Source organism: Phodopus roborovskii, unplaced genomic scaffold, assembly GCF_943737965.1.
Source record: "Phodopus roborovskii unplaced genomic scaffold, PHOROB, whole genome shotgun sequence".
NCBI classification, from domain to species: Eukaryota; Metazoa; Chordata; class Mammalia; order Rodentia; family Cricetidae; genus Phodopus; species Phodopus roborovskii.
The window spans coordinates 364,792-630,749 of NW_026126627.1; the positions used below are offsets into that span (position 1 = coordinate 364,792).

The window sequence follows — 265,958 nt, forward strand, 5'->3', positions numbered from 1 at the left end:
TGTCAGGGTAAGGTGAAGGCTTTACCAGCTTCACCAAACCCCACTGAATATATCATACAGAGGCTCAGTACCACCACATTCTCTCTCTATATATCATCAGGGGACTTTAAGCCTCTTATCTCTGGCCTCTTAAGAAGGTGGTTCTTTGACCTTTCCTTGCCCCCTTTCCCTCTCTCTCCCAGTACCCTCCTAGACTTATGTTTCAATTTTCCTTGCCTCCCAAAAGGAGCTTACTGCTAAATTTCACAGCTTCCTTAAATCCTATGCTGGAAGTCTTACAGCTTCTCTCTGCACTCCTGGGCTTCTCTTGTGCCGAAAACTCCTAGTTAAAGCTTACAGGAACTCCCTCCGGTGGAGTTTGTTTTCAGTGGACTTCATTTTGCCACTGACTCAGATTAAAACCTCACTCTGTTACTACAAGCAGAAAAGAGGTGGCCTTTGTCTCTTCCTCAGGGAGGAATGTTGCTTTTATGTCAACCAGTCAGGTATAGTAAAAGACAAGCTCTGACAACTCTAGATGGATCTCCAAAAATGTACGAAACATCTTGAGGCCAGTGGCTCACTGACAGTGCAGTATGGAATTGGATACTACCCTTCTTAACCCCCCATCTCCTTTTCTTAATCCTACAAGTCGAACCCTGCTTTATAAATTTCTTGTCTAGATTCCTTCAACAACAGATTTTAAAGATTTCTAACCAGATTTTTAATCAGTTGCTATTACAGGATTAGCAGCCCCTAGCTACAGAGCCAAAGGATTTTGATGCCCCTACTCAACAGGAAGTAGTATAATGTAAAATCACCCCTCTTTCCCATGACCTGGTTCTTTATCATAATACACAAGAAATGGGGGAATGTAAGACCCTCAAGCCACACAAGAGTGACTAGGCCCTTCCCCTGAGGACCTCCATCTGCCAGGTTCTACCCACAGGACACTCTTAACTGCTGGACCAGTAAAAAGCCCAATCTTTGGACATAAAATTCCACCAAGCCCCACCCCAGAAAGCTCTACCCCCTCCCCAAGAAACTCTATATAAGCCCTGTATCCTGTTCAGTTTACTGCTGTTTCTCACCTGAACAGAGGCAGCACCCTCCTGGTTTTCTCCCTCCCAATAAATCTCTTTTGTGAGATTTGTTGTGTGATGTGACTTTGTGGTATTCCTTGATGCCAGGATGCCTTTCCATCTGAGCTGTAATGCTTACAACTAGACGGTTTTTATCTGGTCCCACAAACAAAAGCACTCATTACAGATGCTTGCTCATAAAGTTTATTGACAACTGTTTGGTCCCAACACACAAACAGCACTTGAACCACAAGGGGGAGCGGGCATTCAAACAAAGTAGACAGTTAAGAAAAACATCTTGTCCCCCAAGCCTGATCAAAAGCAAAAAGTGCAAGGATGGGAAAGGGGTTTTGGTGATAACTTCTTTCTTTTTAACAGACAAATCGAATCTGGTTCATCTTTCCACCCACCCAGAAAGAGTGTCTCATCATCTCCATGTGCATACATCATAGTATCATCACCTAAACCTCTGGATAAAGAAATAGTGACTAGACTGGCCACTGTGGGCACATCACAGACTCAATGTGTTTCCATTGAGTTTTTGCATTTTTAAACAGCAATGGTTAGTTACACTCATCCCAGACACATGGGCAACTCCAGCAAATGGCAAAGATATATCCATTCACTGTACACAACTATTCTTTGTTGCCCACAGAACAAACTGACCTTTGAGATGGTTCCAGTGACTTTAGTGACACACAGTGTTTTCAAACTTCATAATCCCTTCTACCTTTGCAAACCTGAAGTCTGAGCAGACAAGCTTATCCTTAGGATGTCTGTGAATAAAGGCAACTCACATTCTCAACACTAATTTTATTATGTTGCTTAAAAGTCTGAAAGAAATTGCACATGGGCCATTTCACTTCCTATGTACTAAATCTGCAGAGGAAGTGCCATGAGGTCTTGAGGAAGTGCTGCCAGGCCTACACAGGAAGTACCTTCAAGCTTTGCAGTGTGGTAAGCCTGCAGAGCATTTCCAGTGCAATTCCTTCTCGGGCATGTCATGTGCTGAGAACTAGGAATCACTGGCTTCATTTTGACAATAAAAACCCAATTGGTAAGAAAAATCTCTCTAGAGCCTTTAATTTTGTGACATTTTATCAAAATGCTGGCTATGAAATCAGAATCCATTTTCTGGCTTTCTAGAAAAAAAACAAAATATAAACATTTCCCATCAAAGAAACCATCTAACTAGTGGAAGACAGTGTGCCCATAGGTTCTTTCTGCTCTATGAATGGATCTGCCTTTTTTGCCCAACAAATACAATCCATTGTAAATGTCAGGTCTCTCTAGCAGGGGTGAGAGGCCACTCATAAGCAGACACCTCAGGCACCCAGAGAGAAGGTCATTCCACAGGGCGGTGTCCACAAAGGCTGGCTTTTCCCAAATGCCAACAGCCAACATCAGACACCACAAAAAACAAAACAAAATGACCAAAAAAACAAAACAAAACAAAACAAAACAACAACAACAACAAAACACAAACACAAAAACCCAAATGTGCTTCCAATAGCGAGAAGTAACAGTAAAACCAGACGCTATTAAAAGACGACAAGAACTAACATGGACACCTATCTTCACATGGAGAGCTTCCCAGCTTTACAGGCAACTTTAAAATCACAACAACAAGGTTAAGCTGATCAACCTTGGCCTTCACATTATAGATAGAACTCCAGTCTCTTCCTAGTGGAGATAGTATCAAACCCACTCCTTTTGAAGCACCTCGACACTCAGCTGATTTACAATTTATGCATTTGATGCATAGTTTAAAAAAATCAGACTCTTTCCAACACCACCTCTCAACACATAGCAATGTGTGCCGTCATTCAAATGCTGACTTAAAATGCATGACACTGAGACCATCTCCTTTCCTTAACCTGATCCTTAGCAAACTTGGATGGATGGAGAAGGGAAGCATGAAACAACTTTCTAGAAAGCTTCTAAATGGAATCTCCAAATGGACACATTTAAAAAATTGGGATGAAGCCACATTGGTCAACCACAGACACAGTTAAATAAAAAAACAAGGCACACCAATAAGTCACCTGGAAACCAGGAACCATCCTGTATCAGCCTGAAAATGGCTCTCCTGCTGCTAACTCGTCCCCCAGTGTGTGACCCATAGGCTCATGGACATGCTTGGCTTCTCCAACAACCACAACACTATTTGCTTAAAGACAGAGGTTGCTCAATGGGAGGTAAGCCACTTCCTGCCGAGTGATAATCACTGCTTACTCCCTCCCACCAACCGCATTTCATAATAATTTAGAAACATTTGGTAAATATATTATGGATTCCTTAACAAAGGCCTTTCAATAACAGGGGTGGGGGGAGAATAAAGGAAGAAAAATTTCATCTGAAAGTTCAAAAGGAACACTGCCCAGTGGACCATCTATAAAAGTGGCTTCTGGGGTCAAGACAGAAAATGAGGCTTTTAAGCCCAGTTGTGTGTGTAGAATCAGACAGTTTTCCCCCCCTTGATCCTAACTTAATTCTGTGTTCAAATGGGAGTTAAAGCTTGGTTATAGGTGCGAAAGAAAAGTTGGCTGCCAATTTGACTCTATTTTTGGGCTGCTTTTTGGCTGGGCTTTCCACTGTGTCCTTGCTGAACAGTGGCTCGGGGGCTTCCAAGGAGGGGCTGGGAAGAGCAGGGGCAGATGCTAGGCTGCAAGGTGAGCAGGAGTTACAGGGCATTATCTCTCCCTTCTTCACTGGTACTGGAACTTCAGTTTTTTCTTCTTGGTTTAAAAACACATTTCCTAGAAAGACAGAAAAGTAAATAGATTTAGTTTTAGGGTTCATAAGTAGTGGTTTTCAGTTCATCTGTATTTAAAAACAAAAACAAGCTTATAAAACCCTGCCGGAGCCAGGTGTGGTAGGTGGCTTGTTATTCCAGCCCTCAGGAAGCTGAGACAGGATTACCACAGTGCTAGTCCAGCCTTGGCTACATGCCATGACACTGTCTCAAAAAACAAACAAACAAACAAAAAAAAAAACAACAAAACAAGCTAACAGTAGAGATGCATGCCTTTTATCTCAGCACTAAGGAGGCAGAGGCAGGCAGATCTGAGTTTGAGACCACCTGGTCTACAAAGCAATTTCCAGGACAGCTAAGGCTACACAGAGAAGCCCTGTCTCAAAAAAACCAAAACAAACCAACCAACCACCAAAATGTCACACATATGTCACATTTTAGATAGTAGCTAGTGGTCAATAATATGTCACAAAAGTCAAATATTTATAAATGGCAGATCACTTCTCTTTGGATTGCGAATTTTAGACAGGCCATGTTTGGCTACTTATCAGAGGCTGGTTTTTATTCCTTAGACTCTTTGCTCCTTCATTCCTCTGTTTGAAGACCAAAGACTCATAGGCCTTATGTGTACTTTTGGAGCAGCAGGGACCTTAGTGAGTGAGCACCTACCCATTCTTATGGTGAGATCTTGCTTGTACAAATAAAGCCTGTCTGGGGAGTCAGAGAATGGAGTTTGCCACTAGCTAACCATAGAGGCCTGGAGGTCTGTACAGACAGGAAGTGAGTTAGCTGGGCAGAAACAGGACACAAACAGGAAGAAACAGGAAATCAATCTCTTGTCAGCTGAAATGCGAAGGAGGTAAGGTGTGCTGTGGCTTGCTCCTTCTCTCTGATCTCTCAGCATTTCCCAGTATATCTGACTCTGGCTTTTTATTATCTAGACCAATTAAAAACTCCATTTACGAATACTACTCATCGGTAAGAAACAATGGCATCCTAAAATTCCCGGGCAAACAGAACCAGAAAAAAAACATCCTAAATGAGGTAAGAAAACTGAATGGACCTCACATCAGGCTGGCACAAAGTTAGGATGGTAAGAGGTCAGCTTTCAGCCAGGCATGGTAGCTTCATGCCTTTAGGCCAGTCCCAGTAGTCAGGAAGCAGAGAAAGGCAGATCTCTATGAGTTCAAAGCTAGCCTGATCTACAAAACAAGTTCCAGTGAGACCCTGGTTTGAGAAAACAAAACAAAACAAAACAACTACAACCTCAGTCAGCTTTCTTGTCTTTCAGGACACAGGGCCTCAAATCATAGGTGCCTTTCTCAGACCAACTTTCTAAAGCCCTGGGTTGTGTAGCAGGTGACAGGGGTTGCCTATGGAGCAGCTGAACCTCAGACATGATGGAAAGCCAGAAGTACCAGAGGACATGAGCCAGGACTCGTTATTCTAAGGCTCTTCCACAGCCCAGTGACATTGGCCCTCACTTTAGACTATTTATATATACATCCTGATTTACTCACCCTATTAGTCAAAACCCAACGAGGAAAGGAAGGGCCTGAATAATCAGCACAAGTACTTGTACACCTGACACAGTGTCGTTTCCCCTTTGTCCATCAGACACCTTCTACACTGGCATCATGGGTCATTTACTAAACTCACAGACAGGTGCCCAGCATACACAGGGTTACTTACCCAGAGGCTCTTGAGGGCGTTCCTCAAACTGAATGAGATCAGTGGGCTGCAGGATGACAGGATCTGGTCTTAGCTGAGGGGATGGCAGGCATGAAGGGACAGGAGCACAGAGGAGGTCCACAGGGGAGCTGTTGGCCAAGTGCAGGAGCTCCTGCTCCATTTGGCTGGGCTCTGCAGAGAAGGCAGGCATCTGCAGTCAGCATAGGCACACAAGTCTGCTCCTGAGGCTTTCCTCAGCCCCACAAGTCAGCATGGAGGACTCTGGCACTCATTATGTGTGTGTACATATAGTGTATATATTTTATATATGTGTCTATTTAAGTCAGCACGAAGGACTCAAGCACTGGTTAGGTAGGTAGGTAGGTGTGTGTGTGTGTGTGTGTGTGTGTGTGTGTGTGTGTGTGTGTGTGTGTACATATGAAATAAACAACAACAAAGCCATTATCAGAAGACCACTGAAAAAAATATACCAAAGACAACAGTTTGCTGAAGACTTGTGTTCTTAAGAACACTGGTCTCGGGGCGGGGGGTGGGGGGGGGTGGCACGATCCCTTAATCCCAGCACTCAGGAGGCAGAAGCAGGTGGATCTCTGAGTTCAAGGCCAGCCTGGTCTACAAAGCTACACAAAGAATCCCTGTCTCGAAAAAACAAAACAAAAAAAACCACTGGTCTCAGGGAAGTAGGAGGACTCAAGGGGAACGAAACTGGGATTGGTACATAAGTTTAAAAAAAAAAAAAAAAAAAAAAAAAAAAAAAAAACACAATAAAAACCATTGATCTCTGAAGAGGCCCAAAAAGAGAAGTGCCTTTGGAGGAGAAACAAAACTGCTGAGGGCTGGGGCAGTGGGAGGAGCCAGGGCAAGAAGCTTCGGCAATGTCAGATGCTGGAAATAGCTTTTCTCTAAGCATAAGGCACAGTTATCCTCCCATCTACTCATGATGTTGTGTGAGGATCCCTCTTACATTCTACACTGGAATTCAAGTCTACAGGGTTCTGGAGTGGCTTCTGCCAATACAGAGCTGGCTCTACATAAAGCCTGTCCTTCAGTTACCTAGAGAGCACTTTTGTACCACCATATGTCACACTCATGCTCAGGTCTCTGAGCCCTTTTCCTCATGAGGCATGTGTGCTGTGTCCTTTCCAAATCTAGTCCAGCAAGAACCCTGATGACCCAGCTCAGCATAGCCCACCAACCTTGGCACCTACTCATCCTGACCAGACTTTAGCAGAATTCTATTAGAGTATCAGCACAGATTCACCTACCCTTCCATCCACCTCTGTTTATACTTCCTGGCACTCTGTCCTAGGTCTTTTTTTGGAACTGGGCTTTCTTTCCTTCTAGCACCACAGTTTTAAACAGTCATTTTAGTATGCTTCACACACATGAACCTATTCTGTAAGAATCTTATTTAGCCAATCATTCAATATTACCACATGTACATCTGTTGTTAACTACATACCAAACTGCACCGGGGGATAAAAAAAAAAAAAAAAAAAAAAAAAAAAAAATGAATGTTTAGGTCTGGAGAGATGGCTCATCAGTTAAGAGCACTTGTTGCTCTTGCTAAGAATCTGGATTTGGTTCTCAGTAGGTACACAGTGGCTCACAACCATCCATAATTCCTGTTCTAGAACATCCAATGCCCTCTTCTGACCTCCTCAGCCACCAAGCAGGCACATACACAGTGCACAAATACATGAAGGCAAAATACTCATACACATAAAAATGAAATACACCTAATTATTTAATGACTATTTAACTTTAATGACACTGCCCTCTGTCCTCTTCCTTCCAAGTGCCTCACCCCAAGCCTCCTTCTGCAACTTTAAAGCTCTGCATACTTTGTTGCTTTTCCTCTAGTACCAAGTACCTGTTCTGAGCTGGAGTTCTGATGCTATAGGGGATTCCGGCACCTCCAGGATCTGTCTGCTGACTGCAGGTTGCTCTTCATGATTGACAGGGAAAATATCAAGGGAGCTTAGCCGGTCTAGAAGAAAAGAGCATCCATCAGAGAGAGAGAGAGAGAGAGGTTAGTGAGACAATCACAATGGAGTTGGGGGACTAGAATGAATGGAGGGTTACTTACTTTTCATGTCATTTTTTAACACTACAATTCTCTTATGACCATGTCCTTTTATCCAGACCACCTGTGCAAAGACATACACCTGGTTAAGCAATGGAAAAGGAAGGGAAAATACCTAACATTCAGGAGAGTGGGGCTTCTGTGTCTGCTTCTCACATACCAGAATCAGAACTCAGTAAATGCCAACAGCTCTTCTACATGCTTTCTTTAGCTTCACAGATAGCAAAGGATAGAAACACACCTCCATCCCAGAAAAAGAAAGTCCTTATGATTCTTCTGTAATGTCCACCATGACTTTGGGACTTAAATCCAGAAACTTCCTACATTGGAGTACTCACCATTTCTAATAGAAACTGAACTCAATCTCAAAGGACAGCATCTCCCAGACTTCAACTAACTGTTGATGCTGATGGTAAAGCAGCTGCCCTGACCTGGTGGTACTGCTCTCCACATTCAGTCAGGTCAGAGTGGAATGGAAGTAGGCTTTGGTTCTCAGGCGTCTCCAACTGAGAGTTCTGCAAATCCCTGCCCTCAGCTTGCAGGCATTCTTCTACAATTTTTCATCAGAGGCTGAGCATCCTCTGTGTCAACTGCTTGGAATCACAAGGGTTTTGGATTTGGGAGTGTTTGTATATACCTAATGAGGTAATGTGGGGTCTGGGTGATTTACACTAGAAATTCACCTGTATCTCATAATCATTGCATACACACAGCCTGAAGGGACTTGAGGTGTGTTTTCCCTTGTTTTATAGTAAAAAGTGTTTTTGACTGCAATTTGTCACAGGTGGTCAGGGTGTACTGTCCACTGTGGTGTCATGTTGCTTCCAGAAGTTTTGGAATATTCCGGGCTTTAGAATTTGACTACAAGTGCTCACCTGTGTTTTAACCCTGCTCAAGTCTTTCACTGACACCTTCTGTGGCCGGGGCAGCAGTCAGTTTCACTTCCTCTCACAGCTGCTGGCTATTCTTCATCTGTGCATGCCACCTTACCTACCAGGACAGCCCATGCCTCCTTGCCACATGGTAACTCACAGACATGCTCAAAAGTGGGCCCTGCCTGTGCCATTGTTCATACTCACCAAGCAGAGAGAGGGCATAGCATGCTGCTCTAGCCATACTCTACTTAGGATATCTGCTTAAATATCCTATCTGGTTAGGTGACCACTGAGTACATTTCTAGAGGGAAGACATGCACAGGAATAAAGGTTTAGAAAATCACCGAGAAACACTAAAATCATTCATCTTATCTGGCAGTATTCTGGTGGCACCTTACGTCTCTGATCAGGTGTCAGGGATGGCTCTTTAGGAAGACACTTTCCCAGAAGCTGAGGAAAACCCCTACCTGTGGGATGGCTCCCAATAGCTCCTCCACACTACTGTAGCCATATGTTTTGGGCTGCAGTGTTTCTCCAACATATTTGGTATAGGCCATGGAAAATTCATGAAGGAAAATCTGCTGGTAGTGATAGGTGTGAAGCAAAGACCGCACATTCTTTGCAAACAAGTATAGGCTTGTGAGCTTCACACAGTCTTCTGCCTTATCGTTTGTAAATATCTGGGCCAGAAGAAAGAGAAGGGTTAGAAACTTCCTGAGTGACAGACCCCGTCCCCTCTGGCTGAAGTCGTCCTGCCACAACACTCTGAAGGCCCCAAATCAACTTCTAGGAGGGATTCACAGAAGGGTCTCCCAGAGCCCTAGGAGGGGTTCATGGCAAGGACTTCCAGAAAGGCTAAAACAACCCAGGGAAACTTTGATTTCTCTGCAGTATAATCCTGTCAAGTTTGGAGAGACTGTGGTCTCAAAGCAAGCAGACAGGAAAGGCAAGGCAAACCCAATACACACACACACACACACACACACAATAATGTGAGGCGGAACAGTGGCTATCCTTGCAAACACACACAAACTGCCAGATTTGGGATTGAGGTGTAGCTCAGCAGAACACCTACTTAGTACAAGTGAGGTCCTGGGTTCAGTTCCTAGCACTACAGAACCAAGAACTTTTCATTATTGATCCAGCACATGGTCACAGGGAAATCGTTTATCCTTCATTCCCTACATGGCTGCATTTTATTATGCATTGACATCTCCTATAGTATGATTTTCTTTTAAGAGACTATATTAAGACAGGTATGTTTGCACACACTTTTAACCCCAGCACTCAGGAGGCAGAGGCAGGCAGATCTCTGTGAGTTTGAGGCCAGTCTGATCTACACAGTGAGTTCCAAGACGGCCAGAGCTACAACATAAAGAAACCCAGCCCCTTGAAGACAGGGTTTCCCTGTATAGCCTATCTATACAGGCTGACCTAAAATGTATAGAGAGCTACCTGCCTCTGCCTCCTGAGTGCTAGGATTAAAGGTGTGCACCACCATTGGCCCATCCTTTTCTTTTCTGTTTTCTTGGTTTTTCAAGACAGGGTTTCTCTGTGTGGCTTTGGAGCCTGTCCTGGAACTAGCTCTGTAGACCAGGCTGGCTTTGAACTCACACACAGAGATCCTCCTGCCTCTGCCTCCCAAGTGCTGGGATTAAATGCATGTGCTGACCCCGCACCACCTGGCTTTTTTGTTGTTTTGTTTTTGTTTTTAGAGAGAGAATCTTTCTACACGGTCTTGGCTGCAGATATTGCCTGTGATTCCCAGTCCTGGAACTAAAGACATGACCTCCATGCACAGTTCCTTTAACTGACTTTTTCTAGGAGCTCCATCCACCAGCCCTGGGATGGTCTACGTGCTGCCAAGTGACAGAGTCTTCTCTTTTGCTCTTTTCCAGCAACAAGAGCAATTCCTGGAAGTGAGTCTAGAGCTAACCTTCCTTTTTAACTTCCACTGCTAAGTTACCCGAAACTGCCACATAGGCCAGTGGAAGGAGGCATCAGCATTAGTCTCTCTTCCTGACTTTCCTAGGCAACTAAGAAAGAGTGGGAGATATAGGCTTTCCCAGGAAAAAGCCCCCTAATGATTATCTAATTCCAAGTGGTTAACACATGTAACACAGACTGAGTAGGCTGTATTTATAGTTTTAAGTACACACACACACACACACACACACACACACACACACACACAAAGAAAAAAGTGTCATGGAGACAGATAGCTCAGCTCTAGCAGAAGACCTGGGTTCAATTCCTAGCACCCAAATGTTGGTTCGCTACCATCTGTAACTTCAGTTCCATGAGCTCCAAAGCCTTTTCTGACTTCTGTGGGTACCAGGCATGCATTTGATGTAATACATAAACACAAGCAAAACATTCATACGCATGAAATAAAATAAATAAATCTACCAGTAAATAAATACAAATGTTTTTAAAGAGAAAAGAGGTCATGAGTTTCACAGAGAGCAAGAAGGGGTAGATGAGAGAAGGCAGAGGAAATGGAAAGGGAAAATAATGGGATTGTATTTTAATTTCAAAAGATAAAAAAATTACTAAAAGAAAGAAAAATGGCTAGCCAATTTCAGGACCTCCAGTGCTCCTCCAGGTCTACACACACTAATGCAGACCTAACAGGACTCCAGAAGTGCTGTGTGGAGAAGCTTCTGATATAATGGGTCTGAAGACCTGCCCAACATGTACCTCCACTAAGTAAGGCAGACTCTTCAGTAGCTCAGTCAAGGTCATGAACCCATATTCACAGGGGTTGAGAGGAGTACTGTGGGTGGTTTCGTAATGTCTCCTGAGCTCATCAACAGAAAGATAGGCATCTCCTTCCCAAGACATCAATAACACCAGCAACTGGGCAGTGAGAGACCGCAGAGACTTCCTGTTGATCAGCTGGATCTGTTTGCCAGACTCCAGGTCAGCAACCTAGGAAAAGGAGAAGGCAAACCCACTTCAGATCATCTTTTTCTGGTTAACAAGACCAACAGAGGCACGTACTCACAGACAGAGTGTGTTTCTCTGTGACAGCACACCAACCCTTGGAGTGAGACTGGAACAGAAACTGTTTTCACCTACAGGCTCCACCCACTCATTTTTCATGTTGTGATTTGGAAGACACTGTTGTGGTTCTCTCTACTTATGTGTCCTTTCATACTTGTTTTCCCCAAAGACAGACAGACAGCAGGTGAACTGACATGCCTCAGCCAAGCCACTGACTAGGTTGCTGACCAACGGAAGGCCCTACAACTAATTTTAAAGCTGGCATTTTCATCTGTTATGCATTTAATTGATCATTGCAGATTCTCAAGGAGACAAGGACTTAAGGCACCAAATACCAAGGCAGAGACAAATACTTGGGTGACTGAGATCATTCGCCTTCTTCGGGTACAAGGACCTGCCATAACCTTAACTGCAGGTGACAGAGCTCTGTGCACTCACACCATTGGCCAGTGGACCCAGGCTTCTCTCTTAGACTTCTCCGAAGACTTTACTTTCTCTGCAAGGACCAGAGGGCTCATTGCCTATAGTTGGACCTGAGGGATCACATACTTGTCCTCTTTAGGACCCTGGACTCAGCCTAGCATTAGCACATCTATTTTCCCAGTGCACTCTGGACTGAGATAGGAACATGGTGGCAGACTCCCACTTTCATTGTGGTTGCAGAGCTGTACACATTTCGTGCTTAGAAAGCAGGGTCTCAGGGGGGGCTGGAGAGCAGGCTCAGCAGTTAAGAGCACTTGGTCCTCTTGCAGAGGCCCAGGGTTCAGTTCCCAGAACCCATATAGGGAGGTACAATCATCTTTAATTCCAGTTCCAGGTGATCCAATTCCCTCTTTTGGCCTCTACAGGTACTGCTCTGACATTAATGTTATGTACACACAAGACAAGCAGGCAAGCACACATACACATAAACATAAATCTTTAAAACAGAAATAAAAGCAATCACTCAATTAGTCAGCAGACACAAGTCTAGAGGGTTTGAGTCACTGTCTTAGAATCCCAGACCATTACTAATACCGCTGTTTAAGAGAACTAAACAAAACTGTTTCTTTGCTGCCCCTGAAACCCATGTCTTGCTCTCAGTCATCTAGGACATGGTTCAGGATCTTGCAGACAGCTTGGGAAACCATGCCCAGTATCTCCTTCAAGCTTCCCATGAGGCTCCAGGAGGCAGCCAGGAGTCTCACCTTTCCCTGCCTTTGCTACTTGAACCAAACCTCCCACTGATTAATCTTTGGCTCTGGCTCAGAGTCTTCGCTAGGTATTAGGTGTTTTGAGACAGGGTCTAATGTAACCCAGACTGGCCTCTGCAGGTAGTCAAGAACAACCGTGAACTCAGGTTCCTCCTTCCTTCTATATGGAATGGAAGACAGAAGCAATTCCACTGCTCAACCCTTCTCACTTTGTTAAGGAATGGAATTTACCTCTAGGTGGAGACATGCTCTTAAAACTCCTTATGAGTTAAGAAAAGGGCGGGAAGAAGACTCATTGGTTAAGAGCACTGGCTACTTTTCCAGACAACCAGGAATCAATTCCCAACATGAGAAGATCACAATTGTTTGTAACTCCAGACCCAGAGGATCCAATCCCTCTTCTGGCCTCCATGGGCACTGCATATACAATGCGCCTCCTCACCCTTGATGCCACGTATCAGACCTTCTCTGAGCTCTTCTACCTTAAGCCTCGTCCCCTCTTCTCTTTAAACAGCTTCTAGATAACCTTCCATTTAATGATAACACACCATTCTTTTACTGGTGACAAAAATGCCAGAATGAGTTTTACTAGGGTCAACCCAATAGCCCCCTGTCTTGTAAAAGATTAAGACAGTCCTTTCTTCTGGTCCACATCCCACATCACACTGCCCCAGAGGCCCTTCTGGTCTCAGTCTGCTCATTTCTAAGTCATCCACCCTTTTTTGGCACTCCCAAACACACTCGCATCACCTATACATCATGCCAGGAGCTCATGAGTTTCACTCAGCCCATGTCTAGCTGTGGGCCTTACATTTTTCCTCTCACAAGCAAGCTAGTCAAAAGCTGTGGCAAATCCTGTTCTCCACTTTCCTTTGGCATCTCATTGCTGAGCCTACTCTAAGTGCTATTCTTAGCAATAAGTCAGTTACCTCCACCCACCTAAGTCTTATAGAATGAAACTGGCCACTCTCTTCCTGTTTCCTCTAACCTATCAGTAATCAGAACATACCCAGATTCTCTCTGTGGCACTGATTGATGGTGCCACCAACTCCCTTGCTTCCCTTTCCATTTCTTCCTCCTGGCAATCGTTCCCTGTCCTGTGCTATAGATGTTCTGGAAACTGTCCAGCTGCGCTACCTATAAGTGGGAGGGTCAGCTCAGCATAGGATGCAGGGAAGAGGAGAAAGGTGCCCTCTAAAAGGGTTTTGCAGGCTCAAGGGCAATTTTAAGCTTGTGTTTATTCTTAAGATGACTCCTAAATGAGTCAGGATCCTTGGAAGATACCTGATATAGTCTCCCAGAAACCCTGGAAACAAAGAACTCTCTGTAAGGATTCAACTTTATCTGAGCACACACACCCTAGGGTAAAAAGTGATTAGTCCAGAAAGGTCATAAATAAAGATATAAAAGGAAGACCATCAGCCTAAAATATCAAATCAAGCCACTTCCTATCACCTAGTAAGGTTTCAACGACACACAGCTGTGAAGCAACAGCAAGACACACACAGGGTACAGAAATGCTTCAGTACACAACACCCTACATGAATCATGCCACAGCCTACTCAGTAGAAGGACACTGGCTTACCTTTACAACATGACAGAGCTTTTGTGTCAAAGCAGAGACTGAGGTGACATCGTAGTCTTGGAGGCGAAATGTATAACCAAAAGTTTTAGCATATTCTGTGAGCAAATCTGTCATCATAAGACAGTTATCTTTTTGGGACCGCAGAAGCTTAACAAACTGGGCAGCTAGAGCTTTGAATCGCTCCACTTCGGTCAAAGTCAGGATTTTCTCTTCTCCACATTCCAACACCTTAAAATACACACAGGAAGGAAGAAGGAGTTTGAACACATGATTGTATGTAGAGTTAAATGGCATGGAAACCTACACGATGGTCATTTAAGATGAGAGTGTGGTTATGGAGATGCAGTTCTGCAAGATCAAAGTGCTCTTCCCTAGGCAATCAAACACACATATAAGATGTTCCTTCTCCTGGCAGTACATTCTGTTATGTATATTTTATAACAATAAAAGTTTTAACAACACTTTTAGATTCAAAGATTATATTAATAAAAATCAGTAACAGAAATCCATCCCCATTTGAAAGAGCCTGGCACAAATATTTTCACCCCACCTCCAACCAAGGAGATTTGGGAAGCATGGTGCTGCTGATAAAATACCCAGTTTAACATTTAAACCATCTCATCCTATTTTCAGTGACCACTCTAAGATGAGTTGAGGATTATTTTCAAGTTGGAGTCTTACTGTTTAACTGGCTTCAATGACAGAGTTCCCCAGCCTCCACTTCATAAATTCTGGGATTAAGAACAAATCACCCATTTACATAAAATTACTAACAAAAATACAGTTTTGCTGATGAGAATATTTTAGACTCATAACTAAAAACCATAATGCCTCCCTACACATTGCTCAGAAAAACACTTAATAAAACTCTCTTCACTTACTTGTAAAATCTCAGGTATGGCTTCCAAAAGTTCAAGCAACTTGGTAAATCCATAGTATGCAAGTTTGCACTGCCGGCCAAAGTGGTGATGGTAAGAGGGAATGAACTTGTTAAATGGCATCCGGAAGTGCGGCTGGTGGCGCAGCAAGTCCACAACATCCTTGGAGAACTGCTTTGTCCTTTCTATCTCATCCTGAGTTCGTTCTTTAAAAAAACAAAGCTCCTTATACATCAGGCTTCTAGCCACTGTGTTTAGTACTGACCTGCAGGGCACTCTGGAGTCACAGAAGTTAGCTTTGCCTTCCCCAGCCACACAGCCCACAATAAATACAGGCCCTTGGTAGTAGGTTCTTTGCCAATGGTTCTCACACAGGCGCAAGGCACAATCCTGGGAAATGAGGCTGCTACTGTGGGAGGTGAGACACACATGTGTCATCACCTAAAGACAGGGACAGTTTCTACAAATCCTGTCCATTACACCTATGTGAACAAGACAGACGACAGAGGTCTGGATGTTTCAAGCACTTCTGAACATTCACACATTTTTTTTTAATTTATTCATTTGATCTTCAGTTCAAAGATGCCAGCAGAAGAGATTGTCAGCCATCAAAATTTTAACAACATTAAAGAGAAAAAGTACTTAAACACTGATCTTCATTTCTACTAATTTTAAATTGATGGAAGAGAATTGGGAAAGGACAGACACTACAAATGCAAAATCTGGAAGCCTGTGACCTCAGGAACACAGACACTTTCATGGGTAAGCGGGTGGAATACAATAATTCACATGTGTCTCCCAGACTTGCCTGTACTGAACTACTTACTACACATGGAAAGACAAATGCCACATTTCTATGAGTTTGTTTTCTTCCCAAGTATGTATGATGAAACAGTTCTCTGAGCTAAGACAGAGTCTGCACCAGGTAACATGGGTATTAGAAACTGCTGCACTCTGCTGGGAAGCATTCAACAGAGTGGTGGTTACAGCCTCTTCTCCCCTGTGAGTAGATTCTTAAAAACCAGTGTGCTTTCTTACAGGGCAAATGGCTTCCATTCCTTCAAGGAACACAGGCAGGTTTACAAACAGCACTTCCCAGAGAACCATCAAGAACCATGGACAAGGAGAGAAAAGGGCATCCCTCCTCCACCCCACCCCACCCCACCCCACCCCAAAAATCAACTAAACGAAAACAACCTATTTCACTTAAAAGTAATTGATGACTGGGATCACGCCTACAATCCCAACCCCTGGGGTGGCTGAGGTCAGAGTAGTAATCTTAAGTACAAACCAGCCTGAGCTGCACAGTGAAGTTGGGTCTCAAAGTACAATAAAAACACAGGCACTACTGACATAGACAAGATCCCTCCACATACCTCTTTTGCGGATACAAACGACCATGTCGTCATCTTGTTGGGACAAGCAGATGGTTGTATCTGGGATCTCTGATATGATATCAGTCAACTCACAAACACCATATTCTGTGACATCCCAGTCCTTTGAGAAACACCTATGTTTTAACATGGGAAATGTATAAAGAATGAGTAAAAATGCTTAATGGAAATGTGGAAGGACAGTTTGAAGCTTGTGGGAAGAAAGGGCATTTAAAATGTCTTGTTTTCTTAAGCTTCCCATCAACTCACCAATGATATGCCTGTGAGAACTCTCTCACAATGACCTGCTTGCTGGCCTGGGACTTGAGAAGTTTTAGTAAATCCTGAGTAAAGCGCTTCACCTGCGCCCTATGAGTAAGGGTCAGCAAACGCTTGGAGCCCATTCCAAGAATCTGAAAATGAAATGTTCTGATTACTCATATTATGACGAACTCAAAAGATAGGTTGTGTCAACCTTGTCTGTCTTTCTTGTTTGTTACTCTCAGACTATTTCCCTCTACTGCATAATGTCTGTATTTTGAAATGGACACAATTCAACATGTACAGCTAAAAAGAACAATGCTCCAACTATCCAGGCCAGGTCCATTAGTTTTCAAAGTGCTACTGTCTCAAATGATCGTGAGCATAAAGAGGAAGAGCACATGCTCTGTCTGGATGACTAATTTCAACTCTAAAAGATAGCTAGATTTTCAGGCCTTTTTCAACAAGTGGGAAATTATGAAAACACTGTCTTCAGGGGAAATTATTGGCAGTCTAGATAGAATCTAATGCTGAATCCTGCAGCGACTAAGTCCAACTTATGAAGGGTAGAGCTAGCCCCTTGACGACTTGTAGGTACCAACATGTAATCAAATGATGCTCACAGCAGCCCCTTGTAACAATGAGCATCCTAGAAATCCTACCAACCCACAGACATTAGAAGGAAAATACCACACGCCTCTAGGGAATTCTTTCAGGTTGGAAATGTGTAGTTTCCACAAAACTTGAGAGGGCAGTATATACTGAAGCAAGCTCTTATATGATGCTCATCTCAGAATAGCTGTGGCTGTGGCAGCTGAAGTCATGCAAGAACACTCCTTTCTTTGAATAATAATCCCTCATACCCTTTACCTGTAACACATGAGGCACTGCTTCTAGTAGCTCAATCAGCTTGGAATATCCATAATCTGAAACCCGGCACTGCTTTGCAAAATGGTGATGGTATGAAGGGATGAAATTGCTAATTGGTAGTATACAAGACGGCTGATTCTTCAGTAAATCAATGACTTCTCTGCTGAACTGGATCAGCTGGGGATTACCCACAGGACTTTTAGAACGTAGAAGCCAAGGGTCTAAAGAAGAAAAAAAAAAAAAAAAAAAAACACGGAAGGCCCCAGGCATTATTTCACTGACACAGTGAACATAGTGTGTTCACTGTGCAGCAAGCTGCAGTTTCAAGTTTCAACTTATACACAGGTGCCACAGAACCAAACAACCAGGCCATCTTACTATAGACAGGCAAACCATTCCCCACAATCTTCAAAAGGTGTCAAAGGAAAGCAAGGAGCATGCTAGGGTTATAGCAGAAATGAAGATGAACAAGGATTTCCCAGACTACACTGACTATTATTTCAAAGATCCATTTGTAACTTGACCGTGTAGGTAGTATTTTTCCCCACAGACACATTATAGATGGGCCCCAGGTAGGTGACCCATGAGAATGGAATTAACCAATAAATGGAGCTGAACTATTACCCAGAAAGCTATGGGAGGCAATAATTGGAGCAGGATGGAAAACAGACTCAGAACCATATCTATCTACCTACTTCCTTCCTGAGAGAGTCTCACTATGGAGCCCTAGCAGGACTGGACCACCTAATGAAGAACAAACTCAAAGCAAGCCTCCCATCTCCTAAATGCAATAATAAACAGGTCTGCACTATTAGAGTTTTGCACTCTCAAGTGCTCACACCTCATAAAAGCTTTAAACAAAAAACATGCATCCCCACAACCCCCCCCCAAAAAAAAAAATCAACCGAAGTTGAGCAGAATAATGGCAAATGGTCTCAGTCTCAGCATTGGGGCAAGGGAGGTTAAAGCAAGAGGATCAATGAGTTCAAGACAAGACACTATCTCCAATAATAATACAATAATATAAAAACTAAAAATAAAAAATACTATAATAATAAAACAATAATACAAAAACTAAAATTCAAAAACAAACAAACAAAAAAAATCAGACAAAAATCTTTACAGAAGTAAAACAGATTTGTGAGCTCATGGCCCAAATGGGTCCTATGCAGCTCAAGACTGAGGAGAGAAAACGGGTTCAGGAAGGAGCTTCTACAGAGCAGCTGACTCAGGCTCCCAGTTACCCTCTCACTTTTCCTGCACAGGAAACACAGGTACAAGCCTAAGAAGGAAGACACATCAGGGCCAAAGAGAAGGAAGAGTGTGTGTGCACGCACTCGTGGCATGGCATAGCTTCTGGAAGCTGGTTCTCTCCTTTCACATGTGGTCCTGATGCTCAAACTCAGGCTGACAGGCTTCATGGCAGGTGCCTTACTCTCTGAGCCATCTTTCTAGCCCAATGCTGGTATCTTCAAAAGTCAGATTCTACCAATCCCTTAGCATTTGGGGAATTTTAATATCAGAGGAAACACTTTGGAGAAAATGGTGCTCCTGTGTGAAATCAAAGCCACAACTTCCTCCTGGCCTCCCTGGAGATAGGCAGGAGCTTAAGCTTTAATTCCTAATATCTGCCAACCTACCAGTGTTGGGAGGTGGGGGCTTGTTATGAATCCACTTCACTACTTTGACACCATTCTGAGCAGTAGCGATGTTCACTCCTGGAATGCAGGTGATGAAATGCTCTAAAGGGACACCCCTGGGGCTTCCTTGCATGATTTCTAGATCACCAAACTCTGCAGCATAGCAATCTGGAAAGCTGAAGAGGGGAAAGGTTAAATAAAAATAATGGAAAAGGGAATGCAGGCTAACAGCAGGATTTATTCTGTATTTGTTGAGAAATAATGGCTGTAGTACTGGCCTCTGTGACACATTCTAACAGCTCTAGAAATCTCTGGGCAGTGTTCAGTAATAAGTTAGATAAAGCACTATAGGTTGGTTGCCCAGGCCACAAAGACTGGAATTGGCCTTTGTCTATGGCCCAGTGTACTCTGATGAATGATCCCCTCTAAAGCCTTGGAACCTGAACACAGATGAAATGATGTACTCTACTGGAACTTGTCCGAGTTTTCAATTTGGATGCACCTCTGCCCTGCAGAGAAGAAACTGTCCTCATGTTTGTTTGTGAAATTAAATATAAAGGCAGTTTCTTGTTGAAATACTGAGTGCATGAATCCATTTCTCAAAGCTTGAATCCCAGGACAGAGCCCTATTTTTTCTTTTTCTTCTTTTGTTTGTTTTTTTTTTTTTAAATCTATCCAATTCTTTTATTGTTGGTCTGCATTTTATTTATTTATTTATTTATTTTTTACACAGAGCCCTATTTCTAATCCTTCACTCAGTAATTAGGCAGACTGTGGGAATGACCTTACAACACTCTACTCCCAATGGCTATCATGGCTCACCTTAACAAAGGCACGGTGCCCTCATGGGTCTGGAGAAGACTATGAACTTGAGGTGCAAACACTTTCAAAGAGAGGACCACAAAAGGGATCTTGTAGGAGTCTGGATCAAATTCGTGTTCACTGCAGGAAAGACAGCAAGCAGTGAGCTGACACTTCTCAGGAGTGCAAAGCACCCCTGCTCACACTCTCTGGAGGATGCTGATGTACCTGAAGTCCTTGTTAGAGCAGTGCTGCCTGCAGACAGGTTCATGATACTCCAACTCTTCAAACAGAACTGGGCTGCAGTTAGTGGAGGAGCCATCATGTGACTGGGAAGAGCCCAGGGGGCTCTGGCGGGCCTGGCTGCTGGGTAAAAGGCACACCAGCCGCCCGTTTCCCTGTTCACGGATTGCAATCGTGTCTGTTAATTTATATAAATCAGACACATTTAACTTGTGTCCATACCTAAGAACAGGAAAGAGAGGTTGTCTTAGAATTGGAACTCAGAACCTCTGGAAGAACCAGTAAGTGCTCTTAGCCTCCATCTCTCCAGTCCTAGATTTTTTTTTTTTTTTTTTTTAATGTAGAAACACCTGACCGGTTTAAATAAAGCAGCATAGGATGGCTTCCCCATCTGCCTAAGAGTGCCATGAAACTACTGGGCTCATTTGCAGCCATGTGGCTCCCTGCCAGCTATAACAGCACTCTCATTGGATAGCCCCTTCCCATGTCAATGCTCTTAAGTGTCTAAGATGTAAGTTCTCTCAACACGTGTCACCCATACACAATGCCCTTTAGAGTACACTCCTTTCAAGAGATGTTCTCACCCACGCTGTCCTCCACTGTGGACCACTGTCCTCTACACCTCTACTCCTCGTGCTGTCTTTAAAACGCTGTGATAACTTGTACCTCATGGTGCTGAATGAGGACAGAGTGTGATTAGGCATGGGTGGGGCTTGGCCTGAGTACTAGCAATTCCTTCCTACCTCTCCAGGTTCCAATGCTAGTTCCCTACATCCATCAGGCTTCTTCCCTACCAACACCAATCCCTGGGGTCTCCCCACATGGGGAGATACCCATTATCTCTGTGCTCTCATTCTTTGGAGTTACTTTGGAGTGAAAATAACTGATCTCTCAGGAATAACATTTGCTCAGACTCCAAACCCCTTCCCTCCTGATGCTATGTCACCAGTTGCCTCCAAACCTTACCCTGCTTCCTCAGGCCCCTGAGATGCCCTGTGTCTGGCATTTTGTCTTTCCACATACGTTCCTTACCCCACCATCCTCATCCTTGGGACCTCGCTTGTTTCCCTGGCCTTCCATCCTCTCTCCTACCTCTTCTGGCCCTATCTGCTTCCCTGCCCATCACAATGCCTCTTCAGCAAATAGCAGCCAACATCTCTCACAGAGCCTCCAAAACAGCACTCCAATTCTCTGTATCAGGCTCCAATGTGCCCAAAACTTTTATGTCCCAGACCTAGCACTTACTGTGCCCCCACTCAAGCTTCATGACTCTGCTTCCTGTTTAACTGTCCCATCATGTTCCCAGATCAAATGTTTTTCACCTTTTATCTTACCATCTTGCTTCCTACCCAATACTAATCATCTGCTCCTGATCCAAAGGCACTTAAATTTCCTTCATCTTTTAAAAAAGATATCATTTGATGTGTACACATGTTTTGCTTACATATATGCCTATTCCCCACATGTGTGCAATACCCTTAGCGACCAGAAAAGGGCTTCAGATCCACTGGAGATAGTTATAGGTGGATGTGAGCCGTCAAGTGGGTGCTAGGAATTAGATCTGGGTCCACTGCAAGAGCAGCCAGTGCTCCTCCTACCTGCTGAGCTCTATCTCTAGCCCAGTGCTTCTCACCCTTCCTAACTCTGTGATACTTTAATACAGTTCCTCATGTGGTGACCCCAGCCCAGCATAAGTTATTTTTGTTGCTACTTCATAACTTAACTTTGCTACTGTTATGAATAATATGAATATCTAATATGCAGGATATCTAATATTTACCCTGTGAAAGGACTGCCCTTCAAAGAGATTGCTAACCACAAGTTGACAACCTCAACTCTGCACCCATCCCTCCGTCCATTTATTTAGTTTTTGGGAGAATATCTCATGTCTGGCCTTTGCATAGCTGAGTATGTCTTAAGAGACTTAAAATATCCGTGGCACACAGATTCTCAAAGCCCAATTGCATCAACACAGAATTGGGCCCAGTGCAGAACTTTCCCTCGTTTCTTCTCCTTGAAGATGGCTCTGACCACCATACATCTGTTCCCCTATTCCTCCATGCATGCAATAGCTCATTACTCGTGGAGTAACTGCCACAACCCCTGTGCTGCCTTCCTTTGGATCTCTGAAGCATTCTCTCTCCCTGAACCTCCTTTTCACTGACATTCCCTTTGATACACAGAAGAATTTGTGAGATTTTTTTCCTTCCTTCTAACAAACTCTTTGGGTACAGAACCACACCCTTTGCAAATCTGTATTTCTCCAATGCCTCAGCTTTTCATAATGCTTGCTGTGCACTGGACAATGAAGACTCTAGTAGTCCCTGTCTAAAGTACAGAGCAAGCTCACAAATACCATTCGAAGAGTAATAAAACTAGTTAGTAAAACAAAAAAGCTTAGCTTTGAAAACTGTGGTGGTTTAAATGAAAATGGCCCCGACAGGCTCATAGGGAATGGCACTATTAGGAGAGGTGGCCTTGTTGAAGGAAGTCTATCAATTGGGGGTAAGGCTTTGAGGTTTCAGAAGTTCGAGCCAGGCCCAGTCTGTCTGTCTCTGTCTCTCTCCCTCCCGCCTCCTCCCTCCCCCATCTCTTCCTCTCTCTCTGTCTCTGTCTCCCTCCCCCTTTCTCCCTCCATCCCTCTCCCCTCTGCCTGTGGATCTAGATGTAGAACTCTCAGCTCCTTCTCCAGCATCATGCCTGCATATGTGTCACCATGCTTCCTACCATGAAAATAATGGACTACATCTCTAGAACTTCTAGAACTGTAAGCCAGCCTGTAATTGAATGCTTTTTTTCCCCCTAAGAATTGCTTTGGCCATAGTGTCTCTTCACAGCAATAAACAGAAATTTGACTCTAAATTTGCTTAAAAAATTAAATAAAAAAAAAGCATTTGATTCAAATTGACAATCAGATTAGCACTATATCTGTGAGAAGTCCCTTCAGGATGAGCATAATAGTTTTTTCCATGAAGTCACCAATCACTGCTGACTATATCAATAGAATAATAAGCAGAACTTACTTCTTTTCATAGATGTCTATAAATTTAAAGAGAGGCAAACAACAGGCAGGTGCATCCTGAAGAACAGACATTGTTTCTGCACTGTAGGATAAAAGTCATGAGTTAGAAAAGGAACTACTCCTGTATATTACAAAGTGTGTGTGTGTGTGTGTGTGTGTGTATTTTTTTTTTTTTTTATTCCAGTTTCTCAAGAGACAGTGTTTCTGTGTGTAGCCCTGGAACTCCTTCTGTAGATCAGGTTGACCTCAAACTCAAAGAGATCCTCATGCCTTTATCCCAATTGCTAAGATTAAAGGTGAGGCCGCGCAGCCAAAGTATGTTTTTTAAAGGTTCATAAAATTAACACAATGCACATGCAGAGTAAACTTTCTAGTTTCTGATATGTCAGAGTTTGCTTTTCAGAGAAGTTAAAAAGAAAATAAAAAGGATTTTAGAGACAAGCCAATAAAAGATTATCAAGTCAGTCCCTGGGATTCCCTAGTACTTAGTAACATGACGTCCCACATCAGTGCAGGAGAAAGACATGTGGTCTCCTGAGGACAGGGCAGGGGCACACACTAGGTTTTCACTCAAATTGAAGGCAGAACAGCTTGAATTATCTCTTGCCATGTGTGGGTTATATATTAGATGTATGGGACTGGAATTCCTGCAAGTGATTGGACATGTATCTGCACACAATATCATCTTCATCATTCTTTACCAAAAACATACCAAAAATACTCATGATTAGCATGTAGCCACAGGATTAGAGGACTTTCCTCCATTTCTCTTATTTCCCAAAACACTGCAAAACCTGAGTATTATTTTATTATAAAGAAAACAAAACAAAACAAACAAACATCAAAAAAAAATCTTCACAACTTCAAATACTGTCCAAGTACAAATCAGAGAGAAGGCCCTTGATATCCAGCACTCAGAGTGAATTCTATTTCACTAGCTCCTCATAGTGGGAGAGCCAAAGCAGCACGAAGACTTGCTACAAACAGTCCCAAGAGCTCACACTGACCAGTCATCATTGAGACTGCACTAGGATCCCAGCCAGGATTTACCCTTTTCTGGCTTCTGAGCGTTACTGTAGGGGTCTATTAGTCCTAGAACCTGTTCTGGGCATGCAGTGTGCTACTTCACTCCCAAGGGCCTGCCAAGTTCAAGCTGTGTTTGGCTTTTAGATAACAACTTGAACAAGAGCCAGAGGGCAGATTTCAAGCCCTATCAATTCACAATAACCTTTATTGTATACAGGAGGGCTAAAAATGTGATAAACCTATTTATTATTTTCCAAACTATTTGTGGGTCAGTTGTTATGTCCTGAAGGGAACGGCTTAAATGCTGTTTTTTACCTTAGTAAAGAGAGTGACTTGTTGGCAGCTCCTGTGGACAGTGAGACCAGAATCTTCTTGCTGCCAATTTTATGCCTATGGAGGCTGTTCACTGCACAGATTGCTTCTTGCAGGTTTCCCATCTGCACAATGGCCTTGAGCTGGTAATCGGTATGGGGACTGAGCTCAACACTCTTGACCTACAACAGGACAAAATAAAACAGCTCTACCAGGATCTACCCAGAAACCTGTCATCTTCAAAAATGAGAATGAACTGTTAGGGAATATGTTAATAGATGTCAGGGCCTGCAAGAGGTAACTTGTCTGAATGAGGTACTGCAGGTGATCTGAGTGTAGGTGCTCTTAGCCTGGCCAGTCTGCCTGTATGCTCTGGCACATATAACTCAGACGCAGACTCAGAGACCAGGGTTTCTCTGACTCTCCAAAATACCAGGTCTATAAAAGGTACATTTTTTAGCAAACTGCACCGAAACACTGGGCTGGATATATTAAAATATAATAAGTAATAGCCAACAATTCCTTAAACCAGTGGTTCTCCAAATCCCTTTGGAGGACAAACTACCCTTTCACAGGGGTTGCATGTCAGATTATTTACATTACAATTCATAGCAGTAGCAAATTTACAGTTATGAAGTAGCAATAAGTAATTTTATGGTTGGGGTCACCACAACATGAGGAACTGTTTTAAAGGGTTACAGCATTAGGAAAGTTGAGAACTACTGCTTTAGATTTTTTTTTTTTTTTTTTTTTTTTTTTGTATTTCTGGATGTAGTTCTTAGTAAGTCCCTCTATCTATGACAGGCACTTCTCATGACTAGCTTCATTTTCTCTGGGGTGATGTCCTAAAAACTGTGCGTTCTATACTTCTTACAATACACAGAAGGGAAAAGGAGTTCAAACCTGCCCAACCATTCCTATGTCCTAGCTGAGGTTGTGTGACCCATTTGGCCCCCTGGTACCACCAGGGGTAAGCCCAGCAAGAACAGGAGTGAAAGGGGGGTTGGGGAGGAACAGCTCAGCAGTTAAGAGCCTACATCTATTACTCTTCCAGAAGACCAGAGTTCAGGCAAAGCATTCACACTGGGCAACTTAAAACCTCCAGAAACATTAGCTCCAAAAGACCTGACACCTCTGGCACCCACACGTATGTGCACAATACCCACACACAGATACACACACATCCACATAATTAATTTAAAAATACATCTTTAAAAAAATTAAAGAATGAAGCTGGGTATTGTGGCTTATGCCTTTAATCACATCAACTGGGAGACTGAAACAGAAGGATCTGGTCTTAAAAATGTGACCCACTCCCAAAAAATCCAAACCAATAACCCTAATAACAAGAGTGAATGTACCTGGCCATGCCTGGAAAAGGCCTCCTGGAGGAGCTGCTGCAGCTCCTTCCGGGACAGCCTGTAATCCACATTGCTGACCTGGATGTCAACACCATTTGCAAATGGGTCTGGGCAGTCAGCACCGATGCTGGGATTGGCAACACTGAAAGCAAGTGGCGAGGCTCTGTTTAAAAGATTTGGAGACATACTCCTGCAGAAAACACAGATGTGAACAGTTCAATGCACCAGGTTTAGCCAGTTCAGCTCTGTCTGAAACTACAGATAAAAGATTTTCCTATTTGATTTTGCAATGGATTTTATCTTAAACCTATGCTAATTTAGGTTTCCTGTTCTAAAGTACTATGAGCTGACTTCAATAAAAATTATTTAATCTCAAATCTTATTTCACAGAAACAGTTAAAGAAAAGGAGGAAATTTTGGAAGCCTTGCTCAACTAAAATTTCACTCCGGGCATTTTAGTCTTACAAACTTAGCCTCTAATGCTTATGTTAAGGTTTAACCTCCCCTGACTTACAGGGCCTACTATCAAGCGTAAGGCAGGCTCTGGTGTCAATTGTTACATGAAAGTATACATTACTTTCTGCAGTGATTTTTTTTTTATTATTTTTATTTTTTCTGAGATAAAGTCTAGTTATAAGGCTCTTGCTGTACTAAAATTCACTATGTAGAACAGTTGAACTCAATCTCATAGACATCTAAGATCACTGCTGGGATAAAGGTGGATGCCACTGTGCTCGGCTTTTCCAGTGATTCTTCACCAGCCATGCACAACAAATGCAATGTAAAAACAGGCCTTTATGGCAGACAGCAGCCTCCTACAAGCACCATATTAAGAGCAGCCAAAGCACATCTCAATTTGGCTTCCCTTAACACAAAGAGTGTAAGATACTGTGTATCTACTTGGTTATTTGTATTCAACATCTTGCCAAGTTAACACAGGCTGGCCTTGAACTCACTATGCAACCCAAGCTCATGATTCTCTTGCCTCGGCTTCCCAAATGCGGGGAACATGGACATGTGACACTATACCTAACCATAAGGACATCTTAACATCCTTCCCTGTTGACATGGAGTTACCCAGATTTCCAAATGGAGGAGGAAAGCTTTGCATCTGAATGTCAACTATGGTAACCTGCAGGGAGGCTCTGGCAGGGAGATGGCAGACCTGTCTCAACAACTAAGACAGTGACCTGTAACCCTCCAGCTGCATATCCACCCCATAGGCACAAAGGCTGGACTCACCTCGGAGACCAAGACTGAGAGGTGAGCAGAGGGCTGACTTGCCTTGAGGCAATCAGTTTGCTGAATGCAGATGGATAGCTCACTTGGAAGACAGTCTCCTCTCTCTCCTTCTCTACAGGAGAGCTGGAAACACTCCGGGAACTGAGGTTCTCTTTTCTAACAGGAGGGAGAATTTGAGAATAAACGTCACAGGTCTCCCATAATTTCACAGAAACAGCTACCGAGAAAGAAAAACTGGACATACTTCTGACTGTTTCTGTAAAGTGGCTCTGTCACGCCTGTGTTCTTCAGCGTGGGCACTGAAGTGCTTAGGCCACCATTAGGTAATGCTGCCAACCTCCCATGGCCTTGCTGCTGCTCACTGTTTCTGCTGCCAGTCTTTGACTCCATCCGGCACAGCTCCTTTAAAGACACAAGTGCAGTGGCCTTAGATCCTAAGTACCTCAGATGGGTTACATCCTATACCAAGAGTAAAATGCCCAAGTCCCAGCAAAAACTAAAATCAGAGGACACACAGAAACCAAATCTACCATACACTTCAAAAAGCAAGTGAGATCAAAATTACCTGTAAACTTTTAATGTTTGTGGTTTTTGTAGCAGATACAGAATGTGCCTGTAACCCTTTTCCAGGCATGGCTTTGGCACTGGGTGACTGTTCACTTGTGTCTTTGATGAGGCATAATTTTGTGTTCTTAACTTTTTTTGGAGACTTTGCTTTATCAGCAATTGCATTTGAACTCTTGGTTTCAAGGAATTCTCTATGTTTTGGAGTAAATGACACAATGATCCTGTTACCAAAGACATCTTCATTTTCCATTCGCTTCTGGGCGCGCTCTGCACTGTCTTGGTTTATGAAGCGGAGAATTGCACTGCAGCCTGTGATACTCAGCACTTTGCCACCACAGTTATCAGACAGGCGCCTAAGCCTGTTGCTGATGCTCTTGCCGTCTTTATTTGCTGGTAGGTTATAAACATAGAGCAGAGTGTGGCACTGTAAGCACAGGGGGAAAATGTTACTTTAGGTTTAGCCAAAAGGATATATTCAATTCAAGACAAGAACAAGTACTGTCTCCACTTCAGCTAATTCACAGAAGAGGTAGGGACAGCAACTTTGACTGGAAAGGGTAAATCTATTCAGTATAGCTGAATGTTGTTTCCAATAATCAGCTGGGCACAGATATACTAAGTGATTCTGTTTCTATACAATGTTCAGAAAAGACCAACCTAGAGACCAGTGATCAGCTGCCTGGGGTGAAAAGGGAACCACCACCAAGTGGCAGATATCACATGGAAACCATTTTAAACTGCAAGTACAGCTAAGTAAAATTAAAAACTAATGAGATGTATGTACATGTCGGACAACATCCTGTTATTCTGTGGTCAGAAACTTTCCAGATATCCTGGAATGTATGTATCAAGAAACAGGGCCAAGGGCCAAGATCCAGATGTTGGTGGCTCACACCTTTAAGCCCAGCACTTGGGAGGCAGAGGCAGACGGATCTCTCAGTGAGTCTGAGGCCAGCCTGGTCTACAAAGAAGAGTTCCAGGACTGCCAGGAGTGTTCCACAGAGAAACCCTGTCCTAAAAGAAAGAGAGAGAGAGAGAGAGAGAGAGAGAGAGAGAGAGAGAGAGAGAGAGAGAGAGAGAGAGAGAAAGGAACAGAGACACACAGAGAGAGAGAGAGATAGGGCTAGGTGGGGGTTGTGCGAGCCAGGCAGATCTCTGAGTTTGAGACCAGCCTCATCTACAGGGCAAGTTCCACAAGACAGCTAGAGCTACAGAGAAATCCTGTCCTGAAAAAACTGGAAATATATAAACAAAGACAGAACTGCAGGTTGGGAATTTAGCACAGTGGTAGAGTACTTGCCTAGAAAGCATAAGGCCCTGGGTTTGGTCCTCAGTTCCAAAAAAAAGTGAAACAGAACTGTGAAAATGCTAGGAGAATAAAGATAATTATGGAGAGGGCTAAATCTGGGAGCCACAGAAAAAAATCTTCAAGGGCAACAGCAAAATAAAGAGATTTGCTAAAAAGGGGTCTGTAAGAAGTCCAACCACAAGCAGATAGCATGTATTACCTGTCACACTGGCAAACCTTTTAAAAAGCATTCTCACTAATAAGAGTAGGAAGAGACACTGCTCAATGACAATAATAATCAATGTCACCTTCTTGGAAGACAAGTAAGACCTTGCCAGTGACAACGTACCCTGCGTGAGCTGCTGGAGATGGTAAAAACTGAGAAAGATGATGTCTAATAATAGGCAGACTGCTTAAACAAATCAAAGGCCAGCCATAGACATGCTGTCAGTTAGCATTCTTCTTGGTTTGTTTATTCATTCTGTTTTGAGATGGGGTTTCTCTGCGTAGCCCTAGCAGTCTTGGAACTCATTCTGTAGACCAAGCTGGCCTCAAACTCAGAGATCTGCCTGTTTTTGCTTCCTGGGATTAAAGGGGTGCACCACCAGTGACTTATTTTATCAGTCAGCATTCCAATGGCTAAAATTACCAGCAATTTGTCCACATGGAACTATACCCAAGTTATGATACTAAGTTAAAAAAAGACATGTAACTTTACAATTTTTATATAGTTTTAACATGTGGAGAACAATGCTGAACTATAAACAGTGGTCCCCTTCAGGGTAGGACTGAGATTTTGTACTCATGAATTCATTTCTGTATGCTGTTTTGGTTTTATGATGACATTACTTTTGTAATTGGGAACTTCCTCTTTACATGAGTTATGTTAATTAATCATGAATAAAATCTCTTCTTCCTATGACACCTAAAAATCAAATCCAGGCAAACACAACTTACTAAAGGGCTGGGATAAAGAACGGGGGGGGGGGGGGGGGGGGGAGAAACTGTCATTACCATTTTAGTAAATGAGAAAGCATCCCACACAACCACACAACTCCATGTTCAGAATAATTGATCTTTTTTTTTTTTTAACCATAACACCTCTTATATGGGCAAGCTCTCTGCCAAAATATCCCAACTAATTTAATGACATTTCCAGTTAGAAAGCACAAGACAGATAAAGAAGGAAGGTAATGCAGCTCCAGCCACAGGTCCCCAAAACAAGTACGGTGAGAGAAGTCTCAAAGGGCTGTGGTAGGCTGTGATGCTAATCCTTGAACCAGAGTCTGCAACCCCCAACTGTGAATCATCCCTCACATGATTTTAACTAGGGCAGACCCTGAGCCTACAGGCAACTGGGACTAGGGGCTGGGCTGGAAGACCGGAGCCCAGCCTCTGCTTTGCTGTGGTTACCAAGCTGCCTCTTTCCTAAGCACTAATTTCTACCTCCTTCTGTGGGAACTAGATGCTATCTTTTCTCCTTGTTTTTGATAGGGTCTCACTAATGCACCCCTGGCTGGCCAGGAGTTATACAGCCCAGATTGACCTGGAACTTTTGACATCCCTACTGCTAACTTCTAAATGCTAAGGTTACAGACATATATCACAAGTACTGGGTTGGACTGGGTCATTTATAAAATACACTTGCAACTGTAAAGTTATTAAATAATATGATAAAATACATTTAATGTATGGGGATGTCATCCACCTGGAACACCCACACTGGAGGTCCTTTCCACCGTTCAAATTTCCTTCAGAGTTACATATGCATTCCCCAAACAGTGTACACTTAGCTCATCACTGTGGCAATCACCATTATCCCAAATCAAGTCTAACAGAAATGCTGCTCCTGTATGTATGGTCTGCAACATCCAATGCAGGCATGCATGACAAGAAACACACTGAAGTTCTCAACCTGTGGATCAGGACATATCTAATGGACTAATGCTCTGAAACTGTAAGCAACCCCTCAATAAAATCTTTTATAAGAGTTGGCTGGGTGACCCTTGGTCCTGCTGGGCCCACTGCTTGGGATGAACACTGGGCCATAGTGTGGGTCCAACACCCCCTCCACCTCCATGGAACTTCCAGAGTCTGCTCTGAGCATGCTGGACCTGCCTATCCATGAGGGACAACCTTGAGGCCTCATTCACCTGATCTTTGGGGCCCATTGCCTGCCCTCTGTTGGAGAGCCCTCTGCAAGAGAGCTCGGATCATCCAGAGTTACAGACATCAAACTCCTGACCCACCTACACCCACCGGGAGAGCAGGGTAGAGAGAGAGAGACTCCACCTGCACCCACTGGAAGAAGCAATGGGAAGACAGCAATACACAAAAATACCTAATAATAGAAAGACCAGTATGACATCAGCAGAATCTAGGGACTCTACATCAACTAGACCTGAACATACCAAAGCAGATGAAGCAGAAGAGAACCACTTAAAAAATAACTTCATAAAAATGATAGAGGCCCTCAGAGATGATATGAGAAAATCCCTTAAAGAAACAGAAGAAAAAACAAACAAAAAATTGGAAGAGAGGAAAAGACCAAACAAAAAATACAAGAGATGAATAAATTTCTTAAAGAAAGTAAGGAAAGCCAAGAAAAAACAAATAGATGAAGGAAACAATTCAAATAGTTCAAGACCTGAAAACTGAAATAGAGACAATAAAGAAAACACAAACTGAGGGAATGCTGGAAATAGAAAAACTGGGTAAACGATCAGGAACTACAGAAGCAAGCATAACCAGTAGATACAAGAGAATCTCAGGCGCAAAGATAAACTAGAAGAAATAGATTCATTGACCAAAGAAAATCTTAAATCCAACAAATCCTTAACACAAAACATCCAGGAAATGTGGGACAACGTGAAAAGACCAAACCTAAGAATAAAAGGCATAGAAGAAGGTGAAGAAGCCCAGCTCAAAGGTGCAGAAAACATATTTAACAAAATCATTGAAGAAAACTTTCCCAATCTGAAGAAGGACATGCCCATGAAAATACAAGAAGCATACTGAACAACACCAAATAGACTGAACTAAAAAAAAAGTTCCCTCGCCACATAATAATCAAAACACCTAACATGCAGAATAAAGAAAGAATATAAGAGCAGCGAAGGAAAAATGCCAGGTAACATATAAAGGCAGACCTATCAAAATTACACCTGACTTCTTCATGGAAACTCTCAAGGTCAGAAGGTCCTGGATAGATGTTCAACAAATACTAAGAATCCACAAATGCCAGTCCAGGCTGCTATACCCAGAAAAACTCCCCATCACTATAGATGGAGAAAAGAAGATATTCAATGACAAAGCCAGATTTTCACAATACTTATCCACAAATCCAGCCCTACAGAAAGTTCTGAAAGGAAAACTCCAACTCAAGGAAATTAACTACACTCACAAAGACATAGGCAATAGATATTCCCAATTTACCAGAACCCAAAAGAAAAAGCAGGGCAAATATACTCACAATACCATTGCCAACAACAAATCTAAAACAAGAATTAACAATCAATGATCCTTACTTTCCCTCAATAATAATGGTCTTAACTCACCTATAAAAAGACACAGGCTAACAGAATGGATACGAAACCAGAATCCATCCTTTTGCTGCATACAAGAAACACATCTAAGCTTCAAAGATAAACATTACCTCAGGTTAAGGGATTGGGAAAAGATCTTCTATTCAAATGGACCCAAGAAGCAAGCAGGTGTGGCTATCCTAATATCTAACAAGTTGGACTTCAAACCAAAATCAATCAAAAGACACGAAGAGGGTCATTTCATATTCATCACAGGAGAAATCCATCAGTACAAAGTCTCAATTCTGAACATCTATACAAAGGCACCTACATTTGTAAAAGAAATGTTACTAAAACTCAAACCTCACATAAAACCTCACACACTCATAGTGGGAGACCTCAACACCCCACCCTCACCACTAGACAGGACCATCAGGCAGAAACTTAACAAAGAACAAAAGAACTAACAGAAGTTATGTCCCAGTTGGGTTTAACAGACATCTATAGAAGATTCCATCCAAACACAGAAGAATATGTTCTTCTCAGCTCCACATGGAACCTTCTCTAAAATCGACCACATACCAGGAAACATAACAACAGATACAAAAAAATTGGTATAGCCCCCTGTATCCTATCAGACCAGCATGCTTTAAAGTTGGAATTCAACAACACAAATTGCAGAAACCCTACAAACTCATGGAAACTGAACAATTCCTGTGTCAAGGAAGAAATAAAGAAATTAAAGATTTCCGAGAAAGCAATGAGAATGAAGACACAACATACCTGAACTTATGGGACACTTTGAAAGCAGTGCTATGAGGAGAGTTCATTGCACTAAGTGCCCATATGAAGAAAACTGAGGATAGTCACATTAACAGCACAACTGAAAGCCCTAGAACAAAAAGAAGCAAACTCACCCCGGAGAAGTGGAAGCCAGGAAATAATCAATTTGAGGGCTGAAATCAATAAAGTAGAAACTAAGAAAACAATACAAAGAATCAATGTAACAAAGAGTTCCTTCTTCGAGAAAATGAACAAGATAGACAAACTTTTATCCAAACTAACCAAAAACCTGAGAATTTTGAGGTCATACTCTGAAAACCTGTACGCCACAAAATTTGAAAATTCAAAGGAAATGGACAAATTTCTGGATAGCTATCACTTACCAAAATTAAATCAAGAACAGATAAGCAATTTAAATAGACCAATAACCTGTAATGAAATAGAAGCAGTCATCAAAAGCCTCCCAACCAAAAAAGCCCAGGGCCAGATGGCTTCAGTGCAGAAATCTACCAGAAATTTAAACAAGAGCTAATACCAATACTCCTCAAATTGTTCCACACAATAGAAGCAGAAGGTTCATTACCAAACTCTTTTTGCGAGGCTACAATTACCTTGGTACCCAAGCCACACAAAGACACAACTAACAAAGAGAACTATAGACCAATATCCCTCATGAATATTGATGCAAAAATACTCAGTAAAATACTAGCAAATCAAATCCAAGAACACATCAGAGAAATCATCCACCATGACCAAGTAGGCTTCATCCCAGGGATGCAGGGATGGTTCAACATATGAAAATCTATCAATGTGATCCACCATATAAACAAACTGAAAAAGAAAAATCATGATCATCTCACTAGATGCTGAAAAAGCCTTTGACAAAATACAACACCCTTTCATGAAAAAGGTCTTGGAGAGATCAGGGAGAACAGGAACATACCTAAACATAATAAAAGCAATATACAGTAAACCAACAGACAACATCAAACTGAATGGAGAGAAGCTTTAAGGCAATTCACTAAAATCAGGAACAAGACAAGGCTGCCCATTCTCTCCATATCTCTTCAATATTGTACTTGAAGTTCTAGCTAAAGCAGTAAGACAACAAAAGGAGATCCAGGGATACAAATTGGAAAGGAAGAAGTCAAACTGTCACTATTTGCAGATGATATGATAGTTTACATAAGTGACCCGAAAAACTCTACCAGGGAACTCCTACAGCTGATAAACACCTTCAGCAAATTAGCAGGATACAAGATTAACTCAAAAAAATCAGTAGTCCTACTATATGCAGATTATAAAGGGGATGAGAAAGAAATCAGAGAAACATCACCCTTTTCAATAGCCACAAACAACATAAAGTAACTTGGGGTAACGTTAACCAAACAAGTGAAAGATCTACATAACAAGAACTTTGTGTCTTTAAAGAAAGAAATTAAAGAAGATATCAGAAAATGGAAAGATCTCCCATACTCTAGGATATGTAGGATAAGCATAGTAAAAATGGTAATCTTGCCAAAAGCAATCTACAGATTCAATGCAATCCCCAGCAAAATCCCAGCACAATTCTTCACTGACCTTGAAAGGATAATACTCAAGTTTACATGAAAAAAACAAAAGACCCAGGATAGCTAAAACAACCCTGTACAATAAAGGAACTTCAGGAGACTTCACCATTCCTGACTTCAAGCTCAACTATAGAGCTATAGTCCTGAAAACAGCTTGGTACTGGCACAAAAATAGATAGGTAGACCAATGGAATCGAATGGAAAATCCTGATATTAACCCAAACACCTACGAACACCTGATTTTTGACCAAACAGCTAAAATTATACAATGGAAGGAGGAAAGCATATTCAACAAATGATTCTGGCACAATTGGATAATGGTGTGTAGAAGACTGCAGATAGACCCATGTCTATTGTCATGCACAAAACTCAAGTCCAAATGGATCAGAGGCCTCAACATAAATCCAGCCACACTGAACCTCTTAGAAGAGAAGAGTGTGAGGTACTCTTGAACAATTGGTACAGGAGACCTCTTCTTGAACATAACACCAGAGTAGCACAGACACTGAGATCAACCAATTAATAAATGGGACCTCCTCAAACTGAGAAGCTTCTGTAAGGCAAAGGACACAGTTGACAAGACCAAACGGCAGCCCACAGACTGGGAAAAGATCTTTACCAACCCCACATCTGACAGAAGGCTGATCTCCAAAATATACAAAGGACTCAAGAAGCTAGTCACCAAAACACCAAATAACCTTATTAAAAAGTGGGGTACAGAATTGAATAGAGGATTCTCAACAGAGGAATTTAAAATGGCTGAAAGACACTTAAGAAAGTGCTCAACATTCTTAGCCACCAGGGAAATGCAAATCAAAACAACTCTGAGATACCATCTTACTCCTGTCAGAATGGCTAAAATTAGAAATACCAATGACAGCTTATGCTGGAAAGGATGTGGAGAAAAGGAAACACTCTTCTACTGCTGGTGGGAGTTCAAACTTGTACAGCCATTTTGGAAATCAGTGTGGCAGTTCCTCAAGAAAATGGCAATCAGTCTACCACAGAACATGGCAATTCTACTCTTAGGCATATACCCAAATGATCCACATCCTTGTAACAAAGATACCTGTTCAACTATGTTCATAGCAGCATTATTTGTAATAGCAAGAATCTGGAAGCAATCTAGATGCCCCTCAACTGAAGATTAAATAAAGAAGATGTGGTACATTTACACAATGGAATACTACTCAGCGAAATAAAATAATAGAATCTTGAAATTCGCAGGCAAATGGATGGAACTTGGAAGAAACCATCCTGAGTGAGGTAACCCAGTCACATAAAGAGGAAGATGGTATGTACTCACTTATATATGGATTTTAGACAGAGCAAAAGATCATAGCCTACAATTCACACCACCAGAGAAACTAGGATACAAGGAGGAATCTAAGAGATTCATACAAGGTCCCTTGCAGAAGGGGAAAGGAACAAGATCTACTGAGCATACTGGGAGTGGGGGGTGGGGCAGTGAGTGGAGAGGGAGTTAGGAGAAAGAAAAGGGGAGGAGAGGAGAACATGTGGGATCAGGAAGATTGAGTCAAGGCATAAATAGATAAGAGCTAAAAGAGATACCATAATAGAGGGAGCCATTATAGGTTTGAAGAGAAAACTGACTCTAGTGAAATGTCCAGAGACCTACAAGAATGACCCCCAACTAACAATCTGAGCAACAGTGGAAAGGCTACTTTAAATGCCCTTTCCTGATAATGAGATTGATAGCTAACTTATATGCCATCATAGACCTCTCATCTAGTAGCTGATGGAAACAGAAGCAGACACCCACAGCTAAACACTGAGCCAAACTCCTGGAATCCAACTGTAGGAGGAAGGAGTGATAAGAAAAGGGGTCAAGGCCAGGCTACAGAAACCCAGAGACTGCTGACCTGAACAAGGGGGAGCTCATGGACCCCCAAACTGACAGCTGGGAAACCAGCATTGGACTGACTCAGATCTCCTGAACATGGGTTTCAGTTAGAAGGCCTGGGCAGTCTAAGGGACCTCTGACAGTGGAACCAGGATGTATCCCTGGTGCACAAAAGGACTTTGGGAGCACATTCCCCATAGAGGGATATTCCCTTAGCCTAGAGGCAGGAGGGAGAACCTAGACCCTACTCCAAATGATTTGACAGATTTTGATGAGCCATCCAGGAAGGCATCACCCTCCCTGTGGAGTTGGGGGGAGGAAGGGGATGGGAGGCAGAGGGAACATGGATTGATATGTAAAATAAGGAAAAAAAGTATATGAAATATATGTATGAAAGAAACACACTGAAAAGCAAAGCCTCTGCAGCCTGCTACAGTTTGGGAAGAAATCACCTGAAAGATGCACAATTGCTCTGATTATCTGTAGCCAGACACACAACAAGTGCATGTGAGTTTTTACCATGTCTCTACTCATAACACCTGAGAGCAAAACAACTCTTCTTCCCCTGTGTTATCCATTTGATATACGTAGCTTTAACCTTCAGGACAATAGCACAAGTGCCTATCTCTGAGACAAAGCCACAAGTTTGTTCTCTAGGCAAATGAGAAAAGCATTAAAAGAAAACTCACCCATTGTCTATTCAAGACAAGAATCTGAGGTTTCCAAGCTTACTTAAAACTCTGACCAATCTCTTACAAAGGATAGTACCCCAGACCTAGTGACCCTTGCTGAGGGCTGTCTCTCAGCCTCTAAAATCTACCACTAGAAACCAGCAAAGGCAGCAGGAACCCACTCACAGGGATCTTCGGTGGTAACCTGGGAGGTAAATCGGAAATGAACTCTTCAAATCTGATCAGCTCATTAGCATGATGCAGCAAGGCTTCAGAGGCTTGGTTTTTATGCACCAAAATGATGTGGAAACCATGCCTATGCCTCAGGTCACTGAGTTCCAATGCAAAATTGACATCAGCTGAAAGAAAAGACAAGTTATTAGAAACACTCCAGAGAAAGCCCCAGACAGCTAGTGACACACCAAGGAGACAGGCAGGCCTGGCTCAGGCTCAGTCACTCTCCTCTTTTTGAACAGGACCACATTTTCTTGTGAAGAATTAATATGGCAGAGTAATCATATCACACACCCAAGCCGTAGCTTCATTTTAATATTAACAAGGATCAGCTCTCAACACATTGGGGAGATGCAAATCTGAAAATAATTCATCTTGATTTTTTTTAAGTTATAATACTGAGGGAGGGGGACCCCTCCCCCCCAAAAAAGACATTTTATTGAATAAACTGGCCCTGCAATATCTCAGAGAACATAAGAGTCAGACTCTTTTTTTTTTTTTTTTTCTTTCTTTCTTTCTTTCTTTCTTTCTTAAATTTCTCAGACAAGTGCTCACTAGGCTGGCCCTGCACTCCTTCTACATACTGAAGGCTACAGGCTGCAGACTTCGCTATTTTCCTAAACAGTTGTCAACAATCATTACTGTATACCCTGTATTCACCTCTCTGTGGTTCTCTGGTTTGTACCTTTCTGGCAGTTCCCATGCAGTGATTGTGGCTGAAACTAGCAGGTGTTTTGACACTTACTTGACACAAGAACCACGGTAGCTGGAGCAGTGTGCGTATTTGCAAACCTTCGAAGGCTCTGACGGAGTTTATCATCAGCAGCATTCTTTGCAGTAGCATTTATGTGAGCAACGGTTACCTGTGATCATTCATCAAAATGGTCATTGAGTAAGACCCGGGGTTAGAAAACTGCCACACACTTGGTCCACATTTTGTTTTGTTTTGTTTTGGTTGGTTGGTTGGTTGGTTTTTGCTTTTTTGAGACAGGGTTTCTCTGTGGCTTTGGAGGCTGTCCTTGAACTAGCTCGTGTAGACTAGACTGGTCTTGAACTCAAAGAGGTCCACCTGCCTCTGCCTCCCAAGTGCTAGGCTTAAAGACGTGCACCACCACCGCTTGGGTCCACATTTTTTTTAAAACAAGGTGTAAGTGTTTAGCCCAGGCTAGCCTTAAACTCTTGATCCTCCTGCCTCAGCCTCCAGAGTTCTGAGATTATAGAAACGCACCACAACACCTGGCCCCTAGTGAATAACACACAAGTAAAAAAGCTCTTCAATTATTGCTGGGAATGGGGAGGTTCCAACTGGCACTCAATAATTTCAGAACTGGTTTTCCATGTAAAAAGTAGAGAAATTATTATCCCATCTCATTTCTAATTGCTTTTGAACTTCTTTTATCCCCCTTTTAAAAAAGAAGAGGGTAAAGAAAATCAAATTCCAAGTCATCAAGCTTTCCATGACACATTCTGTCCACAACCTGCAATGTGGGGTTCATTTTATCACCCACCTAAGTCATCTACTGTCTTCACAAAGCTGTCTCCAAGTCAAAGTGCCTCAACCACATGTAATTTTCATTTGGATTTGATTGTGTGTGTGTATTAGAATATATAATATGTATTTGTATGTTAATATACACATATAATTCTAAGCAGAAATATGGAACAACAATGGCATTATTTTTCTAAGAGCCAAACATTTGGATTCTATCTTTGGCTTTACAGCAGACTTTGAGGTCAGACAGTCTTGACGTAAATTTTGATTCGGAACACTGTGAATGGTGCATGCCTTTAATCTCAGCCCTCAGAAGACAGAGATAGGTAGATCTCTGTGAAGATTAGCCTCATATAAATACCAAGTTCTAGGCCAGCCAGGGCTATCTGGTGGGACTCTGCCTCTAAATAAATAAATAGTTAATTATTCCAGGCCTGTCACTTATTGGTATAAGAAAGTGGTATCCCTTCTTAGAGCCTCAATTTCATCTGTAGACTGCAAATACTACATCCATTCTATATGCCTGGCTCAGAAAGCAGAGATGAAGCTGAAGCAGACAGCACACACAACCACTACAGTGCACAGCACCAAGGTTACAAGAAACATATTGAAAGATCAAATGTGTACATTTAAACAGTCTAGGAAAAACTGTGTGACTTTCATTTGAAAAGCAGCATAAAAACAATGACATCACTAATTCAATCTATAATTGGAATTTTAAACAAAACACCCCAAGTAATCAGGCTGGCTGTGGTGGCACATGCCTTTAAACCCAGCACTCGGGAGGCAGTGGCAGGTAGATCTCTGTGAGTTCAAGGCCAGCCTGTCTACAAAGAAAGTTTCAGGCCAGCCAGGGCTACACAGAGAAACCCTGTCTTAAGGAATGAAAACTTTTTTTTTAAAATATGTATGAGTGCATTGCCTGCATGTGTGTTTGTATACCACATATGTGCCTGGTACATGCAAATACCTGAAGAGGCTGTCAGATGCCTGGAACTGGAGTTACAGATGGTTGTAAGCTACCATGTGGGTTCTGAGAACTGAGCTCCAGTCCTCTGAAAGAGCAGCCAGTGCTCTTAACTGCTGAGCCACTGTACTGCTCCAGCCCTCAGCAGATTACAGCTTTTTTCTTTTTTAAAGATTTGTTTATATATATGGCATGTACACCTGCATGCCAGAAAGGGCATCAGATCTCATTATAGATGGTTGTGAGCTGCCATGTGGTTGCTGAAAATTGAACTCAGGACCTCTAGAAGAGCAGTCAGTGCTCTTAACCTGTGAGCCATCACTCCAAAGAGTACAATACTTAACAAAAATAAATAAATAAAATTGTTTTACCTGGCAATTATTTAGCTCTTGAATAACTTCCTTGTTTTCTTTACTGATGTCGCACACACAGATAAACTCTGCTTCTCTGTGTCCTCTAAAAAACTTCTCACGGATTCTCTGTACAACAGTTGTTGCTGACCGGCCAGAGGGGACTGAGCAATTTTCAATATCCCAGAAAACACCAATAGGGGGGAGGGTCTCCAGCACTTGTCCAGTGACTGCAACTTCTGGTGACCCTTAAGAAATATTAATAGTTCCAGTTACACATAGTGAAAAAGAAAACAGTGAGCTAAAATACAACAGCTAACTATCCACCACTCTAAATAGCAGAAACATTAAATCATTGCTTGCCATTAAGTTTAAGGATAACAACTTTACTGGCCAGCCCGAGAAGCAGCCACAATACCCAAGTGACATACTGAGATCGCTCCTACTTTTTCCCCCCAAGACAGGGTTTCTTTGTGTAGCCCTGGCTGTCCTGGAACTTGCTTGGTAGATCAAGCTGGCCTCAAACTCAAGATCAGCCTTTGCCTCCCAAGTGCTGGAATTTAAAGCTACTCCTACTTTCAATAACAACAAACCTACAAATCAGTAGTGCCAAAACAACTCTATGTTAGCAGTGTGACTTCACCCCCCCCCCCCCCATTGATCCACGATGGTTGTGCAATCGCAACCAGAAAACTAAATGGATAGTGAGGCTCCTAAACCTGCCTCCACTTCAGTGCAGGTCTGGCTGCCTGCTGGGTAAGGAAGAAAGCATTGATGATGCCACCAAAGTGAAACTGGCACTGATTCTCACTGTAAACTACTCTAATACATTATTAACATCTGTTTTAACCTTTCAGAGATGTTTTTAGATGATAAAATATCACAGTAACTATTTTTTAGGAAAATAATTTTGACTTCAAACTCTAAGGTTTCAAGTATTTTTAACAGTCAGCCATTACTAAATTTTTCTAAATACTAAGTATGTCTAGGGAATATTAAGAACCTAAGCTGAGTTCAAGCATGGTGGCACACGCCTTTAATCCCAACACTCAGTAGACAGAGGCAGGTGAATCTCTGTGAGTTCCAGGCATGGATGATCTGTCTATATGAGGGTTCCAGGACAGCCAAGGCTACATAGAAAGACTGTCTCAAAAACATTATAAACTAAACATACAATCTAAGTAGTCCAAGTTTCCTATATCACTTAACTCTCTTTAATACACTCCTCATCTTCCTATATAGATTCTGGCCTCAAACAGTCTCAGCTCAACATAAAAGTCTATAGTCAAAGATCTTTTTTGCCAAATGAGGGAAGACTCACATATACTTCAAAATGCAAATGCACCCTAAGAATCACAAGGAATTTTTTATAGGCAATTAAATACAACATTTATGTCAGATATTGAAAACAACTAAAATGGAGGCTGTACAGAATGGCTCAGTGCTGAGTCAAAAACACTGGCTGCTCTTGCAAAGGATAAGGGTTCAGTTCCCAGCATCCACATGGTGGCTGACAACCTTTAGTATAACTCCAGTTCCAGGAGATCCAGTGCCCTCTTCTAGCCTCCAAAAGCACCAGGCACACATAAGTACACTTACATATATGCATACAAAACATTCAAACACATAAAGTAAAAATAAATAAACCTTTAAAAAAAGACAACTTCAATGCACTTTTTTATGCTACACCATTATTTACCAAAATTTGAAGCAGCTTTGCCTAGACTGGTTGCCAACAACGAGGTCTCCTTCTCCATCCCTTTTGTTCCACAGCCATTACACAGAGGGATAGCTCGAGGTACAGGCTGAGTACTTGGAGGTGGTATATTTGGCCATATTTTAGCAGCATCAATTATACTATTTCTTGCTGGCTGTTTTAACATTTTTTTAAAGGAAGAAGTTTTAGACATATCAATAAAGAACTTAGATTCATATTCAACCAAAAACATCATTCTAAGCTTTTCACCTTCCTACTTGATGACCTCTGATAAATTGTATTTCCAAATAATCTTTATCAGAACTACTAGCTACCAATCCACATTGTCATCTCAAGAAGCAACTTGAAATGATCAGAGACCTGTTCAATTACTCACTCCTTTCCAACCTGGGACATGTATCTGCTATGAAAGAAATCTTACATGTACCTCCCAAAAATGGCAGAAAAACCTTCCTTTGAATACTAGTGTGAACGGGGCCAAGTTTCACAATCCTTATTTTACAGTAAGACAATGTATAGTTACCTTTCTGCCATGAAAGGGCCAATGTATAAGCCAAGTTTAAGTTATAAGAACTCAACCAACCCTGTTCTAGAGAAGGAAGAATCAAATCATGGATTCTGCAAACATGGCTTTCTTGTGACCAGAGGCCCTAAAGCACAAGCTACACATCTAACTATACTGTACTTTTCTGGATGGTCTCCCATTTTACACTTTGCATCTTTCAGTATCAGACAAAGCTATGCTAATAGAGCGTAAGCTACACCATGAAGAATCTTCAACCCCATGCACAGTAAAGGCATGGCAAGGTAAAGCTGTATCTAAATAGAACCTCAAACCTCATTATCTGCCCCCAAGATAAAGAATAAAAGACACATACCTTGTTTAGACAGTCTTCACAGTAAAGTGAGCCCTTTAAACAAACCGAAGGTGCCACATTTAGGTGAAGAGAGTTGGTGCACAAGTGAGGTGTAAGCTCTGACTGGGAAAGGCGATCTTCCAAACGCCCTCGAGCCCCACTTGGGAAATCAGAACAGGGGAAAAGGCCAGCAGAGGAGCAGCCCTGGAGAGTCGGGAACTGATGCAGCTTGTGCATGTTACTGTGACATGACTGGAAATGGAGCTTCCCACAACATGGTAGGTGCTTGCAGGAAGGTAGGTTACTCTCTACAGACATGCTGGGAAAGCCACTCGCAAGGCCCACCAAGTTGTTTCTAGCAGAAGCATTCTGCAGTGAAGACACAGACTGGAAAGCAAACCCTGACCCTACTTGACATGTGACAGTCCTGGTGCTTGGTGAGTCTAAGAGTGAGCCCGCGTGAATCAAGTTTCCAGAACCTCCACTACTGCCACCACCACCATCAAAACGCATGGGCGAAGTGGAGGGTTCATTAGGGCAATGAACACAGCAGCTTACTTTGGGAACAGCTGACAGCTGTACTTTTGGTTGCTGAAGAGAATGAATATCAGGAAGTGGGACTGCTGGGAAAAGTTTAGAGCCAACATGAAGAGGAGATGGTATATCCTTTAACTCCACAGCAGCTTTCTTGTTCTCCATGTACTCTTTCTGAGGAGAGATCAGAACACTTCAGTCAACTTCTGAAGATTACTGTATTTTGTTCTCTCATACAGTACTGCATTAAAAAATGGAAATCAACGTTCAACTCTCTTTACATCACTCAATCATAACTGAACAAATATAACAGCATCCAGCTAAGACCAGGGATGATCTTCAGAGAGGTCTGCAGGAAGGCAACACAGAAACATGCAACTAAAATTAATGCTGTTTGTAAGAATCTAAAGAAAGTTAGGAGGGGGCTCTGTTTACAATTTCAGCAAGCCAGGTTAACCAACCACACCACAGGGATTATAGATAACTTCTTGCTTCAAAGAAAACTGGGGGTAAGCAAACAATGATTTCACAGCATTTCAAGGAAGGTGGTTTATAAGCAGGTAGCTTCCTTTTTTTCAATCGTGTAGGTGTGGAATAAAGAGTTTTAGTGGGGTTCTCTTTAAAGGGGGAGAGTGATATTCTAAACACTATGAATGAGACCAGCCATCTGCTCAAAGTGGCCCAGCTGTGCTGGTGATAGCACTGAGGAAACACCAAAAACTTAATGCAGTTTTTATACTGTGGCCAGTGCAAAGACACAGTGATGAGAAGTATCTATTCTGAGTTCAAAACCCAGCACCACCAAAAAAGGAAAAGAAAGAATATATTTAATATTCACAAAAAATCCTGAACAAAAAGATACTGTCAATCTTTTCTAATTTACAAAAATTAAAACTAAGAGGGTGAGTCAGTGACAGTGGTCACACTAGTCTGTAACCCTGCACTTGGGGGGCCAAGGCAAAAGGATCATAAATTCAAAGCCAGCCTGGACTATATATGAAAAACTTATCTCCAAAGCCACAGTCCAAATCATGTTAAGAAAGCTATAGTTAAATATAATTTATTTTATACTTTTCACTGATTTTCTTATGCAAGCTTTGAAATTTGAGGCTTTAGTAAGAAACCAAATCCCCCCCCCCCATTTTAAATGCTTAAAATCTATTACTCAGAGTGGAATACAGATTTGGGCAAATGTGTTTCTCGTTGAGTGAGACATCATAACAACGTGCAGGGGGTGTTATGGGCAGGAGAGAGACTGTCTGAGACCACGTGTACCCATCATCTATTCACAGCATCCTATGTCTTGCACATAGTTACCGTTTGGGGACTAAGAGGCAATGTCTGTTCAGGACGAGAAAAGCAACCAGAGAATTTCCAAAGCCATGGCTTAGCATCATTATCTTGGTGAAGCCATCTAAGTGTTCTGTTGCAAGAGTTCTCAGTCCCGTTCCCTTCCATCACATCGCCAGACAACGTGGTTCAACATTCTTTCATCTTTCTTTTCTCTCATTCTTCCACCCTGTTAAAAATGAGTTGTCTTAGTTATGGTTTCTACTTCTGCAACAAAACACCATAACAAAAAAGCAAGTTGGGGAGGAAGGGATTTATTTAGCTTACACTTCAACATTGCTGTTCATCACTGAAGGAAGTCAGGACACGAACTTAAACAGGGCAGGATCCTGAAGGCAGGAGCTGATGCAAAGGCCATGGAGGAGAGCCGCTTACTTACTAGCTTGCTTCCCATGGCTTGCTCAGCTCACTGTCTTATAGAATCCAGCACCAGCAGTCCGGGGTGGTACTACCCACCATGGGTTGGGCCCTTCCCCACTGATCATTAATGACTCCCATAGAGTCACTTCCTCAGCTGAGGCCCCTTCCTCTGATACTTTGGCTAGTGTCAAGTTGACACAAAACCAGGCAGTACACAAGTCTTTATACAAGTACCCATTTTATAATATTAAAGTGAGACCACAGCTGTATTCATGGTGCAATGGCTCTCCCATACAGACCTTAATGATCAAAGGCAGTATGGATATATCACAGCTCACTACAGCCTACTAAAATTTGGTAAACTTTGTTGGTTCTAACTATTTATATTTGATGTAGAAAAAAAATATGATCTGAGGCTGGGAGATGGCTGAGAAAAGTATTTGCTACATAAAGATGAGGATCTGAATTCAAATCCCAATCCCACTTTTATAAAAGAAAGGCATGCAACTCTAACCCCAGCACTGAAGAAGCAGAAACAGGCAGATCCCTAGAGTTCAATGGCTACCCTGCCCAGTAAAAGTCAGTCAACTCTAGATTCAATGAGAATACCTCAAACAAGAAGATAGAGAGACCAGTGACAGGGCTAAGAAAAGGTGATTGCCTCTAAGCCTGACAGCCTTAGTTCCACTCCCACATATTAGAAAGAGAACTGGGGGCTGGAGAGACCATTCAGAGGTTATGAGCACCAGCTGCTCTTCCAGAGGATGCAGGTTCAATTCCCCAGCACCCACATGGCAGCTCACAACTGTCTGTAACTTACACAGACATATATGCAGGCAAGACACCAATGCACACAAAATAAAAATAAATACATATTTTTAAAAGGAGAAAGAACCGACACTCACAAGTTATCCTCAGACCTCCACATTTATGCCATGGTACACACACACACACACACACACAAATGTAATTTTTAAAAACCTAAAGAAAGGGGGGCTAGAGAGAAAGCTCAACAGTTAAGAACATTGGCTGTTCTTCTAGAGGTCCTGAGTTCAATTCCCAGCAACCACATGGTGGCTCACAACCATCTATAATGGATTTGATGCCCTGTTCTGGCATGCAGGTGTATCTGAAAATAGGGCACTCATATATGTAAAGTACATAAACAAATCTTTTTAAAAATTAAATAGAAAATGCCGGGCATTGGTGGTGCATGCCTTTAGTCCCAGCACTCCAGAGGCAGAGGCAGGTGGATTTCTGTGAGTTCAAGGCCAGAGCTAGTTCCAGGACAGCCTCCAAAGCCACAGAGAAACCTTGTCTTGAAAAACAAAAACAAACAAAAACAAAAACAAAACAAAACAAAAAATTAAAGAATGATGAGGAAGATGCCCAACACCAACCTGTACACATATGTACATATGTGAACCTGCAAACACACCCACATGAACATGTACATATACCACACAAGCCATTTTTGATCTTCCATTCCTCATATCCCAGTTTTTTTTCTATGTGTGCAAATAAAGGGGCAAGGTGATCCTCATCCTCTTACATGAGTGTATCAGCCAGAGGTCAGCCTTGGGTGTTTCTTCCCATGCTTGAAGGATAGAGCCACATCATGGACTCTGCACATTTCTAGGCCCCTCTTCACCTGGCTGACACCAGGCTCTAAGCAGACATTTCCTGTAGTTTTTCTTTATGACAGTGTTTCTCTGTGTAGTACTGACTGTCCTGAAATTGAGGCTGGCCTCAAACTCAAGAGATTCGCCTGCCTCTGCCTCCCTAGTACTGGGATTAAAGGTGTGAGCCATCACACCTGACCTATAGTTTTTCTTAATTTTCAGATATCTCATCCTAGAAACTCTGCTTAGGAGAACAGAGGAGTTAACAGTAGGGAACAACTTTTCTATGCACCTGATGTGAGCAAAAATAAAAGGGACAAGTTAAATGACCTCTGAGGAAGTTGAATTCTATTCTACCAGAGAAACCATCCAATTGGTTTGTTTATAATGAAAGTGCAGTGTAACAGACTAGATCACCAAACATCCAGCAATTACGAAAGTCACAACTCACAGATGTACTTTACCCCAGCATGACTACACTCTTAGAGTCTTAGTACACAAAAGGCAAAGCCAATGTACACTCACGGGGCAGGGAGGGAGCCAGTAATAGGGAGAATAACAAAACCTTACTTGTAAATCCTCACCACAACAGCCCAACAGTGACCATTTTCAGTGATTACTTTATCAGAGATTTCATCTGTGCATGTAGAAAATAATTTCTTTCAGCTGTATCTCTGATAAGACACTTCTAACAGATTTTACGTCTCCATGACAGAGGGGGAAATGGTTCAAAATGTATGTCAAGTATGGGGAAACTGATCACATAAAGAAGTTAACTATGGTCTGCCAGCCTGCTGCCAGCCTGCTGCCTGTATGCATATGTATGTTTGGTTTTGTCTACCTAGTGTTTCTTGAACAGGATCTGATTCTGTAACCCTGAATACTGGCCTCAAACTTTTAACAATCTTCCTACCTCACCCTCCCAAATGCCAAAACAGGTATAAGCTATGACAACTATACTTAAATGGACTGTGAACTAAGAATATATTTTGCATACTTTTAAATTCCTAAGATAGTGTTCTCTCTCTCTCTCTCTCTCTCTCTCTCTCTCTGTGTGTGTGTGTGTGTGTGTGTGTGTGTGTGTGTGTGTGTGTGTTTGTTTTTCGAGACAGGGGTTCTCTGTGGATTTAGAGGCCGTCCTGGAACTAGCCTGTTGTAGACCAGGCTGTGTCTGCCTCCCAGGTGCTGGGACTAAAGGCATGCACCACCAACGCCTGGCTGAGAAAGTGTTCTTAAACATGAAATTCAAACTTTAGTATCCATAAAGTTTCACTAGGACACTGCTATACTCCTTTATTTAAATATTATCTATGGCTGAGTTGAAGTGTAATTGAGACTCATGTCTTTGCCACATATTTAGCCAGTGTGCTGAAACTATAAAACTTACATTTCTGTTTGTAGGCTGGGGTTTGTATGGAGCTTAATGGTATTTGGAAGGTTCTAGGTTCAATCACAGACAGAAAGAGGGGGAGTGGAAGAGGAAGGGAAACTAGGAAGGAAAAAACATGATCCCTTATCTGTACACTACCTCTATCTGCCATAGCATTATAGCAACCAATTAAAAAATGCATGCACTATCCATTTCCACCACTGTATCTAGTACTCAGCCCAAGGCCTATCCCATGGCAATCACAAAGTAGTTATTGAAGGAATTAACAGAATTAACCTAGTAAACAATTGATAATAATTTGGAGATAAAGTTAATTGCTATCATTGTTTGAATTACATGTTTTTCAGCTGACCCAGTTGTAAAGCTGGGGAACGAGTATTGGACCGAACCCAGTCTTCTGAATGTGGGTGCCAGTTAGGAGGCCTGGGCAGTCTATGAAACCTGACAGTGGAACCAGTATTTATCTCTAGTGCACATATGGATCTTGGGAGCCCATTCCCTATGGAGGGATACTCTCTCAGCCTAGATGCGCTTTAATGCATGATGTGACTTTAACGATGCCCCATGGAAGGCCTCACCCTCCCTGGGGAGTGAATGGGGGGGGTGGGATGGGTGGTCGGTGGGGGGCATGGGAGGATGGGAGGGAGAGGGAACGGGGATTGATATGTAAAATAAGATTATTTCTAAATTAAATAAATAATGTTTACAATGAAAAAAAAAAAGCACGTTTTTACTATTAAATCCAGGTTATGCCAGGTGCTGACGGAAGCGCACTTCTTTAATCCCAGCACTCAGGAGGCAGAGGCAGGCAGATCTCTCTGAGTCCGAGGCCAGCCTAATCTACAGAGTGAGTTCCAGGACAGCCAAGGCTCCACAGAGAAGACCTGTCTGAAAAAACCAAAACCAAACAAACAAACAAAAATCCCAAGTTGTGTATCACCCAACAAACACAAATTCATAAGAACTTGTGATGTTCACAATGTTCATAATTTCAGCATGCTGAGACCAAATCAAAGTCAAACCCTAAAAGTGAATTACCATTTCTAACACTTCACTGAGAAACAATAAACTTAATAAAGTTTCATAACTAGCCTGAGGCCAAAAAGCTTACCAACCTCTTTCTACTACACCAAGATACCATCAAGATTGCTCTAAGAACCAGGAGTAGTGGCACATGCCTGCAATTCCAACACTTGGGAGTCAGACAGGAAGATATCTGCAAGTTGAAGAGAAACCTGGGCTACATAGCAAATTCTAGGCAGCCATACTTACATAATGAGACTTTGTTTAAAAAAAAAAAAAAAAATTCAATATGCATGAGTTGTTGGTATTTTTTTTAACTCTTAATTCTTTGCTCTTTGGGTGTCCACCACCCAACTCCAAAATAAACACATAAAATCTTATTCTTTGTTATGAATGTCTGGCCTTAGCTTGGCTTATTTCTAGCCAGCTTTACTTTGAAATTTTCAGGCTACCTTTTGCCTCTGGGCTTTTACTTTCCCTTATTTCTGAATACTCCTCGAGCCTCTTCCCAGATTTCTTTTTCTATTTATTTTATCTGCCTACCAGCCCCACCTAACCTTTCTTCTGCCTAGCTATTGACCATTCTTCTCTTTATTAGACTAGTCAGGTGTTTTAGACAGGCAAAGTAACACAGCTTCACAGAGTTAAACAAATGCAACATAAAGAATGCAACATATCTTTGCATCATTAAACAAACGTTCCACACCATAAACAAATGTAACCATCTTCAACTAATATTCCACAACATATAAGGACATATAAATATAGGGAAAAACATTAGTGACCTGAATACTAAAATCTTCCATTAGGCATCTGAGCTAGCCAGAGGAAGTTCTGGTGTGAGAGTCTTCCCTTCTACCACTATCTTTGTCTTTGAGCAAATTAGACAATGGCCAAGAATGCAGCCTGTGACATCGCATGCATGCATGTTGGTCGCCAAGGCCACCTTCCTATCTGTGTAGCCGTGGGCACTCATTTTTTTGAACCTAAGGCCCATCTCCTGTGAGTCTGACAATCGTCGCAACCCCCTTTCTTAGAGTTATTTGTGATTTGGTGACAAGAGATACTGAGGATGAATTACTTCTCAAATGGCCTCCCTTGCCACAAAGTCCCATTCCATTTTACAGGGTCTGTATATTTACTTGTTTTCTACCTTTTACTTAAATGGCCTATTTACTTGATGTTATTTTTCTCCCCAATTAGAGTATAATTCCCACGACCGTATTGACTGTACCCCTGAACCTAGGACTCCATTGCGCCTTGCAAATGTCAGTAAATGTGAAGAAAGATCATTTAGCTAAACGTTTCCTTGTATGCAAAACAGGAAGATCCCGGAAAGTCCAAAAGATACTAGTACAACTAAAAAGCTCTTAGTTACACCTAAAAGGTGCTTGGCAAACCCTAAAGGCCAACACGTTTGTGCTAGAATTAATGGGGGGAGTGGCTGAAACTGAAGCTGCATCCAAAGAGACTGCTGAGACAGCTCCGGAGGGCTGCAAAAACAAAACAAAACAAAACAAGCTAAGGGACGCAACTCGACCACTGTCCTTTTTAACTCATCTTCCTAACTTTGCACACCCTGCGAAGGTTGCTGCTGACACCTAAAGGGCCCGGAACGAGCAGGGAGGCAGGCGCCCCAGAAGACACTGGGCTGACAAGTGAGACTGATTTTTTTCGCGCGGTCCCTTTGGCGGGTTCCAGACCCCAGCAGCATCAGTCTGGGGAAAAGGGCGCTGTTCCTGGGCCAGCTGCGCTGCTGGGCAAACAACCCGAGCGCCCAAGTGGAGTCCCGGCACTGACAGATGACTCACCTCAGCTGCCAGCTCCTTCTCGGCTCACATTCCGACCCCGCCGCCTTCCCCCCCACCCCCCAGGCCCTTTGTTTTGATTCCCGACTCCGCAGCTCCCGCCGCCGCCGCCAAGCGCACCCTCCACTTCCGCTTCCGTGCTGCCCCTGTCGCAAAACCCACACGCTTCTCTACTACTAGCCCCGCCCCTTTCTCCGTTCCTCCCCGACTCACCTTTTCCTCCATTTTAGCACACCCTTCCTCTGCACCGCCCCTGTAGCCACGCCCTCTCCCCCGCCCGACCCCTCCCCGGCTCCGCCTAGCCTTGTTCCTTCCTCCTCTAGCCTCGCCCATCACCCCCTCCCGCTCTTCCCATCCTCCGTCTAGCTCCACCCCTTCCCTCGTCTGGCCCAGTCTTTTCTTCCGCCCCGCCCTCGCCTTCACGGCTTCTCCGCGCGGAGCACGATGGGAACTGGGGGGGGCGGGGCCTCGCGGCCCTGCAGCCTCGTCAGGCTCAGTCCCCTCCCGATAAATCTCTAAATAGGGCCTTTCCCCAGGGGTGGCCTCTGGTTTTTTAGCACCAACACCCAGTTTAGGAGTCCTCCACACTGGCTTGATGATGCCAGGTCGAACGGAGCTTCCAGGCGGAGAACTGGGGGACTTGTATGATGGAGGCGAGGAAAAGCCTACCAAATGGGATTTGCTAGGGTCCAGCTCTTAAATTCTTGACGGAGACAAGGATTCTGTGAAATAAAGCGTCGGGGTGGCCTTTTAGCTTTCTTACTCGTGACGTGATAGTCCTATTTTATTTTTACAAATTGTGTATGTTGCCCAGCATTTGTTTTACTGCACCCTAGTGGCGAATGGAGAAAGAACATAACCTGCCTAATGAGCTCCCGCAAGGTCCCTCCTGCCGAGTTTCAGCCCAGCTGGCGCTGGTAAAGTACAAGCAAAGACTGCTGAATATTGTCACCAACAATAAAGAGTACGTGATGACCTGCCCGTTTTTCTTTTCTTTTTGGAGTTAGCATCTCACTTGCGTAGCCCTAGTTGGCCTGAAACTCACCTTTTCGATCTCGGATTCCCTTGCCTTCTCTGCTAGGATTCAAGGCATTTGTCTCATCTGGCAAATTTTTCATTTGAATAAACTCTGTGCTTTGTTTCAAATGAGAACTTTCAGGTGACAGGTTAAGAAGGAAAAAGATGTCAAAGTTATAAAAACTTACCGAAACCAAATTGTGACCTGCCATGTGGATGCTAGAAATTGAATTAGGGTCAAGCTGGAAGAGAACTCAGTGAACTTAACCGCCTAGCCATCTCTCCAGGCCCAATACTTTGTGTTTTAAGTGAATAAACATGTATTTTGCCCCCCCTCCCTCCCTGAGTCTTGAAGTCTTCACTTTTACTTGACCTAAATAAAAGTTGGGGTTTTTGTTATTGTTTGTTATTCGAGACAGGGTTTCTCCATGTAGGACTGACTGTCCTGGAACTCAGTCTGTAGAACAGGGTGGCCTCAAACTCAGAGATCTGCCACCACATGTCACCATGCGTGGTTTAACTACGAGTTTTCAGGACTCAGGGGAAATTTTCTGAAAACACCAGCTGTTTACAATTTCCTGTTGCAAAAATTAAGTTTAAAAACATCTAAATGTAGGGACAGTTTAGAATGTTCTAGCCAAGTAGTTATTTACTTAAGTGTGCTAGGAAGCCAGGTGTGGTGCCACGTGTTTTTAATCCAACACTCTGGAGGCAGAGGCAGGCAGATCTCTATGAGTTCAAAGCCAGGCTCGTCTAAAGAGCAAGTTCCAGGACAGTCAGGGCTGTCACACAGAGAAACCTGCCTTGAAAAACCACTTGCATGTGTGTACAAACGCAACACACACACACAAGTGTGTCAGGAAACAAATGAACTTTGCTAACTATTTAGGAAGCGGAATGGCCAATTATGTGGTGTTTTCACTGCTCTAATTGCATCAAGTGGATGAAGATACATATGTAGCTATCCCTGTAAACCTGGATCGGGAGGACCAGTTCAAAACATGGTTGAAGAATCCTTTGTGTTCCTATTGAATGCTACAGAAGGCACACACAAGGTGTTTGTTATTGCTAAGAACACCACAGTATCGGTGTGTAGGTAGAATTTTCCTTTTCAAAGTCTCAAGTACAGTACTCTTGGTACTCTTTGTAGGTGTTTCTTTTACCTCCATTTTATTCTAGCTGTTTCTGAATACTGACAATATTAACTAAAAATATGAAAAATGGGGGAAGTATTTGTGATGTTTAATTTCTATTTGAACAAGTTTTAGCCACAAAACATAAAAGAGGGAAGACATTTTCCTTTGACTTTGCTTGGCATTTTTTTTTTTTTCTAGTCAATAGGTAGGCTAGGGTCAGCAAGTATTATAATAAATGAACAAAAGCTTAAGAAAATGAGAACCACGAATACTTTTAAAAACAATCAATTTCCTGAGGGGGGGCTCATTCCATTCTGAGTGTCCAAATGGCTTAGAGTCGAGTCCTGAGGGATCTGACACCTTTTCTAGCCTCCCAGGGCACTGTACTCACATACTACATGAGGGAGACCACTACCCACCCCCCAAACTCCACACACAACTTAGGTTCTCTCCAGGACTGGGGATTGGGCACAAACCACACCACACCTGTTTTCACTAATCGATAAGAAAAGTTAAAATGGCTGCTTTCTGACTCAGTCAGAAAAACAGCAGCAAATGACCCTGCAGTTTGGGGAGAATGGCAAGGCCTGCCAGAGTCACATGCTCCAGTGGGCTAGAGTCCCTTCAGTACACACACACACATGCAGGCAAAACACCCATACATCATACATAAATACATTTTTGAAAACCAAACAAAATGTAGGCCAAGGAGAGGGTAGATGGATGAGTGGAAGCACAATTTAACCTTTCTAAAAGAATGTTTCCAGGGCTGGGGCCATGGCTCAGTGCTTAAACTAGTGAATGTGCAAGCCTGACAACCCCAGTTCAGATCTTGAAAACCCATGTGAAACCCCAGAAACAACACGATTGTCTAATCTTAGCTCTCCTACCAGGTGATGGGAGGCGGAAGACAGGGGAAGCCCTTGAAGGCCTAGACTGGCTAACCTGTTGTATCAGAAATGTTGAGACCTTGTTGCAAACAAAATGAAAGTCAAGGACTAACATCTGAGATTGTCTTCCGAACTCCCAGCACCCCCCCCCCCCAGCTTTCAAATTTCTCTTAAGCATTTAGGAGGGCCAGGAAGATCATGTGTTTGAGAGAAGCCTAAGCTACATAGTAAGAGCCTATCTACAACAATAAAGCCAGAAAGAGAGGGGGAAGGAGGAAGGGAAAGAGGGAGAGAGGGAGACAGGAAGAGAGGGAGGGAGAGAGGGAAGGAAGAGAAATTTATTAAGAAAAGATATAATTTCCTAAATACCTTGTTAATTTTATTCTCCCCCCCCACCCCTTACTTATTTTTTGTAAGACAGGGTTTCTCTGTGTAATTCTGGCTGTCCTGGAGCTCACTAATGTAGACCAGTCTGACCTTGAACTCACAGAAATCTGCCTGCTTCTGCCTCCTAAGTACTAGGATAAAGACATGCTCCACCGCTCCTGAATAAAAATAAATAAATAAGAAACTTGCTTTTATGAACTAGTAATAAAATTGAGCCTGGCATGCCTTTAAGGCCAGAACTCAGGAGGTAGAGGCAGACACATCTCTGTCTACAAATCAAGTTCCAAGACAACACAGAGAGATCCTGTCTCAAATTTTTAAAAAGCTTCATTTTTTTTTTCTTTTCTCAATGATAATCTTCATGTTTATGAAACAGAGATAACAGATTTGTTTTTTGTGTTTTAGTAGATACTTTGTGTTTGATTCAGCTCCTCAAAGATCTAAGCTAACCATGAGGATAGGGTCCAAGAAAGATAAGCTGAACATTCTGATTACTCAAGCTGAAAAGCTACAGGAAATTGTATTGAATCCAAAATGTGAGAATAAGACCAGGTACAGTGGCCCGGGCTTTTGATTCCAGCTACTTGAGAGGTAGAGACAAAAAGATTGTAAATTCAAGGTTTGCCTAGGCTACAGGGTGAGTTCAGGTCTAGCCTGGCAACTTAGAAGGACTTTGACTCAATAGAAAAATAAAAATATAGTTGAGTGATAGAGCACTCCCCTAGAGTGGGTAAGAGCTTGATTGGTTTCTTCTTTTTCTTCAAAATATTTTTTATTAATTTATTTTTTTTACATTCCAATCCCAGTTCCCCCTCCCTCCTCTCCTCTCCTCTCCTCTGCTCCCCAGAGAGGGTAAGGCCTCCCCTAGGAAGTCTACTAAGTCTGTCCCATCATCTAGTTGAGGCAGGACCACCCCTGTGAAGGGCTAGATTTCAATTAATGCTATGGGATGGGGAGGAATGGAGTGGGGTGAGGGGTGAGTTGTTTAAAGTTTTAAAGTTTTACCCAATAAACAAACTGTTTCCCAAACCTCTGTTGTTTTTTTTTTTGTTTGTTTGTTTGTTTGTTTTTGTTTTTTTGTTTTTTTGAGACAGGATTTCTCTATGTAGCCTTGACTGTTCTGGAACTCAATCTGTAGACGACCAGGCTGGCCTCAAATGCCTGCTTCTGCCTCCCAAGTGCTGAGATTAAAGGCATGTATCACTACCTCCTGACCCAAATTTCTGGTGTTTGTTTTTTAAGGTTTATTTCTTTATTATGTATACGTTGTTCTGTCTGTATGTGTCCTTGCAGGCCAGAAGAGGGCACCAGATCTCATTACAGGTGGTTGAGAACCACCATGTGGTTGCTGGGAATTGATCTCAGGACCTCTGTAAGAGCAGTTAATGCTCTTAACCCCTGAGCCATCTCTCCAGCCCCAAAGTTATGTTATTAATAAGATATTATTATTTCAGTGCCTTATGTAGAAATTTGAAAATTATCAATCAAGTAGTTAAAATGGGTTTATTGATATCATTTGGGTGGGATCCCTACAGATACATTTCTACTTTACACTTTAGCTTATAAACTGGGTGTTGCTGATTCCCAACCACAATCCTCAGAGTGGTATAAATCATATAAAATTCTGAAGGTAGCAGGAAAAGTCTTTATTTAATGTATTAAAGATGATGGGGGGGGGTCACTGGAGAGATGGCTTAGTGGTTAAGAGCACTGTCTATTCTTCCAGAAGAGCCACCCAGCATCTAGAGGCTCACAACCACCTATAACTCCAGTTTCTGCAGAATATAATGTCCTCCTCTGGCTTCTGCAATCATCAGGCATGCATGTGATATATGTACACACAGACAGCACATCCATATACATAAAGTAAAAATAAATAAACCTGAACACACTTGGGTACTTTCCTCCGTTTGTTTGATATAGGCAGTGGGGTTTTTGTATATGCCTTGATTTCTTTTAAGGAACCTTGGAGGAGTCACAGAAGAAATAGAGCTAGACCACCCTAACAGGAGGCAGGAGGCATTACTTGAGTAGCCCAAGGGCATAACATTTTAAGGGGAAAAAAAAAAAAAAAGTGGATCTGAAGCTCCTTTTGTTATCAAAATACCTTGGGCAACTTGCTAGGTTTCCTGTAGCTTTATTTTCACACCTTTTAAACAACTACAGGAACCTGGGGATATAGCTCAATGGTACAGTGCTTGCCTAACATGGCCAAGGCCCTAGGTTCAAGGCCAGATTAAGATAATTATGCCTTTCTGTTGCTCACCAGTCTCTCAAACAGTAAAATTTGGCATCTGAAATTGTGTATCTCTTTCCTGTGTTAGGCCTTTGAGGTCAGATGTTTTGGTTTATTCACCAGGTTATAAGATTACCTTGTGCCTAATGGTACTCAGTAAATACAATAATAAACAATTAGAGTTGTTTAATGTCAAGAATTAACAGGGCTTAAGATCCCAGAAAAAAAAAAAAAAATAGGGCTGAGGCAAAAAGCTCAGGAATTCGAGGCCAGCCTAGGCTGTATAGAAAAAACAAAAATACAGGGCTGAGATGCGATTCAGTTGGAGGAGCGTTTGTCTAACACGCCTGGAACCTTGCTACCATCCCCACCACCTCATACAATCCTCTGGGTAGCACACATCCATATCCATAATTCGGACTCAGGAAGTGGGACAAGACTACCGAAACTTCAAGATTAGCCATGCAACAAGTTAGAGGCCAGTCTGAACAATATGGGACTGGCTCGAAGAAAACCAGCACCACGATCCACAAAAGAACTTAGTATTGTGCCTGAGTGCATGTCGTTTAACTAATTCATATATTGTAGTTACTATTTACAAAGCACTGCAGAAGCGTTTTACAACGTATTTATTAGTCATAAGCAAAACCCCATTTTATCAACGAGTTATTAAACGACTGTCCCAATATCACACAGCTAACAAGGGGAAAGGGATAGAATTCAAAGACAAGTTCTTCCACACAAAATTATGCTGTTTCAGAAGAAGCTATTGTTAAAGATTCTATTTGGGAATTCTGGGAACAAGGGCCCTGTGCTCTGGACAAAGTTTGTTGTTTCCGATGCCAGTTTTGTCTTAGTGCACAGCATTTCTGGATTTGGGAAGGGAGCTTTCAAGTGTAACCCGATACCAATTAATCTTAAACCTTGGGGTTCTCCGACCAACGGCACCTTTGTCTCTTCTTGGGCAAGAACAAGAACGGATAAATGTGAAGGAGAGGAGTGCGGGTGTTCCTGGGTGCGTGGCATCGCCTGCATGGAGCCTCCTGCAGGCCCTCTACACACCCGCCTTCCGGGCCGCCGGCCCGCGCCTCCCGAGCCCCCTCCCGTCCGGCACCACAGTAGCTTGGCTGCGACGCGCCCGGGCCTGGGGGGGGGAAAAGTTTCCAAACCTCGCTTCTTGGCGCTGATTGGCTGAGACAGATGCGTCCCGAGCGCGGCAGCCAATGGGAGGCTCCGGCTGCAAGGGGTGGACGGAGCTGGGACCCCGGTCAGGCCCTGTTGGCCCGCGCCTTACCGGGATCGTCGCCGCCCGGGCGGGGTAAGTGAAGCCAGATTGCGGGCCGGGGGTCCCCACGCCCACAACACCCAGCGGATGCGTCCCCCAGGCCTACCCCCAGCTTTCCGCCTTCCATCGTGAGTTCCGCCGCTCGCCGTGGCCGACTCTGTTCCTCTTCTGCTGGCCCCTTCTCTTCCTCCAGCCCGGCTCTTAAGCCTGCTCCTTCATCTCACAGTCGCGGTGTCCCCAACTGCTGCCGCACCGGTACCGGCCTGTGTTCCACCTCCCCCACAGTGCCTCTTGGGTCTCGGCCGCCGAACGTTTCAAATTTCCCCAACATCACTTTGGATCAGATAAACTTTATCCGATAAAGGATGAGAGTGCTTACCCCACACTTTGGATGTTGGCCCCGTACATCCTATCTCTGTGAGTTCGAGGGCATCTCGACTCATCTTGGCTCCGGAGCGAATTTATCTTTCCCTAGTCACCTCTGTTTTGTGCCAGGCTGTGCATCCTCCTGCTTTTTAGCTAGAATCTTCCCCAACTTCCCTGATAAAGAAGAAGCCTTTTGCGGCTGGGTGGAGGTTTGTAATTTTCTCTCCCAGCTAGCTGTTTCAGTGTATAGTGTGCTGGGATAACTTCATCGGACTGGAGTGGGTGCTTTTAGAGTACAACCTGACACAAACTACTCCCCAAACCTGAGGTTATCTGACCATGCACCTCTCCCCAACACACTGGTATTCAACTCGTTTTGAGATTTTTTAGTAATTCCTTTTACAGCGTTCCATATGAAGTTAAATACCTGTGGCCAACCAATCCCCTTGAAGTAGCAGGGGCCTCCGGTTTTTATATTTTACCTGGACTTGGATAATAGTTTGCTAACTTGGTTTATTCTGTGAGGATGTTATTTTTGCTTCCAAAGTTTGTTCTACTTTAGACTTTGTAAGCCTGGTGAGATTAAACCCCCATTTCCTTCAGAGTGAATTATCTAGTGTGAGCCACTACAGCCTGCACTGGGGTGCTTGGTATATAGCCCAACTCTTCTTAGTGGGTATTAAATGATTGAAAAGACTTGGAGGGGGCCTAGACCACAATAGGAAGATTCCCTGGCATCTTGATCAGTAGAATAAAATGAACTTTGAACAACAATAGTTACTCTGTTTTGATTCTTACTCAAATATACCACCCCCTTCCCCAATAATGTAAAGTGAACTCAAGGCCTTATGCTACATCCTTAGTCTGCCAAGTGTAACCCTTGAAAATTTCAGATGCAACCATATTTTCTTTCTTTTTTTTTTTCCCCAAAGATTTATTTATTTATTTATTTATTTATTATGTATACAATGTCTGCCTCCATGTGTGCCAGAAGAGGGCACCGGGTCTCATTATAGATGTTTGTGAGCCACCGTGTGGTTGCTGGGAATTGAACTCAGGACCTCTGGAAGAGCAGCCAGTGCTCTTAACCTTTGAGCCATCTCTCCAGCCCGCAACCATATTTTCAATTCAAACAGAATAATAGTTCATTCTAGAACCCAATATGAATGACAGTGGCCCAAGAGAACAGATTCCGGTTTCCTCATACACCCGGCTTCACTGTTGGTTACATGAGTGATGTCTTACTGGTTACAGAATAAAGAAAGTAATAAATTAAGCTGTCTAACCAAATACAGTACTAGGGGCTACAGACAGGTCACAACAGGGAAAACCCTAGTAGAGTTTGGATTAGTGGAAGCTAGAAGTCTTCTCAGAACACATTTTAGGTTTGATTTTACAAGGACCTTAGAGCTGATACTGGGATGGGCAATGAATAGCTCTCAAAGATGCTAGAAATAGCACAAGATGATTTGACTCTGATCTGCAACATAGACTCATTAACATAGATGCAGCCAGCCTGTCTTTTTTCCCTTCCTTTCCTTCCTTCTTCTCTTCCTTTCCTTCCTTCTTCCTTTCCTTCCTTCCTGAAGTTTCAGTTACCAATATATTTATTGTAAATTGTATTTTATTTATTTCTGATTTTTTAGTTTCTTTTACCAAGAAGTCTGTTGTAAAGAAGTGTGTCAGGAACAAGTACTTAGACTCAGTGTCTATTCTACCCCACTTTGGCACTTTCCTCCAGTCCCTTTCTATTCCTGTTGCAGAGAAGGGAACAACAGTTACTGTGACTGCTCTTCTACTGTAGTGCGTTCAGTTCTTATTTACCATCATCATAGTACTCCAATTGTCCTCTGCTGGTAGTTCTTCATGTTAGAGAATGGTAAGGACATGTCCTTGCATGTCTCAGTACTTAAGGAGCCTGCAGACAGAAGCTAGGCTTACTGACTCTTGATGTGTTTCACAACAGTGAGGTCACGTCTGTAAATGCACACCATTTTCCCATCATCATATTGGTTAGGTGTGAATATTTGTTTCTTTCTCTTCCCTCCCTCCCTTTCAGCTTTTTTGTTTGTTTGTTTTGAGACAGGTTTCTCTGTATAGCCTTGACTGTTCTGGAACTTGCAATGTAGACAAGGCTGGCCTCTAACTCAGAGATCTGCCGCCTCTGCCTGCATCCCGAGTGCTGGGATTAAAGTCATGATCACTATCCACTTGCATTTTTGGCCATTTTATACAAGTGCATAATACATTGTGGTCATACTCAGCCCTACACTCTTTTAGATCCCCACCCCTCAAATTCCCAATCCACCTTCACATCTTGTTTTGCATTTGCTTTGTGATATGTGGGTTTAACTAGGGCCAGTGGAGTCTCCCTCCACCTTCTGTTTTGGGGCATGGTCTCTCAGTGAATCTGGAGCTCACTAGTTTGGCTAGACTGACTGACCAGCATGCTCTAAGGATCCTCCTGTTTCTATCACATAACCCTCCATCACTGAGGGTATAACCTAGCTTTTTACATGAGTGTGGCAGGCACTGTGCCCACTGAGCCATCTCAACCAGTCCGTCAGTCCTTGTCTTCTCCCCCACCCCCATCTCACTGTGTTGCCCAGGTTGGTTTCAGATCCCTGACTTGGGCTGCAGCCCTCCTCCTCCTTTCTTGGTCCCCCAAGTGGCACCACTGCACCAGACCCCTGTTGGTTTCTAAGGGTCCCTGGTCTCTGACTTCTTTTTCTGGATCGATGCAGACCCTCGGCCCTCCTCAGCCAGCCACACTTCTGAGTTGAAGAGTCCACCTGTCACTCTTCTCACTGTGGCAGCCAAGCAGCCCTCCCTATCTCCCTGTCTCTTCTTTTTCTCCTGTTTTCCTTCCCTCTTTCCAGCGTCTTTCTCTGTGGCTTAGGTTAGCTTAGGATCTCTATTCCCTGCCTCCACATCCCGAGTGGTGGGGTTTACAGGTCTCTACATACAGTAAATTTGTTTTGTTAATGTATTGAAAAAGTTGCCTGTGACTTAGCCCCTGGCTTTTAGTCTGTGCTGCTCTTTGCCTCCTCTATTGTCAGCCTTCCTGGACTTCCTCAGCTCCCCCACAAGCCTCGCTACTTCTCTCCTGTCCTCTTTTTCCTCCTCCATCTGCTTTTCTATACTGGTTTTCTTTGAGACTGGTCTTGAACTTGCCATCTTCTTGCCTTGGCTTCCTGAGTGTTGGGATGCCAGGAGTACAATGCCAAACACTTTTCCATTTCACATGCTACTCATGGGTCACCTTCCAGGTTGAATTTTGGACTTCCTGAGTTCTTAGATACTGGAGGAATGCATATCACAGTGCAGTTAGTGGCTTCTAAGGGACACGTCCATGTCTATACTCACCAAAGTATGTACTCCACACCTAGGCCTGTGCAGAGTTTATCCTTGTGCTCACCTAGGCCTTTGTAGTAATTTACATCTAATTTCATCTCCTTCTCCCACAAGTCCCCTTGAGAGGAGCAGGAATCTAGAAGATACCTTATTTGGATCTGAGGGTCCTATGCTAAGTACTAAATTCAGGTATAGATGTGTGTGTGTGTGTGTGTGTGTCTGTCTGTCTGTCTGTCTGTGTCTGTGTGTATATGTTGCTAATTAGTTTTAAACTTTTCTCCTAGACACCATGTCACAGGAAGAGTGAGCTCTGGCCCATTTTACCATGGAGGACTTGGGGAAGACTTTTGGATCAGAGGAGGAAGAAGCCAACTATTGGAGAGACCTGGCCATGACCTACAAGCAGAGGTCAGTCCTGCAGTGTCCCTCACTGTTAGCCCCTGGGAGGATGGTGGCTGCCCTGTAGGCAGGCCTATCATGTGATTCCCTGAAGCCAACACTGCTGACCCAGGAAGAAGCTAGAATCACCTGCTCTATAGAGGCTCCTGAGCCTTAGGGAAGGCCTACAGTCTGCCTGAGGCCATACCTGGGAGTGGCCAAGTAGGGATTTGAACTACAAATACCTGAGGCACCTAACCATCCTGCTATCTGATATATTCTGGATTGGTCTTTATCTGTCTCTAGATGTAGGTCTTCTAATGGGGAGAAGATTTACCTGTGCCTATCACAATAGGTTGTTGCTGGAGAGATAATTCAAGGTTAAGAGCACTTGTTGCTCTTGAAGAGGATCCAGGGTTAGTTTCCAGCACCCATGTGGTGCCTCACAACCATCCTTAACTCCAGTTCCAGGGAATCTGATACCTTCTCTGATCTCTTGGGGCACCAGGCATGCAGGCAAAACACTCATACACATGAAATAAAAATGAAAAAAGATAGGTTTATTTTAAAATTTGAAACTGGTATTCCAGGACACATATTTAAGAGGTGTGTGTGTGTGTGTGTGTGTGTGTGTGTGTGTTTTGGGTTCAGCACTATGTACTTCTCAAGCTTCTTGCCTCAGCCTCCTGAATGCTAAGATTACAGTTGTGTGCTTCAGTGCCAGCCCTAACAAACTGTCTTCTTGTCCATAAAATGGGAACAATGGTGGCTAAATAGAGTCATTGTCCACACAGCCCACTGCAGCACAAATACCCACCATCATTAATTCTGTGATAGATTTATTTGCAATCTTGCTACAGGGCAGAGAATACACAGGAAGAACTCCGAGAATTCCAGGAAGGAAGTCGGGAATATGAAGCTGAATTGGAGACTCAGCTGCAGCAAATTGAAACCAGGAACCGGGACCTCCTGTCAGAGAATAACCGCCTTCGAATGGAGTTGGAGACTGTGAAGGTGAGGGGCCAAGGGGACAGGTCTACAGGTAGGGATGGCTCTGTGGCAAGCTGGAGCTGCACAACTGAAGAAGCAGTCTTACAGTGTGTAGTGACTGCACCTAGGACCACTCCCTCTGGCAATCCTGTCAGGTGTTTTTTGCTCCAGTGGGTGGAAATCTATGCAAAGCAATTCACACACTTGGCAACAGCCCTTCTTGGTAGTGGTCTGTACTGGTTTCACAAAGGACATGGTAAAGAGACTACAGTGTCATTGGAATTGCAGATTCTTGAGACTGAGTAGGTAGCCCAGGCTCACTATGACCATATCTGAACTTACTATGTAGCTGAGGATGGACTTGAACTCCTGATCCCCTTGCATTAACCTCCTAAGTGCTAGGATTAAAGGTGAATACCATCACGCCTGGCTTTAGAATGACTGCTTATTATATATTATAAGGTGTAACATGGTATCTCTTAGTGACATGTGGCTACTGAAATGAAAACTAATGAGGGAAAAATTAATTTTACTAACGCTAGCCACAGTTCAGGTGCTTTGTAGCTACATGTGACTCATGGGTTTTACTTCTGGACACAGGGATCACAGAATATCATCTTCTAGAACATTCTATTGGACTATGCTAGTCATAAGCAGGCTTATTAAATAACTTAATATGGTGTAATGTTAAAATCATTGTAATGTTATAATCATTCTATTTTGTGATTATTGTTAACTTTTTTTTTTTTTGAAATAGGGTTTCTCTGTATAGCCCTGGCTGTCCTGGAACTTGCTCTGTAGACCAGGCTGGCCTTGAACTCATAGATCTGCCTGTCTCTGCCTCCCAAGTGCTGGGATTAAAGGGGTGCACCACCACCACCTGGCTATTGATAATTTCTTAGTTTGTAAGCTCAGCTATATCATAGGCTATATCATGAGAATAACAAAGCATGTATAGGGTTTGGTAGTGTCTGAAGTCTTGGAGAATGTAGCAGCATGTCTTGGAATGTGTCCTCTCAGACAAAGAGGAGGCACTCTTTTGCATGAGATTGGACACAGTTGTGAGGGGCCAAGCTTTGCACTGTAAGACAATGAATAGTACTTCTGGCATCCATCTGCCAGAAACAAATAGCACTCTCAACTCCTGATGTTGGGACAGCCAGTCTCTTCTGGGCTGTCGAGATGGCGCAACTGGTAAAGGTGTCTGCCACCAAGCCTGATGCCCTGAGTTTGATTCCTGAGATCCACATAGTGGAGGGAGAAAACTGATGTCTGCAAGTTGCTCTCCAGCCTCTGTATCCACGGGAGTGGGTTTTCTCCTTCTATCTATCATGTGGGTGCCCGGGATTTAGCTCAGGTCATGAAGCTTAGCAGCAGTTGCTATCTTAGCAGCTCGGTTTCAAGGTTTAAAAATAGGCATTTATCCTCTTTGCTCTTTGCTCTTCTCTCTCTCTGCTCTCTTTCTCTCGTCTCTTCTGTTCCTGGTGTCTCTATGTCTCTTTACCTTCCCACTTACTCCCCTTCCTAAATAAACTACTCAAAAACAAACAAACAAACATGTATTTAAGAGGGCTGGAGAGATGGCTCAGAGGTTAAGAGCACTTGTTGCTCTTCCAGAGGTCCAGAGTTCAAATCCCAGCAACCATATGATACTCACAATCATCTGTAATGAGATCTGGTGCCCTCTTTTGTTATGCTGACAGAACACTGTATAGCTTAAAATAAGTAAAAATATATATGTACACATATTTAATATCAAAGACTAATGAAGCTTCTCAGAAATATCAGGATTTCTAACTTTCTCTGAGAGACCTGCATTGTCTATACCAAAGAATAGCGGAATCCATCCTGTCCTGGTCACTGTATCCTGACCAAAGACTATCTTTGTCCTGTGTAGGGTCCAAATTTCTTGTTGACCCTGGAAGTATTTTCATTTGACCCTTGAACAAGGTGATGAGTCTTTTCAATCCTCACATTAAAAAGGCCTCAGGGCTGGAAGATGTGAGAAGGTTTGTGGCATGAGCAATGGCTGTAGGAGCCATAAAAGGCCTTTCATAGGGTACATACATACCTTTAGTGACTGAGTAATTATATGCTTCAAGACTTGTCCTTGAGTTTACAGAAAACCTCTTCATTACAACCTCTGGCCAGAGGCATGAGGCTCAGCAGAGAGACTGAGGGAAAAAATAGCTGTGGAGACAGCCTGCCATTGTAATTGCCGATCAATATCAATCACCTGTGGCAGGTGTGTTCAGTCCCAGATGAAAGCTCATTAAGACAGCAGTTTTCTTGTCCCAAATTCAAACTATCTGAATCTATGCAGGCAGAGGATCTGGGTCTCCACACCTTCCTGGGATCAAGGTTAATGATCTCGTATCCAGTTTCTTTTTGCTTAAGTGCTGTCTGACCCTTGCCAGGAAACCCCAGAAGCCTTAGGATGTTGAAGGCTCCTCTGTGTTGTCATCCTGCAAATCATTTAACAGCCACTTTGGTCATTCCTTTTGGGGGCCCTCATCCCACCTCCCAGGCATGGGCACCATGGCATCATCTCCCAGCACATCTGGCTGTCATAACAGCTTTGTTTCTTGAATCTAGTTAGGAAGAGGAGCTAGCTGTTATTTATTTATTTATTTATTTATTTATTTATTTATTTATTTATTTATTTGAACTTTCATGGAAATTACTTAGTATCCTTGCTTTAATAATACATGCTCTGGCAGCCCTGATGTTGCCTTAGTTGTTTGTTGCAACTCAACCTTGGGCCAGGCAAGTAACTAAATCTTGATTTCCTTATCTCTCAAATGGAATCAGATGAATTAACACATACCAGCCCAAAAGCTGACTTACAATAGGTAGGTACATAAGTTACCTGTTCCAGATGGGCAGCAGCTAACCAATGTGATATCATCTGGACTGTTCCTTGCTCTTGGAAAGCACTGGCCAGTCAAACTGAGCTTCTTTTCCCTTACACTGCTGGGGAATGTCTTGGATCAAAAAGTTAGGATGGCTGTTATACTAAGTATCTGATGTTTCCTTTTTATGGGGTATAGGCAACTAATACCATTCCTGCTCAAGTACAGCGCTCGTGTATGAAGCAGGGCCGTATTGAGTTGTAGCTGAGACCTGGGTGAGTGCATGTGGCTTCCTTTGGCTATGGACACCTTGAATGAAGGTTGTTGGGCAGTGAAGGGACCAGGTGAGAGAGGATAGGATGGTAGGTGCTGAGAGGATTAGCAGACACGTGATTGAGAAAGTCATGCATACTTTGAACAACTGTCACTTACCCCCAGCATCTTCTGTCGTCCTACCCAGTTTTGTGTCAACTTTATACAAGTTGGAATCATCTGAAAGGAGGGAACCTCAATTGAGAAAATGTCACCATAAGATCTGACTGTAAGGCATTTTTTAAATTAGTGATTGATGGAGGAAGGCCCAGCCCATTGTGGGTGGTGCCATCCCTGGGCTGGATCTAGGTGCTAGAAAAACATAGACTGAGCAAGCCAGTAAGCAGCAGTCCTCTGTGGCATCTGATCAGCTTCTGCCTCCAGGTTCCTACCCTGCTTGAGTTCCTGTCCTGACTTCTTTTGATGAACAATGATATGGAGGTGTAGGCCAAATAAACCCTTTTCTCTCCAAGTTGCTTTGGCCATGGTGTTTCATCACAGCAGTAGTAACTCTAACCAGTACAACTGCTTCTCACCTGAATTGTCATGTCTGGAGAGAAGATTCTGTTTACTGAGCCTAGGAGAGGCTGGGAGAGGAGGCCTGGAGCTGCCTCACAGGAAAAGTTAGAAGGGATAACTCAGGAACCTAAAAATGAAGGGAGAGACATTCCTTAGGATATTGGGGTCATGTTGAGACTGTGACTCAGTTGGAGACTGAGAATGCTCACCTAGCACGCATGATACTCTGGGTAATTAGAAGCTCATGCCTGTAGTCCTAGCACTTTGGAGGAGGAGGCAGGATGATCAGTTCAAGATCATCCTTTGCTTCTTTCGTATACAGCTAGTATGAGGCCAGTCTGGGATACAGGAGATACTCTCAAGAAAAGAAGATGGGATACTGTGGCTGGGGTGGAAGGGGGAAGAATTTACATTCAGTGCCTAAAGCCATCATATGTCTTCTACAGGTAGATGGCACCATCCATGAGTGACGTCTCATATTTCATGTAGTGGTAATGGGGTGTAAGGAGTACGGTTTTTCCGCCCGCCGCCTGGTTTTGTCCCGCCGCCACGCTGCCAGCCCCAAATAATGTACAGAGACTCTGTATTTGATACAATGCTATTGGCCAGGTGCTAGTTTCTAATCGGCTAGCTCTGTCTTAATTATTAACCCATTTCTATGTATTTCCACCTGGTCTTACCAGGGAGAGGCGGCTGGCAGCTATTCCTTCTCCAGACTCTCCATCTTGGCTCCTCCTTCCTCCTATCTTCCTTTCCTATTGGCCAACAGTGCTTTATTCATTAACCAGTATGAGAAACATATATACATAATGACATCTCCCATCAATGGGGTGTGAACTTGGATTGTCAAAGTCTTCAGTTGCTGACCTGGCCTCTGTTCTGTCCTCCAGGAGAAGTTTGAAATGCAGCATTCAGAAGGCTACCGGCAGATCTCAGCCTTGGAAGATGATCTGGCTCAGACAAAAGCCATTAAAGATCAACTGCAGAAATACATCCGTGAATTGGAACAAGCCAATGATGACCTGGAGAGAGCCAAACGGTAGGTGGGGCAAGGAAAGGTTTGTGAGGCAACAAATACGGAATTGAGTGCGAAGAACTTGGTGCTAAGCAAAACAAAGCCCTGTTGGCTCGTGGGCAAGATGGAACATGATTGGTGTTCTTCCTGTCTTTCTGAGGATGTGAGTTTCTGTCTGGTCTCCTCTTCCTCCAGTTTGAAAGATTACCCTCAGGATTTATTATAGGGTAGGGCTGCTTACGACAGACTTGTATTTCTCTGAAAACGTCTTTACTTTGTCTCCATTTGTGTGTGTGTGTGTGTGTGTGTGTGTGTGTGTAGTGTAGTGTAGTGTAGTGTAAATACCCATAAGCATTCATGTCAGAGGACAACCTGGATGGAATATTCCAGGCACTAACCTTCCATCTTAGACTCAGGGTCTCTCTTTTTGTTTTAGCCTGTGTATGTCAGCCTAGCTAATGTGAGCTTTCAGAGATGTTCCTGCCTTCTGTCATCATCCACCATCTTGATGTAGGCGAGTTGAGATTGCAGACACTCCCACTGACAGATCTGGAGATTAGAACTGCTGTCTTCACACTTGTGAGGCACTCTCATCCAAGTGTTGACAAGTTTCCACTATGCCTACAGATAACTGTTTCTCACACTTATTTATGTTTATCTATTTATGTATCTACCTGTAGCCCTGGCTGTCCAGGAACTCATTCTGTAGACCAGGCTGTCCTGGAACACACAGAGATCCTCCTGCTTCTGCCTCCCAAGTGCTCAGATTAAAGGTGTGCACCACCTTACTGCTTTTCACTTTTATTATGTTTACTTATCCTTATCATTAGAATATGAAGCCAGTCCAGTTTTATTTTCTTCAGGTGGATACACACTGTTTATTTGACCTTTCTTCATTTCCCCTAGGGTATTGAACTCAGTTCCATTGCATGTTAATTTTTCATTTATCCTGGCATCTATGTTTTGATGTATATTTGACCCAGTCTCTGGTTTGTGGTATGTGACCTGTACAGTTTTATGTCAACTTGACATAAGCCAGAGTTATTTGAGAAGAGGGAACCTCAGTTAAGAAAATGTCACCACAAGGGCTATAGGCAGGCAAGTCAGCAGGGCATTTTCTTAATTAGTGATTAATGGGGGAGGGCCCAGCCCACTGTGGGTGGTTCCTTCCATCCCTCACCTGTTGGGCCTAGGTCCTAGAAGAAAGCAGGTTGAGCAAGCAGTGGGGGAGCCAGTAAGTAGCACTCCTCCATGGCTCTGCATCAGCTCCTGCCTACAGGATCCTGCCCTGCCTGAGTTCCTGCCCCAGTTTTCTTCAGGGATCAACAGTGAGTGATGTGGAAATGTAAGCCAAATAAACCCTTCCTCCCCAAGTTGTTTTTTTTTTTATCATGGTGCTAATTAATAATAGTAACTTTAATTTAGACAGTATGTGAAGCCAGCCACTGTCATTTCCACACATGTATCTTTGATCAAAAGCAAATCACATGATCACGCTGAGTCAGGATGAGAGAGTGTATTCCACCCACAGTGAGGCTCCAGCAAGGCTGTGGGTGCCCGGACAGATGAAGAATTGGGACCAGTAATGCAGTTTTGATGCTGGGAAGTGGTAGCACACACCTTTGATCCCAGCGCTCTGGAGGCAGAGGCAGGTGGCTCTCTGAGTTTGAGACCAGCCTGACTTACACTAGTTGCAGGACAGCCAGGGTTACACAGTGTAGGCGGAGTTTTCCTCTGCCCACAGCCACTCCCAAATAATCACTCAGAAACTTAATATTGATTGTAAATGCTCAGTTGGTAGCTCAGGCTTGTTATGCTCTTAAATTTTATGAGCTAACTCTTAAATTTTAAATTAACCCATATTTCTTTTCTACCCTCTGCCACTTGGTGGTACCTTTATTAGCATCCTGCTCCCTCTGTGTTTGGCTGGAGATCCCTCTGACTCTGCTCTTTTTCTTCCCAGCATTCTCTCTGTGTCAGGCTATCTCACCCAATTTCTTCCTGCCCAACTTCCTTTACACTGTTTGAATAGATGTTGCTATGATTAACTTCATAAACAAGCTGACTGGTCAATAGCTGAACAGGTTAGGCAGAAGAGCCAAATTAAGAATGCTGGGAAGGGTGGAGTCTGGAGTCAGCAGAAGAGAGAAGCAGGATGAGCTTGCTGTACTGAGAAAAGGTACCAAGCCACATGGCAAAGCATAGAAAAGAAATACAGGTTAATTTAAAATGTAAGTGTCAGCTAGTAACATGCCTGAGCTATTAGCTGAGTATTTATAATTAATATTAAGACTTCATGTCAGTTACTTGGGAACTGGTAGGTGGGAAAGAAACACCCACCTACAACACAAAGAAGCCCTATCTTGAATAATCAACCAACCAATCAATAAATAATACAGTTTCCCACAAGAAGTTAGTACACTCACACATTTCAAAACTAATATAGAAGGGTGTAGAGGATCTCCCCAAGATTTATTCTTACTATTTTTACTTATATGTATGTGTAAATGCACCTGTATGTGGGCACCTGCAAAACCAGAAGATGATTCAGATGCCCTGGAGCTGGAGGTCACAAAAGAGAATGAGTTGTCTGATATGGGTGCTGGGAACCACCAGCCCAGTTCATTCTCCTTCCTTCCCTCCTTCCTCCCTTCTTCTTCTTTTTTTCTTCCTTCCTTCCTTCCTTTCTTCCTTTCTTTCTTTCTCCCCCACCCCTTCTTTCTTGTTTTTTAAGACAGAGTTTCTCTGCCTCAGCCTTCCGGGTGCTAGCATTAAAGGTGTGTGTCACCATGCCTGGCTTGTTTCTTTGAATTTTCTAAAGGTTTTAAATTTTTATGTGCACAATGTTACATTGCCTATAGAGGCTAGAACAGAGCATTGATCTCCTAAAACTGGAGTTGTAAGCACTCAAGTGGGTGCTGGGAATTGAACCCTGATCTTTTGGAAGAGCAGTGAGTGCTATTAAACACTGAGCTACCTCTACAGACCCTTTTAAAAAGATTTTAATTGTATCTGTGTATAGATATGTATATGTAGGTATCAATGGATGGCAAAGGTGTGGACTCCCTGGAGTGGGAGTTACAGGCATTTAAGAGCCACCTGACATGGGTGCTGGAATTGAATGGGGATCCTCCACAAGAGCAGCACAGTAGGTACTCTTAACTGCTGAGCTATCTCTAGTCCCAGAGGTTTTGTTTTTTTTTTTTTTAATGGAAATTAAAACAAATGAAAATCAAAACTGTTCAGCACTCTGTCTTGAAAGTAGGAGGGACTCATGAGACCCCCATATCTTCCCAAGGATTGACAGATCGTTAATGGTTACAGCTAAGACTTTTCCTTCAGTAGTGTAGCGTTCTACAGTGTCCATATCCCTGGAAGCAGCCGCGTTGGCTCATTGGGTTATACACGCTAAAGACATAAAAACAAAGGAAATAACACAGGAGGGCGTGGGTGGCAAAAGAGGGTAACAAGTGGTCATGGTAAACATGATCAAAATGATGTTCATGTATAAAAATGTCATAAAGAAACCTTTAAGTGTAATTAATATATGCTGATAGAATTAAACAAAAGGCATTGCTACTCCTCCACCTCTGGTCCCCCATAATAGAGCCCTTTGTACTCAGAGTTGTACATCTTGCTTTTTCATTTAACAATGGATGCTGGAGATATCTGTCTGTTGAGAACACAGAACACCCTTGTTTATCTACTGAGTGGTTGACACTGGCTGATACCATGCTGACTGACTTACTGGGTTTGTGGGGCTGAATGTCTTGCTGCCTCCTAGTTGCTTTACTGATGTATGTCTGTGACGAGTAGTCTCCTATAGTGTGCACCTGTGCAGTATGGTCCCATAAGTGGAATGGCCCTGCTTGAGGACACTCATCTATGTGACTTGGATAGGACAGTTTATATTCCCAATGGCTCTGTTCCAAGTCCTCATTTTCCAATTTGCCTCCTTAACACAGTGGTTTTTAAACTTAGGGTTTCTGCCAGTCAAATAGATGAGAAATGGGTTCACCTCAGCTTTGAATTCTAAAAGACCTGTAGCTATGGTATTCATTTTCTATGAGCTACATTTTCACTTTGGCTCCCAGTTCAGTATTTGGAATCAAATTCAGAGTCATCTACATACTGGACAAGTGTTCTACCATTGAGCTACATCTCTCACACTGGTTTATATGTTTTTTATTTTGTTCTTTTGAGACAGGGTTTCTCTGTATAATGTTTACACATTTTCAAGCTGGGGTTTTGGGAAGAGTGAAAGGGGTCTTCTAAAAGTTTAGACAGTTTCATGTAGCCTAGACTGGCCTTGTACTCACCCTGTCGACAAGGATAACCTTTACTCCTGATCCTCCTGCCTCTATCTCTTAAGTGTTAGAATTAAAAATGTGTCACCCTACCCACAACATCGAAACTGGATTTGTGTGGGTATTTTCATTGTTTCATGTGTGTCTGTGACATGAGCCCAAAGTATCTGGAGGTGTTTGGGTTTTGTCTAATGTATGCTTTAGTTAGTTTGCATGGGTTGACTTCTGTGTATTCAAGACAGTTAGGAGAGCCTTTTGTTATCCAGTCTTTTAAAACATTTGGCTTGAACCAGGCATGGTAGACCACCTTTGATCCCAGCACTGGCGAGGCAGAGGAAGGCGAACAAACAAATAAGGCTTCTATTTTGAGTTTGGGAGGGCCAGGGGAATGACACAGTGTTTCTTTATTTACTCCAGGCTAGCCTTGAATTTGTAATCTTTTTATGTTATCCTCCCATGTTACAAGCAGTTTTTCTGCCAGCCTGGTCTCACAGCCCCAAATAACACACAGAGATGCTGTATTTGATATAAAGCTGTAGGCCAGTTACTAGTTTCTTAACGGCTAGCTCTGTCTTAAATATTAACCCATTTCTATTAATCTAAGCATTACCACGTGGTATCATCTTCCTGGAGAGAGGGGCCGGCATTCTGCTCTCCCCTTGAATCTCCTCCCTACCACTTCTCAAATCCTCCTTGTCTCCTAGTCCCACCTATTTTGCTTTCCTATTGGACAACAGTGCTTTATTCATTAACCAATAAGAGAAACATATTTACAGAAGGACATCTCCCATCACTCACAAGTGTTAGGATTACAAGGATGTATCATTGCACCTGGCCTATACTCTAGAGAAGTGTGAGCTTCCTACCTCCTACCTGCAATAATTCTTTACCATTAGTCTTTCAAGTCTGTCTCCTCTTGTGTCCATTGTAGCCCACCCCTCCACCCATACCCACCACTAATATCAACTGATATTTTTCTTTCTATATATATTTATTTAAAAACAATCTTATTTTACATATCAATCCCCCTGTACCATCTCCCTCTCATCCTCCCATGCCCCTCAATGAACCCCCAAACCCACCCTTCACCCACTTCCCAAGGCTAGTGAGGCCTTCCATGGGGGATTATCAAAGTCTGTCACATTATTTGAGGGAGGGCATAAGCCCTCCCTGTATCTGGGCTGAAATAGTATCCTTCCATAGGAAATGAGCTCCCAAAGTCCATTTGTACACTAGGGATAAATGCTGGTTCCACTGTTAGAGGTCCCTTAGACTGCCCAGGCCTCCTGACTGGCACCCACATTCAGAGGGCTTGTTTCAGTCCGATGCTGGTTCCCCTCCTATGATGGGACCCTGGGCTTCACTTGGTCAGGTCAGCTGTTTCTGTAGGTTTCTCCAGCACGGTCTTGACTACTTTACTTATTATCCCCTCCCTCTAAACAACTGGATTCGAGAAGTTTGACTCAGTGCTTAGCTGTGGGTGTCTGCTTCTGCTTCCATCAGCTACTGGATGAAGGCTCTAGGATGGCACTTCAGGTAATCATTAATTTCACTATCGGGGAAGGGCATCAAAGGTGGCCACTCCACTACTGCCTAGATTCGTAGTTAGGATCATCTTTGGGGATCTCTGGACATTTCCTTAGTGCCAGATTTCTCTTTAAACCTATAATGGCTCCCTGTATTAAGGTATCTCTTGCTCTCCTCTACTCCTCCCCTGATTCAGTCTTCCTGGTCCCTCTTGTTCTCCTCCCCCATCCTCTTCTCCCTTCTCTTTTTGTACTTCCCTCCCCTCTCTCTCCATGCTCCCAATTTGCTCAGGGGTTCTTGTCCCTTTTTCCTTCTTTGGGGGACCATGTATTTCTCAATTAGAGTCCTCCTTGTTTCCTAATTTCTCTGGAGGTGTGGACTGTAGGATGGTAGTCCTTTGCTCTATGTCTAGTATCAATATATGAGCAAATACATACCATGCTTGTCTTTCTGTGACTGGGTTACCTTACTCAGGATGTTTCTTCCAGTTCCATCCATTTGCCTGCGAATTTCAAGATTCCATTGCCCCCCCTCCCACTGAGTAATATTCCATAGTATAAATGTACCACATTTTCTCCATCCATTCTTCAGTTGAGGGGCATCTAGGTTGCTTCCAGGTTCTGGCTATCACAAAGAACGCTGCTATGTACATAGTTGCACTTATGTTCTTGTTGTATAAATATACATCTTTTGAGTATATGCCCAAGAGTGGAATTACTGGATCTTGAGGTAGACTGATTCTCATTTTCCTGAGAAACTGCTATACTGATTTCCAAAGTGGCCACACAAGTTTGCACTCTTACCATCAATGTCCTTTCCAGCATAGATTGTCATTGGTGTTTTTTATTTTAGCCATTCTGACAGGATCAAGATGGTATCTCAGAATTATATTGATTTGCATTTCCCTGATGGCTAAGGATGTTGAACACTTAAGTGTCTTTCAGCCATTTTGGATTCCTCTATTGAGAATTCTCTATTTAGTTCTGTACCCCACTTTTTAATTGGATTGTTTGGTGTTTTGGTAACTAGCTTCTTGAGTTTTTGTATATTTTGGAGATCAGCCCTCTGTGAGATGTGGGGTTGGTGAAGATCTTTTCTCATTCTGTGGACTGTCATTTGATCTTGTTGTTGACTGTGTACTTTGCCTTACAGAAGCGTCTCAGTTTCAGGAGGTCCCATTTATTAATTGTCAATCTCAGTGTCTGTGCTGCTGGAGTTATGTTCATGAAGTGATCTCCTGTACTAATTTATTCAAGGGTACCATCCACTTTCTCTTCTAAGAGGTTCAATGTGGCTGGATTTATGTTGAGGTCTTTGATTTATTTGTGTATGGTGATAGATAAGTATCATTCTGTAGTCTTCTACATGTCAGCATCCAGTTATGCCAGCACCATTTATTGAAGATGTTTTTTTTTCCCATTGTAAAATTTTAGTTTCTTTGTCAAAAAATCAGGTGTTCATAGGTATGTGAGTTAATACCAGGGTTGTCAATTCGATTCCATTGGTCTACCTATTTTTGTGCCAGTACCAAGCTGTTCCTTTATTGTACAGGGTTGTTTTGGCTATCCTGGGTTTTTTGCTTTTCCATATAAAGTTGAGTATTGTTATTTCAAGGTCTATGAAGAATTGTGCCAGTGTTTTTCATGGGGATTGCATTGAATCTATAGATTTCTTTTTGGCAAGATTGCCATTTTTAACTATGTTGATCCTACCTATCCAAGAGCATGGGAAATCTGTCCATTATCTGGTATCTTAATTTCTTTCTTTAAAGACTCAATGTTCTTGTCTTTCACCTATTTAGTTAGTATTACTAAGTTAAATTGTTTATCTAGTCTTGATTTAATTTTGGTAAGTGGTATCTATCCAGAAAATTGTCCATTTCCTTTAAATTTTCAAATTTTGTGGAGTACAGGTTTTCAAAGTATGACCTGATGATTCTCTGGCTTTCCTCAGTGTCTTTTGTTATGTTCCCCTTTTCATTTCTGATTTGTTAATCTGCATGCCCTCTCTCTGACTTTTGGTTAATTTGGATAATGATGTGTCTATCTTGTTGATTTTTCTCAAAGAATCAACTCTTTGTTTCATTGATTTTTTTTTTTTTTTGTATTGTTTTCTTTATTCTACTTATTGATTACAGCCTTCAATTTGATTATTTCCTGGTGTCTACTCCTCCGGGGGTGAGTTTGCTTCTTTTTGTTTTAGAGCTTTCAGGTGTGCTGCTAATTCTCTAATGTGACTATTCTTCAATTTCTTCATGTGGTAGTTCAGTGTTAAGAGGAAAGTTCATAGCACTCTTTCAAAGTGTCCCAAAGTTTGGGATGTTGTATCTTTATTCTCATTGAATTCTAAGAAGTCTTAATTTCTTTTTTTATTTCTTCCTTAACCCAGGAATCGTGCAATTGCTCATTGTTCAGTTTCCATGATTTTTCAGGGTTTCTGCAGTTTGTGTCGTTGTTGAATTCTAACTTTAATCCGTGGTGATCCAATAAGATACAGGAGGTTATTCCATTTTTTTTTTTTTTTTTTTTTTTTTACTATCTGTTGCGGTTTGCTATGTCGCTGAGCATGTGGTTGATTTAGAAAAGCTTTCATGTGATACTGAGAAGGAGGTATGTTATTTTGTGTTTGGATGGAATGTTCTATAGATGTCTGTTAAACCCAATTGGGTCATAACTTATGTTAGTTCCCTTTTTTTCTTTTTTTTCTACCTAGTAGTCATGTCTAGTGGTGAAAGTGGAGTGTTGAAGTCTACCACTCTAAGTGTGTGGGGTTTTATGTGTGATTTGAGCTTCAGTAATGTTTCTTTTATGAATGTTGATGTCTTTGTATTTGAGTCATAGATGTTCAGAATTGAGACTTCATCTTGATGAACTTTTCCTGTGGTGAATATGAAATAACCTTCTTCATCTCTTTTGATTGATTTTAGTTTGAAGTCCAATTTGTTAGATATTAGGATTGCTACACCAGCTTGTTTCTTGCATTCATTTGATTGGAAAATCTTTTCCCAACCCCTAATTCTGAAGTAATGTTTATCTTTGAAGTTAAGGTGTGTTTCTTGTATGCAGCAGAAGGATGGATTCTGTCTTTATATCCATTCTGTTAGTCTGTGTCTTTTTATAGATGAGTTAATAGCATTGATATTAAAAGTTATTAATTATCATTGATTGTTAATTCTTGTTTGTTTTGGACTTGGTGGTGGTATTGTGTGTAGATTCCCCCCCCCCCATTTTTCTTTTGGGTTTTGGTATAGTGCGATTATCTATTGCCTATGTTTTTGTGAGTGTAGTTAACTTTGTTGGGTTGGAGTTTTCCTTCCAGAACTCTCTGTAGGGCTGGATTTGTGGGTATGTATTGTTTAAATCTGATATTTGTCATGGAATATCTTGTTTTCTCCATCTATAGTGATTGAAAGCTTTGCTGGATATAGTTGTCTGGATTGGCATTTGTAAAACATCTATCTAGGACCTTCTGACTTTCAGTGTTTCCATTGGGAAGTTGGGTATAATTTTGATAGGTCAGCCTTTATATGTTACTTGACCATTTTCCTTTGATGCTCTTAATGCTTTTTTCTTCATTCTACAAGTTTGGTGTTTTGATTACTATGTGGTGAGGGGATTTTTATTGTTGTTGTTCACTCTATTAGGTGTTCTGTAAGCTTCTTGCACTTTCATAGACATGTCCTTTACATTGAGAAAGTTTTCTTCTGTGATTTTGTTGAATATATTTTCTGTACCCCTGAGCTGTATTTATTTGTGTTCTTCTATACCTATTCTTAGGTTTGGCCTTTTCACAGTGTCCCATATTTTCTGTATATTTTGTATTAGGGATTTGTTGGACTTAAGATTTTCTTTAGTCAATGACTATTTCCTCTAGTGAGGCTTCAACACCTGAGATTCTCTCTTTCATCTCTTGTATTCTATTGGTTATACTTACATCTGTAGTTCCTGATCATTTACCCATCTTTTCTATTTCCAGCATTCCCTCATTCTGTGTTTTCTTTATTGTATCTATTTCAGCTTTCAAGCCTTGTACTGTTTGAATTGTGTCCTTGACTTATTTGGTTTTTTTTTTTTTTCCTTGACTTTCCTTGCTTTCTTTAAGAGATTTGTTTATTTCTTGAATTTTTTTGTTTGTTTTTTCCTCCACTTCCTGTAATTTTTTTTGTTTGTGTTGTTTTCTTTCATTTCTTTAAGGGATTTCTTATTTCCTCTTTGATGGTTTCTAGCATTGTCATAAAGTTGTTTTTAAGGTCTTTCTTTTCTGCTTTAGCTCTGTTGGGATGTTCAGGTCTTGCTGGTCCCTAGATTCCCTAGATTCTGGTGGTGTCATGTTGGTCTCTCTATTGTTGAATGTGTTCTTATACTGTCATCTTCCCATCCTTTCTTCCAGTGGGTGCAGATCAGGTCTCTTTTTGTCCTCTTGTCTCCTAGTGGATGTAGGTGGGTCAAGACTTTGGTGTCAGCAACTCTGGATGGTCTGAGCTCTCTTGGAGTTCTCAAGCAGACGTGGTAGGGGGGCCAAGACTTTGATGAGGTCAGACTCTGGATGATTCGGCGTGCTGGAGTGGGTTCACTAAAGCAGAGGGTGTAGGGGGGCCCAATACTCAAGCTGAGAGAATAGGGATGACGGCAGGTTCTCGATAGTTCGGCGTGCCGGTGTGGGTCCACTGTGGATGCATATGACCCACAAAGACAGAATCCATCCTTCTGCTGCATACAAGAAACACATCTAAGCTCCAAAGACAAACATTACCTCAGTGTAAAGGGTTTGGGAAAATTTCTTCCAATCAAATGGACCCAAGAAGCAAATAGGTGTAGCTATCCTAATATCCACATATTCATACAGGAGATAGCCATCAGTACTAAGTCTTAATTCTGAACATCTATGCCCCAAATACAAAGGCACCCACATTAGTAAAAGAAATGCTACTAAAACTCAAAGCTCACATAAAACCCCACACACTCATAGTGGGAGACTTCAACACCCTACTCTCACCACAACACATGACCACCAGACAAAAACTTAACAAAGAATCAAAAGAACTAACAGAAGTTTTGTCCCAATTGGGTTTAACAGATATCTACAGAAGATTCCATCCAAACACAAAAGAATATACCTTCTTCTCAGCTCCACATGGAACCTTCTCTAAAATCAACCACATACTAGGTAACATAACAAACCTCAACAGATACAAAAAAAAAAAAAAAATTGGATTAGTCCCCTGTATCTTATCAGACATTATGCTTTAAAGTTAGAATTCAACAACAACCCAAACTGCAGAAACCCTATTTACTCATGGAAACTGAACAATGTGCAATTTTACCATTCCTGGGTCAAGGAAGAAATAAATAAAGAAATTAAAGATTTACTAGAAAGGATGCAATGAGAATGAAGACACAACATACCTGAACTTATGGGACATTTTGAAAGCAGTGATACAAGTAAAGTGCATTGCATTAAGTGCCCATATGAAGAAAACAGGATAGTCACATTAAAGAATTAACAGCACAACTGAAAGCCCTAGAACAAAAAGAAGTAAACTCACCCCCCAGAGGAGTAGACACCAGGAAATAATCAAATTGAAGGCTGTAATCAATAAGTAGAATAAAGAAAACAATACAAAAAAAAAAAATCAATGAAACAAAGAGTTGATTCTTTGAGAAAAATTAACCAAAAGTCAGAGAGAGGGCATGCAGATTAACAAATCAGAAATGAAAAGGGGAACATAACAAAAGACACTGAGGAAATCCAGAGAATCATCAGGTCATACTTTGAAAATCTGTACTCCACAAAATTTGAAAATTCAAAGGAAATGGACAAATTTCTGGATAGTCATTACTTACCAAAATTAAATCAAGAACAGATAAGCAACTTTAATAGATCTATAACCTCTAATGAAATAGAAGCAGTCATCAAAAGCCTCCCAACCCCCCACTCCCCACCCCCACCCCCTCCACTCCCACCCGCACTCTCCGGCAAAAAAAAGCGCCCAGGGCCAGATGGCTTCAGTGCAGAAGTCTACCAGAAATTCAGAGAAGAGCTAATACCAATACTCCTCAAATTGTTCCACACAATAGAAGCAGAAAGTTCATTACCAAACTCTTTTTACGAGGCTACAATTACCTTGTACCCAAGCCACACAAAAACACAACTAAGAAAGAGAACTATAGACCAATATCCCTCATGAACATTGATGCAAAAATACTCAGTAAAATAACTAGCAAATCAAGTCCAAGAACACATCAGAGAAATCATCCACCATGACCAAGTAGGCTTCATCCCAGGGATGCAGGGATTGTCCAACATGTAAAAATCTATCAATGTGATCCACCATATAAACAAACTGAAAAAGAAAAATCATGATCATCTCACTAGATGCTGCAAAAGCCTTTGACAAAATACAACACCCTTTCATGAAAAAGGTCGTGGAGAGATCAGGGATAACAGGAACATACCTAAACATAATAAAAGCAATATACAGTAAACCAAAACAACATCAAACTGAATGGAAAGAACTTTAGAGATTCCTCTAAAATCAGGAACAAGACAAGGCTGCCCATTCTCTCCATATCTCTTCAATATTGTACTTGAAGTTCTAGCTAAGCAATGAGACAACAAATGGAGATCAAGGGGATATAAATTGGAAAGGAAGAAGTCAAACTTTCACTATTTGCAGGTGATATGATAGTTTACATAAGTGACCCAAAAAACTCTACCAGGGAACACCTACAGCTGGTAAACACATTCAGCAAATTAGCAGGCTACAAGATTTAAAAAAAAAAAAAAAAAAATCAGTAGCCCTACTATATACAGATTATAAAGGGGCTGAGAAAGAAATCAGAGAAACATCACCGTTTTCAATAGCCACAAACAACATAAAGTATCTTGGGGTAACATTAACCAAACAAGTGAAAGACCTATTTAGCAAGAACTTTGTGGCTTTAAAGAAGATATCAGAAAATGGAAAGATCTCCCATGCTCTTGGATAGGTAGGATAAGCATAGTAAAAATGGCAATCTTGCCAAAAGCAATCTACAGATTCAATGCAATCCCCAGCAAATCCCAGCACAATTCTTCACTGACCTTGAAAGGATAATACTCAAGTTTACATGAAAAAACAAAAGACCCAGTATAGCCAAAACAACCCTGAACAATAAAGGAACTTCAGGAGGCTTCACCATTCCTGACTTCAAGCTCTATTATAGAGCTGTAGTCCTGAAAACAGCTTGGTACTGGCACAAAAATAGACAGGTAGACCAATGGAATCGAATGGAAAATCCTGATATTAACCCACACACCTACGAGCACCTGATTTTTGACCAAACAGCTAAAATTATACAATGGAAGGAGGAAAGCATCTTCAACATGGTGCTGGCACAACTGGATCATGGTTGTTTGTAAAAGACTGCAGATAAATCCATGTCTATCGCCATGCACAAAACTCAATTCCTAATGGATCAAAGACCTCAACAATAATCCAGCCACACTGAATCTGTTTGGAGAGAAAGTGGGAGGTACTCTTGAACAAATTGGAACAGGAGACTTCTTCATGAATAACACAGACACTGAGGTTGACAATTAATAAATGCAACCTCCTGAAACTGAGAAGCTTCTGTAAAGTATAGAACACAGTCGACAAGACCAAATGGAAGCCCACAGACTGGGAATAGATCTTCACCAACGTTATGTGCAGTTTTTCCCTCCAGCCTTGTCCCACAACTATATCAGCAGCCCCAAATACCACACAGAGATGTTGTATTAGATATAAAGCTGTTTGGCCTGTTACTAGCGTTTCTTATTGGCTAGTTCTGTCTTAAATATTAACCCATTTCTATTAATTTAAGTATTTCCACGTGGTCTTATCTTACCGGAGAGAGGGTCTAGACCTCTGCTCTCTCAAGTCTCTTCATGTTGAATCTCCTTCTACCTCTCCCTGAATCTTCCTTGTCTCCTAGTCCCACCTATCTTGCTTTCCTATTGGCCAACAGTGCTTTATTCATTAACCAATATGAGAAACATATTTACAGAATGTCATCTCTTTCCTGTCTAAAATAAAAAGAAGGGTTTTAACCTTAACAACATATATAACAAAACAGTTATCAAATAAGAACCAGTTAACAATATTTGGTTTATTAATATTTAGCAAGATTTATATGTAACATCCTTAATCCTAAGTAAGGAACTATAACCATAATATATATAATATATATAATATATATAAGGATAATATATAAACTCTAAAAAGACAGACATCTCGATACCTGGTTAGTCAAATGAAGTTCTGTAATGTTCCATCTTCAGCCTATAGGCCATAGTGTGTCTGGCAGACTCCTCAGCAAAGCAGGAAACTTTAAACTGTCCCACTTGTATTGATAGTTTGTCAGCCACTTTTTTCTGTGTCTGGTAGACTGTCTGGCAGACTCTTCCATGAAGCAGGAACCCTGTAGCAATATCCATCTTGTATCAGCAGTCACTTTCCTGTGGGTCCTGCATGTCCAGTTTATATAGCATAAAGTCAAACAGTCCAGACAAGAGCACTATCTTGCCCAAATGGCAAGTTTTGCCATATTGAAAGTAAACTCCATACTCTTCGATGTCCATTTTCCTTTCTGACGCAGGTGGTGTTGCCAGGAGCAGTATGTCTCACTGTCAAGAAAACCCCTAAACCATTTTAAATGCCATATTCTGTAGATCTTTAAAAGGTTTGAAGAATATCTATCCACCTTAAATACATCTCTGTATATCTAGAAAACCTAACTATAAGTTTTGACTATTGTAGGTAATTATAATTTGTACTTAATTATACATTACATTTTTAAATGAGCTATACAAACACAATACTTAGACAAAAGGAGAAATATACATATTGAAAAATTGATCTTAAATTTGTATCAATAAATGAAAACCCATACCAATGCAAAGTATTTATTTCTATAGCCTATTCCCATTTTTTTTCCTTTAACAAAGATTGACTGTGGTCATTAACCATTTATAATCAACCCCATTTAAATGAAAACATTTATAGACAATATTGGGGAATGTAGGTGTCGTTTTTCTCCAAACTGCTTCCGCTGGTTGGGGATGATGTAATACCATGGGGATCCTAAGAAGATCCAGAAATCCTGGCTGTAGTGGTCTGCAAGGTTGCCTTGTCCCAGCTATTTTGAATGTTTAATCACTTCAGATACTACTTCAGGGGGTCTTGTTTCATCAAACCATATTAGTTTGGAAGGAATCCACAGCTTTTTATTTTCCGTGAAAACATAAATAAAATCTCTTTTCCAAAGTAACATATCCTTATACTTAAATTTTGAAGTCAAGGCATTTTAAAAATATATAAATTGGATTAATCCATCAGCATAGCAGCATTGCTTTTAGCAGTTGTTGCTATTTCCTCAGCAGTCAAACAATTCAAACACAACACTGTGGCATATAGTATCTAGAATCTGTGTATTTTCCTTCTTTCATGACTTTTTATTACTCTATTCATTTTCCTCTTTGTTTTTTTGTTTTTGTTTTTTTTTTCTTCTTTTTTGTGACAGGGTTTCTCTGTGTAACTTTGGTTGCCCTTGAACTCACTCTGTACTCCAGGCTGGCCTTGAAATCACAGAGATCTGCTTGCCTCTGCCTCCCAAGTGTGCTGGGACTAAAGGCATGTGCCCCTGATGCCTGGCTTCTTCCTTTTTTTTTTTTTTTTTAAAAAAAAAAAATCACTTTATCCTTTTTTTTTTTGGATTTTTTGTTTTTGTTTTGTTTCCCAAGCCTATGTATGTTTTTAAACACACTGTAAAAAACATTTTAGGTTTTTTTACTTCATCTGAACCTGTCTTTCCTGTATATCCCTACCTTTTTTCCTAGCCACATGTCTTTTTCTGCTACACAGCATTGCTAAAATTAAAGCGGCAGCTGGCTTAACAATATGGCAGGGGTCCATTTACTGCCAGTACTGAGAGTTGTGCTCACTGCCTTGGTCTATGCTGTCATCAAGCAGTATGCTGCCGCCTTGGAAATGTGGTCACTGCCATTACCAGCTGCTTGTACACTCCATTGAATTGTTAGCAGGGCCTCTTAAAAGAGTCCTATTTTTAAAGGAACAGCTCGAGTCTCTGCTTGTTTCTAGCGAAACAGCCCACCTGAGAAAAATGATGCTACCAAGAAACCTTGTTTGTCTCTGTTCTTTTGTTTCTAAAATCCCTTTTGTCATGTTTAAGTGGAAGTTCTTGGTACCCATGTTGTTGCGAGCACTTTCCCGCCAGCCTGATCCCAGAGCTGCATCAGTCCCAAAATAACACACAGAGACTCTATTAGTTACAAGCTGTTGGTCAATGGCTAGAGCTTCTTATTGGTAGCTCTGCCTTAATTATTAACTCATTTCTATCATTCTAAGTATTTCCACATGGCCGGACCTGCATCTCCTTTGCCTGCTACATCTCTGCAGAGAAGAGAGTGATTTCCTGTTTGTCCCTGCTTTTTATTCTGATTCTGCCCAGCTACGTCACGTCCTGCCTGTCTGTATAGACCTCCCAACCTCTATGGTTAGTTAGTGGCAGTATCTGCTATGCTACATCACTTCCTGCCTGGCCAATCAGTGTTTTATTCATCAACCAATAAGACAAACATACATACAGAAGAACATCCCCAATCAAGTTTCTTTAACCATTGTACCATCTCCCATCCCAGAAGACCAGTTTCTTTATCTCTTGGGCCTCCTTGAGTCCTGAGCACAGACCTGTTTTGCCAGAAGCATCCATTTCCCTTTATCTAGAAATTCCTAGATGCTTGATTTTTTTCACTGTCCTGCCATGGGACGGATCCTGATGGTAGACTCCTGAATGTGTTCATTTTGTTGTTACTAAGTAGGTGCCTTAGTTAACTTTATCCCTTCTGCTTTCTTTTAAGACCCTTTGAGAACAGGTGCTAACATTATGTTAATAAGGAGTATTGAACAAGTTAACAAATTCAGTCCTCCCCTGCAGTTGAAGGAATAAGACCCCAGTTAGCGTACAGGGAGGAGTATTGTGTTAACTGTAGACTCCAGACCTGCTTCCTACTGCAGCTCCCCAGATGCCTTCTGGGGCAAACACAGGGCCTCTAATTAAAAGTGCCACCATGAGCATATCTGTATGAAAAGCCTGTGCTTTACTATTTGGACCACTTTTTTTCCTCCCTCATATCATAGAGATGCCCTTGCTACCCCTGCTTTCTGTATGAGGAAACAGAGTCAGAGAAAGTAGCTGGGTTAGACAGAGTTAAACACTAAATGAACTCTTTTTATTATTATTTTGAGGTTACAGCCCTCAGTGCCTTCACCACCATTGTGTTCTAGTGAAATACCTACCCTGTTCATACAGGAGTGGCTATTGGAGGGTAGCTGGATGGAGGGTTGAGTGCCCAGAGCTTTTGAAATTTCAGTTTGTGCATGGGAAGGGAATCCCCCTGCCATGTTTTTGAGACAGGGTCTCTAGGTGAACCTGGAGCTCCCTATCTTGATAGGCTGGCTAGGTGGCCAGAAAACCATCTCAACTGGGATAATAGGCTCATGCTGTCATGCTGTGTACCCAGTTTTTTTATGTGGATGTTGGGGTTCTTAGCTCAGGTAGGCACTTGAGCACTTAGTGACAGCTATGTCTGCAGCATCACTTTCTTAATAATAAAGTCACTAAGAGATGAATGCTGGTCTCCTCTCTCTCTCTCTCTCTCTCTCTGTGTGTGTGTGTGTGTGAGAGAGAGAGAGAGAGAGAGATGAGTGTGTGTGTGAGTGTGTGTATGTGTGTGTGTTAGACTGTTCTGATTGCTAATTAGCATCCCTAGACAAGCTGGAGCTGCTTGCCATCAGTGATGGAACAGAGCATATGATGCAGATGGGCAAAGCCTTGTCACTAAGTGCCATATGGAAATCACCAGACTTGACCCCCAAAACAACCTGGTGCATGTTCTCAGCGCTGATGATTCCATTTTGTATGTGAAGATCCTGAGGCCCAAGAAGCTAACAGACTTGACAAAGCCTGTGGTATTCAGGATAGCCCAGGTACATCCGTCATGTCTTCCAGGTCTGCAGGCACCAACAGATACTGCCATTGCTATCTTGGATAACTTTGTGTTTCTTCTACCTAGAGCCACAATCATGTCCCTGGAAGACTTTGAGCAACGCTTGAATCAAGCAATCGAAAGAAATGCCTTCCTGGAGAGTGAGCTGGATGAGAAGGAAAATCTTCTAGAATCTGTGCAGAGGTTGAAGGATGAAGCAAGAGGTCAGAGGCTTTCCCTGTCTTCCCCTGTGTGGTACCTCTCTACTCAAGATAGCATTATTATTATTTTTTTAATATTTTATTTATTATGTATACAGTGTCTGTCTGCATGTATGCCTACATGCCAGAAAAGAGCACCAGATCTCATTACAGATGGTTGTGAGCCACCATGTGGTTGCTGGGAATTGAACTCAGGACCTCTGGAAGAGCAGTCAGGGCTGTTAACCTCTGAGCCATCTCTCTAGTCTGACAGCATTATTCTTGACCTTGCCTAGCACTGCCTTTCCAGGGACTTTGGAGCTGTTTGGTATGTGAGCAGGCCTCACAGAGCTGAGGGACAGCTCTGTGTGGACACTTGCCAGGATGGGTGCTCCAAATTATCAGCAACTGTCAGTGATCACTGGGATGGCTGTCAGAGACCTCCTGTCTGAAGGAAAAGCCTTGGAGTGGACAGATTCAGCTTTGTTCATGGGTTTGTCCTCCTTGGTTCAGGAACGACTCTTCGGAATGATTCTACACATATCAGGCAGGCTTGAGGCCTGGCTGAAGCACAAAAGTTTCCTGGAGTTAAAAATGCATTGTATCACTGGCCAACTTTTGGCTCTTGTTCCAGGCATGAAGTTTTTAGAGTGATGAGACCTTCATTGGTGAGCCATCCAAGCTAAGTGCTCAAGAGAGTTTGCTCCAGGTCCTTATTACTATTTATTTTTGTTTTTCAGGACAGGGTGTCTCTATATAGTCCTGGAGCTCACTTTGTAGACCAGGCTGGCCTCGAACTCTCACAAGTCTGCCTGCTTCTGGCTCCTGCATATTAAAAGTGTGTGCCATCATGCCCATGTCTTCATTTCTTTTTCCTTTTTTATTTTTTAAATGACAATTTAATTTTTAATGATGTAGTCGCTAGATACAGTTTTAAAAGCAACAGTCAAGTTTAAATAGTTCTAGATTTCAGAACATGTTGGATTCCATTAGGAGTACTCAGTAGAGCTGGGCATGGTGGTGCAAACCTGTACTCCCTGCACTTTGGGGAAGGATCAATTGTTCAAAGGCATCCTTGCTTTCCTAGCAAGTTCAAGGCCAGCTTGTTCTACGGAGACCTTGTCTCAAAAAAAAAAAAAAAAAAAACCAGAAAAAAATTGGATGGGAGAAATTCTCAATTGATTAATAAAGTCAATCAAATATCACAAAATTTAAAGAACTCTGAAATCTGGAGCATATCTGGTCCAAAACATTTTAGGTAAGAGCTACTGGCCTCTTCAACCTGCCATCAGTAATGAAGATGCCAATAAATTATAGGAATGTATTTTGTGGAGTGTTAAACAGTTATTAAAATGACTGGGCATTGGTAGACAAGCTTTCATGGGAGAGATGGGCCAGACTCTTCATGGAATTAGTCACAGATAGAAGTGGCACATCTACCTGCTAATGTTTCCTAAAATCACTTGTATCATGTTCAGTGGGAGCCTCTAGCACATGTGAACAGTATACAGAGGAGGTCTGGAAAGGCTAGGTGGTGGTGGACACTTGGTGTCTAGTGCTCAAGAGGTGACTGGGAGGACCTTTGAGGCTGCCCTGGACTCTTAGCAAAAAGGCAGTCATCTGCTAAGCCACTGCTTTGCTGCTGTACAAGTCTACCCAACTTTCTGAGTTGCTTTTCCTTGTTCCTCTGTCTCTTTCCAACATTGACCAAAGCCTGGCACTTTGGGCTTTCCCTTTGAAGGTCTCCTCATTCCCTTGCCATTGCTGAGTGCATTGGCCTATCTCAAAGATGTGGCTTTCTCTCTTCCTTTTCTCTAAACTTCCATCTGGCAGCTGCTGAGATTTCAAGCTTGCCTGCTTAGGGTTTACCTTTTAAATTCTAATAAAATTGTCCTCCAGCTTCAAAAAAGAAAAGGGGAAACACACACAAACACAGAGAGAGGGAGAGGGAGGGAGGGAGGGAGGGAAAGGGAGGGAGGGAGGGAGAGGAAGGGAGAGAGAGAGAGAGAGAGAGGGAGGGAGGGAGGGAGAGGGAGGGAGAGAGGGAGGGAGGGAGAGAGAGAGAAAGAGGGAGGGAGGAAGGGAGAACTTGGCCATGTGTTCCAGAGGAAAAAGGGCCCTGGGTGGGGGTTCACTTGGGATTCTGTCTGTACCACAATGTGAATTCTTTTTAACCATTCGTATTGTGAAACATGTACTGTAGTTTTCCATCCTTCTGTTATTTCATACAAAAGGAAAGTGCATTGTTTTTTCATAACTGTTAGGAGGGCATGTAGGTGTACCTCCTTTGATTTCTAGGTCATAGTCCTCCTGTTTGGGCCCCATTCTCACCCAAAAGTAAGGCCTCATATTCTGCATCCTTCCCTTGCACAGATCTTCGGCAGGAATTGGCTGTGCAGCAGAAGCAAGACAAGCCCCGAACACCTATGCCAGCCTCCGTGGAAACTGAAAGGACAGACATGGCTGTGCAGGCCACAGGCTCTGTTCCATCCACTCCCACAGCTCACCGAGGACCCAGCTCTGGTTTGAACACACCCGGATTATTCAGACGTGGTGAGGAAATGGGCCAAGGGAGAATTTTCTTTGATTCAGGGAGTTTGCTCTTAGGCCAGATGTGGTGGTGAATGCCTTAAGAGGCAGAAGCAGGTGGAGCTCTGAGTTCAAGGCCAATTTACATAGTGAGTTCCAGGACAGCCAGGGCTTTGTAGAAAGACCCTGCCTCAAAAACGAATGGATGAATGAAGAGTGAGTGAGTGAGTGAGTGAGTGAGTGAGTGAGTGAATAAAAAATTTGCTCTGGTTAGAACCTAGTGTGGGTCCTGGATAAGATGGTTCAGGTCTGGCTCAGGGTTAGGGGGTAGTGTGGATGATTGGTGGGGCAGGCTTGAATGAGGCATGGCATATCAGATCCCATGGTAAAGGACAGAAACTATCTAGAAGGACAGCAGCCTCTTAACTCATGCCATAGAGGATGTGGATCCATCCTAGCAGCCCACCCCATGTACCCCAGAGGCTAGAAACCAGATCTAAATGCTACACACAAATAAAAGCCAAAAGCATCATGGGTTGGGCACAATGACATGTATCTGTAATCTCTGTGTTCTGGAGGCAGAGGCTGTAGAATTGAGAGTTCAAGACTAGCCTGGTTTATACAGTGAGCGCCTGTCTCATAAATAAGTAAATATTTATGATGGTGGGGGGGGGGCAGTTCTACCTGGAAATGGGTCCAGTGTAATTGGTGTGGTTAAAACTGAACATTTTGAGTTCTGTCTCCAGCCTTTTGACTGATTCACCTCATCAGTCCGGCCCCTGAATGCATATAGACAATTATCAAATGGTCATTGTATGTCACACAGTCTTTACAAGACCTCATAGTAGGTAAGACCTCACAGAGCTTTGTCACATCCTGCCCTGCAGGTGGTTGTCCCATCTTTCAGATGTGTTCATCAATGTCCCTGAAGTCACCTAACGTTAATTGCAGAGTTGAGGTTTGCAGCCAGGCGGACTGATTCCAGGGTATAAGCTTTAGCTCACAGTGTGAGCCTTGCTGATGAAGATTGGTGTGGTCTTTGGGGGTCTCAGTCCAGAGCAGTTTCCTGTGTTTCTGGGTTCACACAGCTTACTTGGTGTCTTGGTTGCTGTTCTATTGCTGTGAAGACACCATGACTAAGGCAACTCTTACAAAAGAAAGCACTTAACCGGAGGCTTGGTTTAGTCAGAGGCTTAGTCCATTTTCATCATGGCAAAAAACATGGTGGCAGGCAGGCACTTCCTGATCCACAAGTAGACATATTGGGCCTAGCATGGGCTTTTGAAATTTCAAAGCCAACCCCCGTAACACTACCTCCAACAGAACCACTCCAACAAGGCCACACCTCCTTATCCTTGTAATCTTTTCAAACAGTTTCACTCCCTGATAACTGAGTATTAAAATATATGAGCCTATTGGGGCCATTCTTAGTCAAACCACCACACCTCGGAACGAGTTAGTGGTTCAGGTTTGGCTGGTCTTAGTGGGGTCTACAGTTGTATGTTTGGGGAGAGGCTTATAACTTAAATTTATATTTTCTTATGGGGGTTGCTATGATGTGCTTGTGGAAGTTAGGCCATCACAGGCCATGAGTGGTGCTATTTCATGTGGATTGTGGCTGTGGTGATGCATGGCTGCAATCCTAATGCCCAGATTGACAAGAGGGACCCTGCCTCCCTTCCCAAATTGTGACTTTTTTTTCCACCATGCATGTTTCTATTCCGGTCATTGTTAATATTAATGAGCTATGTGGAATTCTTAGATGTGCCTTGGCTTAGTTTAAAAAGATTAACCCGTAACAAATAGATGTTTAAGACAATCTTATCAAGAACTCAAAAAATAGACTGGTGGACTCTTGGCATGTTGCCCAGTTAACTCCTTAATGAAATAAGATGGTGACCAGAATCAAAGTCCCTACCCCTACAGTCTGAGTGTGGTGGCAGGGGTCACAGACTGTAGGATACTGTGTGACCCATGTTTCTTGCACACCCAGGTCTGGACAGCTCTAATAGTGGAACACCGCTCACACCTGCAGCCCGGATATCAGCCTTAAACATTGTTGGGGATCTGCTTCGGAAAGTTGGGGTAAGCTCTGGCCTCTGCGGGGTTTTGTCTGAAGGTGTTCTAGAGAGGGCCTTTCTTTGCACAGAGATCTGAGTTTTAGGTGAGCCTGGTCCTTCTATGACTCTGAGCATCTTTACTTTATGAGGTGGGGTTTCATTGCAGAGGGGTCGGGTGCTCACAATCCAGGTGTCCTTTTCCTTCTCAGGCATCTTCCATCTTTCCTCCCAAGAAATTGAGTATAGTAAGGTGGTGTCTATGTCCTTCCTTCCTTCCTTCCTTCCTTCCTTCCTTCCTTGACTCCTTCCTTCCTTCCTTCCTTCCTTCCTCCCTCCCTCCCTCCCCTCCCTCTCTCCCTTTCTTCCCTAAGATTGGGTCTCATTTTGTATCAGCTGCACACTCCTCCTGCCTCACAGTCCCTAAAATATGAGATTATAGCTGTGGGCTACAACTCTTAGCTGTAGGTTATTTCTTAATTTGAAAAAAGAAAAAGAAAAAAAAAAAAAAAAAGAAAAAAAGAAAATCCCAAGAGCCATTTAAAAATAGACTATTCCTCTTTCCTCCCTCTCTCTCTCTGACTATAGAACATCTTAAGAAGAGAGAGCAAAGGCCTTGTCCTTCTTGTCTTTATGTAATTATTGGGAGAAGCTTTTGTCCTCAAGCAGCAACATAGAATTCTTTGTAGTTGTGCTTTCACTTTTAGAAACTATGCCCAAAGGCCATTAGTGTCATCCTAGCTTGGCCTAGCTTGAGGCAGAAAAAGAAAACACACACACACACACACACACACACACACACACACACACACAGAGAGAGAGAGAGAGAGAGAGAGAGAGAGAGAGAGAGAGAGAGAGAGTTTCTTTTTTGCAAACACAGGTCTGTAGGACCTGTCTATTTTTAGGTTTGTTTCCTCCAAGTTCCTCTGTGCAGGCTTAATGAGATAAACAAGTGAATGGTTTCAGAAGATGATTATTATTGTTGTTAGTATTTAGTAAGGGTAGTTCTTTTTTGTTTTGACACAGGGTCTTGGCTGGCCTAGAATTTAGAGTAATTCTCCTGCTTCAGTCCCTTGAGTGCTGGGATTACAGGTGTGCATCACCATGCCTAGCTCATATTTCACTAGGTCGAGTTAATGATTTTTCTGGGAAGCTTCTGGATATTTTAGGTGGGTAGTTTTAGTCCTTGTAGATGCACTCAGTTCCACTGATGATCCCTCAGAATCTTGGGATCACAATTTAGGTTGTTCTCTCTTTTTTTTTGATAGTCTAATCTCTCTGTAACTCTGGCTGTCCTAGAGCTCACTATGTAGGTCAGGTTGGCAAGGGATCCGGAATCTTGTTTGGCTGGGCTCAGACAGATCTGCCTGCCCCTGCCTTTTAAGGACTGGGGTCAAAGCCATCTTGCCTAATGGCTCTCATACTTTTGTGTCCCTGTCTTTTTTGTTTCCTTGAGGGGTGAGGGAGGGTGTAATAGGAACAGGGTCACATGGCCCAGACTGGCCTCAAATTTGCCTGTAACTGAAGATAACTTTTAACTTCTGATCCTCCTGTCTCTACCTCCTGAGTTTTGGGGTTACAGGTATGCCATACCTAGTTTATGTACTGCTGGGGTTCAAACCCTGGGCTTCATGCGCGCTTGGCAAGCACTCCCTTCCCAAGCTGGATACTTCTCTAGCCCCTTGTCTATACTTTGACTGATGAAAATGTGTTTCTTCCCAGGCCCTGGAGTCCAAACTAGCATCATGCAGGAACTTCGTGTATGATCAGTCCCCAAGCCGGACAAGTGGGCCAGCCTCAAGTCGAGGAACCAAAAATAGAGATGGTGGTGACAGACGACCAGGCAGCACCAGTGTGGGAGATAAGGGGTCAGTACCTTTGGTAAACTCTGTTGGGAGGTATTAGGCTGCTCCAGATCGGACACTAGTCCCAGCTCCCCTTGTCTCTAGTTTTAGGCTATAGGATTACTGCAGCAAACCTTAGCCTCTACTTCCTTTTTGTGAGACAAAGGGTTCCTCTGCAGCCCAGGCTGGCCTTGAATAAATCCTTTGCATGCAGCCAAAGTAGATATCAAACAAGGAAAGAACAGCATTTGTAATGTGCTTTTGCACTGTGAGGAAGTCCTATCCAAATCCCTTGCTGGGGAGTTGCACTTCTCCCAGAACATTTTGTGAGTTGGGATACAATACATACTATGTGGAGGCCAGAGGTCAACTTTAAGTGGTGACCCTCAAGTGCTGTCCACCTTGATTTTTGAGGCAAAATCTAACTGGCATGGAATTCAAGTAGGCTAAACCCAGGAACCCTCCTGCCTCTGCTTCCTCAGTGCTGCAATCAAAAGCATGGGCCTTCATCATGTCTGGCTTTTTACGTGGGCATTGGGGATCAAACTTGGGGCCCAATGCTGCAAGGCAAGCACTTTTACCAACTGAGCTATCACTGAGCCCTTATTTTTAAATATGTAGGACCTTCAAGAAACTGAAGGGACTGAATCAGTCCAGCCAGACCAGATTCCTGAAAACAGCCACAGGAATGGGAAACAGCACTGACTGCCAACACTTCTTTTATTTTATCACGTAAGGGTGATAGATCTAGGAATTCACCAAAAGAAGCCTGCATTGCCCTGGGCCCCAGGCCATATCAGTCTGACAGGTGTGAAGCAGGCACTGGAGGGAAGTGAATTGATACACAGTGCACACTTAGCTTCTGGACCTTTTAGCACAGATTTTTAAGTCTGTTTATTTATTTTTGAGACCAGGCCTCACTGGGTAGCCTTGGCTGGCCTGGGGCTTGAAGGGGCCTGTGCAGACCAAAGAGCTGCCTGTCTCTGCACCCTGTGTGCTAGGATTAAATGCATACATACCACCATGTCCAGTCAAAATTTTTATTTAAGATAATTTTTTAAAATTATATTTATTGTGTGTGTGGTACACACATATGCACAGTGTGTTTTCGATAGTGCATGTGTGATGTGTGAAGGTGCAAAAGTCAGTTCTTTCTACTGTGTGGGTTCTGGGGTTGAACTCAGGTTTTAAGGCTAAACAACAAACATCTTTACCTGTTGAGCTATCTCTTCAACCTCACTCGTGTGTGTGTGTGTGTGTGTGTGTGTGTGTGTGTGTGTGTGTGTGTGTGTTAAATTCAAGGAGCTGTATATGTTGCTCAGTAGACACAAGCCCCTGGATTCAACTCTAAGCACTCCCCACTCTAAATGAAATGAACGCTTTTGTAGGGTCTTCTGAGATTGGGGGCTTTTTCTGCAGCCTTTGGAATCAGGGAACCAGATAGCCAGTATCCTTTTCTTCATTTCACAGGAGAGAAAATTGAGACCCTGTGAGAATTGTTCCCGCTCTTGACATTTACTCTTAGAACCCTGGGGCCCTTTGCTAGCCACTGGGAAACTGCTCTCATCCAATAAATATGGTTTGCTCTGTCTGAAGGTCAGGAAAACGCTTGGAGTTTGGGAAGACAGCCTCACAGCTTTCATCACCAGCGCTGCCATCCGCCCAGGGTGTGGTCAAGCTTTTGCTTTAGGACCGATGGGAACTGCGCACTCACCTCTCTTACCCCTTTTGTATTCAGCTTTTGGTTGTTTTATTTTCAAGTTAGTTTGAGGAGTAAGAGCCAACGTCACCACCCCTCACTTGGTGCTGTGCAGCCCAAGCTGACGAAGGCTGTTGGCCCAGTTCCTGGCAGTGTGTATCATAGAAATGAGCTGGTTGTCACCACACCCCCATCCCCAGGCTGCTGATGGGGGCTACCTAGAGTTTTAATGGTCTTCAGAGGTGTTTTGAATATGCATGATCTTCAGGGGGAACTAGAACCCAGCTCAGAAGCTCTCCTCTGCAGCCTATTTCTGGTGGAGCTGTCAGTGCTTTTTACAGCCTGGTTAAATTGGTCTAGGACTGGGAGAATACAAAGGCATAAGGCTATTTTTTTTTTTTTTTTTTTTTTTTTTTTTTTGGTGGGGGGTTGGGGTTGAGACAGGGTTTCTCTGTGTAACAGTCGTGGCTGTCCTGAAACTCACTTTGTAGACCATGCTGTCCTCGAACTCACTGATAATATGCCTGCCTCTGCCTCCCAAGTGCTGGAAAAGGCATGTGCCACCACCACCCAGCTCTTTGATACTCTTAATCTGCCTTATGAAGGTTTTTAGATATGGGTCTGACTCTTAGGTCAGTAGGAGATTATCCTCTAGATAAACCCAGCTTTCTAACTTTTCTGAGTCCCTTGCCCTGATGTAGAGGTGACTTCTGCATCATGACCCTGGACAACTTGGAGTTGGACTGGCCCTTGTTAATGCCATCCCTAAGAACAAGACTTTATCCAGACACTGTAGAATAACCAGGGTGGCTAAATCATCAGATTGAGATCTCTGCTGCATGCTCCCTTGGGATCGGGGAAAATCAGCACAGGAACTGCAACACCAGACTCATGTCTGTCTGTCTGTCTGGGGTGAAGCACTGCCTTACACTTTGGTCTACAATGAGAAGCACACACACTAATTCCAGAGCTACTAACTTACTTTCTAGTACATGGGGCGACACTGGCCTTGAATCGGACCTAGAATTTTCTGAGTGCTGCTGGCATTCACAAGGTGGCTTCAGCTGTGTGGCTATCTGTTCCCCTCAGATGTTCTAACCTGGGAAAAGATGGACTTTATTTTTTATATTAAAAATAATAATAAAATCAAAAGAAATCCCTGCTCTGCTGTGTGTTTGTCCTTCCATGCCTGTGCACAAGGCCCTGAAGTTCGTGTTTGTTTAGCCAAGTTATAAAATAGTGGGGGGAAAGTATTTTATGTGTGGATATATGCAGTTGCTTATTTGGATTTAGAGGCACCTATGCACTGTATGGGGATCAGAGATCAATATCTGGTGTCTTCCTCGGTTGTCTGGGTGGTGTATGTAGGTGTATGGGTGAGTATGTGGGCCCATGTGCGCACAGAGGTTGATTGAACCAAGTTCATCCATTTGTTAGGCTGGCCAACAAGCTCTGAGTCTCCTTTTCTCTGCCCTGCAGGGTGGGGTCACAGAAGCATGCCATCATGCCCAGCTTTTTTATGGGTACTGAGAGTCCGAATTTGGGACCTCATGTTTGCGAAGCAAGCACCTTACATATACTGAATCTGTTCTTTAAAAGTTCCTGTTGAAGTTTTCGTCAGTGATTTAGGGGAAGTGTTTGTGTGCCATCCCAGTTACATTAGCATTCAAGTGGAAGAGCTAGCGTTTTCAGGGTCTGTATTTCCTGTCTCATCTTTTTTTTTTTTTTTTTTTTTTTTTTTTAAACCTGTTCAATTGGGCTTTGGAAAAGTTTGTGCGGACTGTAACTTTTGTATAGCATGTCTACCTAGAGTACTGTAATTGGGAATTACAGGGCCCTGGCCTGCTACTGTAGGGTCTTCATACTAAGAAGTTTCTTAAATGGTTATTGGGGTAAGATAGCCTCAGACTTATGGTCAACTCTGCCTCAGCCTTCATTTAAGCATGGGCTGCCATGCCTAGGTGTTTGGGTTTTTATTATTTTTTTAAACACTTTGCTTGAAGATGTGTTATAGAGGCAGGTGTGGCCTACAAGTCTGAATATTTAAATTCACTATTTGTGTGTGAAGGAGTATATGCCACAGCACTCACATGGTGTTCAGAGTACTGCTATCTTTATGTGAATTCCAAGGATTAGGCTCAGGTTGTCAGGCTTACACTGTCGTGTTGTGAGTACCAGTCTTAAATATTATGTGTCTGGCTTTCGGAGGTATTTTGCTGACCCACTCTGCTGAACAAAAATACTATGATGTAATTTAAACAGATCAAGAAACCTTGTACTTAAAATACTGATTGAGTGTGCTGTCTTTGAAAGGCTGGGGATGAAAAGTACCTAGTGTGGTGAAACTTTGTGCTGTAACAGATAAAGCTTGCCTGAAGATCAGAGTGCAGATTAGCTACACTAGTTAGCAACAGAGGCCAGGCAGTGGTGGCACACAGCTTTCTTTAATCCCAGCACTCAGGAGACAGAGACAGCCGATCTCTGCTAATTCAAGGCCACCCTGGGTGACATAAAAGTGATCCAGTCTAAAAGAGAAACAGCTCATACAAAGGTAATCCTAGCACTTGGCATCACATCTTTTTAATCCCAACACCATGGAGGTAGAGACAGGGGTGATATGGCTGGGCAGAGAGAAATATAAGGGAAGAGGAGACAAGAGTCTAAGGATTTGTAGACACAGATGCAGTCTAGCAGTCAGTCCGAGAATGCATTAGTCAGAATTCCTAGAGACAGTATCTCCCCTTTGTCTGAGGATTCAGTAGAGATAAGAAATAGTAGCTGGCTTTTTTGCCTTTCTGATCTTTCAGGTCCCCACCCTACCCCAATATCTGACTCTGGGTTTTATTATTATTAATACTGATTAGAGTTCATGCTACAACCTAAGACTTGGTGTATTTATGATGTAATATTTGGGCAGCTTGGAGGCTTTCATGTATGCCTTCTACATGTAGCTTGAAAGTAATTTTTATGTGAGACAGGGTCTCATTATATAAATCTTGCCATCCCAGAACTATGTAGCCCAGGGCCTTAAGTTTTCCATCCTCCTACACTACCCCCAACACCCGCACCCCCCAGCCCTGCTGCTGTAAGTGCTGGGAATAACACCCCTGTGCCCAATGCCTGAAGGTAATTTTATTCAGTAATTTTAGTGTGTCTGAGTTTTGATTATGACCTATTCCATTTGAGATTTTCCAGTGCTGGTGCAAAAGGGTCTTCAAAGGTGTTGGGACATTTGGATTCCCAGAGCAGATACTCAAGCAGTACAGAGACAGGTTTGGTTGTAAAATGCTCTCCTTAGTACTTCAGTTACACAGGCTTGTATACAACCTTCCAGCTTCTTCTATCCAAATAAAGTCCCTTACTCTAGCATGTTGCATCTCTCCATGATTGTTTCCCCAATTTATGAAATAACTCAAAAAGTTCACAGGGTGACTGAGAGGATTAAATAAGAGCATCCTGCCCCATCCTGTATAAGACAACAGCTTGACAGAAGAGCCAACTCCATTCTCGTGACTTAGAACCTTTTATTAGTGAAAGTGTCCATGGGTGCAAGTAAGACAGTGTGGCCCCTGTTCTCAGCCCTTGGAGCAGTGTTTCTTTTGTAATTCATGTGACCAAAAAAGTCACTTGGTCTTGGTGAACTGTGTGTGTCTGAGGTGTGACAGCCAGGAAGGGAAAGGGAATTTTCAGACAAGGGCTCTCATCCTGAGCTGGAGTGGCTGGCTGGTCAGGGAATGATTTGGGAGTGGGCTTGGGGCAGTGGTACCAATTTAGGTAACTACTCATTTCATGTAAACAAAGTTGCTGGTGACTAGTGACTGTGATTGTTCTCTTTAAACCTATCTGCACAGTCCCTGTATCTCTTCTCTGGGTTTTCTCTGATAGCACATCCTAAACCCTGAATTCACACCCTTTGTGTAGGGCTGTGGGTCAACTCATGGTGAGGGGTGGGGGTGAGGTCTGCGACTTGAGAATGAATGGAGCCAAATGCCAAGCAGAATCTGCCAGGTTCTGCTGTCTTTAGTGTTTTTTGTTTTCCCTGTCAAGTATATAATTCTGGTTTTATTCACTGGCTTTGGTTCCATTGAAGTCTGAGTCCCGAGCATCCATTTCTTCTTCAGAACCATCTGTGTTTTCGATAACTCTGCGGCCTCCAGCCCTTCTGGAAGGAACAAACGAGGCCTCATTTCCTCGCCTATGGGTTTTAAGCAGAAAATACATGTCTTTAGTAAGGAAATCTCCCAGCAGATTGGAAGAGGTTTTTATCAAGGGCTGAGACCAAACACACACTCAATGTGAATGAGTCACAAACAAATTCAGGGTGAGTCCCCACCAGTCTTAAAAGTCTAGGTGGTTCCATTTATTCAGGTGGCATGGATGACTGGCTTTTAAAATACATCTAGTTTGGTCATTTAATGACACTTAGGATTCTGGTCTGCCATTGCATTGGGCTGGAAAGAGAAAAAGGACAAGACAGGTGGAGAGTTGCACACACAGACCTGGTGAGAAAGCGTGCTGTTTTACTTACAGGTTTCTATCGCAATTGTGTGAATATAAAGGCAGGGTTTTAGGTTTTCATAATGGACTTCAAAAGCAGAGTGGCAAGACAGTTACACAGAGGACACGCCTTAGTCAAAGAATGACAACAGCACCCTCCCCGGTGTGGGACTTCCTGCTCTGAGATCTCCTATGGTGTCTGCCTTTGTGTCTTTTCCTCACTGTGGTCACTTCATACATGACACAAGGGATGCTCAGTGAATATTTGGAAATTGTTAGTCTGAGGTGCATGTTTGTTCTAGTGGGCAGAGTGGCCCTGAATCTTCACACCTTCTGTGTTCATCCTCTGGCCTGCTCCCTCCTGGCTATCCAAGTCCATCTGATTTTACAGGAACGGTTTGGGTGAGGAGCATATAGGAAGAAAGCTGGAAACATCAGCTAACTTACAGCTAACGTTTACTATTTCACAGAAGCCATAGGGATTTTCCATGACCCAACATGTGATCTTGTTGAGCCCCCACCAGCACAGACCTATTTGACTTGAATTTGAAGATGGGTGCTAACCCATTTTATACAATCAAGGAAGCCAATGTTGGGTAACAAAAGCAACTTGATGGTCATACTAAGTCTGGAGGGAGAAGCCATGAGGGCGTGCCCACCCACTGACCCACTCCAGCCCAAAGGATCAGCCGAGACAGGTGACACACCAGAGGCCACCTGAGGCACAAGCAGGCCCACACCAGGGTGGACCTTTTAGGGTTTCCCAAGATGCAGTAATCAGGAATACTAGCCACTCCCAAAGTAAGACACCTGGTCAACTTCAGAAGGGCCACTTAGAGGATGATCTGCCTATGCCTATTTCTTCTCAGTGCTGTGGGTCAGTGAGAAGGGGTCTAGAGTACAGTGTGGAGAGGTGACTGTCAGTGACCTCTCCTCACACAGCTACACTCTGGCTTGCAAACCCAGCTGCGGTGGTGGCCTGGGTTGGAAACAGTGTTTAAGTCTACATCAAGGTTCTAGTTACTTTGTGTCTTTTGGGACAGTCTATATTTGCAGACTCGAAAGGTTTGTTCCTTGACCTCAGAAACAAGTCATGCCCTAGTCATCAAGAGAGTCTGCAGGGTCATGATTCCAGATCACAATGGGAGGAAGTGGTTCTAAATCTAGACAAAAGGTTGATGATACCAGCCTGGCAGTGGTGGTGCACACCTTTAATCCCAGTACTTGGGAGGCAGAGGCAGATGGATCTTTAAGTTTGAGGCCAGCCTGGTGTACAGAGCAAGTTCCAGGACAACCAAGGGGGAAAAAAAAAACCAGAAAAGGATTGATACCAACTCTCAGTTATAGGAAATAAGGGGACCCTCCCTGCTAAAGGTTTTCTTAGAGGGCCTCATCCTGGAAAATTGTGGGTATTTCCAAACAGAGTTTATTCCAGACACTGAGCAGAGCAGGCGTGGAAGCCTCTGCTATTTTGCTAGGACTTGGTGTCCTGTTGACTGGAGGAGGCGCCTTTGCTCCCCGCTACCCCACATCCTTGGGGGTACTCTGCAAAACCTCAAAACCTCAACCAGCTTTAAGTATTTGGCAAGAAGAGCAAAGTTGAAGTCCTACAAAGAACAGCAAGCAAGGGTGTCGTGACCTCAGTGTGTGGGACTGGAGACTCCACTGAGCCTTTGTTATTAATGCCTGGCTAAACCACACCAAAAGGGGGGGGGGAATATGGGGGGTGCTTAAAATTCCAGAGAAGCAGAGGCCTTGACAAGGATCTCAAGTACTTTGAGTCCATGCCCCTGTCTGTGAACATGTGCAAGCCCATGGGGCCTTCAGAAAAGGCTCCTACAGGTAATGTTCAATTCCTACCCTTAGGCACTGAAAATGCAGTGAGCACTGAGCCCAAGTTCAAGCCTCTGAAGCCCTGGTATCAGTGCTTTGGCAGGAGTGTTCATTTCCTTTGGGCAGGACAAGTTTAACCATGAGTAGATGCGTTTCAGGGCTGTGGCCACTTTGGCCCTGTGTTTATTGTTATGGAGTTCGACCCAATAGAAGCCAGGTCATTCTCTAAGGGTTGTGCACCTGTATATGGAGAGTGCACTGCTGCGCATCCTGACAGGGTACAAGTGGCCTCTGCAGCTAAGAACAATCCCAGCAGGGTTAGGCCTGTAGCTTAGCTGGTAAAGTGCTTGTCTGCCATGCATGAAGTCCTGGGTCCCATCTTCAGCATCACATAAAACAGCATAGTGGTACATGCCTGTGACTGTAGCACTTGGGAGGCAGAAGCAAGATTTCTAGCTTAAGGTCACCCTTGTCTACATAGTGAGTTCAAGGCCACCCTGGGTTACATGAGACCCTAACTCAAAACAAATGCAAAAACAAAACAAATGAACAACAAAGCAAAATATGCAGACTTTTAAAATCTAATGGAGAGTATGGCCAAGGTGTTTTGCTAGAAGTCATGTTTGACAAAATGCCAGAAGGACTCAAGAGGTGAGGTCTGTTCCTTACATTTTCAGTTCTGAACTAATCCAAGCCTTTAGGTTTGGGGGGAGGGGGGCTCTCACAGAAATTCGCAAGGACTTAGAAAAGGGAGGACGCAGGAAGGGTGCTGGGCATAGAGGGGTGAGGACGCAGGAAGGGTGATGGCACAGAGGGGTGAGGACAAGGAGGGGTGATGGCACAGAGGGGTGAGGACAAGGAGGGGTGCTGGCACAGAGGAATGGGGACAACATGACACGCAGGAACTGCAAAGCTGGAGGCATGAGATACCTGGCGGCTCACTGCGAAGTTTCCTGTGTGGGGGGCCCTCTGAAACAGAGAGAGTCCCCAGAGGTTACCATCCACACTTGGGAGGGAGCCAGCTAAGTATGTTAACGGCACTAGATTCGATTGAATAATGAAAGGTACTTCTAAGTGAACATGAACCAGAGAGGCAGCCTGGAGAAACTGGCATTTTAAACAAGGACAGGCACCATTTAAACTTCTGTCCTCCCAAGTCACTTGAGAGCCACCTAGAAATCCCGGCGCTGTACAAAGGTAAGAACATCTGAAAAGGCCAGTCTGAAAGTCAGTGTTGGACCAGATTTACGTGCCGTGTGTGGATGTCATCATGAATTCTGTCTACCTTGTTTTTTTCAGACAAGGTCTTAATGGCCCAGAGTTTACCAACTGGGCTAGGCTAGCTGGCTGGAAAGTCCCAGGAATCCTCCTGTCTCTGCCTCCCCAGAATTGGGATTACAAGAACATGCCACCATGCCCAGCTTGTTTTATGGGATTGAACTTGGATCCTTGTGCTCAAAGAACAAGCCCTTTATCAAGTGAACCACTTCCCTAGCTCTGATCTCTGTTGGCTTTGGGAGGTGACAAACAACATGGTTTCAGGCATGTACAAGGCCATTTGCCTAGCCAACATTGTGAAACTTGCTCAGTGATTTCTTGTCTGCTGGTGGGATTTACCAACCTCACACAGCTCTAGGATATGAGCTCATGTTTCTGTGCACCTAGCCTTAGAGAAGCTGGTACATACCGGGGTGACAAAATGGTTTGGTTTTATCTTGGGCCTGTACCACCTCAGGTCAATTAAGTGGGGCAGAACCCACAGAGATGGTCAACAAGACCTCAAAGAACCATTAAGTCTAAGAGAGAAGAGAGACATCAGTACAGTTACAGGGGCAGATAGCTGAGGTGACTTTCCCCCAGCCCTGCTACTCAGAGCCGAAGGCCCAATCTCCACCAGGACACATTCTTTGGGCCATTGTGGAAACAGCTCCTGTGCACTGAGCCTTTAGCACTGGAGCATCTCCTACACCTCTACTAGATCAGAGAAGCTGGAAAAGATGGTTTCTAGCCTGTCAAGTCGGAACCATCATTCTCATCTTGAGGGACCGGAGGCTTCTTATGAAACAGATCACTGAAGTAGGAAGTGAGATGGAACCTGTGAGACCCAGGGAAGAGGGTGTATCCAGCATGAGGCTCCTGGAGGCCGTGGAAGAAAACATGGAAGGAAGGAGCAAAGACCACAGAGCTAGACAGGTAGCTATCACTGGCAGGATGCCCACAGTGCAGTTAGAGTCTAGACTCTCTCATCCCTGAGTGCAACAAGATCAAGGGTCAGAAAGCAAGGCCTCTGAGAGATTAAAATCACAGAGAACAGTGGAGTGAAGAGAGGCTGGAAGGCTGGAGTGTCCAGAATGACATGGTACAGAGTGGGAGGCAGCCTTGAGCAAGAGTCTCCGTGATAGTATGGGTAGGGCATCTTCATGAGGAGCCACTTGGTAACTTCTAGAGACATTTGTAATTATCATAGTGCTGGGTAGATGGGCCTGCTAAACACCCTATATGCACAGCCTAGCCCAACCCTAGCTGACACAGCAGTGTACTGAGGGTGAGAACCTGAGATAGAAGGTTCAAGAAAGAAGTGAGGGATGGTAGTTGTCCATCCTGCAATGAAGGGGAGTATTCAAGCGATGGAATCTTCCTCAACCTCCTCCACACAGAAGAGGGTGGGACATGTGGGTTAAAGAACAAGAGGTGAGTTTCTCAGAGGTCATGCCCTGGTCAGCTCTATGCCTGCTTTGGTGCTGGACTAATAGAAACGTCCAGTGAGTCACAAAGGTGGGAGAGAGTTGAGGGTGGTTTTGGGTACAGGGATGTGGGAGGGTGGACTCATGGGTGCAGGGCAGACACTTTAAGTTAGCAAGCGTCCCACCAGCTATCCCCTCCCCAGCCCCTCACCTGAGCTTGCTTTTGAGGGCATTCACTTCTCGGCCCATGGCCTCGTTACTCTCAGTGGCCTCATCTAGCTCCCGCTGTAGCTTCCTGCGGTTGGCATTGATGCGCTGGGATTCCTCCTCTGCCTCTTCCAGCTGCCTCTTCAGCTGCTTGACCTTGGTGTTTCCTTTCTCTGCCTGCCAAGGAAAGGACAGCGGGTCGTCAAGGCTGTGTGCGTGGGACCCCCAAGCACTGGGTCAGGCCAGGGCAGTGAAGAAGGGACAGCAGCTGTGGCTACCTGCTCCTTGTACTGTTCTGCCATCTTGCGTTCGTCTTCCACCTGCAGCAGAACCTCCTTCAGCTTCTTATCCTTTTGCTTCAGTGACTTGGTAGCAGCTTGTTTCTCTCTGTCATGGGCAGGAAAGGAAGGTAGTTTCAGACTAAGATGGCGTCTTTGTAGCTAATATGTTAACTAAAACATGGCATCCTGTTGGGAACCACGTGGCCTACTTTTGGACCAACCGGTCTCCAGATGAGGCAAGAGTCCCGGATTGTCCCATTCAGCAAGGCCCAGTGGACTCCAGGACAGCACAGAATACTGCTGGGACCTGGAGGCCTACATGCTCTTTTTTACTGTCACTTTGTCAGTCACACATGGGACAGATGTGATCATTCCTGGAAACCCCCCCCTTTTTTTTTTCTCAAATATTTTCCCCTAAAATTCTTTGGGAGCTGATGCTTCTTACGTTTCTTGTCTGGAGATACCAACTGTCACTTCAGACCTGGAAGGTATTCTATCATTTCAGACCCTGGAAGGTATTCTATGTCAGTGCTGACAGATCAGATTACCCCTATTTCTAAATACCTTTTGAACAAGATTATTGTCCTTAAAAATGTGTGCCTCTGTCAATCACCTTTTAGTTTTGTGCAGACAGGATGTACCTGGCTCAGTATTTGGCCAAGCTAGCAAAATGATGTATTGCTTTGCTTTAAAGATGTTTTGATGTAAAAGTTGGGGAAAAAAACATACTTGACACATTTGTTTTTGCCAGATGTTAACACTGGAGGATGGGAAAAACTTGTTTGTTAGTATGGAAAAACATGCTTGTTTTTATATGTATAAATAAAAATGGCTGAAGCTATTTGGGGAGGGCCACTTGTGCAAAACTCACCTATTGGTCAGACAATACATTTCTTTGCCCTGAGGCCCACCTTCCCCATCTCAGTACCTGAACCCAAGCTGAAGCTGGACCCCGGCAGCATCCCAGCTTCCTCGAGCTTCAAATCGAGTCACCACAAAGAATAAAGGTGAGGTATCAAGGCATACTATAGCACAAATGACCTAAAAGACTCTGATGAAGAAATGAGCTAGCCACAAACCTTTCCATTGCTATGAGATGCCCCCATAGGCAAATGTTTGATCCCCAGCAGGACTTAGCTTAGTTGTGGGTCACATGGGTCAATAGAAGCAGGACACAAGATATTTGCTTCTGGTTCAGCCCCAACTCTGATGCCTGATCCATCAGCGCAGGTGAGCTGACTCCAAACCAAGCTGCTCCATAATGACTTTTCTACATGATGAACCACAGAAACCCTTCCTAACTGCTTCTGGTAGGCAATTTGTCACAACAATGAGAAAAGTAACCAACACATTCAGCATAAGCTGTTTCATAGTAGATGGTTAAAGTTGGAAGGACAAAGGGGGTTTTTGTTGTCATTGGGTTCTAAAATTGTGACCATTCTACACATCTGTAAGTAAACTAAAAATCACAAAAGTTTGTGAATCATTCAGAAAGCAGGTATAAGTAGCTCAGAATCTATAACATTATGTTCCTATGGTTAAGCAGGAAAGCCTTGTGTCTGTGGGCTGGTAGCTAGACCTTTTACGTAGCTGGTAGCAGGCAGGTGCCCTCCAAGGCTGGCTCATGTGTGGAGGGCCATCACCATCCTAACACAACTAACATGTATTTGGAGGGCGTGCTCTTGGCTAGAGGCAGGTCTAGTACTTGGTGTCTCCATTTTGTCCTCAGCTCATCCTGGCACTGTGGCCACTAGTGAACTCTGTTGTCACACACCAGAAAGGAGGCTCTTAGGGAAAATGCTTCCAGAAAGCTGGGACTGGAGCTCCAATGCTCCATACCTGGCTTCCTGCTCAACTTGCTCCTCCAGCTGTGCAATCTTAGCCTCCAGGGCTGCAACAGTAGACTTGAGCTTGGCTTTGACGGCGCCCTCTATCTCCTGCAACTTGCTCCTGAGTTCCTTGTTCTGGCGCTCCAGCTGCTGCCGTGCACTCTCATTCTTCTGAGCTGCACTGCGTTCTGTGGCCAGCTCATTGCTCAGTTGCTCAGCCTGGGGAAGAGGAGCGGCCATGAGGCAGAAAGCTAGGTGGGTATCAGAAACAAGTCTACTGCCATGGGTCCCTAAGGCTAGAGCACCTGCTTTCTCTCTCTCACCCCAAGAAGCCTCCTGTGTCACCTAGACTGAGCCAGGGACCTTCTGTTCAGTTCTTCCCATGCTCCCTAGCCCAAACACTGAGGGGCTATAGGTTGGTCCTTGGCACCCACCACAGAGGGATGCTCAGGAAGCTTCCACTCCACAGAAGCACCAAGAACCCTTGGGACTGGGCGGAGCAGTGAGGAAAAACACCAGAGCAGTTCACCATGGCCGTATGGTAGAGGGAACCAGGTAAGACCCTGCAGGTCTGTTAGTAGTTTTCTGAAGATAGTAGACAGGTACAGGCATGACACTAATGGATAAGGAGTATACTGGCTGGTTCTGTGGGCCACCTTTACTCAAGCTAGAGTCATCAGAGGAAGGAGCCTCAGCTGAGGAAATGCCTCCTTGAGATCCAACTGTAGGACATTTTCTCATTTAGTCATCAATTGGGGAGGACCCAGACCATGGTGGGTGATGCCATCCCTGGGGTTTTGATCCTGGGTTCTATAAGGTAGTGAACTGAGCAAGCCAGGGGAATCAAGCCAGTAAGCAGCTCCCCTCCATGGCCTCTGAATCAGCTCCTGGCTCCAGGATCCTGCCCTGTTTTGAGTTCCTGTCCTGACTTCCTTCAGTGGTGAACAGCAATGTTGAAGTGTAAGCTAAATAAACTCTTTCCTCCCCAACTTGCTTTTGGGTCATGGTGTTTTGTCACAGAAATAGAAAACATAATTAAGACAAGGAGGAAGAATACTGTACCTTATTTTCAGGTTTCCTCTCTCTCCTCCGTCCCTAGCACTGACATAAAGTAGGCCTAAGGTGCATGCTACTTAGCCACTCTGGGCTTCACCTAGACCCTGTCTCAGGACACCCAAGGCACTTTGCTCCTTTGTGGGGAATATGGCAAGTAGTTTTTGCCTCACTGTAGCCCCGAGATGGTTGAGTGCCCACTAGACTGTAGGGCAGAAATAGCCACCCCGAACTAAATGGGTAGGGCACCAGACAGGGGTAGGTTGCTTACTGAGCCCACTGTGCTAACTTAAATGACACAAGGAGTTGTCCCCTCCCTTTCCCCTCACCCTGACCTCAGTATCTCCTACCTGCAGGGTGGCCTTGCGGACCCTGTCACTCATGGCCTCCATGTTGCCCTGTTCTTCCTCCAGCTCCTCCTCCAGTTGGGCGATCCTTGTCTCCAGGCGACGCTTCTCATCCTGCAGCGTATTCCTGGGGGGATCCACGGGCCTTACCCAGCCATAGCACACTCTCCCTGGAAAGCTGCTGTCTCAGATGACCCCCATTCTCTAACTGGGAAACAAGCTCAGGGGAGACTAAAGTCACCCAAGATCACCTTGAGTCATGGTTTGAATGACATGTCCCTCTCAAACTCGTGTACTAGGGGCTTGGTTACCAACTGGTGGCCTCTGATAAGTCTAGATTCTGAGGTTCTGACTTAATAAATGGGTTAACTCCTTGATGAGTTCAGAACATGACGAATTCCTGGATGATGGGATACAGGAAATGGAGGCTAGTTGGAAGAAGTAGGTTGCAGTGGGGTAGGGTAGATGTGTGTCCTTGGGGACTTTTTTTTTTTTAAACTACAGTTTCCTGTCTGTCATGAGATGACAGCCTCTTCAATATGCTCCTGCACCATGATGTTCTGTACTAGCCTGAGTCCAGGTTCAGCTGAAGATCTTGGGGTGAATCCTCTGAAACCACGAATCAAAACAACCCAGCCTCTTGAGCCACAGAAGAGCAAAACTATACTCAACTAGCTAGGACATGGTGAGCTGGGACTCACATACAGACAACATCAGCAACACCAGAATGGGACAGAAACAGTGTCTGCCTCTGTCCCTGCCACTACTCACTCAGAATGAATTAAATGGCACATTTCTAAATCAGTGCATGGGAAGACCATGGGGTACACCCTTTCCCCAGCTCCCGTCTGCCCTGTCAGGGCTCTGGTGAGTTTACTGTCCTTGAAGTGAGGATCCCAGGGCACATTCATGCTGGTTGTTCTCTCACCCCAAGTTCAAGGGCCTCCCCTGCAGCCTCACCTTCCTGACAGGCTGCTAGCCAGCTCCTCAGCCAGCTCCTCCTTCTCCAGGTCAGCTTGCTTGCGAGCTCTCTCGGCTGCTGCCAGGTCCTGAAGCAGGAGAGAGATGCTCTAGCTATCTTACTCCTGTCATCTGCCCTGCACAGCTGAAACACAATTCCCCTTCTGAGCTCAGGGAGGTTCTCTTTGCTCTTTGTGGGAGGGAGGTCCACTCATTCAGAAAGAAGCCCAGCAGAGGGAAGGAAATCTGTGTGCCTAGGCCAGGAGGAGCAGTGTGGGTCCCACCACAGCTCCATGAGAGGCTGTCACCAGCAGGGGGAGTCTCTACCTCCTGGAGCTGCATGAGGTCTGCCTCTAGGCTCTTAGCTTTCTTCTCGTTCTCCTTTGAGGTGGCAAAAATCTCGTCTCTGGAGGCACGGGCATCATCCAGCTCTCTCTGGAAGTCCTTCATCTGAGCCTGCATGAGTCAACAGGACAAGCAAGGTCCACTTCACTCACCTGGTTCTGCACAGGGTTACCTCTGCATGCCAACCCCTAGGAATTTCCAGTTTATCTTGCTTGGCTGGGCTCCAGGCCTCCAGTGGCAGAATCCTTCATGTGAACTGAGGGGAGTGAATGTTGGGGCCCATAAAGATGGCTCCACTTCATCTCAGCTCAAGGTCAGAGAGTTCAAAACTGTCCTTAGTAAGTCATAAGGCCAAAGGTCTAAGGTGTGGCTGCAGTAGGATGTTTGATCTTGTACTTGGGTGTCTTATCTAAATAACAACAGACTTGGTCTGAGGTATAGTTACTCTTGACCCTCAAGGCCAGATCATGAGAAATTAAGTCTAAGGTATGGTTACCAAACACTTGGATAATTAAGGAGGAAAGTCTGCTTGTTCCATGATCCCCTCTTTTGGCTGGGGTATTTAAGAATGAGGAAGAATAAACTTGGCGGGTTCAGTATTCACTGGATGGCCCTCCTGACTCTATCCTGTGTCGCTGCCTTTTTCTTATCATCTTTACCTGCCTTTTCTCAATCCACAATTCCCCTCTCAGGTTCAAACCAGGAAAGTCAGCTGGATCCGACTGAAGCCCCACAAAGACAAGTAAACAAAGACAAATGAACAAGAACCCAATAATGGTGCTTCACTCAGAAAGCACCACCTGTGGCTAAATAATGGCACAGAGTCAACTGCTGGCTGGCACCTCTGAAGTCTCTACACAGATGGTTGCGATGCAGAACTGCCTGGCCTGGGGAGCTGCCTCCTCCTCCACCTACACTCCCTCCTGAACACAGCATCACCCACCTGCAGTTTTCGAAGCTGCTTGATGGCTTCCTCCCTCCCTTTGATGGCTGAGTCAGCCTGGAGCTCCAGGTCTTTCAGGTCCCCTTCCAGCTTCTTCTTGGCGGCGGCTGCCAGAGCCCTCTGCTTCCGCTCATCTTCCAGCTCTGTTTCATATTCATGCAGCTGGGCCAGGAAGAAAGGCACAGGCTATGGGAGGCCCTTAGAGCCCTGGCTCTCCTGCCTACTCTCCGGGTTCCCAGGTACTCAGAACAATCCAGTGTATGTTGCTGGGGGGGGGGGGTTGTTCTGCTACTTCCACCGTGTATGCTTTAGGGGCTGAATTTAGGTACTGAATCTTAGCAGTGGCAGTGGAGGATGGGGATGTCCCCAGTCACAGCTGGCTCACCTGCCTCTGTAACTGCCTCCGCTTCTCCTCATTCTGCTCATCTCGAGCCTGGAGATCTCGTTCAAACTGGCCCTTGAGGGCCTGCATGTTGACCTCTAGCCTCAACTTGGCATCCTCAGTGGCCTGCAGCTCATCTTCCAGCTCCTCCAGCTGGGTTTTCATTTCTTCCATTTGGGTCTCCAAGGCGCGTTTGGACTTCTCGAGCTCATGCACCTGGCAGGCAGAGTGGGCAGGGCCGTTACTTAATTAAGGCTTCACCCTCATGAGATGGAGGCTCCTGCGTTGGCCTAGGCTGCCAGGGTCTGACGTGACTCCTGATGGCTGAGCCCCAGCTGCTGTTTCCTGGCCTCCTGTGCCCACACCACACTGATGCACATCACCAAGGCACCAGTGGGTAAGATTCAGTACCACTTACATTCTTGCCCACGTCATCCTTGGAGCTGACCAGGTCTTCCATCTCAGCTTTGAGCATCTTGTTGGTCCTCTCCAGCTCCTCTTTGGCTTCCAGGGCCTCCTCGAGGGCCCGGGCTAGAGACAAAGCCTTTGTTTCCTTTTCCCTGGCCTCTGCTTCAGCCCGGTCCCTCTCATCCGCATACTTGGAAGAGATGTTCTTCTCCTCAGCTAACAACTGAAAGAACACAAGGCTTTCTCACTGCTAGAACAAACTGCCCATTGGGTTAGCACGTCCCGCCACTGAGGACAAAGGGACACTGGATAATGTTTTTGTTGCACAACCACAAGTACCTTTCTTTTTTTTCTTCACAAGTATCTCTCTTACAAAGTTAGCTCATGTACCATCCTGGCGTGTATGGTTATGACATGCTTGGAGAAAAGTCAAAGATGACTCTGTTCCAACCTAACAAAACTCTCATCTGATGGGGGAGACAACAGTGTGTTACAGACTGTGGCACCTAAACCTATATTTGCAGAATTCAGTAAAGACAGGTGAGCGAGCAGCAGGGACCTCTTAACAGCACAGGTGACATCAAAGCCCACAGAGTATCGTCAGGAAGGCAGTGAAAACAACTTCTGGTCCTCTAGTGGATAATGAGGCTGGGGAAGGGAGGCACCGGTTCACCATGAGGAGGCCAGGCAGGGGTAGCAGTGGCCCCTGAACTCCTAGCACTTGGACTCACAGCACAAGCTGTGAACTGAGTTTTAGAATAACCCTATGTCACATATAAAATTGTGTTTAATAAGTATGGATAACATATATTGGAGCTAGTATTTAGGAGTTTGGGTCATAACTGATGCATTTATCAGGACAGTATGACTGCACACTTAAAGGATGTATTCATTGAGCCATATGTAAATTTACCTCAAAGATACAAAATAAAAAATAATTAATATTAGTGTTTGAGACAGTTTTGCTGTGTAGCCTAGCCCAGGCTAACCTTAAATTCATAATCCTCCTATTTCATCTTCCTGAGAGTCAGAATTTCAGGCCCGTACCACCGTGCAGGGCTGCAAACTATTTTTGTCTTTTTTTATGTTTATTTGTCTGTCTGTCTGTCTCTGTGTGTATGTGTACATGTGTGTGTCACAGGATAACCGGAGGACAATTTGTAGAAGCTGGTATCTCCTTCCACCAAGTAGATTTGATTTTGGGGGCTGAATTTAGGTCATGAATCTTGGCAGCAAATGCTTTACAAATTGAGCTGTCTTATCAGCCCGAGTATCTTTTAGATGAGATCGGGTGTATTCAGGGTGGTATGGCCGTAACCAAGGATCTTTTAATATACAATGTGACATGCTAAAGGAGTAGCTCACAGAGATGCACCCAAAAGATTAAATATGCTGAGTTTTATGATTCATCTTTACTACAAATAAGTGGGTTATGTCTAGGCATAATGGTGCACACCTTTAATATCAGCATCCTGAAGGCAGAAGCAGGCAGATCTCTGTGAGTCTGAGGCCAGCCTGGTCTACATTGTTCATTCCAGGCCAGCAAGGGCTACATAGTAAAATCCTCTCCCCTCACCCAACTTCCAAAAGTAGGGCAAAAGGCATGTAGCACAATGTTAATGAATGGTTCTGGTAGTGACTACACAAATGCTTTAAATTTCACATAACGAAGTATTTGGAGAAGGTGGTATCAACTAATAAATATACACTTTGAGGGAAGGGGCTGTGCCTCAATTGATAGAATGCTTGCCTACCATTCAGGAAGCCCTAGGTTCAGTTCCCAGCAATGCATAAAACTAAGTATGGCAGACCAGTGACCAGTGCTTCCAAGGTAGAGGCAGGAGGATTACAAGTTCAGAAATTCAAAGTCATTATAGTTACATAGTGAGTTCAACACCAACCTGGCCAACAGGAGACCATCTAAAAAAAAAGTGGAAAATAAATGATGTGCTCCAAAGAATAGGTGCTTGGAATTACTTATTAACACCTAGCAGTGCTTCTGAGTATTCCCTGAGTGGATGGAGTAAATGACCCTCATTTTATTAGGGCTTGTGCCAGCCTAAGGCTATGTCTGTGGGTAGTTTTCACAGTGTTTATGCCTACAACAATCTCAATGTTAAGCATTCTGATGTGTTCATGCCCTGATCTAGTGGCCCTTACATGTCAGGGTCACCTAAAATAAGACAAGATAGCTTTCCACTGCTTCCAGCGTAGTTCAGATGAGATTCAGAGTCACAGTGCCATACAAAACTGACCTCACCCCATGTTCAAGGACATGGCAGTGAGCTCTCAGCCCTACCTGGTCAAATTTCTTCTGCTTCTTTTCAAGATTGGATACCAGTTGTCGCTGGTTGTCCAAATCCACGACCAAGTCATCTAGCTCCTGCTGAAGCCTGTTCTTAGTCTTCTCCAGTTTGTCATAGGCAGCGGCCTTTTCCTCATACTGCTGGCCGAGACCCTCCATCTCCTTCTGCAACCTCTTCTTCCCTTCCTCCATTGCCTCCAGGGTGCTTGCGAAGTCCTGCAGTTTCTTCTTAGAATCTGAGAGCTGAAATGGCCAAGAGTTGGGCCCTGAAAAGTGAACCCTCTTCCTCCTCACTGAGGAAATCCAACAGTAGAGTGAACAAATAAACCACACAGGCACAGAGGAGGGGAGAGGACCCGTGGGGACCCCAGGGAAGAGGGATAGTAGTAGACCCTAGAGGTAAGGAGAGGTCCCATTGTGGGCCCCAGGAGAGAGGTGAGGATGTATGGTGGGCAGCAGCATGCTGTCCGCACCTGAATGTTTAGAGTGGAGACATGGCGCTCCAGGTTTTGCTTGGCCTCCATCTCCTCATCCAGCTGATCCTGCAGGCTGTTCCTCTCATCTTCCAATTGACGAAGCTTGGTGGACACATTGAGCTTCTGCCGGGTTTCTTCCTGAAGTAACTCCTACAAGGGAATGCATGCATGGTGGTCCGAGGGTTGCCCCCAAGGAAGCAGGCACTCCAGGTCTCCCAGATGGTATAGTAGGATACTCACTTGAGTGTCCTGAAGCTGGGACCCAAGGGATGACACATCCTTGGCCAGTTTGATGGCCTTGCCCTCTGCCTCGTTGAGCATGCCTGTGACACTCTCCACTTCATTCTGAGGGGGATGAGAGGCTGGTGAGTTGAAATTCATATCACAGGTCAGCAAGAAAAGCCCTTTTCACTCAAAGTACACCATGCACCCATGTGGTGGGGTAGATGATGGGGGATGTCCTTCTGTATATATGTTTCTCTTATTGCTTGAGTAATAAAACAGTTTGGCCAATGAGGCAGGAAGATAAGTGGGATGAGGAGACAAGAATTCTGGGAAAAGTAGGCAAAGGAAGAACATGAAAGAGTCGCCATGTAAAGACCGGGAAGAAAGGACACACCAGTTTTCCAGTAAGATAAGACCACTAAGATAAGATACTTAGATTAATAGATATGGGTTAATAATTAAGACAGAGCTAGCCAATAAGAAGCCCTAGCTACTAGCCAACAGATTTATAATTAATGTAAATCTGTGTGTTCATTTGGAGCTGGAAGCAGCAACCGAATCTGGTTGGAAAGAAACCACCAGCAACAGGTAGGTAACCTGTGGTGCCCAGTGACAGAAAATACCCAGGAAGTGAGGGACAACTGTGGCTCCTTCTGGAACCCATCAGCTACAAGTTGGGAATCCTGGCCCCAGACTCTGCCGTTCTAAGAACCTATCAGAGCCCCATTGTATTGACTGGGCCTAGTTAGGATTCACCTTGCTGGATTCCAAATCTCCACCAAGGCTGGCAGAGATGAGCTGCAGATCTGAGAGTCCCAGTGTTGAAAGTCACTTCTGACTTGTCACCAGGAAAGAAACTGTAGGTAGGCAGGTCCTGCTCTAACCCCTCTCAATGCTCTTTCACGACCTGTGTGGCTATCACCAAAGAGGTGGATGCTAAAGGCATGGAGCAGAGCCCCTTCCTGCATCTCTACATTCTACACCAGCCCTGAAGGCTCCACACAGGTGTGCCTGGAGTGTGCAGCTACAGCCCCCACCTTACTTCTCCCATTTATAATGAAGCCTAAATGTCACTATGTATTGGAGTAGCGAACCCCTGTTCTCAACTGCAAGGAACCAAACCTGTGGTATTTCCCTGCTCCCTAGCCTGAGCTTGTGAGCACAGTAAATATCAAACTTGGGGCCATTCTTTGGAAATTGAAGCTTAGTCCAAATGTGTCTCTGAATCTAAAACCAATGATAAACAGGTTCTATCATTCATCAGCTTCAGTTGCCTATCGAATAAACACCAACATACATCGTATTGGGGCCTCAGGGGTCCTTTGCTATCTGGCCACAACTTCCTTCTCTGGTCCTGTCCTGTACCATTTCTTCTCCCAACTTGTCAGCACTTCTGGCCCTTGATCCCTTCTACTTCTCACATTTATTACTGGATCTTTGCATACATTACTGCCTGTGCTTGAAAACATATGCATCTGGGTTAGTCCTCCCAAGGGCAGCCTTCACTGACCCAGACTACCTTGTGTTAGCCCTGGCAGTATTGTGTATCTTCCGGATTTTCTTTCTGTGTTTATGGCCACCTCTCCCACCCCACAAGGCTGGAGTTCAGATGGCACAGAGACAATCTTGCTTTCTTATCTCAGGACTAAGCAGAGTGCCTGACATCCAGTAGGTGCTCAGTAAATGTTCATTAAGGGATTGCAAGACTGTCTCTTGAGGAAACCAACTTGCTGGTAGCCAAAGGGACGACCTGGGAGGCTGAGCAGAGGTCGCTTGCAGTAGAGCAGCCGCCTGGGGATGCTGTCCTCACCTGTAGCTTGTGAACCTTGTCACTGAGCTCAGCCCGGGCACGTTCTCCATCACTGCACTTGGACTGCAGGTCCTGCAACTGCACCTCCAGCTTCTTCTTCTTGTGTTCCACCTCCTGCTTTGCCTGGCCCAGGACACGCAGCTCCCCTGCCAGGTCCGCATTCTCCTTCTCCAGCGTCTGCTTGCTTTTGTCCAAGTTTGCCTTGGCCTGCCGAGGGAAGCAGAGGGAGGTGGGCTTGTCTCGTCCTTTCCCTGCACCTCCCTCTAGTCCATTTCATCCGAGGGAAGGGACAAAGGGAGCACAGAACTTCTGCAGAACCCCTTGGATGCCAGCTTCTTAACTCAGGAATTGAATTGAAACATACCCAGAAGCCCCATCAACCTGCTTCCATGGTCCTGAGGTCTGCACTGTATGGGTTACCAAATTTTAGGACATATCCCAGAAGAATATGGATTTCCATGTCTTTTAACTTCATGTTCTGTCTCCTGACTATGGTGTTCTTTACTCAGATGGCTATATTTGTCAAAATAAATTGAAAGGTACACTTAAAATTGGTGAGTTTAAACTGGGTGGTGGTGGTGTGTGCCTTTAACCCTAGTACTTGAGAGGCAGAGACAGGTGGATCTCTATGAGTGCAAGGCCAGCCTGCTCTATAGAGAGAATTTGAGGACAATCAGGGCTACACAAAGAAACCTGTCTTGATACTATAATCTCAGCATTCCAGCTGAAGCAGGAGATTATCATGGGTTCCAAGATAGCCCGGAATATAGAATAACATCCTATCTAAAAGTAAGAAAAGTTGTGTGTGTGTGTGTGTGTGTGTGTGTGTGTGTGTGTGTGTGTGTGTGTGTGTGTGATCTGTTTGCATGTATCAATAATTCTGACTCCCAAAGAACAAACTAAAGACCTGGCCTTATCTTCCCTCAAGGCAACCAGCCAATCTAGGCAGTGGCTGCTCTGTTAGTGGGACAGTCTCACTCCATTTGGCTCTGATTGTCACCATTCCCTATTATCTTTCACCTTTATTGTCTAATTTCCATGCTATCTCTGTGATCAAGTTATTTTACCTAACCAGCTCCTGTACACATTATGAGTCACATAAGGATAAAAACATGCTTGGGTTAAAACAGGAGGGAAACTTCAGCTGGTGAGGAGGATGGAAGAAGAGAAAATCACGCAGTTCCTGGAATCCAGGCAAACCAGCTTCCAGACTCCTCACACATATCTGGGTTACATAATTTCTCAAAATCCGAGAGTCATGGATCTCATAGCTTTTTAGGCTGTAGGATATTTGTATCTGTACATAAAGAAACACCTTGGGGAATGAACTCAGACTGAACGGGATTTGCCTCCTTTTCATAGACAATGCCCCTCCATCCTGAAGATCATTTTAATATGGTACACCTGCATTCTGACTATGACCCATCTCACCAGGTCTGGGACAGGGTTTTTCAATTGTAAGGCACAGAAAGTTCCTGGGTTTTAGAAGCATTTCAAGTGCCAAAGTTGTAGACAAAAGTGGACGAAGTCCGCCGCCATGATGTGGTGTCCAGGTGTTTCCAGCACACACACCCTTTTGAACTGCTCCAGCTGCTCTGTGAGCTCCTCCACAGCCTGTGTGTGCTTCTGCCTCATCTCCTGGACCTGGGCCTCATGGGACCGTGTCTCCTCATCCAAGGCCTTCTTCAGCACTGTCACCTCCTGTTCCCTCTTGGCTCTAGGGGAAAAGAGCACAGTGGATGACACTCAGGTCAGAGACAGGTTTGCCTGTGATGGTACTGTGCAGGGGGACAAGAGTTCTCCTGGTACCCAGAGCTGTGTGAGCCAGAGTGACTTGCCTACCTCTCTAACCCTGCAGTATTGCATCGGGTGTGAAACAGGATATTGTGAAGGCTGGCAAACTAGCATAGAAAATACAAGTAAGAATGTGTCTGTGGTATGCCGACGTCCCTTAAATATTAACACTGCTTGGATTTATCCCACACTTACTATGTGCTTACCATATGCCAGGACCTGAGCTAAGATTTTTTTTCCTTGAAGGAGGATTTTACTCACTACATAGCCCAGGGTGGTCTCAAATTCACAATCCTCCTGCCTCCACTTCTGAGTGCTAAGATGACAAGCATGAGCCACCAAGCCTAGCTGGACCTGTTATTTCATACATAGCATCTCATCCTCAGAGCAACCTACAAAGCAGTAATGTCATTTGCATGTTAAGGGGGGGAGCAGCTTAGGCATGGGGTCCCAACCACCCTGTGACAGAGCCACAACATGAAGCCAGCTGGACTTGGAGCTTTTAGCCGCTGCTCTGGGGTTTTTCTTTATCTCTAGCCAGGTAGGAGGGGAACAAAAAGGTGGGACTAACCTTTAGTACACATATAAAACCCAAAGTGTGGGGAATTCTGGGTTATTGTCAAGAGAGATGCCTACCATAGGATATGCTCAAAAGGCTTATAGGATCATAAAATGAGTAAATGACCTATGTTCACCAGAGATAGCAAATTATCTGGAATATGGTTGTTTGTCTCTGCTATAGTGAATCTTAAGTTGGAGAGCAATCTGATGCTATTTTTAAAATTTTTCATAAAACATATACACATACATACATACAGAGGAAGAAATTACTTACAAACTCTAACTATGGGTGGAACTGCAGGGGATTTTCCTTTTTGACATCTGTTCTATCATTTTTAAGTTGTTTTTTTTAATTCTGTACTACTGCTCTCCTGCAAATAAAACTAAATATACTCATGTTCTAGACACAACCAGGAAGGTCAGTGATTTCAGATTATGCTTGGAGTCAGTGTCCCCTGGTGCCCAGCCCCTGTACCTGAGCTCCTGTTGTGTGGCCGTGCTGTCCAGTGTATCCTCCAGCTCTGTCTTCAGGGCCTCCAGTTCCTCCCCCAGGTCTCGCTTCTGCTTCTCAGCCTTGTTCCTGGCAGCCCGCTCTGAGTCCAGATCCTCCTGTAGGTCTGAGACATGGCCCTCCAGCTCTCGGATCTTCTTTAAGGCATTGTTTTTCTGGGAGATCTCTTCATCGAGCCTGCCCAGGATAGAGCACCCAAATTAAGACCCCATAAACCAAAGCTATCCAATGCCACCAAAAACTGTCCTGGGACTGGATCCTGTGTCCCAAAATGTAGGAGGCTCAGCTTAAAGAAAGCACTGGAAAAACAATGATTGTCAATCACACGGGTCTATGTCCTTCAATGGATAGAATCAGTCATCTGAATCCCACAGTGAAAAGTGGTCAATCAACTTGGTGATTCTTTGCTCTTCTAGTAGGAGCCAGCCTCCCTCTGAGTCCCCCAATATCCTGAGCATTGTTTAGGCCCTGATCCTGCAGTGAATAGGATAAATCCCCATGAAAGGGTCCCCTTGTACTTTACATCCTCCATCAATAAATCTATTCTTATGCTTATCATTGATCCTTTTCTAGGCCTTAGCCCTGAACTTTGTCTGTCCTGGTGTGTAGTGGAGCTAACATCTATTTATTTCTAAGACAGACTCTTGCTTATGGAACCCAGGCTGTCCATAAAAGTGTGGTCCTCCTGAGTGCTGGGATTATATGTATATACCATCACATTCAGTTTTCTATCCAACTGGACTATGCTGAATGGGAAGGCCCAGGATGAGGGGTGGGCTCTGATGTTGTGCTTATAGCCCAGTGCCTGCCAGAGAGATCAGGCTCTTTCTGGGTAACCCAGCTACTGTTTCAGTACAGACTAATGCACTAGAGCAACATTTCCTGTTAGTTACCCATCTGCCATGCACTCCAATTTAGAAAAGAGAGATGAGCCAGAGGACTTATCAGAAAGCCCTGGGTTCGAGCCCCAGCTTTGCCTCTTACAAGCAGTGAGGGCAGGTACCTCCTTAACTCCACTAGGGAAGTGAGTGTAAGAGTGGCACAATGGTTGGGTGTCCGAGGGTGCTTCTGGGAATGATCTGAGCACACAACAAGCAGGTTGGTAGTCGTCACTTGCTGCTGCCATGTCTGCACCTTGAGGCCAGCCGAATGCCAGGAAAAAGGAACAGAGGGAGTAGGAGTGACAGGTGACTTAGAAGTGTGGCCAGAAGCTAGGGAAGAAGCCTGCACGCACAGAGAGTAAGATAGGGAGGAGGAAAGCCACTCAAGTCTACACATGTGGTGTTTAGGATACCGACAGATATGGACTCAGTGGGTAACTGGAAACTCAGAACTGGCATTAAGATGACGAATTCTGGGTACCCCAGATGCTGCAATCCCATTGGACCAGGGAGGCCGCAAAGAGGATGAATTTAGAGGGAAGAGAAGTCGCATATGAGGTTTAGGGATGAGAGCATAGTTGGGAAGGCTTGCAGGAGACCTGGTCTGAGAAGCAACATCTATCCCAAGGGCCTGTGGCCTCCTCAAAGAGCAGAGGGTTCCTGGACATGGACACACGCACGCACGCACGCACGCACGCACGCACGCACGCACGCACGCATGCGCACGCCGCACCTGGCCAGGGCTGCTTGCAGCTCCTCCTCTTTCTTTGCCAGCTGCATCTTGAGCTCCGCAATCTGTGCCTGCAGGTCAGCGATTTGCTCATGGAAGTCACTAGCCTCACCCTCCAGTTTCCTCTTTAGTTTCTCCAGCTCCTGTCGGCTCTTCTCCTCTTTCTTCAGCCTCACTGAAAAAGAGCCAGGGCTACCTCAGCAGGGAGACAGGAACACACCAGGAAGAGGCCTACGGCTTTCTGCCTGGGCTGTGGACACTGCACATTCAGCCCTAGATCCTTCTCTAGCAGAGGGAATGAATATCAAGCCTGGGAAAAAGCACCCTTCCCATCAGGGCTGATACATACAGTGCAGAGCCCAGGCAGTCTCCTTCCCAGGATAATCTGCCTTCTAAAAGTTCCTTTCTGATTTTTCTGGTTTATTAGTTTTATAAAAACATATTTATTTTATCTGTGTGTGTCTGTATGAGTGTGTGTGCCCATGTGTGAGTGTCCATGTTCATGTGTGAGTATCTATGTGAGTGTGTATGTATGTGTGTGGGGGGCCTTTGGAGGGTAGATGAGATCTTATGTAGCTGGAGTAATAGGCATTTGTGAGATCCAAACTCTGGTCCTTATGATTTAGCAGAAAGTGCTCTTAACTACGAGGCCATCTCTCCAGAACCTGTATATTAGTTTTTAAAGTGGCCATGTAGAACATTGGATTTTGTGAGGACGCACATGGAGGGACTTTGCTTGTATTTGCTTTAATTACTCTGTCTCATCCCTCCTCCCTTCTGGCTTTGGTCCCCTTTCATTATTTAAAAAGTTCCCCTTTCTGCTTTCATGGTTTTTCTTTTTTAAAATCTGATTCCATATGAGAGCAAAGATATTGTGCTTTTTCTCTCCCTATCTCCCTCGCTTGGCCCAGCCACCTGCCCTTCCCATCCATAGGTACTCTTCAGCTTTCATGTCCTATGCACGTGTACCTATTTAAATCAAGACTCTGTACTGGGGATTTTGCTCAGCTGATAGTGCATGCCTTGCATGCACAAGCCCTTGGATTTAATTCTCAGCACTGCATAAGTTCAGCACAGTGGTACACCTGTAATGCTAGCATTTGGGAGGTGTCAGCTGCTAGCTTTGGCTACATAGTAAGTTTCAGGCTAGCCTAAGCTACATGAGACCTATTTCTAAAAATAAAGTGAAATAGGTGTAATAGGATGACTCTGTGGTAAAGGCACTTGCAGCCAAGCTTAACAATCTACATTCAGTCCCCAGAAGCTGCACAGTAGAAGAACCAACTCTACAAAATCATCTGTGACTCCTATGTGCATGCTGTGACATTCATGACTACATTCCATATATACACACGTACCACACCACATATACTGACACCATACACATACAACTACACACACAATACACTACACACACACCACATACACATGTACACTCAAATGATAAATGCATTTTTAAAAATGGAAAATAATAAAAATACATAAAACAAAATATTAAAACCAGATTTGTCTTTGAGCCTAATTTGTTTCATTTAACATGGTTTCTGGCTCCACCCATTTCCCTGCTCACCCTCCAGTTCTGAGATCATGGACTCATGCTTGCTCTTCAGCTTTGTGAGGTTTTTAGCCTTTTCTTCCTCTTCTGCTAGATTGGTTGTCAAGTCGCTGACCCTCTCTTCGAGGAGTTTTCGTTCCTTTGGGGGTAAGGGGAAAACACTCATTACAGTGGTTTTTGATTTTTCCATCCATGGTCTGTTTTACTTCCAGCAGTTTCTATATGAACAGTTTAAAGAAAAGTCCCTTTCTAATCACAGGCACCAGGAGTTCCAGATGGTAGAAGCTCTTTATGAACTTCTCAGGCTGCCCACTTCTTGTCTTATGCCAGTGTGTCCTGCACACTCGTGTTCAGCTAAGGAACTTCCCCATTCCTGCTGCATGACAGTTTGTCTCTGCCTCAGAACCTTTGCAGAGCAGGTCAATGTTCTATTCCCAACTGTTCTTCGATCTACATTCGTGCTGCCTCCTCCACAAAGTCTCCTTGGGGACCTTCCTTCATCCCCTGGTGTTCTACTCCTAGCAAGGTGCGCATCTTCAGACCCTGATCATAATGGTAAAGGTCACGACTGTCTCACTAGAGTGTGAGACCCAGTGCAGGACATTGGCCTCCTGTTCCACACAGAGCCCAGCCCACAATGAACCCAGGATTCCCAGTTTGAACTAATGGAGTCAACTAGCTTGGGATTACTAACTGAAGTGACCGGCTTATCCCCATTCTCACAGGTGCTTCTGCCATTAATGCTAGACATGTGTCCCAGACAAGCCTGGTACATCTAACTCACTTTTGAAAGCTTGTTGTTCTGATCGTCCATGACCAAGATGTCATCTTCCAGTTTCTTGATCTTGGCCTCAGCTGTGACCTTCTCGAGCTGTAGTTTCTGTCTTGCAGCCTCCTCTTCCTCCAGCTGCTCCTCCAGGTCCTTGTTTGGGGGAGAGACAAGGATCACAGCCTTGCTGGAACAAAGTCACTAGAGGAGATTTGGGGTTAGCCAGTGTGGAGGCTGGGCGGAGGGTGCCCCGCATACTGCCGTCCATATCAGAAGGAAGGCGGATGCTCTGCTCAGGGTCAGTGATGTGTTTACAGGGGAGCGGGTACCATACTCCAGATCTTCTCTGAGGCTCATTCCTTCCAGAGGCAGGAAATTAGACCCCATGAATGTGTGGGGGACTAAGAATTCCCAACACAATCAGAAGGAAGGCATAGGTTGTAACCTCAGAGGCCTGGGCAATGGAAGTCATTGTGGCTTCCTCTCTCCTTCTGGGGGCATTCTACAGCCATGACAGGAAGAAGCCCAAGCAGCTGCAATGAAGTGGCTGAGAAACTGACACCACCTGATAACAGCCATGTGAATAAACCACAAAGAAGTTGATCTTCTAGCCAGTTTGAGCCTTCAAATGACCGGCCCTGGCTGGGATCTTGATTGCTAACTTCATGAGCGACTGTAAGCCAGAACCATTTGACTAAGCCCCTCCCCAAGTACTGATCTCTAAGATAAATATGAACTATTTGAAGCTGCTATGTATTGTTACAGTTTAATAGCTGACATAATTACCCTTTACACCAAGCTGCTAACAGGAAATGAGTCAGCATACAGAAGACAAGGCTGGAGACAGAGCAGGCTCTGGAGTCTTGTGTTCAGTCCCTGCCCTAGCTCTGTGGCATTGGGCAGATGGCCATTGTTCTCTGTGCCTTAGTGCCACCATCTTCCAGCATCAGGGCCATGTACCATCAGATGCCTTCACTGAGGGTCCAGTGGATTTACTTCTGCCATAAGCTGCCCCTGAAATATGTCTTACCAGCATCTGCTGCGCCATCTTCTTCCTCTCAGCCTGCAGTTGCTGGCCCCTGTCCTCTTCTTCCTCCAGGCGGGCCTCCATCTCATGTAGGATCTCTTCCAGTTCCTGCTTCTTAGCCGCCAGCCGGACCCGCATCTCCTCAGCCTCAGCATACAGCTCTGTCTCTGCCTGCAGCTGCTCCTGCAGCAGAGTCTTCTCCTCGGCCAGCTGCATGCAGGATTAGGATGCAGGATTAGGAGGTGGCCATGTATGACCCATGTCTGACTGTAGGCTGAGCCCTTGCATGTGCTGTCCCCACAGCCCACTGCACACTTTATTATACCTGTGTATGCTTCTGCTCGAGCTCCTTCAGCTCAGTCTCTGCCTTCTGCTGCCGCTCCTTGATCTTCTGCATCTCCTCCTCTTTGGCCTGCATTTCCTCCTCCTGCCGTGTCACCTGGAGCAACGGCTTGACCTGCATACATATACATAGCCATCATTAGTTGTTTTGGCCAAAGGGAGCCATTTTCATCAAATATGAAATTGCTTCTCAGCTACAGATGATTTTACCAACACCCATGTAGGTGACATTTGGTGATGTCAGGGACATAATCAGCAGTTGTAACAGTCATGGAGGCAAGATCTATTGCTTACATTCTAGAACAATTTCTATGAGCCTCTTCCACAAGACAGAATTGCTGAGCCTAAACTATAAGCATGGCAAAGAGATGTGAGGCCTTTCATTGTTTCTTTTTTGCAGTGCTGGGGATAGAGCTCAGGGCTTTACCACTGAGATACACCCTGAGCCCATGGGCCTCTTATTAGATCAGTTTATTAGAATGAAATGAAAGGAGAAAGAACCAATAGAGTTGGAGGTGGTTATGCATCTTTGCAAGGAAAAAAGAAAGAAAAAATTCCTCCATTACTGTTACCCTGTTATAGTCACCGTCACAACTTTCCTTCCAGTCTATTTTTCCCTGTTTAAAAAAATAGTCTTGAAAGTTGGCCATGGTGGCACATACCTCTAACCCCAGCACTGGGAGGCAAAGGCAGGGGAGATCTCTCTGGGTTCAAGGTTAGCCTGGTTTACATAAAAAAGTTCCAGAGCTACACAGAGACCCTATCTCCAAAAAGGAGAACAAAAGCAAGTATTGAACAGAGTACTTAGCTTTACATTCTGTTCTCATCATTTAATCTGGTCCTCATTTGTTTTATGTTCTCGTCACATTCTGTTTCTTACCTCACGCTGTTCATCAATCTTTGCCATCTCAGTTCTATACTAGTTGTTTAGACTAGTTGATTCCCCACCACCATCCCCATCAACAGGTGAACCAAACCAATGAGTCTGCTTTGGAAATGCTGTCACTGTCAAAGAGGCTGTGGAAGATGCCCTAATGGAAGATGGTCACAGTTAACAGGATTAGCCATTATCTGTTTCTGGGACTATTTGTAATCATCTGCCTCTCTAGTTAGCTGCAAGGAATAATATGATCTACCAATTCAAGCAACAAGTGGAAGCCTCCTGCTTCATCATGCTAAGTGAAAGCACCAATCCTACAAGGCACCACACCAGACTCCATTTACATCTTGAACAATGGGGTACAGAAACAGAGGGAAGAAGTGGGCCCATCAGGGGCTATCCAGAGAGTGGGTTTGTTACACAGGTGCAATAAGATGGATTCTTGAGGTGACAGAAACGCCTTGATTTGCCTTAAGGTTGTGGTTGTAACCCCCCAAGCCAAAGGTGAGGACCTTTGCAGGCCTGCAAGTAAGGTCTGACTTCAGGCCTCTGCTTCCATGGACCACCTCCCATCCCTACATCTAGAGAGCCCAGTAGGATGTAGAGCCAGGGAACTGAAGGAGGTCAGATGACTTCTGGGAAGGGGTAGAGCCGATCACTCACTTTCGTGAAGAGCCTCCACCACTGCCAGTTACGGAGCTTGAGGTAGGCGGCACAATTCCTCTGGATCACCTTCATGGCTGTTAGCTGTTGCTGCCTCTTGGTGAAGGCCCTGGGGAGAGTGGAGCAGGGATTTGTGAGAGGTGCTTCCCTCATGGTTCATGGCATCATTCTCTGTGTAGGACATCTTCCATTCACTCTTTCTGAGGAACAGAACCATCACATTATCTGGTCAAGCTACTTAGGCTGGTTCCCAGAGCCTTTCTCAGCGGACAAAGGAAACTCCAGGCTCACAAATACCTCAGAACCAAAGCTATAAATGATATTTAAGAGAAAGTTCTATGCTGTGTTTCTACAAGGGTCCTTCACACCCCTGGTTGTGCCAGTTGAGTTCTGACAGACTTATTGATTCCTTAGTAGCATTTCCCAATCATGAATACCAAATCAGCATTGTACTTCTTTAGATCTTCTGGGCTTGAAAAACTACAGAATGGTGACTACAAGCCCATTCTGCCATGTTGGCCGTGGGTACATTCAAGAATAGCAATTATTAAGAGTACAAATTATTTTGAGGAAAGGAATGATTGCAAGAGATAATTTAATATAACTTTTAACAAATTAGGACTGCGTACTAATGATTCCCTAATATCTGAATTTAGCTATATTGAGTCTCTGACTCAATCAGGGCTCTCAGATGTGGTGTGGACTATAATTGATGATGGCATACACTTCAGGCTTCAGTACCAGCACTATCTCTCTGAGGTGGCTTGCTTTCCTTCCTTCCTCCCTTCCTCCCTCCCTTCCTTCCTCCCTTCATTCTTCCTTCCTTTTGAGGCAGGGGTTTGAGGCAGGGTTTCTCTGTGTTGCCCTGTATGTCCTGGAACTAGCTCTGCAGATTAGAGATCCTCCTGCCTCTGCTTCCCAAGTGCTGGGATTAAAGGTGTGTGCCACCATGCCCTGCAGGAGTGACTTTCCTTGAGGCACCTGAGTCTTCTCCTAGACACCAAGCAGTACAGATAAAGCATTACAACTTCTAAGGTCCCACCTTATGAATCTTATTTGAACATGGGGCTAGAGATGCAGGTGAATAATCTTTCCTCTGATACGTTATCATAGTCTAAGATTTCTGAAATGAAAACCAGCCACACTTCTAAGCATTAACTGCTCTAGAACAGTTTCATGAGGTAGCAATGATTGGGCTCAGGAGAAATATGAGCACATAACTGAGAAATTGGGAGGAAACACCCAGGTCTAAAACTCTCCAGCCCTCATCTAAAATCAGCACACACTTTTCAGTCCCTCTCAGATAGAAGCTGTTGCTTAAGAACATGTCTTAAAATAAACGGCTTCTTGGAATCAGGAAATCCCAATGTAGGGCTGGAAATCCCCTTCTCTGGACTTGGTGTTTTCACTATGAATCTGGGAAAGTTTTACGATACAGGAAACTGGGTTTACTTTCTGGCCAGGTAGCCACGACACATTGCCTGGAAGGCCATGATGACATCAGTAATCTTCAGGTCTCGTTCCTCTTCCAGGTGGGCCAGGACTCCCGTACGGAAGAAGATTTTGCTCTGACCAATCCTGTACAGGTTGGGGTCGAGTTCAAGGGCTTTGATCTGAGGAGGAGGGAAGAAGAGAGTTGCTATTCATCGGTACCATTTGTTCAGTGGTGAAATACATTTAAGGACCATACCACCCAGATTGGCAACTGGAAATAAGACCCAGAGCCAGGAGGTGTCACGATTTGATGTCTGGAAGGGTCCAGGATTAAGCTCACCATGAGAATGCAAGCTTGCTTTCCATCCATGAAGCCTTTAGGTATGGCGTTTGCTGCCAGGATCTCATAGCTTAAAACACAGGACAGAAATCACTCAATATATCTCCATCTTTCATGCTTTTTCCAGGACTCTCTCCCCACTGCCCCCACCAAGAAGGCTCACCGTTGCCGGAATTCCTGGAAGACAATCCTGTTGGGGAAGCCCTGACGGCAGATGCGGATGCCTTCCAACACACCATTGCACCGTAGCTGCTCTAGCACCAGAAATGCATCCAACTTTCCAGACTGTGGAAGTGGAAGAGGCCAGTGACCACTGGAGCAGCAAGCCCCAGACCTCAGGGCTAGAAAACATACCTGGCAGTCTGTGGGGCCCTCACAGGGTTTAGCTGAGGGGCAATGTCTGCTGTTGCCATATTTGGGTTTCTATACATTTTTTTTTTTTGCCCTATTTGACCCATAATCCCCATTGTGCCTAATGGTATAGCACCCCTGGCTAGAAACTGGAGCTGTTTTCCCCTCACCATCCTTTCCTTCAGTTCCTGGCCATCACCACCCCTTAGATCTTACCTCCTAAGTCTCTCCCAGTAAGTTTCTTTAAAAAAAAAAAGTAGATGTGGTGTGTACATATTAATGTTCTTGCATGTGTATGAGAGCACAAACATGTGAACATGTGTACATATGATTGATATGTATGTGATAAGTGTATATGTGTGATGTGTGTGGTGGGTGTATGTGATATGTGAGATGTGTGTATATGTCTGGTGTATTTGTGTGTATGTGTGTGTTTGTGTGTGTATTCATACGTATGTATGTATGTTTGGAGGCCCAAAGTTGGTGTTAGAAATCATTCTCAATCACTCTTCCATTATATTCATTGACTCGTTCATCCACTCAAAATTCACCAGTCTCTTAGCTGAACTGTTCTGGGGATTCCCTGCCTCTGTCTTCTGAGATTAAAGTTACAAGCAGGCCACCATACCCACCTAGTATTTATGTGGGTTTCTGGGATTCCAAATCCTATTGGTGTGGCAAGCACTTTAAATGGTTGGGCCATCTCCCCCGGTCTTTTTTATGCCATTGTGTTTCTCTTCTACCCAGACAAGTGCAGCAGCTTCCGATTTGGTCCCCCCCACCATGTCCTGCTGCCCCTTCTAGCTCCTCATTTGATCTACGGCATAATTTTGATCATGACCTACTGCTTAAATTCCCTCAGTGGCTTCCTACAGGCAGGGTGCCATCACGAAAGGGCTCCATAATCTAGTCCAATCCCATCCATACCTCACCCCACCACATAGAAACAAGGGGGCTGGAGGATGGCTCACTCCCTATAGTGCCTGCCTTGTGAGCACGAGACCCTGATGTCAGGACCCATGTAAAAAGCTGAGCATAATGCCATGTGTTTATAAGTTTAGAACTGTAGGAAGGGAGGCAGAGGCATGAGGATTCTGAAAAGCTCGTAGACCAGCTGAACTGTCCTGCGTGGTGAAGCTTCAGGCTAGTGTGACAGCTGTCCCACATACAAGTGGGAGGTGCCTAAGGACAGACACCAGAGCTTGTGTCTGACCTCTGTAGTATACTATGTATATACACCCCATACCCATAGGCATGAACACACACATGCACACAAAACAAAAACCATACAAAATGGCCTAGCTATAGCTTTCTTGTCTAGACTCCTAATCTCTCACCTCTATACATTTTCTTACCCAAAGCTCTTGGCCTAAAATGCCTCCAAACACACTCATACTCCACTATGCACTATCAAGTTGATGCCTACCCATTTCTTTTAAAATGACATTCATTTTTGTATGGTGCATATGTGTGTATGGGGGTTAGGTGTGGGCACAAGTGTGCCACAGTGCGTGTGCTGAGGTTAGAGTGCCCTGACGTCAGTGTTTTCCTTCTGCTATGTGGGACCCAGGGATGCAACTAAGGTTATTATCCTTGACAGCAAGAGCCTTTACCCACCGAGCCATCTCCCCATCCTTAAAGTTCTTGCAGAGGTAGTTACTCCAGCTTTTTGCTCTTTTCCTAGTTACCATTGAGGTTCTAGCCTGTGTGTCAAGGTTCCTGTGGTCTCCCACAACCTCAGCATCAATGACATTTTGAACCCACTCATTCTCTGTTTTGTGAACAGTGGGGTACAGGATGAGATGTGAAGCAGCCTCCCTAGCCCCTTTCTACTAGATGCTGTAGCAATCCCCTCCCACTTGTGATAAGTAAATGTGTCCCCAGTGATTTCTCCAACACTGTATCCTAGCTGTCAGCCACAAACAGCAACTTGGGAAGCATTTACTTGAAGAATGGAAGGATTGGTGGCCTCACACCCCATGCCACTACCTAGCTGAACAGTCTCTGGAAAAATTCCCTTCCTTCTTTATTTCCTTCCTTCCTCCCTCCATTCCTTGATCTCCATTGCTTTTAGGCTCCAAATCCAGACAAGTCTCCACATGTGTAGATGCAGGCCTTTTTTTGAGGATGCTCAGGGCAGGAACCAAGGTCAGACCCCTCTTTCTGCCCCTGCACCTTGTTAGTTCGCCATGTTGCCTCCCAGGTTCCTCTCTGCAGCCCTCTAGCACTATCCCATGGGCAAGAACTCCACACTAGGGGATACCTCACCCTCTTTTCATGGTTAGGGATGATGCAGCGCACAAAGTTAGGCGTGGTGTTACGCAATGTAGTCATCAGCTTCCCCAGCTGTTCCTTGTAGAGCTGGCCCACAGTGCGGAACATGCCCTTCTTGGTCTTAGAGGCACTGGGCAGTGAGCTCTCAGTCATCTTGGCCATCTGATCCAGCCCCACAATTCGATCCACTGTGGGGTACATGGAGGGTGACATTAGCCTCTGGCCCCTTCAGGGGTCCTGCACCTCTGCCACAAGACAGAGGACCAAAGAATGGAGATGGTGGTCAAGGGAGGTGTTTGTGCAGATCTCTCTATGGGAGACTCCTGACCCCACCCAGGGGACCATCTCCATCTTCTTCTCTGATGGTTAGTAGCTGGGGAAAGACCTCTAAGTAGTGTCAATTTGGGCATCCTTGAAAGCACCTGAGTGGCAGGATGAACCAATGTTTTCTGTTTGGTCACAGAAACCAAAGGAGTCAGTTTTATTCTTTGGTAATAACTCACTGGGTAGCCTGACCTTGGCACTGTGTTGTGTTTCAGCATCCCTTTTTCAACTATGGCAGCAAAAGCAGCCCCTAAAATCCTATGGAAGGAATGTGGCCACAAGGCATTGAAAGCCCTCAGCTGCATAGTAGCCTTCAGTACTTTTTCTATCCTCGGGGATTTGCTGAGAACTGACCATGTATGGGCCCTAAGCACACACCAAAGCCCTGCCCACCTCACCTCATAGGTTACCCATCCAACAGAAGGAGGTGGACAGGGAAGTACTCTATACCAGGTGGTGAGGTGTACTTAGAAAGGTCAAGGATAGAGGGTGAGAGAGAGGGCAGGAGTGAGGAGAGAAAGGGGGGGAGGAGAACAAGATGGGGGGACAAGAGGGAGAAAGGGGGTAACCTTCCTGACAGAGTGATGGGGAGTATCTGTGTGAGAAGCTGATCTTTGAGCAGATACAGACACAAAGGAGTGATCCCATAGGTATCCACCTTTCCACAAATACATAGGTATCCAGTGAATGAACTGAGCAGACTGGTAAGTGCTCAACAGACCAAGCATTAGTGGATAATATTATTACCACAGAGGAACTTTTGCTTTGGGCAGGTGCTCTGCCACACAGCCATAGGGTTCCTGTTTCTTCTTTAGATTGGAATGAGAGTGCCCACAGGCCCAGCAGGTGCTGCCATCATGGCCAGTTGATGCAGCACTGGATAAAGCCAGAGCTTCCTATGGGTCCAAGCTCCAGCCGCAGCCTGGGCTTTAACAGGGGGACCCTGGAGCAAGGCTGCACACTACTGGTGAGAATTAACCTCATGCAACTCCTATGACAATCAAGGCATGGTATTAACCCAGTTTACCAATGAGGACATTAAAGCTTTACAGTTAGGCAACATGTCCATAGTCATAGCTCATATGTTGCGGAGACAAGACTCAAGTCCTGACTTCATCATGGAGACTGCTTTATCATGCCTAGTTAACCCACTTCCTGGGTCCTGACACGGGACCTTCGTGTGAATCCAGGAATGGGATGGAGGAGCTCAGTGTCCCTCATTTAAGAAGAAGCTATGAACTGAATTTTCCAAGGGAAAAGGGACAGATATAAGTTAAATATTCTACAGGGCTGACACATTGGTAATTATGGAGAGCTGAAAAGTTGCAGACCCAGGATTAAATTATCTTGGTTTATCTTTATCCCCTAAATGGCCATTTATCATCTACATCCATGGCTGACTTAACATTAATCTGACTATCACAGAGTTTGAGGCTGCCTTAACAGACAGCCAATTTCCACTGACCCCAAAGCTAAGAATGTCATCAGAGTCCTTAAAAGATTACCTTGATTTATGACTTCCTTTTGTTCTGGGACATTAAAACCTCATGAAACCACCTACACATTGAGACTTGTCACTCACACTCGGCTTAGAATAAACTCTTGCTCCCTATAAAGGGAGAATTGTGTGTTGTGTGGACAAAGCTGTTTCAGTGTGATAGCATGTGACAGCTTGATCCTCTCCCAGTCCCCACATGGGGCCTCCCAGTCTGAGGCAGAGGTAGAAACCAGGGCAGTAGGTCTGAAGTGTTCAACCTTCTAGCTCCAACCTGCCTCTAGGACAGGAAGGGAAAGGCTTACCATCCTTCCACAGGTCGGCCACAAACTTGTCGGATGAGGCATTGAGGAGTGAAGTCACGTTGTCATTTAGTGGGTCCATGTTCTTGGTCAGCCAGGCACTTGCATTATAGTCCACCTGCCAAAAGCCACCATCAGGCTCACTGCCTCTGAAACCCTCTACAAAGCCCAGATTCTCCCATATTTCTCTCACACCTCTAGACATCAGATGGGAAATGCTAGTTTTGTCTCCACTGATACAATGGATCTCTACTGACATCAAAGAAGAGAATCTTCAAGGACCCTGCACATAGTAGAACATTCACCAGTGGTAAGCCAGCCTGAAAAGCCTCTTGCTATTCCATAGAGCCTCATAGGGGCCATTTTTGCCATAGTCTCATACTAAGCCCCGGAAGTGAATAAGGAAGGTAATGGTGACCTAGACATGCCATGCTTCCCTCATCCCAGGGCAGCTAGACAGGGATCCTCATTATTAAATTCTGCACAGGGCCTTCTTCCCCACTGACTGAATGGGTTTATTTTACTGTGCTTCATCATAGTACAGGGAACTGAACCTAGGACTTCAAGAAGGGAAGGCATGCTAGTCTGTTTTCTGCTCCAGTGATAAAACACCAGGACCAAGAGCAGCCTAGGAAAGAGTTTATTTGGCTCACAATTCCAGGCTAGAGTCCATCACCAAGAACAGTCAGGGCAGGGAGCCAAAGTACCACATCCATAGAGGACACAGTGGAGCAAATGTGCCCATGCTGCCTGTTTCCGCTTTCACCTGTTGCCAAGGAGGTGATATCACCTGCATTCAGGGCAGGTCTTTGCACCTTAATTAATAGTCAGTACAATTATCCCCCAGACCAACCTGACATAATTCCTCAGTCGAGACTCTTCCAGAGGATTCAAGAGCTGAGGCTAGCCTTCATAGCAGGCAAGTGCTCTCCCACTTAGCTATGTCCCTACCTGCTATCTTAGAGGTTTTGACACATGGATATATAGAAAAGGACACTGAAGGCTTTTGAAATTCCTCAACTTTAAAAACTGTGACTACAACACAGAATTGATTGACAGCACAGCTCGGGTTATGATAGGATGTGGGTTGCTATGGTGATAGTTGGTCTGATGTGTGAGAAAACTGGGGGGAAAACACATAGGAGCCTGGGAAAAGCAGTATATGTTTAAAGGAGCTCCACTGAGTATAAAGTAGGAGGAAGAGCAGCCACAGTATAAATATTTTCAGCTTGACAGGCTATACCGTCTGTCACAATGGCTCAACTCTGCCCTTAAAACACCAAAGAAATCATAGATCTTGTGGAAACTAATGGGCCTGGATGTGTTCCAGTCTTGGCACTGCCTGTTCTTGTGATGCAGTGGGGATACTAGAAGGGTGAATAAAATAATTTTGTAAGCCAGAAAAGGCTACGTTTTTTTAAATATTTATTTGTAAGTATGGATGTTTTGCCTGCGTGTGTCTATGTGCCATGATGTGCAGTGCCAGCAGAGGCCAGCTGTGACTTTTATATGCTATTCAGAACACACTAATATCCAAGATGATGACGACAATGTTGGACAACAATGGTGAGGACTCCCCAGGATGGAGCACAATGGTTATGCTGAGATTCTGTGACTCTAGAAAAGATTCACTGGTCCCTCACTCCAGGGCCCTTGCCTGTGGAGTTTGCGATGGAGCAAGCAGTATTTGTAGTCTTCCTTGGAAAGACTATCCTGGTTAGGACAGTTAACATACATCAGAGATGCTCACTCTCACTCTTGACAGAGTCTTCCATAATTATGCAGAGCCTCTAGCTGGATCCGACTTGCTATGAGTCTTTGGAGGCCCCAGCCATTGCTAAAGCACCCTTGCTGTGAACACCCACCCAGGCACCCTTGAACAGAGCACCCCTCAATACCCTGACCAGTACCTTCCCAGCATAGTGGATGATGGAGAACTCAGTTTTGTCCTTTAGCTGCTTGGGCTTCTGAAATTTGGGGTGGTTTCCTTGCTCTGAGCACAGCTTCTCCACAAAAGACTTGTCTGTGGCTTTGGGGAACCAGCATTCTTCATCCAGCAGGGCCAGCACACCCGGAGGGTTGTTCTGAGACACAGGAGGGCAGGGTCACCACCAGGCAAGGTCACCACCAGGCTGGCCAGGAAGGGCCAACCATCCCGATGCCACACACACAGCCAAGTGTGGTGGCTCGGGACTGGAATCCTGGCAAAAATGTGGAAAGTGGAGGCAAGGAGGATCAGGAGTTCAATGCTAGCCTTGGCTACAAACAAGTTCAAGGCCAGGCTAAACTAAATGGGACCCTAACCCTCCAGAAAGAGAGAGGCCGCACATAAGATTGGCACTGCTACTTCGTTTTGCTTATGTCAGAGGTGAATCCATCCCCTCTTTCCTCTATCCTCAAACCTATCAAGCCATTACCCTCTGGTCACTACACGGTTTGAGGCTTGAGGGATTGAGAGCAAGAACTAACAGGACACAATGCTTGCTGCTGCTCATGCTGGGCAATACACATTACAAAGAATGCATTCCCCTCTCCTGCTTGGAGTGGAACTCAGGGCCTGTTAGGCAAACCCTCCATCACTGAGCTTTATTATTCCCACCTGTTTTTTAGTTTGGTTTTGAGACACAGCCTCCTAGGCTTTCAGACAGTTTGAGACATTATATCCCAGGCTTCCAGAACTCACTATTCAGTCAACACTAGACTCAAACCTGCAGCAATCTTCCTGCCTCAGCCTCCTGAGTGCTGGGGTTAAGTGCAAGTCTCCATACCCAGTTAAGATTAGATTACATAAAAATTTCAAAAGAATCTGTTGCTTTGCTTCCTTATAAATTTACTCAGGATCCCTTTCAGCAAAACTTTTCCTATGTTTGAGAGGGTCTAAATTAAGGTGTTGGTGTGTACCCTTCATCCTGGGGGAGCTATCTCCATGCTGAGTATGCTAACTCATATAACCATTCCTGACTGTCCTCCACAGTGTCTTGCCAGCAGTGTCATTTGGTTTCACCACTGGCTCTTGCAGGCGGTGAGAGTCCATGCCCATCCTGGTCATAATTATAGCCCCAGCCCTTAAAGAAGAGTCCCAGCGTGCAGTGAATGCTTTCCTGTGGTGACTCTAGACATTTGGGATACATTAGTGGACAAAGCACAGACTCTCTGGGAATGAGTGAGCAGAAGAGAGGAAGAGACAGCCTGAGGGAATGATGCTCTATGTCCTAATCCTACCACAGGAAGGCTGAGGCAGGAGGACTGCCATTGTCATGTATTAACCATGAGTGGTAGTACATGCCTGAAATTTCAACACTGGGGAGCTGGAGGCAGGAAGATTAGAGGTTCAAGGCCATCCTCAACTATATAGTGAGTTTGAAGCCATCTGGGGCTACAATGAGACCCTGTCTCAATAAATAATAAATAAATAAATAAACAAACAAACCTTATATATGCTAATATCTTTAAACTAATAAATCACTTGCCTAGCAGTGGCAAGGTCCTGGTGTGCAACCCCAGAATTGCTAAAATGCTTTTGCTGAGGACCAGCATGATTAATCTCCACATTTATGAGGATGAGGTAGGAGGACATTTAGGGCTTATGCTTAGCCTGGTCTACATACTGAGTTCCAAGTGAGCTGACTCAAAAAACAGGGAGGAGTGGTATAAAACAAAACAAAACTTTGTTTGTAAACATAGAAAGCATGGCTTAGCTCCCCCCAAAACTCCTTTTACAGCCTTTCAGGACTCGCCCAGAGGCACCACCCACATGGAAAGCATGCTCCGACTAGGTTGTGCAAATGGGCCAGCATGCACAGTGCCAGCCCCTCACCGGCCGCTCAATCAGCTCAATACAGGGCTGCAGGTCCAGGCCAAAGTCGATGAAGTTCCACTCGATGCCCTCGCGCTGGTACTCCTCCTGCTCCAGGATGAACATGGTGTGGTTGAAGAGCTGCTGCAGCTTCTCGTTGGTGTAGTTGATGCACAGCTGCTCGAAGGAGTTTACCTGTGCACATGCATGGAGAGGGAGGGCAGTTGAGGTCATAGGACAGGGAGCTCAGCTTTCAGGAAGCCCATAGCCTGGACCCGTCTTCCTGAAGAGCCCTTCCTGCCACCTTAGCACCAGGAGAGGTGCAAGACTGAAATAAGACTGTGTAAAGCCCTATACAACTGGCAAAAATGATCCACACCCATACCACAGGGCACTCACTTTACATGATCTATGCATATTGATGGACTAACCATGTATGGCATTTTCTCACCATTTCATAGACAGGGAAACTGAGGCTTCAAGATAGGGTGATCCCACAGTAGAGCTCTGTGATATATCTGTCAGCCTCTAGGGTTTGTCTTTCCCTGAAAATTCCCTTCAACTCATGGGACTGATGCCCTAGAAATGAGACGCTCTTTTCTAAGATTGCTAAGTGGCAATCTGGAGCTCTGGCACTATTGGTAGCGTGAAGGGAGAGCTGTTGGAGATGAAGCCAAGGTAATAGAAAGCATAGCAGGTAGGCACAGCCTACTGCATTCCGGTTTTCTGAACATCCAATTTATGCAAGCCAATACATTACATGCACTTAAGTATAACCTTAACCAGATAGCTTCCTACCTATAGTGCCTATCTGTATATAGTGCTTTCCTACAAAATAACAATGTCTCAAAGCCCATCCCAGAAGACCAAGACTATGGATATACCTCAAAGATCTCAAACCCAGCAATATCCAGGATCCCCAGGAACGAAGCCCCTTGACGATGGGTCTTGTCCAAGGCTTTGTTCACACGGCTGAGAATCCACCGGAAAAGGCGCTCATAGGTGGCCTTGGCTAAGGCTTCAATGGCAAAATCAGCCTGCAGGAAAGTGGAGAAAACACAGTATTATCAGCAGGAAAATGGCAGAAAGAGTGGTAAGACTTAAGGGATGGCTGGATGGATAATGAAATATGCCACCCATGAGAAGCCTGCGGAGCCTGTTCCCACCCAGGATTAATTAGAGGCTGTCAGCCCAGCTTGGAAATATACACAGACATTTCCACAGGTCTCTAAAGTCAGTGATGTGTGAGGGACTCTGTTTTCAGTCAACAGTGTCCTCAAAAGTTGGCATGGGACTGAAAATATTTTAGTATCAGATAGATGTAGGATGTAGGGGTGAATGAATAGAGTAACAGATAGACAGGTAGAGGAATGGTAGGTGGCTGGCTGGTGGATGAGTGGATTGGTAGAAGGGTGGTTAATGGGTAAATGGATGAAAGGGAGGGTGAGCAGGTGAGTGGATAGATAGATGATTGGGGCAATGTGTGGATGATGGGTGGTTGGTAATGAATGGATAGTTGTTGGATAGTTGTTGGATAGTGAGTGCTTGGATGGACAGGTAGATGGTGAGTGAGTGGGTTGATGATGGGTAAGTAGATAGCTAGGTGGGTGGATAGATGAACATGTGGGTAGATAGATGGATGAATGGTGGGTGGATGATAGGTAGACGGCGTGTATGTGGAATGACAGGTGGTTGGATGGGTAAATGGATGGAAGGTTTACAGCATAAACAGCCACAGCAGCATTACCTGTTCTTTGGTCTGAGCTTTCTGTACCACATCCCGTCCAACTTTGATACGTGGGGTCAGGATGGCTCTGGTGAAATCTGTCACATTAATCCCCACAAGGTGGCAAACTTTCTGAGCAGCTGTGTGAGGAAAGAAGCATTTTAACCATGCCACCCGAGAGAATAGGTGCCACTGGGACCAGAGGGGGTGCCACTTTCACCTACACTGTTTATTTCCCTTTCAAGAAAGAGAAATGTCAGTCACCACCTCTCTGGCAGTGCACACCTGTGAGACAGTGGCAGGGGGCATCAGAAGTGCAAGTTCATCTCTGCCCTGTATGGGCTGTGTGAGACCCTGACTCAGAAAATAAAAGGCAAACACATTAAAATGCCTATAAAAGAAAGAAAAAAGGAAACTATAATGTATTTATAAATGTCTATTCTGGCCATAATCATGTGGCTTGTTATATATTACCGTGTATATTTTCACATTTAAAAACTTTTCAAAACCACACAGAACCATACCCTCAGCTACTTCCTATACACAAGGACTTGTCTATCCAATGGTGTGTGTGTGTGTGTGTGTGTGCCTGTGTGTGTGCACACATGTCCAGCAGATAGTAATAAAGTTTAGGATTCCTCCATTGTATCACAAGCTCTCTGTTCGTGTCTCTTCCTGTGGACTCTCCTGGGTAACTGGATCCTGTTCATGGATCACATATGGGGAGAGTATTCCACAATATATTTCCAATAGGGCAGCCTCTGTGTGACTGTAAAGCAATACAATATATAGTCTGCAGTGGTTCCAAAACTAGAAACTTTAGTTCAGCTGCCACCAAGTGTAGTGGGGGCCAGGGGATTTTCTCAACAGCACAAAATGTGGAGTATTTTCAAGCAAGATTGCCAGAATCAGTGGTGGGGGGGGGGAGAACCAGAGAGGGTTCTATGGTTCTCAGTTAACTATGAATTTCAAATAAATAACAGTTTGTCACAGGACCTCATTTTAAAGGGTTTGTTTTTATTTATGTACATGTATGTGAGCGCACACACATGTGTGTGGGTGCTGAAAAGGTGATGGAAACCCTAGAACTGAAGTTACAGGCACTTGTGAGATAGTTGACTTGCGGCCGAGAATCACACTTGGATCCTCTGGAAGAGCAGCTAGTGCTCTTGACCTCTAGCCATCTTTCCTGCCCTAAGGGACATTCTGTGACAGCTCATCTGAAACCTAGGTCCAACTGTGTTTTATCTGACCCTCCTCATTTGCAGGGAACTTGTACCGTGAAGCACTTGAAGGAAGAGGCAGTAAGAGCAGAAAGACCCCATAGCCACATGGCACATGCCCAAGACCTGAGTGAATGGCTGGGATGGCAGACAGTGTCAGCCCCGTGCATGCTAGGGCCTTCCTATGTAGATACTCACACAGGAGGCACCACAACGAACTAATAATAGTGATTATTAGTAAGTTGGGCAGCCAGCATGGTGGGGCATACCTGCCATCCCAACACTGGGAGGCTGAGGCGAGAGAACTACTAACCATAAACTAACAATAACAGTGACAACAGATCACATAATTATAACATTGTATTATAATAAAAGTCATAGGAAGGTGGCCTTCCTCAAACTCCCTCCCTATGTTCTCTCTTTTAGACCACAGCTGACTGCCATGTGCAGCCATAGACAAGGGGGCATCTACATCACCAGGGCCTGAGTGAGACCTGCCCTCCCATCCCTGAAACTAACATCACTGGGAAAAGTGACAAGTACCTGTATTGTCAGGCATGGATGCCTGGTCTGTGTTTCGTTCCTTCTTGAAGACAATGTTTCCCAGCTGAAGGACGGATGATACTACCTTCAAGATGGCTGAAATAGGGAGAGAAGAGTGGATCAGATGGTAACAACTCAAAGTATTCTGATGGCTGGCAATCTAATCATCACTGGACACCCATAGTCAACCAGTATTATCCCTCTGTAGACCAAGTTCTAAGTTATTGAATATTGACAAGAGTCAAATTACATGGATGTGGGAGCCTGGATGTGCTAGGAAGTTGCTAAAAACCAGGATTTTCCAGCTCCAGCCATGGACCAAATGTAGTTCACTGACTATTATGGGTAAACGGATGGAGGAAGGATGGAGGAAGGATACATGGAGGAGTGATGGGAGGGCGGAGGGTGGACTCACGGATGGGTAAATGGATAGAAGATGGATACCTGCGTGTAGGTGGATGGATGAATGAAAGAAGCATGGATGGATGGGGTGTGGATGACTAGACAGATGGAGATGTGTGGGGAAAAGAATGACTGGGTGAGTGGAGGGTGTGCCAACAGTTGTCCTAAGTGAACTGTGCAGTCACCATGTTCCAAGAACAAAGCCTAGAAATTCCATCTTTCTTTGATCCCCAGGCTAAACCATAGGTTTTAGCTCCTTCATAGCAGCTGTCCTCACACCAGAAGGGCCAGCCCCTGTCAGAAGGAGGGAGTAAGATCCAGTTGCTAACTGCCAACCTACCCACACACCCACTCCCCCCACACTGTGAAGCTGCTTCAGACAGGGCGTTGCTAAGGGCGTTCTCTTTTATACAAACACCCACTTTGCAAACTAGGATGTGCTGCCCTCCTGATTCTCAAAAGTACCGATCTAACCCAAGTGTTGCCAAAGTGCCTGCAGAGTGAGGGTGAGCCATCTAACCCCAGTCAGCCTTGCTGAACTCGGGGCAAAAATTCTTAGGCAGAAGGCAGTCCTGTATATTCATGCGAGGTTTAGCAGTACCCTGTCACTCCCCAGTAAGGTTGCAGCAGTGCCCACTTCTAGAGCTAGGACAGCTATGAAAATGTCTCCAGACCTTGCTAAGTGTTCCCTGGGGTAAAGCGGGAGTCAAGTAACCCTTCCTTGAGAATCTTTGGTCATAGTAACTGTGACAGACTGGTGAGCTGGGAGGACTCACAGGGACTATAACTCACTTATGGCGGCAATGGATAGCCCAGAGTCATCAGAACTGATGTTTCTTAGTGTGATAGGAACCAAAATTTAAACATGAAATCCACCCATGTTTGGAGCCAATTTTAAAAAGTTTGGGACTAGACAGATGACTCAGAAGATCGAGTCTGATGGCCTGACATGTCCTTTGACCTCTATATGTGCACCACGGCATGGCCCATGCCAGAAAATAAATGGTTAAAATCTTTTTGTTTTGGCTTTTCACTGGGTGTGGTGGTACACTCATATAACCTCAGCTCTGGGAGGCTGATGTAGGAACAATGAGAGCTCCAGGTCAGCATGGGCAACTTTGCAAGGTACTGTTTAAAAAAGTTAAGCTAAATATACTTTAAAAACTAAATATACTTTAAAAACATACACTTTTTGCTAGGTAGTCATTCTAATCTATTAAAAACCAATATAATCAGGGCATAAAATTGGTGCTTTGATAAACTGTTGCTTGTGACAAAACTCACAACAAACATGGCTGTCAAGTTCTATCCTACACATTAAAATATTCAGGCAGCATTAATAGAGATGAGATGTGGAGTGGCACCAATTGCAAAGGCTGAAGTCAGATCGTGATTCTCTGTAGTCCCTGAAGGATGTACACAGGGATGCTAGAACCAACTGTAAGGGCTCCCATTCTGTTCTCAGCAGCAGTGTGGCCTCAAATGAGATATCATCTCTCGGGGCCTCTGCTTTGCCAACTGAAGAGTGGCAAAAGCATCTGTCCTTGCTTGATTGTCACAGGGTTCAACAGCACAACACCTAATGTAGCCACTGTGTGATAGGTTATTATAATTTTAAATTTTATTATGTTTCAATTTACTTATTGGGTTGTTTGCTTGCTTGATTTTGTTGTTGCTGTTGTCCTTGGTTTTTGAAACAGGATCTTACTATGCAGTCCTGACTGGTCTGCAACTCACAGAGATTCCCTTGGCTCTGCCTCTCTAGTGCTGGGATTAAAGGTATACCCTCCATGCCTGGTTTGCTTGTTCATTTTCATATCTGAAACAGGGTCTCAGTCTATACCCCTGTCTGTTTGAGCTCACTATGTAGCCCAGGCTAGCCCCAAACTCATAATGACCCTCCTGCCTCGGCCCAAGTGCTGAGATTACAGGTGTATGTCACCAGGCTTAGCTAGAGCATGCAGTTAGAATTAAGAGTTCATTTAGCCTGGTTTTCCACCTGGTCCCTGACATGAATTATTCAAGAAGTTTAAGGGCCCAAACCTCTACTCATGTAGGTAGGGTGCTAAGAGTGAGGCCCAGCAGCAATTCACTATGCATTCTTGGGCAGACCCTTATGCGTCTCTGCCTCAGTGTCCCCACCCACAATCAAGCTCCTCATGGGGTGCCTATGACATTAAACAATGGACCCAAAAACTTTGACATCATGTTTGTCTGACACATACAAGACTTAAGCTCCATCCCCAAGACTTCAGGGGACATAGCCATTGGTAGAGAGCTTGCTTAACTTGCAGAAAGCCTGGGGCTTGAACCCCAGCACTCAGCATGCCTGTCATCACAGCACTCAGGAGGGAAAGGCAAGAAGATCAGGTGTTCAAGGTCATCTTCAGCAACATGGTGAATTCTGGATTAGCCTGGGCTATTTGATACCTTGTCTCAAGAAGTTAAAAATTCTGCTTTGTTCCCTACTAGCTTCTCTTAATCTGCTGTGAACATTTATAACAGAGTTCAATGTTTTTCTAAAACACAATTTAAATGGTCCCATCTGTCCCCACTTACAGGGCAGACAATAATAACTTTTATCAATTACCACTTCAGTTTATTCCTGCTTTTTTTCACTAATTGAATAAAATACACTGAACATCTTGGTGTCTTAAGGGGAAAACAAGAAGCATGGGTGAGACCCATTCAGTGTGTTTTCTTAATTTTTCTTTGTGTTGTCTTAAAACCAGATTAGGCACTAAACTGACCCTAGTTCCCAAGAAGGTGTACTAGATGGAGGGCGTTCATGGCCTTGGCTGCTGATGTGGGGCCATAGCCAACTCTGTCCTCGGACTCTCCTTTTCTGGACTGTAGGTTATCCTATGTGGCCTTACTGGATATTCTGGGGCCAGAGGGTGTGGGAAGGGAGACCAGTTTACCACAGTCCTGTCCTGGTGAACTCTGAATGCTAGAGTACATCTGAACCTGAAGGAAAAGAGTTTCTGGGGTCACAGTACTGAAGCCAGCAGGGCCCAAATGGGCTTCACGGCCAACTATGGAATGATGTTGGTTAACATCTGAATTCCCAAGAATTGCCTGTGTCTCCATCACCTCCTTTGGAGCTGGTGTGTCTATGCTCAGTCCCTAGAGCCTGCTGTTAGCACCCTTACTTCCCTATCCCATGACCCTAACATCATAGGCAGCCAGGGAATGCACACATGCTCCTTGGCCCACCAACCCAAGCTAGTGAGATGCTACTATCTGGGACTATAACAGAGAGCCCGTCTACACTTGGGCCACAAACCCAAAGGCTGTAAGAGCTGGACACAACTGTATTGCTATCAATAAAACTACAGCCTTTATAGGGACCACAGTGCTGAACAATGGAGGACCAGAAAACAGCTTTTAGAGAAATTGTTGAGTCCCTACAGCATACTGAACCTGTAACAAGATTGTCTGAGTTTTATATTATAGGACTTACTATGGTTTGATTCTGGACCATCCTCCATGGAATTATCTTCCCAGCTCTTGGTCCCCAGATAATGGTGCTAATCTAAAAGCCAAGAGGCAGGGCCTGACCTGTGGAGTAGGCTGATGGGGGTTGCATTTCCACCCTACTTCCTGCCTGCTGTGATTTTAGGGGCTCGGCCACATATTCCCACTGCCATGATCTGAACAGTTCCATGGTGCTTTCCCACCATGTTGGATGGAGATCCTCTGAGACTATGAGCCAAAATAAATCATACCCCCATTTTAAGTTGTCCAGTCAGGTGTCAGCAGTGAAGCCAAAGTAACTAACACAGTTTGGGTCAATTGCAACCAAAAAAGTGTTACTTCAGCCACTTGTCTAGTAAGCCACGTGTGGCATGATTCACCTATCTTTTCTTTGTTTTCCTTCACTCCATCTCTCCCTCCTTTCAGGAGGGAGTGAACTCAGAGAGTAGCTATCCACCCTGACCAGATGAGAGCCAGTAGGGAAATCCCTCAGCATCACAGACACAAATCCAGTCTTCTAAGCCCAAGTATGAAGCTCACCTAGCTGTTCCTCTTCATTGAAGCCCATGATGGACATGGCCTCCAGCGTCTCCTGGAACATCTCATCATCCTGTGCAGCTGGGATGGGCACAAAGCCATTGGACAGAAATGTGTAGCTGTTGAAGCTCTCCAAAAGCAGATCACCTAGAAGAAAGAGGAGAGTGAAGTGAGTGAGGAGACACACTGCTTCCTTTGTGTGACACAGGGTCCCAGCAACCGTCGGGGCCATCACCATTTCTCTCCCTTTCTCAAGGCTTGGGCAGTTAAAACCCTTCCTGTATGTCACGATGTATAGTCCTCATCAGCCAGTGCTGGTCTCATATGGCGGTGCAGGTCGTGCCCTGTGCCAGGGTACCAGACAGCTAAAATCTAGCCTTGTTTCCACTGCTCAACCACAGTCATTAACATGGTGTTGCTTCTACTCAGGGAGGATTGTATCTGGTCTGAATTTCCACCACACCAGCATAAAACACACAATGAATACATACATATACATACCTGCATACATGTATATACACACATATACATGCACACATGTACACATACACGTGCAAATACATACACCTTTACAAACCCACAGAGATGCACGCGCGCACACACACACACACACACACACACACACACACACACACACGAAGTTTTTTGTTGGTGGTGGTGTTGCTTTGAAGCAGCTTCTTACTATGTAACCCAGGCTGGTATTGGCTGCCTTCTCAGTGCTGAGGTCACAGACATGCACCACCACGCCTCTCACCTGTGTTACGTTTAAATCAAAAATCACACATACACTTAAAAACTAAACTAATGACTAGACTAAAACAATAACGGATTTGCATATCCTAAATAGTATATTATATACTGCTCTGTGTATAACAAACTATTTCAGGATATCAGATTTAGGTCTTATATGCTGAATTCCTGCTATGATACATAAAGCTTTAGATCTTACCCCTCCTCCTTTTTCTTCCAAGTATTTCTAGTTGAATCAGTAGACAAGCCTTTAATCAGAGGTTAACAAATCTGGCCTATTGGTTGCCTTTGTAAATAAAGTTTTGTTTTAACAGAGCTGCCTCCATTTTCCTGTGAGCTCTCCTGCTGTAACAGTAAGCAGCTGTAGCTGAAAGAGTCTGGTCCTCAAAGCTTAGGATGTTTCTTGTCTGACCCTTTGGTGAACCTATTTGCCAATCCCTTGTTTATAATATTACATCTAACAAAACTTGTTTGTGCCAGGCTTGTTGGTGCATACCTGTCTATGCAAGTCTATAGGCCCAGTATTCTGAAGGCCAAGGCAAGTAATCTCAACTTTAGGGCCAGTCTGATCTACAAAATGAGACTGTTGGGAGTGAGCATCCTCTGAGCCAAGATATAGTACACAGACCAGGGAAGAGTAAGAGAGAGCTCATACCCTGCTGGTGAAGGCTTTCCAGGGGTGGCCTGTGAGGGGAGCACCTACACCCCTGTAAGTGACCCCTTACCTTCTGTAAGGAGGTAAGGATGCCTAGTGAAATCATTGTTTCCCCAGAGTGAACCTTGGTGGAATTGTGCCTCTGATTGGAGCTAGGTTAGGAGACAGGATAGATGTTGCTGTGTGTCCCTGGGAAGGAAGTTTAGCAATGGTGTCTCAAGAAAAGAAAGGCTGCTCTATAAAAAGTCTGTCTGTCTGTCTGTCTGTCTCTCTCTCTCTCTCTCTCTGTGTGTGTGTGTGTGTGTATACAGTACACACATGTTCTTATGTATACAGTAATGTGTATGAGTGTATGTGTGTGAGTGTGAGTGTGCATGTAGAACGCTGATGTAGACGTCTTTCTCAATCACCCCCCTCACTCCCCTCATACTTTGAAAGAGGCAGGCTCTCACTGAGGCCAGAGCTCACAAATTCAGCTAGATGAGCTAGTCTAGGGATCGTTCCGTCTCCACCCTGGGAGTACTGGATTACATGGGGCTACAGGCAGGAGACCATGCACTCCCAGCTTTTACGTGGGTCTTCATGCATGTACAAGTGCTCTACTCAGCGAGCCACCTCTCTGATGCCACGGCCACACTCAGATGCTTTATTTCCTTTGCTGCTATTCCTTTTCCATCCTGCCCATTATTAGCTTTTTCTTTCTGCCCTCATTGCTACCATTCCAACACATCTGTTCCTTGCCAAGACAATTAGAGATCCTTGGAGTAATATCAAGGAGATGCTTTCTTTTTAAGCCAAGGTCTTTTATGGGTCAGGTCACCTTTAGTCACTTGATGAACCCAAAGTTGAACATACCCAAGGCCAAGGTAACTGAAGCTAGCTTCTGGGTTCAGAGAAACATGGGACTAGTCACAAGGACTTGGGTCTGCTCCAACACCATTGTCCATGGCTTGGAGAGATTCACAGGCATTTCAGTCTCTCAAACTTTCCTTCTTCCCCGCTCTGTCATAAAGAATACAAATAAGGCTGGGTGTGGTAGTGTATGCCTATAATCTCAGTACTTCAGAGGCCAAGGCAGGGGGGTCTGCTATGAGTTTCAGAGTAGTGTGATCCTTAGTGAGATCCCAACTCAAAGAAAGCAAAACAAACAAAAATGCAATTGGCCCTAGACTCTGCCCTGCTCCCTCCCAGCTGCTCCTGCCCCAGATGCCCTTGCTCCAGCTGTGGGAATGCTCACTGCGGAGCATGGAGCATGGAAATCCAGAGGGAAGAAGGCTAAACAGTTTCAGCAAGCTACCCCCATGGGGGATCCCGTCTATTTGCTGGTGTAGCATCCACCTGGTCAGTACCCCGATCCATCTCATACTGGGTGTTCGAGGACAAGCTTCAAGAACAATGAAATGAGGGCCAACAACTCCTAGTGCAGGGTTGGGCCCTTTCCCAGCTTCCTTTCCTTTCTCCTGTTATTTTCTTTTCCCTCCTTCTATCTCCCCTTTCTCTTCCCCTTCCTCTCTGCTCTCTCTCCCTCTCTCTCCCTCCCTCTCTCTCCCTCTCTCTCTCTCCTCTCTTTTCCTACCTCCCTCCCTCTCTATTATGCAGCTCATGCTGGCCTTGCTTCCCCTTCCCAGAGCTGAAATGACAGATGTGCTTCATACCCCAATCCTTTGGCTAATCGTAACCAAAATAACTTAGGGGCAAAACATTGATGGAAACCAAGTTTGTGTTGTTGCCATCAGTTTTCTAACTTAACCCTAACCCTGATCATAGAATATGGATTCCCACATTCTATGTGACCCACATTCACCAATGAGACCCTTTCCTGACCATAATGTTGATGTTCCTTTAAGAATTTGATTCCTCAACTCTGAGGCTACTGTGACAACCCCCTCTCACCCCCACTCCAAAAAAGGAAAGAAACGGTCTAGACAGAAAGACACTGAAGACAGCCCTTGAAAACTGTGATGGCTTTTGGTGGGGTGGGGAAAGGCTAAGTGTTCTTTAAGGGGCTGGCCACTGGGAGTTTGACCTGCTCCAGTGAGTATATGGGCAACATAAATTGAACTCGGTGTCTCTTTTCTTTTCTTTCTTTTTCCTCATTTTTGTTAGGGGAGGGCACAAGGATGGAGAGGCAGACCTGGGGCCACTGAGAAGAGAGTGTGATTGGGGTGCATTGTGTGAAATTCCCAAATAATCAATAAAAATATCATGCTAGAAAAAAAATTTTATTCCTGCAGAGCCAAAGATGCTTAATTCTTACATGAAACATGTGAAAAAAATTACAGTAGAAATTGGCAAATTTCAGTAGGCTTCCTGTTCTTGTAAATATAAAGTTTTATTGAAACATCCACTCTGTTGGCTGTTTCTGTGCAATGGGCAGAGTTTAGCAGAATCTATTGCCCTTCAGAGTAGCAGACAGTGGCTATTTGGCCTTTAAAAAAAAGTTTGATTGGCTGGGGTGTAGCTCAATTTATAGGACTTACCAGGTTTGTGGGGTGTGTGTCAAGTCCAGGGCTCCATCCCCAGAATCAAAAGAAAGGATGGAGGGAAGGAGGGCATGGAGGAGGAAGGAGGATGTAGGGGAGGAAGGAGGATGTGGAGGAGGAAGGAGGGCGTGGGGGAGGAAGGAGAATGTGGGGGAGGAAGGAGGGTGTGGGGGAGGAAGGAGGCTGTGGGGGAGGAAGGAGGATGTGGGGGAGGAAGGAGGATGTGGGGGAGGAAGGAGGATGTGGAGGAGGATGTGGGGGAGGAAGGAGGATGTGGGGGAGGAAGGAGGGTGTGGGGGAGGAAGGAGGACATGGAGGATGTTGTGCATACACATAATCACAACACTTGGAAGGCAGAGCAGAAAGGTCAGGAGTTCAAGGCCAGCCTTAGCTATATGGTGGGTTTGAGGCTAGCCTGGGCTACACGAGACCTTCAAAAGAGAAGAACAAAACCTGTGTAATGGAAAGTTTTGAATTCATTGTCCTTCAAATTCCTTCAAACTCAAAATATAAGATTGGGCTTTGGGGCCCACGCTTATAAGCTCAGCACTTGAGAAGTTGAGGTAGGAGCATTACAAATTCAAACTAAATTGGGATAACAACAACTTTTGGGCCAAACAGACTACAAAGTAGTAGAACCAATCTTAAAACCAACCAAAGCCAACAACTAAATATAATTGAAGGTGTTTTTGTTTGTTTGTTTTGAGGCAGGATTTTTCTGTATTGTTTTAGAACCTGTCCTGGAACTAGCTCTGTAGACCAGGCTGGCCTGGAACTCACAGAGATCCGCCTGTCTCTGCGCCCGAGTGCTGGGATTAAAGGCATACACCCCCAATGCCCAGCTTGAAAGTATTTTTTAAAGGCAGGCTCTCATTATGTAGCCATAGCTGGCCTGAAACTCACTATGTAGACAGGGCTGGCTTCAAACCCGTAAAGATCTCCTGACCTCTGCCTCTTGAGTGTTGGGATTAAAGGAATGTGCCACCACCTTACTGGGTACCTGGCAGGTTTTCTAAATGGGCATCTAAGCCATTGTCACTTACTTCCTTTAAAGTCACAGATTGTAATTGAACCTGAACAGTTAATGTTCTAATGTGTGACCGATAGCTATCTACTGAATAAAGGCCACACTCATGCACCAGAGGAGGTGGGGAACTGTGTAGCTGCCTCCCCAGCGTCAGACCTTTCCCAGTCCCTGACCCTAAACCCATCAGGGCAGACACTCACTTTTCATCTTTTCCTTGGCTCCAGCGATCAGATAGTAAAAGATGTGGAATGTTCTCTCATCCCTGGCCTGGCGAATTGCCCGAGACTTTTCCAAAAGATCTAGTTGGAGAGGAGTTAAGGACTCTGGGTCCAGCTCAGGGCTTCAGCTCACAGCTCAGGGAGTCAACTTCCAAAACCCAATTACTAACCCATTCTGCCAAGCCAGCTGCTGCAGGTGTTCCCAGGACCCGAGAGAGTCCCTGGAAAGTTATAAGGGACCTAAGAGCTGGCAGTCTTCACCACTGTTTCTGAGTCATGAGTCTGTGTAGGGCAGCTGCTCTCAGATGAACTCTTTAAGGACAAGGGTTTTGGCCTTGGGCAAGACATAGCAAAGAGGTGATGAAGGCCACATGACAGCTGGTGCCAATCTGGCCCTAGTTTTATCCCTGCACTTGCTATAAACATGATGCAAATTAATTCTATTCTAATTCTACTCTCCAGACATCATCTTTGTGTCACCCACAAGGCCCAGGGAGGGAGATATCAGTTAAGAACCCAGCAGAGGTCATCAAGTGTTTGCCCAGTAACTCCTTTTAGATACAAGAAGGATTGTTCCAGAAGGAACCCTAAGAGTCTTCAGAGGGAAAGGGATTCTGTGTTTTGCCTGGTCCTCCTCCCCCTCATAAGGCCCCACCCAGCTCAGCAAAGGATACATGTTTCAATGTTGGCACCCACGATGTAGCCAGTGACATCAAAGTTGATGCGAATGAACTTGCCCTGCAGAAAGGAGAACAAGTTGAAGGAGTGGCCAGACTCAGCACAGACCCCATACCAGTCAGGCAGGGAGGTATGGGGGCTAATGGGAGCAGGATGGGCTCTCACAAACACTCAGAGCTCCACAGTCCTGCTGGGCCACAGCAAGCAACATGCTCAGGCCTATCAAATCCTGCAAGGAACATCATTTGTTCATGAAACAACTAAATCCTTCATGGCTGTTACTAAGGAGGTAGGGAAACTGAGCTGACATAGGTTAAATGGCCTGGCATGACATTGCTCTTCAGAGGTGGCTGTCAGTCACAGGCTTTTCTACACCAAGTGGGTTAGGCTGAAATGATTTTTTGTGCATATGTGTGTGGGGGGGGGAGTGTTTGGATGCACATGCCAGGGGACAATGTCAAGTGTTATTTTTCAGGCACCATCCATCTTGTTGCTGAATCTCTTGCTAGCCTGGAATTCTCCAAGCAGGCTAGGCTGGCTGCTCTGCCAGCCCTAGGAATCCTCAGTTTCCCCATCATGGGGAAGTATCTGCCATCATGTCTTGCTTTTTCTTGTGGGTTCAGGTTCTGGTGTTTGCAGGGCAAGCACTTTGCTAAGTGAGCTACCTGAGCTCCGGCTAATGCTGTGAATGGAAGCCCTGGCCCCATAGATGCTAAGTCAGAGCTCTCCCTTTGTGACTCCCCAAGGCTCCACACTTATGTTACAAACAAAGTCTTGCTAGGTAACCCAGATGTTACAAACAATGTCTTGCTAGATAACCCAGGTTCGCCTTGAATTGACAATCCTCTTGTCTCAACCTCCCCAGCACTGGGATTACAGACATGCATAAGCATGCCTGGTTCTGAATGGCCTCCTTCCTCCTTCATATTAGAGGGAGGGCATCGAGATGGTTTGTATGAATATAAGACATTCAGTAATTGCAGTACTTGGCATTGCATAAGTAGCTGCAATGGAAACAGGCCTAGGCAGCAAGGTGAGGCCCAGATAGCTTGTGGGCAGGCAGGAAAATGTCTTCAAGGACCTTTAATTTGTATGATTTTGTTTTTGTTTATGTGTATGTGTTTGCGTGCCTATGTGTGAAGTGTGTGTGGGTGCCCATGGGGGCTTGAAAATGACATTAGATCCCCTGGAGCTAGAATTACTGGCAGTTGTAAGCTACCATGTGGGCTCTGGGAACTGAATGCTGTTCCTCTGCAAGAACATGGAGTGCTCTTAACCACTGAACCTTCTCTACAGCTCCCTTCAGGGACCTTTCCATGGACCCCTGTCCCAGATAGTTACAGGTCCAAGAGGTACCCTGAAAGAGAAGTTGCTTCTCACTGTGTGACAGACATATCCTTCCTTCTGTTCCCCTCACTAAGGAGACTGCCTGATGGAGGCCTCGCTTCCTTGAGCACGAGGACAATTCTGGTGCATTGCGGTGTCCACCTTGCTTTCTCTGCATCCTTCAACCCATTAGTCTTGAGCAAGGAATGAGACAACCTTGGGGCCTGGGAAAGTGTACACAGGACAGTGACACCTCCCACATCACCTACTGCTTGTTCCCAAAGCAGATACCCTTCCTGTATCTGGAGCCACACCAAGATTATTCACTGTGATTCTTGGTGCCTAGGTCAGTGCCAGGTATACACTATGTGCTTAATAAAAATCAACTTAAGAAATGCAAAGGGGGAGGAATGGTTTATATTAAAGTGTCCACAGAACAATTGTATGGAGTTAGTGCTTAGTCAGTATTTGGTAGAGGACAAATGTATGCGTTATAGAGTAGGTGCTCAATTCATGCTTTGATAAGTGAATGAATGAGTATTACATGTGTCTAATATGCAGTAGGTGCTCAGTAAAAGTTAGATAAACTACAAATGCCAATGCCTAACTGAGAATGGATGCCAGTGATTGTTGGTTCAATAAATGAAGACAGGAGTCCTTGGGGCAGAAGGACTGGGAACAAACGTGGTTGGTTGTCTTTTATTGCCTCTAGTCTTTTATTCCCAGAGGGCCCTTGTACTCTTACAGTCTGTGTTCTTGGGGGATATGTATCATCAGGGTGCCCACATCAGTCCCAGAAATGCCCATATAGCTCTGCTACTTACAAAACGAGAGGAGTTGTCGTTCTTGACAGTTTTTGCATTGCCGAAAGCCTCCAGGATTGGGTTCGCCTGTAGAAGCTGCTTTTCCAGCTCCCCCTAAAATTCATTCACATTTTGTTATAGGGGAATACAGCCTAGGGCCTGACACAAAGCTCTGCCCTTTGGCCACGGGCTCTGTCCTGTTCTTGGCCCCTCCTAGGCCCCAATGTCACATCCAGAAGTACAGGACCTGTGCAGAAAAGCTTTCTGACGGACAAGACATCTGCTCCCTGAAAAGACTGCTTCCCAGAGACCAAAGTTATTATATCATACAGCGCTGGAATGCCTACAACACCAAGAATGGTACCCCTAGGTGTGTGCAGTGTACAACCTGCCCACTGTCCATGGTGATTCCACAGGTCAGGTTCGTCTTCTTCAAGTTAATCTACCACAACATTCCCAACTGCTTAAGCACAACTTAAAAGTTGCAGCATTTCATCTGGCAGGCCTGGACTTCCAATATTTCCAACGGAAGATACTTTGGGAGGCTCCAAACCCACCAGAAATCCTTTTAAGCAGCTGCAGAATGAAGCCTCGAAACTGCAAGAGTTCTGGCTAGCAGATTAAATGCAGCTGAGACTGCGTGCAGCCCACCAGGCCCCTCAGCAGGGCTCCTGTGTGTGAATACAGTCATGTGATTAATGGAGGCAAGGAAAGGGCCAACAAAGTAAGCCATGCCAGGAAAGCAAAGAGATGCCAAGGCATAGAAGGCAGTGGCTGCCTGGCCATCCCCCTGCAATGCAGTCTGCAAAAATAAGATGCAGATGGCCTTATCGTCATGGAAATCCCAGCACCAAGTGGACCTGGCCCACTGGAGAAATTGACAAGAGTCATCTACCTTCCTTGGTGAACAGGAAGAAACTTGAAGTAATTGCATGTACCCATGTAGACTTGAGATCCAAAGGGTTCCCACAAAGCTCCCTCTTCTGGAAAGAGGTTTCTAGCAGGCATACTGAAAGGCCTTCAAAGGAGAGCTTTGAACATAGAGACCTCATCTGATGGACAATGAGACTGCGGCCCAGAGCCGTTAAGTGACTTGGCAAAGGTTACACAGCCTATGTCAAATAACATCCAACTTCTCGTCTGAGACAAATTAGACAGCCATCTACCTACAACAGACTAGTTGACTTGGAACATCCTGGATGGTCTCTTCTAGGCTGGGACACATGTGCCAGCCCCACAAGCTCTGTATCAGAGTCCAGCTCACATACGAAGAGGTTCATGCATGGCCAGGTTTGTGGGCACAGCTGGGGCCTTACCAAGCCACCAAAGCTAGTGTCTCACAAACCCAAGATGGTTTCAAATGTCTTGGGTGAGGCAATTGGCATGCAGGAGAAGAGACACACATGACACACACATGCACAAAGACACACGGGTGCAAGGGACAGAGCTGGGGCAGGAAGGCAGGGAAGGTAGCTTTGCCCTGGTTGGGTTTCCCACTGACCAAGCCAGGGACACTCTGGAGACTGATGGTCCTAAAATGCTCAACAGATGGGATGGGTCATTCCAGTGTGTTGGGAAACCGATGGTGGGCACATTGTGGGAAGGGATGAGGGTTATTCTGAACTGGGGCAAGCCATCCAGTCTGGAGTGCTGCCCTGGAGATTCTGACAGGAGCTCCTGGGCAGCTAACATGCCCCATTCTGCACTCTGGCAATACCCCCACCCACTGCATGATATTTTGGTGCCTCTACTAGTCTGGGGCCAGGAACTCAGGGGTTTGCCCTGTTCCCACATCCACTAGGGGCCCGTGGGTGCAAAAGATGCATGCAGGTCTTAATCCACTCGGTGCCTCCCATCACACCAGGAAACTCTGTTACTCACGTAGGCAAAGGATGGGCCTTGCTGCAGTGGGACAGCACAGTATGAAACAGATGTCAGTGCTTCTGCCTTCACATCCAAGCCCACCCCACATTGGGAGCCCTGGGCTGGGCTCCTCCTTCCTGTCATTGCTACTAGCCCCAGCCCATAGTGATCACTTCCTTCCCTTCTACCATGCTCTAGCCTCTCCTTCCTTCTCTCCTTTCTCCCTCCCTTGCCCCCTTTGTTCCTCTTGAGACACTGTATAGCCAGGCTGACTTCGAACTCAGGATCCGGCTGCCTCGGCTCCTGAGTGCTAGGATCTTAGGCTCACACCACCACAATTGCCAGACATCTCGTTTCCTAACTGCTAGGCATCAGTGGATATCTATCTTCCTTCCTTCCTTCCTCCTTCCTTCCCTTCTTTTCCTTCCTTCTCTCCTTCCTTTTCTTATTTTCCTTCTCTCCTTCCTTCCTTTCTTCTTCCTTCCTTCCTTCCTCCTTCCTTCTTTTCCTTCCTTCCTTGTTTCCTTGCTTGCTTGCTTGCTCCCTCCTTCCCTCCCTCCCTCCTGCCTTCTTTTTGACTGGGCCTTGCGCTTCCCAGGCTGCTGTCAAGCTGAAGATGAACTTGAACTTCTGCTTCTCCTGCCTTTCTTTACCTCTCAAGTGTTTGGACTATAGTATACACTACCACATCTGGTTTATGGGGTGCTGAGGATGAGTCAAAAGCTCTGTGCCTGCTGGTCAGGCACTCTACCAACTGAGTCCCAGATCCCACACTGGCCTCTCATCTGATGGGGGAAGAAATGTGTCTGTATATACAGGGAAGAAGTGTCCAGCCGTCTAAAGCCGAGTCATCCCATTATGGCTTATTCTCATTATGTAGAAAGAGGCTAGGTGGGGGAGAAGGGAGATTCTCTCTGTCACACAAGCTCAGGCCAGTGTTCCCTATACATAACCCTAACACACTGATCTATGGTTCTGGGCTAGTTTAAGGGGAAAAGATTCCCAGGTTATAGCCAGAATCCACCCCAGGTCCCTGAAACCTCTAGGCTCACTGGCCACTGTGCTGATCTGTCACCCCTCAGAACAGGAAGCAAGATGCAGGGTGTCAGAAGCATCCTGTTCTCAGCATCCATACAGAGGTACTGTCAGGACCCAGGGTCCCAAAAGGGACAGATGAGGGATGCAAATGACAGAGAGGAAGAGAAGCTAGGGAAGTTCTAAAAACTCCTCTACTTTTCCTTGTAAGCCCTCTTCCTACTGGGCCAGGGTGGGACCTCTGTGGGGGTTTTTGTTTGTTTGGGTCTTTGTTGTTGTTGCTTGTTTGTGTTTTGGTTCTATCCCTCAGCCAATAGTGAACAAGGGACCCATGCTGAGTGACCCTGCATTTGTTCCCTGAGGGTGGGACATGGGGTGGTTCCAATTTGAGACTGTGTTCTACTCCATAGTGACAGCATGTGGGACATATTTGCTGGCTCCAGATATACTGTGACATATAGGGACAAAGGCCAGAGATCAGGAGCACTGGAGTTTGTAGGACAGTTCCCACAACAGGAAATCTAGTCACAGTTACCAGATTTAGCAGGGCCACTGCTAAGAAGTATTCCTGGAAGATCTCAGTGCAGGAGGCTCCATCCCCATACTTCTGGGATATACAGTCACAGCAAGGGGAGGGGATCTCCAGAGCTAGGCTGCTGCACCCAAACGGGGTGAGCCCTGGGGGCATAGGCTGAGTCCTCACTATGGTGTTCTGTTCACTCACTCGCTAAGGCCCGGAATGGCCTCGGTGACCAGTGTTCGTCACTTACCGTGATGCTGCTATCTTTCTTGCCCTTGTGGGAGGACGCCACCACAGCTAGGTACTGGATTACTTTCTTCGTGTTTTCAGTCTTCCCGGCTCCAGACTCGCCTCTGAAAGACATGAGTATGATGACCCTACAAGCCAGGGAGGACCCTCAGTGTCATCACTGCCAATCCCAGAGGGGGAAAGCTGAGGCTCCTCCTGGAAGGGGAACTAACTGGTTTTTGTGTGCAAGTGAACATCTGTTTGGGTGAAAGTTTGTGCATATATGTATAGATGCCAGAGGTCAACCTCAGTAACCATGTACCTTTAAAAAACAAAAGAAAAGAAAAGAAAAGCAAAAAACAGGTCTCTCTGGCTGGAACTGACTAATTAGACCAGGCTGGCTGGGCAGTGAACTCCAAGTCTCCACCTAGCTGTATCTCCCCACTGCAAGGTTACAAGCTCATTACTCTGCTTAACTTTTTTTTTTTTTTTTAAATATGGATCCTGGGCATCAGAACTCAGGTCCTCAAGCTTGCACAGCAAACACTTTACCCACTGAGCCATCTCTCCAACCTTGAGCTTGGGTTTCTCACCTGAGCAAATGAACCCAAGTAGACCAGGCCCACAAGCCAGTATAGTCCTCTAGGAATACTGCAAGGAAGAGCCCAGAAGAGGGAAGAAGAACCTGAGCTTTGCTACAAAAGATCAAACCCCAATCTGTTCAGCACTGTCTGCTAAGAGGCATTGTCAGCAAAGAGTATCTTCCAGATGAGCAGCGCCTAAGGCAGAACTAGAGAAAAAAGAATGCCTTATCCTGTGAGTCGCTGCAGAAGCAAGGCCCTCTATCCTCGGCAGAATCCCTTGAATATCAGGCAGCTAGCTGATAATCTCAGGCAAGGTTTCTTTGGTTGGAGTAATTTACACTAATGCGCCTTTAGGGGATAGCTTCCCACTGGCGGGATACTGTTGGCCTAATGAGAAGACTCTTTCTAGAGCATGCGGGGCTGCTACCTAGAGCGAGAACCCTGAGAGTGGCTTCTCTACCCATGAGCTCCAGCACCATGTCTGGCTCCCTGTCTGCTGAGAGGAAAGGACAGGGCCTCTGCTCACACTCCTTCCACATCATCTTCTGCCCGGATGTTTGTTTGTTTTTCCTTTCTTTGCTCAAATGCTCTCATTGTCTGAGTTCACTTCATATCTCATGATATAAGACAAACTTTTTTTAAGTCTGGAAAAAAATTCATCCATGCAAAGGTCAGCTTGGGGTTTTCTAGGCTGAGCTAATGGCCCGGCCGAGCATAGCTCTGCTCTTCTCCCTAAATAGAAGAAAAGAAAATTAACTTTCTCTGCCAAGGATGCCTCAATGACTTCACTCAGGTTGGAGAAAAGAGAAAAGAGAAGACAGCCACTGCCTGCTCTGGGTGTCTGGCCTGCCCACCAGAGTCCACCTGCCTCACGCCAGCTTCCTGTTGTCCCCTGAACCTGGCAGTTTGAATGAGAACGATTGTGCACAGGCAGTGTGTCTGAACATAGTCCCTAACAGGCGGTGCTGTTTGGGGAGCCATGGCCTGGGGAGGCAGGTTACTGGAGGCTGGCCTTTCGTGGTCATGCCAGAAGGTGACAGGTAAGAAGCACCTGCTGTGTGTTCTCACTGCCAAGGGCTGACATTGCGGCTGTCGTGAAGGACTGCGTGGTCACAGTGTTGTGAAGACCCTGCCACCCCTCCTGTCCCAAAGGACACAATTACTGATTTTTCTAAACTTTGGAAAACAGAATTGACAGTGTGTGTGTGTGTGTGTGTGTGTGTGTGTGTGTGTGTGTGTGTGGTACTAACTATTTGCCTGCCCAATCTCCTTTGCCCTCCTCTCAGCACCACCATTCCTATTTACCGAGGCATCTGTAGTAGTGCGGAAAAGAAGTCTGGCTCAGAATGAGTAAGCAGCTTGTTCTAAGCCATGCATGCAGCAGGACAGGGGCACACTGAGTTCTCCCTGGTCCCAGTGCCACCCACACGCTCACGGTTCGACCACACAGGCTCTGTTCTCTAACAACAGGGATTGTTGGCAGGCTCTAGAGTCACCTAGGACACAAACACCTCTCTGCTCCCTGACCGTTGCCTCACGCCCCATGCCATCCCCACCCAATGGCCAGTGCCTCACCAGGGGCCACGCCAACCCCTTGCTTCAGTGAGTTGCTTTTATCAGCTGTTTTGTCACAGGAAGGACCGAAAGGAACCAACACTCTGGTGCCAGACAAGGGGCACACAGGGCCTGTGTTTACAAGTGCCTGCTCTGGGCTCACTTGTACCAGCCCTTCAGCACCTTTAATCCTCCACGATTATTCTCATCACCTTCTTGGGGAAACTGAGGCTCAGAGACATTGAAGTAAAGTGCTCTAGTAACAGTACCCCGTGGACAGAAAACGGAAGAAGAATGAAATGTGAGCTCGGGTCTAAATAACAAGACAACTCATATTCTCCCACCTCCCACTCTTTAAATTTGAAAAACGAAAAAGGGAAAGACAGGGACATCCCAGCTTGGACTCTGAGACTGAAATCAGGATCAAAGAACTAGGCCACTCAGTGGTGTACAGCATAGCATAGATTACTTCAGTAGAGTTATGTCAAAAAGAGTGGATAAGCTTCCCTTTCAACTGAAGGAGAAGGATCCCGGTCAGGGCAGGGAGGGAATATTCTGAGATTTGAACACAGATCTCACAATAGTCACAATGGTGCCCAGGCCCACTTCCTACCATCCCATACTTTCCCATCAGGCCTCGGTCTCTGCCCCTGACAACAGGGAGGACATCAGTGGCATGACCCTGGGAATCCCCCTTCCCTGTGGTCCTCTAGGTCTTGGATGGCCTTGGGGACACCCAAGTCCCAGGCTCCGGGCATCTGAAGCTGGCAGGCTCGGGTGGCTCCAGAAACATTGCCTATCTCTGCTTGGTGACCCTGGAACTCTAGGTGACAATGCTGTCCCTATCCAAGCCCTGGTTGTGAGGAACTTGTCCCCAGCTTCCCATTCCTGGAAGTCCCTGGCTTAGCCGAATGGAACTGGGTTGCCATGACCCACAGCTGTGTTCACTGTGCATATGACCTGCACAGTCTCATGGGGATCACTCTGGGAAAATTTCTGTGCTTGATGGAAGGTTCTAAAACTTCTTAATGACTTCTCATCATGGAACTGTACATTCTAATTTGCATAAGTTTAACACTATGGGATAGTCCTACCTCTCCAAGTTGAACACCATTAAAAGCTATTACAGACTGCTGTCAGCCTCAACAAGGAGCCAAATTGGCTGTATGCTCACAGCTCCTCCTAAGTCCCATCCTAATGCAAGCTGGCTGTGTCCTCTGGTATTGGTGTTCAACTCCTACACATCCTGCAAAGCCCAACTAGACAGTACCCATCTTGAATATTATTTGGACTCAAGGTATTCAGCCCCTATAGCCCTTGTTAGATGATTGGCACAGGGGGCTCCTGGGTCAGACAGCCTGTTCGAATACCCACTCATCCAGTCACCTGCATGGTCCCTGGTAAGTCACTCAAACTCCTGTGCCTTTGCTCAGAATGGTGATGGGCACATAGTCATAGCTGCTGTTCCTCCCATGGCCACTTCTTCCCTTGCATTTTCATGCACTGTCTGTCCCATGATCTAACCCGCCAACCCCACCACACCCCCCCTGTTTAGGTGTGGAGTGGGCAAGCCACTTCTGCACAGGGTTGGATAGCAATCATTTCAGGGTTTGTGGGCATCCTTGACACAAACCTAGACATATCTGAGAAGAGGGACTCTTAACTGAGAAAAATGTCTCCTTAATGTTTGCCCTAGTGGTGACTGTGGGAAGGCCCAGCCCACTGTGGGCGGTGCCATGCTGAGGCAGCTGGATCTGGGTTATAAGAAGGTAGGCTGAGCAGACCGTGAGGTATGCTAGTCTATGGCCTCTGCCTGTGTCTGAGGTCTTTGCCCTGTCTTGGGCTCCTGTTCTGACTTCTTTCAGTGACTAAACTATGATGTGGACTGTGCTATAAGCTGAAGAAGCCCCCTCCACATTGTTTTTTATTATGGTGTCTTATCATAGCACTAGAAGCAAGTTAATGTAGTGGGTGTGGAGCTTCATCATACCTACGTGGCATGGCCACTTCACTGTGGAAGCAGCTGTGTAAACAAGTGGATTGCAGATGTGTTTCAATAAAACTATTTACAAAATACAAAGTGTCTATTGATTTTACAGTGTGAGCTTCCTACTTTCTTGTCCCTCAGACAGAGGCCCCCAGTCCTGACACCTTCCTCTCTGACACCTTCCTCTCTCTCTCTCTCTCTCTCTCTCTCACACACACACTCACTCACACACACACACACACACACACACACACACACACACACACACCACTTACACAAATAAATGTTAAAAAAAATAAAAGAAGTGAGGAACTTCCCACACCCTCCAGTCACCATGACATTCTGCCCAAGCACGTGGGGCTGAATGACTATGAACCAAACCCTCTGAAATCATGAGCACAACATTAATAAACCTTTAATACACAGGCTGGTAAGCTGGCTTAGCGGTAAAGGCACCTGTTATCAATACCGATGCCTTACAATTGATCCCTAGGACCCACAGGGCTGCAGAGGAACAACTCTTGCCAGTTGTCCTCTGACTTCTATATGGACTATGACACTTGTGCACCCCCACAACACATGCACAATAAATAAACTGTAATTAAAAATAGAATGACAGCAGGCATCCTTAAATATTCAAGTGTTCTGGTTTCCATCACATGTGCCCTGTGACAGGGGCAGGTCTGGGCAATTCAACTGTGAACACATCAGTCTTCAGTAGACAACAAATGAAGAACAGCCTCACTTACGTGCACAGAATGGACTGGTCTTCACGATCTGCAAAAAGAGAGAAAACAGTGTGAATTAGATAGAGACCCGAATCTAAGGGTCTGGGCCTGCTTCAAGCTTCCACATGCTGGCCACTGGCCATTGGCCAGCGATACTGGATGCCCAGGAAAGTGAATCCATGAGGACAGCCACAGCCCCTGAGGTGGTCCCTGAAAGAGGCTTGAGCCTGATGCACCTAGGGGGCCACAGACCCCCAACTGTACCAGCTGGGGGGGCAGAGCCTCCCCTGCCCTGATTAGGTTATAGACTGGGGTTCAGGCTAACTAAGTACCCTTGTGGCTACAGGTCTCTTTGCTCTGAGGCCTGGGGAAAGTGTTTTAGCTTGCTGTGTCAGCTCTGGGTTGTAAGAACCAGCACTCATTTCTCTCCTTTGTGGGGTGGAAGGAAATTCAGGTTCCTTTTCATCTGTCTCGGTGTCACCCCTGCCATCCTAGAAAGCTATGCTAGCTATTTTTATGTCAATTTAGCACACGCTAAAGTCATCTGAAAGCAGGGAACTTCAACTGAGGAAATGCCTCCATAAATCCAGCTGCAAGGCCTTTTCTTAATTAGTGATTGAGGCGGGAGAGCCCAGCCCATTGTGGGTGGTGCCATACCTGGTCCTCCATTCTATAGGAAAGCAGGCTGAGTAAGATGTGAGGTGCAAGCCAGTCTCTGCATCAGCTCCTTCCTCCGGGTTCCTGCCCTGATTTCCTTCAGTGATGTGGACGCATAAGCAAATAAATACTTTCCTCCCCACATTGTTTTGGTCATGAAGTTTCATCACAGCATTAGCAACCCTAATAAGACAGGAGCCTTGGGGTAGGTTCTTTGTGTCCAAGGAAGGGTTAAGCTTGCACCCAGAGCCGGGCTGACTGATCATCTGACTTATAGTCCCCACGTGGTTAGGGTGAGGGTAGCACAGAGGCTTCCTTTGCTTCCCTCTAGCCCCATGGTTTCTGTCCTTTCGCCTCCACCCACCCATGCCAGTGTCCCCACATGCCTGCAAGTGTCCACATAGGCTCTGCTCTCCAGAAGGTGACATGTCAGTGCCCAATGTTTAGTACCAGAGACACCCCATCATCTGATGCAGAGGACACCATGAGATCAAAGGTCAAGCAAGCATTGCTGACAGCTTCTACTCACAAAGTGTCCCAGAGGTCCCTACCTATGAGGGACATGGGAACAGTGAACAACACTCTAGCCAGCAGCCAAGAGCAGAGTGCCACACCTGATGGGCAATGCCAGAGACAACATCTCTCACATCTATTCCTTGCACTGTGGCCCTCAGCCTCACTGTACCGCAGAACACCTGTACCTCCAGTGCTAGCAAGATGGTTGAGTGCCCTGTTATCTGCTTTAAATGGATCAGAGGGTAGATGGACAGACACATGGACAGATCAGAGGACAGATAGGTGGATAGATAGATGGATAATGGGAGCAGGAAATCAGGAATTCAGGCCACCCTTGGCTTCACAGTGAGTACCAGGCCAGGGAGGGCTACATAGTGAGACCTATCTTAGAAAAGAAGAGAAAGAAGGAAGGGGGGAGGGAGGTAAGGAGGGAGAGAAGGGAAAGAAAGGGAAGAAAGGGAAAGGAAAGGAAAGAAGGAAGGAAGGAAGGAAGGAAAGAAAGGTGAGAGGGAGAGAGGAAGGAAGGGAGGAAGGGAGGGAGGGAGCAAGGGATGGGTGGAGGGAGGGAGGGAGGGAAGGAGGAGAAAGAAACCCAACATACACTGACTGAAGTGAGGGCTGGAGGAACCAGTGCTCTGTGACTAGAACCCAGACAGCAAGAATGTCTCTGTAGTCTGACGACCTGACCGGGGCTCATGTAGCCCAGGTTAGCCTCAAATTCACTATGTAGTCTAGGATGACTTTGAATGTCTGATCCCTGTGTCTCCCTCCTCAATGCTGTGATTTCAGGTCTCCAGCACTCACAGTTTATGCATCCCTGGGGATGGGGGCCTTGTGTACCTTAGGGAGGAACTTTGCTCTCTGAGCTGAGTCCCCAGACAGCCCTGACCTCCATTAATTTAAGGAGTGACTCAAACACTGGCAGACCATGGTTTCTCTTCTTCCACCTGACCTGGGGAGGGAGCCAGACTTCCTCAGTAACCTGGCAAGAGCTAGTCCATGAGCAGAGATTTATAGCATAAGGCTCCTAGGACTCCCGGGAGGGGCAGCTTTGTGCTGAGAGCCACTGGCAGCTCTCTGGCCCAGGATGTTCCCACAGGAAACACAAGCGTGGGAAGCACAGCTCTGGGCAAAAGAAGTGCCCCTTTGGGTCAACTGTTGAACTGACCCCGGGGAGCTTGCCTGAACTTTCCATGGCTGGGCTTTTGGTTTCTTCCCTGAGCCTGGTCTTTGAGAGATCCAGGGAGGTGAGACAGCTCAGTGGATAAAGAGCCTGTGGCCAAACCTGAAGACCTAAGCAATCTTGGGTTCACACGGTAGAAGGAGAGAAATGACTCCTACTAGTTGCCCTTTGACCTCCACACATGTGCACACATGCCTCTGCACACACACACACACACATACACACACAAATCAAAAATGTAATTCATAAATATTTAGAAGGGAGAACAAGGCCTTCTGCCCTTCCACACACCTCCCTATCCACTCAGTCCTGTTACTCATGGCTGTGAACTCACAGGGATGTGAGCCAGCTCAAAACAAGTCATGTTTGGTACACACATCACATGAGTGCCACGTCTATCTAGTTCCAGAACATTCTGCCACTACCAAATAAAACCTTATACTCATCAGGCCATTACCACCCATCAGCCATTCCCACTCACCCTTGGCAACCCAGATGTTCAGTCTGCATCTGCCCACCGGCTCTGGGTGTTTCGCACAGGTAGAGACACACAGCACCTCCTCTCATGCCTGGTTTCTTTCATGTTTGGGAGGGTTATCTGATCTGTACTGTGTATTACTACTTTATCCTGTTCACAGCCAAGCACTATACCATTGTATAATAGACCACATTCTATTCACCTGTGGATGGAAATCTAGGTTGTTTTCTACCTTTGGACTACTGTGAAATGTATGTTGTAGACTTTCACATGCAAGTTTTTATTTGAGCACCTCCATGATACTATCTCTGCCTCTACACCTCTCTGTGGCTCAGACAGCGGTCTGTCTACTGTCCACCTCACCTGCAGAGCTTCCCTGGACAGGGGTACAAGTTTCACACTGTCTAACTATAGAGGGATTGTTGATCTGTGTGTTCATGGAAAAAAAAAAAAAAAACCACTGCCCTGCAGATTGAGGAGAAGCATCTTGAGAGAGAGGTGTCTTTTCCTAATTCTGCAAAGGTTTCATGTTCTTCCTGGATCCCTGTGAACAAATATTCTCTCGATTGTAGCAACTAACCTCCCCACGATCATTATTTAACCTGTTAAGTCTTTCAGTACACTTTTGGGAGAACATATATGACATACAGTATTGTTCTTGTTTTCTTTTCCAAATTGGTAAACAAAGGTCTGCTTAGCATTATATTCACATTCACCTCAAAGAGAAAGGGAAGAAAATACCCATCAACTGATGAATGGATTTTAAATTGTGGTATGTTCATTCAGTAGGATATTACTCAGCCATGAAAAGGAAAAGTACTGACACCTGCTACAATAGTCATGACTCTTGAAAAGCCTATGCCAAATGAAAATGCTGGTCCCAGAAGGTGACTAACCAAAGGTTTCCATTTACCTTTCTTATCCATACCAGGCAAACTTGCCTGCTTGCCTGGCTGGTAAGAATGTGGAGCAACCTCAATGAGTACAAGATTTGGGGGAAGAGGGATAACAAATTTCAACTGTTACCTTGACATCTCCATAGCCTATAAACAACTCACCAATGACCTGTGACTTGCATATTTATTTATCGATTTGATTTCTCAAGACAGGGTTTCTCTGTGTGTATTCCTGGCTGCCTCAGAACTCGCTCCATAGACCAAGCTGGCCTGGAACTCACAGAGATCCACCTGCCTCTGGAGTACTGGGATTAAAAGTATAACCACCACTGCCTGGCATGACTTGCATATTTAAAATTGATTTATTCATACTATAGTTCTAAGCTTTTAAAAAATACAATTTCATACTCCCTCCTTTCTGTTTGTTGTTTTTGAGACAGTTATGTAGCCCAGGCTGACTTCAAACTCACAACCTTCCTGCTTTTATCTCTGGGAGATGGAATTTCAGGCGCTGACACACTTGGCTTATAGCACCATGTCTAAGCTCTGCTGTACACGAGGCCCTGGAAACAAAGCCAACAAGAGCCACTGTTTCTTGTGTCTACACAGCTAATGGAGGAGTATGGGAGTTGTAGTGGTTTGAATGAAAATGTCTCCCATAGGCTCAAATATCTGAATGTTTAGTTTCTAGTTAGTAGAACTATTGGGGAAGGATTAGGAGGTGTGACATTTTGAGTGCATGTGGCCTGTTTGGAGGAGGTGTGGCCTGATTGGAGCAGGTATGGCCTGATTGGAAGTGGTATAGTCTTATCTTGTATCTGGATAGGGAGGGATTTGATATTTTTCAAAGGCCCATGCCAGAGCAAGTGTCTCTCTCTGCCTACAGATCAGGATGTAAAGCTCTCACACCATGCCTCTCTGCTTCCCACCATGATGATCATGGGCTCACCCTCTGAAACTGTAAGCAAGGCCCAAGTCAAATGCTTTTGCTTTATAAGAGTTGCTGCAGTCTGAACACTGACTGAGACAGGTGTCAAATGAGCAAAGAAATGACTGAGGGCTATAGCCACACTTATAATCAGGACATTCACCAGTGCACAGATCCCAGGATACCTCTGTGGCTTCCTAGAATGACAAGAAGCCTTCCAGGCTGTGTTTGTAACTGAACCATGTTAAAGATGTGTAGGAGTGCAGAAGATGTGTGTGGGGGGCACAACAAAATGGGGGTGGGCAGAGCATCCCTGGCCTGACCAAAACAGCTCAGAGGCAGGAAGAATACAGCCTTGGGAACCTGAGGGCAATGTCAGCCTTACCGTGTGACTCAGCGTCTAGCTGAGGGCTTTGGGTCTTAAGACCTTCCCCCATCACTAATATGCCCTGTCTGCCCTTCCTACATGGCCTGGGGGCTTGCATTTGGAAGTCTGAGTCTTGGGATGTGCTTGGGAGGAGTGGATAAAGGTCCTGGAATCCCCTCAGTAAGGCACAAAGGGTCAGGACTCCCTGGAGGTGCCCAGCATCCCAAAGTTTCACAGCCTGGCTATTTCAGTTGATCCCCAGCTGGAGTTCTTGCTGACTGGCTACTGAGACTGAGGCGTGCTACCCATAAAAGGAGAAGGCCAAGAGGAACTGGGAAAGCATCCCAGCTCCACACCTCTCTTCCTTCTTGTACCAGCTTGCTGTAGACATGGTAGAAGGAGGGGACTCCAAGGCCAAAGAAAGTGATTCAGAGTGATCCACAAAGACACTGAGACACAGATGGATTCTACCCCAGCTCTGCAGCCCTGATTATATCCTAGGTCCCTGTGGACTGGCCCTCCCCTCTTCCACATTCTCTCTTGAAGACTCAGGGAGGCTATCAGTTTGCACTGGGTCCAGGGACCATTGAGGGGCATGTGGGACAGGGGACACTGGTGACCTCTTAGAGCTCAGTTGATGGGAGATGTCATTCTGTATATGTTTCTCATACTGGTTAATGAATAAAGCACTGTTGGCCAATAGGAAAGCAAGATAGGTGGGACAAGGAAGAAAGAGGAAGTAGTAAGCAGGGCCAAGATGGAGAGACTGGGAAGACCAGTCACCTGCCCCACTCCCCGGTAAGAGAAGACCACGTGAAAATTCATAGATCAGCAGAAATGGGTTAATACTTAAGACAGAGCTAGCCGATAAGAAACTAGTAATGGGCCAACAGAATTATATCAAATACAGAGTCTCGGTGTGTTAATTGGGGCTGGCGCGGCGGCGGGACAAGACCAGCGGCGGGCAGGAAAAACATACACCTTGCACTCAGTTCTTTCATACCCTCTTCTCCTGCTTCCAGCCCTGGGAGCCTCTCCCATCCATCTCAAGTTCATGGTCACCTCCCAAGAGGCATCACTGTTTCCTAGCTTAGGAGACAGGCCCCAGGGTAGCATCCTTCAGCTCCTGAACCTCTCTTCCCTGCACTGTGGGTCTACTTGACTGATGCCCCTAAACTAGACTCTGTGTGTGTGTGTGTGTGTGTGTGTGTGTGTGTGTGTGTGTGTGTCAGGGCTAGGGCACATGGTAAGCCTTCAGTCAACCCTGGTAAGTAATCATCTGGGAGACCACAAATTTTTCATGCTCCCTGACTGAGGAACATGTTGCCACATACCAGTATGGGCACATCAAAGCTACTCCCCTCTGCAAGCCTGCTTCTCCAACTCAGAATTTACTATTTGGTCATAATTTTAAGAGTCTTAACTGCCTCCTGTCCCTATAAGAATCCACGGACACCAAAGATCATGGATGCTCACATTCTACTTACATGGGAAAACCTAAAACGAAAGTCTGCCCTCGCAAATGGGACACATGCCCACAGCCAAGAGACCCCAAAGAGTGAAGCATGAGGCTGTGGCTAGAAGGTGTGTGTGTGTGTGTGTGTGTGTGTGTGTGTGAGAGAGAGAGAGAGAGAGAGAGAGAGAGAGAGAGAGAAGTTTCTTACTGGGACCTGATCTTGCTGGCTCCCTGATCTGTACTTCCCAGCCTCCAATGAGCAGTGCCTTCTTGTCACCTCTACCTCACCCAGGAGATTAACCTGAGCTACATATCACATTCAATGTCAGCCTGGATTACAGTGAGATCTTGTCTCATAGACCAAAGATGGGTAGAGGTAGGATGGAGGTGGGGACGGAGGTGGGGATGGAGGTAGGGATGGAGGTGGGGACTGAGATGCGGATGGAGGTGGGGATGGAGTAAGTCAACAATATGTAGTGGTTTGTTTATAGATAGGTGAGGAGCAACTGTACCCAGAGACTAGGCACTGTATTCCATCTCACTAGCCAGCCCAGCCCAGGCAGAACTGAGCATTGCCACACATCTTCCTGGAAGCAGAGGCATGACTGCATCCTGTCTTGGAGACGCATTTATAGGCTGCTAACTTTGAGTCAAACAGCCTGACACTAGATGCTCCCCATCCCAAGTAACCTCTGTGCTGCACAGCTGTTTCTTCATGGGGAAAACAGACCTAAACAAGACTTCTCAGGAGTACAAGAAACTATTCTGTGAGACCAGATTGAGAGCAGTTTGAAGCTACCTACGACATAGCTCAGAGCTGTGAGTACTGTGTTGACTGCCATCACCACAGTTGTGTGCTTACATGTACACACATGAGTGCATGTGATGGCCAGAGTTCAACCTCAGGTGCTATCTATGATGGGGTCTCTCACAAACCCTCACAAGGAGCTCACTGACAGGTGAGGCATGAATCCTCCAGCTTACACCTTTCAGCTCTGGTATTATCAAGTGCAAAGACTGCTACCAGCCCTCCAGGCCCAGATTTGGTAGTGTCTGCTCTTTTCTCCCCTCATCTACAGTCTAGCCAGCGGGGATCAGTTCCCCTAAGGCATGCCAACCTTGGAACAGAGACACCTGCTTCCTGCCCACTGCCCATACCTGGCTTAGGCTTGGAGAGAGCTAAGCTAAGAGCCCTAACTGTTTTCTTTTTTATTGACAGGGTCCTCTTGGTGCTGATGAGGTGAGAATAAGGTACTTGAGATGACACAAAGCCAGCTCCACACCTCCTGAGGCCTCTACTTATCAGGTTAGAGTAAAATCTTATCTGCCTTTCACACCTCCCCTACTTTACCCCAGGGGCCTTCCGTGATGACTCACAGGTCCTGTCAGAAGGCTTAGTGAACCCTTCTCACAATCCACCTGTGACTTGCTGAATCTAACTATGGGTTCCCAAGTGTCCAGCTGTCAACACCCAGATAAGAAGAAAGACCCACAGGGGACAAAAGGCCTTTCCTGGGCTGGGGAGGGGGCCAAGCACAGCTAAGTTCCACTGTTGGATCAGACAAACTCTAGGGGTTCTAAGGGTCACAGGCACCAAATTCAAAACACTCTGACAATGTCTTGATCACTGGAAAGTTCTTCGCTTCTCTGACTCTCAATTCCCATCTCTAAAAGGGGATTGGCAATAATGCCTGCCCCTAGCATTGGATGACCAACAAGTCATGCATGTATGTTCAGGGGACATGTGTACACACGTATACACACACACATACACATACACATACACATACACACAAGGAAAATTTTGTTGTTTCCTTAAGACCAACAAGGAACATATCACTTTAAATTTTAATTTTGTTTTTATTTAGGGTAAAATTATGGCAAATGCACTGTAGTATTTCAGAACTGAGTTTTAAAGCTCCTAAGTGAGTTCTGTCTTCACCCTGGCTTTTTGATAAAGCATTAAGAACACTCCTTGCATATAAAAAGCAGGAAATAACCATTCCCATGGAGCTGGGATGTAGCTCAGTGGCAGAGTGCTGGGCTAGCATGCACAAAACCCAGGTTTGAAGCCCAGCACTGGAAGGGAAAAAGAGGCCCACAGCAACAGCAGCAAATGTTAGAATCCAGACCAGACAGCTGCCTAGGCCACAACATAGCCGCCCTACCAAAGGAACTGTATGATTCTCTAGCTAACAGAGTTCAGGTGCCTGGATTTCTCACTTGGGAGATGTTTGCAATGTCAAGACATACCAGAGGGTATGGTAACCACATGTTACCTTCCTTACCCAATTCCCTTCTCAAGTTGTAAAATCTCACCACTCACCTTCTCCAGAGAAGTTAGGAAGGTACCTTCAGAACCCCTGCCATGCTGTCTGTCTCTAGTGCTGAGGTTTAACTCTCCTCAGAGCCCTGTCATGTTGCTGTCTGTTTGTCCATGCATTAATATCTGTAAGTAAACTTCTTACTTCCAACAATCCGTTTCAGTGTCCCTCTTGAGCCTCATACCCAAGACCTTAAAGAAAACAGCAAGAGCTGGGTGGTGGTGGCACACACCTTTAATCTAGCACTCTGGAGGCAGAGGCAGGCAGATCTCTGAGAGTTTGAGACCATCCTAGTCTACAGTGTAAATTTCAAGACAACTAGAGCAACACAGAGAAACCCTGTCTTAAAAAACAAAACAAAATAGAAAAAGAAAAGAAAACAAGAAGTGAAATCTCTACAACAAAGGAAAACAGATTAGCAGCAAGTTCTACCACAGTGAGCAGAGAGAAGAGTTTAAAGGAGCAGAGTAAAAGAAATTAAGACTGATTACACACACAAAGGATCAATAATCTCACAATGAAATGGAAACCAGAGAGCAACAGAGCAATACCTTAAGAATTTCAAGAGAAAAATGATGCCTTGTTTAAAATTGTATACCTATGTAAACTAGTCTTTATTTGAGCTATGCTGAGGCTTTTAGACATTCAAAGTCTCTATACATCAGGAACACATGCATCTTATCTTAAGAAGCTATAGGGAAAGGTGGCATTCAATAGGAGAGTAAATCAAGAGAGAAGAATATGTAGGAATGAGTATAAAAGGACTCCACTAAGGAAGGACAGAGGAGAGTTGCAAGGTAACAACGAAGATCCCTGGTGACAGGTGCAGTCATGGACAGGGTGAAGGCAGGTGGGAAGATTCCAATAAAGATAATCAAGATCAACACAGTTCTAGACATACGAAGAGGAGACTAACACATTTTAGAAGAATAATTTGGGGCAGAACTTGTGATTCAGTACCTAGAAAAAGCAGACTGGAGTGGAGGAAAAGGTTAAGCGCTAACTCTAGGGAAAATAATAAGTCATAAAGGAAAAAGATATCATGGGAGACAGTGCAGAACTGAGCATTGAAGAACATTACAGAATCTTAGCAACACAAGTACTATGTAGTGTCTATCTAATCCTAATAAGGTCAAGTCTGAAGGCTCACTCCATTGAAATGAAGACAAATTATACTGAAGTCCATGAGACAAGGCAAGGGTGTTGGGATGATACAATAGGTACAGCTCTAAGGATGGAGCCAAGAGTCAACAGGAGATGAAAAATGGGTGTAGTGTGGGCAATATAGCCATTATTTAAAGACAGATGTAAATACTTGTGGAGAAGAGGCAAGGAAAGCTAATGTCCTTCATAAGATTAAGGCATTGTTTGATGACTGTATGTTTTTTATGAAAACAGAAACTGATTTTTTTAACGATAGTAAGAAATCACTATATGCATAGACACAGACTGTTCTAGCAAAATGTATACTAGAAAGCAACAGATATGGCTAAAATGAATAACCATTACCAGCCAATTAACTGTGAGTGTGTAGTGGGGTGTGGTGCTGAAGACGGAACCCAGGGCCTCACCTGTGCCAAGCTAGTACCTTAGCACAGAGCTACACCTCCAGCCCACTTTTCACCTTTCATTTGGGACGGGGCCTCACTAAAATGCCCAACTGGTCTTAAACGCTCTCTGTAGCCTAGACAAGCCCTGAACTTATGATCCTTCTAAGTAATTGAGATTACAGGCCTGTGTCATTAGGCCCAGCACTTGAAAGATTTATTTTATTTTTAATTTATGTGTATATTTGTGCAGGTTTGTGCATGTGAGTGCAGGTGTCCGTGAAGGACAGAAGAGAGCACCAGATCCCTTGGGGCTGGAGTTTGAAGTGGTCATGAGCTGTGTGACATGGGCACTAGGAACTGAAGTTGGGTCCTCAGCAAGAGCAACAAGTTCTCACAACTGATGAACAATTTCTTCAAGACCCACTTTAAAGTCTTTTGTTTTAAATTATAGAATATTAAAACAACTTTTTCCCTCCATCAGTACTTGATTCTTCTCTACTGATTAATTTTTATTTCTCATAATATTCAAAGAAAATATGCTTCATGAACCTCACTAAACCCCAGAAAAAGTCATGAATAACTCAGTGCCTTTTGCCAGGCTGAGGGACTGGCATGCAGGCCCTCCATTATATGGGAGGGAGGAGGAGATTTGTCGTAAGAGAGAGATTAAAGTTATCACTGGGGCACACAGACAAACATCTCTGGGGCTCACTGACAAACCAACCTACCCTAATTGGTGAGTTCCAGGTCAGTGAGAGACCCTGTGTCAAAGGAGACATGGGTGTCACCTGAGGGGTGACACTCACAGCTGTGCCTAGCCTGCCTGCACACACACAGCATGCACAACCCCCTCTTCTTTCATGCTTTGGATGCCTGGCATGGGCAGCATGGTGAGCAGTGCTGTTGACAGAGGGCCAGCATCTTGACTGGCGGAGTCTTCAGCATGCTTTATTTTCATTTTTAGTGATTCTCACTCACTGTTTTATGAGAGTTTCTTTATGCCTCTTCCTTTAGGAAATTTTGTGTGGTCTTTGAAGGATGAAAATGTATAATGAAGTGGCAGCCTCTTTAAACAAAATAATTCTTTGGAAAAAACCCCACCACTTGTGACTCTGCACACAGGAATTCCCAGTGTCAGTTCCTGATTACACCAAGAATAGAAAAGCCAAAGATTTACTAACAGGGTACACTTGACCCCAAGGATGGAGAGCCTACAGCCCAGATCCGGAGCCTGAGGCCATTAATCGCAACAGTTCAGCTAATAAGTATAGAGACATCAGAATGTCGGATATAATGGGAAAAAGGAATACGGCTCCAGGACCTTCCCTTTTGAGGGCATATGAGGGGAACAGGCCCATGTAGTAAGACTAAAATACAAAGGGATACAATTAGAGAACAGTTCAAGTGCTCATCATGGTACACAGTACAAACCCTCATCATACCCCTTGAGGAATGAAAATTACTCTTCAATTGTAATGGAGTAGGCCAGGTGGGGAGCGCATGCCTTGAATCCCAGCACTCAGGAAGCAGAGGCAGGTGGATCTCTGTGAATAAGAGATAAGCCTGGTCTACAAAACAAGTTCTATGACAGCCAGAGCTGTTACACAGAGAAACTCTTGTCTCAAAAAACCAAACAAGCAAACAAACAACCCCCCCCAACACACACAATAAAAAAAAAAAAATGGCATGCCTAGATCTATAGCTGCCATTATGTGATCAAAAAGAAGTAACCAAGAAATGCCAAAGAAGCCTGCTTTGAGACCACTGAATCAAACAAACAGCCTGGAGACCATCAACCTGTAGCTAATTGTTATGAGATGCATAAATTACTATGGCTACACTACTCAATTAGTTGTTGAGTCACTTTTTAACAAAAGCATTCTCAATGATATGAACACCAGAGCTTTGTACAGTTCACCAAAGAGGTGTTTGAGCTGCTTTCCAATATACTTCCATGCAGGGGACCACAGACACAGTAATACAACACAGAACAAATTCTAATTCAGAGACCTAGCAGTTTTCCCACTTTGGATAGTGTCATCCAGACCCACCTTGCAGGGCTTCCCCTGCTGGTCTTTGGAGGAATGGCAGGCTCATGTCTGGGGATGAACTTCCTATTACAATGGAACTCTGGCAAACTGTTGGTAGCCTGGGGCACTTGGTAGCTCCACCTTCTAGGCACACTTGGATTCCTGCCCTCAGGGATTGCCAGCAGAGCTCTTCTCAGTTCTCAACTCAGACCTGTGTCTCCTTGAGGGACGTGAGTTTCGTTCCATGTGGCCCCTTACCTGGTTGCTGCACCTGCTTGTGTTAACTGTGGTCTCATAGCTATTAATCTGCAGCAAACACTCCCCATATTGTCTTCCTGTCTATGAACCACTTCCAATATCCTATATGTGGAAGGCTTAGGACTAGAGTGTTCAGATTCCAGATAGCCCCGGATTTGAGAATATTTTCAGATTCATAATGAGATAGCACGAAGGTGGGAGCCAAGTCTCACATATGTCTTCTAGATATTATCTGAATTTTTAAAGATCTTGTTTCTTTAATGGTGGGGAAGGGGGGTGTCCACATGAACGCAGGTGCTCATGAATCCCTTAGAGCTAGAGTTCCCAGAATTTGTGAGCTGCCTGACCTGGGTGCTGGGAACCAAGCTCAAGTTCTCTGGAAGAGCAGGAAGTGTTAACTGCTAAGCCATCTCTCCAGCCCATTTTAAGGTTGGTGTATTTGTTTGTTTGTTTGTAAACAGGATTTTTCTATGTAATCCTGGGTAACCTGCAGCTCTTTCTATTGACCAGGCTGTCCTGGAAGTCACAGAGCTCTGCCTGCCTCTGCCTCCCCTGTTGTAATGGTGATCCCACACACCATTATACCTGAACCATGTAATGTTTCAAATAACTTTGCTCATAAATAAAATCCCATGGCCTAGAATTCTCACTTCCTAGGATCTGCAACGAAATTATATCAAATCTTGAAGCATTTTAGACTGTGGATTTTAGAATTAGGGATGTTTGACCTATAGTGCCTTATGCTTAGAAATTGTTTTCGGTGATCAAGTACCAGACTTGTTTTGATGTAAGAGTTTAATTCTCATGTCATCCCTCTTTGTTTGGATGGATACATTGACTGACTGATTGTCTGACTTTGAGACAGGATCTCATTTTGTAGCCCTGGCTGACCTCAAACACACTGGTTAGCCTAAGTCTCAAACTAGCAATCATCCTGCTTCAGTCTCCTAAGTGGTAGGATTACAGGCCTGGCCCACCACACTGGTCAGAACTACTTGTTGATCCCTTTTTACAGAGAAAAAGCAGAAGTACAGGACATTTAGCAGCTTGTCCAAGGTCACACAGTAGAGGCACCCCGCCCCCATGCAAGGCACAAAGCACAGGCAGTTCTGCCCTAAAATCCATGCTGTAACTGATACATTGTATTGCCTCTTCTGAGGAAGTCTTGGGGGTGGGGGTGGGAGAGCTCCTCTGGAAAATGTTAAATATTGTAAGTGTATCATTCAGTGAAGATCAAGGCTAAACTGATGCTGATAGAAATTAGAATAACAATGACCTTAGCAGGGGTGTGCAATGAAGCGATGTTGGTAGGGAAAAGGCATGAGGGAACTCTCTAGAATACTTTATTCACATCTTCATTGTGTTGGTAATTATTTTATTGTAGTCAGATATACAAATTAACTTCACAGGGACTCTTAAATTAGCATTTCCCCATTCTTCTGCTATGTATCTGTCACTTTGCCCCAGTAGAAATAGTGGGGCACACATTCAAAGTAGTGCCCACATTCAAAATAGTGTCAACTGGGTTGAGAATCCCAAACCCCAAAGCCCCAAATCTGAACCTTTTCTAGCCCAAACATGAAGTCACAAAGGGAAAATTCCATTTGACAAAGTGGTGCTTCATACACACATTATTTAAGATATTGTCAAAAATTACCTTGAAACTATACAGTGATAAAATATGAATGAATATTGTTTTTAGACTTGAGTTCCAGCCTCACAAATTCTCATCATGCATATATGAAAATATTCCTAAATCTGGGGGGAAAGAGTTCCAAATCTACAATGACTCTGGTCCTGAACATTTCAGATGAAGGATTCACACCTGGCTCTTGGAATGTGTGTGCAAAGGCCCTCCATTGGCAAGGCCAGCCCAGCCAGCCTCACAGAAGCTGTGGCATAGAGACCACTATCCCCTTTCACATACAAGGAAATTAGGGTTGGGGAGAAGACATCTGAACACGACTGCAGGAACAGAGACTGGCAGGTGGCAATCCAGGTCCATGCAGCTCATCCACAGCCTGTCCCCAGCTTCTTCCTCTCTGGCTGCTGGCTGGGCCAGCATCCTGGAACAGCCACAGGGACAGAAGCCAGAGAAGGCAATGCCCGTATTTGCTCAAGCCCTGGGTTCCCTGCCCCTCCTTGCTGCAGACTGATGTTCTTTTTGCTTTTGCCCTTTTTTAGTCAAGGCACTGCCTGCCAAACTCCACATTCCTGATGGGGACTCAGGCAGGTGGGGGTGGGGACTGAGGCTGAGCCCTGAGGTGGCTCTTGGGCCTGGCAGACTCACCTTGTAGCATGCTTCTGTAGGCCGTGTCAGCAATGGCATAGATGTGGGGGGGCATCTCATGCCTCTTCTTGCCCTTGTACATGTCCACAATCTTCTCTGAGTAGATGGGTAGGTGCTTGTAGGGGTTAACCACCACACAGAAGAGGCCCGAGTAGGTCTGCAAAAGAAAGTCAGGCTGAGTGCTGGACATCTGGGATGGGTGGGAGAACTCCCAAACCCACAGTCAGCAGCCTTGTGCCATGGTGGGGAAACTGAGGCCCCTCAGTAGCTCTCAGCAGGAGCCTTGTGGTGAAGGAAGCAAAGCAAGATTGGGTTGTGGTCGAGTCTTAACCAGTTCTGAGCTCCCAACCCAACCCCAAGGATCCCCCTGCCTCTACCTCCCCAGCATCAGGGTGACAGGAGTGTGGCTCACTACACCCAACTTTTTTCCATGGGTGCTGAGAACTCAACCCAGGCCCTCATGCTTGAGCAGCAAGCACTTTACCAACCAAGCCATCTTCCTAGCTCTCCCCAAATTCCTTTGTTAATCATCTTTTTATTTTTTATTTGATTAAAAGATAGAATGCTATTTAAATAATACCAATGGGTGGTGGTGGCACACATCTTTAATCCCAGCACTCAGGAGGCAGAGGCAAGCAGATCTCTGAGTTCAAGGCCAGCCTGGTCTACAGAGTGAGTTCCAGGACAGCCAGGGCTACACAAAACAAAACAAAGAATACTGATGACAATGTGGTTTTTGTTTTGTTTTGTTTTTTTAATACAGGATTTCTCTGTGTAGCTTTGGAGCCTGTCCTGGAACTTGCTCTGTAGACCAGGTTAGCCTTAAACTCACAGAGATCCACCTGGCACGGCCTCTCGAGTGCTTGGATTAAAGAGGTGAGTCACCACTGTCCAGCTGACAATGAAGTTTTTAATTTATAATGAAAGCAGCAATGAAATATCTAATCACAAAAGTCTAGGAAAAGGGAGCAATGAATGTGTGGACAGTAGGACTGTCCTAACCTTATATAGCAGGGGACAGTGTGGTCAAATGATGCTATTATTTATTGAAGAAGTCTTAGAAGTAATTTAATAATTTAAGAATGCAAATGACTACAAGTGAGAGAGACACATATCACAAACCAGAGGTGCCACCAAAATACAACAAGCTAGCATATTACAGCATATCCAAAGGTAAGGGGAACAAAGGCTCGAGGTGTGGCAGTGGGTAGAATGCAGGAAGCCCTGGGTTTTATCCTCAGAGCCACATAAACCAAGTGTGATGGTACACTTCTGTAATCCCAGTACTCAGAGCATCAGGGGTTCAAAGTCACCCTTAGCTACAAAGCAATTTTGAGGCCAATCTGAGCTACACAAGATTCTTTCTTTAAAAATGAAAGGGTGGTGGTGAAATGACAAGGCATAAATGTGAGAAATAACAACAACATTCAAAAGCAAGATCATACCTACTGCTCCTCACGCTGCAAGATTGATGAGGCTACAGTGGCCCTAAAGGCCCAAGCTTCGTAACTCGGCAGTGTCTGTCTCTCCCCGAGAACTTCCAGGTCAGGAATGAGTGGAGCAGTGACAGGAGACTCGCACCAGCCAAGGGTAAGGGAATCAGGAGAAGCCCTGAGGGTTGCTGGGGTGACCTTGGGAACTGCTGGGGTGCTGAGTCTTAAGGGATAGTGAGGGCACCCAGATCAAGAGAATGAAGGCAGAGAGGGAGGCAGCAAGCAGCTTGTGGGCTGCCTGCAGGCAGTTAGGTCTAGCTGCAGCTGGAGCAGTCGGAGGGAAGAGGCATCTTTGAAGGCCAGGATGGGCCAGGACAGCCTCCAGCTTGACGGTAGATCTGTCAGTGTCTCTCAGCTCATTCTCTGCCCCAAAAAGCCCAGCTGCAGTCACCCCTATACACCTGAGCTCCTGTCTGTCCTCTTCAGCTCTAACCTAAGGCTTGGCCTATAGTGGGTACTGATTAAATGCTTACTAATGACTGCCAAAGGTTAAGTTGAAAACTCCCCAAGGGAAGAGGCAGCTTGCCTTTGCCTGTATGTCCTAGAGAGATTGGATTGTGCACAGTAGGTGTTCAGTGGACACATTCTGTGCCATGAATGTGGCCTTTTCCTTCTGATCTCTGACATACCAATCCCCTACACTAGTCTAAACCCCAGGAGGCAGTTAAGAATACTGGGGACTTGAATTTGAATCCTCATCCTGCTACCTTCTAGCTGGGAGACCATGGACAAATCTCAACCCCTCTTGATCTGCAAACCACGGGGACATACTAGCAATTCTCACAACTTTGCTCCAAAATGATGCACATGAAGTATCTAGCACCATGCTGTATGAGCAGGTGCTCAATCAATGTGAGTATGCCTGGATGCCCTTAGTCTTCTAAGAATAGAAGACGTGGCACCTTGGAATCTCCATACACACTGCCCACTGCCTGTAATTCTTTCCCCCTGGCCTTCCTAGAACCACTGAACTGTACACTAGTGTGTCTCCAGCACCCAGCACAGGGTAAACACTTGTCCAGTACATATTTGCTGAGTAGAATCTGTAAAAGAAGGTTCTCCCAATCCCACCTCTGAATAAAAAATAAATAAAATAAAAAAAGAGGACATGACCATTCCTAGGTATGGTTGAGGAGGCTTATTGTAGATATGAGGGACAAAACAGACAGAGGAAGGATCCAGATCTAACTGGGCCATGAGAAGGGTATTAATGGGAAGCAAGAGAGAGGAACAAGCCAATAGGCCAGGAGCAAGCCAGGAGACCAAGAAACCAAGAGACCCTGAGGTAAAGGGGATATGTAGCCCAAATGTGTACGCCATTTGGGAAGGGCAGATGGGGGAAGGGCAGCCAAGCTCAGGGGCTGGAGAGTTTAGGGTAAGGGATGGGGGCATGCCAGCCATGATGACTCTTTAACAGGAGATGCTGATGGGGACAGCAGTGGCCTTGATCTGTTAAATACACACCTCTAAGTAGCCATTTGTTCTGAGTTTGAGACCTAACACCTTCCTGCTGTATATAGAGCCCATATACACAGCAAGCATGCAATCTATGATTCAGGCAGATCTGAGTCTGATCCACTGACAAATCCTCTTGAGGAAACCAGGGTCTCATGCCCAGGATAGTCTCTCTCCTGGTGCTTGCTTGAGTTCAGAGGTCCCAACATCCCCTCCCCTCCCATGTTCCAGTCAGGCATCTCAAGGCCCAATGCCACCAGCAGGTCCCAGCTGGAGTAGGATCTCCTTTTTGTGACCGTATTAGGAAGCAGGGCTGGCTGCTCCCCATGCTTTATATGGTCAGCCCCAGAGCTCGGAGCAAGAGCTGCTCCCAAGGCCTTGGCCCGGGAAGAGAGAAGGATTGGAGTGATCAGGAAGAGGCTGACTGAATGACACATGCCAGGGGCAATCTCAGCTTTGCTTCATAACCCACTGGATGCGCACATGGCCTGACCCTGACCCCCTCTTCCCTCCAGAGAATAATGGGAATCCTGTATTTATTTTCTACAAGGCTCTCTGTGGCATCCATACTTTCTGAGTATCTATGCTGAAGACAGACACTTGACCAAGAATGTACTTCTGCTGTGGCTGGAAGACCAGCGACAGCTGGGCAGCCTGTCAGTAGCAGGTAGCCTTGTTGGTACAGTTCACAGCCACAGCAGGACATTCTACACGGCTATGAAAAGCATACACTTAGACACACAGATGCACAGAATGTGGACTGAGCTGACACTCTGAGGGAATAGAGAGTGCTCTGCATTTATCAATGTGTATAAAACAGTGTCTGGGGCTTGGTACAAACAGGAGTTAAGAACAGAGGGACCACATCTGTGACCCCAGAGCTGGGAAAGCTGAGATGGAAGTGTCTCAAATTTGAGCTAAATAGTGAGGTCCTGTCTCCAAGCAAATGGTGGGCCAGTTTCTCTGAGTTGTGGTGGGGTGAGGGTAGGGAGGAAAAGGAACTGGAATGAAAGGGGAGGGTCTCTACCTTTCCATAGCCTGTTTAACATCTGCAAACCTTAGCTGTTCTATTGGCCTTAGATCTGACTAGGTACTGACAGAGGCAGAAGACCACAGGCGCAGCTGAGCAAAAGGAACAAGTTCCATTAAGTTCAGGGAGTAACACCGTTATTGGATTTGTTAGACTCTCAGATCTATACAAATGACCCTGTAAATCGCATTTGTCCCCACGAAGAAGGGCTGTCCCGCCCACCCAGTGCTACAGTTACAGAGGTACACAACCATATCTGGCTTTTTAATGCAGGCACTGAGTATCTGAACTCAGGTCCTCATACTTAAATGGCAAGAACTTTCTCTACTGAGATACCTGCCCAGCCTCAACATACGCTTTTCCAAAAAGCTTCTGAGTGGACAACCCTGCTTCATCTTTGATGTAAGAACACCTCCAAAAGAGGTGGCCTGCAGTTGACCTTTTTCTTTCTACCCTCAGGGGCTCTGTGGAGTGACTTCTTCCAGTGTTCCTATTCAGGAAAGTCCCTGGCACATGATAGGCCCACAGTTGAGGTCCCTCCTCTACCCCAGCTCCGCCCCCAGCTCCGCCCCCACCTCCCAGAGCACAATGCCTAGAACAGAGCTGACTGCTAATGTACTGTACTGCACTGCGAGATAACCATGAGCAGAGAGGTCCTGTCCAATGAGGAAGGACAGAAGAGCCAGGGGGTGTGAGACCAGAGACCAGAGCTACACATTAGGTGTGCCTGAGACCCTGCAGCAGCCCAGAAGGGAACCCACAGTCAGAAGAGGAGGCAGGCCCTCTGCCTTAAAACCTTCTAAATGCCAGAGGACAAAAGTCTGCCTGGACCTTCAGAGAGGTCCCTTGCTTAGGATGAATCCAGCAGAAGCGCTCTGTCATTAAGGAAAAATCAGGCAACCGGCCTCCTGATCTGAAGGCCCAGAGTTCCCTGACACACTCAGACAGCAGGAGCCCTACATCATGTTGCTGCAAGCTGGGTCACTCCTGGCTCCCAGACTCATACTGTTTTTATTTTATCATGGGAAGAAGTTTCTGTGAAGTGATTCATTTGAGCAGAATGATTCCAGACATTCATTAGTGGGCACACAGTCCTCCGGCCAAGAAGATTGAACCTAATCCTCCCGGAGAAGCATGCCAGGGATCTGAAACGTCCAGACACTTTGAATCTGTTTCTAATGATGCTATGGCCCTGTGCTTCCAAGTTCTACCATGTCAGACAACTGCAAGGTGAAGTGAACACTCAGGCCCTTCCATCTCTGTCTCCACATAGTGATGATGTATCCTCAGGGGAGACGAGTCCTAGAGCTCAGTGCCCTGTCCAGCAAGTACGACTAATTTTCCTAATTTGGAAAAAAAATGTAGGGTATTTTACAGTCCACAAGGGGCTTTTGTTATGGTCATTTTCAAGAAGCAAATTGTAGCAGGTGTGTCTTTCAGCCCATGGGCCCTGTGAGTCCCAGAATAGATATGAACTTGGCCCAACACATCTGTAGGTGACAATATTGTGCCACATTGTCAAAGGTTGGATGCTCTGAAGGACTGGGATAAGATACTATGATCAGGAGAGCATCCTTTTCCAGAGGATGTTCAAGGGACATGACAAAGGACCAGTCACAGCACATGTGTCAACATTTGTGTATGAACACGTATGTTCATGCCAGAGGTTGACGATGTGTGTCTTCACCGCTTGTTCTCTGTCTTGTTTTTTGAAATGGGGTTTCTTACTAAATGAAGAACCCATCATCAATTCAGCTAGCCTGGCTGCCTGGCAAGCCCTAGTGTTAGTGTCTCCCATCACTGGGGTTACAGACATGCTGCCATGCCCAATGTTTACACGGGTGCTGGGTCAAAGCTCGGGTCCTCATACACACATAACAAGCACTGATTTTGGAGACAGACCTCACTATATAGCCCAGGCTGGCTTCGAACTCCCGACCTTCCCCATTAAGCCTCCCAAATGCTGTGATTCCAGGTCTGCACCACATCCAGCTAAAAGGAGATCATAACCCCAAGGTACTCACGTAGATGAGGCCCGAGAAGTACCGCTCCCGCAGGTTGTGCAGCACAGAGGCCTCATTGAGGCACGTGAGCTCCGCCATGTCTTCCACCTTGGAGAACTTGGGTGGATTCATTTTCTGGATGTCGTCTTTCCCTACTGTGACCTTCTTGCCATTTTCCACCAGCTCCACAACCACCTCATCGCCCTTCTCCTCCTTGATGCTGGCCGCCTCAAAGCCCTGCTTCTCTGATGGGACCCACACCAGCTTCTTGGCCACCCAGTCGGCTTGGGCCATTGGGCTGTTAATGAAGTTTTTGTCCACAAAGAGGAACTTCTCGTCATCACTGAGTTGTCCTTTCTGCGCCATGGTGCCTGGTGGTCCCCTGTAGAGTGGAGAGATGGGCTCAGAGTAAAGCCTAGAGACAAGTAAGCCCTCACCTCACCACTTTTAGGGATGAAGGGTGCAGAAAAATATTTTCACAAAAAATAAAAATGTTCCCTGCAGCATTGCTTATGTTACCAAAGAGGGCAATAAGCCCAAGGCCCTTCAGGGAAACAATGGCATGAGAATTTCATAATGAAACTAAGAAAATCCAAATGCTTACCTGTGTGGGACTAGCTATGTAAACCAGGGCATTTTCTTACAGTGAACTACTACTTGGGGCTTAAGAAGTCTGCTGCAAGTGTTGACTTGGAAAGATAGTTAACCCTTTTTGTTTTTGGTTTTTTGGAGGCAAGGTTTGTGTAGCCCTGGATATCCTGGACCTAGCTCTGTAGACCAGGCTGGCCTCAAACTCACAGAGATCCACCTGCTTCTGCCTCCCTACTGCTGCAGATTAAAGGTGTGTGCTGCCACCCCCTGGCTAGAAGATATCTAAATCATAACTGCCTGCTACAAAATAAAAGGTGGGCCCTCTGATGCTTAAACACAGAACTACTATATAATCCAAGAATTCCATTTGTAAGATAAATGAATGCATCAATGCACCTAAAATGTGGTCATAAATGTTCCTAGCAAGTTTATAATATTCCCAAACTAGAATGTCTCAAATGCCCATGAACAGATGAATGAATAGCTAAAATACGGTAGATCCATACAGTGGAATAGTATTGAGGAATAGAAAGGAACAGAATGCTGCACCTCCTACAATGTGGCTGAATTTGAAGACAATGCTTCAGCCACATTCATCAGAAATCTCCAAATCCATAAAAACAAAGTAAATCTTCAATTTCCAGGAGCTGGGCAAGAATCACAGAGTAACAGCCAACAAGTGCATAGTTTTTTTGTGGGATGATGAAAATGTTCTTGAACTTGTATCATCTAAGAACACACTAAAAACAATTGAATTGAAAAACTTCAATAGGAAAGGGGCTAAGTTTGGTTGTGGAAGGCGTGCTTAGCCTTATAAGACCCCAAGTTCTATTCCCAGTGTTAAAAACAACAGATGAGGAGATTAGATTATATGTAGATTGTTTCCAAATGAAGCTTCCTCACAGGGAGGGATGCTGGGATTGGATATCAAGACAGCATTTTTAAAAATAAAAGGGAATTTCAGAACAGTACAATAGTCTGTTTTCCTGCTTAAAAAAATTAGGACTGGAGAGATGGAGAGAGGTTAAGAGCATTGACTGTTTTTCCAGAGTCCCCAGTTCAATTCCCAGCAATTACACAGTGGCTCATAACCATCTATAATGAGATCTGGTGCCCTCTTCTGACATGCAAGCAGACATGCAAACAGAACACTGTATACATAATAAATAAATAAATCTTAAACAAACAAAAGCTGGGGTGTAGCCCAATGACGTAAAGCATAACATATGTGTTCATGTGCCCATATGTAAATTTGTATGCATTCATGGGTATATTTATGTGTATGTGTTCATACATGTACTAGGTGTATGTATGCATATATATTTATGTTTATTTACTGTGTATATGTTAATGTGCACACTTCTGTACATACACAGGTGTATTTTAACTCACGTGCATGTGTCCATTCATGTGTGGGCATATTTGTTTATATTTGTTCTCATGTGAGAGTTCACATGTGTGCATGCATGTGTGGAGGCCAGAGCTGGATGTCAGGTGTCCTCTCCAATCACTCTCCATATCATTTTGACACGAGGTCTCACTGAGCTTGGAGCTCACCCATAGACACACTGACCAGCAAGACCCTGACATCTCTTACCTCCAACTGCCTAGTGCCTGATCTAGGAATCCAAACTCAGATCTTCATTCTTTGCTTCCTCAGCCTTGGGCTCTTCATTTTAAGAGTAACTGTTAGCTAGAAAGCTAGAGGGGGCTGTCAAGTGATGGATCAGGGTGGCACCACCAAACCCCACAAACTAATCAGACAAATATCCAGAGAGGGAAAAGTGGGAAAACAGCAGCTTTTGGAAGCAGCCAAGCATGGTGGCCAACACCTGCAATTTAAACATTTGGGAGACTGAGGCAAAATGGTTTCTGTGAGCTCTAAACCAGTTTGGGCCTAACAAAAATGAGCCTCCAGATGGGATTCAAAAGCAAGTACTATCTCCACCAATGAAGTACAGTAGGCGTGGGGCCAGCAAGAGGCTCTCAGTGGATAAAGGAGCTTGCGGCAAAGCCTGACAACCTGAATGCTATCTCTGAGACCCACAGAGAGGAAGGAGAGATCTCTCTCTCTTTCTCTCTCTCTCTCTCTCTCTCTCTCTCTCTCTCTCTCACACACACACACACACCTCCATGTGAATACACCAATAAGCTCTGTTGCAGGAATGTACCCTGTGTGTACCCTATACCTACACAGCCAATCAAAGATCAAAGATAAAGTTTGCTTTGCCTGTATAAAACGCTTGCCGTTGAGAAGGCAATAGTATAAAAAATTCAAGGTCATTCTTTGCTACTCAGCAACTTTGAGGCAGCTTGGGCTACATAAGACCTTGCTCCAAACAATAAAACAAACAAGCAAACAAAACCTTAAATGCAATGCAGTTGCTAAAAAAAAAAAAATAGAATGTTATTTAAAAGTATCTCTCACCTCAAAAACAAACTTTAAAAAATTTATTTATGTTTATGTGTTTTGTGTGCATGTATGTCTGTGTGCTATGTACCTTCCTGTGAAGGGCAAAAGAGGGAGTTGGAACCCCTAGACAGAAGTTAGACATGGTTGTAAGCTACCATGTGGGTACTGGAATCAAACTCAGGTGCTTTAGAAGGCCATCCAGTGCTCTTAACCACTAAGCTGTCTCTCCAGCCCTAACCTCAAGAAATTTAAGAAACAAGCTGGGAAAATTAAAATTGAAGGTTGATTTGTTGATGAGACCTTGTGTAGACTGGGCTGGTGTCAAACTCATAATTATTGTGCCTTGAGTTCCAGTACTGTAGGCACACACCACCACTTTTACTTTAGATATTTTATTAAATTTTGTGGTGAGAAACCAGGCATGGCAATTTCCAGTATCTAGGAGGTGGAGAAAAGAGAAATAGTTCAAAGTCATCCTCAGCCACTTGGAGAGTTCAAAGCCATCCTTGGCTGCATGAGATCTTTTTGTTGTGGTTTTTTTTTTTTTTTTTTTTTTTTTTTTTTTTTTTTTTTTTGGTGTGTGTGTGTTGTGTGTGTGTGTCTTTTTTTGTTTGTTTTAAATAATAAAACATTAAAGAGGAGAGGGTGTTGAAAGATGGCTCAGGGAGTAAAGGTGATTGCCACAAAACCTAATGACCTGAGTTCAATCCTCAGGGCCCACATGATGAAAAGAGCAGACCAACTCATACAAGTTGTCCTTAGACTTCTATACAAGCACCATGGCATGTATGAGCCCACACATATATGCACTCGTGAAATCAATGTTCATTTTTAATTTTTAAAAAGGAAAAGAAGATAAAACTTACTTTAATCACACACTTCAACAGTGTGAAGTGTATTTCACATTTTCTACAATAGATGAGGGCCCCTTTTAAATGGCCTCCAGCCATTCAGAGGACTGGAGTGGTGTGTCGTTCCTCCTTAACAGCAATAGACTCTTTTAAAATTGCAACTAAGTTAGAAAACATCATAAAACATTCAACAGAAAAATGAAAAGACCTGGAGACTAGCTTTTCCAGGACCCCCATCTGAACCAGGGCCCAGAAGGGCAAACAAGATCAATTGAGTCTCCAGTCATAAAAGGAGTGAGGGGAGCAGGCTGTTCCATAGGCTGTGTTGCCCTTGACAGTGGGAGTACAAGACTGCTTTGGTCCAAACCAGGGAGGCTGAAAGTTTAGTTTCCTAACTGGGTGGGGTTGGGACAGTGGCGAGAGTGGGATCAAGGATGCTTTTCAAACACAGCAATAATGACAAAGCCAATAGACAGGGCTCAGGTGACAACAGCAACCAGACCTGAGTTTGAATCCCTCTCAGTGACATAAAAAGCAAAGCTTTCCATGTCGGATTGTAACCCCAGCACTGGAGAGGCATCAGAGAGCTTGATGGCAGAAATGGGGAGCTTCTGGTTCACTGTAGACTGTTTCAGGGCTGAAGTGTGCATACTCACACACCCACATGCATGCACCATGCTTACATACACACACATACATGCATGCACACATACATACACTCACACACATGTCAACAGAGAGAGAGAGAGAGAGAGAGAGAGAGAGAGAGAGAGCAGGTATGTGCCACATCTTCCTTGCTCTTCACTAAAAGACACAAAGCCAAGACAGGACATCCCAGCTTCTGGTAGATTTTACAAGCAGAAAACCACTCTGCTCCTATGAACCTGTGGGGGGGGGGCTCCCAGAACAACACTGGATATGTACTTGCCTTGGAAAGAGTTCACTGAGCCTCCAAATTTAATTATACCAATAATAGCTGTAATAGCTGCTAAACCATATGGAATGATAGTTACTCTCATTTAATCTCATAAACAAATAAATAAATAATAGAACTATAGGAGACAGCTAAGGTATAGCCTAGAGGCAGAGCATTTGCTTGGCATGCTCCAGGCCCTGGGCTCCTATCACCATGAGACACAGTAACAATACAAAACCACATACAAGCTGGGAAAGTAGAGTGTAGAGGCCAAGCACTTGCTTAGCATGCCGGAGGACCTAGATTCTATCCCAAGCATTTCAAAGACACTTGTTTACAAATGAGGAATGGGAGGCTCGCAGAGGCAAAGTAGGTTGTCTGTCCCTTTAGCTAGTCATTGTAGCATCTGAAGAATAGGTTTTTGCTTGTTTTGTATGTGTTGCTTTTGTTTTTTATTATTATTATTATTATTTTGTTGTTGTTGTTGTTTTAGAAGGTTGGGGAGGAAGGCAAAGAACCTGAAGATAGAAAGAATTCCAGGTATGCAGACGAGACATCCTGCCTCTGTGCTGGCAGCTTGGAAGTTCAGGATAACTCAGTTTCTTGTCAGAAGGACTTGCCTCAGCCTATGCTCAGAGCCTGAAGTTCCCAAAAGCTGGGGACAGTGACAATACAGCAAGAAGTATCAGGTCAGGCATCAAGAGAGGCACAGGGAGGAAGGAAAAATGATAAAACTGCAGCTGCCAGGCAGGTACAGTGGCACCTGTAGGTAGGTTTGAGGCAAGCCTAGGCTACACAGAGAGACTCTGCCTCAAGACAGACAGACAGACAAACAAACAAACAGGCTGGGATGTGGCCCAGTGGCAGAACACTTGCCTAGCATGCACATGGCCCTGGCCCAAATCCCAGTACCAAGAAGAGATGGCAGCTGGCACCAGGGAGCACAGTGGCAGCAGAAACCCCACAAGAGGACTGAAGAGATCTCGGTCTTCTAACCCCATCCTTGCTCTGACTCCTGACTTACAGTGGGTTTTTTCAGCCTCTGTGCTATTTATTGGCCTTGGCACTGGCTGGTTCTTTGGCCCTCTACAGTGTGAGATTTCAACAGGGCCCACTCTATGCCAGTATTCACATCAAAAGGAGGCCCAGACACTTCCAGAGGGGAAACTGTTCCCAGTTTGAAACAAAAACTTTTTAGGGGGGAAGACAAGATTCCATGTAGCCCAGGCTTGCCCCATCATTATGTAGCTGAATGTTATGCTTACATATGTGCACTATAACACCACGATTCCAGTGCTGGGAATCAAACTTGGGGTTTTGTGCATGCTAGGCAAGCACTCTATCAACTGAGCTATATTCCCAGCCTTAAATGTATTCCTTTTAGTTGGTCAGTGTTTGAGGAGCTGGAGATCAAACTCAGGGCTTGCCAGTAAGTGCTCTGCCACTGAGCTGCATCCACCAGCTGGCCCAGGCTGGTCTCAAAGTAGAAATCCTTCTGCTTCAGCCTCCCAAGTACAGGGAGTGTAGATGTAACTACCATGCCTGCCCCCACTCACCACAGAGTTAAGAAATAAGTTCTTGGAGCCCAAGCTGCAGCTCAGTCAGCCAGCCAGTTCTAGTTAAGGACACAACTGGGTCCAGAAAATCACCCAACGAGCAAGAGAATATGACGTACACTAGTTCTTCAAACCAGTGCTGTTCTAAAAGGCCTTTGGGGCTGTAATCTGATGTTAATGGTCATCACTTAGGCCTCTCATCTTTTTCTTGATACAGGGTTTCATGTAGCCCAGGCTAACCTCAAACTCACTATGTAATCAAAGATGGCTTTGAACTCTTGATCCTCCCACCAAATGCTGGGGGTCATAGGTGTTTCCTATCATGCTTTGATCATGTGGCTCTGAGGATTCTATCAACTGAGCTACATCTCCTGCCCAGGGTTCCCCTATTCATTGTACATCAGACCAGAGTATCTGCTATCCATCATCCTGAATATCTTATGAAGGTCCTGTGAAGTGGACATCACTTATATCCCCGTTTTCCTGTTACAACTGGGGTCATAAAAGGTCAAAAAAAGGGGGGGCTTGGCCCCAGATCTAACCCTCCCTCTACTCTCATCAGTAAATTCTTCCTTACTCCCTGGCCCCAGGACACCTCCCCGTGCCCCCCCTCCAGAATACCTCCCCACCAGCCTTCGGCACCCTCCACCATCCCCAGCCCCTCAGGATATTCCCCCAGTAGAAAGAGAATAAGAACCTGTCCCTTCACAGTGGCTTGGTGACACTCCCCCAACTCCTGGAAATTCCAATGGCTTTTCAAGCTGTTTCAGAAGTCTCTTTCCAATAGCTATGGTGACCTGAATCTGTCCTTCCCATCAAGAGAACTTGGTGATTGAGGGAAAGGGTCATGGGCTGGGGAGATAGCAAAGTGTTTGCTGTGAGACCAGAAGACTTAAGTTAGAGCTCCAGAAACTACATTTTAAAAGAGAAAGAAAAAGCTATTGTGGAATTATATGCTCATAATCTAGCCCTTGGGGTGGAGAGGAAAGACAGGTCCTGGGGGCTTGGGGGGGCCAGCCAGTCTAACCTACTTGACAAGTTTCAGGCTGGTGAGGGCCAGTTTCCAAAGGCAAGGTGGGTGGTACCTGAGGAACAACAGTCAGCCATTGTGGCTTCTACATGCACACACACACCATGAACATCTCTCTCTCTCTCTCTCTCTCTCTCTCCTTCCTTTCCTCTGTCACCTCCCCAACACACAGACATACAAACAAGGGAGGTCATTCCTACTTAGGGCCTTTAGACCATCGAAGTCCCACTGTGCTTTGCCTCTCAACAACTTAGGTAGAACAATGCCTAAAACAAATGCTGAGACACAGGCCTAGCTGGTTCTGGTGGCCATCTGCAGTCCTTTTCCAAGACCATTTAGAGACAGATGCTGATTCCCAGTGTGCTGGCTAGTCACCTCTTTGCTGGGAACTCATATGACTACCCAGGAAGAGAGTATATAAGAGAGACATATATATATATATATATACATATATATATATATATATGTGTGTGTGTGTGTGTGTGTGTGTGTGTGTGTGTCATCTTTTAACCCCAAAGATTCCAAAGCTCAACCTCTTTAAGGGTCTATTATACAAGTGGGAAAGTTCACATTTGACTTCATGTAACAGGTCACAATTAAAAATTTAGAATTAAAACATTAGATACAAGCTGGGCAATGGTAGCTCACTCGTTTAATCCTAGCATTTGGGAGGCAGAGGCAGGAGGATCTGTGTGAGTTCAAGGATAGCCTGATTTACAGAGTTCCAGGAAAGCCAGGATTACATAGAGAGACCTTGTCTAAAAACAAGAACAAAAAAACCAAAGCAACAACAACAAAAAGATTAGTGCTCAGAGTTGGGTCTCATTTCCAGGGTATCTCATTTTGTATATACAAATATCCCAAAAGAAAAATCTGGAACATTTCTGATTCTAGGCATTTCTAATAAGCAACAGTCAACCCATACATGGATATGCCCCCAATCACTATTTATACATTGTGGCATGGATCCAGTATATTTTAGTAAGAGTATATATTTGGTAAGATATACTTCCATATAACAGAATACTATGCAGCAGATAAAAAGAAGCATACAATGATATTAAGGATATAGAAAAGGCAGTGGAGATTTGTGATAAGGTAGAAAGTGTTTTTATAGAGTTCCAGGATTTGAATAAGGTTTTCAAAGCCCACTTTTATGGAATGGAGTAAAGACTATTAGTATTGGTTCCAAAGAGCTACTATGAAGATTCAAATTTTGTGGGTTTTTTTTTTCCTTCTCTTTTGTTGCATCCCTGAAGACTGAACCTTGTGTATGCTAGTTAAGTGATCTTCTATGTCTGAAATGACTACATAAGTGCTCAAAGGCATTAACACACATCCTAACACACACTGGCTATTCTTACCAGTCCCACTTTGCAGATAGGAAAACAATCAGGGACACCATCACCACCAAAAACAATTTTTAAATAAGATCTCTAGATAACCCAGTCTGACTTTGAACTCACTATGTAGATGAGGATGGCCTTGAACTTCTAATCCTCCTGTCTCACCTCTGAGATGCAGGAATCAACAATTATTTACCATCAGGCATTAGGCTGGATTTTTTTTTTTTTTCTGAGAGTGTTTTCCAGTGTAGTACAGGATGGCCTGAACTTGCTATGTAGCCCAGGCCAGCCTCAACTTCTCATTAACTCTCTTGCCTCAGCCTCCAAAGTGTGAGCATTACAGATGTGAACCAACACACCTGGCACAGTAATGTGCTTGGTATCTTCTGACTCTGATTATTTGACATGGGGCATAGCTTTCTAAAAGTATAATCTATAATCCTGTTTCAAAATTACTTGGTGGTTCATCAAGTTTCTGATTAGATGCAGAGAAGAAGGGAACTAATTTCCACCAAAAAATAAAACTTCCACTTAAGAAGGGTTAGGAAAAATAGAACCTCAGTGACTTCCAAGAGTCCCCATTCCCTTCAGGGGAAGGACAGAGAAGTCCCCAGAGCCCAAGCCAGCCAGGCTGCAGCACAAGGCTGAGTGATTGGCCAGGGGGGCTGGGATGGCCTCATGGAAAACACTACCATACATGGACATGTCTTCGTCCAGCCCAGCCTCCCACAGAAAAGTAATGGTAAATCCATAGTGACTACCTTGTACGGAAGAGAGGCTCTATTTCAGATATGATAATAAAACTCCATGGTGTTTATGAGGCAAACCACAGGTCTGTCCAGGGTGGCTCAACACAGGCATGATTTGAGATCTTGGTATGACAGTGGCCCAGCCTCAAGGACTCCCACCACACCCTCATCCCACTTGCCAGCAGTCTTTAAATTTGTAAAAAGGTCAGTGTAAGTCTTCCTCAACAAGTGCTAAGTGTTTGTTTTGCTTGCAGCACTGGAACCACCAGAAACAAACCTGGGTTTTCAGTAATGAGGAAAGATGCCAGGGTCAAGGTATGAACTTGGCATCGGACAAACTGGGAAATGGACTTGCAGTACTGATTGGCTGTGTGACCCTAAAGAAATTACTTAACGTCACTGAGCTTCAGGCTAAACAGGCTCACAGTGTCTTTGTGATGAGGTGGATGTAATGATTAAAAGAACTCAATTCCCTTTAAATGCTGTTAAGGTGCCTGGCTTGTAAGTATGCCATCCACAACAGCATAGAAGGGAAACTGTTCCCTGCCACGTGAGACTTTCAGATCTGCATGGTCAAACTCTTTTTCTTTAAGCCAAGTCTAAAATAGCATCTTGAAGTAAACTAAACAAGAGAAGATCCTCGATGAAGGGAACTAGGCAGAGCGGTTCACTAAACACAGCTGGCCTTCCCTTCTTTCCCAGCAAGTACAGCGGCAGCAACTCTCAGTTCTTAGCAGCAGAACCAAAGCAGCCTAGTGCCGGCCTTCTAAAAACTTCCTTCTTGTTCTCTGACAGGCAGAGCTTTGCAGGGTACTTTCTGCACATGGCAAGATCCTCCAGTTCTGAACCTGAACAACAGAACTTTCTCCTGCTAGTTCCTCTGACCTGACTGAGAGCAACCTTCCCACTGAGGAGCCCCCCAAACCCCAGTGCCTACTCACTTGGTACTCCTGTGGGTGGAGGCTGTGAATGGCACATCAGCACCCACCTGGGCATCTGGGGCCCTAATATCAACCTGGGGAAGAGCTCCTTTGTTAATTTTCAGGGTCTGGGTTTTGGAAGGGAACACAGCTGAAAGAAATGAACCTTAACTTACAACAAGCAGCCTTGTCTACCGGGGACTACCAACAGCACACCCACCTAAATAGATGGAAAACACCCTGCACACAGCCTTTGCCCAGGGCTATCAATACACTCGTGTTTCTGGGTTACTTCAGGCGATGGTCCGTGGATTATCCATCCTATGACCTTCTAGTCAGAATAACCTGGAGGGAGGGTCTGATCCTTGCCCCAATATGGGATTTGAACCCAGGACCCACAGTGCTCTACCACAGCGCAGCCTCTCACCACTTTCTAGCTAACATAGACTATTTTGTTTGCTTGTTTGTTTTTAGACTCTAGCATACCTGGAACCGGGCCTAGCCATCAGAATCTTTAATTGGCACCCCCAATTCCCCAGGTGGTACTGCTCATTGGCAACCTTGGGGATGCTGTTTCCCCGGGGAAACCATGGAAGGTCTAGGATGGCCCTGCACCTGGCTTCTTCCTACTTCCCATCCTTATAAGAAATGACAATCAGGACCCCTCCAGGTCTCCACTCCCAGAAAGATGCTCTAGAGACACTCAAGCCCACCACCCAGTCTCGCCTGCTATGGGACCAGTTCTACTTACAGATCTGCTACTGGGGGGCTAGCGGGAGGACACGGGATGGAGAGCTCGGATCTGGCGCTGGTCCCAGGCTGGGGCAGTCCAAATCTCCCTGTGTGCCTCAGATGCCTGGCTTTATAGAGCCAGCACTCCCTGAGGGTGTGAAGGGGAGGAGGCCGCCCGCAGGGGTGGGAGGGTCCTCTGCCCTTCGCGGCGCCCCCTGCAGGTGAGGACCAGAGCCACCGGGAACCACCTGGCAGGGGCGTAGGGGGCTGCTGGCGCACTGGCCCGCAGCCTCAGCCCTTGCTCCCTTCAGCTTTGGGTCTCCAGAGAAAAGGGATCTAGTATGCAGCTCTGTAGGGAAATTTGAGAATTTCTCCCTTAGGTCCGTTCCAGCTGGATTTTAACCTCTTCCTGCCCATGCTGAAAACCTGACACCTCCCCCTCACCCCCACTTCCTCCAACGTCCACTGTTTAAATCTGGGCTGGCTGTGCTGAGCAGAGGGCAGGGAAAGAGGACTTTCTGGACACCTCACACCCTCTTGTGACTGCGGGAATGTGTGGGAAGGGGAAACTTTTGCTTTTCCTGAACTGTCCTCTGCAGCTGCATTCACGCTACAACCAAAATTAAATATAATCCCGGGATGCCTGGGATGGATAATGGTGGCTTCTCTGAACCTCATGCGCTGTTGAAAAGTGGGGTGCCGCTGGGGAAGGGTGCATTATGGCATTTGGAGAAGGTGTGTTAAGAGGTGGGGGACTTTCTGGTCCCCTCAAGTTCTTAACTGTCCCCCCTCACCAAGGGATCTTTGTCCACTCAGGGTCACAACCTCTCTCTCCCTTCTCCTTGTGTGGATATAGGTCCCTGTCTCTTTTGTCTGACCTGACACTCTCTTAATCCCACTCTCTCTAACTTAAACGATTTTTTTTTCTTCTATCATTCCATCTGTATGTCCCTAAACACACACTCTCTCTCTTTCTCTGTACTGTCACATGCACACACACTCAGGCCATAAAAGGAAGTCGAGGCAGGGCTGGCCTCACTCCAAGCTGGGGACGTCTAGCTCCCTGCACGCGGACCCTCGAGGTCCCAGGCTGGTCCTCCCTCCTGGGCCTGGGCGGACAACCCAAAAAGGGAAGGCGCGATCCTTGCAGCAGGAATTCCCAGCGTGGCATACCAGCAGGACTCCGGCTCCCCCTGACTAAATATGGTCCAGCGAAGCTGTTTGTTGAGCCCGCGGGGCGCTGGGGGAACCCCACTGCTCAGGCAGGAGCTCCACATCCACGTGCATCTGGTGCTGGATGGCCTGGCCAAACCTACCCCAACCCCGCAGTGCTCAGTGGTCCCATTTTGCAGACCAGAAGACTGAGTCCCCTAAGGGTCCTCAGCAAACTTAGGACCTTTTAATTCACTAGGGAAGCAATACAGGAACTGGCTGCAAAGCCAAGGGAGGCCTCTGGGCAGAGCTGTCTGGGAGTCTGCCGAGCGTTTAAATAGCAGCGGGAAAATGGGCAACTAACTGTACCTGCTCTGCCTCAGTTTTCCTGTCTGTAAAAAGGAGAGAATGCCAGCTCCTTCCTATTTTCCATAAGCAGTCATTGAAGCAGTGTGAAATGAACACATTGCACCTTTGTGGGCCCTAGGAAGTCCAGGAAAGTTGCACCAACTGGCTGTGGGATACAGAGGGCCACACAGCCTCCGGTCGGCTCTGCACACAGTGATCTGTGTCTCAGCCGGGCTAGACCCCTTCGAATACCAGTTTACCTGCTTCTCGACCTTGAAAACATCTGGATCCTAGTCCTCCCTGTCCCCACCCCCATCCTCCTGTCCATGGGCGGCGATGTAGAGCCAAGCCAAGGACAGCAACTTGGCAGACCCTCTGCGGAGGTGGGGGAGGAGCCCTCGGGATGATGGACGAGGCTGCTTCCTCAAAGCCTCTTCACAGCTGCACGTAAAAGGAATGGAAACCGTCCCTGAGCTCAGGAAGAATGGAAGGGGGAAGCCCAGGGCCCACCTGCACCTACCCGCTCTGGAACCAGCTCAATGCTGGCCTTCCAGATGATAGGAAGGAAGGGCACTCCTGCAGCAAGCCCCAACAGAATCATTCCAAACGGCACCGCTAGTTTTTAAAGAACTGTGTCAATTTCGGAATGAAAATGGCTTCATTATTAAGGACAGCCTGGGCCAATAAAATGGCTCTATGGGTAAAGCACTTGCTGTCCAAGCCTGACCACTTGAGTTCCATCCTTAGGACACAGATGGTGGAGGGAGAGAACCAACTGACTGGGACACAATATCCTCTGATTTTCAGTGCCCCCCCCAAATCAATAAATGTAATAAAAAGGGTTTTTTTGTTTTGTTTTGTTTTTTTTTAAATGAAGAGTTTGTTGTGTATGTGGTATGTGTGCACATGTGTCAATCATAGATGTCACTTCTCAGGAGCCATCGACTACAAGGTCTATGTAGATCAGGTGGGCCTAGAACTCTCTATGTAGACCAGGCTGGCAGCAAACTCACAGACATCACCCTGCCTTACAAACGCTGGGATTCAATGTGTGCACTACCACATCTGACAATACTTTTGCTGTTGCTTTTACTTTGTTTTTGAGACCATCTCTCACATGGGCCCCAGGCTTGGCTCTTGGGTAAAGTTTCCTGGATCTCTTTACATGAGTGCTAGAGATCCATTCAGGTCCTCATTCTTGTGTCACTGTCTCTGCCCAGAAGGTAGAATTTTTACTGTCTTCTTTACATGTAATGCCACGAAGTAGGTTCCCCAGCATCTGTTGCAGAAGATCTAGACTTGAAAAAGGTAAGTCATCTGGCCAAGGTAGAAAGGTTAATAGAGGAGCTGGGATTCCAACCTGGGCTGGCAGAGAAAGACCTTTCACAGTGAGGGGTGGTGGTGGTGCCTGTGTGTGTACATAAACATGTTCTTGTGTGTGGAGGCTGGAAGCCAACATTGGATGTTTTCCCCAGTTGCTTCTCCACTTTATTTTTTGAGCCCAGAGCTTGTTGATTACGCTCGGCTGGCTGCTAGGCCAGAGGACCAGCAAGCCCAAAGGTTCTCCTCTCTCTGCCTCCACAGTGCTGGGATTACAGGTGTGCACTGCCATACCCAGCTTTGAATATGGGTGGAGATTAGGTCCTCATGCTTGAATGGTAAGTACTTTATTGGCAGCTCTATTTATATCCTTCCCCAGGGGTGGAGTTTAAACCCTGAGGCTTGCCCACACTAGGCAAGCACTCTACCACTGACACCCAGAAGCCTGATCTCAGCTGTGCTAAGCACTCACCAAGAACCTCTGGGGTTATCGACGTCCTTATGTGCCAGTGTCTTAGGAAAGGCAAACACCAGGCTCTCTGACTTCCCTACCTTGCTGGGTTGTTAATGACAGTGCTGGCCTTATATAAACCATCCATGCCATCCTGGCATGCCTGAGCAGTACCCAGGGACAGTATGTTCATTTAACAATCACCCAATAAATATCTGTCTACTGTGAGAAGTTGGGTTATCTGAAGTCTTTGGAAGGCTAGGAGTAACAGCAGAGCCTTCTGTTTTGTTTCTTACTCTTGAAAAGATCACTTATTTTAAGAACAGAGAAAAGGCACTTTACAAAATGCTCTTTTGACTGGGTGATGTCAAATAAATTGTATGTTTTTCTGTGAGGGTCAGTTTAATAAGAGTTTCCATGAACTCAGACAAGATGATAGATGGGAAGTTCCTCTTCGGCGACTTTTGTATAGAGAGGGTCTCATTGTGTAGCCCTGGCTGGTTTGGAACTTACTATGTACAGAATGCTGGCCTCAAACTCACAGAGGTCCACTTGCCTCTGCCTCATGAGTGCTGGGATTAATTTTTTTGAGCAAATAGTTTTAAATAGCTACTGGCTTCTAAAAGCTTTAGGAAAATCAAAGATTATATTTAAACATAGCTGACTCCTGTCTGCTTCAAGGTTTAAGTATTTCGAAGTATATCAGCTGGGCTGAGGAGCTGGTTCAGTTGGTAAGAATTCCCACTGCATAAGTCTTAGGATCTGAGTTTGAGTCTCCAACACTCATGTAAAAAGTTACACATACCTGTAACACCTGGGCAATGTGAGATGGAGACAGGAGACTCATTGGGGCTTGCTGGCTATCAAGCCCAGCTCCAGCAAGTTCAGTGAGAGCCTCTGTTTCAAAGGGACAAAGCAGTGACAGGACACCTGACATTCTTCTCTGGCCTCAAATGCTAGCATGCGTGCTCGCATGCGTACACACATGCACACACGCACACACACACACACACACACCAAGCTCAAATGTGCACACCCCAGGCTCAAATGCACACACACACACACACACACACACACCAGGCTCAAATGCACACACACACACACACACACACACCAGGCTCAAATGCACACACACAGGCTCAAATGCATAGACACACACACACACACACACACACACACCAGGCTCAAATGCACACACACACACCAGGCTCAAATGTGTGCACACACAGAGGCTCAAATGCATAGACACACACACACACACACCAGGCTCAAATGCACACACACACACACACACACACACACAGTCTTTGTGACTTAAGTTCTGTCTCCTCATGGAGAACCATCTTTCCTCACAAGCACAGGTCAGTGGAAACTGTCACAAGCACAACAGTGGTCACCCTCACGGTGAGCCACTGTGTCTCCAGATAGAAGACTGCACCTGCTGTTCTGCCCCTCCACCTTGTCCAGCTCTGGTCTCCTGTAACTATAGATGATGTCTCTATTGGGAAGAGTTCGAAATTCTCAGTAGTTTAGTGCTTTTATAAAACTAACATTCTGCATAGTGGTTTGAATAAGAATGCCCCCATAGGCTTGGTCCCCAGATGGCAGAACTAGGAAGGTTTAGGAGCCGTGGCCTTGGAGGAGGAAGTGTCACTGGGGTATGCTTTGAGGTGCTTGCAGCGCAGGCCATTCCCAATCACGACTCTTTGCCTCATGCTTTCTTTCGATCAATATGTGAGCTCTCAGCTATCACTCCAGGGCCATGCCTACCTGCATGCTGCTATGCTCCCCACCATGATTGTATGGAGTCTAGCCCTCTCGAACTGTAAGCGCCTAATGAATTCTTGCTTATACATAATGTTTTAGTCATGATATTTTGTCACAGCAATAGAAAAGTAACTAAGACACTCATCAGCAAATTCTTGGGAATTTACCCAAAGATGAACTTACCTCCACACAGCCCTAGACATGGGCATTGATAGCAGCATCTTGTGTTTTTGAGATAGGGTCTCACCAGGTAGGCCACACCTTTAAAACTGATCCTCATGCCTCAGGTTTAGCAGCTTTATTAACTGCGGGTACCCGGAGGCAGCCAGGCCATTTTCTAGTAGGCAGACAGGTATCTAATGAAGAGGCAGGGTTCTGCACGAGAAACACTTCATGGCACATTGCCAATCCTAGAAGGTGCAAACGGCTAGAGCCATGTGGCATCCGGGGGGAAGGCAGGGGCAGGTATCAGGGCAGTGACTGCACTGCCTGTATTGCCATCACTATGCTTTGTCAGGTGACAGAACACACTCTTCCTCTGTAATAACTGCAGCTCCATTGCAGACTCAGACGGTGGGAGAAGGCAGGGCCTATGGGAGGAGAGTGGGGATGCTCAGTGCTTCCCAGTTTAGCCAGGCTCTTGAAAGTTGCCAAATGAAAGAGATGGTGTGTTTGTGTGTGGAAGCACATGTATGTGTATGTACATAAACTTTCTTTTTTTTCCTTTTCTTTTTCTTTGTTTCTCTTTCTTTCTTTTTTTTTTTTTTTTTTTTTTTTTTTTTTGGTTTGAGACTACTAGCCCTGGCTTGCCTAGAATTTGCTATGTAGACCAGGCTGACCTCAAACTCAGGAATCTGCCTGTCTCTGTCACCAGAATATACAAAAGTATATGCCACCACACACAGAATTTCATTTTCTTGAGACAGAGTTGGTCCCTCCTAGTGCCCAGAGCTCACCAAACTGACTGGACTAAATGTGGCCCAAGCAAGTCTCCACCTTCCCATCACTGTGATAGCAGGAACCTGCAGCTGTGTCCAGTTCTTTATGTAGATGCTGAGTATCTGTGGACCTGAACTCAGGTCCTCATGCATGCATAGCAAGCACTTTCCCTGACTGAGCCATTTCCAGGAAGTTTGGTCTTACTGTATTTGAAGTATTCCACGCAGACCACAGTCCTCACATGATGGCTGCCACAAACATGGAATGCCAAGTGTCTGGGAAGCAGTCTCCCAGATGCCTTTAAAGTCACATTCTCAACTGTCAGTTGGCGTTTTGCTAAAGGAACTATTGGGTTTACATAATCAGCCAGGCATGCAAGTCATATACAAATGTGTTCTTGCACATAATTATAAAGCTATCTGTTTATTCTATACAAACATACACGCTAGGCTTAAATTTATGATCACCAGAAGCCAGCCCTGGGCTTGATAGGCATTTTTGTTTGCCCAAGTTTTGAATAAGTCTCCTATAGCCATCTGGTTCTATTCCCATCCAATTTTTGTATTAATTCAAGTTTTTCTATGAACTCTCTTGTATTTCTAGAAGATAACTTCTCCCAACCCCAAGTGAGCTATCACTACTACTGTTTTTGAGGGCGGCCTGATGGGTCTTCTGGGCTTGTGTTTTCTTCAATACGCTTGCTTTTCCTTTCTTGGGAGTTTCAAATATGTCAGGTTAGCCAGGCATGGTAGTGCACGCCTTTAGCCATGCATTCTGGGAGGCAGAGGCACATCTAAGAGCTCTAAGCCAGCCTGATTTATACGGTGACACCCTATCTTGAAAGCAAAAGTTCCAGCCTGCAAAACTTTTTAAAAAGCCACCATGTGGTGGTTGGTGCACACCTTTAATCCTAGTACTCAGGAGGCAGAGGCAGGGGAATTTCTGAGTTAGAGACTAGCCTGGTCTACAGAGTTCTAGAACAGGTTCCAAAGCTACAGAGAAATCCTGACTCAAAAAAAAAAAAAAAAAACCCAGCAAACACACACACACACTACACACACACACACACACACAATACAAACAAGCAAAAAACAAAACAAAAAAGCAGCCACAGGAAGTAATTCAGCTGATCGTGTTCATAAATCCCACATGAAGAGACAGCAACAGTAGAATGTCTTCAATTCATTGTTTTGTTGTTTGTTTTAGAGATTCTAGGGTTTGTTTTATTTTCAATTATGGTTATATATGGGAATGAGCATGCTCAGAGAGGTCAAAGGAGGGCATCAGACCCTCTGGAGGAGCAAACAGTGCTAACCACTGATCCATCTTTCTAGCCCCTTGATTCTTTTTTAAATACAGGGTCTGGCTACATAGCCAGGGGTGGCCTAGAACTACCAATCCTCCTGCCTGCGCTACCCAAGTACCTGGCTGGATTATAGGTATACCCACAATGACCTGGCTCTTTCTCAGCTTTTAAGAATACAAAACCCTGGGGCTGGAGAGATGGCTCAATGGTTAAGAGCACTAGCTGCTCTTCCAGAGGTTCCTGAGTTCAATTCCCAGCAACTACATGGTGGTTCACAGCCATCAACAGTGGGATCTGATGCCCTCTTCTGACATAAAGTTGATACATATGCATATATTTAAAAAAAGGGGAGATACAAAATCCTTCTTTATTTGGATAATGAAAAGACAAAAATGCCAACACACTTTAAATATAGATGGAAAAACAAAACAAAATTAAAAGTAGATGGTTTTACTTTTTAGAAAACATGTCAGGTCCCCCAGGATGTGACACTGACCCTCTAGAGTGACACCCTATGAGGTAATGATTTGCCAGTCCTGCCTTCAGTCTCCAGCTGCCCAGTGGGCCAGCTCCAGTCATCCCTGCTTCAGGGGTCCTCTCTGGGTGACAAGGGGTGGCATGACAGCCTCTGCACAGTTAAGCTGATTCTCATTAAGCAATCAATGAGAGTACAACATTGCCTAGGCATAGACAGGGTAGAATCAGACACAGGAGTGCATAGGACTGCAAGTGACAATTCTGTTTATCTTCCATTTTGATCATTTCACATGAATATCCAAAATTATAAACACCAGCATTTCCCTTAGTCTGGCCCTACATAACTGCACAACATCCATAGCTGACACCTCTGAATATTAACCAAGTCTTTTGGGAGGATCTGATATTTATATTTGCACAGAGAACATAATGGAATTCATAACTATAGTCAGGACAGATTTAGAAATGGAAATGTGTGCAGCTTCAGGCACTGGTGGCCCAAGTGAGTCTGCAGTGCTAGAAGGTGAGAGAGATTCACTCTGAACCAGTCCAGAGACCTGCACCTGCTCCCAATGCTGAGAGCCCAGCCCACATTTTCTAAGAGCAAAGATGACAAAAACAAACAGGAAAACCAGGACAGAGGACAGAGTGATGACACTTGAAGAATAGGTACAAAAAAGGGAAAAAAGTTTTAAAACACAAAACAAAAACTTCCAATAAAGAAAATACTGAGGGGGTTGGTGTTGTGACACAAGGCTTAATCCCAGCAAATGAGAGGCAGTGGCAGGGGGCTCTCTGTGAGTTTGAGGGCAACCAGAGCTACAAAGATGAGAGGGAGGAGAGAGAGGGTAGAGAGAGAGAGAGATACAGAGAAGGAGAATATTGAGGGGTAGGAAAGACAGCTCAGGCAAGATTGGCTGCTGTTCACAATAGCTTATGCTTCAAGCTCCAGGGAGATTCAGCACCTCTGCATCTACACACAAGCATGCCTACACATGAACACCTATACACACATGGACACACATGCACACACCTAAAATATCAGAAATCTTACAGCTAACAAAATAATACAATAAGAAAGCCTTTATTTCTTTAAACTCTTCTAATGAATTAAGCAATTTAGGAACAACTTTGAGACTGATCAGATTGTAGTCACTACCAATTAAAAAATATGATTTCCACAGTCAGATATGATATTCAGCTTCTCCCGAGAGACAGTAACAGAGAGGAGTGACTGCAGGAAGCCTGAGAAGCCCATGCAGCTTTGGTCATGGCTGCATTGTTGGGACTAAGATTAATTCATTCAGAAAGTCTTCATAAGCCAGAGACAGAACTCTAAAATAAAGAAACTTCCCCTACTATTTCCAAAGCTCCAAAGCCTTTGCCTATAAACAGCAGAAGGGTTACAGCCTCAGCTGTGACCTTGACCACCACCACAATCACCACAATAACATGTATACACCCCGAAACACGGCTTTCAGAGAATCCTTGCCAGTTCTACCATCAGAAATGCCCAGCCTGATTAGTAAGGACTACCCCAAGAACTATAAGCACCATTTGACCTGATTAACAAATACTCCAGATGCTAAAACACTTGTTAAATACTGGATCTGTCTTGTCCATACTGAACCAATCAGAAGTCCTATTGAAAACATTCTCTAAATCTATAAGAAGGCTATGATGGCAGTACTCAGCCTATGGAAGAGATGGCACACACAAGCACATATTCTAACAATGAAGCATTAAGAAAGAGTTAATTTGGGGGCTGGAGAGATGGCTCAGAGGTTAAGAACACTGGCTGCTCTTGCAGAAGGCCTGGGATCAGTTCCAAGCACCCATGTGGTGGGTGGCTAATGACTGCCTGTAACTCCAGTTCCTGGGGACCTGCCACCCTCTTCTGGCCTCTGAGGGTACTGTATGCACATGGTACACAGACATATAAGCAGGAAAAACCCATATACATATAAAATAAAATCTTAAAAAGAGAAAAACTGAATTTGTAAGAAATTATCAGAGGAATTCATGCAAACAAGGAAAATCTGCAAGTTAATACTGAAATAATTACTATTATCTGGGAGAACCAAAAATGCAGATTAGGCATCACAGAAATGGCATCTCAAGACTATAAAATTGGCAAAGACAATAATCAAAAAAACCAGCCATTACAATTCCTGATGCAGCTAATTCAATAGAGTATACACCATGCTTGCAAAGTACAAAAAACCATATGGACATAATATACTCCAATTTAAAGGGCTCTAATTTCTAACACCAGATGTTTCATGCATTCAAGACTTCAACTGCCAGTATATTAAATGACCATTTCCTGTGTCTTCACTGGAAGTTATCAGTTTAAGGGGTGAGAGGGTACTTCTGTTTGCTACCCTACCAAAGAACCGTGCTGTATGTTCTCTGATAAAACAGAAGAGAAACAAAGCCCCATCAGGAATGGGGGTCGGCACTATGTCTGGGCTCTGTTTGCACAGCTCTGTACTGCTTCTAGGTCTGGAGTTGTCCAGGCACCTACCCCCATGGCAGTGAGCTTTTTTGACACACATACATTACAGGAGCAAGGCACCTGTTTGTATCAGCAATCTACCCTTAGCTTTCAATGTTAACAAGCTGTTCTTTATTTTACTGTGCTTTAAAGTACAACATCACATTATTCCCTTTGCTCAAAGTACAATAAGGGTGATCAACAGGAAACATACTCTAGATACATTTATATTTTTACACTGAAAGGAAAACATGGAATGGGCTCCTGTAAGACTCTACAGTTATGGATCCTCTTTTCCCAACAGGGTTTTTAAGAATTTTAGAGTGGTAAAGACCACTCTAAAGACCACTTTCATTATGTTCTGTATTAACATTAATGTTCTCAATCCATCTTTGAGGAGTGGGTGACTGGCACCACCAAAAACAACTCAAATTGGTAACATTCCAAATTACCAATACCAGTGGCAACAGCCCTCAGCTCTCTTCCTGTGGCACACACTTGGCTGTGCATTGTTAAGCTGTGTCCCCAATGCTGGTTTGTCCATGATAAACTGTGTGACTCTTGCCAGTAAGGAGCACTGTGTTCCGTGAAATAAGCCTGTGTGGCCACACTAGAAAAATGTCCTTGATAGACAGCAAAGTAGCATCTAGAGATAGAATTGTGGCAGCTCTTATGGTTTTCCTATCCCAAGGAAAAAAATACTCATGTTTACTAAGTCTCTCAGAGTCCATGTAAGAAAAAGATAGTACCTCTACAGCTATCAGTGTGTGCAGAAGGGCTCCGAAAACACCTCCACTAAAGTTTCTACCTGGCACTTCTCCCAAAGCCTACCCTGTCATGCTTATATTCTTTATATAATACATAAACTCTCTGTTTTACTTAAAGCAAAATAAAATAATTATTTTCCCCTTTATCTTTTCATTAAATCCCCTAATAGAAGGCAAACTGTTCTTGGGGAAAGAGCATTGTTAACTAGTTTAAAGATCAACATTAGACAGGATCTTAGGATTTTCACTGATGATATAAAGACCATGACCATAAACAGCATGAGAAGGAGAGGGTTTATTTCAGCATACAGTTCCATATCACAGGCCGCCACTGAGCGAAGTCAGGGGAAAATACCACAGAGGGCTGTTACATACTGACTTGCTCCCCATGGCTTGCTCAACCTGCTTTCTTACTGAACCCAGGAGCAACTGCCCAGGGGTGATACCATCCATAATGGGCTGGACCTTCCCATATCAATCATTAATAAGAAAATGTACTACAGGCTTGCCCATAAGCCAATCAGATGGAGGAACTTTCTCAGTTAAGAGTTCCTCTTCCCAAATGACTGTAGCTTGTGACAGCTGAGACAAAATTAGCCAGGGCAGACATTAATTCAGATATTTCTTTAAAAAAAAAAAACTTTTTTCAAAACATAAATCAGTTTTCCCACAGGTCTATATAATTCTAGCTGGAGGAAATTATTTAATGAGCAGAACAAACAAAGATCTGTACTTGTGTTTTCTTTTCTTCAGGGCTAGGACTGAACCCAGGGTCTTACACATGCAAAGCAAGAGCTTTACTGGAGGCACATCCACAGCCCTTTAGAGATGGCCTTTACAAAAGGGGGCAAAAAAGTACAAAATATTTTTCAGTTTTCACAAATATAAGAACTTTAAAAATACATCCTGAAAACAATACATTTTTTTTCCTACAGTGGCTTCTAGCAAGCTATAATAATATGGATCAGCTTTTCACAGATGCAGTAAATCTTGAGGGGCTGAACATTTATAGAAGCTCAAATGTTTACAAATGGTGGTGTAATGGATGGTATGGGACAACAGGTCAGTGAGTCCACACGCACAGCTGACATCAGGGAGCCTGCCTGGTGCAGGCATCATCTACTGACCGGCTGCACAGCAGCATGAAGCTCTTCAGTCATAATGCTCGGCCCCATGTTCTTCCTCAGATGGTCGTCTAGAGAAAATATATAGGTGTTAATACTTCCAAACAAAATAGGAGATAGTCAAGCACACTTGGACATATTTTAGGACATTGTATAACTATTTTATGCATTTTTCTTATAACATGTATTGACTTGTGGGGGTGAGGGCCAGCAGACATGTATGAGGGATCTCTCTTACCAGGTGTGTCTCAGGGACTGAACTCAGGTCAGTAAGCCATCCTGCTTGCTGACTCTACTTCTCATTTCTTAAACATCACTTAGGAAATCATGTATGTTTAGTATTAGAGAGTATCTGTAATAATTCAAGGGTTTCTTCATTGGGTAGAGGAGTGACAGGGTGGGTAGAGAAGTGACAGGGTCTCAATATGTAGCCCCAGACTGGACTTCTGCCTCAGCTTGACTGCCAATATCACAGGCTTCCATCACATGCCCAGCTTGATTTTTCTTTCTGACTGAAGCACAGCGAGGAGACCTACAAGCCTTTCTCTCAGATTTTAGGAATGAACTCAGGAGGAAGGACAAGTGTGCAATCAGCATTGTCGAACCACTAAAAACAACAAAACTACTATAATGGCCTGCTAGCTGAGTCCTCATGTGGCACCCAGAAAAAGGGAGTACAGTTTATATCTAGGTATCAAAGCTGTAACACTATCCAGGAAACCATGGAAAGTGCTTTTTCAAAAATCATTTTTTACATTCCAATACCAGTTCCCCCTCCTTCCTCTCCTCCTGCTCCCCCCCACACTCCCACCACCATCTGCTCCTCAGAGAGGGTAAGGTCTCCCCAAGGAAATCTGCTAAGTCTGTCACATCATCTTGCTGAGGCAGGACCAAGGCATCTCTCCACCCCCACACCCGTGTCTAGGCTGGGCAAGGTGTCTCTCCATATAGAATGGGCTTCACTAAGTCAGTTTGGGCATTAGTGTTAGATCTCGGACCCACTGCCAGTGGCCGCTTGTATTGTCCCAGTCCCACCATTGTCACCCATATTAAGGGAGTCTAATTTGGTCGTTTTTTTTTTTTTTTTTTTTTTTGGAAGTTAAAGATGTAATTTACTTAACGATATGTATCCTCACAAAAGAACCGGGACTTTCATATTAAAGCTGTAGTCAGTACCTTGGATGTTTCTATGCTGCACCCACTACTTTACACAGGACACTCACTCTTAAGGCAGAACATTGATTGTGACATGTGATGATTGGTTCTTACACACAAGAGTCAACTGGGGTTAGACTCTAGCAGACAACTTCCTTACTAAAGAAGACTTAGCTGTAACAACAACTTTATTCCTAAGATTATATTATGTAAGAGATACATTTGAGAGAACATAAAAAGATGAATCAGACACACAAAAATATGAGTTTCCAATGAGAGATCAATGAAAATAGAATTTCTTTTATGAGGTGAAACTACTCTCATCATGAACTAATAAAGTCCAACATGCCATTTCTGATATGGTGTACAGAAAGTACTAAACATTAAAAAATTACCTTTCGGGGGATGTTTCTTTAGACTCTAGTTTTCAGTGTCTAGTATAAAAGGTAGCCTCGCTAGTTAAAAAAGCAGTTTACTATCAGGCTGTACTGCTGCTCAGGAAGCTAGGTTAGGATACTCCCACCCCACCAAAAACATCCTGTGCAGGGAGTTTAGTATGTATTAAAATAAAAATGAAGCCCCTGCCTCAATACATGTGCAAAAACACCATCAGTTATGAGTATCTTCCATGAAAACATCTTCATTATAGAACTGAGCATCAAGCCTGGCAGACACAACAGTACCACCCTGCTGAGGTGGGCATTATTTGGGATGAAACCAGGGGCTCCACAGACACCTAGGGAAATGTGCTACTCAGAATGGAAGGGGGTGGACAGGAACTGACTCGGGGCCCTGAGCCCTCTGGCTGTGTGTGCTCCTTCATGTCAGGCCAGTTTGGATCCCTGTATCTGGGCGCCAAAAATGGCAACAAAACAAATACAAATCTAACACAGGGCTCTTAAGCAGGTGATGGGGACTGTAGCTGTATAAGTACTTCTCCATGTGCCCACTTTTTATGCTGTAGCTCTGGCGATTTTCAGGGTGTGTACAAAGATGACCTGCCTAATTTTTGAAGATGAAGGTTTTCTTCTTTCATGTTGGCAGAAGTCCATGCAAGATTTGTAAACAGTGATACAAAATACTGTAAGCGTAATTCAACAGAGGACATAATACAACACAGGAAGTGAATCCAAATTTACAAGTGGATTAAAAAAAAAAAAAGAGGGCAGCTTCATATAAAGTTTTCCCTCCTGCTCCAAGTGATTTTTCTTTTCTTTTTGTTTTGTTTTGTTTTTGTTTTTGATTATAAATATAACCTGAGCCGAAAAACTGGGATTTGGAGGAGAGCCATCTTTACATACAAAATACCCAAAGGACATTTACTCTATTTTCTTTTCTCTAGTACTATTCAACTGCCAGAGACAGTTCTGAAGGTGTGATTTTGGAGATGCTCAAAGTCTAGTGTGACACCCAGTTCTGGCACCAGCTGCAGCACTTGCCATGGCTGTGGATGTGGCCGCATTCTCTGCCTCTTCCAGTTCATCCTGGAGCTCTTGGCTGACACTAGACTGCAGTGCAGCAGGAGTGAGCCACTCCTTTGGGAGGCAACTCTGTAGAAAGGGTATACAGGAGCTGAAGTAGGCCAGTCGGTTGATCCAGCGAGGAATCTCTTTCCCACAAAGAATCTCTGACAAAGCTGAAGAAAAGTGATTGCAGTTTTTGTGCATCAAATGATAGGCATTGCCTTTATACTCTTTTCCCAGTTCTTCTACAATTTTTTCTATATCATCTTCTAAAAAGTTCGTACTCCCTAAAACAACAGCTTCTTTAAACTTAAATGTTTCTCCTAATTCAGAAGCATTTCCTGGGGAAATTTCAAATATTCCAGAAAAAGGATAAGGATGGCCTCCATAAGCAAATTCTCTGCCATACACTTCAATTCCAGAATGAAAAACTCCAATTCCAATAGATGAGGTATATTCATTCATCCAGTACATGTCGTACACGTTGATCACCACTAACTGGTTAGCCCCCATTCTCCTTCCCGCTGCCGCCGCCTCGTCCTCCAGTCCTCCAGCCGCTTGGTCTCCGTGGGGCAGAGGCCGCTGCCACCCCCGCGGGCGCTTCAGGCAGGGCTTGAGCAGGGCACTAAGCGTCCAGCCGGGCTATTCAGCCCAGCCACTGCAGCCAGGGCGGGAGCATCCGGCAGCAGCAGCCGGGCCTAGTTGAGTCTTATGCAGGTTTCCCCATTTGTCAGACCTGAGTCAGTGATCTCTCACTAGCTTGGGTCAGCTGTTTCTATGTGTTTTCCCATTATGATCTTGGCTCCTTTGTTCATATTCACTCCTCCCTCACTTTGATTGTCCTCTCAGAGCTTGGCCCAGTGGTTAGTTGTGGATTCCTGTATCTCCTTCCAGAGGGTTCTAGCTTCTCTGGGGTTATGGATTGTAGGCTAGGTATCTTTTGCTTTATGTTTGGTATCCACTTATGAGTGAGTACATACTATATTTGTCTTTCTGGTTTTGGCTTACCTCATTCAGGGTGGTTTTTTTTTTCCAGTTCTGTCTATTTGCCTATATATATATATATATATATATATAAGGTTCGGTGTGGATGGATTTATATTAAGGTGGTTGATTCATTTGGACTTTTGACATGTTGACAGTCAGTTATATCAATACCATTTGTTGAATATGTTTTCTTCTTTTCCATTTTATAATTTTAGCTTCTTTATCAAAAATTAGGTGTTCGCAGGTGTGTGGGTTGATATCAGGGTCTTTGATTCAATTCTATCAGTCTACATGCCTGTTTTTATACCAATACCAAGCTGCTTTCATTACTATGGCTCTATAGTAGCGTCAGGGAAGGTGATGGCCCCATAAGTTCCTTTATTGTACATGATTGTTTTGGCTACCTTGGGTGTTTTTTATTTTTCCATATGAAGTTGAGTATCGCTCAAAGTCTGTGAAGAATTGTGCTGGGATTTTGATGGGAATTGCCTTGAATCTGTAGAATGCTTTTGGTAGAATTGCCACTTTTGCTATGCTGATCCTACCTACCCAAGAACACGGGCGATCGTTCCATTTTCTGGTATTTTCTTTAATTTCTTTCTTTAAAGACTTGCAGGTCTTGTCACACAGGTCTTTCACTCATTTGGTTAGAGCTACCCCAAGGTATTTTATGTTATTTGTGGCTATTGTAAAGGGTGATTTCCTTCTCAGTACATTTGCCATCTGTATATAGGAAGGCTACTGACTTTTTTGAGTTAATCTTGTATCCTGTTACATCACTGAAGATGTTTATCAGTTTTAGGAGTTCTCTGGTACAATTGTTGGGGTCACTTAGGTAAACTATCATATCAGCAGCAAATAGTGAGAGTTTGTCTTCTTTTCCAATCTGTATCCCCTTGATCTCCTTTTGTTGTCTTATTGCTCGAGCTAGAACTTCGAGTAGTACACTGACTAGATATGGAGAAGGTGGACAGCCTTGTCTTGTTCCTGATTTCACTGGGCTTGCTTTGAGTTTCTTTCCATTTATTTTGATGTTGGCTGTTGGGTTACTGAATATTGCCTTTATTATGTTTAGATATGTTCCTTGTATCCCTATTCTCTCCAATACCTTTATCATGAAGGGGTGTTGAATTTTATCAAAGGCTTTTTCAGCATCTAGTGAGATGATCATGTGGGTTTTTTGTTTGTTTGTTTTTGTTTCTTTCAGTGTGTTTACACAGTGGATTACATTAATGGATTTTCATATGCTGGACCTTCCCTGAATCTCTGGGATGAATCCCACTTGGTGATGATTCATACTTTTCTGATATGTTCTTGGATTCAGTTCATGAGGGAAACTGATCTGTAATTTTCTTTCTTAGTTGCTTCTTTATGTGGTTTGGGTATCAGGGTAACTGTAGTCTGGTAAAAAGAGTTTGGCAATATTCCTTCTGTTTCTGGTGTGTGGGATAATTTGAGGTGTGTGGGATAATTTGAGGATTATCAGTATTAGATCTTCTTTGAACATGTGGTAGAATTCTGCACTGAATCTATCTGGGCCTTGGCTTTTTTTGGTTGGGAGACTTCTGGTAACTGATTCTATTTCCTTAGGGGTTATAGGTGTATTTAAGTTGTTTGTTCTTAATTTTGGTATGTAGTACTTATCTAGAAAATTGTTTATCTCCTTAAAGTTTTCCAATTTTGTGGAGTACAGGTTTTTGAAGTATGACCTGATGATTCTCTGGATTTCCTCAGTAACTGTTGTTATGTCCCCTTTTCATTTCTGATTTTATTAATTTGGATACTCACTGTCTCTTGGTTAGTTTGGATAATGCCTGAAAATCTTCCATCTCTTGTATTCTGTTGTTTATGCTTGCATTTGTGGTTCCTGACCATTTATCCTGATTTTACATTTCAAAAATTCCCTCGGTTTGTTTTCTTTATTGCCTTTTTTTCAGACTGCGTCTCGAATTGTTTCCTTCACTTGTTTGATATGTTTTCCTTGATTTTCTTTAAGGGATTTGTTGATACCTTCCAATCTTTTGTTTATCTTTTCCTCCATTTCTTTAAGAAAATTTTTCATTTTCTCTTTAAGGGCCTCTATCATCCTCATAAAGTTATTTTTTAGGTTATTTTATTCTACTTCATCTGTATTGGGATGTTCAGGTCTTGCTGCTGTAGCACCACCGCTGGTGCTTTAATCCCAAGTACTGGGATTGAAGGCATGCGCCACCACTGCTGGCTTCAAAGGGCAACTTTTAGAAGTTGGTTCCTTCCTTCTGCTGTGAGGGTCCTGACGCTGTCAGGTTGTTGGGTTTGGCAGTAAGTGCCTCCCACCCACTGAGCACCTCACTGACCCAAACTGCTATTTTTGCACTTAAAAGTACACTGACTGATGCAAACTAAAGCAGACCTGAGATGGCTTTTCCATCATTAAAACTCAACTTTTATTTACAACAAAACCTACTCTGCTTCAAAAATCACATCCACTCACTCAGCACAGGGCAGGTAACAGGCTATCCTCCTGAAGGTAGTTGCCTATCTAATCTTCACTAGCATCTTATACCAGATAAGCTGTCAAGTGGGAGCCACATGGCTCCTACAGTCAGGTGAACTCAGAAAGCAACCATGTAACAGATGATGATCTATGGCTGAGGGCTCTTTTCAAATTACTGTGTATCCAAGAAAAAAAAAAAAAAAAAAAAAAAAGAAGAGGAGAAAGAAAAAGAAAAAAAGAAAGAAAAGAAAAAGGAAATAATTTGCAAGCCAGGAATGGTGATGTAAGCCTTTAATCCCAGTACTTGGGAGGCAGAGCCAGGTGGATCCCTGAATTTGATACTAGCCTGGTCTACAGAACTAGTTCCAGGCCAGCCAGGGTTACAGAGAACCCATCTCAAAAAAACAAACACCACCATCACATGGAAGCCTGAATCTCACTTGTAACCCACCCCTTTGAGAAAGAGTGACACTCAGCTACAATGTACTCAGTTCAAACAACCAACTCAGAACCTACTGTCAATGTGATTAAATCAACCAAAAGCTCATTTCACTTATTATCCATTTCTATCTTATTTATTTACTTATTTCTTTTTTATTTTTGGAGACAGTCTTGCTATGTAGCCTAGGCTGGCCTTGAACTGAAGATGCTCCTGCCTCAGTCTTCATTGTCTAGATTACGAGCCTGAGCCAGCATGTTTTACTCTGAAAGGTTACTTTAAAGGTGAGCAGTCTTAGCAGGATACAGAGGTTCATGCATCTATGTAGTCCTGGTATTAAGAGACTGAGGAAAGATTGATGTAAGATGTAAGCTCGGGGACAGCCAGAATTAGACTGAGAGCCTGTCAGATCTGTTATCTCTATCTGTCATCTACCACACAAAAAGTGTCCTGAAAATGTAATGGTCACACAGACACAGCTTCTCTGTACAGGAATAATCTTGCCTTGTACCTTTCAGTCTGGGAAAGGTAGGAGGTGAGGGGAGACTTCTTGATTTCAAAGAAAACTACACAGTGTGGCAAGCCAGATTGGTCCAAAGACCAGACTGATGTGAAAAGTTGGGGTTTCTTTCAAGATATTAGCTTTGAAATTATATCCCTTTGCCTAGTCAAGATTTTCTTTCTGCAAAACACTTGACTTTCTGGAGGTTAAGTAACACGGGCTAACATAAGCACAGTTAAGCTAGAAATCAAAAGCTCCAGAGAAAAACAACGTCATGGAAGCTAAAGGAAGAAGGTTGGAAACACCTACCCTTTGGTCTTCCGTTGGGCTTCCAGCTGGGATGCCTGTTCGGAGGCTGGAGTGTTGACTCTGTCAGAAGCACATTCTGCATGTCATCGGGAGGACCACGCAAGAAATGGGCTAAAATTCCATATAACAGAGGACTATTTCAGGAAGAAGGCAAAACCAAAATCAATTCATTTCCCATAAGTAGGAAAAGCTTAAGACATTCACTTTAAAGATAAATTGATACCAAAACTGCCATCTTACTCACTAGATTGCAAAGAACACAGGATTATTGTCCTGGCAAATGGGCACTCTAAGTTTAAAAATACCAATTAACTCAAGTGAGAATTTTTTCTTCTTGAGATGGGGTTTCTCTGAGCAGCCCTGGCTATCCTGGAACTCATTCTTGGACCAGGCTGACCTCTGCCTCTGCCTCCCCAGTGCTGAGATTAAAGGCGTGCACCACTGCCACCACTCATTCTCTTGAATGAGAATTTTTAAAGCCCCAGAAAACATATTAACACCATTAAAATAATCTAAACTGAACAACCCACTGGAATTCAGCTTGTCAACTCAAAGCCCAACCTAAAACCTTCTTAGGACCTAAAACTGGTTTAGCATCCACTGTCTTGTCAAGGTTATGCCTAGAAAGCAGTGGTCTACCTTCAAATTCTACATTGGTAACAGCCAGCTACACACCTTGGAAGATCTTACTTTCCTGAAGCTCACAGATGTTTCTCTCCCTTAAAGGGTGTAATCAGACCCTAGGTCACACACTGGGTATGCTGTCAATGAGTAGTGCACATCAAATCTCTAGCTGTGCACCTTGCATACAGTAAAAGGCACATGAATTTTGGTTACAGGAGAGCTTGGTAGTAACTAATATATAAAAGGCTGCTTTATAGTTTCCTTTACATATCACTACAACCAATTTATGAATGAAAAAACCAGGGCTCAGTGGTATGCTCAAATATCTCAGGGGTAATGAAACAATCAACCAACTCCTATGTGCTTTTTCTTAAAATAAGTCACCCAGAGTTATGTTAGTTAGTCCACTGACATTGAAAGCTGCTCTATGGACAGCACAGACATTGACTTTTGAGATACCTATCTCCTGCCCAGTAGGTATAATGGTTCAAAGTATGATACTCCTATTAAAAACAGAGTCTAAACCCCTTATGCTTTACTGAGCCTCACTCACTTCTACCAATGGCACTAGGGAGGTGGAGAAATAAATATAAGGGGGGAAGAGACAGGAGCTCAGCCCTTTTTCCACCTGAGATTTTGTAAAGGTAAGAACTCTAGTGGCTGGCTGCTCTGTTTCTCTGACCTTTCAACATTTACCCTGATATCTGACTCTGGGTTTTTAATTATTATGATGAATTAGATTCATGCTACGGCCCCTTTCAGTCAACTTGTTTGAGACTACTAAAGGTTTCACTTCTGACCTATGATGAAAAAATCTGCTTGAAATTTAGAAAAAGTTTAAGTGTCATGTATCTTTAAACTGCTTTAGATAATACCTGCAAGTTCATAAACACTAACATGCATCTGCAAAAGTAAGTTTTAAAAATCCATGTACAGAAAAGCATAGCTAAGGAAGGGTATTGCTAAGTGGGAAAGTACTCACCTATCATGTGCAAAGGTCCAAGTTTGATCTCTAGCCCATACACATACACATACATGTGCCCCAATTTTTTGAACACACACCCCAATTCCCTAAAAGACTGCAAGATACTCCCTCACTTTCTGGAAATAAAGCTGGACACCAGTTTCCTTTTTAACTTGCTCATCTGAGGCAACTGTTTCAAGGCTACCAAAGGGATAGGGAAAAAAAAATCTATCAGCTCCTCACTCCCAATACTTGCTAACTGCAAACTAATGCCTCCTGCTTGAATGAATCAATATTCAACTGTTCATCCTTATCTACTGTGGTAGTCTGAATAGGAATGACCCCCCATAGACTCATATATTTGAATGCTTGGCCACTGGGGAGAGGTGCTACTTGAGAGGGATTAGGAGGTGTGGCCTTATTAGAGGAAGTGTGGCCTTGTTGGAGGAAGTATGCCACTGTGGGTGGCTTTGAGGTTTCAAAAAGCCCAAGCCAGAGCCCCGCCCATCTACCCTCCAGTACAAAGGTGACCCTTTGTTCACCTTTGGGGTTTTAGAAGGAAAACATGAGTCTTCAAAGAAATTTCCAGCTAGGAAAGGTCACGCTGAGCTATGCACTTAGGTCCTAGGTACAAACTAATAAGCCAGTTAGGGACTCTAAGAAAAAGTGTAAAAGGCATTAGACATTTAAGATGCACACGGCAGATGAGATGGGGACAGCAGGTAACATGAGGGCAGATGCAGCAGGTCTGGCAATAAAAGACTATAAAGCAGTAGTGGGGTGAGAAGAAGCTGATGATTATTTTGTTTTTCCCCTTTCATTTTTAGAGAAGAGATCTGAGTGAAGAAAGCAATGAGGAAGGGTTAAACATGAAGGAAACAACCTAAAGAACAATGCCTTAGAAAGAAGAAAAAAAAAAATCAGGAAGCCAAGAAGAGTCACCCTCAGAAAGAAGGAAAGGGAGTGGAGGGGGTGCTGGAGAGATGGCTCAGCAGTTAGGAGCACTGGCTGCTCTTCTGGAGGACTAGCTTCAATCCCCAGCTCCCACTTGGTGGCTTACAACCATCTGTAACACCAGCTCCAAGGCCTTTGAGGGAATCAGGCATGTATGTGGTAAACAACAAGCATGCAGACAAAACACATATCCACATAAACATATTTTTCTTAAAGTTTAAAAAAGAAAGAACTAGAGGGCTGGGCCAAGAAGCTGCTTAGCAGTACAGGGTGTGTTGTACCCTGAGCAGTCAAGGCCCTGGTTCAATTACCACCACTGAAAGAAACAAATTGGGGAAAAAGCCCTTAAGAAAAAGGAAAAAGAAAGAAAAGAGGGAGGGAGGGAGGGAGGGAAGCAGGCAGGTGTTCAGTCCTCTGAAGACACAGCAAGCTCACTTACAGCAGGACCTAAGGTGACTTACTTGCTCCCACACTTCTTGGACCTCACATAGTATATAACATACAGTGAGTTCCTGCTGGATTAAAATGACTCATAGCAAGCACTATAAATTAGGAACTAAATACAACATCTGCAAACCTCTTTTAAAAACTTCTTACATTGAGTTATCCTTTGATTCTTCAAAGGTTTTCAGTTCATGGACAAGAAACTGTCTGTCCAACGGAACTACGGGTTGACCAGATTCTGGGGAGAAAAAAATTTAGGAAAATACTGAGTCTATTAATCTAAAAGGCAAATTCAATTTTGGTAATAAGCATATCTCCTAGGTACACACATTTCTCAGACTTTGGGAGATTGCTGACAGTACATACCAAGACAAACCAAACTGTGTATGACTTTATGATGTCAACATACTCCAATACAATTAAATGTAGAACTTAATTACAGCTTAACACATACTCCTTAAATCCCCGATTTATGATTGGTAATATGGTTTCTGAATCTAAAACTACAATGTTGGACTTCAGTAAGCTTCCTAAGATGCCTATAGATTAAACACATGATAACACTAAATAACTCATTAAAAACACATATAAGCATTGAGGGATAGCAATTCTAAAATTACAATTATTAAATTTTTAGACTGAGTCTTAATCTAGCACAGACTGCCCTTGCTTCCTGAGTCCTGAGTGCTAAGCCAGCACTTCCCTGGTGAGAAACAGCAGAACCACTCAAAAGCAGTGGCAGTTATTACCTGAAGGAAAGCATTCCCTTCCCAGACAACATGGCAAGTCCATCTTTAGCTATTCACCTACCAAAATAAGATGAGTTTCACACAAAAACTTCACATAAATGTTTTTGAGGATTTGATTCACTGCTGCCAAAAAATATAAACAACCCAAGTGCCTATGAGAGCAGACTGAAATGGCACAGCCACAGCATTTGCCTATGCACAGGGTAAAAGTCAACATGACTGAACCGCCAGTGTGTGTTTTATCAGGTGAAGTGAGGCAGTGTCAAAAGGCACGTCCTGCAGGCTTCCACTTACATGGCACTCTGGAAAAGGCAAACCTGATGAACAGAAACTCAGTCTCTCTTCTCTTCTTTCCTCCCCAGCTTCTACCAGTGCTGGGCATTAGCCTCTGGCCTCACACATCTGGCAAGTGTTCTACCACTAAGCTACAGACCCAGGGCTTTTCTATTTTTTAATTTGAAGTAGTGTCCTCCTGCCTTAGCCTTCAATTTCTGTGACTATAGGTATTAGCAACCATACCAATCTAAAACACCAAAAGGTTGAATATTAAAGTGAGCACTGTCACTATTTCATCCCAGGAATGATACCTAGGTAATAACATTTTAAAAAACAAAATTTTTCCTCCTTTGGAGTGCTGATAGTATTATGCAGCCAGCTATAACAAACTGAGGGAAATAAGACAGTGATACTAGATCTTTAGAGATCCTTCAACATACCAAAATCATTATCTTTTATGTCCATGTGTGCTGAATATTACATGGAGAACCTGCAGTAGAAGGCCCTAGCACTTACTTTCCCTGACAGCATAGAGCTCACCAAAACTTGTTCATGCTATGACAAGAGCCCATGGGATGCTAAGTGTTCTGTCACCTGTATAACATAGTAATTAATGAAATTACATATTCAGGCTAACTGCTTTCTAAGAATTAGAAAAAGGATAAAGCAGCGCTTTTCTCCAGATAATAACCACTTACCTGCTATTAGGACAGAGGCTGTGTACTTGTATTTGTTGAATTCCAAATACTCCCTAATTAATTCATTAATTAGAAGGTTTTCATGAGACAATGATGGTCGGGGTTCATGATCATCATCCAGGGCATTGAAAACTTCAGCACGGATCCTTGCTTTTAAATGTCCTAACACTCCCTTTTTTTCCAAGGTGTCCTTTAACACTGTTGAATATAGAATATAAATGGTTGTTATAAACTAAATGTTGAAATTTCAGGAATGTGCTAAAGAATAATGATTAAGAGGAAAATGGCACAAATATAGCTCTTAGTATAAAGAGAAAGCTCATTGCAATAAATACAAGTAAATATGTATGCCAAACTTTTTTTTGGTATGTTAGTTTTTATTTTCTTTTAAATTTCATTTTATGTTGGGGATGAGGTTGCAAGGGCAGAGGGTGGTTATAAAGGGATGGGGAAATGAATTGGACTGGGATGTGTGACATGAAATCTACAAAGAATCAATTTTTAAAAAGGTACCATCCCTTAACAGTAATCCGGAAACTTACTTCTTCAAATAGTCTTCTGTGGCTAAATGGCAACTCAAGAGAATCAATATAATGCCTAGAATATAGCAAGAGCTCACTGCATGTTACAAACGTATTAACAATAATGCCTTACACTATTGGTTAAAAAAAAAAAATGTGTTTTGTTTTATTTCAAGGCAGGGTTTCTCTGTGTAACACACCAGGCTGTGCTGGAACTCAGAGATCTACCTGCATCTGCCTCCCGAGTGCTGAGACTAAAGCTATTCACCCCCACTGCCCAGCAAAAGTGTAGTTTAACTATGCACTTTGCTATGCCAGAGGTAAAAGCATTATTAAGATGCCACAATAAAATTCATGAAACAGTTTATCCATTTAGGTACATACAGCAAAGTTCCTAGCTTTGGTAAATAACAACATCCTTGGTCGTATGATTGAAGATATACACTCTTAGACTTGTCTCTCCTTTGTTTTTACAGCATTCATTCATTCCTTCAACCTTTCTGCAGGTATACTAACTACAGTTGTCAACCAATTATACTTTATAATAGACCCATAAAAGGAAAGCTTTATCATACTCTTAGGATCATAACACAACCCCTGTTCTCTAGTTCCATCTTTGGAAATTTAATGGAGAGATTCTTTTCTACTGGCAAGCATCATGTCCCAATTACTCTGAAGTACACACAGTACAGCCTCAAACTTAGCAGAAAATGAAAAGTAATGAAGCTGGAATTGGGAAATGTAGCATATCCTTCATGTCTTGGTGGGCATATTCCTAACCCATGCCTCAGTTGCCTTTTCTTTGGTAATGAACTCTATCTCTCAGAAAGATCTAGGTGAGATGGAAGAGTGTTTTAAATAAGTAAAAGGCCCATAAAATATAAGATTATTGATTAGAAAACAAGTTTTCATGACATTTTCTCTTGGACACAAAGCATGTCAAGAGCCCAAGAATATAGAAAAACATATGTAAAGAGGCCCCTAAATCTACAGAGGGCACCCTTAAACTTCAGGGCTCTCACTTTCTGGTTTTTTTTTTTTTTTTTTACCATTTTACTCTTTGTAGTTTTATGCTTACAATGCTGTTACCATACAGTCTTCTTCAGGAAGCAGTCTTAATCTGACATATTTCCCACCAAAATATGTTGAATCCTATGAGAAGTTTATACAATATCACAAGTGTTAATATATCCCCATCCCACCCCCAAAAGCGCTCCACTGATTCATGGGAAGTCCCTCCTGGAGACTTGAGACATGCCTGTTTCTTAATTGCTCACCAGCAGTGCTTCCAATACACATTTAGTCAATGGTTCCTAAATTATAGTTTCCAAGCTACTCTTCTTGGTCCTCTCCAAATTTCCACTACCACTAATTTAGTGTCTGAATTCTTTGAAACTCGGAATGGCATAGCGATTGAGACCTGGTGCGCCACATCAGTCTATTTCTACCTAAAGTATCTTGGGCACCTCAACTTCCCGATGTGTGAAATGGACAGAGGGTTTGCGACAAGGAATCAAGTAGTTGTTGGATGAGTTGTGTCTGACAGAGAGGATCACACACTGAATCTTAACTACAATTACGACTCAAACATTAACTATAATATTACTATTCAGAGTTAACGGTTACACGTGTCATTGATGGGGGATGGAACCCCTCTTCCCGAAGAACCGTCAGGATGGGCAGCTCTGCCTTAGGTTTCCCCCAAAGGACAAGGAGGCCCTATCCACCAATGGTTGAGAACTGTGTCACCAACTGTAGCCGCGGTGCTGTCAGGGTCAGTCCTGAACACATGGACTAGCCTCAGCGCCACAGGCTCAGCGGGGTTCTGAGGACGCCCAGACCTCTCGGGGACTCCAGTCCCTTCCGGCCGGCTCCCGGCTGGGCCTCCCACAGCGCATGCGCAGCGGCCGCTCCCTCACGGGCCCTGCCACCTCACAATGACGGCGGGGAAGACCGAGCCGGTATCCCGCGCGCTCTCCTTCCGTCCCATCCCTCTCACAGACGGAAGGCACGACGCTTCCCACTAGCGAACGTCTGCTCAGCTCACTCACCAGCTTTCAGCTCAGTAACGGTCGCCATTTTTTAACAGCCGCTGGCGTCACGCCTCTGCCGTGCGTACGCGCGGCACTGCGGCGTGGTCTCCAACCAATGGGAGCACAGCTCTCTCCAAGTGCAACCTCGGCCGATTCTGAGTCTACGGTCCGGTGATTGGCGAGCCGTCACCAGAGACTCTACCAATCAATGACCGTCTGGGGCGGGCCCTGAGGGGATAAGGGCGGAGCCAGGGCCGACTCAGGTCTGCTGTTACCTGTGGGACCTGCTGTGGTCCCAGAGGTAAATGGCCTGCTGCTTGCTGCTCGCCTCTCCCCAGCTTGGCGAAGCACTGTGGATGGTACCGCGTCCCAGACTCAATCCAATCTCAGAGTTACCTGGAAGGCGCGTTAGAACAGACGCTCTGACCCACCCTTACACCGAGAGTTGGTTTTCCTATCAAGTTCCCTGATGCTGTGAATGACTGCTGCTAGTCTGAGGAATAGCACCTCAAGAATCACCTTGCAGGTCACTCACTAGGAAGTCTCTACATGCCTCAGGTCAATGATGCCCATTTTACAGAGGAGGAAACTTGAGTTTTCAATAGTGAACAAGCATTTGTCAAGATCATCTGCAGATGGTGGAGGTGATACCCAAGCCCAGACTCGTGACTCGTGTCTCTTCAAAGCCTACCCTCTACACTAGCATTAATACTAAGTACCTCTGGAGTCGCCAGGCTATTTGTGGAAATAACTGATAAAGGAATAAGATGTAGCATTACAAGCAAAATAAATAAATAAATAAATAATACTTTCAAAACGGTGTGAGGCAGTATGACTACAGTTGCCTCTCCAGGGAGGCCAAAGACATTGTTAAATAAGAAGCAATCTTGACCTAAATTCTAAAACTGGAACCTTAAAATTCTGGATAGCCCAACAGTAGAAGTCTATTAGTTGATGCTAGTGAGCATATTTTCAAGCAAGTGAAATGTAATAGGAAGTATAGACTTTAAAAGAATCATTGTATGGTCCAGGCTGTCTGTGTATTCACTCTGCAGCCCAGGCTAGCACTGAACTAACAGTTTCTTCCTGCCTCTGTCTGAGAGTGCTGGGATTTTATCAGTGAGTGGCACCATACTGGTACAATTCGTTTTTGTTACTAAATTTGTCTCAGGAAGATACCTTGTGTTCTTCCTAAGGTTGGCATTGTTCCTTCCTAAGGTTGGCATTGAAAGACAAAGGGTGTCTTTGAATTGGCACTCCTCCCAAGTTGTGGGATGACAGTTGTGCATCAGCATACATGCTCCTGAGATATTTCTTAAAGTGGGTAACAGTTTTAAAAGTTTGAAATCAGTGCAAAGGAATGGATCAGTGAGTAAAGTGCTCACTGCAGAAGTCCAAAGGGCTGAGTTTAGATCCCAGCACCCATGTAAACGCTGGTTTGTGTTTACCTTAAACTTTAGCACTTGGGAGGCAGAGATGGAGGCTCCCCAGGAAATGTGTCTAACTAGACTAGCCAAATTAACAAGCTCTGAGTTCAAGTGAGAAATTTTGCCACAGTATAAAAGGTAGAAAGCAACAGAGGAAGACACTTAAAATTAAAACTCTAGAGGAATTTATTGTCATTTTAGACTAGTCTAATGTAAATCAGTTCAGTAACCTCAGAAAGGTCTCATTCAGTTTTTCCTGTTTTGTGAAACCACAGAGCCCAAGTGTCTAGTCATCAGCTCAGGAAATTAAAAAGACTAACTACATTCTGCAGGTGAGAACAGCACCGCTGAATGTGCTGATGAGGAATTTCAGAGGCAAAGCAGAATGTGACTGGCTGATTGTAATGGTCATGCATTCATGAATTGACATCCATCACTATGCTCACCAAAAATAGACACATCTCAAATTTTTCTTTAAAAGCATAATTTTGTTGAATGTGGTAGCCTGTGTATAGCACCAACTACTTTGCATGTAATCATATGCTGTGAGTCATCAAGGGGATTACTTGAGCCAGGAGCTCAGAGTCACCCAGGGCAATCATAGTGCTGCTGTTTCCTGTGGACATGTCATGATTATATCTTCATCATGAAGCAGGGCACTATGGTGATTTACAGAAGACTGCAGCCATGGTAACAAAATAAACAGTTATACCTTCTCCAGCTACATTGAATCTTGGAAGTGATAAAATATGTCAAAGGTTAAAAAAATGACCAAAGGGTGAGACTTTGCAGTGGTGCAGCTGCCTTAGTCACCCATGTTCCTGTGAGTAATCCTAGTAAAGTCAGATATACTCACCAAGCTGGGTTCAATGAAATCTGTCTTTGGTCCATTTTCTTCACTATTTGGGATGAATAGACATATTTTTTACATCTCCTTAGGAAAGTCACACAACAGTAACATGAGATCCCAGCTCTTTAAATAATAAGAACTTAAAATAGACAGGCAAAATATTTGTTCACATCGAACACTGTTGGTGAGGATGTGGAAGGCAGGCAATGCCAAAGCTAACTGGTAGGTGAGCTAATTGACACCACTTTCCAGAGGTTGTTTGACCAGAGCAAACAGCCTTCCTCACACTTTAACTTACTTGCTCTTGTTCTCAGTGTATGTTATAGAGATTTAAGTAGCTAATAGAAAAGGGCCTATTTATGAGGAGTTATTGTGGCACTGTTTGTTCTAGGAAAAAAAACTGTACAGGATCAGAAACACTCAAATAAAAGCAACTCCTGAGATGGCTCAGTGTGTAATGGTGCTTGTCACAAAACCTGACAACTGGAGTTGGACTTTAGATTCCATGCCATATGTTGGAAAGAGAGCACATTTTCAAATCTTGTCCTCTGATCTCCATTTGCACACTGTGACATAGGCACATGCCTCACACTAGTGTCAAAGAAAACCAACAATCCTAACTGGTGTCAAGGATATTATGTGAGTAGCATGGTAGGGTTGCTTTGGAACACAGCTCTGCAAATGTTTATTCAGTCACACATTTATGTTTCTGACACTGTGACATCAATCCCAGGAGTTGATCCAAGACCAGTGAAAACATGTTCACACAAAAGCCTGTGCAATGAGGGCATATTGAGTAACAATTGCCCCAACTTAGAGAAGGCCTAATGTCTTACAGCTGCTGAGTGGATAAATGAGCCACCGTATATGTGTTCCATAGGCTATTGATGATAAAAAGGATCTGAGGTTTTGAGTCATGCCTGTTAGGGTTGGGACCACAGGTAGCAGGTCCTTGTGCGACCATGAGGATGGCAGTTCTGGGGTAGGAGATGGACAGCAGGTGGGTGGGGAGTCAGACCTGTAGAAGTGACTCATATTGAAAGTTTTATTGAAGGGGAAATAAGAAAATGAGGTAAAGATACAGGACAGAAGAGAAGAGGGAGACAGGAAATGTTCTGTCTGCTCCTGTCTCCTCCAGGGGATCAACAGGAAAGAGAAAAAGAGCATAAGTGGGTGGGGGGGGTCTTTCTTTTAAAGGGGTCCTTTGCACCTGCATGCAGACTATGCAATTATGGAACCCTGGACTGACCAGAGTACTATTTGATTGCATTCTGCCAGGTGACAGGGGCAGGCCAGCATAATGTCTGAATCCTTACATTGTGGCCCACCTTTATTTATTATTAAAAGGGGAAGAGTTAGGCATGGCAGGTTGGAGAATAAGGGCAGCGAGTTCTCAAGACTACTCCCTGCTGACCTGGGCACCGACCATCTATAAGGGACCTGTAAAAGCTGGGGTGCTGCCATGTCCTAGGTTAGCTGGTTGTTTCATTGCAATTCAGACTATATGGAACTCTCTAGTGCCTCTTAGACCTGGCAAGATGTTGGCAGAGCAGAGAACAAGGTTAAGTTTAAGGAAATTTTTTTTCTTAGGTCCTGGAACTTGAGGGGAGGAGAATCATAAGATGAGGGAGGGGTTTTCAAGGGGATTCCAAGATGAGAGAAGGGAGTCCTGGGACCAGGGAAAGGTTGAATAATATTTATCTGGAGTGAATCTGACCTGTTTGGGTGGGTCAAATTCGGCTCCCTAGAACTTACAATACTTCTGTGGGAAAAGATAAACTAGCATTTTTGTTGTTTGTAATCTGGACTGCTATTTGCATTACAGAAGTGGCAGTATACTCATGTCAGAAATGATTTGGTTGAAAGCATTAACACTCTTAAAAACTGACAGTTTTTTTTTAAAGACAGGGTTTCTCTGTATTGCTTTGGAGCCAAAACTGACAGATAGTTTTAGCACAATGAAAAGCACTTTAATTTTGAGCTTGCAGTTATTGTATAGTGGTATAGTTTGCTGTTTTGCACTCTGTAAGAATAGGGTTAATAGCTTACTAAACTTTGTTGATTAATGTTAAGACTATGAACAGTAGCATCATGAGAAAGAAATCTGATAACTTGTATTTGTACATTTTGTGATACCTTAAACACTTAGATTCCTACATCTTAAGCTTTTATGTTCTTACATAAACTTAATACTTTAAAACATCTTTTTTAAACAAAGGAATGTAATAAGTTATACTGAAATCTACTAGCTGTAAAACTATACCAGAGTTCTTGAGAAGGATAAAATTTTACCTGAATTAATGATTAGAGAATAACAGAGACTTAGTAGCTGGCCACATGGACAGCCACTCCCAGAGTCCTCCATAGTTCTTGAGGGCAGAGGCTTTAGACACCTGCCTTCTGCTATTAGCACTGGGCCTACAAAGCCCTGGGAGATCCCGGGGATTAGGAGCTTTAGGAAGACTCGGCTACCACTGGCCTTGGGCAACATGGAAGTCCATTCCAGTGTCCTCTTGTTAAGAGTCCTTTGCAACAGTTGAGGTGGAAGGCAGGTTTTCTCAGTGGTTAGTGTTACCACTTTTGTGGATGGAGTTTCTTCATTGTCCACCAGTCTTCTTGGAGGAAATGAGGTGTTGCCAGCATTTGGCCTGCCTCTCCGTTAGAAAAGCTTTTTAAGGAAACATTTTAAATGCCATATTTTCTGGATTTCTGAGTATTTGAGGGCTCTCTGTCTATTTAGTATATCTCAGCAGACAAAATTTGTCTTTGGTTACTTGCCTTAGCACATAGGTGGCTAGATAAGGCTTTCCCCCTGTAATTAATCTGTCTTAGTGTCACTACACTGACATTAGTGCAGGATGTGTCTGAAGAACTGGATCCAAGCTGAGAGGCTGTGGAGGGATGTTTTACTCAGAGCCTTCCAGCCTGACTGTAACGGGTTTTAACTTATTAGGTTAGATTTATGCCTGTGAAGGACAAGGAAACGAAGAAAAGTTCCCTTTTGCAAAATAGAAGCTTAACCTTAAAAACTGACAACAGTGAAGGTCACAGAGTATGGTAGGAAATAATCTCTAACTTTAGTTTATAACTGGTTTAATTTAATTTCACTTTCATAGGTCACTCTTGTAAACAGTTTACAGGAAGGGTTTGGGTGGTGTAAATATTTTGTTAATTTGAAATAGATCTTTATAAGCTTAAATTTTTATTATCAATTAAAAATACATATATCAATCTAAAATAAATTTTATCATCATAAAAGAATACATAAAAGAATTTAGAAATATTTGAGACCTATTGTTTCCTTAGTGTAGAAGGAGATACACATATATAGAGAGCTAAAGCTGGCTTACATTTTTAAAAAGAGTAGCTACATGTACATGTACACATAGCTATAGTAAACAAGCCTGGGTAAAGTAAGAAGGAAGAACCAGAGTGTGATCTCTGATTTGATTGTTGTAGCAAACAGAGCAGACTTAAAGTTGCCAGTGACAAGAAAGCAGATCTGTAGTTTCTCCCTGAATAAACATCCATCAGCCTATCTGTTTTCCCCGATCCTTATTTATCCACGATACAGAGTCATTGCAGGTGAAGCAGGCAGGTTTGTTGTTGTTGTTCTGTTTGTTTGTTTTGTGTGAAATGTGTGTTCTACCTGGTTTTGGAAAGGGACGCCATTACACAAAAAAAGTCATATAGTGAGATATTCGCTTTGTCCACACCTGTGGGGACAGGGGCGGATGTTAATGGGGAAAGGAAACTAAGTCTGAGGAGCCCCCACCCCACCCCCTGGATCTCTCTTGCTTGCAGCACAGGGACAGGAGAACATCCGGAGGCATCCTTGGGACCAGGAACCTGCTGGTGTTCATCTGTCTATGTTGTAAATTATTTCTCCTTGAATAAACATTTATTTGGCCTGTTTGTTTCTCCTGATCCTTATTAAACCTCAATAAAGTCAAGCCCAACGGGGCCAGTAAAAGAAGAAATTAAGACAAAAAAATTAAAGGCAAAAAAAAAAAAAAATGAAAGAATTATGTCTGTCAGCAGGGTTTGTCGGCGGAAGCTGGCTAGACTCTCTGCCTAGGCTGAGTGAAGGGAGTAACTCATGGACTGGGCAGACCAACAGCGAGGCCACATGCTCACTCTCAGTCAAGATGTTGGCTGCTACAAATAGGTTCCTGTCTTCTGGCAGAAGTTAGACAGGCCCTGCAAAGTTGTGAGGTATCATTTGTTGGCTTGTTTCCCATGAATGAGGCAGAAAGATACATGAAGCCCAGTGGACCCCCGAGGCCAAGGGGCACAATATCCAAAAAGCTCTGAGAAATGAATGCTCCAGTCAATGTGGATGGTGCTAGGGTGTAAAACCCAAAAGACCCCTGTGGATCTGAAAAACAGTGACTGCCCAGAATCTGAAAACCTCATTTGTGGGGGAAAAATAAAAATAAAAACCTTCAGAGCATCCTGAACAGATGCTGACTCAGGCCAGCCCATTGTGAGTGGCTGGCATCTGCGCAGAGGAGAAAGATGGTAGTCGTGCAGCTGGGAGGAAAAGGGGAACCCATCATCCGGGGCTGAACGGCTCTGCAGAGATCAGACAGACAGAAGAGAGACATTTTGAACAGGAGCATAAGATGTCTATCAGAACAGGGCGTTCTCAGGTGGAGGGAGGACCCCGACCTGAGAAAGGCTTGGCTGTGGTGGAGGGCAGCAGAATGTCACTGTGGTGGGCAGGAGAGTTTTAGCATGCTAGGAAGAGGAGGGAAACAGACACGTGAATAAGAGCAGAGGCCACACTTCCAACTATGGATCACTGATCACTTGCCGAATGAAGGGGTACAGTTACCATAGTGAAGTAGAGAAGATCCAAAGCCTGCAAATGTTTAACCCCAAATAAACACACAGAGACTTAACATTAATTAGAAACTGCTTGGCTGATGGCTCAGGCTTCTTATTGACTAGCTCTCTCTTAATTATTAACCCATTTCTATTAATCTAAGTATTTCCATGTGGTCTTATCTGGCAGCCTCTCTCTGCATCCTCTCCCCAGAACTCTCCTCATTTCATAGCCCTGCTTATACTTCCTGCTTGGCTATTGGCCATTCAGTGTTTTATTCATCAACCAATAAGGAGATCTCCCATCAGGCACAGGGCTCCCAGAGCCATAGAGATAGATGGTCACACAGTACTGCTTTTTTGTTTGCTTGTTTTTTTTGTGTGTGTGTTTTTAAAAACTGGCCAAAGAGGCAAGAGACCATGGTCACGATACTGAGTCCTAACTCATAGAAGCATGGGCAGAGGTAGATAGTGAGAAATGAGCTTCCTGGACCGGCCAGTGGTAGATGGAAGAATCCAGAGAATCTTAATTGGAAAAGTGGACAAGTTGACAGTTATAGGGTCCCAGCATATCTCACACTCCCACAGGCAGGAGGAAATGTCTGGAGAACCTGCCAAGTCATGTTCACCAATCCGAGTCACAGAATCAAATGTTAACGATAATTCAGCCTGTGTTGGGACTGTATGTGGGGGTTCCAGGTCCCTCACTGGGACCTTGAGGATCAAAGTTCCAGGGTGAGTGATGGACTATGGGTGGGTGGGAAAACAGAGACTATATGTGACTCATATTGAAAGTTTTATTGGGGGAAGGTAAGAAAATAAGGTAAAGAAACACAGAGTAAGAGAGAGGACAGAAGAGAAGAAAAAGTCCTGTTTGCTCCAAAGGAACAGCAGGGGGAGACACATATTTTAAACTTTTTGTTATGATATTAATGGTCATATAAAGTACTAATTTATTCTAGAAAAGGCTTTATCTAGCTTCCTGTATATGATTTCAGGTTTTAGTCTCTATCAAGTAACTAGGAACTAAGTTTGTATGTACATAAGAAATATTGATCCTTTAACCTCTTTGAGATCTGCTGCTTATGTCATTTACAATGTTGATGTTTTCTGCAATAAACGATGTCTATACCTAACAGCAGCCGTGGCAGTCTCCAAAAGGGTACTGGGACTCTACAACTGTGATTCCACCAGGACTATGACAACACAACTGAGTTAAAAAATACCACCTAAAGATTGGTGTTGTGTAAGGAGAGAAGCTTTTCCTCCCGCCGCCGGTCTTGTCCCACCGCTGCACCAGCCCCAATTAACGTACCAAGACTCTGTATTTGATATAATGCTGTTGGCCAGTTACTTGTTTCTTAATGGCTAGCTCTGTCTTAATTATTAACCCAAATGTTAATGGACAAAATATTGTTAACTGTGATTCTTATTTGTTAACTGTTGTGTGATATATTTTGCTATATTAAGGTTAAAACCCTTCCGTTTATTTAGACAGAAAAGAGGAGATGATGGGAGATGTCATTCTGTAAATATGTTTCTCATACTGGTTGATGAATAAAGCACTATTGGCCAATAGGAAGGCAAGATAGGCAAGACTAGGAGACAAGGAGGAAAGAGGAAGTAGGAAGGAGGAGTCAAGATGGAGAGTCTGGAGAGAGCTGGACGCCAGCTGGCTCTCTGAGGGTAAGAGAAGACCACCTGGAAATACATAGATTAGCAGAAATGGGTTAATACTTAAGACAGAGCTAGCTGATAAGAAACTAGTATCTGGCCAACAGCATTATATCAAATACAGAGTCTCTGTGTATTATTTGGGGCTGGCGCGGCGGCAGAACAAGGCCAGCGGCAGGAGGAAAAACCTAACTCCTTACAATGTTGGACTACAAACCAGTTTCAAGGTGGCTAGCTGAGATGACCCAGCCTCACAGACTACTCTAGCCAGGATCTGAGACAAGCCCTGCACTTTTCCATTATCAGAGACCGGATCACAAATGATATAGCTACCTCTCCCAGGACTTGATGATTAACCCTCAAGTTTCCTTTTCAGAATTCCCTAAAGATGGCATCACCCCAGACAACAGGAAATAATTTTAAGAACATGACACCCTCATTCCCAAGAGGTGGGGCAGGTGGATGTCGGTCATTCAATGGGTTATGGATATTTGTTTTTGTTTAGGGTACTTGGTTACAAGTTGTTATTGGTAATGGTCGGGAAAAAAGTTGAACAAAGGGGATAAAATGCAGAGTTCTTGTTTTGGAAAAAAAAAAGGGGGGGGGGAATATAGATATGATAGGATATAAGGGTAGATCATTGAATCTACTCTGAAAAGAAAAAGAGGAAATATAGATTATTGAATTTACTTTTAAACCAAATTGTAAGTACTAGTCTTAAATATTTTACATTGATATGGATTTTCGTGTGTTGATACAAATGAAAGATTATTGTTATTAGAACATACTATACATACATTTCTAATTTTGTTCAAGGTTATATCTATGCAACTAATTTAACAATGTAATGTAAATGTTTAGCCCTTGAAAGTTATTATTACCAACTATTTAGGATAATAAGGAAATCAAGTTTAACAATCACCTATTACAATTGAACTTGTGGTCATATTAGTTATGTTTTCAAAGTCAAACAGAGATATATTTTAGATAGACAGGTCATCTTCAAATACTTCAGAGATCTACTAAACATGGTGTTGTTCTTTTGCTGCAGCTATTGCCTATGAAACACGAGAGGGGAGTGTGCGTCGCTTGCTTTAAAAGGGGGGACTTGCACATGCATAACTGAGTCCCCTGCGCAGCCAGGTAAAGTGTGAGCATCCAGGTAAAGCTTGACTTAGCGATGACATGGCCATGAGCGCCCCACCCATCATCTGGGGCGAGGTCAGCAGACTGCTGGTTTCCAACATATGGCATTTAAGATGTTTTTATAACATAAGTTTTTTTTTATGCATATAGAGTATTTTTTATTTAATTTTATATAACAAAGTCCAATTAAATGAAAACAAACATTTATACACAATATTTGGGAATTTGGGCGTCGTTCTTTCCAAACTACTTCCTGCTGGTAAGGGGCGCTGTCTTGGGGGATTCGAAGAAGATTCAGATATCCTAGCTGTAGTCTGTAGGGCTGTTTTGTCCAGCTGTTTGGAATGTAGGATCAGCTTGTACTCTGTTTCAGGCGGTCTGGTGTGATCAAACCACATTAGTCTGGAAGGAATCCACATCTTTTCATTTTCTGTGGAAACTCAAAGCGTTTTTTTTTTTTTTTTTTTTATTTTACATGTCGATCCCAGTTCCCTCTCCCTCCCTCCCTCCCTCCCCCCAAGCCCTCCCTCCCTCCTTCCCTCCCTTTTGCCCTCTCTACCCTCTCCCATGCACTCTAAACACCCTCCCCTCCCAACCCCCCACCACAATACAATATGTAGGGGAATGCCATCCAGTTGGGGTCAAGTAGATCTGACAGGTCCTGTGAAGTAGGGACTAGAGCTTCTCTCCTATCTCTAGAATAAGGCAGTTATCCCTCCATGGGGGATATGTTTGCAAAGTCCTTTTGTGCACCAGGGATACATCCTGGCTCCACTGTCTGAGGTCTCTTAGACTGCTCAGACCTTCTGGCTGAGACCCATATTCAGGGGGGTCCGAGTCAGACCCCTGTTGGCTTCCCAGCTATCAGTCTAGTGGCCCTTAGCTCCTCCTTGTTCAGGTAAGCTGTCTCTATGTACTTCTACCGCATGGTCTTGTCCTCTCCATCTGCTTCTGGGTTCTAGTTTGACTCAGTGTTTATGTATGGGTGTTTGCTCCTGTTTTCAACAGGCATTAGTTGAGGACTCCATGGAGAAGTTAGTTGTTGATCTCACTCTCCGGGAAGGGCATTTATGATAGCCTTTCCACGGAAGCTGAGATTGTTAGTTGGGAGCAGTCTTGTAGTTCCCTCGACCTTTCTTTGTGTTCAACTTTATCTTCAAACCAATATTGGCTCCCTCTTTTATGTTCTCTCTCTGTGTCTCTGTCTCTCTCTCTCTTTCCTATTTTCCATTCCTAACCAGGCTCAATCCTCCTGGTCGCACATGCCTTCCTCTCCTCCCTCTCATTTTCTCCTACTTTTCTCTCCATTAGCTGTCCTCCCCCACTATACCTGAGGTCTGGGGGACTTGTCCCTTCCCAGTTCTGTGAGGGACTTTATATGAATCTCTTAGAATACAACTTGTATCCTAGTTCCTCTGGTGATGTGAATTATAGGCTGGTGATCATTTGATCTAGGTCTAAAATCCATATATGAGTGAGTACATACTGTGTTCCTCTTTCTGTGACTGGGTTACCTCATTCAGGATGGTTTCTTCAAGTGCCATCCACTTGCCTGCGAATTTCAAGATACCATTATTTTTTTCTGCAGAGTAGTATTCCATTGTGTAGATGTGCCACATCTTCATTAACCATTCTTCAATTGAAGGGCATCTAGGTTGTTCCAGGTTCTTGCTATTACAAATAGTGCTGCTATGAACATAGTTGAACAGATGTCTTTGTTGCATTGATGTGAATCCTTTGGGTATATGCCTAAGAGGGGGATTGCCGGGTCCTGTGGTAAACTAATTCCCATTTTCCTGAGGAACCGCCATACTGATCTCCAAAGTGGCTGTATGAGTTTGCACTCCCACCAGCAGTGGAGGAGTGTTCCACTTTCTCCACATCCTCTCCAGCATAAGCTGTCATTGGTGTTTCTAAGTTTAGCCATTCTGGCAGGGGTAAGATGGTATCTCAAAGTTGTTTTGATTTGCATTTCCCTGATAGCTAAGGATGTGGAACATTTTCTTAAGTGTCTTTCAGCCTTTTTGATTTCCTCCATTGAGAATTCTTTCTTCAGTTCTGTACCCCATTTTTTAATAGGGTTATTTGGTGTTTTGTTGACTAGTTTCTTGAGTTCTTTGTATATTTTGGAGATCAGCCCTTTGTCGGATATAGGATTAGTGAAAATCTTTTCCCAGTCAGTGGGCTGCCGTTTGGTCTTGTCAACTGTGTCCTTTGCCTTACAGAAGCTTCTAAGTTTGAAGAGGTCCCATTTATTAATTGTTTCTTTCAGTGTCTGTGCCCCTGGAGTTATGTTCAAGAAGCGGTCTCCTATACCAATTTGTTCAAGGGTACCTCCTACTTTCTCTTCTAAGAGGTTCAATGTGGCTGGATTGATGTTGAGGTCTTTGATCCATTTGGACTTGAGTTTTGTGCATGGCGACAGACATGGGTCTATCTGCAGTCTTCTACACACCCTCATCCAATTGTGCCAGCACCATTTTTTGAAGATGCTGTCTTTGCCCCATTGTACAATTTTAGCTGTTTTGTCGAAAATCAGGTGTTCATAGGTGCGTGGATTAATATCAGGATTTTCAATTCGATTCCATTGGTCTACCTGTCTATTTTTATGCCAATACCAGGCTGTTTTCAGAACTATAGCTCTGTAGTAGAGCTTAAAGTCAGGAATGGTGATGCCTCCTGATGTTCTTTTATTGTATAGGGTTGTTTTGGCTATCCTGGGTCTTTTGTTTTTCCATACAAAGTTGATTATTATCCTTTCAAGGTCGGTGAAGAATTGTGGTGGGATTTTAATGGGGATTGCATTGAATCTGTAGATTGCTTTTGGTAAGATTGCCATTTTTACTATGTTTATCCTACCTATCCAAGAGCATGGGAGGTCTTTCCATTTTCTGGTATCTTCTTTAATTTCTTTCTTTAGAGTCACAAAGTTCTTATTATATAGATCTTTTACTTGTTTGGTAAGCGTTACACCAAGATACTTTATGTTGCTTGTGGCTATTGTAAAGGGTGATGTTTCTCTGATTTCTTTCTCTGCCTCTTTGTCGTCTGAAAAAAATAGGGCTACTGATTTTTTTGAGTTTATCTTGTATCCTGCTAGTTTGCTGAAGGTGTTTATCAGCTGTAGGAGTTCCCTGGTAGAGTTTATTGGGTCGCTTATGTAAACTATCATATCATCTGCAAATAGAGACAGTTTGACTTCTTCCTTTCCAATTTGGATGCCCTTGATCTCCTTTTGTTGTCTTATAGCATTAGCTAGAACTTCTAGTACGATATTGAAGAGATATGGAGAGAGAGGACAGCCTTGTCTTGTTCCTGATTTTAGAGGAATTGGCTTAAGTTTCTCTCCATTCAGTTTGATGTTGGCAGTTGGTTTGCTGTATATTGCTCTTATTATGTTTAGGTATGTTCCTGTTATCCCTGACCTCTCTAATACTTTTATCATGAAAGGGTGTTGAATTTTATCGAAGGCTTTTTCTGCATCTAGGGAGATGATCATATGGTTTTTCTTTTTCAGTTTGTTTATATGGTGGATCACGTTGATAGATTTTCGTATGTTAAACCATCCCTGCAATCCAGGTATGAAGCCTACTTGATCATGGTGGATGATTTCTCTGATGTATTTTTGAATTCGGTTTGCCATTATTTTATTGAGTATTTTTGCATCGATGTTCATCAGGGATATTGGTCTGTAGTTTTCTTTCTTAGTTGTGTCTTTGTGAGGTTTGGGTACCAAAGTTATTGTGGCCTCATAAAAAGAGATTGGCAATAAACCTTCTGTTTCTATCTTGTGGAACAGTTTGAGGAGTAGTGGTATTAGTTCTTCCTTGAATGTCTGGTAGAATTCTGCACTGAATCCATCTGGCCCTGGACTTTTTTTCGTTGGAAGGCTTTCGATGACTGCTTCTATTTCATTTCGGGTTATAGGTCTATTTAAGTTGTTTGTCTGTTCTTGATTTAATTTTGGTAAGTGATAGTTATCCAGAAACTTGTCCATTTCCTTTGAATTTTCAATTTTTGTGGAATACAGATTTTCGAAGTATGACCTGAAAATTGTCTGGATTTCCTCTGTGTCTGTTGTTATGTTCCCCATTTCGTTTCTGATTTTGTTAATTTGCATGTTCTGTCTCTGCTTTTTCGTTAATTTGGATAAAGGTTTATCAATCTTGTTGATTTTCTCAAAAAACCAACTCTTTGTTGCATTGATTTTTTGTATTGTTTTCCTGGTTTCTATTTTGTTGATTTCAGCCCTCAAGTTGATTATTTCCTGGCGTCTGCTCCTGCGGGGTGAATTCGCTTCTCTCTGTTCTAAGGTTTTCAGTTGCGCTATTAATTCATTTATGTGACTATCCTCTGTTTTCTTCATATGGGCACTTAGTGCAATGAACTTCCCTCGTAGCACTGCTTTCAAGGTGTCCCATAAGTTCGGGTATGTTGTATCCTCATTCTCGTTGAATATTAGAAAGTCTTTAATTTCTTTCTTTATTTCTTCTTTGACCCAGGAGTGGTGCAATTGCACATTGTTAAGTTTCCATGAGTTTGCAGGTTTTCTGCTATTTGTATTGTTGTTGAATTCCAATTTTAAAGCATGGTGGTCCGATAAGATACAGGGGACTATTTCTATTCTCTTGTATCTGTTGAGGTTTGTTATGTCTCCTAGTATGTGGTCGATTTTAGAGAAGGTTCCATGTGGAGCAGTGAAGAAGGTATATTCTTTTGTCTTTGGATGGAATGTTCTATAGATGTCTGTTAGCCCCAGTTGAGACATAACTTCTGTTAATTCTTTTGTTTCTTTGTTGAGTTTCTGATTTGTGGTCCTGTCTAGTGTTGAGAGTGGTGTATTGAAGTCTCCCACTATAAGTGTGTGAGGTTTTATATGAGCTTTGAGTTTTAGTAGTGTTTCTTTTACGAATGTGGGTGGCTTTGTATTAGGGGCATAGATGTTCAGAATTGAGACTTTGTGTTGATGGATTTCTCCTGAGATGAATATGAAATGACCGTCTTCATCTCTTTTGACTAGTTTTGGTTTGAAGTCTAGCTTGTTAGATATTAGGATAGCTACGCCTGCTTGCTTCTTATTTCCATTTGATTGGAAAATCTTTTCCCAACCCTTTACCCTGAGGTAATGTCTATCTTTGGAGCTAAGATGTGTTTCTTGTATGCAGCAGAAGGATGGATTCTGTCTTCGTATCCATTCTGTTAATCTGTGTCTTTTTATAGGTGAGTTAAGACCATTAATGTTGAGGGTGAGTAAGGACCATCGATTGTTGATGGTTGTTTGATTTAGGTTTGTTGTTGGCAGTGGTATTGTGAATATATTTGTTCTGCTTCACCCTAGGTTTCTGGTGTAGTTGGATTATCTGTTGCCTACATTTTTGTGGGCGTAGTTACCTTCCTTGGGTTGGAATTTTCCTTCCAATACTTTCTGTAGGGCTGGATTTGTAGATACATATTGGGAAAATCTGGTTTTGTCATTGAATATCTTGTTCTCTCCATCTATATTGACTGAGAGTTTTGCTGGATATAGTAGCCTAGGCTGGCATCCGTGTTCTCTTAATACTTTTAGAACATCTATCCAGGACCTTCTGGCCTTGAGGGTTTCCATGGAGAAGTCAGGTGTAATTTTGATAGGTCTGCCTTTATATGTTACCTGTCCTTTTTCCTTCGCTGCTCTTAATATTTTTTCTTTATTCTGTATGCTAGGTGTTTTGATTATTATATGTCGAGGGGTCTTTTTTCTTTGGTCCAGCCTATTTGGGGTTCGGTATGCTTCTTGTACTTTCATGGGCATGTCCTTCTTCAGATTTGGAAAGTTTTCCTCGATGATTTTGTTGAATATGTTTTCAGCACCTTTGAGCTGGGCTTCCTCACCTTCCTCTATGCCTATTATTCTTAGGTTTGGCCTTTTCATGGTGTCCCACATTTCCTGGATATTGTGTGTTAAGGATTTGTTGGATTTATGGTTTTCTTTGGTCGATGAATCTATTTCTTCTAGTTTATCCTCTGCGCCTGAGATTCTCTCTTCCATCTCTTGAATTCTATTGGTTATGCTTGTGTCCGTGGTTTCCGATTTTTTGCCCAGCTTTCAATTTCCAGCTTTCCTTCCATTTGTGTTGCCTTTATTTTCTCAATTTCGGTTTTCAAATCTTGAACCGTTTCCTTCACCTGGTTAATTGTTTTTTCTTGGCTTTCTGTACTTTCCTTAAGGAATTTGTTCATTTCTTCCACTTTTTTGTTTGTTTTTCCTCTATTTCTTTAAGGGATTTTCTCATATCTTCTTTGAGGGCCTCTATCATTTTTATGTTGGTGATTTTTAAGTCGTACCCTTCTGCTTCCTCTGCTTTGTTGTTGTGTTCCATTCTAGTTGGTGTAGATTCCCTAGATTCTGGTGGTGTCATGTTTGTCTTTCTGTTGTTAGGTGTTCTCTTGTATTGCCTTCTTCCCATAGTTTCTTCCTGTAGGTGTTGGTGGTGTCTCTTCCCTCTCTCTATGGTCCTTCCCAGATGGGCTTATGTGGGTCAAAGATTCAATGTCTGTATCTCTGTGTGGTCCAAGCTCTCTAGGAGGCTTCTCTCTGGCCAATAGCCGGCAGAAGAGGACGAGGGCTGGGCTGGAACTTGAGAAGGTTTTGCAGGGTAGTGGGATCTCACTGGAAACTGGCGCTCTCCAGCTGAGACCTCGTTCTTTGGCAGGGGCCCGGATTTGGGGGTTAAGGATCTTGCCTGCAGGAACTCCAAGTGGACCCGCAGAGATAGGCGGATCTCTGGGAGGGGCCTGGGACTCCAGCAGAGGACTGGAGGCGGGGTCAGGGACCAAGCCGGTGGAAATTACAGGTGGTCCCACGTGGATAGTCAGGTCTCCTTTGTTCGGAGTTGCTCCGAGAGGTCTCCGAAGTAGGGTGGACTGTTGGCTCCACCCTCTGTCCCAGTGCTCAACCAGAGCGGCAGGACCGTAGGTGGGGTAGGGCACAGGGTAGGGGGGGGGTAGGCTGGAGGTTGGGATGGGTGGGGGGTGTATCAGAGCTCCAAGGATGCTCTCAAAGGGGACCGGAGACAGGAGCAGCAGGATCAGGGGCCAATCCAGGGAGTTCAGGCGGGGGGAGGGGGGAAAAGAGGTTGAAGGGGACAGGCAGCCCCGATTGGGCCCAGACTCACCTCTGGCCAATAGCCGGCAGAAGAGGACGAGGGCTGGGCTGGAACTTGATAAGGTTTTGCAGGGTAGTGGGATCTCACTGGAAACTGGCGCTCTCCAGCTGAGACCTCGTTCTTTGGCAGGGGCCCGGATTTGGGGGTCCAAGTTTTTTTTTTTTTTTTTAATGACAATGAGACATGTCTGCTCCTAGCAGCACCAATCTACTTCAGAGAATATGATGGATCAAAGAAACACCATGTGTAGTTTACTTGCCCAGTTAGCCACTGGGCAAGAAAGTGCTCTTGTCTAGACTGCTGACAGCATGCTGTCCAAACTGGACATGCAGGACACAAAAGAAAATATTGGGAAACTTTGCCAAGATATGGTAGGACAGCCCTTCAGAATATCCTGCTTCACAGAAAAATCTGTCAGATATGCTAGGCCTATAGGCTGAAGACACCCCAACATTTCAGAGGAACCTTGGGTGGCTGTCTAGGCAGTCAGTTGTTTCTGTCTTTTCTCACATTTTTTTTGGAAGTCACTTACTTGTACTTCCTGCTTACTCAGGTAATATTTTCTTCTTGAGTCTCTGATGGAGTTGAAGACTTTATAATTATAGTTTTATTTTCATTGTTACCAGATTCAGGAAATAAATTCACTAAAGAGGTGTAATGTATGTAATGTTGAGAAACATAAAAAGGTAATTTTGGATTGGTAATGCAAGTTAGGATAGAAAGTAAATTAAATACATCCTTTTGGATTCACCAAGATAGGATAGACATGGAGTATTTTCCCTGAATTTGTCAATTGCTAATGGAATAGACATTGTTGATGTTTTTATTGCCTATATATATTGTATATAGTTATGGTACTTATTGGTATAGTTTTTCTTTTATTAGTTATAACCTTTTGACTTTAGGCAAAAGGGAAAATGTGGTGATATCTTGTTTGAACTCTTAAAAAATAAAGCTTGCCTGAAGATCAGAGGACGGAGCTAGCCACTCATTAACCATAGAGTTCTGGAGAGCAGTGCAGACAGAAAGTGATATGGATGAGTGGAGAAAGGAATTTAAGGTGGGAGGAGACAGGAGCTCAGTCTCTTTTGGCTGAGAAGTTGGGGTAAGATGTGGCTGTGGCTTGCTCCTTTGTCTCTCTGATCTTTCAGCATTTACCTCAATATCTGGCTCCAGGTTTTTATTATTAAGATCAATTAGAGCTTGTGTTATACCATGATTCTAGTTTCCTGGAACTCTTCCCCCAAACAACTTAGATGAAAATCTAGTGTTAAGTTCTGTTCTTGACACTAGCTGGGACAGTTATACTAGTATACAGTGTCCCTCTTTATCCACCTGAGAGGATCCATACAGACATCAATGTCCAAGGACACTGAAGTATCTTACATAAAAAACATTTAAAAATTATGTAAAGCCTACCCACATCCTCATATACTTTTCAAGGGTATCCAATTTTGTCGGGACAGATTTTATGTAGAGGTACACCTATATGCATGTGGATATAAGTCACCTCAGGTGTCGTTCCTCAGGAAACAGCCAACTCGTTTTATGAGACAGAATCTCTCACTAGCCTGGAACTTGCCAAATAGACTAAGCCAATTGATCAACAAACCCAGGGTCCAACTATCTCAACCTCCTTAGTGCTGAGCATATACCGCCACACCTGGATTTTTACATGGGTGCTGGGCCTAGAACTCCAGTCCTCATGCTTACAGGGTAAGTACTCTACCACTGAGCCATTTTTGCAGCCCTGTCTAATCTTTTGACATTGCTATATGACACTACTATGTACAGAGTGTCAGACCACAGTCATAGCTATCCTGGTATGCATGAGGCCAGTGGGTCCTAGGTTGGACATGTCTATAAGACATCTAACATTCAATACACACACACACTCTCTCTCTCACACACACTCTCTCTCTCTCTCTCTCTCTCTCTCCCCTGTGGGTGTGGCACACCATAAGAGAGCATTATATGGGAGTTACTGATGGTTGTTAGCAACTTGCTGGAAACCAAACTCATACTTTTCAAGAGCAGTATGAGATCTTAACCATTGAACCATCTCTTCAATACCATAGTTATTATTCTACATTGTCTAGGGACTAAGTCTTTGCATATTGAGTTTAGCTGTTACTATATTTTCCAATATGTTCAATCATTGTTTGAAATCATGGATATTAACTGCACATAGAGAGCACCAATTGTATGAACAAATGCTTTCACAGTACACCAGCTTTATTCCAACTAAGGTAGGACAGAGACCATATTGAAATAGAGTCAAACTGCTGTGTGACTTCTTAGTACTCTAGTTATGATCATCAGACACCAGTGGAAGACCATGGCCACTGATAATCTCAGATGGAAGAAATGACAGTGAATTTCATGGAACCTGAGTCCAGGAGCTATTTGGGGATTTTAGGATTGGTCTCTCACCTTTTACTTTATTGTCATACAATAACTGAAGCCATCCAGCTATATACATACCTGTGTGTATAAAACCACATGTACAAGCAAGGGGAGAGAGCTCCATTTATGTGGCACCTGATGTGCCTATGAGTGTGACAGCTTATTTCAGTGTCAGCAGACATCACTGACACCCATTTCTGGAAACACCGCCAAACCAAGACTTGAGAGGCTCTGCAGAAACTCAGTCATGAGGAGCTACATCTGGTACTTTAAGATGTTTGCCGATGCCTACATTCTGGTTTTATGGTTTTTTCAGGAAAAAAGGCATACAATGTCACTCAGTGATTATTATTTTTTTCCTAACAATGAGCCAGAAATAACAAAAAGAGCAGCAATACATGGACTGGGGCTCTCTCTGGTGTGTACAGCTGAGTGATGGACATCCATGGAGGCAGTGGAGTGAGTCTGGAGGTGTGAGGCACTGGGGACAATAGACTTCAAGGCCACTGACCACACCAAGACACCCTGAACCATCTTTTTCTTTTCCTTAGTCTCTTCCTTTCCTCTCTATCTTATGATTCAACTTTCTTTCTCTTTTTCTCTTTCCCATCTCTCTTTCTCCAGCTCTCCTTTTCCTTTCTTCCCTTTCTCTCTTCATCCATCTCTTCTTGTCCCCTCCCTCCATTATTTTCCTCTCCCCTATCCCATATTTTCTTCTATGTCTAACCTTTCCACATAACATTCCCTCCCTTCCCTTTCTTCGTACAGCCTTTTGGATAGTTTCTTTAGGTGTAGTTCATGGCCTCTCCATTCTTCCTCCACCTTCTGGGGGCCAGATTGGTCTCCTCCTCTATCTTAGGAGGATTGAGAATGGGAAAAGACACAAATTAAAAGAAAGTTTTCAAGTAGAGATGCATCACCCTGGCCCACCCTTAGGGCCAGCTTCTTGGGACAAGTGTCCTCTCAGTCACTCTTAGAGTCATTTGGCATTTGGGTCAGTTATTTTAGGATTTCCTAAATGTGGAGCTCCCCAGGGGTGGTGAAGGCTCTGGTGAAGCTGCTTAGAAGACCATCTTCCTTCTTCCCTGCAGTGTTGATTCCAAGAGCCCTCCCTCAAGCCTCTTGCACATATGAGCACTCCCTGGAATGTCTCAAGGAATCTGGGACTCTGTCCCAGAGCTAACTCTGCTTCTGATCTCCATCCTGCTCCACTCCCTGAGGTGTGCCAAGTGACTCATGGATCAGTCATGCCACCATCAAGGGAGGCTGCCATTATACCTGGGGCCAATAGAAAGGCTGAGCTAGCCTGTACCATGCAATTCAGGACTGCCTGGGGACTCTACTCCCCATCCAGAACAAAGAACATTTAAATGTCTAGGAGGAAGTTTTAGAGTTGCTTTGGTTTTGTTCTGTTTAGGTGTTGGTTTTCTTTATTTGTTTTTAAAGGTGGATATTTATGCTAGTCCCTTAGAGGAAACAAATGGGTCCTGCAGGTAAAATGATCCTTTGTGCCTCTTGTGTACATTAGATGTTTTCAGACAAGAAGCTCATTTAAAGCTTGGTTTATTGAGTGAATTAGAAATGAAGGCGTTCTTGAGGTAACTCTTGCTGAAATGCAAGCTGTTAGGGGAAAACAGCCCAATAGAGCTGTGGGCTGGGCTCAAAGGAATGTAATAACCTCTAGCCAAGATTCAGTGGTTTCCTTTCCAGGAAAGGAGCTGCAGTAAGAGGTTTGAGAGAACAGGAGAAATCCTCCTGTAGGTGAAACTTTACAAATATGAACAGCAGCTGGAAGTAGCAACTTCTCTGAAGACAAGCCATGGACAACTTTTGCAAAGAAGGCCCAGTGGAGGGGCAAGGGAGGGATGACTCTGGGTAAAGTGCTTTCTGATTCCAAGGGATTAGCCAGAATCCAGAGGATTTCACATTCTTCCTGGACTTATTAAGGAAGAAAACAGCCACTGTTTTAATGACGGTGCTAGAAAAGGAGTGGCTCTTAGTTTCAAAGATGGCTCACAAGAAACATTTCATGGGGATCATTCTATTTGCTTCTCACAGGAGCCCAGGAGACTGATGGGTAAGAGGAAGATGACAAGCTTTAGGAGGACACACAGTCACCACACAGTGTGATGATGCCAGCTGGACTATGCACATCTATGTGTTAAATAACAGGCTCTGACTGCTTCTCTCCCTTCCCAGAAATCAGGCCAGGCTCCTCTGCAGCCTCCTTTCCTAGACAGCTGATAAAGTAAGCTGTGATCTTCTGGCGCTGTAATCTTCCCCTCCCACTGGCAGCTGTGAACATGCCCAACCTCCCTGATCCCTAAAACAAGGACAGCCTTGAACTACAATTTATCTAATGCCTTCCTGTCTTGTGACTCCTAGCACATAGAGCCAGGCTAAATCACATGTTACAAAGCGTGTCCTTGCTCACCTCAAAAACGGTAAGACTCAGATACTCCCTTTGTCCTCTGGAATTGAAGGGAAGGTACTCTCTTTTCAAAGCCCCAGGCAGTATGATGGCCAGTGGCCATGATGTGATATCTCTGATATTCCCTGATATTCTGGGAACTGAAGGGTCTGTCTCCCTTCAGGACCTCCCATAATGCTGTACATGGCAACTCTGTCTCCTAACACTGGTCCACCCCAAGATCTCAGTCAAGGTTGCCTATGATAAGATTATAAATCTCCTTAAACCACATGGGAAGAGAAAGTCCCTGTTGGCTCCTTTCCACATACCTGTATTAACTTCTAACAGTATAGTAGTTGGAATGAACTCCCAGATCCACAGAATAAGGACTTTTCCATGTTTGGTAAAATTTGATTTACCTTTCTTGTTCAAAATTACTTCAAACTTTCCTAGCCTGTGACCCAGTAAGAATTCTCCTTTCTTGTGCTGGGGGTGTAGCTCAGTGGGGGAAAGAACTGCTCTAGCATAGCAGAGGCCCTTGGTTTGGTCCTCAGCATGTGCTGGTGGAGACACACACAGCCCTATGATATCGTATCTCCCACTTCAGAAGCGGGAGCTGGAGGACCAGGACTTTAGGCTCCCGATTTTCCTCAGGCAGCCAGAGGGATAAAAGCCTGTCTCTGAACAGCAAAAGGACTTTCCTTTTTTGTCCTTAGTTAGCTATAATTGTGAAATAAATATAAATAAGCACAAATAAATAAAATCCTAGAAGGGCTCTCTCAAAAGTCACACAGCACTTTCTAGCAAGACCAGCCTTGAACCAGCCTGACAATGCAGTGGATGGGTCCTTGCCAAGAGCCCCACTGAAGCACCGGCTTTCTAAAGTGCTCTTTTTTTCTTAAGAAAAAATTTATTTTAAATTTTGTGTGTGTGTGTGTGTGTGCGCGCGCGCGCGCGCGCGCACGTCTTGCGCGCTCTTGGGATGATGACATGGTATCAAGTTGGTCAGTGCATGAACAACACTTAACATGGTACCTGGCACACACATTAAGTGGCAGCAAACTTCATCCTCCTTTCCTCTACTTTCCCAATCTCTGTCTCTGGGACCAAAATCTTCCTGGATTAGCAGTGTGTTAGACAATAAGAATTCTGGAGTGAACCACAAGGGTCTCTACTCACATAGAACTCACAGACTGGCTTAATTAGAGTTTCTATTATTGCTGTTGTAAAGACCATAACTACTTAGGGAGGAGAGGGTGTATTTCATCCTACACTGTACCAGTTCATCACTGAGGGAAGGAAGTCGGGGCAAAAACTCAAGGCAGAAACCTGGAAGCAGGAACCAACACAATGGCCATAGAGAAATGAAGCTTACTGGCTCACCACTCATGGCTTGCTCGACCTGCTTTCTTATACCACACAGAACTGTCTGTCTAGGGGTGCACAATGAGTTGGTCCTAGCACATCAACTAAGAAAATGCCCCATAGGCTGGCCAAAGTAGTGTGGAAACTTTCTCAATTGAGTTTCTTCCCCCCAAGGGACTATAGCTTATGTCAAGTTGGCATAAATGCTAGCACACAGCCCATTGGGGGACAGATGTAGCAATAGATCCAATTTATGAGCTGAAACTGATGTGTTAATAAACTTTGCAAAGGAATTGGAAATGTAGCTCAGAGGCAGAGAACTTTCCTTAAATGCAAGGTCTTGATTCCTTAACCAGGAATAGAAACAAACAAACAAATAGATCGGGGCTGAGAAGATGGGCCTGTGGTTAAGAACAGTTGATTCTCTTGCAAAAAAAAAAAAAAAAAAAAAAAAAAAAAAAAACCATCATTCAGTGATCCTACATTGGGCAGCTCACAAATACCTGTCTCAAGAAACAAAACAACAACAACAAAATTCACCAAAACAAAACCAAAACCTTGTCAAGAATTCACCCAGCAAAGCAGAAGGAGAATGGAATGCTGGAGACTGTGGAGCCCCTGGATTGTGAGTAAAGCCAACTCTGCCACTGGACATGTCAGACACAGGAAATAGGCTGATTTGAATTTCTATTTCTTGCTCCCAAGATTCTTCCCCACCCCCTGACCCCCTTGGTTTCTCTGTGTAGCTCTGGCTGTTCTGGAACTCACTCTGTGAACCCAGGCTAGCCTTGAACTTAGAGATCTCACTGCCTCTGCCTCTTGAGTAATGGGATTAAAGGGCTGCATCTGAGAATCTTATCATCTGCTGCCATACGGATGCCTACAGCATATTCCTGTGCCTTTCTATGTCCTTCCCTCCCTCCCTATATCTGTATGTGTTTAATACTGCTTCTCTTATACAGATATTAAATTAAATTCGAGACTCAAGCATAAACTGCACAGCACATTTATAAGAACTATCCATTCCCCAGGCAAAAATGACATGCACTAATGTGGATTCTAATGATGAACTAAACATTAATAGAAAATAAGTGACAGTTTATGAAAGTAATTTTTATTTCTTATTTTTTTATAGAAGGACACTGACTTTATATGTTTATTTATATTATGTGTGCAGTGTTTTGCCAGAAAGGATGCTTGAGCCAACATATGGTTGTTGGGAATTGAGCTTAGGACCTCTGGAAGAGCAGCCAGTGCTCTTAACCTCTGAATCATCTCCCCAGCCCCTATGGAAGTATTTAAAAAAATATGAATAGGACTAGTGAGATTGCCACTGAACCTGACAACCTGAATTTGATTCTGGTACCTACATGGTGGAAGGAGAGAACTGTTTCAGAAATTTTCCTCTGACTTCCACACACAGGTTATGGCATGTGCTTTTGAAAACACATATACACACACAATTAATTTTAAAAATATTTTACATGTCTGAATATTATGTCCTTAAGTAATTCACTGAAACTGAAGTTTCCCTTCAATGCCTTATAGAGGATGGATATCTGTGCAGGTTCTTCTCAAAGTAGGCAGAATGATCATGTCAAATCTGCAGTTAATTATCTGATTTATCTTCGTGTCATTCTTTTTTATTTTTCTCCTGACCCTTCTGTCTCTGCCTTCTAGTACTGGAATTAGAGGCATATGCACCACCATGCCCACCTCATTCTAGTCTTTGTTCCTCCACCAAAGTAAAACAAAACTTTGGTTAGACTAGCTGGCCAGTCCTCCCTCCCTCCTTCCTTGTCTCCCTCCCTCCCTTCCTCCCTCCTTCCCTCCCTCCCTCCCTCCCTCCCTCCCTTCCTTCCATCCTTCCTTCCTTCCTTCCTTCTGTCCTTGCTTGCTTTTTTCCTTTTTCTCTCTATAACAGTCTTTTTGTTAAAAAAAAAATATTCATGTTGATCATCAGTGGGTTCCCAAATATTTGGTGTATTCAGGGTTTAATGCTTGCCTGGGCCCACAGCTATTTCTCCTTGCTTTTCCATAGCTTGCTGCAGCTTGTCTTTATAGGAACACAAAGCAGAGCAGATAAACAGGTCCTTCTAGGCATTCAATTTTAAATAAACATCTACCTTTCCGAAAAGACACTCCCAGTGCCACAGCAGCATAGGAAGGACTTCAAACATTTACTTCATATCTAATGGAGCATTTATTCAAGACACCAACTCCATGTAAATACCCATTTATATCTTGCTGGAAATACGGCCAACACTTTTAAAAGAATTGGAGATACGACTATAAGGTTTTATTTACCTGTTTGTTTATTGAGATAGTGTTTCACATAAACCAGGCTGGTCTCAAACTCACCATCATCAAGGACGGATGACCTCAGACTCTTGATCCTCCCACCTTCATCTCCCAAGCGCTGGAATCACAGTCGTTTGTCACCATGCCCACTTTAGCAATAATTTGTAAACATTTCCTCCCATTCTATGGGTTCTCAAGTTACTCTCTTGATAGTGATGCACAGATGTTTTTAATTTTGATGAGGTCCAACCTATCCGGCAATACTTTTGCCAAGAGTGGCAGAACATACCTGCAGGTCCAGCACTTAGGAAGTTGAGGCAGGTTCACCTTGCTGAGGCAGTGTCTCTCTTGTTTCTGCTGCTCTGAGGACATCAGTCTGATGGTGGTGATACGGTCTGGGAATGACTCATTTATACTCAGTAGTTGTAGCATCCACTACTATGCCACACAGAGAGGTAACATTTTCCTAGAATGTTTACATTTAATCTTTATGACAACCCAATGTAACGATTACTGTTATCATTTCTGCTTCGTATATAGAAAAACTGGAGCAGGCCAGGCGTTGTTGGCTCACACCTTTAATCCCAATACTTGGGAAGCAGAGGCAGGTGGATCTCCATGAGTCTGAAGCCAGCCTGGTCTACAGAGTGAGTTCCAGGACAGGCTCCAAAACTACAGAGAAACCCTGTCTCAAAAAGAAAAAGAAAGAAAGAAAAGAAAAGCCAGAACAAAGAGAAGATGAACAACTTGTCCAGGCAAAATATGAAATATGGTTGGTAAGAAATATCTGAGGTGCACAAGTCTTTAATCCCAGCACTCAGGAGGCAGAAGCAGACAGATTTCTGTGAGTTTGAAGCCAGCCTGCTCTACAGAGTCAGTACCAGGACAGTCATACTACTCAAAAAAACTGGTTCTTAAAAAAAGTGAGAGTGAGAGAGAGAGAGACAGAGAGAGAGAGAGAGAGAGAGAGAGAGAGAGAGAGAGAGAGAGAGAGAGAGAGAGAGAAGGAAGGAAAGAAGGAAGGAAGGAAGGAAAGAAGGAAGGAAGGAAGGAAAGAAGGAAGGAAGAAAGGAAACGAGCTGGGAGTTCAGTGTGGACCAGCTGATCGGAATCTTACTGCTATGTTCCCTAGAAAGTGAACATTAGTGACTGAGGAGCTGATGTGCACAGTGCTAGCTGCACAAGGATGAACATCCGAGTTTGCATTCCCAGGGTCCACATTAAAAAGCTACACATAATGGCACATGTCTGTAGCCCCAGTACTGGGAAGAGGAGACAGGAAGATTGTTGGCCAGCCAGTCTAGTGGAATCAGTGAGTCAGTGAGTGCCAGCTTCAGCAAGAGAGCAAGAGCTCCTGTCTAAAAAAAAAAAAAAAAAAAAAAAAAAAAAAAGAAAAGAAAAGAAAAAGATAGGAACTGGCTCAGTGGTTAAGAGCATTTGCTGTTCTTTGTTTGTTTGTTTTGTTTTTTGAGACAGGGTTTCTCTGTGTAACAGGTCTAGCCATCCAAGAACTCACTCTGTAGATCATGCCAGCCTCCAATTCACAGAGATCTGACTGTCTCTGCCTTCCCGTGCTGGGATTAAAGGTGTGCCCCACCATCATTGGGCAAAACAAATAAATTTTTAAAAAATGTGATTCAAGAGCTTCCCTTTGGAGACTGCAACATTCAGAAAACTCTTATTTTGTTTTATTTATTTTTAATCAGGGCCTGGTGAATGGTGGGCAAGCATATCATTCATCACTGAGCTTCATTCCCAGGCCAGCTATTTATCCTACTTTTTAAAAAATGTATCTTATTTTCTTTTCTACTTCCTCTCCAGACTCTAGGTGCCAGGGAATACTCACAGAACAAATGCATCTCTGTCCATTCCTTAAGGGATAAGGAAATTGTGACTAATCAGACTAGTTGAGGACCCCAACTCTGAAGTCTGTTCACCTGGGTCTTATGCGTGCTAAGCAGATGTTTTGCCTCAGAACTGCAGCTGAAGCACAAGTGTTGCTACTGGCAGCAGGAAACTCAACTCAGTGCTGTGGGCTCTGTGGCTCGAGGCCTTCCCTCTGGGACAGCCACTTGGGGCTAGCTGAGGTCTTCACTTACACTGCAGAAAAGCATCCCAGGAAGAATCAGTGTGAAGTGAAGCTGGGGTCTGTAATCATTATTCTCTTGCCACTGTTACCAAATACCTGACAAAACAACTTAAGAAAGGAAAGATTGGTTTGAGGGGATTCAGGCCATCATGGTGGGAACAGCAGGGCAGCAGGTGGTTTCATGGCCTCATGAGTAAGAAGTTACATCAGGTTGGCTGTAAACAGGCTTTTCTGTCATGCCTGGACTCGCAGCCACTTTTAAAAATTCACTCAGAGGTTTAATATTAATTGTGAACTGTTTGGCCCATTGCTTACTAGCTCCTACTTCTAAATTAACCCATTTCTATTGATCTATGTATTGCCACGTGGCTTGTGGCTTTACCTGTGGTCTAGTATATATTTTTGCTCCAGTGTCTGGCTGGCATCTGTCCTGACTCTGCTCTTCTTTTCCTGTATCTCTGCTTAGATTTCCTGCCTACCTATATTCTGCCCAGCTATTGGCCAAATCAGATATTTTATTAACCAATGGGAAGAAAACATATTTACAGCATACAAAAGGGTTATCCCATGGCAGTAGGCAGTCAGGAAACAAATAGAAAGAGATGAAGAGTTGTGAAGACAAGGGCTCACCCACAGTGATTCTCTTCTCCTAGCTTGGTCCCACATTCCAAAGAGCCTATAGTTTCCCAGAACAGTGTCTGCCACCAGCTGCGGACCAAGTGTTCAAGCACAGCTTGTGAGGGACATTTCACATTTGCACCACACACAGGGTGTCTCATGCCTGTAATCCCAGCAGAAGGCAGAGACCAGAAGATAATGAATTCCATACCGTTTTTCACTATATAGGGAGTTCTAGACAAGCTTTACCTACATCAGCTACATGGTAAAATGCTGTCCCAAAATCAAAAGCAAGGGGCCAGGGAGGAGCAGTGGTTAAGGGTGCTAGTTGAGTGCTCACCTAGCTTGTGTGAGACTCTAGGTTTAAGGGAATTAAGGAGAAAGAGAGAAAGGAGAGAAGATGAGGAAAGGAAGGGGGATCAGGAGATGGCGCAGCAGCTAAGAGCAATTTTGTATGAGGACCTGAGTTTGAATTCCCATTACCAATGTAAAAATAAGGGTATGACCATGGGTCTCTATAAACCCAGCACTGGTGGTTGGAGGCAGGCAGACCTCTGAAGCTCCCCAGCCAGACAGAATGAGTAACCCAAATAACAAGCTTCCTATTCAATGACAGACCCGTCTCAAGGCAATACGGCAGAGGATGATAGAAAACATGTGATGTTTGGTTTTTTGTTTTGTTTTGTTTTGTTTTGTTTTTGTTTTTTGTTTTTTGTTTTTTTGGTTTTTTGTTTTTTGAGACAGGGTTTCTCTGTGTAGCTTTGGAGCCTGTCCTAGAATTAGCTCTGTAGACCAAGGTGGCCTAGAACTCACAGAGCTCCGCCAGCCTCTGCCTCCTGAGTGCTAGGATTAAAAGCATGCACCACCACTGACTGGTTGATAGAAAATACTTGTGCTCTGACCTCCACATGTGTATATATACACTCAAGTGTCTGTACCACACACATGACCTATCCCCACATATACACATACAGAAGAGAGACTACTGGATACACTCGAGCTCCTTAAGAGAGAGTCCCACTGAGGTGTTTCAACAGTATCTATACAAGTGATTTTGGTGGCCTTTGAAGTTGCCTTGTTAGGAGGAAAATTGGTGTAGCTTAAGTGAGATGACATGGCCTAAAGGCTATTGTAAGAGAGTCCATGAGAGCCAAAAATAAAGGGTTATCAAATATTTATTGGCGAACACTCATGAATAACAATAAGGTGGAAAGCCGCAGCTGTGGTAGAATGTTATTTTAAGGTGTGTGACTTTTGCTCATGCTGCATTTGTTTAACTCTGAATCTATGGCTCTTTGCCTGTCTAAAACAGCTGATGATCTGATAAAGAACTGAATGGCAATAGTGAGGCAGGAGCAAGGACAGGCAAGACTGGCAGGCAGAGAGAATAAAAAGGAAGAGAAACGATGCTTTACCATTTTTACTCTTTGGCCTTTTTGAGGGGCCCACCACCCAGTTCCCAAATAAACCACATACAGAGCTTATTCTTAGTTATGCGTGCCCGGCCTTAGCTTGGCTTGTTTCCATCCAGCTTTTTTAAAGAATGAACCCATCTACATTTTCTCCAGGGCTTTTATCTTTCTTACTCCTGAATTATCTTACTCTTCTTTTTACTCTGTGCCTGCTGGGGGGCTGGCCCCTGTTGTCCTCCCCTCTCCTATATCTCTGGGGGTCTTCGTTCCCCCTGCCTGTTCACTAAGCATTTCTTTACAATGCCATTAGATCTCTCAACAACTGCTTGTCCTGTAGGAATGTGTAGTATACCTATAATATGCTTTATATTATAATATTCAAAAAATGTTTCACTTTACTAGAGACGTATGCTGGAGCATTGTCAGTTTTAATTTGTGTAGGTATACCCATTACAGCCATAACTTCTAATAGGTGTGTAATTACAGAATCAGCCTTTTCAGAACTCAAAGCAGTAGCCCATCGACATTCTGAAAATGTGTCTATTGTATGGTATACATATTTTAATTTTCCAAATTCTGCAAAATGAAACACACCTATAATTTAAATTTCATTTCTTTGCATACCTTTAGGGTTACTTCCTGCAGGTAAAGTAGTTTGGTTATAGAGAAACAATTTGGACATTTTTTAACAGTTTCCTTTGCTTGTTGCCAAGTAATGGAAAAATCCCTTTTTAAAACTTTGATATTGACATGACGTTTTTGTTGTTTTTTGTTTTTGTTTTTTTTTTTTTTTTTTTTTTGTAATGAAACTCTGAGGACTTCAGCACACTTCCTATTAATAACCAATCAATTTCACCATTAACTTGTGCTAAAGGACCTGGCAGACCCATATGAGATTTGATGTGTGTTAAATATATATAGGATGATTCCTATTCCTGATTATTTTCTGTAATTGTGTAAATTACAAAGTTAATTCTGTATCATCAGGAATAAATTCAGCAGTTTCAATGTGTGAAACAACTCTTTCTGTGTATTGAGAGTCCGTAAATATATTGAGAGGTTCTGTAAAGTTCATTAGTACCATGCAGGGAGGGCTAGCCCCTGGCCATGGTGTTCAGCCGAATGTAGGCACAAGGTGAAGGTGATGGCAAGAGTGTCCACAGGAGCCCAAAATAAAGAGATATCAAATATGTTTTGGGGAACACTCCCAAATCACAATAAAGTAGAGAGCTGCCACTTGGTCTTCTGCCCTGATGGGGGTGCTGGAAGCTATAATGGGATCTCCAACCACCACACAAGAGGCCCCCAGGGAACCCTTCTCTTCCTATAAGAGCTCAAGTTTACACACAGAAGTCATGCCACTAAGGCTGGTACTCCAAAACTATTGATGGAATAAATTCCCACAACAAAGGCCCTTTATTAGGGTGCAGGTGTTCAGATTCACAGACACAAAAGGAATGCAGATAAGATAAAAACACGGGTCAGAAGGGCCCATGGAGTTTTCATTCTATAGGTTTACTATGAGAAAGAGGTGCTACTAGGTTGCATAAGCTTTGGGGGTAAGTGAGGTTCTCTTGATATTTTAACGCCTAGCTGTCTCTAGAAGAGAAGAACACCTTCTCTATGCAGAAAATCTGCGCAGTGTGTTTTGTTGGTTGAGTGGGAATTCTTGCCTCTAACGCAGTGCAAAATGGAAACTAGGACCCAGGGGCGAGGAGCTCCTGTCCCCACATCTGATAACTTCTTCCCAACTTTCCATTCTGCCTCCTTATTGTCTTAGTTTATTGTGGTGATGTAGACATGATGGAAAATTTATCCTTTTAACCAATTCAAATGTCCTTAAGTAAATTCATATGACCACCATATGTTGTGTGACTTTTCCTGGCAGGATGTGAACCCACATCTACTCCTCCTTGACAGAACACCAATGACAGAGCAAAGAAACTATTCCACATAGGTCTAACTTAATGAACCAGTGAGTGTATTGGGGCTACTTACAGGAGCATGAGCAGCTATGCCACTGAAGAGCAACCATTAATCACTTGCATATACCAGGGAAGGGTAGAGCCTCATGAGACTCTCCCCACTCTACAACTGTAACTGCTTGTATGTCCTGGAAATGGGTGAGGCCTCATAACTACCTCCCACACCTGCCGAGCCCTGTCTTATTCCTTGAGGGAATCAGTGTGCTCAGTCTAATGTGTGTCTTGTGTGGTAGTCATAACTGGGACTTACAGAGATCTGCCTGTTGTTAAATGGACAACAGCCACACCATGCCCAGAGGACAGAATTCCATACCCTCACCCAGCTCTAGAACTGTTTCCATCTTCCCTTTGCTATAACTTTGTTCCTACTAATGACTGCAGTCTACTATAGTGACCCCAGCTTTGTCTCTGAATGATTTTAGTCTAGGAATCACATTCTTTTATGACTGAATTTAATCAAACAATCACCATAACTGTACTAATTTTTATAATAATGTGTTTCTTTTCTAATGTTTAGTTATCCACTCCATTGTTTTGTATGTATGTGTGAGTTAGTACAGGTGCACACAAGTCACTGATGCATTTGGAAGTCAGGGGACCTTAGGGAGTCTGCTCTCACCTTCACCTTGCTGAACAGGGTCTCTCTTATTGTCCTGCTGCATGTCCCAGGCTAGCTGGCCCTGAGGGCTTCCAGCTGACTTTCCTATCTTAGCCTCCTATTTCACCATTGGGGTACTGGGATTGCAGATGTGTGTCGCTACATCTGATATCTTAAAAATATGTTTTAAATTGAAATAGGATTATACTACTTCCCCCTCTCCCTTTCTTCCCTGCAGTCTCTCCAGGGACCATCCCTTGAATACTTCCCATGTCATCCCCCAACAATCTCAAGTTGATGGACGGTCTTATTATTGGTGTATGTGTGTGTATGTATGTATATGCATAGACTAAAATGTGTAACTACAGCTTGCTGAGTCTCTTTGTGTTGTTTGTGTGTATATGGCTTCAGGACTGCTCACTCTACAGGAACAACCAATAAGGGAGCTCATTCCTGGGAGAAGCTAATTCTCCTTTTCCTGGGAGTCATTAGTTGCCTGTAGTTCTGTGTCTTCCTTCCTTGTTACCATAGCCATTGGTATTGCCCTTTCTAGGAGACACTGTTTCACAGAAGAGTTCCTGTTATTCTGGGGCTCACAACCTTTCTACCCCCTCTTCTACAACATTTCTCGAGCCATGGATGCAGGAGCTGTGATGCAGTTGTGTCCACTGGGGCTGGGCTCCCCACAATCTGTTGAACTCTGCATTGTGTCCAGTTGTGGTTTGCTGTGATGGTCTCCATTTGCCATTTGTTGTAAAGAGAGGCTTCTTTGATGGGAGGCGGTAACTACACTTACTCAGGAAAAGTGGCTTGCTTTCCATACTGGCTGTTTTACATGGGCTCTGGACATAGACTCGGGCCATCAGGCTTGTGTGGCAAGTACTCTTACTGTCTGAGCTTTTGGTGTTAGGGATTGGATCTATGGACTCTTAGGCAAATACTGTAACATTGAAATTATCTCTGACCCAAAGTGGTGAACTTTATAATGACATTTTATTTGTTTGTTTGTTTGGAGGCATGGTCTCACTCTATAGCCCAGTTGGCTTAGTATTTGTATGTGGACCAGGCAGGCCTCCAATTTGTGGTAATCCTCCAGTCTCTGCCTCTTAAGTGCTGAGTCAGGAGATTTCACCCCATACCCAGCTCATTATATTTCCATACATAGCTAGGTAGTATTTGATCATATTCACTCACCCTTTAAAAAAATAATTTTTTAAAATGCATGTGTTTATATGTGCACATGTATGTGCAGTGTCCTCAGAGGCCAGGGAAGGTATCAGATTCTGGGGAGCTAGAGTTACGAACCATTGTGAGATACCTGACATGGTACTGTGAACCAAACTCATCACTCTACTAGAGCAGAAGGTGCTATCAACTCATCACATTACCCTTTCTGGTCTTCCCTTCCTTTCTTCTGCTGATACCTCTCTTCTTTCCACAACCATCCACCTTCTATTTTCATGTCATATATAGTTTTTTTTTAAACTAGACTTCACATGGAAGACAAAACATGCAGCATGAGTCCTTCCTGGCCTTATTGTATCCAGTATAGTGTACTCTGGTTTCATCTGTTTTTCTGAAGACCTGACTGGCTGATTTTGATTGTCTTCAAGGTTCATCCATGTTTTAGCATAGCATGATCAGCATCCCCTTCCTTTCTGTGGTGAAGGTTCCACTGCACATAGATTGTCATTTTTTTGCCCATTTACCATCTACGTCACTGCTGGCTTCCCTTTCGGCTCTTTAGAAATACTCTGATGCAGCATGAGTGTACACACATCCGCCCACACTCTCACTTGGGGTGTGTTCCTGCAGTTGAGATTGCTGAGTCATTTCCACATTGCTGTTTTCTTCAAAGGTTTATGGGAGGTCAGGGTAACTTGATGCTTTCCTGCTTTCACAGGCTTGCTCTAACTGCTATAAGGGGTTCAGGCTGTGGTGGGGGTGGGGGAGCTGGGAGAAGGCTGATGCCGGTCAGGTAAGAGATGGCAGAGGTTTCAAGAATAAAGCTTGCAGTCTGGCTTGGGAGGCTACAGGGAGCAAAGCAAGTCACAAATGGTTACAAGTAGGGGAAAGTACTGCGGAAGACACAGAGACAGAGTGCCATGCTTGCAGGAGAACAAAACAAATCATACTTTCTCTGCCTTTCTTCTCTCCCTTCCTCCTCCTGCCCTTCCCCTCTTTATATCTTCCACTTCTTCTTCGTTGTCTTGCCTTTCCTTTTTCCCCTTCTTTCTTTTTAATAATTTAAAAAAAAAGTGTGTGCATTGGTGTTTTGCCTGCATGTATGCCTGTGTGGCAGTGCCAGATCCTCTGGAAATGGAGTTACAGACAGGTGTGAACTGCCATGTGGGTGCTGGGAATTGAACCCGGGTCCTCTGGAAAAGCAGCCCTTAGCTGCTGAGTCATCTCTCCATACCCTATCTTGTCTTTCTTTCTCTTCCTCCTCCATCCCCTCTCTCCTCTTCCTCTTCTTCCCTCCAAATTCTCCTATCTCGTTCATTCTTCATCTGCACAGAGTCTCACTGGACAGCCCAAGCTGGCCTGAAATTCCCCAACCCCACCCCTGCCTTTGTTTCCCAAGTGCTGGGATTATATGAAACTCTAAACCCTACTCAGCTTCACAACATTGAGCTAGGCACTCTCTTCCATTGCTTCTCTGGGATGGTAAGGATGGAATTAAAGGAAGACTCGGTAGAGTCCTCCATCATCAATCAGTGGCAGTGGGTGCAGAGGGTATTATTATCTGTAGTATTTCATAAACTCCTCAGCCACGTGTGGGCAACTTGCCAACTCCTCTTAGCCTCTGTTTCCCTCACCTGTAGCATCAGGGTACACTCATAGAATGGCTGTGTTGAGCAGGAAGTACCTGGGATGATGCCAGGCGCAACATTCAGGGAAAACTAGCTACACTGTTGTTTTATTCGATACTGTTCATGATGCCTAGAGTAGCTTGAATGGACTCAAACTCACAAAAACAGTCTTCAATGTAACTTTTACTGTTCTTTTATTTAAAGGAATTCATGCTACAATGACTGCCCTCAGTAATCAACTACTGCATATCCTGGTAAATGATTAGATAGAAGAAAGTATAGATGTGAGGATCTAAGATAATGTTTTAGGGCTAATAAGGTGTTTTAAGGTATGCAAATGCGAGTTTAAAGGTTTGAGGATGTGAAAGCTTAAATGAACATGATTTAAGGTATATAAAAATAATGAAAAATGTTTCAGATTTATTTCCTTGCTATGCTACTGTTTTATTAAGACTCCAAAAGTTCAGAGTCTTAACATTAATCAATGGATTTCTTTCCTTGCTATGCTACTGTTTTATTAAGACTCCAAAAGTTCAGAGTCTTAACATTAATCAATGGAATTCTGTAAGCTATTACTTTAGCTGTGGTAAAACACCACTACCATTATCATAGTCACAACCTGAAGATTTTTAATTCCCTTTGGTTGTTTTCTAAGTATAGACTTTAAAGTGCTTCTCATTGTGCTAAAAACATGTCTAATCTATATACACCCAGTCTTCTGGGTAGAGGAAAGAGTGTTCATGCTTTTAACCAGAATCATTTTGGGGTCCCCTATGACTCAAAGGCATGAGTCTACATACTGCCCTTTCTACACTGTGGATTTCAGTACAGATTTCAAGGAGTGGGAATGTTAATGTTTCTAAAACTTTACCTTCTGCTCTGCCAGCATCCTGCCAGAGCCCCTCAAAATCTGCATCCCAGACAACTTGAAAATGGCTACCCCAAGGTGGTCCAACCTTACAGACTGCTTCAACTAGGCCTGCACTTTCCTATTACCCTAGGTTCCACAGAGCCTGGACAATGAGTGAAACAGCCATCTATCTCAGGACTAGGCCAGCATCCCAGCCTTCTCAGGTCCCCCAAAGATGCTAACAACCCAGACAACAGGAAGCAGTCTAGAGAACACAGCAAGCCCATTCCCACCTCACCAACTATCCCTTCCTATTTCCTCATGTTTTTATAATAAACGAAAGAGTGGAATCTTAGTTTTTGATTAGGCAGCAGCCTGCCTCTGCTGCGAAAGCAATTAAGTCAAGTCATCATCTGTTACCAGTTCACCCCTTAAATGTGCGTGCCTACTAGGCACAGCTCACTCTCTTGCTTCTGGCTCCTCTATTACCTCTCTGCTTCTCTTGCCTCTCTTCTTCCTCTTGCCTCATTCCTATTATCTCCGTCTTCCTGCCTGTCTATCTGCTGCCTGTCTGCCTCTCTGAAGGCCTACATGGTCTTTAGCTCTCTTAGTCATCTCTCCCTCCCCACTCCCCCAATAAATCTCTTGCACTAACTGTGTTGCTTAATGGCATTCTTTGGCAGGGCCTGCCAAAAGATACACACATCTCATTTCTTTTTTTTCCCCCATTTTAATAGTACCACCTCATCTTGAACTCTCAGTTTCTAAAACTATGAGTAAATAACCTGCCCTGTGTGCTTTTGTTTGTGTTTATATGTATTGTATGCACAACTTGTGCCCATGCATGCGGAAGCCAGAAGTCATCTTCATGTGTCTTTGGCAATAATTGTTCCCCTTACTTTTTAAAAGATTGGTTTTTAATTATGTATATGTTTGTTCAGGGGATGATTGTATGCGCACTCACATCCCACAGAGACCAGAGGAGTTGCCCTGGAGCTGGGGTTCCAGGTGGTTGCAAGCTGCCTATTGTTGGTACCAATAACCAAACTGTGGGAAGAACAGCAATGGCTCCTTACTGCTTAGCCCTCTCCCCAACATTTCCACCTTAATCTTGAGGCAGGCTCTCTAGATTTCTAGCTAGCAAGCTCCAGGTGTCTTCCTTTATTGGCCCTCCAGGCCTGGGATTAACCACTCACTGCAGAGCCTGGCTTTTTATTTGGGTGTTGGGGATCCACATTCAGATTATCACGCATACACTTTACTAACCGGGCTGTCTTCCTAGTCCCTCCCTTCTCTCTCTCTCTCTCTCTTTCTCTCTGTGTGTGTGTGTCTCTCTCTTTCTATCTCTCTCTCTCTGTGAACATGCATGCACATGTGTGGACACATGCATGTGTGTGTGTAGCCCTGGCTGTCCTGGAATTCCCTCTATAGGCCAGGCTGGTCTTGAACTCACAGAGAATCACCTGCCTCTGCTGCTTCAGTGCTGGGGTCAAAGGTGTGCTCTGCCACTGCCCCCCTCCCTCCCTTTTCTTTATGTTTTACTCAGCCATAATAATCTGACACCAGGGGTGGTGGCACAAACCTTTTATCCCAGCACTTGGAAGGCAGAATTGGAGATTGGGGTAGTGAGTTCCAGGCCAGGCAGGGCTACATCATAGTAAGACCCACCTTAATAAAAAACAGTCTTTCACAGTGGCAGCTGTGTTTAGTAAGCTTTCCCACAAACACCTATAGTTGTTCTGCACCTCACTGATGCATTTCTTAGTTTAGTAGTAAGGATGAGAGAAGCTGTTTTAGTCTATCAAATGTCCTTAACCTGAGAAAGGTCCTATTTCCTGAATTTCTTTTTACAGATTCACCAATCCATTACACTTGTGAGGTCCAGGTCCCACCAATGGGATGAGACAGTCACCAACTATATCAGTCCATTTTGGTGAGTGTAACCTGGTTTTGGTTCCAGTGCACCTTTCTTGCAAAAAGACACCTCCTTGTTGAATCATTTTTTGCTCATACATTCTGGCTCCCCAGACAAGTCCTAATTGACTGTTTGATGCTACTTAGCTGAGAAAAGTAGCCATGTATTCTTAGGTGCTATTGCTAGTGCAGACACTCTAAGAGGCCACACTACATACTAATAATAGTAGAACATTTGAAGAGAGAAATCCAGTGGGAGAGACTTTTCACCAACTTGTTTTGTTGGTTTTTATAATCTCATGTGTATATATAGGTTTCTTTTTGATATATGACCATAGAAAATATACCATGCATTCAGCAAATGTATTCTATATGCACGTTTTTGTAGGACTCTGTGACCTTAATTTTCATTTTCTGACTATAAATGAAGCTGAATGCTTTTTCCTATTTTTATTTGCCATATAGATTTTCTCCCCTTTGAAAAGGAGTTTCAGTGGTACAGCACTTGCTCATGAGGCCCCAGGAAGAAACGAAAAAAGGAAGAGAGAGTGAGGGAGGGAAGAGAGGACATGTTACATATCTCGTTTTTTTTTTTTTTTTTTTTTTTTTTTCTGGTACTGCAGATCAAAACCCAGGACATTATACATGCTAGGCAAATGCTCTATTACTGAGTTGTATCCCCCAACTTAGCCCTCTTCTCATTTTTATATACTGTCTGGTTTTATTTTATTGATTTCAAAAACTTCTTTACTTGGTCAAGGGAGAAAGGTCTTGTCACACACACCTTGAAAATATCCTCTACTTTCTTTTGGTCAGAGTTTCTAATGTAGTTGAACTTAACACCCCACTTGCTTTTTGTATTTTAGTAAGTGTCTAATGCCAATGCAGTAGAGGAGACCTTAACACTATGGGAAAACTATTTTCTTGTGTTTGGGAGAGTGAACTCTCTGGCCTGGGTGGAGACCTAACATTCTAGTTGGGCAGGTCAATGACTTTGCTAAGGGAACAGCCTTTAGGACATCAGGGCTACCTCCAGGAAGATGGACTCACCTTAAATCATTTGAAAAAAAAAAATTAGATGGGATAACTTCCTTAAATGAGATACAGTACTTTTCCTTCCAGACTTCTATCCCCCATGTACCTCTGTGAAGTTCAACAGGATCAGCCTGCCCCTCTGACTCAGAAGGGGAATTTTCCTTTTTTCTTTCAAAACCAGGCTAGATTTTTCTCTGGTCCTTAGGGCTTTTTCACTTTCTCTAAAGCTCACTTCCTGCATGTGACTGACCTGCTTCACTCACTGAGTGGATTTTTTCCTTCTCCTCTCTCTCCATTCTCCTCCATGCAGCTGACAGGATCCATAGCTTGATTGCCCTGTAGTGTTTTCATTTTACAAACGCTAATAAAGTTATTTTCCAGCTTCCCTTTGAACCCATTCCTAACTCCTCTTATTAATCAGACTAGGAGCCCCAAAAGGGAACTTGATGTTTCTGGTATCATATGGCATCTCTGGCAGGACTCCTCAAACTTCCCAGTAACACTAATAATTTAATAATTGAAAATACTTGTTAGGTTTCTTAGTTAGGCAATCTTTCCTTTTTTTTTTTTTTTTTTTTTTTTTTGCTTTCCCAAGAACATCTTAACTACTTTTGTACATTTTTTATTTCTTCTTCTTTTTTCTTTTCTTCTCACATCAATTTTAGAATCATATTTTTTTTAATAAAAATATTTTACTAATACTTGGAAAATTTCAAACGCTATGTCTTCGTCATATTAATCCCTGACTCTTCCAAACAATCCTCCAATTTACCCTCTCACTCAACTCTTCATGTCATCTTTCTTTTTTTTTTTTTTTTTGCCATTAAAATATTTTTTTAATTTTACATCCCAACCACAGTTCTCCTGCTCCCCACCCTGTTATCTTCCACCCTCCCGCAGCCCATTCCCAGTCTACTCCCCCTCACCAGTAAGGGCTCCGGTGAGGAGAGGAGTCAACATAGTCTGGAACAATAGGTTGGGGCAGGGCCAGTCCCCTCTCCCATGCATTAAGCTGAGCGTGGCATCCTACCATAGGGAATGGACTCCAACAAGCTAGCTCATGTACCAAATTTGAATCATGGTCCTACTGCCAGGGGCCCCTCAGATAGTCCAAATTTTACAGCTGTCACATACAGTGGGCCTAGTTCTGTCCCCTGGAGGCTCCATAAGCTTGGTTCATCTGTCTCTGTAGATTTCTCCATCATGATCTTGACCTCCCTTGCTCATATATTCCCTCCTCCTTTTCTTCTACTGGATTCCTGGAGCTCAGCCTGGTTCTTGGTTGTGGATCTCTCTGTCTGGTTCTATCAATTGCTGGATGAGGGCTCTATGGTGATAGTTGGGGTATTCACCAATCTGATTATAGGGGTATGCCAGTTAGAGCATCCTCTCCACTATTGCTGGGAGTCTTAGCTGGGGTCTCTGATGTGTTCTTGTATTCGGTTTGCTAGTATTTTGTTGAGTATTTTTGCATCAATGTTCTTGAGACAGATTGGTGTATAGTTCTCTTTCTATGCTGTATCTTTGTGTTGTTTGGGTATCAGGGTTAATTTTCTGTCTAGCAGACCTGTTCAGTCTCCTACTATTAGTGTGTGGGGTTTGATATGTGATTTAAGCTTTAGTAATGTTTCTTTTATGAATGTGGGTGCTATTATATTTGGGGCATATATGTTCAGTATTGAGACTTCTTCTTGATGGATTTTTCCTGTGGTGAATATGAAATGTCATTCACCATCCCTTTTGATTACCTTTAGTTTGAAGTCTATTTTGTTAGGTATTAGGGTACTGACATCAGCTTGCTTCTTAGGCCCATTTTCTTGGAAAGCCTTTTCCCAACCCTTTACTATGAGGAAATGCCTTTCTTTGAAGTTGAGGTGGGTTTCTTGTATACAGCAGAAAGACAGATCCTGTTTTCATATCCATTCTGTTAGCCTGTGTCTTTTATAGGCAAGTTGAGTCCATTGATATTAAGGGATATAAATGACTAGTGGGTGTTGATTCCTGTTAATTTTTGGTGGTGATTGTGTGTGTGTGTGTGTGTGTGTGTTTTCTTTTTTAAGGATTTGCTGGTGTGATATTATCTATTGCCTGTGCTTTCCTTGGTACCTCTAACCTTCTTGTTGAATTTTCCTTCTAGTACTTTCTGTATGGCTGGATTTGTGGATAGGTATTATTTAAATATGATTTTGGCATAGAATGTCTTGTTTTCTCTGTGTATGGTGACTGAAAGTCTTGCTGGCTATAGTATCCATGGTCTCTTAGAGTCTGCATTGCATAATGTCTGTCCAGGACCTTCTGGCTTTGAGAGTCTCCACTGTGAAGTCTGGTGTTATTCTGAGGAGTCTGCCTTTATAGGTTTCTTGACCTTTTTTCTTTGAAGCTCTTAATATTCTTTCTTTATTCTGTATGTTTTGTGTTTTGATTATTATGTGTCAAGAGAACTGGTTTCCCCCCCCAATTTTGTTTTGTGTTTTGGTCCAGTCTATTTGGTGTTCTGTAGCCTTCTTGTAGCTTCATAGGCATTTTCTTTTTTAGGTTGGGAAACTTTTCTTTTATGATTTTGTTGAATATATTTTCTGTGTCATTTAGAATAAAATTCTTAAATTAAAAACAAAGGAATCAGCTGAAATGTAATGGCACACATCTTTAATCCCAGCATTTGTGAGGCAGAGGCAGGTGGCTCTCTGTAAATTCAAGGCCAGCCTGGTCTACAGAGCAAGTTCTTGGACAGGCTCTAAAGCTACAGAGAAACCCTGTCTTGAAAACCTCCCCCCTGGAAAAACAAAACCATGCCAAACCCAAACAACACAAAAATAAACAAGCAAACAAAACACCTATACACATATGTAGGCAGAAGTTTCTGTCCAGCCCAGTTCCACAATCCTTTAATCCCAAATAAACAAGCAGAGGCTTATATTAATTATAAGCTGTTTGACCTATTGCTCAGGCTTCTTACTAACAAAGTCTTACAACTCAAATTCACCCATAATTCTTATCTATGGTTAGCCACGTTGCTTGGTACCTTTTCTCAGTAAGGCATTCTCATTTTGCTTCCTTTGCATCTGGCTGGTGACTCTGTCTTCGCCTTCTTCTTCCCAGAATTTTCCTAGCCAGGTAGTAACCCTTCCCCTGTATTCCCTGCCTGGCTACTGGCCAGTCAGCATTTTATTAAACCAATATGAATGACAAATCTTTACACTGTACAAGGGCATTCATTATCCCACATCATACATTAAAAAAAAATCTTTTTAAAAGATAATGTGGACAGTGATTGAGGAAGGCACACAAGGTGGTTAGAATGGGAAACATTCCTCATAGTATTCACATTTCTGAGCACTTGGTTCCCTGTTGGAGATACTGTTTGGGGAGGTTACGGAACTTTTAGGAGGTAGGAAGAAATATGCCATTGGGGCCAGGCACTGAAAGTTTATGGCCTTGTTCCTTTTCAGTTACCCTTTGTGGATGAAATGTGATTGCTCTCATCTTCCTGCTCCTGGAGCAACCCTGTTCCTGATATTTGCTATCGCACCTTCTCTCATGATGGACTCTTCTCCCTCTGGAACCACAAACCAAAACAAACTCTGAAAGTTGATTTTGGTAATATTATTTCATTGAGGCAACAAAAAAAAGTAGCTGAAAACAATATGCAAACTGAAACACAACCTCTTCCACCTCCCCACCCCCACACAGTGATTGGTTCTCCCCCTCCCTCTCTGTGTTATATGCATGTGGTGTGTGTGTGTGTGTGTGTGTGTGTGTGTGTGTGTGTGTGTGTGTGTAAAACTGAGTCCTAGCTAGGAAAGGAGCTAACAAAGACTTGAACCCAAGCTTATGAAACCCCAAAGCTCTTATGATGGGATGCTGAGCTCACAGGCCTCAAGAGCACTGTTTTCATAGCCAGGTTGTGTGTGGTTGTGCTTGGGATCTTCTCAGAAGGAGCATCTTTAAATGGCATCTACTACAGCTTTCAAATATATGAAGTGCTTTCATGTAGAAGAGGATTAGGACCTCTGTGCTGCTGGGGATTGAGCCAGGGCCTTCTGTATGGCAGGCAAGTACTCTAAAACAGAGCTACAACATTTGGAGATGCTTTCTTGTAAAGAACAGAGATGGGAAGTTTTACTCCAACACTGACAAGAGAATAATAAGTGAGATTTCATTGTTGAGAGCTGCAGTCTTGGGGAAGCAGCCAGATGAGAAATAGATGAGTTCAGATGTTCTTACATCAGCAGTTCAGCAGCATTAAAGAATGGGGACCTTCCCCAGGCTTACCCATCTCTTACTTTATTTTGCTCTCTCTCTCTCTCTCTCTCTCTCTCTCTCTCTCTCTCTCTGTATGTGTGTGTGTGTGTGTATGGTGTACATATATGCACGTGTGTGCTGTATGCACGAATGCATGGGTACTCATATGCTCCTGTAGCACAGCGTGCTGTTGTTCTCACCTTCTACCCCATTTGAAGCAGGTGTCTTTGTTACTCACTTCCTTACACATAAGGCTACCTACCCTGTCCTTCTGGGAGTCTGCCCCACATCTTCACAACAGTGCAGGGGTTACAGATGTGCTCCATAATGCTGGGGATTCAAATTCAGGTGCCCTCACTCATGCAGCAGGAACTTTATACGCTGTACCATTGCCCTAGCCAGTTTCTACAGTCTTTCAGTATGGCACTAGTAGCTTGCGACCAAGCATTCAAATCATCAGCTTGAGGAGTTATTTCCATAACCGATAACATGAATGGACCTGGAGGCCACTGTGTGCAGTGAGCCTGCTACAGAAAGACAAGTACTGCCTGGCCTCACTCTTCTCCTTTTCTTTTTTCTGGTTTTGTTTGTTTTGTTTTTTGAGACAGGGTTTCCCTGTGTAGCTGTGGCTGGCCTCAAACTCATAGAGATCCACCTTCCTCCGCTTCCCAAGTACTGGTATTAAAGGCATGCACCACCGCTGCCCAGCTGGTCTCACTCTTAAGCAGAAGTGGGGAAGATAGGAAGGGGAGGAGCGGGAGAGGGAGAGGTTCTAGGATTAGAGCTATTCAGGCATGAGGATCTGAATTTGGATCCCTAGCATGTCAAAAGCCTGCCATGGGCTTCCTCCTTCTCCTCCCCGCCCCTTTTTCCTGTGTCTTTTACCTCCTCCCCCTTTCTCTTTTCTTCTCTTCAGACTTTCATCAAAACTATTAACCCCTCTTGTCTAAACTTCCACAACAACACACAAGCTAGTGGCTGCTATGTCTGTGTTTAACCTGGAACCTTCCTCTAGGGGCACATTCACAGCCTATGCCACCAAACACAATTCATATGGGACCACATACCCTGTGGTGCTTCCAGCAGATGTAAAATACTTTGCAGAACTGGAAAGACCTTCTTTGAGCCTGAAACCCAGAGAATCCAGAGGTGGGGGTTGAGGCCTAGGTCAGAGCTCAGCCAGTCTAAGGATAAACTACAACCAGGCTATTCCTCCAGCACCAGAAGCTGGTGCTGCCCCTGAAGATTAGAGAGTTGTGATATCTCAATCATTGACAGCACAACTGCTTCTCTTTCTGGTGTGGGTGGCCATATGGAGTGTACAGCCCAGGACTACTCACTTTTTACACTAAGCATCACAAGAAAAATCCAGCCCAATGTGCATGAGCAGTGCTGTTCTTGGAAGATTTGGTGCTGTTCCACCAATACATGTCAAGTCTCATAAGGATATTTTCCTTCCAGACCATCTCAGCTGGATGCACATGGAGTGATGACACTGAAATGTGAATGATGATGTGTCTAAGACATTTGTGTCTATGAGTGCTCCACTAACTTGGGACCCTGGATCAGCTGGAGGACTACAGCTGGTACAGAGAGCTGATCCTTGATGTGTACCTGTGTAAGAGAACAGACCATGGTTTGTGTCTGCCTTCTATCGTTCCTTATCAGGCTTTGTGGGGTTAATGCACACTGTGGTACAAGCCTTTTGGTAGAGGTCATGGATAAACAGAATCAGTGTTTTTCCTGTATAGAACTGTTGTCTTGACATGTAATTCCTGCTTAGATGCTCGACTTAGTAGAAACCATTAAACCTTTCTACCAACCTGCATCTACACCCCGTGACTTACGTTGTCAACACCTTTTCATAGGCTTGCCTAGCGAAAAGGAGCAAAGATTTGTTGAAAGAAAAAGTGGGTAAAGAGGCTAAGAATGGAAAGAAATTATACTTCATCTTGTGCCCTGCCTAAATTCCATCAGTGACTCTTCCAAGTATGTCCCTCGACCAATATAATCCTGCACAATCAGGTCCTGGTAACTTCATCCTAGGCCACATGTGTCTCTCCTGCTTCCCTCTCTCCATCCTATTCCTAAGCCGGTTCCTCTAAGGTCTTTCTCACTTTCCTGGCTGTTCATTTTCTTGTGTGTGTCTGGGGGTGGTACACATGTGCACATGTATACATTGGATGTATTCAAGACTCAGTTACTATCCACCGATCTATCTATCTATATCTATCTATCTATCATCTTACTATGTAGCCCTGGCCAACAAGTTCCACCTTATTTTTCAAATTAAGTTAAATTTATTTTGGATATATGTGTGAGTGAAGTTGTTGTGCCATGGAGCACTTGTGGTGGTCAGAAAAGAGCCTCAGTAGTCAGTTCTCTCCTGCTATCTTGTGAGGTTGGGGCATTGAACTCAGGTTGTTAGGTTTTTGCTAGATGAGTCATCTTACTGGCCTTCTCTACTTTACTTTTGAGACAGCATCCTCACTGGAATTTACAACGAGGCTGTCTGGTGAGTTCTAGGGATCGGCCTGTGTCTATCTCCCCAGGACTAAGGTTACAGATGTGCTGACACATGGGTGCCTTCCTTTTTCTTCCTTCCTTCCTTTCTTTCTTTTTTTAAACACATGGGTGTGTTTGACATGGATGCTGGAGATCAGAGCCCAGGTTCTCATGCTTGTGCAGGACTTAGAGGATCTTCTTTCCTCAGCCTCTCAAGTACTGAGATCATAGGCACACAGCACCAGTTCTGACTGCTTTATGGTTTTCTTATAGGCTGATTTATTCAGGACACAGTCCACATTGGAATCCCAACTCTGCTTGTGTTTAACTTAAAATTGTCCTCTAGAAAGTCTTTTTGACTTTTACCTGAGCAGGCCTGGCTCCCTTTAGACCCTCTTTATCTTCTTTTCTTCCTGGATTTTGTGACAGTTGTAAACACACTTTCTGTGATGAAGTTATGTGATTACTATCTCTTGCCTTATCATTAAAACACTTGAAAACACAGCTCCATTGTTCAGGGGAGATATCATTCGACAAATATATTTCTCTTATTGGTTAATGAATAAAGCACTGTTGACAAATAGGAAGGCAAGATAGGCAGGACTAGGAGACAAGGAGGATTCTGGGAGATGTGGAAGAGGAGATTCAAGATGTAGGGACTTGAGAGAAGATGTATGGACCCTCTCTCTAGTAAGATAAGACCATGTGGAAACACTTAGATTGATAAAAATGGTTAATATTTAAAACACAGCTAGCCAATAAGAAACACTAGTAACAGGCCAACAGCTTTATATCTAATACAGCATCTCTGTGTGTTACTTGGGGCTGACATGGCTCTGGGACCAGGCTGGTGGGAAAACCGCTTGTAACACATTCTAAGGTCTATATTTGAACATGCCTTAGCTACTAGCTTGCTAGTGCATGACCCCTGGTATACAGCAGATGCTCAATAAATATGGGTGACACTGCATTGAGAATTATCACCTGAAAGTAATTATCCTTTAAAAACTCACTCATAGAAATGGCTGTACAGGTAAAGGCACTTACTGCCAAGCTTGATGACCTGAGATAGATCCCTGGAACCCTGGTTCCAAGAGAAGTAACTCTCCCAGGATGTCCTCTGACCTCCACAAGTAATTTAGATGCATTCACACACACACACACACACACACACACACGCACGCACGCACGCACGCACGCACGCACGCACACACGAAATGTTACTATTTCAACAACAACCAATCAAATAAACAAACCCTCACTCATATTGAGGGGGACCTGGACCAGTCAAAGAATCACAGAAAAATCCTGTGTCATCCTTCTTCTTTCACCAAGAACTTTGTGTATGTGGGCTGTCATTTGTACACTCAGTTTTCTTTTTTATTTGCTATAGCTGTTTGTGTGCATGCTAATGGGGACTGTGCATCAGACAGACACCTAAGAAGAGGAGGAGAGAGGAGAGCCATTGCTGGAGTCACTGGAAAGCTTAGACTCCTGGACTTCCACCCAGCTCTTCAGTCTCTGTATCTTAAGCAGTATTGAGGAAGCATCACACAGTGGTATTATTAATTTATTCCCTCCCCTGACCTCCCCCACCCCAAGCAGGACTGCATTGTTCAAAAGCTGGGCTCAGTCATTCACCACATAAATGATCTTTGACAAGTTACTTTTGCTTTCTGTTTTGGTCTCCAACCTGAAAAATAGGAAGAATAATATAATATTATGTACTTCATGGGTTGATATGTGAGTTTTAGGTTAATGTTTGTATATTGTTAAGCATGAAGCCTTGAGTAGCTCTCTAACCATGAGTGTTAAGTAGTCTTATGTGTCTAGGCTTCAGAGTTCTTGCCTCTGTGATGAAGATCAATAACTGGGTTCTTGCCAGCCTTACTTCATGGGGTGGGGTTAGGAGCCTGTTTTGTTCATGCCGCTGCATCTGGTACCTAACACATTCTCTGGCTTGTAGTTGATTCTCATAAATTATGTTTATCTTACTCATTTACCTTTATTGTTATTTTTAAAATTAGCATATTTTAAAATTAGCTTGCTGGAGTGGCATGGCTCAGTTGGTAGAGTGCTTGCCTAGCATGGAGGAAGTCCTGAGTTCTATTCTCAGCACATTAACCCAGTTGGTTAGGTTATCAAGAAGCGGAGGCATGGCATGGCCCAGTTTGGTGGTCCATGCCTTTAATCACAGCACTTGGGAGGCAAAGGCAGGCGGATCTCTGAGTTGTATGTAGGCCAGTATAATCTACAAATCCAGTTCTCCAGGACAGCCAGGGGCTACACAGAGAAACCCTGTCTTAAATAAATAAATAAATGAAGGTCGCAGGAGGATCTACTACTACATAGTGCATTGGAGGCCAGACTTAGTTATGTGAGAGCCTGTCCCAAAGAAATCTCCCAAATCCAAACCAAGGAAAGGACTTATTTCCTGGCAGCAC

At 44.1% G+C, this 265,958-nt stretch overlaps 5 protein-coding genes across 12 annotated transcripts; 1 reads left to right on the forward strand and 4 right to left on the reverse strand.

The window, feature by feature from the left end:
• Window positions 1-1,249: 1,249 nt before the first annotated feature.
• On the reverse strand, window positions 1,250-51,383 carry Marf1 (meiosis regulator and mRNA stability factor 1). Of its 2 annotated transcripts, none has more exons than XM_051206712.1 (27): window positions 51,258-51,383; window positions 45,019-45,220; window positions 43,726-43,875; window positions 42,293-42,464; window positions 40,615-40,841; window positions 38,530-38,647; window positions 37,737-37,909; window positions 27,848-28,273; window positions 27,527-27,684; window positions 27,283-27,438; window positions 26,041-26,230; window positions 24,683-24,861; window positions 23,343-23,423; window positions 20,305-20,541; window positions 20,098-20,217; window positions 19,276-19,451; window positions 17,636-17,856; window positions 16,775-16,917; window positions 16,508-16,641; window positions 15,135-15,337; window positions 14,254-14,481; window positions 11,170-11,400; window positions 8,937-9,149; window positions 7,598-7,658; window positions 7,382-7,498; window positions 5,509-5,679; window positions 1,250-3,820 (listed from the first exon to the last, which is right to left on the reverse strand). In XM_051206712.1, exons 2-27 carry the CDS (start codon window positions 45,157-45,159, stop codon window positions 3,573-3,575), a joined length of 4,674 nt encoding a protein of 1,557 aa, XP_051062669.1. In that variant the 5' UTR covers window positions 45,160-45,220; window positions 51,258-51,383; the 3' UTR covers window positions 1,250-3,572. The 2 variants fall into 2 exon arrangements, with proteins under 2 accessions (XP_051062669.1, XP_051062668.1); XM_051206711.1 differs by having other exon boundaries at window positions 43,189-43,875.
• Window positions 51,384-58,132: 6,749 nt separating this feature from the next.
• Nde1 (nudE neurodevelopment protein 1) lies at window positions 58,133-94,566 on the forward strand. 4 transcript variants are annotated; one of them, XM_051206691.1, is made up of 9 exons: window positions 58,133-58,238; window positions 62,210-62,333; window positions 63,164-63,317; window positions 67,867-68,015; window positions 85,940-86,076; window positions 88,426-88,605; window positions 90,575-90,666; window positions 92,361-92,506; window positions 94,079-94,566. In XM_051206691.1, the coding sequence occupies exons 2-9, from the start codon at window positions 62,251-62,253 to the stop codon at window positions 94,170-94,172; spliced, it is 1,035 nt and encodes a 344-aa protein (XP_051062648.1). In that variant the 5' UTR covers window positions 58,133-58,238; window positions 62,210-62,250; the 3' UTR covers window positions 94,173-94,566. The 4 variants fall into 4 exon arrangements, with proteins under 4 accessions (XP_051062648.1, XP_051062652.1, XP_051062651.1 ...); XM_051206695.1 differs by lacking the exon at window positions 94,079-94,566 and adding an exon at window positions 93,953-94,073; XM_051206694.1 differs by lacking the exon at window positions 58,133-58,238 and adding an exon at window positions 58,246-58,333.
• Window positions 94,567-97,691: 3,125 nt separating this feature from the next.
• On the reverse strand, window positions 97,692-191,334 carry Myh11 (myosin heavy chain 11). 4 transcript variants are annotated; one of them, XM_051206719.1, is made up of 43 exons: window positions 191,180-191,334; window positions 180,078-180,438; window positions 174,076-174,232; window positions 159,164-159,191; window positions 154,312-154,414; window positions 152,525-152,545; window positions 150,665-150,757; window positions 148,511-148,574; window positions 147,819-147,917; window positions 142,707-142,850; window positions 138,288-138,383; window positions 136,543-136,661; window positions 135,680-135,832; window positions 134,817-134,990; window positions 132,910-133,083; window positions 131,003-131,117; window positions 128,873-129,066; window positions 126,417-126,538; window positions 126,254-126,323; window positions 125,932-126,092; window positions 124,480-124,588; window positions 122,920-123,051; window positions 122,598-122,804; window positions 121,583-121,720; window positions 120,814-120,937; window positions 119,247-119,418; window positions 117,597-117,809; window positions 116,339-116,483; window positions 114,767-114,973; window positions 112,972-113,076; window positions 112,729-112,881; window positions 112,250-112,498; window positions 109,961-110,173; window positions 109,546-109,758; window positions 109,161-109,322; window positions 108,200-108,328; window positions 107,873-107,961; window positions 106,916-107,039; window positions 105,523-105,731; window positions 103,681-103,789; window positions 103,407-103,579; window positions 101,442-101,480; window positions 97,692-98,376 (listed from the first exon to the last, which is right to left on the reverse strand). In XM_051206719.1, exons 2-42 carry the CDS (start codon window positions 180,420-180,422, stop codon window positions 101,450-101,452), a joined length of 5,838 nt encoding a protein of 1,945 aa, XP_051062676.1. In that variant the 5' UTR covers window positions 180,423-180,438; window positions 191,180-191,334; the 3' UTR covers window positions 97,692-98,376; window positions 101,442-101,449. The 4 variants fall into 4 exon arrangements, with proteins under 4 accessions (XP_051062676.1, XP_051062677.1, XP_051062674.1 ...); XM_051206720.1 differs by lacking the exon at window positions 152,525-152,545; XM_051206717.1 differs by lacking the exon at window positions 101,442-101,480.
• Window positions 191,335-202,464: 11,130 nt separating this feature from the next.
• Window positions 202,465-217,989, reverse strand: Cep20 (centrosomal protein 20). Its single transcript, XM_051206697.1, has 5 exons — window positions 217,921-217,989; window positions 215,349-215,546; window positions 213,779-213,863; window positions 210,640-210,773; window positions 202,465-203,379 (listed from the first exon to the last, which is right to left on the reverse strand). Exons 1-5 carry the CDS (start codon window positions 217,946-217,948, stop codon window positions 203,300-203,302), a joined length of 525 nt encoding a protein of 174 aa, XP_051062654.1. The 5' UTR covers window positions 217,949-217,989; the 3' UTR covers window positions 202,465-203,299.
• On the reverse strand, window positions 205,735-206,464 carry LOC127238204 (deubiquitinase DESI2-like). The gene has a single exon (XM_051206696.1). The coding sequence runs from the start codon at window positions 206,437-206,439 to the stop codon at window positions 205,855-205,857; it is 585 nt and encodes a 194-aa protein (XP_051062653.1). The 5' UTR covers window positions 206,440-206,464; the 3' UTR covers window positions 205,735-205,854.
• Window positions 217,990-265,958: the final 47,969 nt, after the last annotated feature.

Coding starts and splice junctions, on each gene's coding strand:
- Marf1 (XM_051206711.1), bottom strand. CDS start 45,159: ATGGAAGGGAACGGGACTGAGAACTCTTGCAACAGAACACTTAGATGG. Junction 28,274..37,736: donor GGTTACCACCGAAGATCCCT/GTGAGTGGGTTC, acceptor CTGTGCTTACAG/TGCCACACTCTGCTCTATGT. Junction 23,424..24,682: donor AAGTCACTCTCTTTACTAAG/GTAAAAAACAGC, acceptor TTTATCCTACAG/TGCAGAAACAATGTCTGTTC.
- Nde1 (XM_051206691.1), top strand. CDS start 62,251: ATGGAGGACTTGGGGAAGACTTTTGGATCAGAGGAGGAAGAAGCCAAC. Junction 62,334..63,163: donor GCCATGACCTACAAGCAGAG/GTCAGTCCTGCA, acceptor ATCTTGCTACAG/GGCAGAGAATACACAGGAAG. Junction 90,667..92,360: donor ATCTGCTTCGGAAAGTTGGG/GTAAGCTCTGGC, acceptor GTTTCTTCCCAG/GCCCTGGAGTCCAAACTAGC.
- Myh11 (XM_051206717.1), bottom strand. CDS start 180,422: ATGGCGCAGAAAGGACAACTCAGTGATGACGAGAAGTTCCTCTTTGTG. Junction 103,580..103,680: donor CAGAACAGTACAAGGAGCAG/GTAGCCACAGCT, acceptor TTTCCTTGGCAG/GCAGAGAAAGGAAACACCAA. Junction 98,377..103,406: donor GCCCTCAAAAGCAAGCTCAG/GTGAGGGGCTGG, acceptor TAAAACCCATAG/GCGAGGAAATGAGGCCTCGT.
- LOC127238204 (XM_051206696.1), bottom strand. CDS start 206,439: ATGGGGGCTAACCAGTTAGTGGTGATCAACGTGTACGACATGTACTGG.
- Cep20 (XM_051206697.1), bottom strand. CDS start 217,948: ATGGCGACCGTTACTGAGCTGAAAGCTG. Junction 213,864..215,348: donor AGCCTCTGTCCTAATAGCAG/GTAAGTGGTTAT, acceptor TTTTCTCCCCAG/AATCTGGTCAACCCGTAGTT. Junction 210,774..213,778: donor GAATCAAAGGATAACTCAAT/GTAAGAAGTTTT, acceptor TTCCTGAAATAG/TCCTCTGTTATATGGAATTT.